The 221397-nt window shown below is 48.8% G+C and overlaps 3 protein-coding genes across 6 annotated transcripts; all 3 read left to right on the forward strand.

Annotated features, from left to right (window-relative positions):
- Positions 1-20963: 20963 nt before the first annotated feature.
- Positions 20964-108475, forward strand: LOC138517060 (zinc finger protein 268-like). Of its 4 annotated transcripts, none has more exons than XM_069632570.1 (5): positions 20964-21906; positions 38983-39046; positions 62680-62743; positions 64554-64617; positions 98349-108475. In XM_069632570.1, exon 5 carries the CDS (start codon positions 98993-98995, stop codon positions 100874-100876), a length of 1884 nt encoding a protein of 627 aa, XP_069488671.1. In that variant the 5' UTR covers positions 20964-21906; positions 38983-39046; positions 62680-62743; positions 64554-64617; positions 98349-98992; the 3' UTR covers positions 100877-108475. The 4 variants fall into 4 exon arrangements, 2 of the variants coding, with proteins under 2 accessions (XP_069488671.1, XP_069488670.1); XR_011282351.1 differs by lacking the exon at positions 64554-64617 and having other exon boundaries at positions 20965-21906; positions 98349-104597; positions 104788-108475; XR_011282352.1 differs by lacking the exon at positions 64554-64617 and having other exon boundaries at positions 20965-21906; positions 98349-103283; positions 103474-108475.
- LOC138515439 (nascent polypeptide-associated complex subunit alpha, muscle-specific form-like) lies at positions 103747-191767 on the forward strand. Its single transcript, XM_069630280.1, has 5 exons — positions 103747-104128; positions 145987-146051; positions 171667-174948; positions 175043-178924; positions 191735-191767. The coding sequence occupies exons 1-5, from the start codon at positions 103747-103749 to the stop codon at positions 191765-191767; spliced, it is 7644 nt and encodes a 2547-aa protein (XP_069486381.1).
- A 701-nt stretch (positions 191768-192468) lies between these two features.
- Positions 192469-193775, forward strand: LOC138515440 (zinc finger protein 84-like). The gene is made up of 2 exons (XM_069630281.1): positions 192469-193351; positions 193402-193775. The coding sequence occupies exons 1-2, from the start codon at positions 192469-192471 to the stop codon at positions 193773-193775; spliced, it is 1257 nt and encodes a 418-aa protein (XP_069486382.1).
- Positions 193776-221397: the final 27622 nt, after the last annotated feature.

Here is a 221397-nt window from a genome sequence, read left to right on the forward strand (position 1 = left end):
TATGGGTAAGGGGCGGGGAAGGTTTGTGATTACTTTGATAGACATGTTTTCAAGGTGGACAGAATTCAAGGTGATGAGGGATGTGACGTGCCAAAGTGTTGTGGGATTTCTAGAGGATGTTTTTGAGAGAGAAGGGTTGCCTAGGAGGGTGCTCACGGACAATGGCCCACAATTTACTGGGAAATTGTTTCAGGAATATTTGCACAAGTGTGGGATAAAGCACAAGAGAACTGCACTATACTATCCTCAAGGGAATGGCATGATTGAAAGGGTAAATCGGTGTATAATGGAGGGAATCAGAGGGGCGAGTGCATGTGGTTTTGACAGAAAGGTTGCAGTTAAAGAACCTCTGTATGCTTTGCGAATGGCACCGGGTGTTGAAACGGGAGCCAGTCCTTTTGAGCTGATGAGAGGACGGAAGGGAAACACATTGTTATCGGTAGAGCGAGAGAAACGGATAAAGTAGTGGATGAGGTGAAGATGAGGATGGAAGCACGAAAAGAAAAATGGGTTAGGAAAACCAATGAGAAGTTTCCCAGGAAGATGTTGCGCGCTGTAGCGACATCTTCCTTGGAAGATGTCGCTACAGCCTGGCCTGATTCCCTCCATTATACACCGATATCGTTTGTTTTAGATAAGGGAGGGGGGGGTGTTATGTAGGTGTTATGTATCTGCTATGCATATGTTCAGTATTGCTCTTACAACCTTCTATTAGGTATGCGAGTGTGATGTCACAAGGTTCCAGATTTTGGAATCCTCAGGGGAATGTTTCTGCTTGTAATTCAACAGTTGGTTGTAAGCTGCAGTGCTGGTTGGGGGTCTCATGCATTGATCTTCAATATAGAAAATAAACTACTAAACAGACATATCTGGCGTGGTCAGTGACCCAACACCTTTCCCCAGGTTTTAAGCTGGATTCAGTTCTACTGTCCAACAAAAAGAAAGATGGACATCAGGGTTTGGAAATATAGTTCCAACACAGTTCTTGAAAATGCCACTGTCTCTTGTCAAACAATCCATGATTCAACAAAGAAAAGATCTTCTTGAAAACAATATTTTAAAGTTCATCAAATAGCATCAATTATATTCTTGGACAGGATGACTTTTGACACAACTTGTACGATTCACAAAACACAGTTTGTTGATATCTGCTGTTCTCAACTTTCTTCTTCTTAGCACCATAAACAACAACTGGATCTTTGGCAGGATATCTTCACAGCACTCTCAACTTCCAACTGGGTTACTTTCACGCCAGGCCTACTACTTCAGTTCCCATCTGTTTTACTCTCCTGCCAGGCCTACTTCTTCAAAACATACACCATGTGGATCTACTCATCTGCCCACAGTGTTCCACAATCAACAAGGCTTCTGAAGTTTCGGATTTACTGACAAAATAAAAGTTCACCACATCTTCAACATTTGATAGCTTAACAACTTCCAACAGCTTTTCAGTAAAGACAAGATTGACATTAGTGCTATTTGACTCTTTTAGGCACGCAATGCTCCTTTTCCTCTTAACATTCTCCTCCAGAAGGGTAGCCTTTTTGCCACTCTTGTCTTTCCGCCCCTCCAAAACCAAGTCCCATGCAACTTTACTCCTTTTTGCTTTGGCAATGTGAGTTCATGACTTCTGGCTGTTACTTTTAGATTACAGTGAGTCATCAACAAGCTTTACCTTTGAAAACCTTACAGCAGCCCTTTTCCTCCTTTAGCAACAGTAATTTGCTTACAAGTCTTGTTGTTTGATTCTTTAGGCTTGGCTTTTGGCAATACGTGTTTAACTTTTCGCTTTGGGCAATGCTTGTTTGTTCTCTTCAGCTCACAATATAAAAGCTAAGTCACTTGGTTTTACTTGTTATAATGTTACCGCCACTTGTAAAGGCTTCTGCCTCCTTGTTAGAATCGCTTTTAGGCAAACGCGATCAGTAATTAAGTAGTTAAAGCTATTTTTCTTCAGTTCGGTTTTCCCCGACTGCCTCTGCATGTGTGTTACACTGTGTGGCAATCAGAGACCCGTGCCCCTAAAGGTACCCCACCACTTCCCCGATACAACCCACCATTAGTTATGTAGTTGGTAAGTGTGCCCCCCCCCCTTGGCAGCGCTAAATTTGCACCTTCACTTTCACACTGACATGGAAACACATCGGAATCTTATGAGTGCACCTCCTTTTTAGCCCACAGCTTCCTGGGAGTGTTGGGAGGCGGTGGTTGAGCTTTGTGTACTTCTTGACTCCTTGAATGAGACGATATTCATGATACCAGTAGATGAAGAGCCCAATACGCGTGGTTCTCACAGAGCCTTATCTTAGATGTCATGGTAGCGACCGCACTAACATGTTCTTCATAGGTACTCGGTGGTTGAAGAACAGGATCGACTTCCTTTTAGGCCCACTGGGTTTCACAGGCACATGTGATCATGATGCCTGCTACGTTTTATATGGCAGCCACCTGCAGCAATGATCTTGTCAGAATTTCGATGCTTGAAGTAAACAGGTAGTAAGCCATGTGCATGCTTAAAATGGCCAAACTAATCTAGATTTGTTTTTTCAAACCTGTCATCAAGTATGTTGTGGTCACAAGTGAGCCAGACCGTGTCCATGACCTGACCAGGTATTTTGTGCTTGATCTTAAATCCAGCAACATCAGTTTCAATTCCAGCATGTTGACATGGCCTGTTAAGGTCTGCACATGCATCCCTGAATACTGACACAGGTGGCTCAGAGGACTAGCACGGGGGCTGGGAAGGGTGGTGCAGAGATAGCACAATGGGTATAAGGAGTGGAAGAGCATACATGCCAACCCTCATGATTTGGGCAGGAGACTCACGATTTTTTAATTAAATATATTGATATTTTCCCTTTCTCCTACCTAAAACGATTCTGACCCTAATGAAATCCTATGGGGAAATTATGTTCTCCCACTTTCCGTGACAAAATCTCCCTCCTGGGTGCTTCAGAATGTTGGCATGTCTGGAACAAGAGCTCTGCCGAATTTCACAGGTACATGTGTACGGGGTGGGCTGGTTAAGGTCTTGAAGGGTGTGTCAGCAGATGCTACAGTCCTGAATGGATCTCCGGTGCTTCCTGTTGATCGTGTTTGCGGTAGACAAATTGGTGTTACACTTCATGGTGCTGGCAGAGCATGGAGGTTCAGGTGAGCTGCAGACATGCCTTGCACTGGTATTGTGTGAGTGTCAGGTTGCTTGATTGTCGTGAAGAGTATTGAAACCTCCGTCCCAAGTACCACAGAGAGAAAATATAAGATTACTCCCTATGCGATCATTGAGGCCACAGGTGGGTAGTTCTTGAAGCTCGGATCCACGGAAAATGTTGAAACCCAAGGCAGCTGTAAAGGAAAACCTTTATTAGCAATCAACTGAGCACAGTACAAGAAAACAAGCAGAATAAAGAGCAGGGCTTACCTAAAGTGATGGGTGAGGAAGCCCAGAACCTATCATGGTTGATAATTCCGTGGAGGGGCACGTGAGCTGGTTTCCCCGATGACAGTAGGGAGAAGAACTGTAGGCTGGGTTAAAACCCAAATGCCCTCCTGTAACTTGATGGAACAAAAGGACCAAAAACGCCAAAGTACTTGATAACGTAATGCAGTGAAGAGGAAAAATGCCAAGTCCAATTCAGGGTAATCCAAGACAGTCCAAAAGGCGTTCCGAGTTCGAGATGATCCAGCAAACAGAGCCAAAGACGTGAGCAAAGCAAATCCGAAAACAGTCCAAGAGTCAAGAGCCGTGAAACACAAGGTATCCAAACGCCGTACAGAACCCTCCAAAGAACAGCTGTGAAGCGCGGACGTGTGGAAGTTCAGCGCTTAAATAGCGGAGGCTTCCGCGACACCTGATCCGCGAGTGAGACGGATGAACACGTCACGTGACCCGCAGACGCGACACGTGAGCGTTGTTTTGATCTCAATGATCGCGGAATTGACTTTCTGCGGGCAGCGTCCTGTAGCCGGCGCCTGCGAGCTCCCTCTTACAGATGCCATGGCAGACGCCAGTGAAGGAACGGGGAACCCTTGAGTCTGCATATGTGGCCCTTGGGGTAAACCCGCTCACGTGACACCCGTCCACTGTGAGGGACATGGAGTGGAAACCTGACTGGGGTAACTGGTGTATAGTGAGTGTTGCCTGTCATAGATAGAGTGTGAGTAATGTCTGACCTAGATGTTTGTGAAAAAGGGACAGAATGAGGGGACAGCGTGACAGTGAGACTGTCAGGGGACTGCCTGGGAGGTGTCACAGGCGAGGGTGGCTGGGGTTTGGTGGCAAGTATGGAGGGGGCTAGTTTCCAGCCTAGAGGGGGCTGCCTGGGGGGTGTCACAGGTGATGGAGGCTGGGGGTAGTGTCCAGTCTGGAGGGGGCTGGGGGTTGTGTCCAGTCTGGAGGGGGCAGCCTGGGGGTTTGTCACAGGTAAGGGGCCTGGGGGCGGAGTCCAGCCTGGAGGGTGCTTCCTGGGGAGGTGTCACAGGTGAGGGGGGCTGTAGGGTGGTGTCCTATCTGAGGTGGCTGAGGGTGGTGTCCATTCTGTAGGGGGCTGAATAGGGGGGTGTCATAGGTGAGGGGGGCTGAGGGTGGTGTCCAGTCTGGAGGGGGCTGCCTGGGGGGGTAACACAGGTGAGGAGGCTGGGGGTGGAGTCCAGCCTGGAGGGGGCTGCCTGTGGGGGTGTCACAGGTGAGGGGAGCTGAGGGGTGGTGTCCAGTCTGGAGGGGGCTGGGGGTGGTGTCCAGTCTAGAGGGGGCAGCCTGAGAGGGGTCACAGGTGAGGGGGGCTGGTGTCCAGTCTGGAGGGGGCTGAGGGCAGTGTCCAGTCAGGAGGGGGTTGCCTGGGGGGGTCACAGGTGAGGGGGGCTGGTGGGTGGTATCAGGTCTGGAGGGGTTTGGGGTGGTGTTTAATCTGGAGGGGGATGCCTAGGGGGGTGTCACAGGTGAGGGGATATGGGAGGGAGGGGTGGTGTCCAGCCTGGAGCGGGCTGCCTGTGGAGTGTCACAGGTGAGGGGCCTGGGGGGTGGTATCCAGATTTTGGGGGCTGAGGGGTGTCCAGTCTGGTGGGGGCTGCCTTGGGGGTATCACAGGTGAGGGGGCTGGTGTACAGTTTGGAGGGGGCTGGGGGTTGTGTCCAGTCTGGAGGGGGTAGCCTGGGGGGGGGGGTCACAGGTGAGGGGGTTTGGGGTTAGTGTCCAGTCTAGAGGGGGATGCCTGAGGGGGGTCACAGGTGAGGGGGGCTGATGTCCAGTCTGAAGGGGACTGGGGGCAGTGTTCAGTCAGGAGGGGGCTGCCTGGTTTGGGTCACAGGTGAGGGGGGCTGGTGGGTGGTATCAAGTCTGGAGGGGGTTGGGGTGGTGTTAAGTCTGGAGGGGGCTGCCTGGGGGGCTGTCACAGGTGAGGGGACCTGGTGGGTGGTGTCCAGCCTGGAGTGGGCTGCCTGTGGGGTGTCACAGGTGAGGGGGCTGGGGGGTGGTATACAGTTTGTGGGGGATGGGGGGTGTCCAGTCTGGAGGGGGCTGCCTGGGGGGTGTCACAGGTGAGAGGGGCTGATGTCCAGTCTGGAGGGGGCTGGGGGGTGTGTCCAGTCTGGAGGGGGCAGCCTGGGGGGTTGTCACAGGTAAGGGGCCTGGAGGGCGGTGTCCAGTCTGGAGGGTGCTTCCTGGGGGGTGTCACAGGTGAGGGGGGCTGGTGGGTGGTGTCCTATCTGAGGGGGCTGAGGGTGGTGTCCAGTCTGTAGGTGGCTGCCTAGGGGGGTGTCACAGGTGAGGGGGGCGGGGGTGGTGTCCAGTCTGGAGGGTGCTGCCTGGAGGGGTCACAGATGAAGGGGGTTGGGGTTAGTGTCCAATCTAGAGGGGGCTGCCTGAGGGGAATCACAGGTGAGGGGGGCTGGTGTCCAGTCTGGAGGGGGCTGGGGGCAGTGTCCAGTCAGGAGGGGGCTGCCTGGGGGGTGTCACAGGTGAGGGGGCGGGTGGGTGGTATCAAGTCCCGAGGGGGTTGGGGTGGTGTTCAGTCTGGAGGGGGCTGCTTGGGGGGGGTCACAGGTGAGGGGACCTGGGGGGGTGTCCAGCCTGGAGCGGGCTTCCTGGGGGGTGTCACAGGTGAGGGTGCTGGGGGGTGGTATCCAGTTTGTGGGGGCTGGGGGGGTGTCCGGTCTGGAGGGGGCTGCTTGGGGGGTGTCACAGGAGAGGGGGGCTGGTGTCCAGTCTGGAGGGGGCTGGAGGTTCTGTCCAGTCTGGTGGGGGCAGCCTGGAAGAGAGGCTTTTTGCACTATGTGAAGGCAACATGCGGCAATGGGATGTCCACCGAGCGGAAAGTATCAATGCTTATGCATTTCCTAGGCTATGAAGGACAGAGGATCTATGAGACACTGCCAGACACTGCACAACTAGATGTGGAAGGTGGAGGGAATGATTTTGACGTAGCGCTAGCGTAACTAGACAAACATTTTGGGTCAAAGATAAGCACGGTGCTTGAGCGATTTCCAAAATGATATCGCTCAAGCACCGTGCTTATCCCTTATATGCTCATATAAGGGACCGATTTATGTTGCACTGCTCCCTGGACAAGATCTGTGAAGAGGTGTGGTTGAAAGATGACCCCAGTTTGGAGGAGGTCATAGGTATTGCTATGAGAATAGAACATACCCTGCAATGTGTAGCAAAACTAACCAGTAAAGAAACAAAGCCCTCGCAAGCAACCGAGGTGCTGAGAGTGGGTGACAAAAAAAAGATGGTGCAAGGGAAAAAAAGAAACAGAAAAGTAAATCTGTGAAGCAGAATGATGTGGTCCAGGGTAAGAGTGGGGCATGTCAGGTGGGCAGTAAAGTGTCCCAGAAAGATGGTGTGCAGAGAGGTCCAAAGAGGGATGACCGATTGTGCTTCAGGTGTGGAAGTGCTCATCATTTATCAACCTCTCCCATATGCCCTGGGAGATGAGCCAATTGCAGTATATGTAAAGGGTGGGGGCACTTCGAAAACTGATGAAAGAACTACCGCATTGGTGGGGGAAAAGGGACCATGTTTGTTGAGGAATGCGATATAGGGTCATCAGATGAAGGTGAAGAATCTGAGAATGAGATTATTACAGTGAATATGGTGCAGTGTACCGAAGTCGATGAGTGTGAACACCCATCTGCTTGGGTTGAGGTGAATGGACGGCAAGTGAGAATGTTGGCGGATTCGTGTTCAAAAATCACATTGATGTCACGAGCTACATATGAAAACATTGTGTGTGGTCGAATGGAGGATTTGGGCCCGTCTGATAAGAATCCTGGAGGCTACAATGGGGGCAAATAGAGTTGTTGGGATGTTGTTCTGCTCATTTCAGATTTAAAGGGAGGATGACACATGGTAATATTTATGTTACGAAGAAAGGGGAGACCCTGCTTGGATGGAGGGAGCAAAGGGGATTAGGCATCAGACTGGATCCCAACAGCAAAGAACAAGTGCTAAACATAGGTTGTGCTTTAGAGGCTGACAATACGAGAGGTGGTGAAAATGGTTTAATTGAGAGGTACCCGGAAGTCTTTAATAAAGGCGTGGGGTGTCTCAAGGGCATGGTGCACAAAATTGTATTGAAAGATGGGAGCATGCCTGTGTGTGCCAAACTGAGATCCTTGCCAATTACTGTGCGTGATGCGGTAAAGGAAGAACTGAAGAAACTAGAAAAGGCGGGCATTATCGTACCAGCTAAAGCTGTAGAGTGGATTTCCCCAGTAGTAGTGGTAAAAAAGTCGAGTGGCGATTTAAGGGTTTGTGTAGACTTGAGGGAACTAAATAGGTGTGTGATAGCCGACCGCCATCCACTCCCAAATATGCTGAATCTCGTAAACTCACAGCCTTCATCACATATGAAGGGATTTATCAGTTTCGCTGCATGCCCTTTGGACTGATATCAGCCTCATCAGTTTTCCAAAAAGTAATGGATAAGGGCGTGAGTGATGTTTGGTCTTTTCAATATGATGTGCTTATGTGTGGGAGGAGTGAGGAGGAATTGGAAAAAAAGGTGGATATGGTGTTGAGGATCTTCAAGAATCGTGGTATAACCCCGCGAAGGGAGACGTGTGTTTTTTCTACCCGAGCGGTAGAGTACTTGGGTCATGAGATATCTGAGGACGGCCTGAGGCCAAAAAGATATTTAGTAGATGGTATTAAAAGGATGCAACCGCCAAGAAATAAGGCTGAATTGAGATCGTGTCTGGGGACGATAGAATTTTATCATCGCTTTGTGGGAAATTATGCTGATGGCGTGACCAGATTGAGGGCATTATTGAGGAAGGGAGTGGAATTTGAGTGGGACAGAGAATGTGAGAGAGAGTTTGATGAGATTAAACTAAAAAATTGGCATGGCAAAGCCTTTAACTATGTATGACACCAGAAAGAGGACTGTTCTCTCCGTGGATGCCAGCAAAGTGGGTATTGGGTTTGTGATGTCCCAGGTGGGAGCTGATGGCACCGAGGCAGTGATGCTGCATGCTTCCCGTATGTTAAAGGGTGCTGAACTGAATTATTCGGTGTTGGAGAAGGAGGCCTTGGCCTGTCATTGGGGCATTGAGAAGCTGAAAAATGTTGTATGGGGTCAAAAATTTACCCTGAGAACAGATCACAAACCTTGAAAGGCGATATTCGAAAGCAAAGGGCTTGATAAAGTCTCAAGGAGGGTTGCCTGCTGGGTAACTAGGCTACAATGTCACAAATTCAACATCGAAGTGGTACCAGGTAAAGACAATATGCAGGCAGATTATGCATCCAGACTGAGAGTGGATGATGCCGATGAAGATGATAATGCAAAGTATGTGGATGTAGGGAATATGGTGTTTGCCACCACAGAAGGGGCGATACAGAAAGAGGAATGGGCTCAAGTGTTAGAGTCAGATGAAAGATGGAAAGGCATAGTTGGCTTTGTCGGGGAGGGATGGCCGGAGAAGAGGCTGTTGTCCGGTGAAGAGACATCACTGTGGGAGGTGAGGTTGGAGTTGTCTGTGAAGGATGGGTTGGTGTACCGCTGGGACAAGTTGGTTGTTCCTGGATGTTTGAAAGGGAGGTTGATTAAAATTGCACATCAAGGTCATATTGGCATTTACAAAAGCAAGGAAACTATAAAAACTGACTATTGGTGGCCGGGTCTTGATCGCGAGGTTGAAAGAGTAGTTGTAGAGTGTAGTGACTGTATCAAATCTGGAACAAATCTGTTAGCTGTGGCGCAGCCGGTAAGAAAAGTGGGAGCACCAAAAAGTGTCTGTCAAGATCTTACCATAGATGTCCTGGGCCCTGTGGATATGGGTAAGGGGCGGGGAAGGTTTGTGATTACTTTGATAGACATGTTTTCAAGGTGGACAGAATTCAAGGTGATGAGGGTTGTGACGTGCCAAAGTGTTGTGGGATTTCTAGAGGATGTTTTTGAGAGAGAAGGGTTGCCTAGGAGGGTGCTCACGGACAATGGCCCACAATTTACTGGGAAATTGTTTCAGGAATATTTGCACAAGTGTGGGATAAAGCACAAGAGAACTGCACTATACTATCCTCAAGGGAATGGCATGATTGAAAGGGTAAATCGGTGTATAATGGAGGGAATCAGAGGGGCGAGTGCATGTGGTTTTGACAGAAAGGTTGCAGTTAAAGAACGTCTGTATGCTTTGCGAATGGCACCGGGTGTTGAAACGGGAGCCAGTCCTTTTGAGCTGATGAGAGGACGGAAGGGAAACACATTGTTTTCACCCGCGTGGCTGGGTAGAGCGAGAGAAACGGATAAAGTAGTGGATGAGGTGAAGATGAGGATGGAAGCACGAAAAGAAAAATGGGTTAGGAAAACCAATGAGAAGTTTCCCAGGAAGATGTTGCGCGCTGTAGCGACATCTTCCTTGGAAGATGTCGCTACAGCCTGGCCTGATTCCCTCCATTATACACCGATATCGTTTGTTTTAGATAAGGGAGGGGGGTGTGTTATGTAGGTGTTATGTATCTGCTATGCATATGTTCAGTATTGCTCTTACAACCTTCTATTAGGTATGCGAGTGTGATGTCACAAGGTTCCAGATTTTGGAATCCTCAGGGGAATGTTTCTGCTTGTAATTCAACAGTTGGTTGTAAGCTGCAGTGCTGGTTGGGGGTCTCATGCATTGATCTTCAATATAGAAAATAAACTACTAAACAGACATATCTGGCGTGGTCAGTGACCCAACACCTTTCCCCAGGTTTTAAGCTGGATTCAGTTCTACTGTCCAACAAAAAGAAAGATGGACATCAGGGTTTGGAAATATAGTTCCAACACAGTTCTTGAAAATGCCACTGTCTCTTGTCAAACAATCCATGATTCAACAAAGAAAAGATCTTCTTGAAAACAATATTTTAAAGTTCATCAAATAGCATCAATTATATTCTTGGACAGGATGACTTTTGACCCAACTTGTACGATTCACAAAACACAGTTTGTTGATATCTGCTGTTCTCAACTTTCTTCTTCTTAGCACCATAAACAACAACTGGATCTTTGGCAGGATATCTTCACAGCACTCTCAACTTCCAACTGGGTTACTTTCACGCCAGGCCTACTACTTCAGTTCCCATCTGTTTTACTCTCCTGCCAGGCCTACTTCTTCAAAACATACACCATGTGGATCTACTCATCTGCCCACAGTGTTCCACAATCAACAAGGCTTCTGAAGTTTCGGATTTACTGACAAAATAAAAGTTCACCACATCTTCAACATTTGATAGCTTAACAACTTCCAACAGCTTTTCAGTAAAGACAAGATTGACATTAGTGCTATTTGACTCTTTTAGGCACGCAATGCTCCTTTTCCTCTTAACATTCTCCTCCAGAAGGGTAGCCTTTTTGCCACTCTTGTCTTTCTGCCGCACCAAAACCAAGTCCCATGCAACTTTACTCCTTTTTGCTTTGGCAATGTGAGTTCATGACTTCTGGCTGTTACTTTTAGATTACAGTGAGTCATCAACAAGCTTTACCTTTGAAAACCTTACAGCAGCCCTTTTCCTCCTTTAGCAACAGTAATTTGCTTACAAGTCTTGTTGTTTGATTCTTTAGGCTTGGCTTTTGGCAATACGTGTTTAACTTTTCGCTTTGGGCAATGCTTGTTTGTTCTCTTCAGCTCACAATATAAAAGCTAAGTCACTTGGTTTTACTTGTTATAATGTTACCGCCACTTGTAAAGGCTTCTGCCTCCTTGTTAGAATCGCTTTTAGGCAAACGCGATCAGTAATTAAGTAGTTAAAGCTATTTTTCTTCAGTTCGGTTTTCCCCGACTGCCTCTGCATGTGTGTTACACTGTGTGGCAATCAGAGACCCGTGCCCCTAAAGGTACCCCACCACTTCCCCGATACAACCCACCATTAGTTATGTAGTTGGTAAGTGTGCCCCCCCCTTGGCAGCGCTAAATTTGCACCTTCACTTTCACACTGACATGGAAACACATCGGAATCTTATAAGTGCACCTCCTTTTTAGCCCACAGCTTCCTGGGAGTGTTGGGGGGCGGTGGTTGAGCTTTGTGTACTTCTTGACTCCTTGAATGAGACGATATTCATGATACCAGTAGATGAAGAGCCCAATACGCGTGGTTCTCACAGAGCCTTATCTTAGATGTCATGGTAGCGACCGCACTAACATGTTCTTCATAGGTACTCGGTGGTTGAAGAACAGGATCGACTTCCTTTTAGGCCCACTGGGTTTCACAGGCACATGTGATCATGATGCCTGCTACGTTTTATATGGCAGCCACCTGCAGCAATGATCTTGTCAGAATTTCGATGCTTGAAGTAAACAGGTAGTAAGCCATGTGCATGCTTAAAATGGCCAAACTAATCTAGATTTGTTTTTTCAAACCTGTCATCAAGTATGTTGTGGTCACAAGTGAGCCAGACCGTGTCCATGACCTGACCAGGTATTTTGTGCTTGATCTTAAATCCAGCAACATCAGTTTCAATTCCAGCATGTTGACATGGCCTGTTAAGGTCTGCACATGCATCCCTGAATACTGACACAGGTGGCTCAGAGGACTAGCACGGGGGCTGGGAAGGGTGGTGCAGAGATAGCACAATGGGTATAAGGAGTGGAAGAGCATACATGCCAACCCTCACGATTTGGGCAGGAGACTCACGATTTTTTAATTAAATATATTGATATTTTCCCTTTCTCCTACCTAAAACGATTCTGACCCTAATGAAATCCTATGGGGAAATTATGTTCTCCCACTTTCCGTGACAAAATCTCCCTCCTGGGTGCTTCAGAATGTTGGCATGTCTGGAACAAGAGCTCTGCCGAATTTCACAGGTACATGTGTACGGGGTGGGCTGGTTAAGGTCTTGAAGGGTGTGTCAGCAGATGCTACAGTCCTGAATGGATTTTCGGTGCTTCCTGTTGATCGTGTTTGCGGTAGACAAATTGGTGTTACACTTCATGGTGCTGGCAGAGCATGGAGGTTCAGGTGAGCTGCAGACATGCCTTGCACTGGTATTGTGTGAGTGTCAGGTTGCTTGATTGTCGTGAAGAGTATTGAAACCTCCGTCCCAAGTACCACAGAGAGAGAATATAAGATTACTCCCTATGTGATCATTGAGGCCACAGGTGGGTAGTTCTTGAAGCTCGGATCCACGGAAAATGTTGAAACCCAAGGCAGCTGTAAAGGAAAACCTTTATTAGCAATCAACTGAGCACAGTACAAGAAAACAAGCAGAATAAAGAGCAGGGCTTACCTAAACTGATGGGTGAGGAAGCCCAGAACCTATCATGGTTGATAATTCCGTGGAGGGGCACGTGAGCTGGTTTCCCCGATGACAGTAGGGAGAAGAACTGTAGGCTGGGTTAAAACCCAAATGCCCTCCTGTAACTTGATGGAACAAAAGGACCAAAAACGCCAAAGTACTTGATAACGTAATGCAGTGAAGAGGAAAAATGCCAAGTCCAATTCAGGGTAATCCAAGACAGTCCAAAAGGCGTTCCGAGTTCGAGATGATCCAGCAAACAGAGCCAAAGTCGTGAGCAAAGCAAATCCGAAAACAGTCCAAGAGTCAAGAGCCGTGAAACACAAGGTATCCAAACGCCGTACAGAGCCCTCCAAAGAACAGCTGTGAAGCGCGGACGTGTGGAAGTTCAGCGCTTAAATAGCGGAGGCTTCCGCGACACCTGATCCGCGAGTGAGACGGATGAACACGTCACGTGACCCGCAGACGCGACACGTGAGCGTTGTTTTGATCTCAATGATCGCGGAATTGACTTTCTGCGGGCAGCGTCCTGTAGCCGGCGCCTGCGAGCTCCCTCTTACAGATGCCATGGCAGACGCCAGTGAAGGAACGGGGAACCCTTGAGTCTGCATATGTGGCCCTTGGGGTAAACCCGCTCACGTGACACCCGTCCACTGTGAGGGACATGGAGTGGAAACCTGACTGGGGTAACTGGTGTATAGTGAGTGTTGCCTGTCATAGATAGAGTGTGAGTAATGTCTGACCTAGATGTTTGTGAAAAAGGGACAGAATGAGGGGACAGCGTGACAGTGAGACTGTCAGGGGACTGCCTGGGAGGTGTCACAGGCGAGGGTGGCTGGGGTTTGGTGGCAAGTATGGAGGGGGCTAGTTTCCAGCCTAGAGGGGGCTGCCTGGGGGGTGTCACAGGTGATGGAGGCTGGGGGTAGTGTCCAGTCTGGAGGGGGCTGGGGGTTGTGTCCAGTCTGGAGGGGGCAGCCTGGGGGTTTGTCACAGGTAAGGGGCCTGGGGGCGGAGTCCAGCCTGGAGGGTGCTTCCTGGGGAGGTGTCACAGGTGAGGGGGGCTGTAGGGTGGTGTCCTATCTGAGGTGGCTGAGGGTGGTGTCCAGTCTGGAGGGGGCTACCTGGGGGGGTAACACAGGTGAGGAGGCTGGGGGTGGAGTCCAGCCTGGAGGGGGCTGCCTGTGGGGGTGTCACAGGTGAGGGGAGCTGAGGGGTGGTGTCCAGTCTGGAGGGGGCTGCCTGGGGGGGTAACACAGGTGAGGAGGCTGGGGGTGGAGTCCAGCCTGGAGGGGGCTGCCTGTGGGGGTGTCACAGGTGAGGGGAGCTGAGGGGTGGTGTCCAGGCTGGAGGGGGCTGGGGGTGGTGTCCAGTCTAGAGGGGGCAGCCTGAGAGGGTTCACAGGTGAGGGGGGCTGGTGTCCTGTCTGGAGGGGGCTGAGGGCAGTGTCCAGTCAGGAGGGGGTTGCCTGGGGGGGTCACAGGTGAGGGGGGCTGGTGGGTGGTATCAGGTCTGGAGGGGTTTGGGGTGGTGTTTAATCTGGAGGGGGATGCCTAGGGGGGTGTCACAGGTGAGGGGATATGGGAGGGAGGGGTGGTGTCCAGCCTGGAGCGGGCTGCCTGTGGAGTGTCACAGGTGAGGGGCCTGGGGGGTGGTATCCAGATTTTGGGGGCTGAGGGGTGTCCAGTCTGGTGGGGGCTGCCTGGGGGGTATCACAGGTGAGGGGGCTGGTGTACAGTTTGGAGGGGGCTGGGGGTTGTGTCCAGTCTGGAGGGGGCAGCCTGGGGGGGGGTCACAGGTGAGGGGGTTTGGGGTTAGTGTCCAGTCTAGAGGGGGATGCCTGAGGGGGGTCACAGGTGAGGGGGGCTGATGTCCAGTCTGAAGGGGACTGGGGGCAGTGTTCAGTCAGGAGGGGGCTGCCTGGTTTGGGTCACAGGTGAGGGGGGCTGGTGGGTGGTATCAAGTCTGGAGGGGGTTGGGGTGGTGTTCAGTCTGGAGGGGGCTGCCTGGGGGGCTGTCACAGGTGAGGGGACCTGGTGGGTGGTGTCCAGCCTGGAGTGGGCTGCCTGTGGGGTGTCACAGGTGAGGGGGCTGGGGGGTGGTATACAGTTTGTGGGGGTTGGGGGGTGTCCAGTCTGGAGGGGGCTGCCTGGGGGGTGTCACAGGTGAGAGGGGCTGATGTCCAGTCTGGAGGGGGCTGGGGGGTGTGTCCAGTCTGGAGGGGGCAGTCTGGGGGGTTGTCACAGGTAAGGGGCCTGGAGGGCGGTGTCCAGTCTGGAGGGTGCTTCCTGGGGGGTGTCACAGGTGAGGGGGGCTGGTGGGTGGTGTCCTATCTGAGGGGGCTGAGGGTGGTGTCCAGTCTGGAGGGTGCTGCCTGGAGGGGTCACAGATGAAGGGGGTTGGGGTTAGTGTCCAGTCTAGAGGGGGCTGCCTGAGGGGAATCACAGGTGAGGGGGGCTGGTGTCCAGTCTGGAGGGGGCTGGGGGCAGTGTCCAGTCAGGAGGGGGCTGCCTGGGGGGTGTCACAGGTGAGGGGGCGGGTGGCTGGTATCAAGTCTCGAGGGGGTTGGGGTGGTGTTCAGTCTGGAGGGGGCTGCTTGGGGGGGGTCACAGGTGAGGGGACCTGGGGGGGGTGTCCAGCCTGGAGCGGGCTTCCTGGGGGGTGTCACAGGTGAGGGTGCTGGGGGGTGGTATCCAGTTTGTGGGGGCTGGGGGGGTGTCCGGTCTGGAGGTGGCTGCTTGGGGGGTGTCACAGGAGAGGGGGGCTGGTGTCCAGTCTGGAGGGGGCTGGAGGTTCTGTCCAGTCTGGTGGGGGCAGCCTGGGGGGTTGTCACAGGTGAGGGGGGGCTGGTTGGTGGTGTCCTATCTGAGGGGACAGGGGGCGGTGTCCCGTCTGGAGGGGGCTGCCTGGGGGGCTTCACAGGTGATGGGGGCTGGGGGGTAGTGTCCAGTCTGGAGGGGGCTATCTGGGCGGGTGTCACAGGTTAAGGGGGGCTGGGGGTGGTGTCGGTGTCCAGTCTGAGGGTGCAGCCTGGGCTTGCGAGGGAGGGCCCGTGTTTTCGCTGGGGTGCAGCCTGGGCTTGCGAGGTGAGATGTGCAATTTCGCTGGGGTGCAGTTTGGCTTTGCTGGGAGGGCTCGCATTTTTCACTGTGGTGCAGTCTGGGCTTGCGATGTGAGGTACACGATTTAGCAGGGGTGCAACCTGGGTTTGCAGGACAGGGCGTGCCTTCTCACAGGGGTACTGGATGGTGCTTCAGGGGTGGACACGGAGGCTTGCGCCTGGTGTGGACTTTAGTTTGCTTTTTGTTGTGCGTGGGGGCGTGTTGTGGACGTTCCGCGAGCAGCTTGTTTTTAATTGCACGACTAGTAATGCACCTTTGAATCCATGAATACGCAGGAGGCGCAATAGTTTTTCTGCGCCACGGCTAGCGCAGGGTCTTTCTCGGCACTAGGGCCTTGCAGCATTTCTGCGCCTGATTCCATGAATCGGGCAGGTTCTTAACCCAAGGACTGGTTTTAATGGAAGAACCAGCTATATCAAAAGCAGCATATCTAGGATCCATTTTGGCGAGGCGCTGATTGGTGCCAATGTGCTCTGTTTTGTTTCCATTGAGAGCAAGGGAGTCCTCAATCATCCATTTCTCGATCATGTCATAGATAGAGGAGATCCTTCCCATAGTCACCTGTAAGATTAATCAGTACCTGAGTATGATCGGCCTAGTTAGTATAACCCACGCTGATTTAATCCAGAAGATCAAAGAAAGGACCAATGTAAAGGTTGAAAAGGGTAGTGGAGAGACATGCTCCTGGGGGACACCACATGTAAGAAGTTCACAAGGAGATTTAAAACCACCTGAGGTGACATAAGCAGATCTAGAGCCAAGAAAGGAGGCCTACCAGAGCAAGTCACTACTAAAACAATTTGCAATGACCCCCACCCTCTCCAGCAGCAACAAATGGTCCACCAGATCGAACGCTGCAGAGAGGTCCAGGAGCATCAGCAGAGCAACCTGACCTGAGTTGACGGGCATGACAAAGATTAGCTTTCAAATCCAGCAAGGCCGTTTCAGTGGCATGTAAGCCACGAAAACCGGATTGCAAGGAGCTCAGTAGTTGATTGTCTTCGATATGTTGTTGAAACTGCATATATGCCACCCTGTCCAAAATTTCCAACAGGAAAGCCACATTATTGATCGGATGATAATTACATACAAGGGCGGGATCAAGTGTGGCCTTTTTAATCAGAGGGGAAATCCAGTTGTTTTTCAGCGAGGCAGGGCAGGTGGGGGTAACAAAGGAGGAATTAAGAAGTCTTGTGACAAACGGAACCGAATAGTCAAAGTATTCTTTAATTTTAGAGGGAGGGCAAATATCATCGAGGCAAGAGGAGGGCTTGAGGTGAGAAATGATGTTAAGGAGATCAGATTTGGTTATCTCCTTAAAATTAAAAACTGGGATAGTATGGTAAGAACAAAGTATAAAAGAGGCAGCATTGGGTTTAATAGTAGTAGGTATTGCAAAATTAGATTGCAGCGTAGAAATCATATCACAGTGAGAGTTGAGTTTATCATTAAGATACTGTTGGATATCCAAACACCAATGAGCACTCTTAGCAATGGCAGGAAATAGGTTGTCCTTCCCTTCAAACTCCTTAAGAATGGTAAAGAGTTCTCTTAGGGAGAACCTGGCTCCTTTAATGCACTCTTCATAGTAGTCGCGCTTGGCAGCCAGAATGACAGTCTTATATTCAGACGCAGCCTCGTGATATAGGACAAGATTGTCTAGTGACATTTTTCCGCCACTCCTGCTCTTTTTGTCTCTTCAATGTTCGGAGACCTAAAATCTTGTCGGAAAACCCGAATTTGCCCAGACCAAGGGCGGGCCAACATTTTAGGGCTAGGGGATGGGAGCGAACCCATTCCAGGATATGACCATCTTTGTGCATGGGGGTCTTTTTAAGCTGTTTGAGGCCGAGAGCCTTCAATAACTGGTCAAGATTACTAACCTTTTGATCATCAGGGTGATAAGCACAATAATTGAAATCGTCCAGAATAAAAACGTAAGATGCAGTCTTGATGAATCACTAAGTAACATAAGAAGTCAGTAAAAAGTGAGAATGCAGATGGTGGTGTTGGGATCTGTAGCACCTATTCCAGTAACCAGGTGAGACTCAAGTGAAATTATTAAGAGTCTTTATTTGCGGACTGCCCAGCGCTCCCTCCGCATCCACCTTTCACTTTCCAACTGCTGCCCTCATCACCACATCCCCCGTTCTACTCACTCATTCCAATCATAACATTCTCAGCATCCGCACTCTGAAGGGAGTGCCAGCCCAACATAACATAAGGAATAACAATGAGAGTACAACAGGATCCATAACAATTTTTATTAATGTGTAGTGACACTCATCAATAGACAAGGAAGTGCATCTATGGGAGATCAGTGTGTCTCGGATGATGACCGCCGTCGGACCACCACGACCGAAATCCCGATCAGTTCTAAAGATCTGATAGCCACTGGGTACGGCGGTGGCAGCAGCATGAGAGCCACGTCTCAGTAAGGCATAACACATCAAGAGGCTGAGTAAGATAAGGTCAGAAACCTCGTCTGCATGTTTCAACAGGGAGTGGGTGCTCAGAAGCCCAACATGCAAGCCAGGAGAAAGAAAGCCTTTATCCTCAGCGCAATGGGCAAAAGGAGAGTTATTAATACTTGCTAGTAGTTTCCGGCCGTACAAAGGCGGACGTAATAGCAAAGTTACAGGAAATTATGACAATCGAGATCATTTGAAAAACAGCTATTAAGTGGCTAAGGCAAAGGTAGCTGAGAAGGCGGGGAGTAATCAGGACAATAGCGAGACTACTACATACTTGCCAACCCTACAGATTTAGGCAGTAGGCTACTGCTTTTTAAGCAGTCCTACCGCCTACAGATTTTAGAGACAGATCCTACTGCTTTTTATAGTGGCAAGTAATTTATGTAACTGTAAGGCAAGCTCCAGAACAAAGCATGCAATACATTAATTAGTCTGTCTGTACAGTGGACTGGTAGGTGATTACTTTGATTGGGCTCAGACCAATCCACTGACCTGACAGCTATGTGACTGTCCTGCACTCTGGCCGGGACAACCCTTAGGTGAACCACCAGCAAAGGCAAGTGGCAGAGTGTACCACCATCACACAACATCTGCTTATCAGACTAAGAGGGTATCAGTTAACATGTCATTCAGTGTTCAATTTGCAATAAACATGTACTGCCTGGGCTGCTGCTACAGAGCAGTGGCAAACGTTGCCCACCAGCTCTGTGTGATTACCTTCTGTGAAGTTAGGTACATACATGCCAACCCTCCCGATTTAGGCGGGAGAATCCCGATTTTGAGGTGAAAAATATTGCTATTTTTCACAGTCTCCCACCTAAAATAACTGTAGCCCTAATGCATTCCTATGGGGAAATATCCATCTCCCGATTTCCCTGTAAAAATCTCCCTCCCAGGTGTGAAGTTAGGTAATTGAATTTGGTGTTAAATTACCATTCAGAATTATACATTTTTAACATTTGAACATCTTTCCATATTGTGCTGTTTGATGGGTTGTGTATTTTAGAATACTTCAATGGTGCAAAAATGTATGTTATGTATTTTCCGTGATGTCATTGTTAAGGGAATTATTAATTTTTGAAAATTCAAAAATCCTACATCTTTTTGGTCACAGAATGCTGGCAAGTATGCTACTAAGATGCTTGCAGAAAGGCTACAGCCAGAGACACCTGGGCTAAGGTGCCAAGGCTATAGCCAGCCACACCTGGGCATAGGTGCCAGGGCTAGAGCAAGCGACACATAGGCATAGGTGCCAAGGGCTATAGCCAGCAACACCTGGAATAGGTGCCAAGGCTACAGCCAGTGACACCTGGGCATAGGTGCCAAGGCTACAGCCAGCCACACCTGGGCAAAGGTGCCAAGGCTACAGCCAGTGACACATGGGCATAGGTGCTAAGGCTACAGCCAGCAGCACCTGGGCATAGGTGCCTGGGGTTATAGCCAGAGACACGTGGGCATAGGTGCCAAGGCTACACCCAGTGACACCTGGGCATAGGTGCCAGGGGCTACAGCCCGTGACACCTGAGCATAGGTGCCAGGGGTTATAGCCAGAGACACGTGGGCATAGGTGCCAAGGCTACAGCCAGCGACACCGGGACATAGGTGCCAGGGGCTACAGCTGGGCTTAGGTGCCAGGGGTTATAGCCAGAGGCACCTGGGCATAGGTGCCAGGGGCTACAGCCAGCAACACCTGGGTCTACGTGCCATGGCTACAGCCAGTGACATCTGAGCATAGGTGCCAGGGGTTATAGCCAGAGACGCGTGGGCATAGGTGCCAAGGCTACAGCCAGCGACACCTGGGCATAGGTGCCAGGGGCTACAGCCAGCGACACCTGGGTATAGGTGCCATGGGCTACAGCCAGTGACACTATGGGCATGGGTGCCAGGGGCTACAGCCCGCGATACCTGGGCATGGGTGCCAGGGGCTACAGACAGCGACACCTGGGCATACGTGCCATGGCTACAGCCAGCGATACCTGGGCATAGGTGCCATGGCTACAGCCAGCGACACCTGGGCAAAGGTGCAAAGGCTACAGCCAGCGACACCTGGGCAAAGGTGAAAAGGGCTACAGCCAGCGACACCTGGGCAAAGGTGAAAAGGGCTACAGCCAGTGACACCTGGGCATTGGTGCCAGGGACATAATGAGCAAGGAGGCTGCATGCCAGTACTGCAACAAACAAGACCTGCAGGATCTGAATAATATGACCAAATATGATAATGATTGCTTTTATTTTAGTCATTCAAATAAGAAATGATTGTGTTGGTGATTCCTCGCTGAGCATCAGCGATTTATGGGGGTCTACATTGGGGGTAGATCCTCACTGCGCATGCGGAAGTTATGGTTCTGTCTGCGCATGCTCTCTAGAGGGGCCGCTTCAGCTTGTGCTGTTTCCAGGATCCCTCCTCTGCGCCTGTACAGGTTCTTTACTGCGCATGCTCTCTAGAGTTGTCACGTCACCGCGTGGTTTCCGGCTTCCCTCCTCTGCGCATGCCCAGATTCCTCTCTGCGCATGCTCCGGTTCCTGTCTACGCATGCTCTCTAAAGGCCCCTCGTCTGCGCGTGCTGTCTCCGGTATCCCCCCTTATGCGCATGCTCTCGGGATCAGTGCCTCACAGAGCCCGTGTCTGTACCGGCTCTGGTCGAGGGGTCCTCATTGCGCATGCTCATTCCTGTTTAAAAGTTTTGTGCAAGCTCCCATGCTCCTATTATCCGTGTCTTGTCACTGCGCATGTGCAGCCCGGGCGCCACTGATTCCAGAGCTCGGCCACCCCCAGTCTTTTTGCAGGGCCCCGAGTGATGGTGGAGGTGTTCCTGGGGGCCCTGAGTGATGCTGGAGGTGTACCTAGGGGGCCCTGAGTGATGGTGGATGTGTTCCTGGGGGGCCTTGAGTGATGGTGGATGTGTTCCTGGGGGGCCCTGAGTGATGGTGGATGTGTTCCTGGGGGGCCCTGATTGATGGTGGAGGTGTCCCTGGGGGGCCCCGAGTGATGGTGGAGGTGTTCCTGGGGGCCCTGAGTGATGGTGGAGGTGCTCCTGGGGGGCCCCGAGTGATGGTGGAGGTGTTCCTGGGGGCCCTGAGTGATGCTGGAGGTGTCCCTAGGGGGCCCTGAGTGATGGTGGATGTGTTCCTGGGGGGCCTTGAGTGATGGTGGATGTGTTCCTGGGGGGCCCTGAGTGATGGTGGATGTGTTCCTGGGGGGCCCTGATTGATGGTGGAGGTGTTCCTAGGGGGCCCTGAGTGATGGTGGATGTGTTCCTGGGGGGCCCTGAGTGATGGTGGAGGTGTTCCTGGGGGGCCCTGAGTGATGGTGGAGGTGTTCCTGGGGGGCCCTGAGTGATGGTGGCTGCGTTCCTGGGGGGCCCTGAGTGATGGTGGATGTGTTCCTGGGGGGCCCTGAGTGATGGTGGAGGTGTTCCTAGGGGGCCCTGAGTGATGGTGGATGTGTTCCTAGGGGGCCCTGAGTGATGGTGGAGGTGTTCCTGGGGGGCCCTGAGTGATGGTGGAGGTGTTCCTGGGTCTCCCCTTGGCCTCTCATTTACTGAAATGGAAAACGCTTCCCAGACGATGCAGTAATCATGCCATAATGTACTGCAGGTGAGTGACAGGTGCTGATCCTCTCTCTGAAGCTTTTAGTGTCTCCTGTGCATGGGGTGGGGGCGGCTTATGATGGTGGGGGCTGGAGATGGGGTGGGGTGACTCCTGTGCATGGGGTGGAGGGGGGGTTATGATGGAGCTGGAAACGGGGTGGGGGTGACTCCGATGCATGGGGGGTTGGGTTATGGTGGTGGGGGCTGGAGACGGGGTGGGATGACTCCTGTGCATGGGGTGGGGGGGGTTATGATGGTGGGAGCTGGAAACGGGGTGGGGGTGACTCCGGTGCATGGGGGGGTGGGTTATGGTGGTGGGGGCTGGAGACGGGGTGGGGGTGACTCCTGTGCATTGGGGGCTGGTTATGGGGGTGGGGGCTGGAGACGGGGTGGGGGGGACATCGGCAGCTCCTCCTTTTCACTTTTATGTTGTGTCCTGGTGGCAGTTGGAGACCAAACACAGACCAGCTGTGGAGCCACGTGTATAAAAGCCGAGTAAGCTTCATTCACATATGACCTTGCTTGGGTTCCAGTTACTCTTGAGGTGTTTGCATTAGGCTAGAGACGGGCACTATAGCTGGAGAACTGTTATCGTTCTTAGTAGTGATGTAATAGCAAGGTTGTGGGTTGGCATAGTGCTGGAATCATGTGGGTTACAGAACTATGAGGAGTTGTGAGCTGAGGCTATAAGAGGGTGCACCCACCTGGGGGCTCTCATTAAATAAATACTGGAAAGTTAATAAGTAATTTTGAGTCGAGTGATGCTTTATAACAAATTGGTGACGAGGAAAACTACTACTGATGAGAGCCCTCAGTAAGAATCCAAGGACATGAGAACCTACGCGACTATCTATACAGCTGTTTCGTATGACAGAGTGCAACATAAAAGGACAGAGAACTGTCAGTGCGGACATCGAAGAAGAGAGGAATTTGTCCCACGGGCACCAAGACTTCATAAAGGTACCGTGGGTGTTTGATAGCCAAAGGGAAATTAAACATATACATCTGTGTGCATTTTTGCATCTTATAAAAGCCCCAACACGCACAGGCAATGGCAGCTGATGATCGTAGAGGAAAGGACCTTAAAAAACATCCTCTACGTTGCATCCATATTGTTGATCAGTGGAAAGTTACCAAGGCAATCGTCTATACAGAGACGCACGGAACAGAAAGAATTTCTCAGTTTGCAACAATGTTAACAGTGATGTAGAGTGATGCGAAACAGCAATTGAACACAAGGGGGAGAGCAAAGTCGTCTCTGAAGCAAGGTTAGACATTTTGGTACAAACTGTTGTGCATGCAAATCGCTCGGTACAATAAATGGATGCAGAAAACATTGAATGAAGGTGATTATCCACAACCTATACCCATAGCAATGACTTAAAGAATGGAAATGAACAAGAAAATATCTTTTTTTTTAAAGGCACAAGACTGTGCATCCATACAGCACATAACAACAATGAAAAGACTAAACAAATCCAAAGACATTGTCGAAGGAGCATTATAGTAGTGATCATATATCATGCAAAACACTTCAGCACCGATTTCATTTTCATCCAAACCCGGGAAATCCCACCAAATCGTGGGAACAATGGATAGACGGGTTTCAGGTATATTTAAGAGCAATAGGTGGTGCTAAATTCAATGACGATTTAAAGGAGGCTACGGTACGGAAGCTCTTCGAATATTTCGCACACTACCTGATCAGAATGATACAGATGGGAGTTCAGGAGATTCGACTGGCCCTGGCAGTGGTAGAAGATATGAGAATTCTCTAAATAAGATATCTAAACATTTTGGAAACAAAACTAACATTGTCCTTGAAAGATACCATTTCTTCTCCAGACGCCAAAACAAAGGAGAATCTGTAGATGCTTATATTGCGGTGCTGAGAGGCCTAATTTCAACATGCAAATTTACAGAAGTTGCTGATGAATATCTGAGGGACCAATTAGTACTACATATTGCGGATCCCTGCATACAACAGAGGTTATGGCAAGCCAAAGACCCGACTTTGGAACATGCGATTGAATTAGCTAGAACAATGGAACTAGGTGATACATTTATGAGAGAGATACACAGCAGGACTGAGAGTAAAGAAATTAGATCTGTTGAAGTTAAGAAAGAAAAGAACAAGGAGGAGACACTCATAGCATTAGTGAAGAAAATGACAATGAACAACATCAAACAGAACCCCAGGAAAGAGTGGGAACCTGCCAACAAAGTACAAGGTCGATGTTACAGTGTGGTAGGAGCAGACATATAAACGTAGAGAGAGAATGCCCAGCATATTCTGCAGAATGTTTCAAATGTGGCTACACAGGACATTTTAGCAAGGTTTGTCAAAATGTCAGAGACAGAGGAAGATTTGGTTCACATCCTGCCAACAGAATGCAGAGTGAAGGAAATTGTCTTACAAGTGCAAATAGCACAAATACCAAGGCATTGGAAGAAATTGGGGGCCTGAGTACTTTATTGTTTATCACAGATGAGATAGAGGAGGAAGTCCAGATATTAGCTATCACATCAAGTGCGAAGAATCATGGACCTTGGGTGCCCATGGAAATAAATGGAGTGCAATTGCAAGTCATGGTGGAAACAGGATCACCATACACCATGGTGGATGCAGAGACTTATGTCAAGGATTTGAAAGGCAGGAGGGAAGATTTACAAATCACAAGAGTGAGGGCCACGGGATATGGCAAGACTCCTGTTAACATTGTTGTATATAACTGGGTACATCTATGTTTTGAAGGAAGGAAAACATACTGCAAGCTGTATGTTGCGGAAAACGGCTCATCCATCGTAGGGTGGTGGGAGCAAGCTGCATTTCAAATCCAAATACATCCTAAGGAAAACTTTCCCATTCTGGGCATATCTGAAGACAGGTGTGATACAGGTGAGAAGCCTGCCAAGAGTTTTCCTAGAGTGTTCAACAAGACCATTGGTGTATTAAAAGGTTTCAAACACAGAACCATATTGAAAAAGGGGGCCAAGCCAGTTTCGAGCAGAGTAAGAAATATTCCTATAGGGACAAGAGAAGTATTACAGGAAGAACGTACAAGGCTGTGTGAACAAGATGTCATTGAACCAATTGAAAGTTCATAGTGGCTTTCCCCCATTGTGATCGTGCACCAACCAGATCGGTCCATTAGAATGTGTGTGGATCTAAAGGAGTTGAATGCAAACATTTGGGTGGACAGACACCCTCTACCATAGAGAGACGTTGGCAACAATGAAACCGGCGACATTTTTTACAACTCTTGATTTATCTTGAGCTCATCATCAGGTTATGTTAGATGAGGAATCAAGACACCTCACTTCTTTTGTCACACCTCTGGGAGCTTTCAGATACAAAAGGATGCCGTTTGGTTTAGCATCAGCGGCAACTGTATTTCCAAGGCTAATGCATCAATTGTTTGGTGGTCTGAAAGGTGTCTACTATTTTCAAGATAACATTTTGATTTCAGCGTTGACAGAGGATGAGCACAATGCAAAATAATTGGGAGTGCTGCAAGTAATTCAAGAAAGAGGACTCACCCTGAGGATAAAAAAATGCAAGATTAGAATGGATGAAGTAACACATTTAGGACACTGTATTAACTCTGAAGGGATTAGACCAAAAAAAGATCTAGTAGGCACCCTCTTGAACATTCCTGAACCAACAAGTAATGACCAGTTACAAAGTTTTCTAGGGTTAACTGATTATTATTCAAAATGTATATCTCACTACATGAATAAAACAGAACATATGAGAGAGTTGTTGAGAAAATCTGTGAGGTTTACATGGTCAGATGACTGCAGACATGAGTTTGAACAAATCAAGGCTTGTATAAATAAAGCACCGATGTTGAGGATGTTTGTTGCAATGCTGGAAACAAAATTTCTGTAGATGCCAGTCACATTGGTATTGGAGGTGTTTTGGAACAATGCAGGAGGCCCGAATAGTACTGATTGCATTTGCATCAAGAATATTGAGAGGGGCAGAAAGGAACTACTCCACTATTGAAAGAGAGGCACTTGGAGTGAAGTGGAGACTAGAACATTTTAGGAGTCTCATTTGGGGTTTGCCTATTGAGTTAAGAACAGATCATAAACCGCTAATCCATGTACTGAATTCCAAGAGCCCACATCTGGTGTCGCCCCAGATCCAGAGGTGGATTTTAGACATCATGCAGTACAATGTAAGTGTGAGATACACTCCGGGAAAATTAAATGTTGTGGCAGACTGTTTTTCGAGATTACCTTGTGATTGCGGTGAATATAATAAGGAAGGTCAGGAGTTGCATGATGAGCAAACTGAGTGTTTTATTGCACATATAAATCCAAGTATATCTAGAGAAGAATGGACCAAAGCAGTGGCTGAAGATAGTGAACAATACTATTTGAGACAATCCTTTCAAGGTAATTGGAAGGAAGTTGATCAGAGTGTTAAGACGTTCATTCAAATAAAAAATGAAATTTCAAGTGATGCCACATGTGTCTATAGAGGTGATTGCATCATTCCGCCAGTGGCACTGTTGAGGAGAATAATAGACCTTGCACATCAAGGTAATTTGTGAATGAGTCTCACTAAAAGAAGAGTGAGAGAAAACTACTGGTGGCCAGGTATGTGGAGTGAGATGGAAGAGTTGGTTAGGGAGTTCACAGCATGTGCTGTCAGTGACAAAGGAAAAAAGGTGAGATGTACACCTTTGCAGCCGGTCGAAATCCCACGTTCAGTCTGGTCTAAAATAGATAGAGACATCACGGGACCCTATGAAACTCTGGAAGCCCAAAAGATTTATATTATTGTACTGCTTGACTACACATCCAAATGGGTGGAGTGGGGCATTGTAGAAGGAGCTGTTACTGCCAAAAAGATAGTGGACCTCATTACACGGATGGCGGTGAACCATGGCGCTATTAGCGCCATGGTTCATGCCGGTAAAATACTGGCACCGCCTTGGTGGAAAGGGGAATTAACGCCCTATTCCAAGGTTGGCGGGGCGGTAATTCCCCCTTCCACCATTGCCCTTCCCCATTCCCATTTTTGCCCCATAGGGCTCTATGGGAATGGGGAAGGCGCTAATTACGGTACCGCAAATTACGGTACCGTAATTAGCTCCCTGGTCCCTTTGCGGGTTGGTTTTTAACACCTGCAAAAAGCAGGCGTTAAATTCCCCAACCCGCAAAGGGACCTTGTAGTAAGGCAGTAAGGATTTACCGGTACCAGTAAAATACCGGTACCAGTAAACCCCTACCGCCGTCCTTGTAATGAGGCCCGGTGAGTTTTATGGAAGATGTGTTCAATAGGGAAGGTGACCTACTTGAAATAATATCAGACAATGGTGTTCAGTTCATGTCAACAGAAGTGCAGACCTTTATGAAAGAGAGGGCTATTGAGCACAAAACAACTTTATTATACCACCCAATGGCAAATGGCCTAGTTGAGACGATGAACGGGTTTGTGAAGAGCATTATACAGTTGGCAATTGTGAATGCTTTACCTTGGAAAGACATTAAAGGAAGCTTTGAATACCTACAGAATGTCTCCGCACTCGGTCACGGAGGAGAAACCTTTCACGATGATGAGGGGGAAAGTAGCTCCCAATAAACCTAGACCTGCAGGGCTGGTGTCGAGAGGACACAAACAAATCCATATGGAGTAGATAGTAAAAAGAGTGAAGGAAAGGCAAGCCAAGTATAAGGGGTACTACGATACCAACAAATGTGTAGCAGAAATTGAGATCAAAGAAGGTGACTGGGTTCGCATGAGAGAGCCCAAGAGAGTGCTGAAAGGTCAATCTAAATTTAGGGCTCCTCAAAGAGTTCTGAAGTCATCAAGAAAATCTGTGATATTAGAAGATGGCAAGAGGTGGTCGTGGGACAACGTGGTGCTGTCAGAGAAGAACATGTCATCAGAGGAGGATTGTATTGTGGAGAGAGAGCAAGCAGCAGTTAGGAATTCCATAGGTCTTTGTGAGAAAAGTGGCATGTCACAAAAAAACAGAAGAATCATATAGAACTTCAAGAAAGACTTTATTTACTATTAGTGTTTACATCCTGCTTCTGTTATGATGCTGCTTCAACTCCACACCTGCTGCTCCTTCGGTGCAGATTGTGGTTCCAAGATTTATATCCTTTTTGGAAAATCGGCTTTTTTATATCCTTAGATTTTCATTTTCACTAAGTTGTTTTGTCTTCCTCCCCTCCCCACTTTTCCCCAACCTTTCCTCTTGTTTCACACCTCTTTTCTGTTTCTGTGGGATGTTATCTAGTGGGGAGATGTTATGTTGTAAGTTCTTAGTAGTGATATAATAGCAAGGTTGTGGGTTGGCATAGTTCTGGAATCATGTGTGTTCCAGAACTATGAGGAGTTGTGAGATGAGGCTATAAGAGGGTGCACCCACCTGGCGGCTCTCGTTAAATAAATACTGGAAAGTTAATAAGTCATTTTGAGTCGAGTGATACTTTATCTATGACAAGAACACCTACCACCATCCTCACACACCACAGCTCAGGCCCCAAATGACACTCTTGGAACACTCGCCAGCAAACAATCACCCAACGTTCTCCTGAGCTGCCAATCAAACACTCCAGTCACCAGCATTCAGTGTGCACAGATGACTAGCAGGACAGGGCAAGACAATATTAAGACTTCACAACAGTTTACATTACCTCCACATCCCTCTTCCTCATCACAGTACTCACCGATGAGTCTGTGTCGAATTCAATCAGGTGGCGTCTCGATCTGTCACAGGTTTCCTTTTTTCTCACCTGTTTTTGCTGCCTTGCGGGATCCTTCGCCGGGGTTTTCTTCCATGCTGTTCGGGTCTTGTATAAGCCCGCTCGGCCGTCGTCGGATTCCAGGGTTCATTCAGCTTCTTCGTCCGGGATCAAGGAAACTCCAGGAAGACCAGGAAGGAAGGCCGCGGATGGATACAGGTGCAAGGGAAAGGGAAGGAGAAGGAATGGGTCCGGGAATTCGAGTAGCAACTCAGTTCCAGGAGCACGAACTGCGATGCACGTCTAGCCTCAGCTAACGATAGCGTTGAGACGCGCGGAGCCGCAGGGGCGTGGTTAATTTCTGGAACGTGCTGCATGGCCGTAAAGGTCGATAGACCGCGTTCTGTGAATACGGCCATGTTGGGTGTACTACAACGAGTAACCCCCGACGTGCCAGGGACCAGGAGGATCAAAAGGGGCTTGATCGATGGATCATGACAGCGGATGATATCCTGTCTAGTTTGGTGAGCTGTTTCTCCATGGCTGCTGAGGATGCTGCCCTTCAGGATCTAATTCCGATTTGAAGAAGGCTCATGTGGGTTCTCATCTTGCACTACAGGCCAATGTGTATGGTTCTTATATACCTGAGACGGTTCTGGGGGATTTCAGGCTTCTCCATAAGGCAATGGGAGAAGGGTCGGACTGTGCTCCTTTGCTTTATGAAATGCAGCGCCTGGTCCAACTCGGTTCGATCTTTTTTATGATGGCGTCAGGGGCACCACCCTGGCCATGGGTACTTGCATTTCTGCTCATCGTCAGCTTCGTCTGTGGGACTGGAAGTCCAACAACTCCCAGAAAGCTGCCACTCTTCAGCTTCCATTTATGGGCGGTAAGCATTTTGGGGACTCTCTGGAGTACAAGGTTCATCAGGTGCCCTGGGCCGACAATCACGCTGACAGGTTGCGGCATAAGCCTGCTCCGCCGGTTCGGCGATCTTCGGGAGCTGTGCCTTGGAGCTGTGCGTATGGGGGCAGGCATGGCCCATTTTATCGTTCCTGGGGCCCAGGCCTGGGGGTACTAAGCCAGCGAAAGGCCATCAGAAGTCCTGACAATCACTGTGGGCCTGTGGGGGGCCATCTCCGGCATTATTTTCCTTGTGTGGGAGCAGTGGTTCTCTGATGCTTGGGTCCTGAAGATTGTCCGGGAGGGTTACCAGGTGGACTTTCTGTCTCCTTCTCTTCAAAAGTCCTGGATCATGACTACACTACCCAGGGACCCTGCCAAGAGAGCAGCCATAACCTTACCATTGCTGAGCTTCTGTCCAAGGGGGCCATAGTGACCATGTCCCGGCTTCAGTGGGGACTGGGGTTCTACTCTCGGGTGTTCTTGATACCGAAACCTCAGGGGGAAATGTCATCTTATCCTGGATTAGAAGCTGCTGAATGCCTTTGGCAGCAGTGTTTTATTTCGGATTGAGTCTTTGCAGAAGATTATTCCTCTGGTCCAGCGCGGGCACTGGATGGTCTCCTTGGATCTGCAGAATGCCTATTATCATGTGCTCATTCACCCATCCCACCTGCAGTTCCTCAGGTCTCTGTGGGGCAGGGTGCCATTATCAGTTCCAGGTCCTTCCTTTTGATTTCAAGACTGCGCCACAAGTGTTTATGATCGCTGTGGCTCTGTTGGTGGCTCATTTACATCTGCAGGGGGTCCAGCTGTTCCCATACTTGGATGACTGTCTGATTAAGGCGTATCTTATCTGCACTGCACTGTCCAATCTCACCTTCTCTTTGACTGTCAGTCGCTCCTGCAGTGGGGTTTCCTGATCAACTGTGGGAAGTCTCAGTTGGCACCTTCCCAGGACGCGGTGTTCATAGAGGCGTGATTTTGCAGCTGGAGGGGGAAGGTTCTTCTGCCCAGGGCCAGGGCACTCCGGCTCCAGACGCTCCTTCGCAAGGTCCTTGAATGTGCTTCTGCTCTGGAGCTCCTGGTGATTCAGGGGCACATGGCCTCTTGTGTTTTCCTGTTTCCGTGGGCTTGCCTCCATCTTCATCCCCTGGTGGGTCATCTTCTGCTTCACTGGTCCCCCTCCTTGCAGTCTCTCGAGCTGCTGATCCTGATTTTGTGTGACCTGTGGGTTTCTCTGGGTAGGTGGTTGAGAAGTTCCTCCCTTCTGATGGGGGTGGATTTGGATCATCCTCCTCAGGTGGTTCTGACCACCGACGCCAGTGGCTTGGGATGGGGGGCCTCCCTGGGGTCTCTTTCAGCTAAAGAGTGGTGGGGTGGGGAGGTTCTCCATCGTTCCTCGAATTGGAGGGTGTTGGCAGCCATTCATCAGGCTCTCCTGTGGTTTTGCGGGGCCGGACTGTTGGTTCAGACCATCAATTCCTCTGTCAACAATCAAGGGTGTTCAGCGTCCAGGGCCCTTAAATCTCTGGCAGGTTGCATCAGGGTTTGGGCCGAACAGCATCTGCTTTCCCTGGAGGCGGTACACATTCAGGGGTGGAGAATGTGGTCGCTGATCGTCTCAGTCGGGTGTTCCCTCCTGCCCGGAGTTGATGTCTGATCAGGTGTTTGCGGGTGTTTAATGCTGGTTCAGAACACCAGTGTTGGTTCTGTTTGCTTCCCCCTCCTCTGCCAAGGTTCCCAGGTTTTGCTCGGTTGCTGTCGTTTTCGGGTGTGGGTGGTGGACACCTTTAATATAGAGTGGCCTGGGGTCTCCAGTAAGCTTTCCCTCCTCTTGCTCACATTTCGAAGGTGGTTCCAAAAATCCACCAGAGTTCTTCTCTGATGGTTTTGTTGGTTCCCTTTTGGCCTTGCAGGGGGTGGTACCGGTTGCTCATGGATCTACAGTTGCTGGAGGTGTGGAGGATTCCCAGTTAGCCATGCCCTCTACAGGGGTTCCGGGGGTGGAGGTGACTGTGATCTGCTGATCAGCTTGGCTCCTGAGAGGGAAAGGTTTTTGAGTTTGGGTTTCTCAGCTCCGGTCATGGAGACCATGTTCCATTCCAGGCGGCCTAGTATATTGAAGGCCTATGATATAGGCATTGGGTACATTTTCTCATCTGGTGTGGTGTGGCCGGTATTTCCCCCCAACAATTCACAACTCAAAATCCCTCGATACAAAAGAGAGAAATCGGGGGGGGGGCAAGCAGCTTCAAAGTCCTTGCTCCTAGACACTGGAACTCCCTACCTACCAATATCAAGAATGAAACATCCTACCCACAATGCAAAAAATCACTGAAAACTTGGTTATTCAATCAATATTAAACTGAACAAAGACCCCAACCTGCCTGACTAGACCTCCACCTTCCGTTGTATATACACTGTATGTATACACTGCCATTGTTTTATTGTTTTCTCGTATTATAATATAAAGATTGTATTTACCCATTGTCTGTAACTACGTTGTGATACCTCCGGGTCTGGGCGTATTATAAATGTAATACATAAATAAAATAACTAAGGTTGTGGTGTCCCGGGGTTGTTGCAGCATGGTTTCAATAAATGGTTGGCAGTGGGGACTGTGAGAAACCTGAAGGTGTCTCGCTAACTAGTCCCCAGGGATCTGCCATCCAGGTGGCCAGGACACAGCCATCACTATTGGATCCATTTTCTGGGGGTGGGCCAGTGGGGGAGGATCAACTAGATGGGGGGGTCCTCGGGGAGTGGAAGTGGGACACTGATGGGTGAGACACAGTATCCCCCTTCCTATAACTCCTTTTTCCCATCCTACCCCGTAGGATATTCCGAAACACTGCCCCTCCTCTTTTCCAACATGAACACTTTCACACACGACAGACAACGGTCGAACACTGAGCCGTTTACCTGACATGTCACAACACAAGGGTCAGGCAAAGTCAGGCAAATGACCTGAATCACATACACCTGACGGCCCTTTCCCTTCCCCACAGGGATAAAATGGGGAGCATGAGAGCACACTATGAGCAAGGCAGACTGCACGACAAGACATCTATCCAGGCACAGCAATTCAAGAGGAGGTGAAAGACGGTGTATATCGAGAGTGTGATAAGGAGAGAAATGACCTTGCCCTTTCCGACCAAGGCCTGTGAAACCTCATAAGAAGGAATCGTAAGACCGCAAACAATAGTCATTATGTGTCGCAGCAGATGTCAACGGTACACAAGACCCTCCTCTGCTGATAACCAAGCCGGCGAGAGACACTTGTCTCTGTGGTACCAACTTTGACTCCCGATAAGAAGAAAGACAAGCGGTTCCTCACAGCCGGTTAGTCGAGAGGAGAGTCGATAAGAAAATGAACTGTGTTGAACGAAAAGTAGCAAACTGCTAATTGAACTTTCTAAGCATAAAGAGCGATTGATGAGAAAAAGGGGAAAACCAGCTGAAAGGGACCCAACATCACGTGGGTGTTTGGCGAGAGACTCTAGTTTGGTTCCCCAGCTTTGTTGAAACTACCGATTCCAGAATGCTGTGCGAAGACCGTAAGAATAGTGTCAAAGTGGTCATACAGAGGTCTAGCAAAATACGCTGTACAGTCAAAAGGTTTTGACCAACAAGTAAAGGAAAGCTAAGGGTAATGAATCCTGCATGGCAAAAGAAAAGATTGGCAAATAGTGAAGCCGGAAGAGGGATGCCGATGAAAAGGGACAAAGCCTAATGCCTCAAGGAACATTTTGTGTTAACAAGAGTGAACCTGTTAAATAGAGGTTCACAGTGGATTGTTTAAAAAGATATTAGGAATTGTGAATGTGAGGAAAGTCACAGTGAACCCGAACGAGGGATGCTGACAAAGGGGGGGTGAAGTCTAATTCCCGAAATACAGTGTGTTGACAAAAGTGAACCCGACAGAGGGATGTCCACAGTGAACTGTACAAAAGACATGTTACAAAAGTCACCAGATAAGTTGCATTGAAAGCCGTAGTGTACCCGATCGAGGGAGGTGAACAGTCAAGTCAGATCTGAGCCCGGAAGAGGGCGATCCAAGGGTGAAAAGCCAACACCCACCGACCTGTGAGTGCAACAAATCAAAATACAAGAGGGGTCTGAGCCCAGAAGAGGGGAACCCGGGGGTGAAGAGCTATCACCCAAATATAGGGAAGAGCTTTTGTTGAACATTTTTTTGATTATTTGAACTATCAGATCCTCGGAAGCAGGAGAGACAACCTCCGAAGAGCCTGATATTAATAGGAACTTTCTAGGGATCTGCACCTGGAAGAGGGGGATCCAGAGGTGAAAGACATCACCTGATGTATCTGTGTAAATGACCTCTTTGTTTATTATTTCAATACATCAGGCCGTCGGCAGCAAGAGACTTTTGATAGAAAGGAGACTTAACCACCGAGTGCCCAGATTGCTGAAAGCGGTACTGTTAGCTCGAGCTGGGAAAGCTCGAGCGTGTGCTGTGCTCCAAAGTCCCACCTTGTCCCATGCTGAAAATGTGGAGACGAGCAACCTCCAGTACTGCATCCTGAATTATCATTTGTGAACACTTCCTTCTTTCTTAAGAACATTATCCCACACTTCTTTTTGAATTTAGCGTAAGGATTGTAAATAGGTTTTTCTTAGCAGAGGCCCTTTAGTTTTTGACACAACACCATTAGTACTGCCTTATTATTATTTGATGGTCAAACTTGCTCCCATCTCAGATTTAGGTTTATTTATTTATTTATTCATTCATTCATTTATAGAGCGATCAAAGGCAACTAGGCGCTGATACAAACTTATGAAGATGGTTATGTTTTTTAGAACATAGCGTCATAGTTACAGAGTCACATGATTGCACATTACATATACACATTTATATACACAAGTAGTACAGATATTCAGCCAAGGCCTATGAAGCTACTGTGGTGTATCTGTCTTAAAGAGAAGGGTTTTTAGATTTTTTCTAAATGACCAGAAGGAGGTGTCGTTTCTAAGGTGGGTGGGGAGGGCATTCCACAATTGAGGAGCTATTGTAGGGAAACCTGATCCTCCTGCTTTCTGTCTTCTGTACTTGGGGGTGATGAGCAAGTTGGTGTACAGGGAGCGGGTTGGTCTGTTAGATTGGACTTTGCGGATAAGGATACTGAGGTATAGGGGTGCCTTGTTTGCAGTGCATTTGTGAGAGAGCGTGAGGATTCTGAATTTGATTCTGTCCTGGACATGGAGCCAGTGGATCTTCCTCCTGGTGGTAGAAATGTGTTTGTGTCTAGGAATGTTTAAGATAGCTCTGATTACGTTGTTTTGAACAACCTGTAATTATTTTATATTTCTTGAGCTGGTTCCTGCAAGTAGTGAGTTGCAGTAGTCGATCCTGGATAATATCAAGGCTCTGGCCAGTGTGATAGAGATATCCGTGGAGAGGAACGGTCTGCTGGCTCTTATCAGTTTGGCCATGTAGGCTGCTGAGGAGAGGCCAGCATTGACCTGTCTATATAAGGTAAAAGGGGAGTCGATATACACCCCCAATGTTTTTATTTCATTAGCGACTGATATAGTGTGACCATCGATATTGAACGGTTTGTATGTCTGGGGGAGGTTACTGAGTTTAGTTTTGTTGTCCAATGAGGATTATCTTTGTTAAGACACAATTCATTGAGCACCATCCAAGCCTGGATGGCCAAGTGTATCTTGTTTAAGTTTTTGGAATCGGTGTCGTGACATCCAGTAATGGGAATTAGTATTTGCATATCATCCACATAGTTTGTATATGTGATACCCATATTGTCAAGTTTGTCAAATCGGAGCTTAGTGAAGGCATTATATAGTAGGGTGACATGCAGGAGCCTTGCGGTACGCCACAGGTCACAGGGATTGGAGGGGCTGCCGAGTTGTCAGAAAACACCCTCATGGTTCAATTGGTAAGAAATGATTTAATCCATTTGATGGAATCTGATGAGAATTGGGAAGCAGTCTCAAAGTGTTGGCACAGAATGTCATTTTTGACCAGATCGAAGGCTGCAGAGTGATTTAGGAGAAGGAAGATGCACAGTTCCCCTTTGTCTTTGTATTGATCCATTTGTGTTTTCAAATCTAATACGGCGGTCTCTGTGCCGTGACCTGGTCTGAAGCCTGATTGTCTAGACCCAGGAGGTTATTATCTTACAAATGTTTTTGGATCTGCAAATAGGCTGCACGATCGAGTATTTTTAATAAGAACGGTACAGTAGTGATGGGACGGAAGTTAGTGGGGATGTTGGGGTCTAGTGTAGTTTTTTTTAATAGGGGTAGAACCCAAGCTGTTTTTAGATCTTTCGGTACTGTATTAGAGGCACATGAGCTGTTGAAGAGGCTGGTGCCAAAGGTTGCAAGTTCTGATGAACATCCTTTTACCAGGGTTGCCGGGCAGATGTCACCTTTGCATCTAGAAGGTTTAAAGCTTTTGATAATATTAATAGTGTCAGAGATGGAAAGTGGTGAGAATGACAATTTGTTGGCCTCTATTTAGGGAGGTGAGGTTGGCTGTGTTTGGATAAGGCAACGTTTAGATTTGTTTTCTTCTATTTTTCGTTGAAGTGAAGAGATTTTCTCTGCTAAGGCATTTTGAATGTTGGAGCGCCATGGTTCGTCTTTGACAGTATGATCCGGAGTGGGTGCTGGGGATTCTAATTTGCGGAGAATGGTGAATTGTTCTCTGGTGTTGGATTGGGCATTGGATATTCTCTGGTTATAAACTTCACTTTTGGCTGAGAGGATTTCTTTTTTGTAGTTATTCACTGCTGCCTGAAAAAGGCTTTAGTTTTCTATTGTTGGTGATTTGCGCCTTTTATTTTCTGCAGATCTTTTTGAAGCATGCATTGTTCTGAGTTCTGGGGTGAACCAGGGGTTAATATGTGCTGAGCGTTTGGGTTTTTTTCTTTTTAGGGGAGCAACTTTTTCAATAACTTCTGACATGATTTTGTTGTATTGACATATTAGAGTTGATGGGCCATTGTCTAGATGCGTCGAGTCGAGAAAGGGCGTTAGGAGAGGTAGCATGTTGTCTTTATTCATATTCTTACAGCTTCTAGAAGGAGCCATAAGTGCTGGTGATGGAAGGATATGATTTTTTAGTAATAATAGTGGAGGTGAAGATTATGGTGTTGTGGTCTGACCAGGGTGTGGGGATATGATATGATAGGTTATTTATAACAGGCTTAATACCCAGAGGTTTCTAAGCGCGGACCCGGGGATCACACCTGTGGTGCTCCGTGTCGTAATGCTTCCAAGGTGAGCACGTTGCCCCTGAGCTATCCTCCCTAGACGTAATATTAGATTGTATGTTAGTGGTACAGTTAGTTCCGCTAACCAATCCAAAGCACGTCCTTTTTTCGTGGGTAGGGGCATAGATCCTTTGGGTGAACCCTTGGGCTTCCATAGATTTGGCTAAGAGGTCTGCGTGGATGTCTGATGGGTCATTCAAACCTAAGTTGATAATTGCTTTGGAGTGAGGTTTCATGTTGTGTACCAGAAGTGATGTAATGTCGTCTTCGAAGGTGGAGATGGCGCCAGGGGGCCTACTACACCTCCTCCTGATGTATCAATATCTTTTCTAAAGATGGTGTACGCCTCTGGAATGTCTAGGGAGAGCTGTGGGCCTGAGACTGAATGTAGCCAATTTCTGTAGCTGCTAAGAAGTCAAGGTCGTTGGATGTGATAACGTCTGCGATATCCAGAGCGTGCGCAGTGATGGATCTGGCGTTGATGAGTGCCCCTTTTTATTGTGGTTGCATTCATGCTGGCAGAGGCCTGACTAGAGGTTGCTTTGTGGAGTTGCGTCATTTGGTGTGTGTGGGAGTGGTGCGACAAGGTTGGTGGGTATGAGGATAGGTGATTTATTTAACCGTAGGTGTGAGCGTGAGGAGAGTCTATGTGCTCTCATCAGTCCCAAGGTGGGACGTGAGTGCAGAGGAGGAGTGGTGGCTGGGGAGTCTGTATAGAGGGAGTTCTGTGTGAAATGGGTTGAGGCATCATATGCATGTCTCTGCCCTGTTCTTGCAGAAAGACGGTAAAGAAGGTTCATCTGGGGGCAATGCAGTTAATGGGAGATGATTGGTGTGGGATAGTGGTCTAGTCAAGCCTTTGATGGAGAGCAGATGTTAGTGGGAGGTGAGATTTTGTTGAGGAAAGGAGTAGGGCAAGGGATAGGGTAATGATGGGTGCAACGTAAGCAGGCTAGGCCCTTTCCTAATTGGATATAGGTTAGATTAGGTTTTTTCCACCTTACCTTTACAGTTTAATAAAAACCCTTGAACTGTGATCACTTGTCTGTCTATTCTTGATACCATGCCTTCCTTACAGTACTTTGCGGGCTCAGTGGGCTGCGTTGAGGGTTGTGGTGTTCCTCTGTTGGATTTGGGTCTGGTGGGCCAGTTCCTTAGGAGCCTAGCGTCTTCTAGTCCTCATGTGTGTTCGGGTTCCCCTTCATGGGTTCTGCCCCTGGTTTTACACTTTATTCAGTCATCTCCTTTTGAACTGATTGGGCTTATGGATCTTAAACACCTTACGCTCAAGACAGCCTTTCTGGTTGCAATCTCCTCTGCGGGGTGGCTGGGGGAGATTGGGGCTCTCTTGTGCCGTTCTCACTTTCTTTGTGTCTTGCCTGACTGCTTGCTTTTGAGGTGTGAGCCACGGTTCTTCCTTAAAGTTGCCTCTAAGCTCCATCTGACTTAGGAAGTGTTCCTCTCGGTTTTCTTTCCTGACCCTCTGTCCCAGGAGGAGGTGTCTTGGCACTCCCCTGATGTGTGCCGTATGGTCCTGGAGTACCTGGCCAGAAAGGAAACTGTTTAGTGTTCCGACAGTCTTCTGGTTACCTTTGGTGCGGCTGGGGCAGGGAGGAAGGCAGACCCCAATACCTTTTATTACACATTACAGGCTTAATGTGGACAGTTCATTGGTGGATGGTTCATTGGTGTGGGGCTGCTGTCCGTGGCCCAGCTGTGATGTTCTGTTGGTCAATTGCTCATTAAACCTGGTATGTTTGCATTGATCCTGGGTGACCTCTTGCTTCATGCTTTCCTTTGGGCCCTTCCACTTGGTTTGGCTTGGGTATGCCTCATTGGTGAGTACTGGGATGAGGAAGAGGGATGTGGCGGAGGCAATGCTCAGATTTCTTACGGGTAATCTTCATTACTCCCAGTCCTACTCTTCCTCGTCATAGTACTACCGACCATCTGCACCCTCACATGTTGTGGAAGTGCCCAGTGTCTGTACAGGCTTGCTAAGTACTGGTGTATTGTGGGTAAGTGGGAGCGGGGCCTCATTGGTGAGTACTGTGACTAGGAAGCGTAGGACTAGGAGTAATGAAGATTACCGGTAAGTAATCTTGGCATTATACATTTTCTCTTCTTGTCATGTAAATGCTAGAAGTATTTAATTTAGATCACTCTTGTGGTAGATTATTTAATCATATGATAATGTTTGCTTTCTCCAGACCTGAATACATTATTGGTGTGCCCTCCTGTTCAGCAAAGAATATGGAGCAGAGGCTACAAAAGGTAAATAACTGCTGTGATATATGTAGGCCTCACTGCACACAATGTTCTTTGCTTCTGTCTTCCAAATTGCGTACCCATGTCCTCCCTGTACTTTCTTCTCTTTCTCTACTCTTTTTCCTCCCCTCGTGGCCAGGCGTGGACTAGGAACCATAAATGCCCTGGAAAAAGTTGTTAAAGTGGCCCCATCTTGCACTGAGCAAAGAAGGATAGCAAGCAACCCCATCCCCTCAACAGAGAGCAAGAAGGATAGCAAGCAACCCCAATCAACCCCTCAACAGAGAGCAAGAAAGATAGCAAGCAACCCCATCACCTCAAAAGAGAGTAAGAATGATAGCAAGCAACCCCAACCCCTCAACAGAGAGCAAGAAGGATAGCAAACAATCCCATCCCCTCAACAGAGAGCAAGAAGGATAGCAAGCAACCCCAACCAACCCCTCGACAGAGAGCAAGAAGGATAGCAAGCAACCACATCCCCTCAATCAACAGAGAGCAAGAAAGATAGCAAGCAACCCCATCACCTCAAAAGAGAGTAAGAATGATAGCAAGCAACCCCAACCCCTCAACAGAGAACAAGAAGGATAGCAAGCAACCCCAACCCATCAACAGAGAGCAAGAAGGATAGCAAGCAACCCCAACCCCTCAACAGAGAACAAGAAGGATAGCAAGCAACCCCAACCCATCAACAGAGAGCAAGAAGGATAGCAAGCAACCCCAACCCATCAACAGAGAGCAAGAAGGATAGCAAGCAACCCCAACCCATCAACAGAGAGCATGGACAAGGGTAAACGTGTGGATTTTATAGTACGTTCACCTATAAAGCATGATTAAAAAGTCACGTTTGAAACTTTTTCAACGGTCCTGTACATACACAATTGCCCTATCATCCGATCAAAAGAAATGTAGACATACAAGAATCTTCGTTCCCCAACCACCTTCACACCTTCACAGCCCATTGTATAATAAGCTGACCTGGAAGCAATGAAAACCAGCACCCTGGAAGTCCCCTGAACCCCCCTCACCCATGATGGACACAGAATAATTAACAGATTACTTTTCAAGGGCAACCGTAGCATTCCACAGTGGGTATCTGCCTTCTAGCATAGGCACAGGGCCGGTCTAATAATGGCAGGTACAAGGCAGATGTACAGGTGGTAGTATAGCTGCAGAGCACAGCGCAGGTACACCTTCCCCTGCATAGGCACATCCTCAAGGAATGTTTAAGTGCCCAAGCATGGATAAAAGAGACAGAGTGGCAGCAACATGGAAGATGCACATACCATAGCATAAGTGGAGGATATGGCAGCAACGTAGAAGATACACATACCATAGCATAAGTAATGGATAGGGCAGCAACATGGAAGATGCACATACCGTAGTATAAGTACAGGCTATGGCAGCATCATGAAAGATACACATGCCATACATCAGACATCCCCCTCTCTAACTATCTCACCACTCCTCTCTCTTGGACGGACCACTGTCTACTCTCCTCTCATCTGAAACTCTCTATCCCTCAGTCAAAGCTTCCCCTCCCCCAGCACTGCCACCTACTTTCTCTGTCATTCATCCCATGAAGTGTGTGTCAGTGGATGCCTTTGCCTCTAGTTTCTCTGCTCCTCCTACTCATGCGCTGACTCGCAACCTGGCACAGCCCTTTGCAATGTGCATTTTTCTATTTCCAACACCCTGGACATCCTCGCCCCTGTCATGAGAATCCGGCTGAAGCCTACCTCCAGAACCATCAAGCGGCCAGATTGACAACCTTGCTCCAACCTTGGGTGATTTATGTAATCACTTTGTCACCACTGGAACTTTCCACTCTCCCCTTAAGCACTCACTTGTTTATCCCCTGCTCAAGAAGCCATCTGCCGATCCTACCAGCCTGGGAAAACTATCGCCCAATCTCCATCACGCCATTCCCAGGCAAACTCTTGGAAAAGCTGACCATCTCCCAGCTTACTCTCCACACTGAATCTGTTTGTTGTCTCCATGACCATCAGTCTGGCTTCACAGCTTCCAGAAGCATGGAACCTGCTCTCCAGAACACCTGTGAAGATCTTCTTTCTAATCTTGATTCTAGCAATTCTTCTGTCCTCCAACTTGATCTTTCCTCTGCTTTCGACACAGTCAGCCACGCCATCCTGATCAATCGACTCTGTGAGAACCTGGGCATCACGGATCAGGCCCTAGAACGGCTGACCTCCTTCCTTTTGGACCGCCCATCCCAGGTCCAACTTGGTCCCTTTGTCTCAGCCACCTTTCTCTCTATCTGTGGCATTCCCCAGGGCTCTATACTATCACCCTGGTTTTTCAATGTCTACTTGGCCCCTTTGGCCCACCTGATCTCTACCTTCTCCTCTAACTTTCAGTGTTATGAAGATTGCACTCAGCTTTCCTTCAGGCTCCCCTCAGCCTCCTCTTCTCCCTCGCTCATTCCTGACTGTCTATCTCCAATTCAGGATTGGTGCGCCGCCAACGATCTCTGCCATAATGCCAGTAAGATGGAGATCCTTCTCATTGGGACCCCGCTCCTGCTTTCCCTCTCATTCTGGCCGGCGGTAATAGCGTGAATTTTCGGTGGATTTCCCCCCAGCCAAGAGCTGGGGCGAAATCCGCCGAAGTCCTGATTTGGCGGACCCTTAAATCCGGCGGTAATAGCGCGACCGCCGGATTTAAGGGTTACCGCCAAAGTCGTGATGAGGCCCAATGTATAATGTATATATATTGCTACTTGAGCGCTGTTCTCTCTCCCTTGCATCTCACTGTGTCTGGGAACACACGTCATGAGGCGTTGAGACCCAGTCGGCCGACTGAGAATCTTTGAATAAAACTAGACTTGTTTGGAAAATGAACCTCGCGTCTAACTTGTCGTTATAGTATATGGTTATTGTGCCTTAGTTTCCATATGCGGTCTTTATGGCCTAGCAAAAATGGCGCCCGAATAGGGACCCACCCATTAATGCTCCATCGCATACGTTGAAGTTGAAGGAAGGCAAAAACGAGTCGAGGACGAAGCCGTCGGAACGGGATCGGAAGGTGTTCGGGGCACCCCTGTAGAAGTGATGAGAGACTCCTCCGCAGATCTGTATACAGCCGATCCCTGATCGACAAGTAACGCCCAGAGAGCATCAAGGCGAGGGTCCTGGAAACGAGACAGATTGAGCCAGGCACGCAGTTGCGACGATTCTTAGTTGCGTCTGTATACGGGCGAATTGCGTCCTGAGTGACAAATTGATTGATCAGGTGAGCCATGCCCTGATTCCTAAACGTCCTGATATTGGTAGAGTGTTGCACTTGCAAGTTCAAACGCCCAGGGTAAGAATTAACCATGCCTGGGAAATTGTCTTCCTGTTTAGTGAGTTTGTTTCACTGCGGTAGACAATCTTTGGAAACTGACCAGGTCGCGCCACCCGAAGGGTAGCCAGCACATGAAATGTACATCAAGTATGCTATAGGGGCAATAGTGTTTAATGCAGTTTGGCATAGGCAGACCAGACGTGTATCAGACCTTCAGTGGCCTAATAATGGGAGTTTTGAATTAGCACGTATAGAACACTTAGGGCCTCATTACACGAATGGCGGTAAGGATTTACCGGTACCAGTAAAATACCGGTACCGGTAAATCCTTACCGCCTTACTACGAGGTCCCTTTGCGGGTTGGGGGATTTAACAGACGTTAAAAACCAACCTGCAAAGGGACCCAGGGAGCTAATTACAGTACCCATGGGGCAAAAATGGGAATGGGGAAGGGCAATGGTGGAAGGGGGAATTACCGCCCTGCCAACCTTGGAATGGGGCAGTAATTCCCCTTTCCGCCAAGGCGGTGCCGGTATTTTACCGGCATGAACCATGGCGCTAATAGCGCCATGGTTCTCCGCCATCCGTGTAATGAGGCCCTTAGAATCAGTATTGCTAGGAAAAAAGGCCAGACCTGCAGCGTTCAACGTTGTAAGAGACTGGAGGAAGGAAGCTAATCTCTGTTTGAGAAGTAGGAAAAACACGCACGTAGAAATAAAACAAATGTAGAGAAAGCGCTAGAGCATGATCAGCATCGGCAGACAGAAGCCATTAGGAACATGGATAGGGCTTTCCAATTAGATGTACAGAAAATATAACCTTTACAAGATTTATCAGATGAACTAATAAACAAAATATTAAATGAGCGAAGAAATGAACATCAAAGTACTGACCCAGTTGCACCTCCTCCTTATGTACCTCCTATTCCCGTGATTCCATCCGCACCTGCAGTAAGCAATTCCTCTCCCCCTGTGCCTGTGACATCATTTCCTCCACTGCCTTCAGAGCATGAGTTAGCCGCTTTAGCAGGCAGTTCTACAGAGATGGGGCCTGCGCAAGGAAGTATTAGACAGACTCGTAGCACGATTAGCAAAGGAAGGAAAGAAGAACTGGAAGAATGGGCCGAAACGTATATTGATGATGACAATGAAGTGGCTATGCAAAGTTCCATATCTGATCATAGAGGCCTTGTTGAACAACAGGTATTGTTAGAATGTATGGGGGATTATATTGTGAAAATATTGAGTGATTTGACTGATACAGTGGTACCGCAAGAGTTGTGTGATTTGGTTGTTCTTTCGAACTTGCGAGGTAATGCGGCAAAAGTACGAGAACGCGTAGGCCTTAATATTTGTGTTTAAGCGAGAACTTGATCGATTGCACAAAGAAATATTGAAAAAAGATAAACCGCATATGTCGTACGTTCAGAAACGGTTTTTACCGCCGCTGAAACCTGTTAGTGAAGAGATGTGAATTTGTACGCGAGATGCGCTTAGATGGATTACGGATGCCGCCAATACTCCAATTGAAGTGCATTATACGTTTAGCCAGTATACACCCGAAATGCAGAGAAAGGTGTTACAAGTTATGGTGGAGTATTTACAGGATGAATGTATGAAGAATAAGATATGTTGTCCCGCAGATTTAATGACAATTTATAAAAGAGCATTTTCGCCTGATACTGGAACGACTGCTTTTCACTTGATCTAGCTTTGTTGCTTAATAGACGAACGAATGTAGAATTCCCTGGTTTGCAATTACCCATGAGGGAGGTGCCTCCCACTTTTGTCCCGAAAGTAGAGGTTGCTGCCGATGGAGCCATTCCAGCGCGAACGATAAAAGCTCATTATATCGCACAGTTTGTACATGTCCCTTTTTCTAGGCAAGAAGTAAATACTATAAAGCAGATGGTCCCTGATATTAGAAAAATCCCGGCAGGATTCTATAAGGAAATTGAATCTGTTTTAAATTCATCTGTTATTACACCGAGTGACATTGATTTACTGTTTCCCCTGATTCTTCCTGTAGATATATGGAAACAGGTTAGAAATATAAATGACGTGCCGATGTTAGGCGATACATGGGAGAATTTTACTAAAATTGATAGTGAGAGAAAAGCTGGAGAAAAGCCACTGCAGTTAATGTTGGCTTTACCATCTCGAATAGTAGAGAAATTGAAAACTTTAGTGCCCGAAAAAAGAATAGTTATGGATAAATTAACTGCTTGTCTACAGGGCAAATTTGGAGGAGCGACAGATTATTTTAATCGGTTTGAAGAGGTATTTGCAGATTTTAGTGGTCAAGATCTAAGTACCGAACCCGGGAAGAGATTGTTTGTTGATAAGTTTGTGCGAGGGTTGTTACCGAAAATTCAAACTTTAGTAATGACATCTGAAAGTGCATGGCAAGCGAAATCACAAAGTGAAGTATTACATATGGCCCAATATTATGAGAACAGAGTAAATTCAGAAAAGGATAAGGAACTAAGGTATAAAGGAGATTTGAAAACAAGAGTGTTGTTACAGCAAGTAGCGAATAATAGTAGAGGTGCTGGGAACACACCATCTAGATTCCAATTTGCATTAACGTCCAACATGCAAAAGGGTCCAATAGGGATCAACCAATGTGCCTATTGTAGACAAGAAGGCCATTGGCAAGCACAGTGCCGACAGATACAGAATAGAAATGGGACTATTCTGAGAAGACAAAATGGAGGTCGTCCAGGAATATTAGGGCAGAATCGAAACCAAAAGGTGTCACAATTTCAGGATAATCAGGGTAATCAGAATCAACAACGAAACAATACAAATGGTGGAAATGTTTTTGACAATCAGTCCAATGCATATTACGCTAGCGATTTTACATCTGATGATGTACTGTTCTACTAGGACAGCCAGAAACAGGGGTTGGAACCAGTACCTATTCCCATTGAGCAGAAAGGGCCCTACGTATAAATGAAGGTCGGGAATAGGGAGCACATTTTTTTAGTGGACACAGGTGCACAAAAATGTTCAATTGACAATCAGCGGGTTCCAGAAATACCACTGCCAGGGCAAAGAAATGTCTCAGTAGGGTTCTCAGGTACGCCAGTAATTAGTCCAGTTTCACAACCAGTACCATTTCATACCAGGTCCATTTACAGAGTCTTGCCTGGTTTTTTTGAAGAAAAATTGCAGGGAAAATTTGTTGGGATTGAATTTGTTGAAAAAATTGAATGCGGTCATTTATTGTTCTCCTGATGGAGTGTATTTGACAATTTCGCCACAAAAGACTCCTGTTTCACAATTTGTATCTATGCCACAACTGAATTTAATAAAGTACCGGCTTGTAAATGGGCAGTAAACGACAATGATGTTGGTTGTTTGAAAGTAGAACCGGTGAAAACTGTTTTGAATGAAGGAATTACATTACCGCGTATTCCGCAGTATAACATTTTGCGGAGGGAGAAAGAGTGTTGACGTGCATTGTATCAGATTTAATTACAAGAAACGTAATTGAAGAAACTTCTGATAGTATTTGCAATAGTTTGATTCTTCCGGTTTACAAGAAAGGAGGAAATGATATACCTTACCGTTTTATAATTGACTTACACGGAGTAGATAAAGTGGTTGATCTGCAATTTCCATGTAACTAAAATTTTGACTATGATTCCAACCTCCGCATCGTATTTTAGTGTGATTGATTTGAAAAATGCAGTTTTTAGTATCCCAGTGTATCATGATAGTAGATATTTGTTTGCTTTTACACTAGGAGGACGTTCATTTACATTCACACGTATTCCGCAGGGTTACACTGAAAGTCCAAGAATTTATAGTAGAGCATTGAAGGAACAACTAGACATGCTTGAATTACCGACAGGGTGTGTATTGTTACAATACATTGATGACTTGCTAATAGCAGCAAACACAGAAGATATTTGTAAAGAAAGCACTGTTGCATTATTGATACATTTAGTGGCACATGGACACAAGGCTTCACTAAAGAAATTCCAGTATTGTCTCAAGGAAGTGGCCTATTTGGGCTACCTCCTTTCAAAGGAGGGAAGAAGATTGACACCAGAAAGAATAGAAAGCATCTCTGATATGCCTATTCCAAATATGCAGAAAGAAGTCAGGGCTTTAATTGGCATGACTACATATTGCAGGCAGTGGATCGCTAACTTTTCAATAATTGTGAAACCAATAGTGTCATTGACTAGGAAGGATGTTACCTTACCTTTGCCATGGAACATGGAATGTCAAGAAGCATTTGACCTGCTCAAAGCTGCATTGTGTTCAGCTCTAGTTTTGGGCACGCCAAAAGTTATTTGTGCATGAAAACAATGGATGTGCTTTGGCTGTTTTGACTCAGGAACACGGGGGGAGAAAAAGACCATGTGGTTACTTCTCTTCCATGGTGGATCCTGTTGCATGTGCTTTGCCGTGTTGTTTGCGAGCTGTTGCTGTAGCCGCCGTGTCAGTAAAACAAACCGAGGGAATGGTTTTAGTTCACGCTTTAACCGTAATGGTACCTCATTCAGTGGATGTTCTTTTAAATAGAACGCAGATGCAACATTTCACATCAGACAGATTAACAAGGTACAAAATTGTCCTATTTGCACCGCATATTCAAATTAAGAGATGTTGCGCTTTAAATCCGGCTGTGTTAATGCCTCCTCCCAGTGAAAGCGGGGGGTGAAAAACAATTCTCACATGATTGCTTAATGGTTACTGAACAAGAGGCAAAAGGAAGAATTGACCTAACTGACACTCCACACAAAGAGCCAGATGGAGAACTGTTTTGTGACGGTTCTTGTTTTAAATTACCAGATGGCACATCAACTGCTGCTCATGCCATCACGACACTGAAAACTATTATAGAGAGCAAACAAATCCCATATAACTCAGCACAAGGTGCGGAAATAATAGCGTTAACCAGAGCATGTGAAATTTCTGCAAACCTCAATGTAAACATATATAATGACAGTCAATATGCCTTTGGGGTGGTACACAATTTTGGTCGATTATGGACAAAGGGTTTTCCTGACATCGCATGGAACCAAAATCCAACATGGCACTTTGATAATGAGACTGTTGTCAGCACTTGCGCTTCCCAAGCGATTAGCAATAATGAAATGTGAAGCACATAAAAAAGTAACATGTGATGTTGGAAAGGGAAACGCACTTGCAGACCGAATTACAGAACAAACTGCCACTGATTTGCACTCAAAAATGTATATCGAAAAATCAGAAGGGGTGTCCTGCATGATAAAAAATGCAATTGAAACAGTTAAAGAGATACAAGCAGAAGCTACTCTACATTAAATAAAAAAATGGTGTGAGGGTCCAGCAGAATTAGATTCTGAGGGTTGTTGGGTGAACAAACAAAATAAACGATGGATGTTGCCGAATGCCTATGTAATGGCAGTGGTTACTATGGCTCACAGTCCGACACACATATGTGCTAGAAAAATGATTCAGCACCTGGATTCTGTATGGCAGAATTCGCACATCAGAAAAACTGCTGAAAGATTGGTTCAGAATTGCATGACTTGTTTACAACATAACATTGGGAAGGGAACAGTGACACCAGTAGGAAGTTTTGGCCCACCGTCTATGCCATTGGAAGACATCCATTTTGATTTCATAGAAATGGAGAGGTGCCAAAACTATAAGTATGTCCTCGTAGTGGTCTGCACATTCAGCAAATGGGTAGAGTCCTATCCCCTGAAAGATTGTACAGCTATGTCCACAGCTAAATCCATGCTAAAAGAATACTTTCCCCGATTTGGACTACCCCGTGTTATATGGTAAGATAATGGACCGCATTTTATTGCAGCCGTGATATTGCAAATTTGTGCAGGTCTCCAAATTGATATGCGATTCCATTCGGCCAGACACCCGATGAGTGCCGGTTTGGTAGAACGTCAAAACGGTATCTTGAAAAACAAGCTGAGCAAGATTTGTGCAGGGAGCAATTGAAATGGCCTGATGCATTGCCACTAGCTTTGTGCATGCGAACAGCTGTGCAGGCAAGGACTGGTCTCTCCCCATATGAAATTGTTATGGGGAGACCAGCCAATGTCTGGAATGTGCTCCGTCCGAAACGTTTGAGGGATATTGAGTATCCATTACTTATTGATTACTGTCAACAGTTGACTCAAAACTTGCGTTTGATTCATCAGCAGGTGCAGGAGGCTCTTCCTGTCAGATATACAGGCCCAGGACATTGGCTGCAGCCAGGTGACTGGATTCTGGTGAAAGATTTTGAAAGAAAGTCTTCACTTGCACCGCGCTAGACGGGACCTTTCCAGGTACTACTGGCCACGCAGACTGCAGTCCGAGTGAATGGCCGTAAACATTGGATCCACGCAACACCCACAAAAAGAGTTGCCTTTCCTTTGCAACACGAGAAAGAGATTGATGATCCTGACGTCGAAAGCAAGACACCTGTACCTGGTCACAAAGATATCATCACAGAATCCCCATCAGAAGTGCTTCCTAAGCCCGAGAAAGGGCCTGGGGAGATTGCAACGAAAATCGAAAGGCAAAAGTTGCCTCAACATTGTCCGACTGCTGCCTCATAATCACTCATTGCATCACAAATTGGCACTGATCCTGCATCTGGAAATGAGAGTGCATTGTTCATCGATCAAACTGTACCTGGAGCTGTAAGGTACAATCTACGTTCACGAAATCGGAAGTGATCAGCTTTTGCTTCGCCTCTGTTTCTAGCTTACGGATGGAGCTGGGAACGGAGGCCTAGGGAAAAGGAGCATATTAGCTGTATCAATTGAGAGCTCTGACACACGGTTTCCCGGTGCTATCATTGAAAGTGAATGTCTTTGCAACCTGGCACGGACAAGCGGGGGCAAATGATACCTACACTATAAAATTGATACTTTCTCCTGCCTTTTTGGAGCTCTGTGAGAGGTTAACATCAGCTTGCTGTCATCTGTAAGCAGGCTAACCTGAATTGCCTGAACTTTTGTTGCTAACGTGTGTTGCTGTGGAGAACTTTTCTGACGAACATTGAAAACCTTTCCTGAAATAAACATTATAGACAATGCCTATATTCGCTCCTGCTCCCGCCTGCACCAATGCTGTTGATGATATAGAGATAGAGATTAAGCCTACTCCAAGAAAGACTTGGTTCAGAAAGAATAATATGCTAATGATTATGATACCGCTTTGCATTTTGATTACACTGATCCCAATATTTTGGTATCTAGAGACTGTGCATCCCTTAAACTCTCTCTTGTCTGCTACCAATGCTCCTACAATGAGCAGCCCGGTATATGTGCTCTCTTATACTCGTCCATCACAAGAAGTGAAACATAGAAAAGGATATGATAGCACATTACTGCTGATTATGAATATGACCCATGCTATCTTGAATAGGTCCAATTGTTGGGTTTGTTCCCATTTACCCAGCACGGGGAAAGAGGAATGGGTTGGTATGTACATCCTTTGCCGCTTAATACTGCCTGTTATGCATCATTAAGAGCGTTATTTTTCAGAAATTGGAATGATAGTGTCACTGGACAATTTGATGGAACAAATATAAATGAATTTGAAAGATTGGTATTGGAACAGTTGGGTTGTTCCTTATTCACAAGCAGGAGCAAAATAAACACGGTAACAACGAATCCAGTAGGTAGATTCTCTAGGCCTTACCAGTCCCTAATCACTTTTAAAATAGCTCCGGTAGGAAACAAAGATGCTGTGCCTCCCTCCTATACTATTAATCACAGTCCACATTCTGTCCCATTTTGGTTACGGAAAAAGGGATCCCACCCAGTGGGGACATTAACCAGATGTATGAATACTGCTGTGCTCGAACAAGAAGAGAAGCCATTGTACATAGGAGGTTCTGTCTATTTTAAATGTGGAGATCAGGCCTATCCAGGGTTACCTAGAACCTGGGAAGGGACCTGTTATCTAGGGATACTTTTACCTGGTGTATTTCTTGCCAAAACTTCTGAAATAGCAAAAATATCTAGATCTCGGCCACAACGAGATGATACTGCAGGGCAGATTGCTGGGGATATAGCAAAATCATTTACACCATTTTGGGGACAAGCAATAAACTCATGGAATATAAGAAAACTGTCCAGGGTGTTAGAATAAAACGATAAATGGAACAACTGATATACTCCATTATATGACACTAGAACAAAAAGCAATCAGACTAGTTGCACTTCAAAATAGAATGGTGCTTGATATTATTTTGGCTGATCTTGGAGGTGTATGCAAATTAGTGGGATCAGCGTGCTGTGTATTTGTAAGTGACTCCTCCCCTACGATATTTGAAGCAATTAAGAAATTGCATGTCCTAAGCTCTGAAATTCATGTCCCCACAGGTGATTGGAATCTGAATATAAGTTCATGGTTTTGGGAACTGCTGTGATCATGGGGAATCTTGGTTATGATATTTGGAATCCTCATATTCTGCTGTTGTTGCATATGGGCATCATTATGACCCAGACGTTGGACCATGGTGCTAATGGCACCATGGTCCATGCCGGTAACTTACCGACTCAGGCATGGCGGAATGGGGAATTACCACCCCATTCCGAGGTTGGCAGGGCGGTAATTCCCCATGCCGCCATGGCCCTTCCCCATTCCCATTTTTGCCCATAGGGCTCAATGGGAGAGGGGAAGGCGCTAAGTACGGTACCGCTAATTGCGGTACCATACTTAGCACCAAGGTCCCTTTGCGGCACCCTACTTTAACGGCTGGTCTGTACCAGCCGTTAAGGTTGGATCACACAAAGGGACCTCGTAATCAGGCGCTAAGTGTTTAACAGCGTTTAGCCTTTTACGGCACCGTTAAACACTTAGCGCCAGGGTCATAATGACCCACAATGCCTGCCAGTCCTCTGCTCCCAAATTACAAATGAGTGTGTACATGCAATTAGTACGAAATCTCCTACTTGTATGATAAGTGATGGTGCACAACACGAAAACAAAATGATTAAAGAATTTATGGCAATTAATATTTCTGATGACGATTATAGTGTCATGGGTAGTTCGGAATTGGACACGTGGTCCGATGAAGACGCGATGTTTGGATGATGCTATTGGCTTAAGGCCAAAAGGAGGGTTTGTTAGACCAGAAAAGTAATCCCATAGTTGAATGATACGTATAGTATGTTGGCCAGAAGCAAATCGCATCATGTGACAAACATCGCAATCCAAGAATTGTTAATGAAACCAAAGGGCGTCCATTTTGTGAAATGTCAGCCATTTGCTTTCTTCTTTTCTGTTAAACACTTTGCAAATATATTCTATGCTTTAGATCCGCACACAGTGCGAGGCCACGGCTTGAACGCTGAAATGCTAACTCAGACAGGAATGTCAAACTGTGCAGAAATAGATTGTTTTTCTCTCTCACTAAGTCCTTAAAGTCGAGCAGAAGCTGCATCTAATCAGTAGTCCAGGTGCCGGTTTGTCTTGCGAGCACTGTTGTAAAAGGCAGTTAAACATGAATTATACATAAAAATTACATTAAAACATAATTAAGGAGCAGTGCTCCTTCGCGGAGAATGGTATTCTCCGCTTCAGAACTATCTGACCCTTAGCTCATGAGTCGTAACACACAGATAACTTAGTACGGAATGTTTCTCTGCTAAGAACAAGATATCCTTACCGAGCCAGAGCTCCATGATCCCCATAACAGAAAGCTGTCTCTGCTGCTTTTACTAGAATAACTATGTTTAGACTGAATGAAGACTTGTCATAACATGTCATAATTGTCAATCACTGAACCCTAGCCTGTATGACATGTATGAGGGCGGGTCGAATAGCTTTAACAAAGGATGATGGATGATGTATGATGTATATATATTGCTGCTTGAGCGCTGTTCTCTCTCTCGCATCTCACAGTGTCTGGGAATACACATCGTGAGGCGTTGAGACCCAGTCGGCCGACTGAGAAACTTTGAATAAAACCAGACTTGTTTGGAAAACGTAGCACGCGTCTGATGTGTCATTATAGTATATGGTTATTGTGCCTTAGTTTCCATATGTGGTCTTTATGGCCTAGCCGGGAAGTAGCAGAGAGAGAAGAGGGAGGAGAGTAAGAGAGGGTGGACAGGATGTCCCGGGTTTTAGAGATGAAGCGAGAAGCCAGAGCCATGCAGAGGGCCTGGGAGGGGACAGGAGAAGTAGACACTGCAGCAGGATTGGCCAGCTCCTTGCAGATTTAAAGAGTTCGGCCAAGTTGTTAGATGCCACAGAGATGCAGGCTTGGATGTGGGCTCTCTTCTTAGTGCGGACAGAGAGCTGGTACTGCCTTTAAGCAGGCGGCAGGCAAGTTTGTCAGAGGATGCACAAGAGGCCCACCATTTCATCTTAGCCACTCTACTCTTGCGTTTAAGGGTGACAAGGTCAGAATCGTACCAAAAGTTGCACTTTGCATTGGGCTTCAAGTGGATCCTCATGACAGGGGCAAGAGTATCAGAGATATCAGAGTGGAGTTTGGAAAGGGCAGTGTCAGGATGAGAGTCAGCCAGAGGTGGAGAGAAAGTGGCAGCAAAAGCCTCAAATGACACACGCTCCATGGGCTGGATGACCGAGAAGGTATGTGGCAATGCTGGAGCTGGCTTTTGATGGTGTCAGGGGCCCTACCATGGCCATGGGTGCTTACATTAATGCTCGTTGTCAGCTTAATCTGTGGGACTGGAAATCCAACAGCTCCCAGAAAGCTGCCGCTCTTCGGGGGAAGCTTTTCGGGGACTCTCTGGAGGACAAGGTTCATCAGGTGTCCCGGGCTGACGAGCACGCTGAGAGGTTGCAGCGTAAGCCTGCTCCTCTGGTTGGGCGATCTTCGGGAGCTCCGCCTTGGAGCCATGCACCTGGGAGCAGGCATGGCCAATTTCATTGTTCCAGGGGCATCCGTCCCAGGCCTGGGGTTCCTAAGCCAGCGGAAGGCCATTAGAAGTCCTGACAATCACTGTGTGCCTGTGGGGGCCCATCTCCTACTTCCTGTGTGGGTGCGGTGGTTCTCTGACGCTTGGGTCCTGAAGATTGTCCTGGAGGGTTACTGGATGCACTTTCTGTCTTCTCCTCTTTAACAGTCCTGGATCATGACTATGCTGCCCAGGGACTCTGCCAAGAGATCAGCCATAACCTCGGCCGTTACTGAGCTTCTGTCCAAGGAGGCCATAGTGTCCGTGCCCCGGCTCCAGTGCGGTCTGGGGTCCTACTGTCAGGTGTTCTTGGTCCCGAAACCTCAGGGGAAGTTTCGTCTCATCCTGGATTTGAAGCTGCTGATTGCCTTTGTCAGGGGTGTTTGTTTTCGGATGGAGTGCAAAAGATTATTCCTCTGGTCAAGCAGTGGGACTGGATGGTCGCCTCACCCATCCCACCTGCAGTTCCTCAGGTTCTCTGTGGGGCAGGGCACCATTATCAGTTCCGGTTCCTTGCTTTTGGGTTCACGACTGCGCCACAAGTGTTTATGACGGTGGTGGCACCATTGGTGGCTCATTTACATCTGCAAGGTGTCCAGCTGTTCCCATACTTGAACGACTGGCTGATCAAGGTATATCTCTGCTGCACTGTCCATTTGCACCTTCTCCTTGTCTCTCAGTCACTCCTGTAGTGGTGTTTCCTGATCAACTAGGGGAACTCTCAGTTGGCCCCTTCCCATAGTTCATAGGGGCGTGATTCTGCACCAGGAGTGGGAACGTTCTTCACTGGTCCCCCTCCTTGCAGTCTCTCGAGCTACAGATCCTGATTTCGTGTGACCTGCGTGTTTCTCTGGGTTGGTGGTTGAGAAGTTCCTCCCTTCTAAGGGGGGTGGCTTTGGAAACCCTCCTCGGGTGGTTCTGTCCACCGACACCAGTGGCTTGGGGTGAGGGGCCTCCCTGGGGTTTCTTTCTGCTCAAGAACAGTGGGGCAGGGAAGTTCTCCTTCGTTCCTCGAATTGGAGGGAGTTGGAGGCCATTCATCAGGCTCTCATGTGGTTTTGCAGGGCCGGGCTGTGTTTGTTCGGACCGACAATTCCTCTGTCAACAATCAAGGGGGTTCAGGGTCCAGGGCCCTGAAATCTCTGGCAGGTTGCATCAGGGTTTTGGCCGAACAGCATTTTTCCATGGAGGCGGTGTTAGGACAGTTTTTCTGAAGTCCAACTAAGGGCCTAGAAAAACCATTCAACTGAGGCAGTACAAGACTCCACTCTTAGTATAAGGCTGTACCACCTGAGATCAGGGTAGCGTAGACAGAGCAGCCAGGCTTATCTTAGGAGGGAGAGAGGGCAGTAGACACAGTACAAGTGAAATTTTAATACAAATGATCCAAAGAAACACTGAAACACTATGGGCCTCATTACACGGTAGGCGGTAAACCATGGCGCTATTAGCGCCATGGTTCATGCCGGTAATTTACTGGTACCGCCTTGGAGGAAAGGGGAATTACCGCCCTATTCCAAGGTTGGGAAGGCGGTAATTCCTCCTTCCTCCATTGCCCTTTCCCATTCCCATTTTTGCCCCATAGGGCATAATGGGAATGGGGAAGGCGCTAATTACGGTACCGCAAATTGCGGTACCGTAATTAGCACCCCCGTCCCTTTGCGGGTTCGTTTTTTAACGCCTGCTAAAAGCAGGCGTTAATGTACCAACCCGCAAAGGGACCTTGTAGTAAGGTGGTAAGGGTTTACCGGTACCGGTAAAATACTGGTACTGGTAAACCCTTACCGCCTACCGTGTAATGAGGCCCTATGTATTGTAAAAATAAAGGATTTATTTAAAAACAGGTATGCCCAGATAAATCTAGGGGTAAGTAAGTACTAAAACATTATAAGAAATCACAACACTATAATTGAAAGCACACAGACCCAAGTATAGACCTTATTTGGAGCACCTAACAGTAGTTCTAGGGAAGTCAAAACCTTGTTATACACATTTAGTATAGGTCAAGCCTATTCTTTGGGAGTAAAAGACCAATGGTTACTTTCAGATTACATTTGGTAATACAAGGGCAGTAGGCCCTTCCGGTTGTACAGTGAAAAAAACACATAAAAAGTCAACTGGGCAATATATTTTTGGTGAATAGTGAAACACTTATCCTAGGTGCAGTAAAAACCTATAACTACTTTTGCCATAACACCGTTATACCAGGTGAGTTAAACCTAAGGATGTAATATACCATTACAGATGCTTTTGAAATCAGGTAACCCCAGGTGAGTTAAACAATAACTCTTGTAACTTGTTTTGGATGGCACACAGCTAACACAAGGAAAGTAAAACCCACTTACTTTAACTTCACCATGAAGGGGAAAGTAAAACCCAGTGTCACACTTTACTGAATGGTTATTCTAGGTAGGCAACAACCTAATGTAGACTTATTAAGGACAGGCTAGCAGCAAGTCGGGGGAAGCAAGACCTAGTTGGGGGACACTCATGCAGTTATCCTAACAGGACTAACCTGGTGAAACCAACACATTACTTTTTTAAAGAGGCACAACCTAATCACAGGAGACTAAAATACCTTCACATCTACTTTCTATTAGACTGGCAAAACAGTGACCAAGGAAGAAAAGATGATAACCATACTTTTAAGAATAGTGCATCACACATTCAAGATCAGTAAGAACTTTTGTAACTGTTCACTCTGAGAATTACAGTTACCCACCAACTCTTTACAATTAAGTAAAACACTTGATTTCTTTTCTATGCAGAAGTCCTAAACCCTTCAAAGGGCCTCATTACACGGACGGCGGTGGACCAAGGTGCTACTAGCACCTTGGTCCATGCCGGTAAAATACCGGCACCGCCTTGGAGGAAAGGGGAATTACCACCCTATTCCAAGGTTGGTGGGGCGGTAATTCCCCCTTCCCCCATTGCCCTTCCCCATTTTTGCACCATAGGGCATAATGGGAATGGGGAAGGTGCTAATTACGGCACCGCAAATTGCGGTACCGTAATTAGCTCCCTGGTCCCTTTGCGGGTTGGTTTTTAACGCCTGCAAAAAGCAGGTGTTAAAGTCTCCAACCCGCAAAGGGACCTCGTAGTAAGGCGGTAAGGGTTAACGGTCACCGGTACCATTAACAGTGACCGTTAACCCTTACCGCCGTCCATGTAATGAGGCCCAAAGTCTTTCCCTTAGAGCATGAGTGTTCCCAGTAGCAGAAGGGGGTCACTAGGACTAGTGACCAACAGGCAGTGTTAGAATACGTTCTTTAGTAGCAAAAGTCAGAGTTTCCTTAGGAAAACTGGCAAACAAGTGAGTACTTTACTTCTAGGGTTAGAAGAGGGTCCAGGGGCTTCACAGAAGACACCCCAGCAGGATTCTAGCAGTGGGACTGGGTGTACTGGATGAGGGACCTCCCAATCACAGAAGACACCCCAAAGCTACACAGAAAGCCCAACAGGCTTAAGGTAAGTATATACCCAAGCCAACACAGTACCTCAGCAATGAAGAAGAGATTGCAGCAGGAGAACTTCAGGGACTGCAGCCAAATACCCGGTCAGTGGATTGCTTGTCCTGGAGACTGAAAACAAGACCTCAGAAGGGACTTTGCACCAGGGATCGATGAAGAAGGCTCTAGGCAAGGTTTCCCTTGCGGCTGAATGCAGTTCTGCGGATTTGGCACCTTTTCAAGGAGCACAGAAGAAGACAGAAAATTGCAGTTTAATTCTCGTCGTTTAAAAGGTCCAGCACTCTTGTGAGGGGACTTTTCGGACTCAATTCGTGTTTCTGGAGATACACCAGCATGCCCACAAAGTTTCAGTGAGATTTGGAATTCGGAAGACCGTGCACCGCACAGTGGCAGGAGGTCCCAGGGTTTTGGGGTACTGCAAGAATGCAAGGTCGCAGCAACCAGTGGAATGGCTCAAAATGCAGGTCTTCTTGAGTCTAGTGGGTCTCACCAGGCTCTAGGTTTGGGTTGTCGTTTTCGGAGACCCCCGGTTGATTAGACGGATGGGCTGTAGCATGCTCCGGTTACACAGCAGGCTCTCTGGCCACTGGAAAGCATCTCCCCCACTTTTCCTTCGTCAACCTCTTCGGTTTTCTGTTCCAGTGGTCGACATGACTTCAGCTTCCAGGTTTCCAGTATTTATCAGGAACTACAGCACAACCTTTGCATTCTCTCCCCGCATTTTACAAGAAAGGGGCGTCTGGTTGTCCAATCAGGACATGCAGTCCCCCACTGGGATTTGTCTCAGTTGAAGGAAGGCCTAAGACAAAGGAGGGGGAAGTTTTGGACTCCTCCCCCACTTCCTGTGCTTACAGACTGACTGGAGCCTGGGCGGGGTGCCCAGGGAAATCCCGCCAAAGACAAAAATCACACAAAGGAATTTCCCGCCCTGGATGTCAGGGGAAGTAACAAGAAATGACAAGAAACACTAAAATGGCAGAAAAAGAAGACCGGGGCCATTTTGGTAAAATGAGCACCCTTGGGTGCCTTTACTGCAGCTGTGATCACAGTCCGCGGTAAAGTGCACCAAATTAGTAAAAAGTATCACTGCCACCAGCAATGAAAGGTAAGTTTGTCACTATAACAGAATTGTTACAGTTTTAATGTGAAAGGGGATACATTGTATCTCCCCAGCACTCCACATAAGGTGTGGTGTGCTGGTTTCACAGAATAAAATGTGAAAGGGATCCAAAGATCCTTTCTACCCTTGGGAACTGTATTTCACTCAAGGTTAGCACAAGAAAGTTAAATGGGGAGCCCCTAGGGCAACCCACCAACAACAGGCACTTATTGCCAATAAGTTGTTAAACATTATGGGCCTCATTACGAGATACGCCGGTAGCCATGCCGCTATTGGCGGCATGGCTGCCGGCAAAACCGCATCCGTGTCCGTGTCTTCAGAATGAGGACTTACTGGACCATTCCGAGTTCGGATGGCCCGGTAATTCCTCACTCGAGGACACAGACATGGTTCATCCCCATTCCCATTTCAGCCCCCATAGGGCTGAATGGGAATAGGAGAGGGAGTAAACAACGGGCCATTACGAGATGGCCCATTGTTTGCTCCCTCTTCCCCTCGCGGGACCCGGTATGCACGCCTGGTTTTCCCAGGCGTGCTTAACGTGTCCTGCGAGGGGACCTCGTAATGTGGCGGAACGGGTTGAACGGCGCTGCAGCCTTTTACGTCGCTGTTTAACCCGTTCCGCCAGGGTCGTAATGAGGCCCTATAACTTTAAAACGACAATATAGAGAGTCTTAAAAATGACAACCATAAAAAGAGTTAAAGATTAGGTGAGTGTGGAAAAAGGTTCCCACTCACTGAGGTATTAATGAAAAATATCCCACTAGAAAAGCAAAAACCTTTGGGGTTGAACCAGGAAAGGAAGATTTACCAGCTCTGTGGAAATCTTACCTAACAGGCGGTACACATTCAGGGGTGGATAATGTGGTTCCCGATCCTCTCAGTCAGGTGTTTCTGTCTGCCCAGAGTTGATGTTGTCTGATCAGGTGTTTGCGGGTGTTTATTTCCCGTTCGGAACACCGGTGTTGGATCTGTTTGCATCGCCCTCGTCAGGCAAGGTTCCCAGGTTTTGCTCTTGGGTTCCTGTCGTTTGGCGTGTGGTAGGTGGCCACCTTGAATATAGACTGGCCCCAGGGTCTCCATTATGCTTTTCCCTCCTCTCATTTCCCAGGTGGTTCTGAAAATCTGCCGGAATTCTTCACTGGTGATCTTGAGGGTTCCCTCTTGGCCTTGCAGGGGGGTGGTTTTGGTTGCTCATGGATCTACAGTTGCGGGAGGTGTGGAGGACTCCCAGTTGACCATGCCCTCTACGGGGGTTTCTGGGGGCGGCGTTGCCTGTGATCCGCTGGTCAGCTTGGCTCCTGAGAGGGCAAGGCTTTTGAGTTTGGGTTTCTCGGCTCCAGTCATAGTGACGATTTTCCAAGATAGGCATTGGGTCAATTTTCTCAGCTGGTGTGGCGGGTGTTACCCCCCCAAGGTCGTGGTGTCCCGGGGGTGTTGCAGCATGGCTTCAATAAAGGGTTGGTGGTGAGGGATTTTGTGAAACCTGAAGGTATCGCCCTAACTAGTCCCTGGGGATATGCCATCCAGGTGGCCAGGACACAGCCATTGCGATTGGATCCAGTTTCTGGGGGTGGACCAATGAGGGAGGATCACCTGGATGGGGGGTTCTCAGGGAGTGGAAGTGGGACATTGACGGGTGAGATGCGTTATCCCCCTCCCTATAACACCTTTTCCCCATCCTACCCCATATGATATTCCGAGACACTGCCCCCCCCTTTTCCGACCCGAACACTTTCACACACCACAGACAACAGACTATCACCGAGCAGTTTACCTGACGTGTCCCAACACAAGGGTCCGGCAAAGTCAGGCAATTGACCTGAATCACATACACATGACATCCCTTTCCCTTCCCCACAGGGATAAAAGGTGGAGCACGAGAGCACACTACGAGCAAGGCAGACTGCACGACGAGACAACTCTCCGGGCACAGCAATTCAAGAGGAGGAGAAAGATGGCGCATACCGGGAGGGTGACAAGAAGAGAAGCAACCTTGCCCTTTCCGATTAAGGCCGATGAAACCTCTGCAGAAGGAATCATAAAACCGTGAACAATAGCCCTCGTATGTCACAGCAGATGTCAATGGTACACAAGACCCTCCTCTGCTGATAACCAACCTGCGAGAGATGCTTGTCTCTGGGGTACCAACCTTGACAGCCGATACGAAGAAAGCCAAACGGTTCAACACAGCCGGTGAGTCGAGAGGAGAGTCGATAAGAAACTGAACTGTGTTGAACAAAAAGTAGCAAAATGCTAATTGAACTTTGAAAGCATAAAGAGTGATTGATGAGAAAAAGGGGAAAACCAGCTGAAAGGGACCCATCACCATGTGGATGTTTGGCGAGAGACTCTAGTTTGGTTCCCCAGCTTTGTTGAAACTACTGATTCCAGAAGGCTGTGCGAAGACCGTAAGAATAGTGTCAAAGTGTTCATACAGAGGTCTAGGAAAATCTGCTGTACAGTCACAAGTCTTTGACCAACAAGTAAAGGAAAGCTAAGGGTAACGAATCCTGCATGGTAAAAGAAAAGATTGGCAAATAGTGAACCCGGAAGAGGGATGCCAACAATGGGGGGGCGAAGACTAAGTCCCGAAATACAGTCTGTTGACAAGAGTGAACCCGGCAGAGGGATGTACACAGTGAACTGTACAAAGACATGTTCCGGAAGTCACCAGATAAATTGCATTGAAAGCCATAGTGTACCCGATCGAGGGAGGTGAACAGTCGACAGTCAAGTCAGAGCTGAGCCCGGAAGATGGCGATCCAATGGTGAAAAGCCAACACCCACCGACCTGTGAGTGCAACAAATCAAAATACAGGCGGGGTCTTAGCCCAGAAGACGGGAACCTGGGGGTGAAGAGCTATCACCCAAATATAGATAAGAGCTTTTGTTGAACTTTTAGTTTGATTATTTGAACTATCAGATCCTCAGAAGTAGGAGAGACAACCTCCGAAGAGCCTGATATTAATAGGAACTTTCTAGCGATCTGCTCCTGGAATAGGGGGATTCAGAGGTGAAAGACATCACCCGATGCATCTTTGAAAAGGACCTCTTTGTTTATTATTTGAATACATCAGCCTGACGGCATCAAGAGACTTTTGATAGAAAAGAGACGTAACCACTGAGTGCCCTGATTGCTGAAAGTGGAACTGTTAGCTCGTGCTGGGAAAGCTTGAGCGTGTGCTGTGCTCCAAAGTCCCACCTTGTCCCATGATGAAAATGTGTGGAAGGTAGACCTCCAGTACTGCATCCTGATTTATCATTTGTGAAAACTTCCTTCTTTCTTAAGATCATTAGCCCATGCTTCTTTTTGTATTTAACGTAAGGATTGGCAATATGTTTTTCTTAGTCTAGGCCCTTTTATTTTTGACACAACGCCACTAGGACTGCCGTATTATTATTTGACGGTCGAAACTTGCTCCCATCTTACATTTAGGATTAGATTAGGTTTTTTCCAATTTACCTTTACAGTTTAATAAACTCCCTTGAACTGTGTTCGCTTTTGTCTGTCTATTCCTGATACTATCCCTTCCTTACAGCACTTTGTGGGCTCAATGGGCTGCGTTGAAGACCCTGTTGGAGGGTTTTGGTGTTCTTCTGTTGGATTTGGGTCTGGTGGGCCAGTTCATTAGGAGCCTGGTGTCTTCTAGGCTTCATATGTGTTCGGGTTCCCTTGCTTGAGTTTTGCCCCTGGTTTTACGCTTTCTTCAGTCAGCTCCTTTTGAACCAATTGGCCTTATGGATCTTAAACACCTTACGATCAAGACAGCCTTTCAGGTTGCCATCACCTCTGCCCAGCGGCTGGAGGAGATTGAGGCTCTCCTGTGCAGTTCTCCCTTTCTTCGTGTCTTGCCTGACTGCTTGGTGTTGAGGTGTGATCCCCGGTTCTTGCCTAAAGTTGCCTCTAAGTTCCATCTGACCCAGAAAGTGGCCCTCCCAGCATTTTTTCCAGAACCTCTGTCTCTTGAGGAGTTGTCTTGGCACTCCCTTGATGTGCGTCATATGGTCCTGGAGTACCTGGCCAGAACTGAAACTGTTCAGCGTTCTGACAGTCTTCTGGTGACTTTTGGTGCGGCTGGTGCGGGGAGTAAGACTTTGGTTGTTTCCATTAGTCGCTGGATAAAATTGGTGATTTCTATGGCCTAGTTGACCTCTGGTCTTTCTGTCCCTTTGGGTGTGCAGGGTCGTTCCACCAGGGGTAAGGGTGCTTCCGGGGGAGATGCTCAGGGTGTTCCAATGCATGAGATTTGCAGAGCCGCGAGCTGGGCAGACAGCAATCCCGTTATTACACATTACAGGCTTAATATGGGCAGTTCTCCGGATGGTTCCTTTGGTGTGGGGTTACTGTCTGTGGCCTAACTGTGATATTCTGTTGTTCAATTGCTCATTAAACTTGGTATGTTTGCATTGATCCTGGGTGTCATCTTGCTTCCTGCTTTCCGTTGGGCCCTTACATTTGGTTTGGCTTGGGCATGCCTCATTGGTGAGTACTGGGATGAGGAAGAGGGATGTGGAGGTAATGCTCAGATTACTCACTGGTAATCTGCATTACTCCTAGACCTACTCTTCCTCGTCATAGTAATACTGACCATCTGCACCCTCACATGGTGTGGAAGTGCCCAGTGTCTGTACAGGCTTGCTAAGTACTGGTGTATTGTGGGTAAGTGGGAGCGGGGCCTCATTGGTGAGTACTGTGACTAGGAAGCGTAGGACTAGGAGTAATGAAGATTACCGGTAAGTAATCTTGGCATTATACATTTTCTCTGCTTGTCATGTAAATGCTAGACGTATTTAATTTAGATCACTCTTGTGGTAGATTATTTAATCATATGATAATGTTTGCTTTCTCCAGACCTGAATACATTATTGGTGTGCCCTCCTGTTCAGCAAAGAATACGGAGCAAAGGCTACAAAAGGTAAATAACTGCTTTGATATATGTATGCCTCTCTGCACACGTTGTTCTTTGCTTCTGTCTCCCGACCTGCGGACCAGTGTCCTCCCTGTATTCTCTTCCCTTTCTCTACTCTTTTTCCTCCCCTTGTGCCCAGGCGTGGACTAGGAACCACAAATGCCCAGGAAAAAGTTATTAAAGTGGCCCCATCTTGCACTGAGCAAAGAAGGATAGCAAGCAACCCCAACCCCTCAACAGAGAGCAAGACAGATTGCAAGCAACCCCAACCCCTCAACAGAGAGCATGAAGGATAGCAAACAACCCCAAACAACCCCTCAACAGAGAGCAAGAAGGATTGCAAGCAATCACAACCCCTCTACAGACCAAAAAGGACAGAAAGCAACGCCATCCCCTCAACAGAGAGCAAGAAGGATAGCAAACAACCCCAAACAACCCCTCAACAGAGAGCAAGAAGGATTGCAAGCAACCACAACCTCTCTACAAATCGCAAAAAGGACAGCAAGCAACGCCATCCCCTCAACAGAGAGCAAGACAGATTGCAAGCAACCCCAACCCCTCAACAGAGAGCATGAAGGATAGCAAACAACCCCAAACAACCCCTCAACAGAGAGCAAGAAGGATTGCAAGTAACCACAGCCCCTCTACAGACCAAAAAGGACAGCAAGCCACGCCATCTCCTCAACAGAGAGCAAGACAGATTGCAAGCAACCCCAACCCCTCAACAGAGAGCATGAAGGATAGCAAACAACTCCATCCCCTCAACAGAGAGCAACAAGGATAGCAAGTAACCCCATCCCCTCAACAGAGAGCAAGAACGATAGCAAGCAACGCAACCCATCAACAGAGAGCAAGAAGGATAGCAAGCAACCCCATCCCCTCAACAGAGAGCAAGAAGGATAGCAAACAACCCCAAACAACCCCTCAACAGAGAACAAGAAGGATTGCAAGCAACCACAACCCCTCTACAGACCAAAAAGGACAGCAAGCCACGCCATCCCCTCAACAGAGAGCAAGACAGATTGCAAGCAACCCCAACCCCTCAACAGAGAGCATGAAGGATAGCAAACAACCCCATCCCCTCAACAGAGAGCAACAAGGATAGCAAGCAACCCCATCCCCTCAACAGAGAGCAAGAACGATAGCAAGCAACGCAACCCATCAACAGAGAGCAAGAAGGATAGCAAGCAACGCCAATCCCTCAACAGAGAGCAAGAAGGATAGCACACAACCCCATCCCCTCAACAGAGAGCAAGAAGGATAGAAAGTAACCCCTTAACAGACAGCAAGAAGGATAGCAAGCATCCCCAGCCCCTCAACAGAAAGCAAGAAGGATAGCAAGCAACCCCACCTCCTCAACAGACAGCAAGAAGGATAGCAAGCAACTCCATCCCCTCAACAGAGGGCATGGATGAGGGTAAAAGTGTGGATTTTATAGTACGTTTACCTATAAACCGTGATTTAAAAAGTCAAGTTTTAAACTTTATCAACATGTTTAATCTTCATTACTCCTAGTCCTACTCTTCCTCGTCAGTACTACCGACCATCTGCACCCTCACATGGTGTGTAAGTGCCCAGTGTCTGTACAGGCTTGCTAAGTACTGTTGTATTGTGGGTAAGTGGGAGGTTATACCTCTGGGCGAGCGAGGCCTCATTGGTGACTAGGAAGCGTAGGACTAGGAGTAATGAAGATTATCTGCAAGTAATCTTAGCATTATACATTTTCTCTTTTTGTCATGTAATTGCTAGATGTATTTAATTTAGATCACTCTTGTGGTAGATTATTTAATCATATGATAATGTTTGCTTTCTCCAGACCTGAATACATTATTGGTGTGTCCTCATGTTCAGCAAAAAATACGGAGCAGAGGCTCCAAAAGGTAAATAACTGCTGTGATATATGTAGGCCTCACTGCACACGTTGTTCTTTGCTTCTGTCTCCCGACCTGCGTACCAATGTCCTCCCTGTACTCTCTTCCCTTTGTTTACTCTTTTTCCTCCCCATGTGCCCAGGGGTGGATTAGAAACCACAAATGCCCAGGAAAAAGTTATTAAAGTGGCCCCATCTTGCACTGAGCAAAGAAGGATAGCAAGCAACCCCAACCCCTCAACAGAGAGCAAGAAGGATAGCAACCAACCCCATCCCCTCAACAGAGAGCAAGAAGGATAGCAAGCAACCCTCACACCTCAACAGAGAGCAAGGAGGATAGCAAACAACCCCACCCAACCCCTCAACAGAGAGCAAGAAAGATAGCAATCAACCACAACCCCTCGACAGAGAGCAAGAAGGATAGCAAGCAACCCAACCACTCAACAGAGAGCAAGAAGGATAGCAAGCAACCCCATCCCCTCAACAGGGAGCAAGAAGGATAGCAAGCAACGCCAACCCCTCAACAGAGAGCAAGAAGGATAGCAAACAACCCCATCCCCTCAACAAAGAGCAAGAAGGATAGCAAGCAACCCCAACCCCTCAACAGAGAGCAAGAAGGATAGCAAGCAACCCCAACCCCTCAACAGAAAGTAAGAAGGATAGCAAGCAACCCCATCCGCTCAACAGAGAGCAAGAAGGATAGCAAGCAACCCCAACCCCTCAACAAAGAGCAAGAAGGATAGCAAGCAACCCCATCCGCTCAACAGAGAGCAAGAAGGATAGCAAGCAACCCCAATCCCTCAACAGAGAGCAAGAAGGATAGCACGCAACCCCATCCCCTCAACAGAGAGCAAGAAGGATAGAAAGCAACCCCTCAACAGAGAGCAAGAAGGATAGCAAGCAACCCCTCAACAGAGAGCAAGAATGATATCAAGCAACCCCAGCCCCTCAACAGAGAGAAAGAAGGATAGAAAGCAACCACAACCCCTCAACAGAGAGCAAGACTGCCCAAGACTGCTAACACCAGCTTACTGCCCTACTTGCACTTTGACCTACTCTGCATCCCTTATTAACTATCCTGTAAATCACTGCCTTATCGATATTCATTTGAATGTATATTTTGTAAATTTTGTAAATCTTCCTGTAATAATCTTGTATTACTCTGTCACATTGCCTTGTCATGCTTTCATCTTGTTGTAACTAAGTTAAGCGCCCGGTTGCCCCTGGGCCTGGTGCGCTATAGAAATAAATAAAATACAAAAATACAAATACAAGAAGGATAGCAAGCAGCCCCAGCCACTCAACAGAGAGCAAGAAGGATAGAAAGCAACCCAAACCCCTCAACAGAGAGCAAGAAGGATAGCAAGCAACCCCACCCCCTCAACAGACAGCAAGAAGGATAGCAAGCGACTCCATCCCCTCAACAGAGAACAAGAAGGATAGCAAGCATCCCAACCCCTCAACAGAGAGCAAGAAGGATAGCAAGCAACCCCAACCCCTGAACAGAGAGCAAGAAGGATAGCAAGCAGCCCCAGCCCCTCAACAGAGGGCAAGAAGGATAGCAAGCAACCCAACCCCTCAACCGAGAGCAAGAAGGATAGCAAGCAGCCCCAGCCCCTCAACAGAGGGCATGGATGAGGGTAAAAGTGTGGATTTTATAGTACTTTTACCTATAAACCGTGATTTTAAAAAGTCAAGTTTTAAACTTTATCAACATGTTTAATCTTCATTACTCCTAGCCCTACTCTTCCTCATCAGTACTACCGACCATCTGCACCCTCACATGGTGTGTAAGTGCCCAGTGTCTGTACAGGCTTGCTACGTACTGGTGTATTGTGGGTAAGTGGGAGGTTATACCTCCGGGCGTGCAGGGCCTCATTGGTGACTAGGAAGCGTAGGACTAGGAGTAATGAAGATTACCGGTAAGTAATCTTGGCATTATACATTTTCTCTTCTTGTCATGTAAATGCTAGAAGTATTTAATTTAGATCACTCTTGTGATAGATTATTTAATCATATGATAATGTTTGCTTTCTCCAGACCTGAATACATTATTGGTGTGTCCTCATGTTCAGCAAAGAATACGGAGCAAAGGCTACAAAACTGTCATGTCTCCCAGTGTTCGTCATCATCACCCACCTGTCACTCACCACCATCGGAGCTCACGTGACCTTCGTGTCCCTGCACACGAATGACGGCGATACCCCGCCAAACAAAGGAGACCCGTTCACTACGGCCCGAGGGCTCTTCACCCCTTTTTACACTGGCACCTCCCATGGAGAGTCTCGCACGACTGGCGCTGCCGCTTGGGCACACACAGGACCGGGCGTCACGTGACGAGGCATCTACAACGGCCTTCGTCATCATCTCGGGTCAGGTGACACGGACCCTCACGTCCCCCACGTGATGCGAATCTGGTGACCCTCCACACAGTTAAAGGAAGCAGGGAAACACGGAAGCACCGCTTCACAGCTGCTTCCTTCACGGACTGCTTTGGCGTTTTGGATTCCTTTGAAAACCACGATTGCTCGACCACGGAACGCTACACGGACTGCCTCATCTCTACCCCGGATATCACGTTGCCTTGTTTGCTTAACTGGAAACCCTCCCTGGATTGCTAACCTGCCGGTTTCCATTGCCTCCTACTGGTTTCTTGACCCGGACTTGTTCACTGGACTGCCTAAGGATATCCTTGGTACTAAATACCGAACTTTGTGGTTACCCTTTTTTGGCCCTCGACCTCGGAACTGTTTTTCTGGACTGCTCACGGATTGCCCTACGTATTTGTCTCAGGTGTTTCCACCTTCCCGAATACCGTCAAAGAAACAACCGACCAGTGAATGCAGTACCCCCCCTACGCCTCCATATCTCACAGGCCGCCGTCTCCTTCACTTTTGGGTAAGCCCCGTTTTGGTTCTTCTATCACCTGGCATTGTTGTGCATTCCCTGTTTTGATTAACCCTCCATTGCCTTACAGTGGTCAGGGGGTCCTCCTTGGCGTTTCTGGTTCCGGATTGACGACATTCTTCACCTGTGACCCCAAGTGCCGCACGGGTAGTGTTTTTTACTTCTGGCCGTGTGGTGCTTGGGGACGGAGGTAGTACTAATCTGCACGACCATCAAGAGCTGAACAGACTGTGAAGCCGCTCTCCCTTTTGTTGGTCGTCCGGATTATGGACACCTCGGTCGAGGACCCTGTGACCGCTCTAATGCAGGCAGTCGCGGCCCTTAGGACAGACATGGCCGCAGCTACGACTGCCATTCACCATCGCCTTGATGCCCTACAGGGTGCTCGTCACCCTTTACCCGATGACACTGACTTCGGGGACACCCCAGCTCGTATTCCTCCAGCACCCACTCCACCCACCACGTCTACACCCTTGGTTCTCCCAACCCCGTTCCCCCTTGCAGCCCCGGAAAGATACCAGGGGGACCCGAGGAAGTATCGTACCTTCCTAAATCAGTGCAAGCTCCATTTTCTATGTCGACCCCAAGCGTTCCCAGACCCTGTTACCAAGGCCGCCTTTCTCCTCTCCCACTTGTCGGGGGTAGCAGCCACCTGGGCGAATCCCTTACTGGAAAATGACCACCCTGCACTTTACGATTTTGACCTCCTGATAAACGAGATGGCCAAGGTGTTCGACACTAGGTACAAAGCACACTCTCGTGACTTGGAATTGCTCGACCTCACACAGGGCAAACAATCCCTCATCGAGTACATCACTCGGTTCAACCAGCTCTCTGCAGAAACATCATGGCCGGAGAGCAAAAGAGCCATTGTGTTCTACAGGGGACTCTGTAGTGCAATGAAGGATGCTCTTTCTGTGGTACCCTCTCTCCCGGCCGTTTTTACGGACCTGGTGGACCTAGCCCTACAGGTAGATGCTCGACGCACGGAGCGGAGGGCAGAAGCCGGTCTTTCCATGCAGTCACCTTCCTTGGGGGACATAAAACCCGAACCCATGCAAATAGGAGGAATCCGTAGCCCTATAACCCAGGCGGAGCGAGAACGCAGAAGGACAGATAACGCCTGTTTCTACTGCGGTATCAATGGGCACTACGTCAAAGAATGCCCCCGTCGCCCAAGAAACAGGAATCCAGGTTTTCCGAAAGCTCGCCCTTGAGACCGGGGGGACGGGCGAGCATTTCTTTGACCCCCACTGAGCCCTCATTCGGTCCCATTAGACCGATTATCGTCCAAGCTCTATTGAAACCCACCGGGAATTGCATTCACCCAGTGCATATAGTGATCGATTCAGGGGCCACGGGTTGTTTTATAGACATCGCGCTGGCCCACCACCTCAACTTGCCTCTGATAACAAAGAAAAACCCGGAACCCGTACAAGCGGTGGACGGTACCTCCCTCGCTTCTGGCCCAATCATGCATCAAACCGCTCCTCTAGAAGTGGTGATCCAGGACACCCACAAGGAATCCATGACCTTCGATCTCATCGCCACACCGCAATTCAGGATCATTCTGGGTATCCCGTGGCTTAAGCAACACAACCCGTTGATTAATTGGGGTACTGGAAAAGTCTCATTCGAGTCCGAGATCTGCCAGCATTACTGCCTAACAGAACCCGAAACTATCTCCAATCCTGCTAGGGTCTTTGGGGCCATGGCTGCTTTGCACATGAACGATGGGAACCCTACGGTCACAACACCACACACGGTTGGAGCCATTCAGGCCGGAATCCCCAGCGAATACCATGACTTCCTGACTGTTTTTGACAAAGCCTCTGCAGAAGGCCTGCCACCTCACAGGCCATATGATTGCCCTATTGATTTGTTCCCGGATGCCCCGATACCAAGGGGCAGGATTTATTCACTATCACAGTCGGAGGAACAGGTCCTAAAATAATACACCCAACAAGCCCTGCGGTTGGGTCACATCCGACCCTCCAACTCACCGGCTGCCAGTCCTATATTTTTTGTCCCGAAAAAAGAGGGCGACCTACGTCCCTGTGTGGACTATAGGCGTTTAAACGCCATCACCGTGAAGAACCGTTATCCCATTCCCCTCATCTCCACGTTATTAGACAGGTTAACACATGCGTCCATCTACACCAAACTGGACCTCCGGGGGGCATACAATCTGGTCCGCATGCGTCAGGGGGATGAGTGGAAAACCGCGTTTTGCACCCGACAAGGCCTTTTTGAGTACACTGTAATGCCTTTCGGCTTATGTAATGCCCGAGCCACCTTCCAGCGCTTCGTCAACGAGGTGTTCAGTGACATCTTAGACGTATACGTAGTGGTCTACCTAGATGACATTTTGATCTTCTCCCCTACTCTGGAAGACCACATCGTCCACGTTAGGGAGGTCTTGGCTCGCCTAAAGAAAAACGCTTTGTTTGCCAAACCCGAAAAGTGCCTATTCCACACAAAGGAGGTCGAATTCCTGGGTTTCCACCTAACGCCTGGGGGTCTATCTATGAACCAATCAAAGGTTCGTGCCATCACGGATTGGCCTGCTCCAAAGAACCTCAAGCAACTACAATCCTTTCTGGGTTTCGCTAATTTCTATCGAAGATTCATTGCTGGCTTCTCCTCCATAGTGGCTCCCCTTACTGCTCTTACCAGTCCGCTGGTTCCGTTCTCTTGGACCCCGAAACATCAGCAGGCGTTTGAGGAGCTCAAAACCAGATTCGTAACAGCTCCTGTGCTCCAACATCCTGACCCAGAACTCCCATTTGTAGTGGAGGCAGATGCCTCTTCTTTTGCTGTAGGTGCAGTTGTTTCTCAACCATGTCCAACCACTGGTCGTCTGCATCCCGTGGCTTTTCACTCACGGAAGCTTACCTCAGCCGAGCTACATTATACTGTTACTGAAAAGGAGTTACTGGCCATAAAGGACGCATTGCAAACATGGCGTCACCACCTCTTGGGGGCCAGGCACCAGACCACGATTTACTCCGACCACAAGAACTTACAGGATCTGGCTACCCTTAAGTGCGTTAACAGCCGACAGGTACGCTGGCACCTGTTTTTCGCAGCTTACGACTTTGTGATTAGGCATAGACCGGGTGCTGTCCATGGGAAGGCTGACGCACTGTCCCGTTCTCCAGGGGGGGTGTCTCTTCCGTCTTTTCCTGCCACGTTGCTGGAGGGGGGTCACGTCATTTGTGTTTGCACCCCGTCCCCATCCATGCAGTCCACCATCCGTCATTGGGTCTCCCAACATCCACACGCGCTGGCGGAATGGGACCTGGTTCTTCAGGAGGGGTTGCCTTTCATTCAAGACAAACTATTTCTTCCCACTAGTGACACACGCAACCAGGCACTAGAATGGTCACACGATGCCGCCATTAATGGTCACCCGGGGCAACACCGCACTCTAGAACTACTGAAACGTTGGTGCTGGTGGCCATCAATGAAGCGCGACGTGGAGAACTACATAAACACATGTTCGGTGTGTGCACAGTGCAAATCACGCAGGGGTCGCCCACTGGGATTACTCCAACCGCTACCGATTCCCCCCAGGCCCTGGCACACTGTCTCGATGGACCTCATCACGGACCTACCACGCAGACAGGGCTACGACACTATCTGGGTAGTGGTAGACTCCTATACCAAGATGGCACGCTTTGTACCTTGTACGGGTATACCCTCCGCTCCTACACTGGCCCAGTTGTTCTTTAAGTCTGTCTTTTGCCTCTTTGGTCTGCCACAGATCATAATATCAGATCGTGAAACGCAATTCACGTCCCGTTTCTGGCTAGCCCTGACGAAGTTACTCGGCATTGATGCCCGCTTTTCCTCGGCCTATCACCCGCAAACTGATGGGCAGACTGAGAGGGTGAACCAAGCCCTAGAACAATACTTACGCTGCTTAACCCTCCAGTACCAAGACACATGGCTTAACCTACTACACCTGGCAGAATTTGCCTATAACAACTCCTTGCATACCTCCACTGGCTTCTCTCCCTTTTATTCCTTGTATGGTCAGCATCCCCGCACCCTTCCATTCCCTGATTTCGCTTCATCCACTACTCCTGCTGCCAATACCTGTGCTCGTGATCTGGTCTCGGTCCATGCGCAAACCCTAGTCCACCTGCGCGAAGCCCAGATTTCCATGAAATTAGCGGCCGACAGAAAACGGGTGACGACTCCCGAATATCGGGTGGGGAGTCGGGTATGGTTGTCCTCCCGCCACCTGCACATCCCTGGCTGTCGCAAGCTGCTTCCCCGGTTTGTGGGTCCCTACCGTGTTACTAAAGTCCTGAACCCTGTGGCTCTACGGTTGTCTGTTCCTTCCACCTGGCGTATCCATCCAGTTTTCCACACCTCCCTGCTCAAGCCTTGCCTGGGTCCTACCCGTCTCGCTACCCCTCCTGCCCCTGTCTCCTTGTCCTCTCCCGATGTCTTTGAGGTCAGTGCCATTTTGGGCTCACGCTTTATCCGGGGTCGCTTGCACTATCTTGTGGACTGGTTGGGTTACGGTCCTGAGGAGCGCTCCTGGGTGCCCTCCGGCGATGTCCGGGCCCCCCGGTTGGTTGGCCAGTTCCACCGTGATCATCCGTCCAGCCCACGAGGTCGTGGGCCTTTAGGGGGGGGCTCTGTCATGTCTCCCAGTGTCCGTCATCATCACCCACCTGTCACTCACCACCATCGGAGCTCACGTGACCTTCGTGTCCCTGCATACGAACGACGGCGATACCCCGCCAAACAAAGGAGACCCGTTCACTACGGCCCGAGGGCTCTTCACCCCTTTTTACACTGGCACCTCCCATGGAGAGTCTCGCACGACTGGCGCTGCCGCTTGGGCACACACAGGACCGGGCGTCACGTGACGAGGCATCTACAACGGCCTTCGTCATCATCTCGGGTCAGGTGACACGGACCCTCACGTCCCCCACGTGATGCGAATCAGGTGACCCTCCACACAGTTAAAGGAAGCAGGGAAACACGGAAGCACCGCTTCACAGCTGCTTCCTTCACGGACTGCTTTGGCGTTTTGGATTCCTTTGAAAACCACGATTGCTTGACCACGGAACGCTACACGGACTGCCTCATCTCTACCCCGGATATCACGTTGCCTTGTTTGCTTAACTGGAAACCCTCCCTGGATTGCTAACCTGCCGGTTTCCATTGCCTCCTACTGGTTTCTTGACCCGGACTTGTTCACTGGACTGCCTACGGATATCCTTGGTACTAAATACCGAACTTTGTGGTTACCCTTTTTTGGCCCTCGACCTCGGAACTGTTTTTCTGGACTGCTCACGGATTGCCCTACGTATTTGTCTCAGGTGTTTCCACCTTCCCGAATACCGTCAAAGAAACAACCGACCAGTGAATGCAGTACCCCCCCTACGCCTCCATATCTCACAGGCCGCCATCTCCTTCACTTTTGGGTAAGCCCCGTTTTGGTTCTTCTATCACCTGGCATTGTTGTGCATTCCCTGTTTTGATTAACCCTCCATTGCCTTACAGTGGTCAGGGGGTCCTCCTTGGCGTTTCTGGTTCCGGATTGACGACATTCTTCACCTGTGACCCCAAGTGCCGCACGGGTAGTGTTTTTTACTTCTGGCCGTGTGGTGCTTGGGGACGGAGGTAGTACTAATCTGCACGACCATCAAGAGCTGAACAAAAAGGTAAATAACTGCTGTAATATATGTATGCCTCTCTGCACACATTGTTCTTTGCTTCTGTCTCCCGACCTGCGTACCAGTGTCCTCCTTGTACTCTCTTCCCTTTCTCTACTCATTTTCCTCCCCATGTGCCCAGGCGTGGACTAGGAACCACAAATTCCCAGGAAAAAGTTGTTAAAGTGACCCCGTCTTGCACTGAGCAAAGAAGGATAGCAAGCAACCCCAACCCCTCAACAGATTGCAAGAAGGATAGCAAGCAACCACAACCCCTCAACAGAGCAAAAAGGACAGCAAGCAACTCCATCTCCTCAACAGAGAGCAAGACAGATTGCAAGCAACCCCATCCCCTCAACAGAGAGCAAGAAGGATAGCAAGCATCCCCATCCCCTCAACAGAGAGCAAGAAGGATTGCAAGCAACCCCATCCCCTCAACAAAGAGCAAGAAGGAAATCAAGCAACCCCAACCCCTCAACAGAGAGCAAGAAGGATAGCAAGCAACCCCATCCGCCCAACAGAGAGCAAGAAGGATAGCAAGCAACCCCAATTCCTCAACAGAGAGCAAGAAGGATAGCACGCAACCCTATCCCCTCAACAGAGGGCAAGAAGGATAGCAAGCAACCCCAACCCCTCAACACAGAGCAAGAATGATAGCAAGCAACCCCAGCCCCTCAACAGAGAGCAAGAAGGATAGAAAGCAACCACAACCCCTCAACAGAGAGCAAGAAGGATAGCAAGCAGCCCCAGCCCCTCAACAGAGAGCAAGAAGGATAGAAATACCCAAACCCCTCAACAGAGAGCAAGAAGGATAGCAAGCAACCCCACCCCCTCAACAGACAGCAAGAAGGATAGCAAGCAACTCCATCCCCTCAACAGAGAGCAAGAAGGATAGTAAGCACCCTCATCCCCTCAACAGAGAGCAAGAAGGATAGCAAGCAACCCAACCCCTCAACAGAGAGCAAGAAGGATAGCAAACAACCCCATACCCTCAACAGAGAGCAAGAAGGATAGCAAGCAGCCCCAACCCCTCAACAGAGGGCATGGATGAGGGTAAAAGTGTGGATTTTATAGTACGTTTACCTATAAACCATGATTTAAAAGTCACGTTTTAAACTTGTTCAACATGTTTTAGGGGTCCTGTACATACACATTTGCCTTTCCATCCAATCAAAAGAAACGTAGAAATCCAAGAATATATGTTCCCCTACCCCTTCACACCTTTCACAATCCATTGCTTAATAAGATGACCTGGCAGCAATCAAAACCAGCCCCCTGGGAGTTCCCTGACCCCCCCCCCTCATCCACACTATACACAGAATAATGAACAGTTTACTTTTCAAGGGCAACCGTAGCATTCCACAATGAGGGTATGTGCCTTCTAGCATAGGCACAGGACGCGGTCTAATAATGGCAGGTATGAGGCAGATGTACAGGCTGTAGTATAGCTGTAGGGCACAGAAAAGGTACATCTTCCCCTGCATAAGCACAGAACTCATCCTCGTGGAATGTTTAAGTGCCCAAGCATGGATACGAGTGGCAGCAACAGGGAAGATACACATACAATAGCATAAGTAGAGGATATGGCAAAAACATGGAAAGTGCACATACCATAGCATAAGTAGAGGATATGACAGCAACATGGAAGATACACACACCATAGCATAAGTAGAGGATACGGCAGCAACATGGAAGATACATACACCACAGCATAAGTAGAGGTTATGGCAGCAATATGGAAGATACAAATACAATAGCATAAGTAGAGGATATGGCAGCAACATGGAAAGTGCACATATTGTAGCATAAGAAGAGGATATGGCAGCAACATGAAAAGTGCACATGCCATAGCATAAGTAGAGGATATGGCAGCAACATGGAAGATACACACACCATAGCATAAGTAGAGGATATGGCAGCAACATGGAAGATACATACACCACAGCATAAGTAGAGGATATGGCAGTAACATGGAAAGTGCACATACCATAGCATAAGTAGTGGGTAGGGCAGCAACACAGAAGATGCACATTCAATAGCATAAGTAGAGGGTATGCCAGCAACATGGAAGATACACACACCATAGCATAAGTAGAGCATGTGGCAGCAACATGGAACATACACACACCACAGCATAAGTAGAGGATATGGCAGCAATATGGAAGATACACACACCATGGCATAAGTAGAAGATATGGCAGCAGTATAAAATACACATACCATAGCATAAGTAAAGGATATGGCAACCACATGAAAAATACACATGCCATACCTCAGTCATTTCCCTCTCTAACCCTCTCACCACTCCTCTCTCTTGGACGGACCACTTTCTACTCTCCTTTTATCTGAAACTCTCTATCTCTCAGGCAAGGCTCTCCCTCCCCCCTAGCCCTGCCACCTACCTTCTCAGTCATCCGGCCCATGAAGTGTGTGTCAGTGGATGCCTTTGCCTCTAGTTTCTCTGCTCCTCCTATTCCTGCAACTGACTCACACCCTGACACAGCCCTTTCCAATCTGCATCTTTCTATTTCCAACACCCTGGACATCCTTGCCCTGTCATAAGAATCTGACTGAAGCCTACCTCCAAGTGCAACTCTTGGTATGATTCTGACCTCAGCATCCTGAAACGCAAGTGCAGGGTGGCTGAGAGGAAGTGGAGTGATTCGGGTGCATCCTCTGAAAAACTGGCCTGCCTCCTGCTCCAAAGCACTACAGACTCTGTCATGTCCAAGAAGAGAGCACGCATTCAAGCCCACGTCTCTGTGGCATCTAACAACATGGCCAAACTCTTTAAAATCTGCAAGGAACTGGCCAATCCTGTTGCAGGCTTTACATCTCCTATTCCCTCTTAGGCTCTCTGTACGGTTCTGGCTCTCACTTCTCAGCTAACACTGTCCTGTCCTCCAACTCCTCTTCTTCTCCCTCTTCCTCTCTCGGCCCCCCTTCGGTCATCTCTCCCTCTCCTCCTCCTTTCTTCTCTTTCTCTCTGACCACACCTGACAATGTTTCTCTTGTGTTTTCCTGTTTCTGTGGGCTCGCCTCCATCTTCGTCCTCTGGTGGTTCATCTTCTGCTTCACTGGTCCCCCTCCTTGCAGTTTCTTGAGCTACAGATCCTGATTTCGTGTGACCTGCGTGTTTCTCTGGGTTGGTGGTTCAGAAGTTCCTCCCTTCTGAGGGGGGTGGGTTTGGAACCCCCTCCTTGGGTGGTTCTGTCCACCGACACCAGTGGCTTGGGGTGGAGGGCCTCCATGGGGTTTCTTTCTGCTCAAGAGTAGTGGGGCAGGGAGGTTCTCCTTCGTTCCTGAAATTGGAGGGAGTTGGCAGCCATTCATCAGGCGCTTATGTGGTTTTGCTGTGCCGGGCTGTGTTGGTTAGGACCGACCATTCCTCTGTCAACAATCAAGGGGGTCCAGGGCCCTGAAATCTCTGGCAGGTTGCATCATGGTTTTGGCTGAACAGCATTTGCTTTCCATGGAGGTGGTACACATTCGGGGGTGGAGAATGTGGTTGCTGATCATCTCAGTCAGGTGTTTCGGTCTGCCCAGAGTTGATGTTGTCCGATCAGGTGTTTATTGTCCGTTCGGAACACCGGTGTTGGATCTGTTTGCTTCCCCCTTGTCAGACAAGGTTCCCAGGTTTTGCTCTCGGTTCCTGTCATTTGGGGTGTCGTAGGTGGCCACCTTGAATATAGACTGGCCCGGGGTCTCCAGTATGCTTTTCCCTCCTCTCATTTCCCAGGTGGTTCTGAAAATCCGCCGGAGTTCTTCACTGGTGATCTTGGTGGTTTCTTCTTGGCCTTGCAGGTGGTGGTTTTGGTTGTTCATGAATCTACAGTTGTGGGAGGTGTGGAGGACTCCCAGTTGACCATGCTCTCTATGGAGGTTTCTAGGGGCGGGGTTGCCTGTGATCCACTGGTCAGCTTGGCTCCTGAGAGGACAAGTCCGATCTATGAAAGTGTCATCCAAACAGGTGCTCCCCTGCTCCTCCAGAACCATCAAGGACCATATTGACACCCTCGCTCCAGCCTTGGGCGATTTCTGTAATCACTCTGTCGCAAGTGGAACTTTCCATTCTCCCCTTAAGCACTCCCTTGTGTACCCCCTCCTCAAGAAGCCGTCAGCCAATCCTACCCACCCGGGAAAACTATTGCCCAATCTCCATCACCCCTTTCCCAGGCAAACTATTGGAAAAGCTGGCCATCTCCCAGCTTACTCTCCACATTGAATCTGTTTGTTGTATCCATGACCATCAGTTTGAGGAGAGCAGGTTTACGTGCCTCTGGAAGCTCTGAACACCCGCAAAGATCTGCTCTCTAACCTTGATTCCAGCAGTCCTTCTGTCTTCATCCTCCTTGATCTTTACTCTGCTTTCGACAAGGTCAGCCACGCCATCCTGATGAATTGACTCTGTGAGAACCTGGGCATCACGGATCAGGCCCTGGAGTGGCTGACCTTCTTCCTCTTGGATCAGTTTATGGAGCCGGTTTTATGAAATGTAAACAGTTTAAGAAAGTCCTTCCTTTTATTCCAGAAAGATTCCATGCTCAGATAGTTGCAGCCTGTGTTGATGGGAGCCGGGATTATTGCAGTGACGTCTACTTGGCGCAGCCTTCTTTTCTTGTTCAGCACCTGCAAGTGCTACGCAATGCAGCAGTGTGCCTGGTTACACGCATTCCAGCAGGAGTAACCAGGGCTCAGGAATTTCTCCATTGGTTACCCATTGAAGCCCGGGTAACCAATGGTGCATCATGCCCCGTGCTCTAAGTGGCAAGGGATGCTTAGCCATTCAGGAGAAACTGGAGAGATATATCCCGGTACGCTCCTTACGATCGTTAAACGCAGCTTTGTTGCAGATACCTAAATATAGGAAAGAACGTCTGCGTGGCCGATCCTGTTCAGTGACGGGGCCTAAGCTTTGGAACTCGCTGCCTCTCGAGTTGAGGAAAATTGTGGATTTCCTATTTTTCAAACAAAGACTCAAGACGTTTCTCCTCAGATAACATTTTTCTCTACTTGGCTCTGTTGCTTTCTGTCTGTTATTCCAGACGCTGGATCTCTAAGCACCATGATGTCTCTGGTGAAAGAGCGCTATACAAATAGCTGATTGATTGCACCGCCCCTCCCAGGTCCAAATTAGTCTCTTTCTCTCAGCCACCTCTCTCTTTACCTGTGGTGTTCCCCATGGCTCTATCCTCTCACCCTGGTTTTTCAACCTCTACTTGGCTCCTTTGGCCCACCTGATCTCTACCTTTTCAGTGTTATGCGGATTACACTCAGCTTTGCTTCAGGCTCCCCTCAGCCTCCTCTCCACCCTTGGTCATTCCGGACTGTCTATCCCTGATTCAGGATTGGTGCACCTCCAACGCTCTCTGCCATAATGCCAGTAAGGCAGAGATCCTTCTCATTGGCACTCCTGCCCCTGCTTTCCCTCTCTCACTCTGGCCGCCCTCCCTGGGCTCTCTTCCTTCGCCTTCCTGTGAGGAAAACAACCTTGGTGTTCTCTTTGACTCCACTCTCTCTTTCTCTCTTGACATCTCAGAAGTCGCCAAGAAGTCCCACTACCAGCTGCACCTACTCAAAGGGACTCTTCCCTTTCTCACTTTCCCCCAAAAGCTCACTGTCTCCAGAACCCTGGTTCTCTCTAGGCTGGACTACTGCAACAGCTTCTTTCCCAATCTGCCTTCATCTACTCTCCGCCCTCTGCAACTAATCCAGAACAGGACTGCAGAATGTATCCTTGGCCTCGAGCCCAGGCACCGTATCTCTCCAGCCCTGAAATCTCTCCACTGGCTTCCGGTGGCTGCAAGGATCAAATTCAAGACCCTTTGCATTGCCCACAATGCTTTCTGGGGCCAGAACCCACACTACATCCGACGCTCCCTTCCAAAATACCTTCCTTCTTGAGCCCTTCGCTCAGGTAACTCCAACTCTCTAAGGGTTAGAGGCTTCTCCAGGCAGAAAGTGGGGGGTTGATCTCGCTCCTCTGCAGGTGCCTTCCTTTGGATTAGCCTCCCTGCCTGAAGGAACTCATGGTGGCAACAGTAAAGACAGACACAAGTGATCATTGTTCAAGGGTGTTTCTTAAACTGTAAATGCAGGGTGGAAAAACGCCTAATTTAAACCTAAATCTAAGATTGGAGCAAGCGTCGACCATCAAAAGAAAAATAAGGCTGTCCTTGTGGCATTGTGTCAAAATAAAAGGACCTATACTGAGAAAAATCTATTACCAATTCCTTGCAACTAATTACACAAAGAGTGTGGGTTTAAGGGTTCAATAAAGAAAGAAGTGTTCACAAATAATAAGTCAGGATGAGATTGCCAGGGGTCTCCCTTCCCCACAGTTTCAGCCCGGGATAAGGTGGGACCTTGGAGCATAGCACGCGCTCGAGCTTTCTCAGCACGAGCTAACAGTTCAGTTCCAACTATCAGGTTCTTCAATGTTTAAGTCTTTTTTTTTTTTGATTTTGGTCAACCTTTCAATTTAATTATACACACATTTTGATATTTGTAAATTCATTTTTACAGTTTCATATAAAACATAAACCATATTACAGAACATTAACATTTACGATAGATCATTTAAAACATTTGCAGCAGGAATAATAAAACTAAGACAATATGCTCTAAAAGTATATAAAACTTAAAAATATATTACAATAACAATTAAAATAATGTGTTATACATTAATGAACATTTCTTGTATCTTTACAGTGTTTTTGATCATCAAACATAACACATTTGTGCAAAATCGGCTTATCAGAGATAGAAGCACTTAAGATCTAAGCAGTATGTTATACAAATTCATAATCACTGTTCTTATTTCAAACTGTATAGTGTGCTTATAGTGTGTTCGTTTTGATCTCAAGAACAATTACTTTAGTTATTGTCCATCTCGCACCACTTTTTCTTTTTCATCCATTAGATCAAGGGATTCCAAAAATGTGATGGTTGCAATTCTGACTGCTGTTATTTTTGTGCAAAATATATACTTCCATAAATCATCAGTAGTCATAATTTTAAAATCGTTAAATAGACGTTTAAAATGGAAATTACGTCTATGTGATGAATTCAAACACTCAACCACTAAAGGTTGTAATATTTCTCTTTGTTCTTCCTTTTGACAAAACCTGCAGATATTCTCATGTTTGTTGATAATGCCTGTGTGTTGCCTTACAGATGAAAGGTATTGTCTACTTTAATGGGTTTTCTCTGTATTGGCAAGTGCAGGTTTTCTATTAAAAACAAGGAAGAACGGTTCTCCAATAGGTTCCTCTCATGAGGTTTTACTCCTGGAAGGATGGACCCCTAGGTACTGGGTGTGGGGGTCCTTTTTCAGAACGAGGTGGACCTGTGCTGGTCGAGGTTTGCACTAGGTCTAGTCGTTCTACAGCCGACCGGTTTCTGTGGATCAGGGTAGGTGAGCCACATTCATCAGGGCTAGACAAAAGGCACCATAGTGTGTGCCCACTGATATTTGCATGCAACAGCGTTGTCTGTATTATTTTCGTGCCTCTCCCTGTAGGGATGATAGGAGGGAGGGGTGAGAGATGGAACAGGGATAAATATCCACTTCACAACCTTAAATATAGGTGTTTTCAGAACACTGCATTGTATTCTTGTTATAACAATCAGAGGGGGGAATAGCTTACCCTCTCTCCGTGTGGTAGGGTCGCTCTCCCAAATTGATTAGATCGCACTGTGAGGCTGCACTCGCAGCGCGTTGCAGCCTCAAGTCCAGCAAGTACATTACACACTCAAAAAACCTATGTTTGCTCAGGGGTCCACGTGCCTATCTCTCAACCCCATGTGTGGGGGAGTGACTGGCCGCAGGTCGCGTGAGCTTGTGGCGCTTACCTGAAGCGTACGTCTCTGGTGGTTCTGCGGGCCGCGGGCGGAGGATTGCTTCTCCGCGGTCCACGCCACTGCTTTGTTTATGTTGCCATGGCGCTACGGCAGGCATGATCACGTAGTCCTGACTTCAAGATGGCCTGTTGTTTGAGAATTGTGTTAGTGAGTCCTTCGGGCCCTGGGGCCAGTGATCAACTGGCTTTGTTTATGAAATGTAATATATCACCTTTAGAAAATTGTAAATGAAAATGCTTAGATACGGGGTTAATAACGTCATCTGAGATTGGAATTGGAGGTGCATATAGGTTTGAACAGTGAGACACCCATTGTTGCTCAGCAGCCTCATTTATTTGAACTGCTAGTTTTGAATCGGAGTTTGCCTGGTTTATTAAGGCCCAGGTTTGTGCAGAGCTCTTGTTGTTAATGGATATTAACATGGTCTCACCATCATTTTGATATAAAGAGGCTTTGCGTTCTCGTGTCCAATTTCTGTATTTGGTTTTAATTGATTTGAGAGCAATCAATCTTTGGTTTGTGGACAGCTGATAAGCAATTTTCTTGTCACAGCGATAAAAGGTGTTTCTTTCTTTTAATAGAGGATCATAGATGGGAGTATTTTTAAATCGCTTTTTAGTCCTTTTCTGGAGGTATTTATTATTTTTTTTGTTTTAAAGATTTATTTAATATTTTCAGTTACAACAATGGGAACCCCTGGCCGTTCCCCAACTCCCCCCTACTCCCACCCCCCTCCCACCCCGGAAGGTTCTCGTTAGTTCTTCGTTTCTGAGCAAGTCTATGTTCTCAATATGTCCGATATTCTTATATTATGGGGGCACCATTGCTCCATGTAATCTGATTGCAGATATTCGAGTATCTCTCCCCATTCCTTTGCAAAGGTCTCTTTCGTTCCTTGTAGTGTGTGTGTTAACTTTTCCATGGTCAGTTGTGTCCATACTTTCTGGAGCCAAGTGAACATTTGTGGGGGTTCTTGTTTTTTCCAGTTTTGGGCGATTGTCGCCCAGGCGGGTATTAGTAGACCCATGAAGCCTCTCCATTGTGATTTCCTGAATTTCTTAGCTGCCTGATCTTTGATTCCGCATAGCCATACTTTTTCGCCCAAGAATTCCGCCTCTGGAAATATTTTTATAATTTCCACCTTTAGTTCCGACCAGAAGGCTTTGATGTCCCGGCAGTCCCACCAGATGTGTTTCCACGTGCCCACCTCCATGCATCCTCTCCAACACGTGTTTGTTGTTTGTGGGTACATGGCGTGCAGCCTTTCCGGAGTGTAGTGCCATTGGGTTACGATTTTTAGCCACATTTCTCTTTTTTGGACTGATCGGGTCATTTTCGGTATGGTGTTCCATAGGTCTTCCCACTGGCGTTTGTGGATTTCCTCCCCCAATGTTTTCGTCCACTTGACCATGTATGCCCATTTGAGTTCCTCCCCTGTGGAGTTGATAAATGTGTAGAGCGAGGAGACTAATTTCCTGGATCCTGAGTTGGTGATTAGAAACTTCTTGAATGGCTTGAGATCCCTTGTGGCTGCTGTTTTGATGTCTGAGGTTGTGAGCCAGTGCCTTAGCTGTCCATATTTGTATTTGTCTGCTTCCGTTAGTTTTAATATTTCTCTGCATTCTTTGAAGGTCCTTATTTCTTCGTCTTGGAACATTTCGCCTATCTTTGTGTATCCTGCTGCCTCCCATTTCTCGTAGGCTCCCTGTTCCATCCCCGGTGGGAACTGAGGGTTCCGACAGATGGGTGTGAACGGCCCCTCCACTGTGGTCATGATGCCCTTCCGTGTCTGCTCATCCCAGGCTTCTAGGGTGGTTTTCATGATTTCGCTTATGCGGAGGTTGGGGTGCCTATGTTGTTTTGCTTTCCATAGGGTTTCCTCCAGAGGGGATCTGGCTACCGCTCTGTCCTGAGACACCCAAATTGTTTGTTGGTTGTCTCCCAGCCATTCTCTCAGGACCCAAAGCTGCGCAGCCATGTAGTATTTGCGAAAGTGTGGTAGGGCCATTCCCCCCTCCTTTGTTGGGGCAGTAAGGGTCGCTCTGGCAATCCTCGGGGGCTTTTTGTTCCATATATAGGACGAGATTGCTTTGGTCAGTGCTCTAAAGAACGATTTGGGGACCCTGATAGGGAGAGCCTGAAAGTGGTATAGCATTTTGGGGAGGATGATCATCTTTACTGCTTGAATTCTACCCCACCATGAGACCATTAGGGGGTTCCAGCGGTCCAGGTCTCTCTTTACCCGTTCCAGTAAGGGGGGGTAGTTCTCGTTATAAAGTGATTCTATCTTACGTGTTAAGGTGATCCCTAAGTATTTAATTCCTTTATCGGCTATTTTCAGGTTTTGCGAGATTGCTATTCTTTCCCATTCCGGCCTCCCTCCTGCTAAAAATAAGAGTTCTGATTTATTCTTGTTAATTTTGAGGCCCGATATCGCCCCGAAGGTTTCTAGCTCTCTAATGGCGTGGGGAAGTGCTATTCCCGGGTTCGTTAGGGCTAACAGCATGTCGTCTGCGTAAGCTATTACTTTGTGTTGTGAGCCTCCCATTTCTATTCCCGTTATGGCTTCTGTCTCCCTTATTCTAGTTAGAAGTGGTTCCAGGAAAATGGCATATAGCAGAGGGGACAGTGGGCATCCCTGTTTGGTGCCTCGTGTTATTTCTATTTTGTCCGTGACCGCTCCATTAATGGCTATCCTGATTGTCGGGGAGGTGTAGTTGGCTTTCACCATTTTTATAAACTGGTCTCCAAAACCCATATGTTTTAGTGTTTTAAATAATATTGTCCACTCCACCCGATCGAAAGCCTTTTCAGCGTCTAGTGAGAGTAGGGCTGCTTGTGTTTGGGTGATCTCGGTCTTCTCGACCAGGTGTATTATTCTTCTCAGGTTATCATGCGTTAGTCTCCCTGGGATAAATCCTGATTGGTCTGGGTTTATTAGAGACGGGAGAAGTGGGGATAACCTGTTCGCCAGAATTTTAGTGTATATTTTGGCATCAATATTAATCAGTGCTATGGGACGGTATGAACTGGGGAGGGAGGGGTCTTTCCCTTTTTTATGGAACACCAGGACCTTTGCTTCATTCATTGATTCGGTCACATTGCCCTGTTCTTTAAAGGTGTTTAGCAGTCTCGTGAGGACGGGGATGAGTATATCTGCGTATTTCTTATAGAAGGGGGCGGTAAAGCCGTCTGGGCCGGGTGCCTTGTCTGTCGGGAGTGCCGCTATTGCCTTTTTGACTTCCTCCTCCGATATCGGGTTCTCTAGTGCTATTCTGTCTTCCTCTGGGATTTTCTTTATAGGGAGGGTTTGCAAATAAGCGTCTTGGTCTACTTCGTTCGGGTGTTCTGTGGTGTAGAGATTTTTGTAAAAGTCCTGGAAGATCCTCCCTATGTTTGAGGTTTGTGTATGTAGTTCTCCCTGCTTGTCCTGCATACTCATTATGTTTATTGACTTTTGTTTTTCTCGCAGCTGTCTCGCTAAGAGTCTGTCCGCCTTATTGGCTTTTATATATAGCCGCTGTTTAAGAAATTGGAGGGATCTTTCGGCTCCTTTTGTGCGAAGCATTTCCAGTTGCCCCTGTGTGTGTTTTAGGGCCTTCTTTAAGGCTCTGGTTGGGTGGGATATAATTTCTTCCTGTATGTCCGTTATTTTCTTTTCGAGTTCTTTTTCCCAGCGGTATCTTAGGTTTTCTTTGGAGGCTTTCAGGGCTATAAAGTTGCCTCTGGTCACTGCTTTGAATGCCTCCCAGACCGTGCTTAGCGGGACCTCACCTGTGTCGTTTTGTGAGAAGTATTCCGTTATCTTGTCCCTAATCGATTCTCCCATTACTGGGTCCTGGAGGATATCCTGTGGTAGCCGCCAGCGCCACAGCCCTCCTCCTTTTTCTGGGGTTGTTAATTCTAGCCAGAGTGGGGCGTGGTCAGACAGGGATATTGACCCCGTTTCTATATCTTGGATTTTTCCCATAAGGCCCACCGACACCCAAAAATAGTCTATTCTTGACATCGTGTTGTAAACGTGTGAGAAATAAGTGTAGCCTCTCTGCTGGCCCTTTTGCTGTCTCCATACATCGCAGAGTGCGAGTTGATCCATTTTTTGTTTGAGTCGTTTGGAGGGGGCGCCCTGTGTGGGGGGGCCCGCAGTGCTCCTGTCTATTTGTGGCTGCCATGCGAGGTTTAGGTCTCCTCCCAGGATCACCTCTCCCTTCGCGAATCCCTCTAGCTTCTCCAGAGCCTCTCGAATGAATCCGTCTTGTCCCGTGTTTGGTGCATAGATTGTGGCCAGAGTTAGATGGGATCCGTCCAGGTGAACATTGACCATTACTAGTCTCCCTTCTTTATCCATGTGCCTGTCCGTTAGAGTGACCTTTGCTCCTTCTTTGATTGCTATCAGGACTCCTGCTTTTTTGTCCATGGCATTCGATTGTGCCCATATCCGATATCCCCTGAGGCGTATTTTCTGCTTGTCCTGTGCTTTGATGTGCATTTCTTGAAGCAGGAGGTTGCTCGCCTTTTCTCTCCTCAGCAGGGACTCCACTTTCTTTCTCTTTATCGGGGAGTTCAGGCCTCGTATGTTGTATGTTAGGATTCTAAGTTTTCCCATTTCGTACTCTCAGATTGGTAGATTCCCCTTTCCTTAAGATGTGAGAACATTGCCTCTTCCGGTATCTTTCCCTCCCCCCCTCCCTCTCAGTCCCCCCAACTTCAAACTATTGAACGTATAACTTCCCGAGGAGGGCCCGGGTACCTATGGTTGCTAAGGCGTTGCGCCTATCGCTCCCGGCCCTCATTGTGCTCGGTAACAGCTTCGCGGGGGGTCCTACACCCCGCATGACCTCAGACTTTCCTGAGTTTCAATTCCAAGGGGCCCTTCCCGGGCCGCCAATTAGTGTTTTGTTGGGTTGTATGTCTACCCATTTTACTTCTTCCTTTTCCGTATCTCTTCCCATCCTCTCGGCCTTTTTTGGAGACCGCCTCTTGTTCTGTCGTGCGCTCCCTCCGGATCCTCTGTTTGTATGTCCATAATTTGCAGTCCTTCATTGCATGTTGTCACTCTTCGCTGTTTGCCTTCCCAGCTGAACAGAAGGCCGAATGGGAACGTCCATTTGTATCTTATTTCCTTTGACACCAGTACCTTGATTAGCGGTGCCATATCTCTCCTTTTTTGTAGTGTGATCGAGGCCAGATCTTGGTACAGATGGATGTCCGTCCCGTTCATCCTGATGTGGTCCAATTGTCGCTCCTTCCTTAATATGTGTTCTTTTTGTGGATATGATGATAGGGCTGCTAGGACATCTCTAGGTCTTTCTCCGGGTGCCCCTGTTCTTTTTGGGCCCACTCTGTGGATTCTGTCTATGCCTATGGTTTCTGTGTCCTGTGCCTCCAAAATGTCTCTGAAGACTTCCTTGACTGCATTCTTGAGGTCCTTGTCGAGTACTGCCTCCGTGATGTTCTTGATCCGGATGTTAGAACTGCGTGAACGGTTTTCTAAGTCCTCGCACTGGATCTCTAGGTTGTGGGTTAGGCGTGCTAAGTGTTCCTGGGTCTCACTGTTTTGGGTTGTCTCTTCTTCTAGGTTTTGTATGATTTTCTCCACCGTGTCGGTTCTCTCTTCCAGTTGAGCGATGTCTCTCTTCACTTCTTGGACCACCTGTTTCATTTCGTTTCTCATTGAGGTGAACTGGTCCTGGACCGTGGTCATGAACCTCTCCTGTAGTTCCGCGAACCATGAGTGCATGTCTTCCCTTGATGGAAGCGATGGGGTTGCGTTGGTGCGGTTGCGGTCCTCTGGGGAGTCTTCCCGGGGTCTCCCCCTGGTATGGATCTGGGATTCAGCCGACCACATTTGGACCAGGTTCGCATCTTGTTTAGAGGACTGCGAGTTTGGGAGTACCATACTCCCCTTCCCCTTTGATTTCGACATGCCTTCCTTGGGGAATTCTTTTCTCCTGCGGGTAAGGGGAAGAACAGAGTGCTTTTGAGAGGTCCCGGAAGGTGTGTCTTGCTTGTATTCCTCACTGGCTATCCCCCCGTTATGTGGGGTTGTTGGTGGGGTTGAGGGTCTCCTGCGTGAGGCGGGTGCTCTCGATAGGGCTTCGTCTGTGGCCGAGCCTAGTTTGTCCTTGTTTCCCCGTGCGGCCCTCCCCCACTCTCTTCTGCCCTGGAGTTGGGCTTATATGATGTCCGGCGTATGGGCCCCCGTGTCTATTAGCGTTGTGGGGGGGGGGCGCACTCACCTTGTGCGCCTCCGGGCGGCCGATGTCGTGTTTCGTGGTGTTCTGGCGCCTGGCCTCTGCTTCTTCGCGGTGTTTTGCTGTTATGCGCGCCTCGCCACTGCTCGTCTCCTCTTTGGGGGTGGGGGGGGCGTATGGGCTCCAAGGGTGTGGGCACCTTCTCACTACCTCGTGTGCTTTGTCCGGGTGGTGCCGCGCTGAGGACAGGGTGTAGCTGCGGCGGCCTGTGTCTCCCTGGTGGTTCCCCTCTTCCGCGGGAGTTCGCGAGTAGCTCCGGAGGGGGAGGGGCGGCCGCTCCGCTCTGCCTCCGTAAGCCTAGTCTGGTAATCTCCGCCGATGCGAAGTCGACTCCCGCTGCCGAGTGCTGCCCTGCACGTATTGGGTAGGTTTTTGTGGCTTTCTCCACGGTTCTGAGCTGCTTTATTATCAATTCAGTGGCGGCCCGGGCGGAGAGCGAACTATGTGCGTCTCGCTATCTCGGCGGCCATCTTGGATTCCTCTTTCTGGAGGTATTTTTATAGAGTTGTAGCAATCGCTGTATTGAAAACCCTAATTTGTGCAGCGGTTTGTAGAATTGTTTAATACAGCTATCAGCTTCCCAGAGAGGCTTCGTACCATCGAAATCTATTTTGGCAATTATTGCATGTTACGGTGCCTTGTCATTTATTAGGGGGACATTTATTCAGTGGTGATTGCGCGGTACATTTTAGAGTCAACATTTCATGATCACTTTCTCTTTGTTGTTTTATTTGAAAGTGTTCTGCCTGTGTGAAAAGCTTAGGCTCTACATATATGTAGTCAATAGAGCCTCTCCTCCATTTGTATCGCGGAGGGATATCACCAGGTAAGGCACCGTTTGCCATGATCATGTTTCTTGTCTGTGTAAAGCTGTTCCATAGTGAAAGCCTAGTGTCATGCTGTTCTGATTTCTTAGCTAGACAATGTAGTTTTAAATCTCTAAAAAAAATCGTTTGAGATATAGTTGGAGCAAGAGTAATCAAATCGAATAGCATATTTATGTCTTTAAAGAATTGTTCATTGGATATGCCTATTGGGTTCCAGTAAATATAAATGTATGCAATGTTATCACTCTGAATTTTTATTTTAACCATTTGCATGAATAAGTTTGGTCTGCCCTTGGTAGCTCGCTTGCCTGCATGCAATAGTATCTTATGATTATTCCAAGACGCAGTTTCTGTAAGCCGCGTTTCTGGAAGAGTGACTATGTCATAGATTTCTAGTAGATTCTCAGAGTTACCCAACAGGGGCATGAAGCCTCTTGTATTCCAACGAACTAGTCATAGGGCCTCATTACCCGCTATTAGCGCCTTGGCTCATGCCGGTAAAATACCGGCACCGCCTTGGCGGAAAGGGGATTTACCGGCCTATTCCAAGGTTGGCAGGGCGGTAATTCCCCCTTCCCCCATTGCACTTCCCCATTCCCATTTCTGCCCCATAGGGCTCTATGGGAATGGGGAAGGCGCTAATTACGGCACCGCAATTTTGCGGTGCCGTAATTAGCTGCGAGGTCCCTTAGCGGGTTGGATTTTAACGCCTGTAAAAAGCAGGCGTTAAATCCCCCAACCCGCAAAGGGACCTCGTAGTAAGGCGGTAGGGATTTACCGGTACCAGTATTTTACCGGTACCAGTAAATCCCTACCGCCATCCGTGTAATGAGGCCCATAGGCTGTGTTAATGTGTCTGTCTCTAGTTATGGCTTTACTTGACAGCATAGGCATGTCATTGTTTCTTAGGGCCATTTATATTTGTGTGATGTTTGTTAAGCTTTAGGATTTCTTGAGTGCTGGGGAGCCCTATGTTGATTGGTAAATGGTTCTTCATGCAATTTTCCACGTTATTAGTGACAGTCGATATTTGATCATCGTGTAATATTTCAAACCCCAAAGCAAATGGTTCCGCTTTGGCTAGCCAAATTGTATTCGGAACTAATCTTGCACGAATCCACAATCTCTATGCTGACACATTATTTTCATTCACAAATTCTATTTGGTCTATATCCGCTGAACTAATGTCTTCCAGGCTGTGTATATCAGCAAATATTACTAATATACTTGATCTATTCAGATTATAGCTAGCGTGAGGTGCAGCACGACATCTTATAATAAGATGGTAGGTAGTGTTGGCTAGATGTGAGTTTAATGTGTTGATTTACTTGTGTGTTATTCCTATTATTAGTCAGGCTCCTTAGAGTCACATGTGGAGTTGTTGCCACCCTCTGCATGGTTATTTGAGAATTCATCAGATGTGTTTGGCTTTTTGTCAGCTGAAAGTCGTGTGTACACTTTATTAGATTTGATTGAAATTCCGAATTACATGATAATGGAATTACTTGTTGTGTGGCCATTTACCTCTCAACAGCATTTCTGATTTCTTCTTCTCTATCTTCAGTGCTGTCTTGAATAGTTTCTGGCACAGGGCCATCTGTCTTAGCTACCAAGCACAACTTATTAGTTGAGTTTGTTTTGTTTACAGATATGATTGGCAGTCTTTGATTTATTTGGTGATCTTTTTGCAAAAGATTTTTATTATGATTGTAGTGGGGTTCACAATTATTTATTTCACTGAGCTTGTGGCGGTTGTATTTTTTTGTGATGCCATATACATATCTACCGCTTTTCTAATTTCAACACGTCTGTCTTCAATATTTTAATTTTGTAATTCTTGCAAATATGTTTCTCGACTAAGTTCAGACTTGTGTTGAGTAGTCACTTTCATTTCACTCGCCCCTTTCCGTTTGATATCATCTTTTTGGTGCTCAGTTACTGCCGAGATTAACTCATCAAGTGGCGCATAAAATAAGGCAGAAATTATGTTGCGACTCTTGAGATCTTTATTTGCTTGAGTAATTTGGGAGAATTCTTTTAAGTACTGCAGCCAACACTTTGGTGGTGTTTTTCTTGGGTAAAGTAATCAACTTAAAGAATTGTTTTGTTGCAGAACTTCCAGCCATATCTGGCATTTTTGTATTATTTTTCTTTTTTCTTGTTTCAATTGCTTTCCATTTTTTTCTCTTTTGTTCTTATTTCGCCAGTGTAAACATTGTATGCGTTCTTTTATTAGATGCCGTAGTCGGATCAGAAATTAGGTCTGCAGGCGGAGTCATTGGCAGGTTTGTTTTCATAGCAGCATCAGCATCTCGCTCATTTGCATCAATTGGGCGGAGGACTTTTTCAAAAGATGGTAAAGCGCAGACTTCTGGGTTTTGTTTTACTATTGTTTTTATATTCGTTTTTCTTGTCCTAACATGAACATAGTCTTCGTTATTATTCACATTGTCATTTGGATCTACGGGTAGAGAACCAATTGATTCTTTTATCAGAGTCTTATTTGCAGATTGACTTTCTAATCTTCTGTTGATAAGTACTGCTTGTGCATTTAGTTTGAGGTCACGAGTTTCAAACAGTTTTGCTAAAACCAAGATGGCCATATTCATTGCACTTGAGGTAATCTCCATAAGAGAATAGGGCCTTTTGATTTTCAGGGAGTTGGGCCAGCAAAAGATAGAGCTAGAGCGGAGTCTTCTTGAGATAAATTACCAACATAATGGGCCATTGCGACAGATTACTCAGCTCTGCATTGGTTGGGAAACAGGAGCGGTTAGAGTCTACCTCGATCAGAGCACCTTGTTGGGAGTAACTGGAATTATGGGATGCAGGTGTGAGAGGGTAAATTGAGTTCATAGAAATCTGATCATCATGCTCCTATAGCATGGGAACAGTTTGAGCTACGGGTTTGCAAGTCTGATGAGCGCTCAAAATAACTGGCAGTTGAGCGGCGGTCAGAGGTCTGGTCACCTGATTGGCCATTGCCAAATTTGCTTGAACCTCATCTACGGCAATTACATTGTTGTTTACATTCTCCGAACAGTCGCACGGTGTGCCTGCAAAACCTGCAGTGATTATAGAGTCAGTTATGACTTCCATGCATGCATCATTGGGCAGGTCTGCGAAAGCTTCTTGCTGAATACCAGCTGATTTAAAATCAGGCATAGATGAAACTGTATTGCTCTCTAGACAGAACTGCCTGATGGCCGTATTCGATTTTGTTTTTTTGTTGTTGTTGTTTGCTAATAACATTAGTGTAATGGACGGTGAAGCAGATGCTCGTGCAGCCTTAGCTAGATGCTTACACGGCGTACTACCATTTAAAGTTGGCATATCTGATTTTAGCGTATAGATGCCTTTTAGTATCACTGACTCCCAGGCAAATGTTTAGAAGACCAGAGGCACACACTTACAATATTTGCTGCCGCCTCTTTGCTGAGAAGTAACGGGAGTTGCCGCTAGCCAGTGCTTCGCGGCAAATCAGTACTTCCGGTACTTCCTGGGTGCACGTGCGCAGTCACGGCAGAAGTAGGCGGCGTGGTAAAGGGGGCGGGGCTTTCTTGGTCACACATCTGCTTCAACAACAAGGATCTAAATAAATATAACCATAAAATTAAATGTTAAATAGTGTCACCATGAGTGTTCCTCTTTCTTTAGCACTGTAGTCCTTTCACAGTGAGAAATTGCACAGATGAATTCGTACCGCAACAAAAGATAATCCAGGGCACAAAGTCCTCCAGCACCAAAGTGGTGCTTCCCGGGTGCGCGTGCATGGTGCACGGCAGAAGTAGGCAGCGTGGTAAAGGGGGCAGGGGCTTGCTTGGTCACACTTCTGCTTCAACAACAAGGATCACAACAAAAGATAGTCCATGGCACAAAGTCCTCCAGCGGCAAAGCAGTACTTCTGGTACTTCCCGGGTGGTTAAGTCTCTTTTCAATAAAAAAAGTCTCTTGCCTTCGAAGGCCTGAGATATTCAACAAATAACAAACAAACAAAAAGTTCTGTTCCATGTATGACTCTGGGTGACAATTTCGGCCCTGGGTCCCCCTCTTCTGGATGCAAACCCCTCACAAAAATTGTATTTGGTAAATCAACTAAGCAGTTCCTTTTTCAATGAACTTTGGGTGATAACTTTCCACCCCTGGATCTCCCTCTTTCGGGTTCGGACCCCTTTCAGATGTCAGCCTCCCTCCTTCAGGTTCACTATGGCCTGTCTTGCTTTCACAGGTCATAATGTCTTTTAAACAGTTCTTCAGGCTTCGTTTCTGATTGTCAGCTTCCTTCTTACGGGTTCACTCTCACCAACTGTTACAGACAGTTCACCGTGAACACCCCTTGATCAGGTTTACTTTGCTTCACACACTATTCAGGTTGTTGGTTTCCCGCTGCTGGGTTCACTCTCGCCAACCTCTGTCAACACTTCACTATGGGACTTCAGACTTCGCCCCTTCTCGTTAGCATCCCTCCGCCATGTTCACTCCTGCCAACTTTTAACAAACTGTTCATGTAGTAGTTTTCACCATGCAGGATTCATTTCCCTTTCTTTCACAAATATCCGTTGGTCAAAGACTTTCAACGGTACAGAGGATTTTACAACACCCCTGTATGACCACTTTGACCTACCTCTCTTTGCCTCTTCCCAAGGCCTTCTGGTTATAGCAGTCTCTTGTCATTGTGTAATCACCCAGAGTTTCCTGCGTGAGCACCCACGTGGTGCTGGTTGCCTCTTCCCCCATTCTTTTCTCAATAGTTCTTTTCAAAGTTCAAATTAGCATGTTCCTGATAGGCCCTCCACAGCCTTTGGTATGAAGGGGTTTCAAAGCTGTACAGGCAGTCAATAGATGTTGTGATGTTTCCACCTCTATGTCACAATGTCTACACATTTTGTCTTCAACTTGATGATCTGTCTTGGTCCACTTGTCATATATTCTTTAATCTCCATTATATTAAATATTAATTGCATCGTAAAACACCTCAGCGTAGGATTAGACCAGTTTGTTAAGTAGGTTCTAGGTTTTCTCCCTTCAAATCCTTGGTGAGAGTACTCTCTGTATCTACTCAACTTGCACACGTTGTCAGTGTCTTTTATCTTATTCACCTCCCTGGAGTTCTTTTTTATTGCTGATGCATAAGCTGGTAATTTGCATATTGTTTCAATGTTTAGGCTTCTGTGAAAATAAACATGTTATTGTTGAAATAATTGGGACATGCACCTTTTGTCGTTTTTCCCGTTAACTGAAGCAATGGGTTTGTCCCTGCTGCCCCTTTACTGATTTTTAGATAAAGGAGTGATTAACTTGAATATAAGGGCTCTAGTCTGTACTCCAGTCTCAAGGCCTCCACTGGCAGTCCCTTCGGCCTGTTCTTTATAGACCGAAGAATTTTGCCTTCCAGTTGGGGTAACCACCTGATTTCCTTTTCTGGCAGTGTCTCAAGTGCGTACAGTATCGCCGGGCTCACGCTAGATCAAAAGAGATGTACATCCCCAAGTGCTAGTGGCATTGTCATTGAGCGAGTTTCATATTATGACTATTTGGTTGTGCGCTAGATAAGCACTACCTTGGGGCAGCACAGTGGTGGCATTTTCTCGTTCTTCTGCAAGCACGGGAGCGGTGCTATATCACCGGCCCTGGACTTGTTGAAGAAGCACGCTTTAACAGCAGCCCTTTATGGTGCAGAATTGTGGGCCCATGTTAACTTAAAATAATTAAAGTAAATTAAGTGTCTGTGACAAAATGTTCTTAAGCTACTTTTGCTTCCTGTGAGTGCCCCTGCGGCCATCCTTTATCTGGAACCACATTATTTACTGGTAATAACTCAGGCCTCAGTTAAACCTGCCTTATATTGGCTTAAGGTTTGGAATTATGATGATTTGGTTAATGTTTGTGAATGGTTATTACACATTAGGAGTTTAGCGGGTGGAAGGAGTCTCAAATGGCTGGCACATGTTAAAGAAATTCTTTTGAATTTGGATCGGCCGGACCTTTGGGAAAACCCACGTGTTCTCTCTATTCAGGAAACTAAGCAGCTGAAGGCGTGTATGACACAGAGAGCTCTGGAATATCAAATTATGGATGTTTTGTGAGAAACCAGAGGGTGTGTCACCCATGAGTCCCCCGGGGATCTATCTGTCAGGTGGCTAGAGCACGGCCATCGCCTTTGAATCCAGGATCTGGGGGTGGACAAGTGCGGGAGGATCACCTGGTTGAGGTGTCTTCAGTAGTGGGGGTGAGGCAGCTGATGGTGAAACGCGGTTTTCCCCCATTTTTTGTTCATCTGCCCCATCCTATTTTGTTGGCTACTCCAAAGTCCCAACCCACCCCCTTTTTACACAAACATTGGGCTAAGGAAGAGAGTGACTGCGAATAACAAGACTAACTCTCATACATCGTACTGGACATATCCCGCTAAACAGGTCAGGCATAGTCATGCACTTGACCTCAAGTGCAAACACCTGATACCCACTCGCTATCCTTACACGGATAAATGGTAACACAAAAAGACACACTCTGAGCAAGGCAGAACACGAGTACGAGCAGAACTTCTGGGACAATTGCACATCTACTGGAGCAGAGCGACAGACTAAAGAGGGCTGCAGATAGAAAACCCCAAGGGGTCCCTACTGGAGGTTGATGCCTGCAACATGCCACAAATGACACATGGAGAAGACCAGATCACACAACTTAAGACTGCATTGTGTTGTAAGTATGCCAGCGACCCTCCTGGGTGAATGGCAGAGTTGGGAAGGCGAGGCCAAGTATGTGGTACTAACCTTCACCTATGAAATAGAAATCACAACACTCAGAAAAAGACGCACACAGGCAGTGAGTTGACAAGTGACCTGAGAGACCGGTGTGTGTGTGTGTGTCTTAACGTTATAAATAGAAACAGTGTATCGCAAGAGAAGGCTGCATGGATGTGGAGAAAACACGAAGAAGGGCAGGCCTGTGAGTGACCTTTGATGTAAAGGCTAGCTGTGGAATCAGCTATACTAAGTACCAGAGTGGTCCAGTAAAAGTAAGTAGCCCACTCAAAAGTCTCTGTGAAAGCCAAAAAACAAATGAACAGCAAAAGTTAAATAAAGAAGATTAATTCCTAGAGAAAGGAAGAATGAAAGTTAAACCGTGAACTTTGATTCAAAGTGATCCTGCGGTGGTCTGTAAAGAAAGCCACACACATTCGAAAGTCTTCGACATCCAAAGTGGTCCGAGCCTGACAGAAGGAGACCCAAAGTATAGTAAGCTTAGGGAAGGGAGCCCCCTTCCAAGTTTGTGTTGACCTTTATTGAGAGAGATCTGAGCCCTACAGAGGGGGACCAAGAGAACTGTGTGGTGAAAGATCTGAGCGCGACAGAGGGGGATCTTTGTGCACTTTTGGTTGAAACATTATTTTAAAATGTCAGAGAAAGTTACTTTTTCACGTAAGGCCAGGTGTGCCTCGATCCATGGTTTTGAACTGTATATTGTGTTGGAAGCCGCGCCAGAGTGTGTCATCATGCCTACAGAGACCAACCTTATTCTGTGAGGTTTAACGTGGGGAGGAGAACTGGTTCAACCACATTATCATTTCAACACTGATTTTTCCATTTGCATACATTTCTCCTTTACACACTTTTTTTAACAAGAGATAGGGCAGGCATTAGGTTTTGATAGCATAGGCCATTTTGTTTTGATGGTCTCCACTAGGACTGCGTTATTTAATATTTGGTGGTCGAGCCTACTCCCATCCTAGTTATAGGGCAATGTAGAAGTTTCTCCAGCCCCAAAAATTTCAATAAAGGTTTTACAAATCATACCCATTGTGCCAGTGTCATACTTTTGATACCATGCCTTCCCAAGTTGCTTCCCTAAAACTGGCCCCAGGTTATTGGAATCCAGAATGGAGTATGGGCGTAAGGCTTATATAGAAATGGTCTTCCCACCGCTAGAGGGATCTCTGTACCTTCAGTTTAGATTGGGCATTTTGCCTGTATCAGCTTTTACTATAGCATGGAGACAAGATGCTTCGGTGAGATACTGCTTGTGTGACATTTTTAATGAAACACTGTTGCAGTTTAGGAAAAACAGGGTGATTCTGGATTGTTGCGCTAACCTAAATAGTCATGATTTAAATAATCATACATTTCGTTAGCAAGATAAAGGTTTGTAGAATTTGTTGGCTGCAATTCTGTTCTGTATGATTCAACACTAATAGGTTAGTAAGCTTGTGTGATTGCAATTTTACTCTGTATGATTCACAAGTTCAGCCCTTCAGCCAACACGTGTTTCGACAATATGTCTTTGTCACAGCTTGTTGATGTAATTTAGGGGTTGTTTTCATGGTTTAATTACGTTCTCACGATTGAAATGGCTCTAAATATGGAGCCCTTTGGCTTATTTGAACAATTCAATTAGTATTCAATGGAACAGTGGCTGGTTTTCAAGTGTATATCCCGGTGGGAGGCGAGGCATCCTTCAATTTCTCGTGGCTACTTCAATCATGAGAACATTATTAACCACTGAAAACGACCCTGAAATTATATCAACAAGCCTTGACAAAGACATATTGTTGAAACACGTGTTGGCTGAAGGGCTGAACTGTTGAATCATACAGAACAAAACTGCAGTCAACCAATTCTTCAAACCTTTATCTTGCTAATGAAATGTTTGATCATTTAAATCATGTCTATTTAGGCTAGCCCAACAATCCAGAGCCACCCTGTTTTTCCTTATTTGCCTCTTGTGGTTAGGAGTGGAGCCTCTCGGCTCTGGCTGTGCAGCAAGCCCCATTCCACGTAAGGACATCAACCACACTGGGAGTCGGATCTACTCACTTCACTTTAACCGGTGCATTTTATGTTGACATGCGAAAAATGCTTGGTTTGAGGTGCCTATATTTGCGCCAAATCTTTATTGATAAGGGAATCTATCAAGCTGCTCGTGCGTTGAAGTCTTTAAGTCAATGTTTATCTCCACATGTCACTTATGCAACAGCACGCTATATTTGAAGAGCCTGGTGGCAGAGGAACAACGCCTTGAATTATGAGAAGGCGGGAACTCCATAAATAAAAACAAAAATTAAAATACTAGAATTCTCGTAGACTTGTATATTCTGTCACACAATGAATAACCTAGGACTGACAGTCTAACAGACAGGGGGACAGAAGGGGGCCTGAACATCCTGGGGTGACTATGCATACTATTCACACGTACATAAATCATATTCCAGGATCGATGCATATGGGACACAAACAATGTGTGTGATCAATAAGTGGTGGCAATCCCTTCTTGGATATTAACAATGCTCGGGCTGCATTCCCATTGGCTACTAAAGATGTCATGAAATAAATCATTGCTCACAGTACAGAGAGTGCAGGAGTATGCTGAGATGCAACCTAGGGGGCAATTATCAGAATCCCCAATAAAAGGGGTCTGGATCAGGTTATGGGAAACTGTCAAGTAACAGACCCATTTACACCTACACAACAAAAAAACAGAGTGTGCTCCCCCACTCCCTTCCTGAATATTAGGGAGTGGGATTTTGAAAAAGGCAACACAAGTGGTATCCCTTTGGCCAATTACCTTCAGTACATGGCAGTAGGGCATATGTATAACCAATTAGGAAGGCAAATTGGATGATATTGGGGAGTTGTGGGGGTCTCCCGTACACTTTGACTTATTGACAAAAATGTAATTCCATCTGTCTCTGTGTTTGGGGCAATATACATTTGCCTAAATATAATGAAGTCATCCGTGATTACTAAATACACAGGTCAAACATGTGTCCGATTTCTGACAAACTGCTGACCTAGCGTCAACACCTGCCTTTATCGTTTTATATGGAAATGTGGAGCTTTCAAGCTAGTTTAGTCATTTCTGAAGAAATGAATTAATAGAACGTATATGCACAGCCCTGATGCTTAAAATGTTTGTTTGCCTAGCCTGTGTTTTATTCCTCATACTCTTGGATACTAAAAGGGTCTTAATAAAAAATTAAACACACTATTCCTGCTGCATATGACCTCTCTCATGTTATACTGTATGAATGAGAACCACTAATCTGCCACCTATTAGGGTGCCTGTCCCAAGAGATGGCTCATCAAAGTCTTGTAAAATACTACGTGAGTTAATAATCAGGTTACTACTACTGAGAACCAGTCGCCTGTTACATGTGAGGCCTAAGATTATGAACAGGTTGAAACTCATAATGTGCATCTCCTTTTGTTTTAACAGGTGATTGACGCCCCAGAAATGCAACAACAGTGATTGTTAGATTCTCTGGACTAATGTAGAGAAAAGCTTCAGTGTTGAGAATATTTGCAAGCATCGTAGAAGTGTGCACATTTGAGCTCCAGTTGTCTCTTCAGAGTATTCAGGAACTGAGACTGAGAAGCCTTTTGGCTACCAGATGGCTTCCGTCCATGCAACCCCATTGTGGTAACCAAGCTTGGTCTTTCTGTCACTCCTGGGGCAGCGGGATATCTGGCATGGTAATGGCAATATTTGATGTGGAGTAAGAGAAGCATTTATGTTTTTGCTCTTACTCCTGATAGAAGATATGTGAATGTTATTTCATACACATTCTGAATGTAAAGGTAGTTGCTTTAAAGCATTTAGTGAAACACTTGTAAATGTGAATGGACAGAGCACATCCTTGCGCTGAATGTTTTTAAAAGCTTTGATCAGAGGAAACATCGTGTTTGTCACCAGAAATGATCTTTGCACGGGAAAGCTCATTTGTGCACAGAATCTGTGGCAAGTGGCCATTTCAAGAACATACTTATTGCCCACATGAGAACATAGGTAAACACCCTTATCAGTGCACTGATTTTTAGAATAGTGTCCATTTACATGATCCACTTGTCTGCCTCCAAAATATGCATACAGGTGAGAAACCTCATGTGTGCACTGAATGTGGAAAAGGGTTTGCTAAGAGTGGATATTTAATTTGCCACCAGAGAATACATACAGGTGAGAAAACTCATGTGTGCACTGAATGTGGGAAAGGATTTGCTCGGAATGGGCAGCTTACTGGCCACCTGAGAACACACACAGGTGAGAAACCTCATGTGTGCACTGAATGTGGGAAACGTTTTGCTCAGAAGGGCAATCTTGCAAACCACCAGAGGACACATACAGGTGAGAAACCTCATGAATGCACTGGATGTGGGAAACGGTTTGCTCAAAAGGGAGTTCTTACTATTCATCAAAGAACGCATACAGGTGAGAAGCCTCATGTGTGCACTGAATGTGGGAAAGGGTTTGCTCAGAAGGGAGATCTTACTATCCACCAAAGAACACATACAGGTGAGAAACCTTATGTGTGTATTGAATGTGGGAAACGTTTTGCTGTGAAGTGTCATTTTACTAGCCATCTGAGAACACATACAGGTGTGAAACCTCATGAGTGCACTGAATGTGGGAAAGGGTTTGCTCAGAAGGGAGATCTTACTATCCACCAAAGAACACACACAGGTGGGAAACCTCATGTGTGCACTGAATGTGGGAAAGGGTTTGCAGTGAAGGGTCATCTTACTTGCCACCTGAGAACACATACAGGTGAGAAACCTCATGTGTGCACCGAATGTGGAAAAGGGTTTGCTCGGAAGTGGCAGCTTACTAGTCACCTGAGAACACATACAGGTGGGGAGCTTCACGAGTGCAGTGAATGTGGGAAAGGGTTTGCTCAGAAGGGAAATCTTATTCGTCACCATAGAACACATACAGGTGAGAAACCTCATGCATGCACTGAATGTGGGAAAGGGTTTGCTCAGAAGGGAGATTTTGCTAACCACCAGAGAACACATACAGGTGTGAAACCTCATGAGTGCACTGAATGTGGGAAAGGGTTTGCCGAGAAGGGAAATCTTACTATCCACCTGAGAACACATACAGGTGAGAAACCTCATGAGTGCACTGAATGTGGGAAAGGGTTTGCCGAGAAGGGAAATCTTACTATCCACCTGAGAACACATACAGGTGGGAAACCTCATGTGTGCAGTGGATGTGGAAAAGGGTTTGCTCAGAAGGGAGAGCTTACTATCCACCAAAGAACACACACAGATGGGAAACCTCATGTGTGCACTGAATGTGGGAAAGGGTTTGCAGTGAAGGGTCATCTTACTGGCCACCTGAGAACACATACAGGTGAGAAACCTCATGAGTGCAGTGGATGTGGAAAAGGGTTTGCTCGGAAGGGGTATCTTACTATCCACCAGAGAACACATACAGGTGAGAAACCTCATGTGTGCACCGAATGTGGAAAAGGGTTTGCTCGGAGGTGGCAGCTTACTAGTCACCTGAGAACACATACAGGTGGGGAGCTTCACGAGTGCAGTGAATGTGGGAAAGGGTTTGCTCAGAAGGGAAATCTTATTCGTCACCATAGAACACATACAGGTGAGAAACCTCATGCATGCACTGAATGTGGGAAAAGGTTTGCTCAGAAGGGAGATTTTGCTAACCACCAGAGAACACATACAGGTGTGAAACCTCATGAGTGCACTGCATGTGGGAAAGGGTTTGGCGAGAAGGGAAATCTTACTATCCACCTGAGAACACATACAGGTGAGAAACCTCATGTGTGCACTGAATGTGGGAAAGGGTTTGCTCGGAAGTGGCAGCTAACTCACCACCTGAGAATACATACAGGCGAGAAACCTCATGTGTGCACTGAATGTGGGAAAGGGTTTGCTTGGATGCGACATCTTATTCGCCACCAGAGAACACATAAAGTTGAGAAACAGTATCAGTGCACTTAATGTGTGAAAAAGTTTGCTGAGAAGGGAAAGCTTACTATCCACCAGAGAACACAAACAGGTGATAAACCTCATGTGTTCACTGAATGTGTGAAAGGGTTTACTCGGAGGTGGCAGCTTACTATCCACCAGAGAACACATACAGGTGGGATAACTCATGTATGTGTTGAATGTGGGAAAGTGTTTGCTCAGAAGGGAGATCTCCCTGTGTACGAGAACGCATACAGGCTTAAGGTGCTTTGTCCAGGTGATTGTGCACACACACACACCTCTTTCCTACAGTACATCTTCCACCCTTGACCTCCCTGTTCCCTTAGTTCTAACCCTTCAGATGAGCATTTCCTGTTTCAGAAGGTTGCCGGGGTGGTGCAGCCTTTTTGGTTTCAGCTCCCTATATCTAGAATGCCCTCTGTCTAAGATTGCATGCCACCACAGACCTTGTGACCTTCAGATGCTTGCTGAAGACACATCTATTCTGGTTTGCCTTTCCTAATTCGGATGGATTTGTTATGTTTTCATGCCCACCTGCTGTCTGAACCCATAAACCTTTGGGTGAGAAAGTGCCAAAGAGAATGCATTTAATAACAAAAGAAAGCAGCTCTTATTCCCAGCCCTACGGATTCGTGGTGTATTGATCACATGTACTGGCCAAGAATTGGCAAATACTCCCATCAAAAAAGTAGCAGTACTCCCAACTAGAAAATTGGAATCATTTGACGCATAGGTGCCGGCCTTCCTTCTCTCACCCCTCGGCTCCATGGATATGTTCAGGCCAGTCATGCAGTGCCACTGGAAGCAGTAGACACATAGGTGCTGTCCTTCCTGCTCTGATTCCTGTGCTCCATGGATATGCGTAGCCCAGTGATGACAGCCATGTAGTGCCACTTGAAGCAATGGACACATAGGTGCCGTCCTTCCTGTTCTCACCCCTCGGCTCCATGGATATGTTCAGGCCAGTCATGCAGTGCCACTGGAAGCAATGAACACATAGGTGCCAGCCTTCCTGCTCTCACCCCTCCACCCCATGGATATCTTTAGCCCAGTGATGCCAGCCATGCAGTGCCACTTGAAGCAATGGACACCTAGGTGCCGGCCTTCCTGCTCTCACCCCTCCGCCCCATGGATATGTTCAGCCCAGTGATACCAGCCATGCAGTGCCACTGGAAGCAATGGACACCTAGGTACCGGCCTTCCTGCTCTCACCCCTCATCTCCATGGATATGTTCAGCCCAGTGATGCCAGCCATGCAGTGCCACTGGAAGCAATGGGCACATAAGTGCCGACCTTCCTGCTCTCTCCCCTAAGCTCCATGGATATGTTCAGCCCAGTGATGCCAGCCATGCAGTGCCACTGGAAGCAATGGGCACATAAGTGCCGACCTTCCTGCTCTCTCCCCTAAGCTCCATGGATATGCGCAGCCCAGTGATGCCAGCCATGCAGTGCCACTGGAAGCAATGGGCACATGAGTGCCGACCTTCCTGCTCTCTCCCCTAAGCTCCATGGATATGCGCAGCCCAGTGATGCCAGCCATGCAGTGCCACTGGAAGTAATGGACACATAGGTGCCGGCCCTCCTGCTCTCACCCCTCAGCTTCATGGATATGCTCAGCCCAGTGATGCCAGCCATGCAGTGCCACTGGAAGCAATGGGCACATGAGTGCCGACCTTCCTGCTCTCTCCCCTAAGCTCCATGGATATGCGCAGCCCAGTGATGCCAGCCATGCAGTGCCACTGGAAGTAATGGACACATAGGTGCCGGCCCTCCTGCTCTCACCCCTCAGCTTCATGGATATGCTCAGCCCAGTGATGCCAGCCATGTAGTGCCACTGGAAGCAATGGACACATAGGTGCCGGCCCTCCTGCTCTCACCCCTCAGCTCCATGGATATGCGCAGCCCAGTGATGCCAGCCATGCAGTGCCACTGGAAGCAATGGACATAGGTGCCGGCCCTCGTGCTCTCACCCCTCAGCTCCATGAATATGCGCAGCCCAGTGATGCCAGCCATGCAGTGCCACTGGAAGCAATGGGCACATGAGTGCCGACCTTCCTGCTCTCTCCCCTAAGCTCCATGGATATGCGCAGCCCAGTGATGCCAGCCAAGCAGTGCCACTGGAAGTATTGGACACATAGGTGCCGGCCCTCCTGCTCTCACCCCTCAGCTTCATGGATATGCTCAGCCCAGTGATGCCAGCCATGTAGTGCCACTGGCAGCAATGGACACATAGGTGCCGGCCCTCCTGCTCTCACCCCTCAGCTCCATGGATATGCGCAGCCCAGTGATGCCAGCCATGCAGTGCCACTGGAAGCAATGGACATAGGTGCCGGCCCTCGTGCTCTCACCCCTCAGCTCCATGGATATGCGCAGCCCAGTGATGCCAGCCATGCAGTGCCACTGGAAGCAATGGACATAGGTGCCGGCCCTCGTGCTCTCACCCCTCAGCTCCATGGATATGCGCAGCCCAGTGATGCCAGCCATGCAGTGCCACTGGAAGCAATGGGCACATGAGTGCCGACCTTCCTGCTCTCTCCCCTAAGCTCCATGGATATGCGCAGCCCAGTGATGCCAGCCATGCAGTGCCACTGGAAGTAATGGACACATAGGTGCCGGCCCTCCTGCTCTCACCCCTCAGCTTCATGGATATGCTCAGCCCAGTGATGCCAGCCATGTAGTGCCACTGGAAGCAATGGACACATAGGTGCCGGCCTTCCTGCTCTCCCCCCGCAGCTCCATGGATATGTTCAGCCCAGTGATGCCAGCCATGCAGTGCCACTGGAAGTAATGGACACATAGGTGCCGGCCCTCCTGCTCTCACCCCTCAGCTTCATGGATATGCTCAGCCCAGTGATGCCAGCCATGCAGTGCCACTGGAAGCAATGGACATAGGTGCCGGCCCTCGTGCTCTCACCCCTCAGCTCCATGGATATGCGCAGCCCAGTGATGCCAGCCATGCAGTGCCACTGGAAGCAATGGACATAGGTGCCGGCCCTCGTGCTCTCACCCCTCAGCTCCATGGATATGCGCAGCCCAGTGATGCCAGCCATGCAGTGCCACTGGAAGCAATGGACATAGGTGCCGGCCCTCCTGCTCTCACCCCTCAGCTTCATGGATATGCTCAGCCCAGTGATGCCAGCCATGAAGTGCCACTGGAAGCAATGGACATAGGTGCCGGCCCTCCTGCTCTCACCCCTCAGCTCCATGGATATGCGCAGCCCAGTGATGCCAGCCATGCAGTGCCACTGGAAGCAATGGACATAGGTGCCGGCCCTCCTGCTCTCACCCCTCAGCTCCATGGATATGCGCAGCCCAGTGATGCCAGCCATGCAGTGGCACTGGAAGCAATGGGCACATAGGTGCCGGCCCTCCTGCTCTCACCCCTCAGCTCCATGGATATGCTCAGCCCAGTGATGCCAGCCATGCAGTGCCACTGGAAGTAATGGACACGTAGGTGCCGGCCCTCCTGCTCTCACCCCTCAGCTTCATGGATATGCTCAGCCCAGTGATGCCAGCCATGCAGTGCCACTGGAAGCAATGGACATAGGTGCCGGCCCTCGTGCTCTCACCCCTCAGCTCCATGGATATGCGCAGCCCAGTGATGCCAGCCATGCAGTGCCACTGGAAGCAATGGACATAGGTGCCGGCCCTCGTGCTCTCACCCCTCAGCTCCATGGATATGCGCAGCCCAGTGATGCCAGCCATGCAGTGCCACTGGAAGCAATGGACATAGGTGCCGGCCCTCGTGCTCTCACCCCTCAGCTCCATGGATATGCGCAGCCCAGTGATGCCAGCCATGCAGTGGCACTGGAAGCAATGGGCACATAGGTGCCGGCCCTCCTGCTCTCACCCCTCAGCTCCATGGATATGCTCAGCCCAGTGATGCCAGCCATGCAGTGCCACTGGAAGTAATGGACACATAGGTGCCGGCCCTCCTGCTCTCACCCCTCAGCTTCATGGATATGCTCAGCCCAGTGATGCCAGCCATGCAGTGCCACTGGAAGCAATGGACATAGGTGCCGGCCCTCGTGCTCTCACCCCTCAGCTCCATGGATATGCGCAGCCCAGTGATGCCAGCCATGCAGTGCCACTGGAAGCAATGGACATAGGTGCCGGCCCTCGTGCTCTCACCCCTCAGCTCCATGGATATGCGCAGCCCAGTGATGCCAGCCATGCAGTGCCACTGGAAGCAATGGACATAGGTGCCGGCCCTCCTGCTCTCACCCCTCAGCTTCATGGATATGCTCAGCCCAGTGATGCCAGCCATGCAGTGCCACTGGAAGCAATGGACATAGGTGCCGGCCCTCGTGCTCTCACCCCTCAGCTCCATGGATATGCGCAGCCCAGTGATGCCAGCCATGCAGTGGCACTGGAAGCAATGGGCACATAGGTGCCGGCCCTCCTGCTCTCACCCCTCAGCTCCATGGATATGCTCAGCCCAGTGATGCCAGTCATGCAGTGCCACTGGAAGTAATGTACACATAGGTGCCGGCCCTCCTGCTCTCACCCCTCAGCTTCATGGATATGCTCAGCCCAGTGATGCCAGCCATGCAGTGCCACTGGAAGCAATGGACATAGGTGCCGGCCCTCGTGCTCTCACCCCTCAGCTCCATGGATATGCGCAGCCCAGTGATGCCAGCCATGCAGTGCCACTGGAAGCAATGGACATAGGTGCCGGCCCTCGTGCTCTCACCCCTCAGCTCCATGGATATGCGTAGCCCAGTGATGCCAGCCATGCAGTGCCACTGGAAGCAATGGACATAGGTGCCGGCCCTCCTGCTCTCACCCCTCAGCTTCATGGATATGCTCAGCCCAGTGATGCCAGCCATGCAGTGCCACTGGAAGCAATGGACATAGGTGCCGGACCTCGTGCTCTCACCCCTCAGCTCCATGGATATGCGCAGCCCAGTGATGCCAGCCATGCAGTGCCACTGGAAGCAATGGACATAGGTGCCGGCCTTCCTGCTCTCTCCCCTCAGCTCCATGGATATGTTCAGCCCAGTGATGCCAGCCATGCAGTGCCACTGGAAGCAATGGGCAGATAGGTGCCGGCCTCAGCTCCATGGATATGCTCAGCCCAGTGATGCCAGCCATGCAGTGCCACTGGAAGCAATGGGCAGATAGGTGCTGGCCTTCCTGCTCTCACCCCTCAGCTCCATGGATATGCTCAGCCCAGTGATGCCAGCCATGCAGTGCCACTGGAAGCAATGGACACATATGTGGCGGCCCTCCTGCTCTCACCCCTCAGCTCCATGGATATGTTCAGCCCAGAGATGCCAGCCATGCAGTGCCACTGGAAGTAATGGACACATATGTGCCGGCCCTCCTGCTCTCACCCCTCAGCTCCATGGATATGCTCAGTCCAGTGATGCCAGCCATGCAGTGCCACTGGAAGCAATGGACACATATGTGCCGGCCCTCCTGCTCTCACCCCTCAGCTCCATGGATATGTTCAGCCCAGTGATGCCAGCCATGCAGTGCCACTGGAAGTAATGGACACATAGGTGCCGGCCCTCCTGCTCTCACCCCTCAGCTCCATGGATATGCTCAGCCCAGTGATGCCAGCCATGCAGTGCCACTGGAAGCAATGGACACATATGTGCCGGCCCTCCTGCTCTCACCCCTCAGCTCCATGGATATGTTCAGCCCAGTGATGCCAGCCATGCAGTGCCACTGGAAGTAATGGACACATAGGTGCCGGCCCTCCTGCTCTCACCCCTCAGCTTCATGGATATGCTCAGCCCAGTGATGCCAGCCATGCAGTGCCACTGGAAGCAATGGACACATATGTGCCGGCCCTCCTGCTCTCACCCCTCAGCTCCATGGATATGTTCAGCCCAGTGATGCCAGCCATGCAGTGCCACTGGAAGCAATGGGCACATAGGTGCCGGCCTTCCTGCTCCCACCCCTCAGCTCCATGGATATGTTCAGCCCAGTGATGCCAGCCATGCAGTGCCACTGGAAGCAATGGGCACATAAGTGCCGACCTTCCTGCTCTCTCCCCTAAGCTCCATGGATATGCGCAGCCCAGTGATGCCAGCCATGCAGTGCCACTGGAAGCAATGGACATAGGTGCCGGCCCTCGTGCTCTCACCCCTCAGCTCCATGGATATGCGCAGCCCAGTGATGCCAGCCATGCAGTGCCACTGGAAGCAATGGGCACATAGGTGCCGGCCTTCCTGCTCCCACCCCTCAGCTCCATGGATATGTTCAGCCCAGTGATGCCAGCCATGCAGTGCCACTGGAAGCAATGGGCAGATAGGTGCTGGCCTTCCTGCTCTCACCCCTCAGCTCCATGGATATGTTCAGCCCAGTGATGCCAGCCATGCAGTGGCACTGGGAGGTGTTCTACAGCTATTACTGACTGATCTGTAGAGGAACTGTAAAATAAAAACGCATATTTTATGTTACATGAATTGCTGGACAGAAAGAAGCATAAAAACAGTTAAAAGATGTTTGTACTTAAGTAAAAAACGCCTCTACTGGGTATAAGAAATATATTTCCAATCCCTGGAAAGTAATATCACTTTCAACTTCAAAACCTCCAAATTTAAATTACCTGGCGGTCTCCTAAGTACGATGGGATAAAGTTGCATTCTCACGTGGCTAATTACACTATGTTTGGCAACACCCATGTGAAAAGGCAATGTTCCTCAAGGGGAAAACCTGGAGTATGGAATCCATGAACTGGAATCTCCAATATTACTTCAGAAGTCAGTTTCCAAGGAATGCATCATCTCACCTTGAACACCTCCTCATTGAACACTGTAAGGTTTTCGCTTTTGCAGCAAATTCTCTACAACACCACAGTCTCTTGTTTCCCTTTCAGCATCCCCTGTAGTGTATTACACTATTGCCTATCTCTAACGGAACACTTTTCTGCTCAGGACCCCCTCTAGTGTATTACACTATTGCCTATCTCTAGTGGAACACTCTTCTCCTCGGGATCCCCTCTAGTGTATTATACTATTGCCTATCTCTAGTGGAACACTCTTCTCCTCAGGATCCCCTCTAGTGTATTACACTATTGCCTATCTCTAGTGGAACACTCTTCTCCTCAGGATCCCCTCTAGTGTATTTCACTGTTGCCTCTCTCTTTTGGGGCAGAGTAAGATTAGTAGAGTGTTCCCTGGCCTAGGGTCCGCATGTGATGGTACTTTTGCATAAGGGAGGATGCAGGTCCACTGCTAAAGCACCATCTGATAAGAATTTGGTTTGGTGTGAAAGGCTTGGAGTAGATGTCAAGTGTTACATATGGAAATGTTTTTAATAAAAAGTGACATTTTATGAATAGAATAGAAAGGTCAAATGGAATAGAAATGTTCACTGAGCTGTGAGGTAATAACACGTGTGAAAATCTGGAAATAAAATGGGGCCTTTCTGTCTGAAATGAAAGTGCTGTTGTGTTTTGATATCATTGCCGTTATCTCTGAATTCCAAGAAGGAATAGTGGATATAAATGTGTCCCAAATTAAATTGATCCTGGAATTTAAACTTTGCCCACCTGAGTACATAAATTGAATGAAATACTGATTAAAAGAATATTGAGCTCCAGCCAAAATGTCAGTGTCACTGTGTTATATTAAACATATATTCTTAGTTGGTCTTCCATTCTTATGTTTACTCAATCTCTTTTTTCTGGCCTCACTCTGGAGTAAACTGCTTCCTGGAGCAGAGGCGATTCATTTGTTTTAAGTAGTGGGTGACGTCTCAATTTCACTTTTATGCTGGAATGAATGTGGTTTTCACCTTTTTAAAGTTCCTTCTCTCACGTTTGTAATTCCCTGACATTTCCTTGAGGTTACACCACTCTGAGCACAACAGGAGTAATGGTATATCTATTTTATTTAATTAATTCAGACAGCATATGCTCCATCACAACCTATGATGAGTCCTTATTTGAGTGATCATGCTGGCTGCCACAGGCTGCCACGGTGGGTACAGCATGTGGCGCGCAGCATTACTCCATGCTTGCTGTACTTTGCATTTGCTGCTATGCACCTGCACTTTAATATGATCTGAATTCAAATAATGGTTTTGTGTGTTTAAGCTGCATCAGCACTTCATTGTTGCTGTATAGAACCGGCACCCTGTAAAGATCTGCATTTCTATATTTTTTTTCCAGCATTTATGCCTTCAGCATGTACTTATTTTTGATGATTGCTTTTAGGAGGTGCTGTGATGTATGATGATTTATGAGCGCTATGCTTATGCTAATCTGGTTTTGCACACACATCTACTCTTAACCTTGTAATACTGCAGTTTTGTTCAGAAATGTGTCCCAGTCAGGAGTAGCACACTGGCGGACCTGGCGCCTTGGCTCCAAATATCTGAGGGCACAGTCCTTGGGCAGCAAATTGACCACTGGTTGCATCACAACTTGTCTGGAAAGAGGGGACCCGCAAATAATCCTTCTCATGACACACCACCCTCTGGAACTTGAACCTGGTAGTGGCTAGGAATGCCCCCACAGTTTTCCAATTCTGCAAATCTGAGAAAACCTGGCTGACCAAGGACTAATCCCATTAGAAGCACATACCGATGCAAAGACCTCAGCTAACAGTACTGCGCTGTTGTTAAAAGATGCCTGCCCAAACACTGGCCACTCAAACATCGTACCGCACTCTGCTTCTCTCAAGCTCGATCCACGCTTTAAACAATAAAATAAAAAAGCTGGAAGGCAGGTGGTAAAAAATATAAATTGAATTACGTGTCAAGGTTTTAAATATTCCAATTGAACTTAAAAAAGAGCTGCCCTCAATTACACCAAACTGCACTTCAGTTCATCATGAGCTTTAGGGAATGCCTGATTTACGGAATGCTGTCCTTGCTCACGTCTGGTCAAACTGATGAGTCTGTTGAGAACTTTACTGTTTAATATTGTTTTCCATAAAAGTGCAGGCAGTGGAAGAAGATAAGCCTGGTGATTGGAACTATGTCGCGCTTTATTAAATGCATTTAATATAACTGGGCCTCATTACAAGTGCTCCGGTCCAGAATTAACGCTGCCGGTATAACCATACCGGCACCGTTTCCGCGTCCGCCCAATCATGACCCGCGGCCCCGGAAATAGAACCTCCCCCAACCGCCACCGCGGAGTCTAGGGTCCCGTAAAGACCACCTGCACGGAAACCCTTCCGTTACCGGCAATACGAAACACAGCGAGCATCCCAACTAGCGCGGACACGGAAACACCAACAGAAAAATGGCGTTAAAACCGTGATCACGGTGGTGGTACCGCCGCCAACGCGAACATGGCGTTAAACAGTGCCTGCTGAACTGAATCAGGGCACAGGTGCACCAAATCAGCCCAGCTGGACCCAGCAGCACACTGGGAGCCTACAAAAGGGCCACGGCCAACACAACACAAAACCATGCAGGCAGTAGTTCTAGTAGCCCTTGGACTGGGCCTACTCAACCAACAGGCAGTACTGCACCTGATGGCAGTAATGGTGCAGAGGAGGAGGCGGAGGCGGAGGAGGCGCATGTGCCAACCAGCCAACCCTGCACCTATGGCAAACCCCATTGTCCATCCGGCACAACCTCGCAGGCAGCCTGCAATACGACGCATCAGGGCCTCACCCTGGAGCCTTACCCCAGGACAGATCCACACACTATACCGGCTGGACCGTCCAGCAATCCTGTACATCACTGCCATGATTGAGGACAACATCAGCAGCCACATAGACACCCCCACCGCCATCCCCCCTCCTGAAGGTTGTGTCTGTGCTGCATTTCCTTGGCACTGGCACCTATCAACACACGGTCGGTGAGCTGCACGGCATATCACAACCCTGTTTTTCAAAAATCCTGGTACAGGTACTGGATGCCCTGTTGCGCCATGTGATGGAACACATAGCCCTACCCCGTACCCTCCCCGAGGTCATTGCCACCAAGTTGGCCTTCCATGCCATAGCAGGCATGCCAAATTGCATAGGTGCAGTTGACTGCACCCACATTGAGCTGACAGTACCACGTGCAATTGAGATGGCGTTCTGCAATAGGAAACAGTGTCACTCGTTGAATGTACAGATGGTATTTGATGCCACGCTACTGATTACACACTGCTGCGCATGTTTCCCAGGCTCAACCCATGACTCAATGGTACTGTGGAATTCCACGTTGCCACGGTACATGGAACGCTATGCTGGACAAAACACATGGCTATTAGGTGAGTACAGCTGACAATGCTCCGACCCTGTCGAAGTGGTGTGTGTGTGTGTCCAGGCCAATGAGCAATGTGAGTGTGCCGGTGTGACCGCACATGCATCACCCCCCCTCCCATCTACCAAATAGACAGCGGATCCCAAACATCACAAAGGAAGACATGACAGGTCACCACAATTTGCCCGTGCACACCCTGCCACAGCCCATCCGGTCACTGTCCCATACACCTTGTGCCACTGCAGACACCCACCTACAAATGGAACACTGCCCTCCCAATGCACGAGATGCCTGTAAATGAGACATCCTACATTAACTACTTCATTACAGTGGAGTGACTCTGCCATGTGTGCACATCACTGCACTATGCCATACTCACAATCAAATGTCACCCGCAGGGCAGAGTACACATGCACGTAAATGTGTAGGTCAATATCCATTTGGCTATATCCACTGTGATGGCTGATAAACACGTCCAACCACTGCATGGCACACATGCATGAATGTACAATGATACAAAATAGCACAGCATCAGATGAAGACATGATACAACAAACACTGACATGTCCCCCCATCTACATCCCATGTAGGTGATGCTGGATATGCACTCACGTCATGGACGATGACACCTGTACGGAGACCAAGGAACAGGCATGAAGAGGCGTACAATAGGGCACATGTCCGCACACGTGGAATGCTTGAGAGGACATTCGGACTGCTGAAGGCCCGGTTCCGCTGTTTGAGCAGATCTGGCAGATCACTGCTGTACAGCCCAGTGAAGACGGGTAAAATCACGCTCGTATGTGCCATGCTGCACAATATATGCCTGCGCAGGAACATCCCAATGCCCCCAGACGCAGATGAAGAAGATGGGGATGGAGATGGGGATGGAGATGGAGATGGAGATGGGGATGGGGATGGGATGGCACCACCTCCCCCTGGGGGTCCACTTGATGGCCAAAGAGCACGGGATGAGCTGATTCGCCTTTACTTTTGAGACACAGCACATTCACAGCAATGCATGGACACGGTGATGACAATAAATGATTTGTTGTACTGCAAATGCAATGATAGATGTCCACACATGTATGTTTTGATTTCAAATGATGATATATTGATGAATTAACAACAGGGAAGTGCAATGGTTAGGGAAGCTGTACACCCGTGCCCACCCACCACCCAAACATACCCACCCCTCACACCCTTCAAGTCCACGTGTGTCCTGCAGTGCCCCACACACATGCCATAACTTCTGTGTGCGCTTCTGTGCCTGTGCATCCTTGCCCGAGAGCCCCGTTAGCCGACTCGAGCGCCTCCTTGGACTGGCAGTAGTGGAGCTGAATGGGGTGGTGGTATTGGATGGCACAGAATCAGGTATAGATGGCATACGTGCAATATTTGCCTGTTGCCCAATCAACATGGACTCTATGAGCCTGGAGGTGTTGTCATTACCCTCCCGCACATGGCGTGCCAGGGTGACAATACTGCTGGCAAAGCGTCCAATGGACCTTGATAGGCGACGCACTGACGTGCTGTAGCACTCCCTCTGCAGCCTAGATTCCTTGAGCTGCCTCTCCACCAGCTGGGTGAGGGTAGCCTGCTGCTCCTCCATCCGCTGCATGAGTGAATTAAGCTCTGCCATAGATGGGGTGGGTGACCTCATGGGACTTCAGAGTGATGTGGGACTAAACTCCAGCTGATGGAAGAGTCCCAGGTCATCAAATGTGGGCATCTCCCCCTGTGGCCCAGTATCAGAGTGCTCTGCCGGGGCACTGTTGTCACTACAGGCCGCCTCCTCTGCAGTGCGACGCACTGACGTGCTGTAGCACTCCCTCTGCAGCCTAGATTCCTCGAGCTGCCTCTCCACCAGCTGGGTGAGGGGAGCTGCTCCTCCATACGCTGCATGAGTGAATTAAGCTCTGCCATAGATGGGGTGGGTGACCTCATGGGACTTCAGAGTGATGTGGGACTAAACTCCAGCTGATGGAAGAGTCCCAAATGTGGGCATCTCCCCCTGTGGCCCAGTATCAGAGTGCTCTGCCGGGGCACTGTTGTCACTACAGGCCGCCTCCTCTGCAGTGCAGCTGCCTTCTGTGTTAGTTTGGATGGGCACGCTGGGTTCCCGTGGCACCTGTGTTAACTCAGGCAGCGTGGAGACGCTGGGGATGTTGGTGGTGGTGGCCGGCACTTTTGTTGCAGTTGGTACTGGGGGCAGAGATGCCGAACTGCTGGCAGCATCCTCCTGTGCAGGGGCGGTGGCTTGGACACGTGCCAGTGCAGATTGCCTGGCCTGTTGTGCAGTATCACTGTCACTTGACACGGCTGTGGGGACAGAGAGGACATGCAATTAGTGTTGTGGTGGTGGCTGATGGGTGCATGACATGCATCATACAGGTTGATCATTCAATAGTGTTAGTTACATGCATCTGATTGTTGGGGGTATGCATTGTTGTGATATTGGTTGCCATACGGATCATGATTGGTCATTTGGCCCAGTCATGCACTGCTTGGGGGGGGTTGTTAATGGATCCTTTGGCCCAGTCATGCACTGCTTGGGGGGGAGGTTGTTAATGGGTCCTTTGGCCCAGTCATGCACTGCTTGGCTGCTTGGGGGAGGGGAGTTGTTAATGGGTCCTTTGGCCCAGTCATGCACTGCTTGGGTGGGGGGGGGGGGTGTTAATGGGTCCTTTGGCCCAGTAATGCACTGCTTGGGTGGGGGGGGGTGTTAATGGGTCCTTTGGCCCAGTCATGCACTGCTTGGGGGGGAGGTTGTTAATGTGTCCTTTGGCCCAGTCATACACTGCTTGGGGGAACGGGGGTTGTTAATGGGTCCTTTGGCCCAGTCATGCACTGCTTGGGGGGGGGGGGGTGTTGTTAATGGGTCCTTTGGCCCAGTCATGCACTGCTTGGGGGGGGTTGTTAATGGGTCCTTTGGCCCAGTCATGCACTGCTTGCGAGAGGGGGGGGGGTTTGTTAATGGGTCCTTTGGCCCAGTTATGCACTGCTTGGGGGGGAGGTTGTTAATGTGTCCTTTGGCCCAGTCATGCACTGCTTGGGGGGGAGGTTGTTAATGTGTCCTTTGGCCCAGTCATGCACTGCTTGGGGGGGAGGTTGTTAATGGGTCCTTTGGCCCAGTCATGCACTGCTTGGGGGGGAGGTTGTTAATGTGTCCTTTGGCCCAGTCATGCACTGCTTGGGGGGGAGGTTGTTAATGGGTCCTTTGGCCCAGTCATGCACTGCTTGGGGGGGAGGTTGTTAATGTGTCCTTTGGCCCAGTCATGCACTGCTTGGGGGGGAGGTTGTTAATGGGTCCTTTGGCCCAGTCATGCACTGCTTGGGGGGGAGGTTGTTAATGTGTCCTTTGGCCCAGTCATGCACTGCTTGGCTGCTTGGGGGAGGGGAGTTGTTAATGGGTCCTTTGGCCCAGTCATGCACTGCTTGGGGGGGGGGGGTGTTGTTAATGGGTCCTTTGGCCCAGTCATGCACTGCTTGGGGGGGGTTGTTAATGGGTCCTTTGGCCCAGTAATGCACTGCTTGGGTGGGGGGGGTGTTAATGGATCCTTTGGCCCAGTCATGCACTGCTTGGGGGGGAGGTTGTTAATGTGTCCTTTGGCCCAGTCATACACTGCTTGGGGGAGGGGGGGTTGTTAATGGGTCCTTTGGCCCAGTCATGCACTGCTTGGGGGGGGTGTTGTTAACGGGTCCTTTGGCCCAGTCATGCACTGCTTGGGGGGGGTTGTTAATGGGTCCTTTGGCCCAGTCATGCACTGCTTGGGGGGGAGGTTGTTAATGGGTCCTTTGGCCCAGTCATGCACTGCTTGGGGGAGGGGAGTTGTTAATGGGTCCTTTGGCCCATTCATGCACTGCTTGGGTGGGGGGGGTGTTAATGGGTCCTTTGGCCCAGTAATGCACTGCTTGGGTGGGGGGGGTGTTAATGGGTCCTTTGGCCCAGTCATGCACTGCTTGGGGGGGGGGTGTTGTTAATGGGTCCTTTGGCCCAGTCATGCACTGCTTGGGGGGGGTTGTTAATGGGTCCTTTGGCCCAGTCATGCACTGCTTGCGAGAGGGGGGGGGGGGTTTGTTAATGGGTCCTTTGGCCCAGTCATGCACTGCTTGCGAGAGGGGGGGGGTTTGTTAATGGGTCCTTTGGCCCAGTCATGCCATCAGCATATTCTCATGTGGCATTCATGTTTCACCACTTAACAGCATCTGCAGGTGGGCTCACTCTTGCCTCAGCCTCCCTGATCCCATGGATGCCCTCAAGGTGGAGGACAGTGCTGCAACGCTCCTCCCATGCTTGCAGCCTCAGTGGGGAAGGGGGTCCTCCACCTGTCCCACTGCTGCGTTGGCGGTGTGTGGAGATCAGGTTCCGAACCCTCAGCCTGAGGTCGTCTCACCTCTTGTGGCAGTCCTTGACGCTCCTCACAGTCACGCCCACAGCAGTGCACTTGCGTGCTGCTTCCTGCCCACACTTCCTTCCTCCTTGCTGTGTGGCACGCCGTTGATCGGCACTGAACAGCATCTCTGCATGCTCCACTATATGCTCCACCAGAACAGTTAGCTCTGCCTCACTAAAGCGCTGTTTGCGCTGCCTCTGAGCTGGAATCCTGACAGACATGCTGGTGGTCCCTTTTGCCTTCTCACAGTGTGGATGCTGCTTGTGCTGACTCTGGATGGCAATGGATTGTGCTTTATATGATGGCCGCCTCTCTGTTTCCTGTTTTGGCGATCATGGTATTTCCGTTTCTGTGTCCCTGGCGACGGAGGCGGACACGGTTTTTGCCCTACTTGTGGGCAGCGCTATGTCCATTTCCGTGGCTTTTTCCGTGATGGCGGTAACAACGTTTCCGCATCCGTGTGGTGCGTGCGACCGACAGCACGTAATCGGACGGTCTTTCTGCAACCTTGCGGAAACGGAAACTTTGTTACCGCCATCACGGAATCACCGCGGTCCAAACCTGACAGGTTGTAATGAGGCCCACTGTCTTCTAAGTGATTCGCATTTTCAGGGTCTGACATGCTATAGAAGTTACGACTCACTTCCGTTGACCAAATCCTAATTTTAGTTGGTTGGTTCTGTGATCTCGACGAGCACACATTGATTAGTGTACACCCATCTATCAATCACAAGATTAAAATATTTGCGGCCCGCTGGTATTGGTCGTTTGCGAAAGTTTGTGTGAATAGCTCATGCCACATCTTTCACTGTGCTTTGCTGCCATTGTGCTTTGAAACACTTGTGTATAAGCGCATAATAATTAAACAATCAATCAATCTAATGCTCTTTGATTCATCCACATATTCTTCTGTGCTAGACTTTTCCCACACACATTCCAGTTCCCCATTGCGATCATTTTCTCTGATTTGTGCTTGATGTTCTGCAGTTTGTTTTCCTATTTACTTATTGCTCTAACAAGCGTATAATATGTGGTAATGTCATCTGGCTGACCATTGGGGTGTATAAGGGATGGCTACGGGGGAGGCGATGGGGTGAGTGACACCACCCGCTGCATGTGGCAGGGCTTGGGTGGTGTGGGAAGGATTCACACCCCACAACAGCCAGATAAAGGAGCATGTGCTTGTCATATGTGATATAGGGTCCAGTGGCTCTTTAACAGATGGTGACACAAGCAGTGCTCAATGTGGGATGGCTGCAGGTCCTGTGTGTGGAAGACCATTCGAATACTATGAGTGCCCACCAAATCAAAGGTGAAGTGCTGCTAGGTCTTGTGGGTGAAACTTCCGGGAGAGCTGGCTACTGGATAGGCTCTATACTCACACACCTTGGGGCTAGTGCTTTCCTGCCCATGTGCGACAAGCACTAAGAATTCAAGAGTTTGGCCAGAACTTCTATAGGGTTGATCCGCACAGCAAGAGGGACCTGCAGTCAGGAATTAGTAACTACTGAATAAATTGAACCCTTTGAGCCCAAACAATCGTTCAACTAAAAGCATTCATAACACATGTGCATCATCTAGAACAAGCCCAGCATCCAAGGATAAAAGGCTCACGGACAGATCTCAGAGTCTGCTAGCGGGGGAGAGTGGAGGAGGTTTCTAAAAAGGAACGGATAGAGGAGCAGAAGATGCTGATGGATGTGGAGAGGGAAAAAGCTGTGGAGGAAGTGGTGTAAATCGGAAGGAAGTAGTTAGAGGATGGAAAATCTGCAAAGGAGATGATGTGAAGAGGAGATGATGGAGGAGGTGGTAGTAATAACAGGAGGTGGGATACAGAAAAGGAGGTGGCAATCTATCAAGAGAAGTAGAGGTAGTAATAACAGGAGGTGGGATACAGAAAAGGAGGTGGCAATCTATCAAGAGAAGTAGAGGTAGTAATAACAGGAGGTGGGATAAAGAAAAGGAGGTGGCAATCTATCAAGAGAAGTAGAGGTAGTAATAACAGGAGGTGGGATAAAGAAAAGGAGGTGGTAATCTATCAAGAGTAGGAGAGGTAGTAATAACAGGAGGTGGGATAAAGAAAAGGAGGTGGTAATCTATCAAGAGGAAGGGAGGTAGTAATAACAGGAGGTGGGATACAGAAAAGGAGGTGGTAATCTATCATGAGGAGGGGAGGTAGTAATAACAGGAGGTGGGATACAGAAAAGGAGGTGGTAATCTATCCAGAGGAGGGGAGGCAGTAATAACAGGAGGTGGTATACAGAAAAGGAGGTGGAAATCTATCCAGAGGAGGGGAGGTAGTAATAACAGGAGGTGGTATACAGAAAAGGAGGTGGTAATCTATCCAGAGGAGGAGAGGTAGTAGTAAACGGAGGTGGGATACATAAAAGGAGGTGGTAATCTATCATGAGGAGGAGGGGTAGTAATAACAGGAGGTGGGATACAGAAAAGGAGGTGGCAATCTATCAAGAGAAGTAGAGGTAGTAATAACAGGAGGTGGGATAAAGAAAAGGAGGTGGTAATCTATCAAGAGTAGGAGAGGTAGTAATAACAGGAGGTGGGATAAAGAAACGGAGGTGGTAATCTATCAAGAGGAAGGGAGGTAGTAATAACAGGAGGTGGGAGACAGAAAAGGAGGTGGTAATCTATCATGAGGAGGGGAGGTAGTAATAACAGGAGGTGGGATACAGAAAAGGAGGTGGTAATCTATCATGATGAGGGGGAGGCAGTAATAACAGGAGGTGGGATACAGAAAAGGAGGTGGAAATCTTTCCAGAGGAGGGGAGGCAGTAATAACAGGAGGTGGTATACAGAAAAGGAGGTGGAAATCTATCCAGAGGAGGGGAGGTAGTAATAACAGGAGGTGGGATAAAGAAAAGGAGGTGGTAATCTATCAAGAGTAGGAGAGGTAGTAATAACAGGAGGTGGGATAAAGAAAAGGAGGTGGTAATCTATCAAGAGGAAGGGAGGTAGTAATAACAGGAGGTGGGATACAGAAAAGGAGGTGGTAATCTATCATGAGGAGGGGAGGTAGTAATAACAGGAGGTGGGATACAGAAAAGGAGGTGGCAATCTATCAAGAGTAGGAGAGGTAGTAATAACAGGAGGTGGTATACAGAAAAGGAGGTGGAAATCTATCCAGAGGAGGGGAGGCAGTAATAACAGGAGGTGGGATACAGAAAAGGAGGTGGAAATCTATCCAGAGGAGGGGAGGTAGTAATAACAGGAGGTGGTATACAGAAAAGGAGGTGGTAATCTATCCAGAGGAGGAGAGGTAGTAGTAAACGGAGGTGGGATACAGAAAAGGAGGTGGTAATCTATCATGAGGAGGAGGAGTAGTAATAACAGGAGGTGGGATACAGAAAAGGAGGTGGCAATCTATCAAGAGAAGTAGAGGTAGTAATAACAGGAGGTGGGATAAAGAAAAGGAGGTGGTAATCTATCAAGAGTAGGAGAGGTAGTAATAACAGGAGGTGGGATAAAGAAACAGAGGTGGTAATCTATCAAGAGGAAGGGAGGTAGTAATAACAGGAGGTGGGAGACAGAAAAGGAGGTGGTAATCTATCATGAGGAGGGGAGGTAGTAATAACAGGAGGTGGGATACAGAAAAGGAGGTGGTAATCTATCATGATGAGGGGGAGGCAGTAATAACAGGAGGTGGGATACAGAAAAGGAGGTGGAAATCTTTCCAGAGGAGGGGAGGCAGTAATAACAGGAGGTGGTATACAGAAAAGGAGGTGGAAATCTATCCAGAGGAGGGGAGGTAGTAATAACAGGAGGTGGTATAAAGAAAATTAGATGGTAATCTATCAAGAGGAGGGAGGTAGTAATAACAGGAGGTGGGATACAGAAAAGGAGGTGGTAATCATGAGGAGGGGAGGTAGTAATAACGAGGTGGGATACAGAAAAGGAGGTGGTAATCATGAGGAGGGGAGGTAGTAATAATGAGGTGGGATACAGAAAAGGAGGTGGTAATCTATCATGATGAGGGGGAGGCAGTAACAACAGGAGGTGGGATACAGACAAGGAGGTGATAATCTATCCAGAGGAGGTGAGGTAGTAATAACAGGAGGTGGGATACAGAAAAGGAGGTGATAATCTATCCAGAGGAGGGGAGGTAGTAAAAAGCACAACATAGGAGATGGTGATAAATTCAGGCGAGGTTGTGGGGAAGAGATGAACATGGAGGAGGTGGTAGTAATAACAGGAGGTGGGATACAGTAAAGGAGGTGGTAATCTATCCCAAGGAGGAGAGGTAGTAATAACAGGAGGTGGGATACAGAAAAGGAGGTGGTAATCTATCATGAGGAGGGGAGGTAGTTATAACTGGAGGTGGGATACAAAAAAGGAGGTGGTAATCTATCCTGAGGAGGAGAGGTAGTAATAACAGGAGGTGGGATACAGAAAAGGAGGTGGTAATCTATCATGAGGAGGGAAGGTAGTAATAACAGGAGGTGGGATACAGAAAAGGAGGTGTAATCTATCCAGAGGATGGGAGTTAGTAATAACAGGAGGTGTGGGATACAGAAAAGGAGGTGGTAATCTATCATGAGGAGGCGAGGTAGAAATAACAGGAGGTGGGATACAGAAAAGGAGGTGGTAATCTATCATGAAGACGGGAGGTAGTAATAACAGGAGGTGGGATACAGAAAAGGAGGTGGTAATCTATCATGAAAGGGGAGGTAGTAATACAAGGAGGTGGGATACAGAAAAGGAGGTGGTAATCTTTCCAGAGGAGGGGGGTAGTAATAACAGGAGGTGGGATACAGAAAAGGAGGTGTAATCTATCCAGAGGATGGAAGGTAGTAATAACAGGAGGTGTGGGATACAGAAAAGCAGGTGGTAATCTATCATGAGGAGGGGAGGTAGTAATAACAGGAGGTGGGATACAGAAAAGGAGGTGTAATCTATCCAGAGGATGGGAGGTAGTAATAACAGGAGGTGGGATACAGAAAAGGAGGTGGCAATCTATCATGAGAAGGGGAGGTAGTAATAACAGGAGGTGGGATACAGAAAAGGTGATGGAGGAGGGACGGACTGGGCTGGGACCAATGACCTGGCATCCCCTATGGAGCAGGCCGACTATGTATAGGGTTGCACCAATGAGCCACGCAGGTTTTCACTGTATACAATGACGTCACCTATAATGTGTCCCCTTATAAGATTCTGCTTGGAGTCGTGGTTAAAACTACACGTTGCAGTGGCAGCAGAAGTTGAAAACAGGTTACAAAGACTCAAACAAGCATTGGCTAAGCCACAGAGGAATACGAGTGATAAAAAAACCATTATCAGTGTTTGGCTGTTGTAAGAAGGGGAAAACAAGGGTGGCAGAAGAGCTGCCCCCTGATAGCCAGCATTCAGGAGGAGACGAGCATTCACTGCCTTGCAGGTGGCAATCCCAAGGGTGATGTTTTCCCAGCAGAATGAGCCTATATAACTGTGGTTTTGTTATGTTTTGAATTTCCATATCTTCCCTTTATATAATTATAAAGGAGTACGAACATGTGTCACGGATTTCCCCCTTTCTCACCTGTGTTCGATGTTTGCTGGAATTCTTGGAAGGAGTCTTCTTGCATACGGATCAGGTTTTGTACAACCCCGAGCGAGTGTCTTCTGGTTCCAGTGTGCATTCAGCGTTCTACATCCAGGGGTACTTGGAATCTCTGGGAAGTCCAGAAATGAAGGAGGTGTACTTGGAGGCGGGTACACAGGATCTGGGAATCAAGGTAGAATAAGGAGGAAGGAAAGGTAGAGGGGGAATCGAGGGTCCGGGAACCAGGAAACAAGAGATTAGCTATGGCGAACTACACAGCACACGTCTAGCCACTGCAAGCGGTAGCGTTGAGATGCGCGGGGCCACAGGGGCATGGTCTCTTTATAGAATGTGCTACGTCTGACGTGGAGGCTGGTGGAGAGCATTCTACATTAGACGGCCATGTTGGAAGTACTATGTAGTACAAGCCCCGTTGTGTCAGGGACCAGGAAGTCCAAAAGGGACGCGTTCTACGGATCATGACAGCATGCCTCCTCTGAAAACCTGTCCCACCATGTTTGACCGGGTGTATGAGATGATACCTTCTGAGTAATCGGGGGGTATTCAGGTTTGAGAATGGTTCCCAGGTGCATTCATTAGGAGGATATCCTTTCAACTCAACCAGGTATAGAAGTTGACCCCGGTTATACCTGAGTCACATATTCTGGATACTTCATATTCCAGTTGGTCGTCCACAACCACGGGGTTGGGTCTGGAGGACTTCCGGAAGGACTGGATGTAAGGTTTTATTAAAGAAGTGTGAAAAACTTAATGAATCTTCTTCCAGGAGTCTGGTAGTTTGAGTCGGAAGGCCACTGGGTTTATGATTTCCTTTATGCAAAAGGGGCCATAGTACCGGGGAGCCAACTTGTTCGGTCGTAAATGTCGAGGCAGTAGTTTCGAGGACAGCCAGACCTTATCACCCACTGCATAGGAAGGTCCTGGTCTTCTCTTGGAGTCCGCATAATGCTTGGTGTTAGTTCGGGCCCTTTCTAAGTGTTCTTTGGCTTCCTTGTGTACGTTGACGAGAGTTTCAATCCAGGAGTCAACTGTTGGTACTGGTGTAGGATGTGGGAGAATGGAAGGTAGAACCAAAGGGTGGAATCCTTGGCTTAAAAAAAAAAGGGCTGGTCTTGACAGCCGAGTGATCAGAATTGTTGTAGGCGAATTCGAGTGATCAGAATTGTTATAGGCGAATTCAGCCACACGTATTAACAGTGACCAATCATCCTGTACCTTGGTGGTGAAACAGCAAAGATATTGCTCCAGGATTTGGTTCACACGTTCAGTAGCTCCGTTAGTCTGTTGATGATAAGCTGAAGAGATGGCACGTTGGATTCCTAGTATACGGCATAAGTGTTTCCAGAATTGAGAGATGTATTGAAGTCCTCTGTCTGATATGATCTTGGAAGGGTGTCCATGAAGTCGAAATATGTGTTCCAGGAAGATGCCAGCGAGTTCTGAAGAAGGTGGTAACTTGTACAATGGTGTAAAATGAGCCATATGAGTGAATAAATCAATCGTGACCATGATAGTCGTGTATCCTCTGGAAAGTGGTAATTCCACAATAAAGTCTGTAGCAATGAATTCCCAGGGCCTTGTTGGTAGCGTAGGTTGAAGTAGGAGACCCGCCGGTCTCTTGTTATCATGCTTGTTTTGATTGCAGACTGCACAGGCTTGAATGTACAGTTGAATGTCAATTTTCATTCTTGGCCACCAAAATTGTCTTTGTATTAGACGGAGGGTGTTGGTGATGCCACGATGTCCTGAGTGAAGGGTATCGTGACAGAGGTTTATAATCCATTGTTGTAGTTTTGGTGTGGGAATGGCCAGGCCATTATCATTGAACAGATACCTGTCCTTTGTTCTAAGATTCCATCGATTCTTTCCCGTAAAGTCCTTCCAGATCTTAGAGGACTGGGTTTGCATCCGAATGTCTTGCAGGAGGCTGATTGCTTGGCCTACAAATATTGTGTGGGGAAACATCTTTGGGAAGGACCGATCTTCAAGAGTTTCGTTGTTGGGTCGTCGGGATAAGGCGTCAGCAATTATGTTCTGTGATCCAGGGACATGATGGATCTGGAACTGGTACTGGGCAAAGAAAAAGGCCCAATGGGCTTGACGACTATTCCTACATTCCAGAGATTGTAAAACTTGAAGATTTCAATGGTCCGTATGGACCTGAACAGGATGTTTTTCTCCTAGAAGTAGATGACGCCATTCTGTGAAGGCTTGAAGGATGGCTAACAGCTCCTTTTCCAAAATGGAATAATGAGTCTCGCTGGGAGTCAGGGTTTATGAAAGATAAGCAATGGGATGTTCTAAATTGTCCTCAAATTCTTGCTTTAGAACTGCTCCTATGGCATAGTTAGAGGGGTCCGTCTCCACCAGTAAAGGTCGATTAATATCAGGTTGAGCCAGGATGGGGGCTTGTGTAAACTCTGCCTTCAATCATTGGAATGCTTCATCTTGGGCTGCTGTCCAGAGAAAGGGAGTGTCTTTCTTCAACAATGTAATGATCAGTTGAACTATCTCAGAAAAGGAAGGTATGAATTTCCAGTAAAAGTTGGCAAGTCTCAGGAAGGATTGAATCTGTTTCGCGGTAGTGGGAGCAGGCCAGGATAGAATGGCTTTTACTTTTGAGTGGTCCATTCCAATTCCTTCTGGACTAAGGACAAATCCTAGATAGTTAACAGTAGAGACATGGAAAAGGCATTTCTCGGGTTTAGCCAGGAGCTTGTGTTCACGTAGCCGTTGTAAGACTGCCTTAACATGTTCTTCATGCTTAAAATGGTCCTTGGAGTATATCAGAATTTCGTCCAGGTAAACTATGACGAAGAGGAACAGCATATCGGAAAACACCCTGTCCATGAAACGCTGGAAGACCGCTGGGGAATTAGCGAGTCCGAAGGGAATGACCAGGTATTCAAAGTGACCAAAGGGTGTTCTAAAGGCTGTTTTCCATTCGTCACCTTCCCTAATACGGATCAGATGGTAGGCATGCCTGAGATCCAATTTCGTGAAAACTACAGCTCCTCTCACTGCTTCCAGGATATCTGTGATTAAGGGCAATAGGTAGCGGTCCTTGAGGGTGCATTGATTTAACCCACGATAATCAAGACAAGGCCTAAGCTCCTTAGTGTCTTTCTTGGGAACAAAAAACAACGAAGCTCCAGCTGGAGATTTGGATGGTCATATGGTGCCATTTTCAAGGTTGGTATCTAAGTATTCTCGGAGAGCCCTTGTCTCTGGTTCGGATAAAATGAACATCCTTCCAAAAGGAATCACTGCTGAGGGTTCAGTATCAATAGAGCAGTCTTCAGGTCTGTGAGCGGGTAGGGCCTGAACTATGGCAGTTGAAAACACGTCAGTGTAATCCTGATAGGCCCTAGGAACCTGGATGATATTTGAAACCATGAATGGGCCTTGCTGGTCTGTCAGCATGCTTTCGGAAGATGTTGACGAGGAATCCAGGAATAGACTGTGAGACATGCAATGCTCTGAACCAAGAAACAAGGATCCTGCTGCCCAGTTGATGTATGGGTTGTGCTTCTGTAACCAGGGCATACCCAGTAGCATTGGGTAATGAGCTGACTTTATGGTGTCAAATTTGATCATCTCTCGATGATGGTTTATCAAGAGCTGGATCTCTTTGGTTTGCAGGGTTATGGGTCCTGAACAGAGAGGTCTTCCATCGATAGCCTCTACAGGTTTCATGATGCCTCAAGTTTCATATGGAATGTGGTGTTTAAAGACCCAATCTTGATCTATGAATATCCCCATGGCTCCACAATCCACCAAAGCCAAAATGGGGTAGGTTTCATTCTTGGATGGTGATAGAAAGGCCTGTAATATCACTAGATTGTTTTGTCCAGGAGAGTTCAAGGATGGAATAGATGTGGAGCAAACATCTCTCTCCCGAAGCCTTGCTCCGACTAGGATCGGGAGCTGGCATTTCCCGAACGCTGTGGAGGGGCTAGAGGACACTCTCTCACTAGATGTTTATCTGAGGCACAATACATACATAACCCCGTGTGGATCCTTTGCATCTTTGCTTGCGGGGATATGGGTCCACGGAAAGCCCCTAGTTGCATGTGTTCTGGATCATTAACAGAGGCAGGAGTAGGATCATACTTTGAGGAGGTCTCTATAGGAATTTTCTGGAAGGGCATCTCCGTTTTCTTCTTCTCAGCCTTCCATTCCTGGATACGTAGGTCTATCTGCATAGCGAGATCCATAAAGGCTTAGAATGAACTTGGGCAAGCCACACTGGCTAGTTCATCTTTGATGTCTTCATTTAGCCCTCTTCAAAAAAGAGCAAAGCAGGCTTCTGAGGACCAATCCGCTTCTTTAGCCAATTGTTTAAAGCGTGTTACATACGTAAGCATGTCCTGGGAGCCTTGTTGGAAATCAAGCAGACGTTCCTGGGTACTATAGACCTGTTCTGGACGGTCAAACATGGTCTTAAGAGCCTGTTTGAATCGTCGTAGACATCCAGGAGGGCATCTCCGGAATTAACTAAAGGTGTGGCCCAGGTTAATGCATTCCTGGAAAGGTGCAAAATTATAAAGCCCACCTTAGCCCTGGGGGTAGAAAAGTAGTAGGGCTTAAAGGTAAAGTGGACTAAACAGGAGTCCAGGAATCCATGAAGGGTTTTTGCAGACCCATCGTATTAATCAACTATGCCCGCACAATAGTACGCTTTCCTTTGTAGCGGAATCACGGGACAGAACTAATTGTTTTAATGCGGCATTCTCCGCTTTCAGATTCTGTACTTCGGTCGTTAATTCTTGCATGCCGCGCATGAGATCTTGAACGGCCGCCTCCATGTCTGTATCGACTTCAGTTGTTTGGCGTCTCAATCTGTCACGTATTTCCCCCTTTCTCACCTGAGTTCGATGTTTGCTGGAATTCTTGGAAGGAGTCTTCTTGCATACGGATCGGGTTTTGTACAACCCCGATCGAGCGTCTTCTGGTTCCAGTGTGCGTTCAGCGTTCTACATCCAGGGGTACTTGGAATCTCCGGGAAGTCCAGGAACGAAGGAGGTGTACTCGGAAGGTGGGTACACAAGATCCGGGAATCAAAGCAGAATAAGGAGGAAGGAAAGGTAGAGGGGGGAATCGAGGGTCCGGGAACCAGGAAACAAGAGATTAGCTACGGCGAACTGCGGAGCACACGTCTAGCCACTGCAAGCGGCAGCGTTGAGATGCGTGGGCCACGGGGCGTGCTCTCTTTATAGAATGTGCTACGTCTGACCTGGAGGCTGGTGGAGAGCGTTCTACGTTAGCCGGCCATGTTGGAAGTACTATGGAGAACAAGCCCCGTTGTGTCAGGGACCAGGAAGTCGAAAAAGGGACGCGTTTTACGGATCATGACAACATGGGTCAAATACCCGGTTTGGGGTTACTGTTAATACTCTTGTTCAAAGGAGAATTACCTAGAATGTCGGTGCTAGACAGCCCTTGTGGCTGGGACAAAGACTGATATGAAAATGGATATGTCTTCTCTGTGAAAGTTACAGTGAGCTAAAACGTGGTTGTAGATCCTCCCGAATGTGAAGCTACCCACAGAACAGGTTATTTGGCTTTGTTTGTTCTCAGTTCAGATGAAACATAACACACCTGAGTTCCAGAGTTTTTAAGCTATCTAGGCTCAAAGCTAACCATTTTGCTTACTTGACAAATCCTTGATGCCAAGATTAAAGGGTTGGCTGCTCTTCCCCTCTGTCTGTGACAGGTTCTCACCCTCCTAAATGGTAATTGTCCCCAAATGCTTTTATTTTTCCCACAATATCCCAGCCTGGCTGGGTAGAAGCTGAGATCCCTACTGATTCCCTTCTCCTGCGCACAAAAACCCCCCAGAATGTGTGCAACATTCTGGCAGAACCTTTTTGCAGGGAAGATGGTGGCAACCATGGCTCAAGGTACTGAGCGTTATTGCAGCACTCCCCATACATATATGTAATATGTTCATAGGTTTTGATAAATCTCACACCAAGTCAAATCCAAAAAGCATATGTTAACTTCCTCCTTCCTCCATAGGAGGGGTGCACATGGGTTCATCTTGTTGTCTTCAAGGAGTAAGTCAAAGGGAATCGGTAATGAATTGCATGTGTTTGGGGAGAGTTTCCACATGACTCCATGGGCCTCATTACAAGAATGGAGGTAGCATGCCGCTATTTGCGGCATGGCTACCCCCATTCTGGGTACCGAGTCCGGGTCCCTGAATGGGGAAATACCGGGCCATTCCGACCTTGGAGGGCCCGGTATTTACCCATTTAGGGAACCCAGACCCGGTACATCCCCATTCGAGCCCCCATAGGGCTCAATGGGAATGGGGAGCATGCTAACAACGGGCCCATTAATGACAGGCCCGTTGTTAGCATGCTGGGCCGCTTACGAGACCCGCTAAGGACGCCTGGTTTTACCAGGCATCCTTACCGGGTCTTTAATGGGGCCAGCAGCACTACCGGCCCTGTTAAACCCCTACCACCAGGGTCATAATGGGGCCCCATGTCACTGGGGTCACCATGTTATAACGTTGTGCTTCACATTTACTTTAATCCATTTCATTCAATTGAAGCAGCCCCAAACTACATCTCCCAGAATGCAACTAACAATGGGGCATGGTATTCAGGATGCCATGGAGTCCTACAAAAGAGACCAAACAAAATATTGTTTTGCATTTGTATTTGCTCATAATGTATACAAATATATCAACATTGCATGGCCCATGTACTCCTTTGGGTTCTCGTACCAACTCTTTGCGGACAGCACCCAAATCATCTTCTCTTTTCCTGGTCTCTCCTCTGACCTCTCTGTCAATATTTCAAACTGTCGCTCTAACATTAAATATTGGATGGCTTCACACTCTATGATGTTAAACCTTTACAACATAGAGGTACTCCTCTTCCCTGCCAAAGACTCTCATCTCTTCCTCTTCCTATCCAGTTCACAACAGACACTCTCCCCTACTGTTCTTCAGTTAGAAACATTGGCGTCATCTATGATCCTTCTCACACTGTATCTACTGTCTTCTCCAAAACTGGAAAAGCAGCTTGCCTCAACCTCCTAACTATTAGGAAAATCAGACATATGCTTCCTTTCAACACCGCCAAGCATCTCTTAACCACTCTTGTTGTATCTAAACTGGACTACATTGTCAGCATCCTATTTGGTCTCCCCTACTATGCTTTGTGTCCTCTCGACAAGATCATTACATTTGTAACTAGGGCTCTCTTTAAACTCCCTCACTTCACACCTACTTTCTCGTACCCTGACCAGGATGGATGGCTGACGATGCAAAACAGTGTCAGATTTAAATGTCTTCTCCTGGTTCACAAATCTATCCACATAAAGGCACCACTGCATCTATCCTCCTCTATCCAACTCTATAAGCCTTCTCGTAATCTCTGCTCTGCCTCCTCTACTGCCCTTGTGGCTCCTCGCCCTCCCTATGCTTCCTCTCGCTTCTGCTCCTTCTCTCTTCTTCCTCCACTTCCATGGAATGCTCTTCCCCCAGTCATCCGAGAAACAGTCCAGATGGATTTGTTCAAAACCAAACTAAATGCCTACATCCTCGCCTCTGTCTTACCTTCTTAACCTACCTCTCATCTGCCTGCTAGCTAAAAAATGTTCCCTCGCCTCCGACCTGCCTCTGTACCTCACTTTCTCTGCTGCCACTCTAGCACTTCAACCATCATGGCCGCAGCCCAAGCACAGCTGGCCGTACCGCCTAGCTGCACTTAAACATGTCCAATGTTAATTGTACTTAATCTATGTATGTCCACTTATGTATTGTCCCCGGTGACTGTTCTATTTACTCCCCTCCACAACCTGGTCAGAATGTCTCTCAAACTCATCCCATTGTAAGAAGCTCACTGGTTCCCATCAAATCTGTTTTATTTTCTATTGTTCGTTATTTTGTGATCAAAAGAGCATTATCCCTCCTGTATGTATGAATGAATGAATGTCGAAGATTCCCATCCTGTTCCATGTTTATTTGCACTCTGATAATTGTAGACTTGGATTTAAAATGGGAAAAACAGAAATACAAGATGCAAAATGCAAAGAAACAATCACAGGATGATCAACTTCTGAAAAACATGGGGCATGGATGTTAACTCTCTTTTGGGCTTTCACCACAGAAGTCAGGCAGGCAAAGGTGATTTAGGCAAGAGCCTGTGAGCCCCTCTACTAGGAACACACATGGGTCAAATACCCTATGCATGGAACGTCTTCTACTCAGGAGGGTCTACAGCCATTTTTTAGCTCACCCCACTGTTCACAGAGAAGAAATATCAATTTGCATATCAGTCTGGTCCCGCCCACAAGGGCAGTCCAGCACCAAGATGCTTGGCTATTCTCTTCTGAACAAGTGTACCATCAGCATACCCAGACACATGTTTCGGCCTTGTTGGGCCTCCTCAGTGAGGTGAACCCGAGTCTCTCTAAAGCACAGTGAGCAAGGTGTCCACATCTGGATTACCCTGGGTTACTTAGGGTGAAACCCCAAGTCTTACAAATTAAACAAGAGTGTGAGAGACCCTCTACTGAGAATGAACATAGGTCAAATCCCATGTTCTGTGGAATTTCCTTCACTCAGGAGGGCCTATAACCACGTTTTAGCTCACTACACTGTACACATTGAAGTAATATCAATTTGCATATCAGGCTGGACAGACCCACAAGCGCAGTCCAGAACCAAAATGCTAGGCAATTCTCATCTGAACAAGAGTACTGTAATAAAAATGCAAGTCCAGCGCGGTACGAAGGAACGCACTTATGGCAATGTTGGTAATGTTTATTTATATAGTGCCTATACACAGGCAAGTGTTTTTCAGCTGAGAGTAGCGCTCTAAAAGGGGAGGGGCGCTTTCTCATAGATGCGAAATTAAAAGCTTATTAAAATGATGACATACATCCTGAGGTACGGGTAAGAATAACACTTAGTGGTAGAATAAAGGGCAGTGAATATAAGGCCCCAAAAGCTGGTTTTGTTTTTAACATTTGAGAGCATTTCATTCACGGCACAGGCCACTGCATACGATTTCTCACCATGGGTGCTGAGAAGCGCACAGAGATGGTTATTTTTCAGGTGAAGTGATTAGAGTGCAGAGGGTTTGCCATTGAAAAAGGAATATATGAGCATTTTATAATTCAAAATCATTTATGAAATGTGATTTTCATGTGAGGTCGGCAAAGTCCCACAGCAGTTTCAAATCACCCGCAGACCTTTTTCCCTGGGAAGAGGGTTAGAATGTTCCCAATATGCAACAATCATTTAAAAGTGCGTCCGTGACTCAAGGCTCTGATGATGTCATGATGGGTAGCTGTTCCCATGGGAGACAAGAAGAGGCAACCAGGACAATGTAATAAGGTTCCGCTGGAACCCTAGTAGAAGGTTCAGAAGCAGAGTGGCCAGGCGTCGCAGGGCGCTCTTTCGAAGGACTCTGACTGGAGCCTTTGTGGGTTTTGTTGTTTGTTGAAACTTCAAGAACCAAGAAGCCTTAGGAGAGGCCAGTGTGAAGTGTCAAAGTGGTCCTACGAGGGTTGGGCAAAAATCCTCATACATTTCAAAGCCTTTGACACATTGGAGAAAACTGATTAAACTGTGAAACTGGCAAATGTGAACCTGACAGAGGGATGCCTATGAACATTGTGACAACAAGTGTGAACCCGGTTGAGGGATGTCCACAATGGATAGTTGTTTAAAAGGACATTGAGACAGTTGAATGATATGTTTGGAGAGAAAGGCTGTAGTTTACCCGATTGAGTCAGGCTACCATTGCAAAAAGAATCAGAGCCCGGCTGAGGGGGACCCAAAGTGGTGAAGAGCAATCGCTCACCATGAAAGATTTGAAATGAACCTTTGTATGTAGATAGTTTATGGTACAGCAGGCCTTCTAAGCAAGAGACTTTGGAGAAAGAGATTTGGCCCAGAAGGTTCTGGCATCATTGAAAGGAACTGTAACCTCCTGCTGGCGAGGTGCAGGAGTGTGCTGTGCTCAAATGTCCTGCCTTGTCCCGTGCTAAAAACATGGGGAAGGGATTCCCAGACCTACCATCCTGACTTATCATTTGGTGAACACTTCTTTCTTTTCATGTGAACAATATCCCACACTCCTTTGCAACTTAGTTGCAAGGATTGGCAATAAGTTATTTTAGTATAGGCCCTTTTTATTTGACAAAACATCACTAGGACTGACTTAGTATTATTTGATGGTGATAGCTTGATCCCATCTTAGATTTAGGTTTAGATTAAGCATTTTTGTCACCTATTGTACAGTTTAATAAACACCCTTGAACTGTGATCACTTGTGTCTGTCTTTATTGTCGCCACCATGAGTTCCTTACATATGGTGTCAGAGTGGGATGTGACTCAAGTGAAACTAATTTGGGAACCCTACAATTTCAAAAACGTAGTCAAAGAGCTTCTAACCCTTCCTTTGCCACCAAGGAATCGATAGGTTTTGATATCTGTAGCATTAGGGAAGCTACTATTCCCCCTGGGAAAAGAAGAATGATTTCTACAGACCTGGTTTTCATACCCCCTCCGGGCTGTTACATAAGATTGGCCCCAAAATCTGGCATAGCATAGAAGTTCGGCATAGACGTTTTAGCAGGCATCATCGATCCTGACTTGGGTGGAAATGTAAAGGTTCTCTTACAGAATCATGTTGAGATCCCCTTTGAAATACGTCGTGGAGACCAAATTGCTCAAGGAATTTTGGAACAGGCTTTATTTCCTTAGTTTAAAGAAAGTAAACCAGATGAAACAAAGAGGTACCTTAGACTTTGGGGAAGCTGATAAACCTTAAAAAATCAAAGAAAGAAAGGGAGAAGAGCCTTTCATCTATCCAGACCTAACCTTCGCTCAGCAAAATTATCTAGCTCTCGATTAAGCTTTTCTACAAGCTATTATGGAAGGAGAAGGTATAGAGAAAGGAAGCCCCTTTTTCTTCCAAAACAAGGGTTACTTTATAGAAGAGAGACATCTGCGGAAGGCTTAGTAAAGACACAAAAGCCACTGAAAGGTTATACTGGACATTGCACATTCCCACCTGACTAGGGGGCATTTAGGACAATCTAAAACCCAGCCAGATATTAGTGAGAGGTTTTACTGGCCAGATATTCACGCTGATATAAAGACCTTTAACTAAACTTGCGAAATATGTCGCAAGACGAGCACGTACATCCGATTACCTGCCCCTCTGAACCTGTTGCCGATCATAGAAGACCCTTTTTCATGGATCAGAATGGACATAATTGGACCTCTAGAAACATTCAGATTAGGCAACAAATATGTCCTTGTGATCGTGGACTATGCAACCCGATATCCCAAAGCATTCCTAATGCGAAATAATACCACACAGCAAATCCTTAAGCACCTCCTACAATATTTAGCCAGGGTCGGCTTTCCCACAGATATACTAACCAACCAGGGTTCGGATTTCATGAGTAAGCTTATGGCAGAAGTCAAAGAGCTACTCCATATTACCACCTTGCAAACTTCTGTGTAGAAACCGATAGCCTGGTAGAAAGATCAATACAACTCTGAAGGTTATTCTACAAAGATTGGTAGATGTGGACGATACAGAATGGGACAAATGATCCCCTGGGCACTATTTGCAGTAAGGAATTCCCCACAGGCCTCCACAAGTTTCTCTCCTTTTGAATTACTCTATGGTAGAGAGCCTATAGATGTCCTAGACATGCTCCGAAAAACTGAGAAGAATGAGATGAGGCTCCCATTCCATCTCGCAAGTCCCCACCAGAATGCGGGAACATATGAAATTGGTTCGAGATCTAGTCTGTACTCATATGGAAAAGGCCCAGCGCCAACAAAAATTCACTTATGACAAAAAGGCGAGCTTAAGATCATTCTCTATAGGAAAGAAGGTACTGGTCATCCTACCCCCTCAGAAAAAAGCTTGTCTCCAAGTGGCACGGACCCAATGTGATATTAGAACGAATGGGAAACTGTACTTATAAAATAGCCCAATCGTACAGAAAACAGAAGGTCCATTTGTATCACATAAATCTCTTGAAAGAGTGGAAAGAGAACCCGCCCGCCACCCATGCCAAAGTATTAGCCAGTCTGGTTCCAGAAGATGTAGACAACTTTGAGTTAATTGCTCTAGAGCTATCTATCCAACACCAAGAAGATCTAAAGGATGTAGTCACCTCATTTCACAACATATTCTCAGAAAAACCAGGAAGAGTAAAAGGCACATAGCACTATATTAGAACACCTAAAGGTTAAAGTGGTTCATTTAAAACTGTATAGACTCCCTGAAGCCCATAAATAGATAGTGATTGAGGAAGTCAACAAAATGTGGAAAGCCAATATTATTGAGACTTAGTCAAGTGCATGGTCCTCTCAAATATATACTTACATCTGTAAATATTGTACGTTTTGTTAATAGAGACTATGCTTTCCTCTATACGATGTACTCAATGCAGACATTTATATGCTTGCTGTAACCATCAAATATGCGCCCAGATGCCTGAGGGCAAGGCGCGCTTTACAAATAAAGAAATTGAAATTGAAATTCAATGTTGCGGCCTCATTAATGTGTGAACACATGTATTGTGTATACATTCAACACTCATCCCCACTCTGGCCTGCACACGGCAGCACGCTCTCTCCCTTTGCCGGCCGGCTCACCTCAACTTGATTGGCTGTGTTCCCTGGAGCTGTGCACTTCATTTTCTGGAACGAGTGCTGGACTGACACGCTTGTTGCCTGTAGCAAGATCACAGTCGTGAGGCCTGCCAGCCTCTAGCCCATGCAGGGAGTTCATTAATGCCAGGATCCACACATCAGTTGGTGATTAGGAAGACCCTGGGAATCAGCCACACTGAATTAAAGGAGGTGAGAGCACGCACATACTGCCACCTGCCTGCCCTGCTTACAAACATAATCAGCATTATTATCAGCAAAAGGAAGCACCACGCTCCCTTTTCATAAGCCACCAACATGTCAGATGAAGAAGGGGTCAGCAGCACCTCGGCCCAGACGCCACACTCCCCTGCAGCCACGCTACCTACCAGGGACGAAGGGAGTCATGATTTGCTGCAATTACAAGTGGTCCCGCCTTTTGATATAAATGATACCAACAGCCTGGCACCACGCTGGAACAGGTGGCTCAAAGAGCTCAACATATACATCGATGCCACAAGTGTGCGAGAGGAACGTCGCCTCACAGGAATATTGATGCACTCACTAGGTCCAACTTTATGTGACATTGGGCCTCATCATGAGTTTGGCGCTAACCCCAGAGGTATTACCACCGGGGCTATTAGCCCTACCGATCAACCCCCGGCGCTATCAGCGCCGGATCACGGGTTTAGCGGATTAGTAAGTCCCCATTCCCCATTGGGCCCATTCAGGAATTTCCCATTCCACATTGGGCCCAATGCGGAATGTTCGGCGATATTATCGACGGTGGTATTACCGCCGGCGGTAATAGCACTGAAAATCGGCAAAATCGCTGCGGATTTGCCCCCAGCTCAGAGCTGGTGGTAAATCCGCTGAGTATGTGATTTGGTGGACCCTTAAATGCGGTGGTAATAGCATTACCGCCGCATTTAAGGGTAACCGCCAAACTTTTGATGAGGCAGATTGTGTGTGAAATGCCTGAAAACACCACTGACATGTTCCAAGGCATTATTAACACCCTGAATAATTACTTTGCCACAATAATAAATGTGAACTACGAACACCATATTTTTCATACGTCCACTCAGGAGAAGGGCAAAACACAGGACAGTTTTGTCACGCAATAATGTAAATAAGTTAAATACTGTGATTTTGAACATTACTCAACAGAGGAAGCACGTAAGTCGCAAAAAATTGTTGGCTGTGAATAAGGTGAATCCCGCTAGACGTTATTACAAAAGACCCGATCTCTGGAGGAAATATTTCAACTCGCTAGGGTGGGATAAGCAAGTGCTGTGAGCACAAGGGTTTCCTCAATTTTTTAAGGGGGCTGTGGTATGTGAGGAGAGATACAGCAGAAAAAAACGTACATATACCACTAGCTACCCACCTCTAACACACCGAAAGGTGGCTACTTGTCGGAAATTTACCTCACAGTAGGAATTTCATAGGATTATATCTACCACCATAGTTGAGGTCTTTGCATCGGTATGTGCTTCTAATGGGATTAGTCCTTGGTCAGCAAGGTTGTCTCAGATTTGCAGAATTGGCAATCTGTGGGGGCATTCTTAGCCAATACTGGGATCAAGTTCCAGTGGTTGGTGTGTGACATGAGAAGGATTGTTGTTTGCGGGTCCACAATTAGTCCTGCTGTGGTTAGAGTGGTGGAACATCAAGGACATTTCAGGGAATAACAAACATAAGAGAAGGAACTTTAAGAAGGTGAAAATCACATTTATTCCAACATAAAAGTGAAATCACAACGTCACCCGACTACTTAAAACAAATGAATCACCTCTGCTCTAGGGAGCAGTTTACTCCAGAGTGAGGCCAGAAAAAAGAGATGGGGCCTCATCACGACCTCCGTGGTAGCGGTGGCGGTATTAGCACGGGGGCTATTAGCGTGACCGCCATAGCCCCCGGCGCTAATAGCGCGGGATCATGAGTTGGGCGGACTTGGAAGTCCACATTGAGCCCAGTCCTCTTTCGATGTCAACGAATGACATTTGGCTTACACCAGTATTCAACCAAGGAAAAAGCCACGGGGTAAAGCAATTCTGTGAAGGCGAATGCACACACGACAGGTAATCCTGCTTTGAAATCCATGCCACACTTGATTGTTGCTCAAAAACGTACAGAGAGTCTAATTGTACTCTCTGGTGCCTTTGTCTCCCACACAGAGCCATTCGCTGACACGCGAGCGGTTTAAAATATCTAACCCAATATATAACAATGCAAGACAGCCTTGGGGATCATTATGGCCAAGTAAGTGTTACTCCCTGCCACTTAAATGCTTGAAAGAGACGCAAATCAGGTGAAACCTGTGAAATTGAAAGGCTTTTCGCATTTCTTTTAGATTCCATGATGCATTATGGGACATGTAGTATCCGGAATACCATAGAAACTCGGTACACCACTGAAATTTCTCTGCAGGACTTGAAACAAAAATCCCTGCCTTACACATAAAGTGGTAAATATGATTGATTCATATATCAAAATGTAACTATTGTTGGTTCAATATGTTACTTGTTTCAACAAAAATCTAAATACATTTACGTATTGATTTACAGCTTGAATTCTTAAGACGGACTGGTTTGCTGCCTCAATTTAATTGATTCATGCAATCGCTTTGCCCATCACACCAAAATAAATCACTTTTAAGGTTAGCAACCTGGCTACTTGTTTTGTATGCACACAAACACCACCATCACCGTTTTTATCATGTTTGAGTAAAACAATTTTTATTTATCTTTTTAGGTCACTACACTGACACATAGGTGCCATGTTGCCAGTGTAACGTGTTTCTTTAACCTATCGCGTCCTGAAGACGGGGTGTTGGACTTTACTGATGAGCTTTAAACTGCGACAGTGTTGTCCTTCTCCCTAGAAACATATTCATATGTTGACGCTATTATACCATGTTGTTGTATAATTGAAAATGCGATCAAAATACACCATTACTAACATCACGCAAATTGTACATTGCAAATGTTTTGGTGTCTGCCTCTTCCGCCCTTTTGTGTTTCTACAAATAACGAACGCTGGAAATAGGTTTTTTATGTTGTTTTACCATGTTGTTTGATATAATAATTAAAATATGCTAAACACATTTCCTTGTCTATGGTGGGAGATATAATCCTATGAAATTCCTACTGTGAGGTAAATTTCCGACAAGTAGCCACCTTTCGGTGTGTTAGAGGTGGGTAGCTAGTAGTATATGTACGTTTTTTTCAGCAACTCGCTAGGGTGGACATGATGCTCGCCTTGCAAACTGAATCTCTGGATAACATTAAAATCAGTCAAGGAGCACCTCCAGCAGGCATATGTCAAATGAGGCCGACTGAAAAAACATTTAATAATGACCAAAGAAAGTGTTACCGTTGCGGATATAATTTCCCGCAAGTGGGCCCCTATCCTGCAATAGTCCACACTTGTGACGGATGTGGGGGTGAAAATCACTTCCAGTCAGTATGCAAAAATGTCAAATATCTCCTGAGGTCTGCCAATTAAATAGACCAAGGTTGAAAGAGTGAAGCTTCCCGTCACAGGCAATGGAGATCTCCTACCAACAGACAAAACTGCTCATCAAGCAGACGGCGAGGATCCTCACAAAGAGCCAAACAATAGCATGACAGAAAGGACGACAGCTGTCGAATACTCACGCCAGGAGACACAAAACAAAGATGAACACGCTATAAGGAGAGATACATTGAAGTCTCACCATGACGTCACAACGAATCTGATTCATCATCGTCCAGCGGCGACCGCAAGCGAGGATATATGCATGCAATAGGTAATAAGACAGCTACTGAATACAGCCTGACACTAATACTACAAGGCCCAGGAATTTCAAACTGACACAGGGGCCACTGTCAATGTAGTCAAGGAGGATACATATCAAGGACTAGAAAACAAGAGAGCATTGAACCAGCCAACATTGACATCTATCCCTACGGAGCAAATACACCGCTGGAATGCAAAGGTATGTTCAAAGCAACATGCACCTACAAAAAGACACACATATTGAACATATGTGGAGTAAAAGGTGAAGTACCAGCTGGCAGCATCCTCAGTTGTAAATCTGCCATACAAATGGGGCGGGTACACATAATGGGCCTCATTACAAGTTTGATGGTAGCCTTGCTGGTAAAACTGGGAGGGTGCCGCCAAACGTGCACATTTTTTCGGTGCCCATGAATGGGCAATTACTGGGTCATTACCGCCCTGCCGGACCCAGTAATTGTCCATTCCCGGGTGCCGGAATGAAATGCTCCCCATACCCATTGAGCCTAATGGGAAGGTTGGATGCACCGGCACCATTCAGAATGGTGCCAGTGCATCTGACATGCTCTTCTCACAGGTGCCGGTACAGCCGCCAGGTCAGACCTGGCGGCCAGGAAGGCAGCCGCGAGCAGAACTCGTAGTTATAATGAGGCCCAATGTATCAAATCATGACGGCATACACAACAAGTCCAAAAGATATGATAGTCAAGATGTTCCTAAGACTATTTGATGGTCTAGTGGCGGACGTTGAACTACGAGCTCGGAACAAAGATGAGGAAAGCAAGAAAAGAATAAAAGCGTAAACTGATACCAGGAAAAAGGCTAGAGAATCAAATAGGAGACCAGGTATTAGATCGACAATCGCAGGTATCCAAAGAAATGCTTGCTTTCAGTCCCGAACCCCTGACAGTGACACACATCAAGGGATCTATGATAACAGTGGTGAGCCCGAGTGGACACATCACCAGGAACTCTTCATTCTTCAAGAAAATTGAAAAGGAAATACAAAGAGATGAACAACCTGCCACCTCAGTGGAGCAACACACCATCTCAGAGAACTTGTCACAGAGCTTCTCTGATATCATGGACGCGGACATAGACACCAACGACAGTGATAGCGAACGAGAGGATTACACCCAAACGCCTCGGAGCCCAGCAAAATGAACAAATTGCGGGGCGCCAGAAATAATTACTCCCCATTCCCATTTGAGTCCCATTGGACTCAATGGGAATGGGGAGGAAGGATGCACCGGCACCCTTCATGAATGGTGCCGGTGCATCCGTCACAGTCTGCGAGCGGGTGCTGTTCCACCCGCCAGGTCAGACCTGGCGGGCAGAAAGGGATCCGCTCGCAGACCTCAGAGTATGCCGGTCCGGTAACAACAGTGCCAGTAGCTTACCGGCACCATTGTTACTGGACCAGCTCACTCGTAATGAGGCTCAATGTGTTTCAAAGCGCTTCAAGGCAAGGGAGGGAACAAGGGAAAATACAATGACATTCTTACAGGCCATGAACAGTAAGGATGTGAAATGAACTATTGTACTCGGCCTGACAACATTTCAGATAGTGCAAGAGCTAAGACATAGATGAGGAAGGGATGGAGAAAATGGGAAGGAAATGGAAGGAAATGGAAACAGATGGGCGACTACCGTACTAGGCCTGACGATATTTCTGGTAGAGCCGGAGAAAAACAAAAGGTGACGGAGAGGGGTGCAGAAAGGGAGGGGAGGACTAAAACAAGCGGCTACCGTTCTAGGCCTGACGACATTTCAGATAGTGATGGAGGGTGAAAAAAAATAAGTAAGGGGAGGAGACAGACGCGGTTGGTATCTTACTAGGACCTGGGACAATTCTGATAGAGTAACTGCACAGAAGAAAGTAAGGGGAGGACGGGAGGAGATAGGAAAAGGGAGAAGGGAGAGGAGGAGAGAACAGAGAGTAAGCAGTCAAAAAGAGTGGAGAAGCAAGAGGGGAGAGTGAATAAAATTGCAGAAGTCAGTAGTAGCACATAATGTTGCAAGACAGGATACAAGATGAAGATGGGAACAACATGATTCAGGGCCACGTACAAGATGAAAAGGAAGTCCAGCATGATAGTTGAGAAAGGGTGACGCACCGTGAATCAATGAAGTCCATAAAAGTCAAATCCAGCATTGGCCACAAGACGGTGATGGTGACACCAGAATGTATATGGACAGACTCCTGCAGAAGTAGGGTACAAGAATCAAGCAAAACAGGAAACACCTGTGTGCGAGAAGAGAGGGGGACACAAGAGAACATCACAGGGGGACCAGAGGGGGCAGGGATAGCCTGTGGGAATAGAGGGAATAATCACATGTTGGTGCATGCTTACCTGCTGTCTGAGCAGGGGGTCGGGCCTGGGACCTCCTGGTCCAAAGCAGTCCAAACAGGAATTGCCCTTTTCTTTGTCTGCCCAACAGGTCCAAACAGGAATTGCCCTTTTCTTTGTCTGCCCAACAGGTCCAAACAGAAATTGCCCATTTCTTAGTCTGCCCTTAGCTTCGGACGCCCGGGCGAGAGAGTTGAGAGCAGGAAGGAATAGGCAGGGCTAAGAAGGTGGGTGGTGCTTAGGCCAGGTGACCTAGATCCACTTGCACTGCTCCCCATCTGCAAAGGAAAAGAGGCTGGAGCTGGAGGGCTCCTTAAGTAGGTAAAAAGAGCAGCAACCAGGAAGGCACCAGGTGGGCAGGGCTTGCTAAAACAAGTACTCGGGAATGGTTCACAATGACTGAAGGAGGTAATGTTGCCCTCCTGTAGAGGTTCCTGGGAAATGAATGAACAGTGCAGCTGATGCCTTTAGCTTGCTCTTCTCACAACAGTTGAGAACGTTTTTATGCTACTTTAATGCCATGAACTCTTTGTTAAAATTAAAAGTGCTGCATGTATGAAACCCTTTACAATTAACCGGGCAGAATGATATGATATTTTATTTGTATCACGCTCATACACAAGTGTTTCAGAGCACGACGAGGCAAGAGAGGGGAACAAGTGAGGACAAAACAACAATCTTACTAGGCCTAGTGACATACGGAAAGCATTATACTATTGCTGCGTCGATGTCAAGTAGCAAGAAAAGGATCGGAGGCAGGGCCTTGTCTATGGTGCTTAGCAGCTGAGGAGGCAAGCTATGAAAAGATATGAGCACACTGCAATCCAATGCTGGTCAGTACAACTTACCTCCCTGATCTCGCTTTGTTCACCCTATCCTCCTGTTTCTGTTGGCTTTGCAGCATTTTACTTTAGGAACCCCTACCTCTCCCAAAGAGACCTGGACTGCCTCCCTCCCTTTACTCCCCAGTCCCCAAACATGTAGGGTGACCAGACGTCCCGGTTTAGCCGGGACTGTCCCGGTTTTTGGTGCTCTGCCCCTCTTTCTCAAGATTATGATTCCATTGGAAACTGCAGTGGTCCCGGTTTTGTGTAGCCGGTCTTTATAGCTGACAGGCATGAATGCACAATCTGACACAGATGAAATGCTTCATTTTACAACTTCAGATAGTGTTAGTTTGTGATTAATGAATTGTAATATGTATTTATTTGAACAGTAACACTTAAACCCCTTCTCCTCCAAACTCTACTAAAGTGTAGTGCCTTGACAGCCACTTTCAAGAGTTAGTCCTACTTTTATGTCAGTTGCCCTGTCCCTGTTTTTTACTTTTGAAATCTGGTCACCCTACAAACATGTTACTTAGTGTTGTTAAGGTTGCATTTATTTCCTTCACTTCCCTTGACAGCATTCCCACCAGAGTTTACCTTTTTGCCATGTGGGCGGGGCCTTGGGCAATTGGGCAGAGTCTTGTGGGCTATGGGTGGGGCTAACATCTCAGCGCTTTGATTTTGAAATGTAGGCAGATATGATGTGCAGCGCGGCTCCATTGATTAAGACTAGAGCTCAGCCATCCTCAGGCACTCTGCGAGGCGCTGTGTGAGGGGTGTGATCCTCTTTGTGTTTTACGTCTATCTTGGGTGTAAATCCTCACTATGCATGGTCCTTATAGTATCCCTTTTCTGTGCATGCTTTGCTGTTGCCTATCACCGCACTGCGCATGTGCAACCAGATCGGCCACCCCCAGTCTCTCTGTGAGACTCTGATTGATGGATGTTCTCCTCGTCTACCCGGGGAGTAATTCCTCACTGCGCATGGTCCTTATAGTATCCCCTTTCTGCACATGCTCTAATGATTCATGTCTCCGGACTGAGCGTGTTTATCAGCTCTTCAGCCCTGCTACACTGATTAAGATGGAGGGTTCAGCCATCCTCAGGCACTCTGTGAGGCTCTGATTACTTACCAGTAATCTTCATTACTCCTAGTCCTACTCTTGCTCGTCACAGTACTTACTTCATGAGGCCCCTGCCTCCGACACAGGACCTTCTTTTATTTTTACTATCCCCTATAACTCCCCCCCTCCAACCACATCATGCAGTTTATATAACCAAGCTGGAGCATGGGACCTTCCCCCCAGGGAGGAAGAGGAGGGTCGTCAGTACTGTGACGAAGAAGAGTAGGACTAGGAGTACCCGGTAAGTAATCAGAGCATTACCTCCATGAGCATCTCCATTGAATTGATTGTTTATTTGTATAGCGCCTATACACAATGTGTTTCAAAGCACCTCAAGGAGGGGAGGGGAGGTAACAAGGGAAACAAATCCAATGAACATTCTTTCAGTCCTTGATACAGTCAGAATGTGAAAAAGAACAAAGAAACTATCATAATCGGCCTGACGACATTTCAGATAGTGCAAGTGGTAAGGGAATGGGGAGGGAGGGAGAAACAGACAAGCGGCTACATTACTATGCCTGACGGCAATTGAGGTAGTGCCTGAAAATAACAGGAGGAGGGTGGGGCGGGGGGATTGGAAAAGAGGGAGAAGGAGAGAAACAGAACGAGCGACAATTTTACTATTTCTGACAACAATTCAGGGGGAGGGGGATGGGGAGAGTGGAAACAAAAAGGTGGGAGAGGGAGACAGACAAGTGGCCTTCAAAATAGTTCAGAATGCATTTTGAAAAACATAAGTGCTAAGGGAGAGGGGAACAAAGGAGGGGGTGAACAGGGGAGAATAAAGGGGGGGAGGCCAGGGTAAAAAGAAATGGGGCGACACAGAGACAAGCAGCAGGACACACAAGGGTCCAACTAAGGGCAAAGCAGAGAAGACACAGGCCAAGGAAAGGAGGGAGGGGGTATTGGAGTGGGGATAAAGGTAAGAACGAATGACCGAAGGAGGAGGAGGTGGAGACAAGGGAGAGCCACATGGGGCAAAGGGGGGGATGGGAGGACAACTACAAATATGCAGGTAAAGGGGAGGTGGCACAGAAGGAACATCATGTGACATTGGGGAGCGGCAGGGGCACAAAGGGAACATCGCGGGATGTTGGGTCCCAGTACTTACCTCATGAGGTATACCAAATCAGCAACGGGGAAAAGGTCCCAATGACACACAGAGCCAGAAACAGTGCAGAAAAACACACACCTTTAATAACTCCAAATTCACATCCCCACAGACAAAACTCCAACCCCGAAGGAACCAACCCCCGAGTGGGAGACATTCAACCTATAGTGGTTGATGAAAGTGCTTTGATCTGCCCAGATGGCAGCCCGGCAGCCCTACAAATCTCCTGTAGAGAAACCCCCTTGCATCGTCCTAGGAAGCCGCCAAACCTCTGGTGGACCGCCCCTGAATGTGCGCAGGAACAGGCAGGCCAGAAGCCACATAGGCCATGGAGATCGCAACACAGATCCACCGGCTAATGGAAACCACTGAGGCCTTACGCCCAGCACCAGCCGGGGCACAAGTAATCAGAAGACTGTCAGAGTGGCGGAAAGGGGAATTCCTAGCCAAATACTCCAACACTGCCCGCCACACATCAATGTTATACCAGGCCACCTCCTCAGGTGTATGTAGATCCTGAAAAAAAGCATGGAGAACCAAATCTTGAGAGGTGTGAAACTGAGGGACACCTTTAGTGAGAAAACATAAGACAAGAGAGAGATCCCAAGGGGAAGGCTTTATAAGTGCAAGGACAGGAAGAAGAAAACCCCGGAGCAACTTCCCACCAACACCTACCCATCCAGGTGACCAATTCAGAGTACCCTAAGAGGAATTTTATGGAGGCCCATTGAGAGCGAAGGGTGGAAACCGCCAGGCCCTTGTCAATCCCCTCCTAGAGGAACTGGAGTATAGCGGGGAGGCCAGAACGCAGAGGATGGATCCCAGACCGCCCACAACAGTCCTGGAAATGGCCCCAATGCCTGCCATATGCCTTCAGAGTAGAGGCTCAAAGAGCATTCATAATAAACTCTACCACAGGACCCGAAAACCCCAGGGACATCAACCATAGCCAAACTCTTGATCCGAGACCTGGGAACCACAGTTCAAACCATGCAGCCCTGGACAGGAGGAGACAGGAAAAACACTTGATAACCCCTCTGAACTGTGTCCAGAACCCAGGAATCCGAACACCACTGGTCCCATACTGGAAAAAACAGCCAGAGCTGCCCGCCTACCGGCAGTGCAAGCCATCAGGACTTCTGCACTGGACCAAGACGTGAGGAGCGTGGAGGACGTCACCCTCCCCTTGATCTCTGAAAAGAACAAGATGAGGATTCAGGAAAAACCTTGCCAGTAAAGAAACCAGCACCAGATGAAGATTTCCGGGCCGTCGCCACAATTTATCAGCATGTTTGTCAGCCCTCAACACTATATGCACTTTATCCTCAAGTGAATCCCCGAAAAAGTTTAGACCCTTCAAAACGGAGGTTTCAGGGTAGCCGCCTTCTGCGAACCTTCTGTCTTCCAATCCCGCAGATGCACATGCCACCGAGTAGACACATCAGCCCCCAGGGCCCGTGGCAGAACCACGCACTCCATCAAAAGCCAGGTCAGACAACAGTTCACCCTGTCTCTGCATCTCAGATAGCAAAGGGGCACAATCAGAACCCCCAACAACAGCCTTTTTCAATTTCCTGAACCCAGCGAGAACAGTTTCAGCTGGGTAGAAACCATAGACATTCGCACTAAGGGCCAGATGTGCCCCCGCAAACCTTCTCAAGGCTGGAATTAACCCTGTGGCCCACTGCGTCCCGGACAGCCGCCTCCTCGGCCGACATGTAAGTCCAGAAAAAGTAGACACCCCTCAATCGTAGGGCAATGTACTTTGTTGGCCGAAGACCAACCACCTTATGTGTTTAGTGCTAGAAATATATAGCCATAAGCTTGACTAAAGTGCGGCCATTTTAAGGTGACTGAAATCGCCATTTTGTTTTCTCTTACGTTTGCCTTTTGCTTTGTGTCAAAACTGCTTAGCTGAAATGATTATTCTGCTCCACTAGTGCATAACGCAAGGCCGCGAGAGACATGTTGAAACATACCGCAGCAACCCAGACAAAAATACCCGGTCTACTCCCTCACATATCCTTGGAAATAAGCAGCGAGGCATTCTAATCAGTGCACATGTGCCAGCTAGTCTCGGAAACACAGTAGAAATGCTAGAAGCGAACATTAAATGACTTGAATTATACTCTTCTTTGCGGCCCCCCTTTCCTGAGCCCTGGAGAGCAAGTTGACCCCCAGCACACAAATAGAAACTAGGAGATAGCAAGGCCTGGAATGTGTCTCTCCCCTACGCGCAGCTTGCTTGCAAAAACAGAAGCATTGTGTTCTTTAAAACAAAGACTTATGTCTGAAGGCTCGCAGAATTGAAAACTGTTGCTAAATGAATATTTGAAGGTGTCATATTCGTCACCATTGTCAATCATCGTGCCCAATTCAAAGGAAATGTATTAGGGGCGGTATTGGATGTGTCACTACTGATTGTAAGATGCTTGCTTTGTATATATGTAACTGTTGTATGATTCTCTCTCTCTTGCGGCCTCCGAGGTCTGGTAACACACGTCGCGGGACGTGGGACCCAGTTGGCCAACTGAGACTATTTGCTTTGCAATAAACCTTAGATTTTGGGGATACAACCTCGTGTCTGGCGTATCAGTTCGTGTGTGGTGATTGTGCCTTGTTTCCATACACAAGGGTCCCTCAGAGGCCCCTTCAGACATAGAGGAGTGACCCACCAGGCTGGCGAGGATATCGTCAACATCAACCGGATCAGACAGTGAAGTTTCACCCCCTTTCAATTGGTAAAGTTTGGTCATAAATCGGGACATCGCAATCTTCTCTGGGGCTCACCATTCCTGAAGGATTTTATCCGGATATCAAATACCAATGGCAACCCCCTCCGAGGTGTATGCTTATAGTAGCGAATTGAAGAGTCAGCACCCTCCACTATCAGGGGCTCAGAGAACCCCATGTAGTCGGAAACTTGAGCAAGCACCTCCTCTACTCCTTCCCTGTCCAGATATTTTCCTTCTGCATCAGCCGCTGAGGAACAGGAATAGGCCGAGGCCACAGAGCCAGAAGAAGAGGATGATGAGGAAGACAGATGCCAGTGCTTGTGTCAATGCGCATGGCTGTGACCTCCTCCATGATGTTTAAGCAGCTTCTTCAACTCATTTCTGGTCAGGGAAAAAAGTTTTGCCTTCTTCTTTCTTCTCCTGCACAACTCAGATGAAGAGGAAGATGAAGAAGGGGATAGGACAAGATGCCTGCGCTTTGAAGAATGTTTACCCATGGTGAGTATTCTGGAAAAACAGAGACTGAAGGAAGCCCGTTTCACCACTGCAGTCCTCTGTACAGTGGGAACATAGACAACCAACAGAATGCTGCTAGCCGCCATTTAAAAGAGAGGCCAGATGCTACAACCAATAGGCAACCCCGAACAATCAGTCTCCTAGGTAACCTCCACTGGAGCAACGTCGGGCTGAAACTACAAAAAAATCTGGAAGCTGCCATCGAAGCTCGGCCCCACCAGCAGAGAAACAGGAAAATCACATTTACCATGCTGTACCTGTTGGGCCCATGCTCTATCCCATTGAGCATTGGTATCCCCCATGCTCCCAGCTCCTTACCTCACCACTGGCCTGCTAGACCCTAGTCCTACTCTTCCTCGTCACAGTACTTACTTCATGAGGCCCCCACCTCTGATCCAGGACCTTCTTTTCTTTCTTTTAATCCCTATAACTCCTCCCCCATAACCTCATCACTTAGTTTTCATATTACCAAGCCGCAGCATGGGACCTTCCCCGCAGGGAGGGTGAGGAGGGTCGTCAGTACTCTGATGAGGAAGAGTAGGACTAGGAGTAATGAAGATTACTGGTAAGTAATCAGAGCATTACTTCTACATCCACTCTTCCTCCTCCCAGTACTTACTTCATGAGGCATACCATAGCCGTGTTAGGCAAGACTGCATGCAGTAGCCTTAGGGTGCACTACAACAACCCTGACCGCCTGGCAGTAGTAACCCAACCTTTGGTATTAAGTCTGTACTACAAAGTTTGGTAGTGTGGACGAGTAGCCAGGCTTATCTCAAGAGGGGTCAATGTGAGCTGTTCACAGTGACAAGTATTCAAGTAGACACTTACACACAGGGTTTCTTGATAAAACAATTGTTAATTTATTTACCAGTCAGTTAATGTAAGCCTTCTTCAGAAGGGAGTACGGTGAAACACCACACAAATATACTTCAAAACTGTACACTCTCTTAAATTCAGAATCAGTAAATACCCATTTGGGATGGCATACAGCAGAGACCTACACCCATAGGTGACTTCAATTGCTAGGGTGCCGTTGACATTATTATATTACTGTTGGCATTCAGAATTAGTTAAGAGCAAGTAAAAATGTAAAAGATTATTAGAGCAAACAAGACAGCACAAATATTTCTTAAGCAGGGAAATACTTTCACTCCCCCAATAAGAGTCATTCAGTTAAAGCAGGCTAAGCCAAAGTCAATAGGCAAGAGTCTATATGGGCTGAAGCACTTCTTTGAAGGTAAGGAGGAAAGTCTTTGCACAATGTTTCAGAGGTCTTTGAAGAAAAAGATGAATCAATGTAGGGCCACAAGCTGTGAGACCTGTGAGTAGAAGAAGATGCAAGCAACTCTAAAGCAAGAGGTAAGTTATCTTAGACTTTGTACAGTACATTTAAAATGAAGAAAAAATGCAGTAGATGACTCCTGTTCCTGTGCAGCTCGGCAGATCTCACTGTTCCTGGGTCTCAGTCGTGGGGACAAGAGGGAGGATGTCTGGGGACTCCTGCACTGCACTGGGATGGTCAAAACTTGCAACCAGCAAAATTCTCTTTCAGTGGCTGTTCAGTCTTTCAGCTCCTCGTGTCTACCGCAAATAGCAACACTGCAGTTCCTGGCTGTCGAGATGGACTTTCCTTGCTTCTGGGGTCCCGCACTCTATTGAGGGGGCTCAGGCACGGTCAGTCCTACTTCCTGTTAGTCCGGAGGATCTTCCTGGAGCTCTTGGCCAACTTAAAAGCAACACACACAAACTGGTGTTCCTCTCCCTGGCTCTATGGTTTCAAGCAGCACTCTGTTAAAATTCAACCAGCTCCGAGATGGATGTCCAGGTGGCTTACTTTCCACTCTCATCTCCGAAAAGGTTATCATGCATGTTTTTTCTGGAGAGGAGCGCCTGCTACCTTTTGTGAATTACTTTGGAGTTGATTGGTCCCACCAAATCAATGGGAGAAGTCGTCCTTGCAGGGGCTTCTCTGTCGATGCGAAATTTTGCATTTTGGCACTGCAGCAGGGCTTCACCGGGCAAACCAACGGTCCAGGAGTTGCAGCAGGCGTCCTCTTCAAGTTCTTCTTCGGTTCCTTCGTCCAGTGGTCCACTCTGCCGTCCAAACCAAAAGACTCGCCTTTTATACAGTTCTCTCCCATTAATTCCAGCCTAGCTGTCAGTTACCCAGCAGGGTGGCTGTCCTTGCCGGACAGTCAGCCAGCCAGCCAATCATCACAGAGTGCATTTGGATCTCATAGGAGACTAAGCACAGGGAGTTTTGGGCACCTCCCTCACTTCCTGCCTACCCCAGACACCCTGGAGCCAGAGGTGGGCTTCACTCCTGAATCCCTCCAAAGGCAAAATGAACAAAGAGACCCAACCAGGTTTGGCATGCAGAGTAAATCTCAAGAAGGACCTTTCCACAAAGAAATGGCGAAAAAAGAAATCCGGGGCCATTTTGACAAAAATGGCACCCTTGGGTGCTTTACTGCAGCCGCAAACGCAGCCCACGGTAAATGCACACCACGGTAGTAAAAATAAAATCAATGCCACCAGCCATTCAGTAAGGAAAGGGTAACATAACATTTTTATATGAGAAGTTAGACAAAGGGGCTACTAAGTAACCCCTCCAGCACTCTATTGCAAGATAGGGTGTGCTGGGTCTAGACAGTTAAAAGTGTAAGTAAAATCAATTTCACTTCACTGCTCTTGGAAACAGCAGTTTATCCCAGGGAAGGTATTTAAACCTTGGGGAAATCTAAGAAACTTCCCTGTGTCACTGCACTAAAGCCGCTGTGTGCCACTATATAAAGGATGATGCCTATGGAGGTTGTCAGACTCCACAACCAAAAGAAACACAGAGTTCAGAAATCACATTAAAATACATGAGAGAGTGGGGAAAAAGGGTCTCACTCTCTCCAGGTTAAAAAAAATCATGTCCTCAAAATCCAGCAAAGTTGCTGGGGGTCTCTAAGGTGGAGGGAATTGGCACATTTCTGAGAATACTCCGTAACAAGCAGCAAGGGGGAAAAAAGGTCACAATGTGACAAGAAGCCAAAACAGTGCACAAACACACACCTTTAATGTATCCAAAATCACATCCCCACTGACAAAACCCCAACCCCAAAGGAAGCCTTCCCCGAGTGGGAGACATTCAGCCGAAAGTGGTTGACGAAAGTGCTCTGATCAGCCCAGGTGGCAGCCATACAAATCTCCTGCAGAGAAACCCTCCATGCATCAGCCCAAGAAGCCACCAAACCCAAGGTGGACGGTCCCTGAATATGCGCGGGCACAGGGAACCCCGCCGCCACATAGGCCATGGAGACAACAACCCTGATCCAATGGCTAATGGAGACCACTGAGGCCTTGCCACCTGCACCAGTAGGGCCAAACGTAACCAGGAGGCTATAAGATTTGCAAAAGAAGGCAGTCCGCGCCAAATACTCCAACAACGCCCACTGCACATCAGTGGCATGCCAGGCCACCTCATCTGGTGTTTGTGGATTCTGAGAAAATGCAGGGACAACCAAATTGTGAAAGGTGTGAAAACGAGACACAACCTTAAGAAGGAACTTCGATCACACCTCAGTTCCACCGAACCCGGCAGCACACTCAGAAAAGGGGAGGACACAAAGAGCCCCAATCTCCCCCAGCCTACGGGCAGAAGTGATAGCAATAAGAAAAACAATCTTCATCGTAAGATGTTTGATGTCAATTTCAGAAATGGGCTCAAGAAGAGGCCCCTGAAGGAATGGTAAGACAAGAGGGAGGTCCCAAGGGGGAAGCCCCTTATAAGCACAGGGCCGGGAAGAAGAAAAACCCCAGAACAACTTCCCCACCAGCACCTCCCCATCCAGGTGGCCATCAGAGTCCCCCAAGAGGAATTTATTGGAAGCCCATTGAGAATGAAGCATGGAGACCGCCAAGCCTTTGTCAAAACACTCCTGGAGGAACTGGAGGATAGCAGGGAGAACAGCATGCAGGGGAGGGATCACAGACCACCCACACCAGTCCCGGAACTGGCCCCAATGCCTGCCGTACACCTTCAGAGTGTGGGGTCTAAGAGCATTCATTATACTTAACCACGGGACCTGAGAAACCCTGAGATATCAACCTAGGCCATGCAATAGCCACACTGCCCATTGCATCTGGCGGACTCCCAACCGCAGATGCCCTAGAAGGGGACAAGGCCTCTTCGGAACCAGCCAAGGTTCCTGGGACCGAAGCTCCAACAGAGAGGGGAACCAATTCCGGCGGGACCGTATAGGAGCTATCAACAACACAGTCACCCTGGACACTTTGATGCGCTGAACCACCCAGGGCAGAAGGGGAATAGGTGGAAAGACATAAAGGATACCCTGAGGCCACTGCACCGAGAGGGCGTCCACTCCCCCAGCCTCCTCGGCCTGAAACTGAGAGCAGAAGAGGAGAACCTTTGCCGAAGCCGGAGAAGCAAACAGATCTATAACAGGGGTCCTGAATCTGACACAGATCTCTGCAAAGACCTGGGCCGACAGGACCAGTTCCGCAGAACAGGGAAACCGACGGCTGAGAAGATCCGCTCGAACATTGTCCACCCCCCCCGATATGTGAGGCCACCAGGGACACCAGATGTGATTCCCCCAGGCACCTATCTGAGCTGCCAGAGAATTCAAGGAGCGGCCGGAACCCCCTTGACGGTTGACATATGCCAAGCCCTTTGCATTGTCTGTCAGGACCAAAACCGCCCGGCCTTCCAGAAACCTCTTGAAGTACACTAGAGCTCAGAGAATGGCACACAACTCTCGCCAATTGAATGATCAATGGCTCTTCTCCGGATCCCACAACCCTTGACCTGAGAGGACCCCCAATGTAGCCCCCCCCCAAATCCTTCCGCTGCCGTCGGTAGTAAGAGTGGTCACAGGAGGAAGGACCAGGGACACCCCAGCCCTTAGATTCGGAACCCCCAACCACTACAGCAGGGAGTACCGCAGCGCTCTAGGGACAGGAACACCCTCCACATCCTGGTGCAAATATGTGCTCCAGCTGAGACTTCTGCCAGTTCACCAGGCATCCCCAGTCCTGCAATGCCTTGCAGACCAATCGGAGATGAGTCATGACAGTCTGCCGGCAGGATGCTTTGATGAACCAATCGTCCAGCTAGAGAAAAATCTGAATGCCCAGCAGATGCAAATGTGCCACCAGGGGAGCCACCAGTTTGGGGGTTGATCGCAGCTGGAACGGAAGCACTCTGAACTGAAAATGTTGGGATCCCATTGCAAAGCAGAAGAACTTCATGTGCCAGGGGCGGAGAGTCATGTGGTAATAAGCATCTTGCAGATCCAGAGATGCCATCCAATTCCCCCTGTACAACATTGGAAGAATGTTCTGCAAAGTTTCCATTTTGAAGTGGTCCTTCTGGACAAAGCAGTTCAGGGCTTTGAGGTCCAAAATTAGGCAATACTTCCCCGAAGGTTTGGGGACCAGGAACACCCACGAGTAGAAACCCTGACCCCGAACAGGGAGAGGAACGGGCATGATGTCCGCCTTCAAAAACAATTCGCAGAGAGTGGTGTCAATAGCCAACCCTCTTGATCTGTGACCTCGGAACCAAAGTCCGAACCATGCAATCCTGGACAGGTGGAGACAGGAAATGTACTTGATAACGCCTCCGAACCGTGTCAAGAACCCAGGAATCGGAGCACCACCGTTCCCACACCGGAAAAAACTGCCGGAGCCGCCTGCCTTCCGGCATGTCCAAACCATCAGGACTTAGGTACCAGACCAGGACGCGAGGAACATGGAGGACCCCGAACCCTCTTGCTCTCTGAAAAGAATGTGATGAGGAGCCAGGGAAAGACCTGCTGGTCACCGCACCAGCACCAGAGGAAGACTTCTTGGCTGTCTGAATTTGTCAGCATGTTTGTCCGCCCTAAAAACTTTATGCACCTTATCCTCAAGGTAATACCCAAACAATTTGTACCCATTGAAAGGAAGATGCAGAATAGTAGCCGTCTGAGAACCATCAGTTTTCCAATCCCGCAGATGCATATGCCTCTGGGCAGACACACCAGCCCCCATGGCCGAACCACGCGTCCCATCAAAAGCCAGATCGGCCAAAAGTTCAACCTGTCTCTGCATGTCTGATAGCAATGGGGCACAATCAGAACCTCTGTCGACAGCCTTTTTCAATTTTCTGAACCCATCTAGCACTGTTTCATTCGTGTAGGAACCGTAGATAAGCGCCCTAAGGGCCAGATGTGCTCCCCCATGAACCTACTTAAGGCTGGAATTAACCCGGCGGTCCACTGGGTCCTCGGCGACACAGAGGAGCGATCCAGCAGGCTGGTGAGGATATCGTCAACTTCAACTGGATCAGACAGTAAAGTCTCGCCCCCCCTTTTAATGGGTAAAGTTTGGACATGAAGCTGGGCATTGCAATCTTCTCACGGTCACGTCATTCCTGAATATCAGAAACCAATGGTAACCCCATCCTAGAGGTATGCCTGTACTGGCGAATAGAAGGATCAGCCCCCTACACCGGTACCAGGAGGTCCGAAAACCCCATGCAATCCGTAACTTGAGCAAGCACCTCCTCCACTCCCTCTCTTTTCAGAACCTTCCCTTCTGCATCAGCCGATGAGGAACATGAAGAGGCTGAGGCCTCAGTGCCAGAAGAAGAGGAGGATGAGGAAGACAGACGCCGGTGCGTGTGTCCTTGTGCATGGGTGCGACTCCTTCCATGATGCTTCAGTAGCTTAACTCCTTTCTGGTCAGGGAAATACACGTACCCTTCTTCTTTCTCCTTCTGTATAACTCAGGTGAAGAGGAAGATTAAGAAGAAGACAGGACCAGATGCCTGCTCTTTGCAGAATATTTACCCATGTTGAGTATTTCCAAAAATAGCGACCAAAGGATGCCTGCTTCACAACTACAGTCCTCCGTACACTGAACCAGGGCTCCAAATACAACCAAATGCCAACTTGCCGCTCCCACATTCAAATAGAGGCCAGAAAGAACCAATAGGAATAAACAACAATTAATTCCCATGAAAACACTGCTCGCATGTACCAGAGGCGGAGCCCACACGCCTCTGGATCAACGTGGAGAGAGATCAAAAAAGGGAGCTGACAAACCATGCAGAGCCGCCAGTGAAAGCACAGCCACAACGTCAGGAGAAACATGCCCTCAACTCCTTACCACAACCCGGGCCCGGTTCTCCCAAGGACCCAGGCTGTGATGCCCTGCGCAGGCCACAGCCCTGCAGAAACCGGGCAAGGCAACTCTACTCAACCGGGCCCGAGCCCCGCAGGGAGCTCGGGAGCATTGCCCCACCTGAGGGAGCCGAAGGCCCTGCCACACAGGCCTCACCAGGGGGCCAGCAAATGTGGCTCCCCAGCGCCCCGCACCGGGAAAAAAGTCCAACCTGCCGGAGGAAGGAAAATTAAAACTGGGTGACATGGTTGGAGGGGACGAGTTATAGGAGACAGTAAAAATAAAAGAAGGTCCCGTGTCGGTGGCAGGGGCCTCATGAGGTAAGTACTGGGACGAGGAAGAGTGAACGTGGAGGTAATGGATGTGTTACTCTTGTGCTTCACGTCTACCTTAGGAGTAAATCCTCACTTTGCACGTGCGGCCCGGCTCCGTTGATTAAGACTAGAACGCACCCATCCTCAGCTCAGTCTCTCTGTGAGGCTCTGACTAGTGGATGTGTTCCTCTTGTGTAAATCCTCGTTGCGCATGCGCTCCTTCCGGTGTCTTCTCTCTGCGCATGCTCTAGGAAACACTCAACTGTGCGCATGTGCAGCAAAGCGCCTTCGATTAAGACCCGAGCTCAGCCGTCTTCGGTCACCGCAGCAGGGTCCGAGTGAAGTTCAAAGTGTAGGTCCTCAATCCGCATGCGCCCTTGCGCGTCTTCTGAATGCGCATGCCCCAAGGATAAATGAATCAGCAATGCGCATGTGCAGTCAGGCTCCATTGATTAAGACAGAGCTCAGTCACCTTCAGTCACCGCAGCAGGGTCTGAGTGATGGAGGATGCGCTAGAGCCACAGTGCGCATGCGCTCTCGCGTTTCACTTTCTGCGCATGCTCTGAGGATCCACTGGGTCGCTCTGCGAGGGTCTGAGTGATGGTGAAACCTTGGTCTGCGCATGCTCTGAGGATAAGTGCATCAGCATTACGCATGTGCAGTCAGGCTCCATTGATTAAAACAGCGCTCAGTCACCTTCTGTCACCGCAGCAGGGTCTGAGTGATGGTGAAACCTTGGTCTGCGCATGCTCCGAGCATAAGCGACTCAGCAGTGCGCATGTGCAGTCAGGCTCCATTGATTAAGACCGTGCTCAGCCATCTTCAGTCACCCCGGCAGAGTCTGAGTGATGGTGGATGTGCTAGAGCCACAGTGCGCATGCGCTCTCGTGTTTCACTTTCTGCGCATGCTCTGAGGAGCCACTCTGTCGCTCTGCGAGGGTCTGAGTGTTCCTTTTTACCTCTCTGGGAACTCCTGCACTCTCTTGCTCATTTACATATCATATCCTATATTTGGAGATGGAAAACGCCTCACAAACGACGGAACTGTAAAAGTGGCATAATTCACCGTGGGTGAGTGAAAGGCGGCAGTGCCCCAATCTTGTGGTGGGAAATGTTGCCTTGTCTCTGCTTTTCCCTCCAGAACCTTCCATGAAGCCTTTCTCCTGTGAAGGGTGGGTGAGAGGTGGGGGCAAGGGGATACAGGGGTGTGAGAGCTGCACCTCCCTTTTTGCCTGGATGCGTAAATGCTTGGAAGGTTTTAATTCATTAGACCATTCTTATTGTAGATGAATTAATCATTTGATTATGTTTGTTTTCTACAGACCTTAATACTTTATTGGCCTGTCTTCGTATTCAACAGACTACAGAAGGTAAATAACTGCTGTGCTACATGTCTGCCTCTCTGCACATGGTGTGCTTTGCGTCTGAGGCGGCTCGAACAATCCCAGCACCTCAACAGAGGGTTTGGATGAGGGTAAAAGTGTGCATTTTAAAACAAATGTATCCATAAAGAGTTATTAAACAGTCATGTTTTAAACATTTTCAATTTATGGTAGGGGCCCTGTGCAGACACATTTGTCCTTCCACCAAATCAAATTTTGAGACAAGAATCTCTGTTACCCTCATCTTCTGTACCCCTGACCAGTGGCGGCTGGTGACTTTGAAAGGTGGTGGGGCGTAAATGTATCGGGGCGAATTTGGAAGCAAGCGAGTGCAGCGAGCGAGTCCAACCCACATCAAGAGGGGTGCAGGGTTTTACCCCTGTGAACATTTTGGAAAAAGGTCTTCCAAAATGAGCAATTCACTGTCCAAACCCACACAAATATGACCTGAAAAGCACTATGTTTTAGGTACTAATGGTGGTACATTATTCTTACATGTGCAAGTGTGATGGTATATAAAACACAAACAAACTAGTGGTACAGCGTCATGATTTATATTACACTTCTCTGAAACCCAAATAACCGAACACTATACATAGGAAAAAATAAGAATAGGTGGTGTGTGAGCGTGTGCAACCCTGTACGATATTAAGTTCAACACGACCTGGATTTCTGGTCCATGTACCATCCTCACCACGACTTGTGGTTAATGCGCCTCGTATAGACCCAATATAAATGTGTGGCTGCAAATAAGGTTCAGATCCAACAACCAAAGGTGTGTAATGGTATTAAATGGATGAGGAGGAATTAATTACATTGCCAAGAGAACTTTTGCCTGGAAATTAGGAATAGGATTCATTAGACCTATAAACATTAATAACTACCATATGCCACAGCGTCTGACATTTCGAAGTTAAACAATCAGCTTCAAGTTTTATAAAGTCTTTGTCAAAAGTCTACTCCAAGTCTGGTCTTCGAGAACCACAACCACACCAGGTTTGTAAGATTACCACTGAATATACAAATAATTTGCCTGTAGATATACTGTATTCCAATGTATTTTATCCCTGAAAATATGCAATGGATTTCAATCTTGGGGAGCGGACTTCGATAACCACTCATCTATGCTGTATATTTGTATCACATAAAAGTTTCCATCAAAGCACATGACAATGTCACTTAGCTAAACTGATACCCACCAACTTGAACTTTCCATGTCCAGTAAGCAACTAACATACCAATGTGGGATTAGTTTACCTGTTGAAAAGTATTTTCAGTGCTTCAATGCAAATTACCTTAATCTCTCTTCTGCTTAGCTCTGTTGCAGAACTGTGTTCTTATGTTATAGGCTCAACAACCAATCAGCCGAACCAACCATCTGTACATATGTGAGTATACCATATATATATGGTCATTTAATAAGTGCACACTATGGACTGAGTGTCTAGGTGCTGTACCGAACTATAAAAAGTGCCAAAAAGGGAGGCAAAACATTCATTTTGCATCAGAACAATATGACAAGAAGCATTCACTACACTGCCCTTCACAGTAAGGCGAAAAGTATCCTTCTGCAAATATGCATTGAGTCAAGGCATTTTTTCACAAGGCCAATTACGCTGCAAATACGATGCACAACTGCACCACACTGGTGCATGTTTTCTATAACAAAGGTCAGTTGTGCTGCTTGTGTTTACTCCAAGTCATGTGAAATAATGATTGTGCATCCACCCTATTCTCATTCCCCATTTAGAGAAGTGAAACAGTATTCATTTGCTCTGTTCCTCATAAAGTAAATAACAAAATGAGATAATCCGATAAATGCATTGACATAACTTGCTTGAAAACTTTAGTTAATGTGGCCCTAGCTAAGTCTAAACTCTAGAGCCAACGTGTTTGCTCCATTCCCGACTGCGCAATAGGCAAACATGGGCAAAACTTGTTTTGCTATAGTAGCAAAATACTTATGTAATGTGGGCTGAAAAATGACTGCGCCATATCCCTACACAAAAAGAAGCAGAATGGACCAATGTTGATATCCTGCTATACATGTTTTATTTTGCACTGGTGCAAACTTGAGGTAATATGCCCCAAAATGTCTGAGGATGCGCCTGCTATTGCAAGTGGAATAAAACGTGGTCTTCCACTGTGGGTTGTGCATGTTTCCCCCATATGGAAAGTAGCAGTAAAGGGGGCCTGCCCTCGTGCATTTCAACTACCTTGATTCACAGAGCGTTTTCCAAAGGAGCTTTGCTATTATAAAACTCTTCTGTGAATTATTAGGCTCTAAATGTGCTAGGGCCATGTAGCCCTCTCCCACTTCTCCTTGTAATGAGAATGACGTTCGTGCTCCATACACAACGTCGGCCCTAGACATGTGCGCTGCGTTAGACCATCCAACTAAACGGCCCATTTCTATACTGAATGACGGCCGAAATAGCGGGGTGCCTGCCATTCACCAGAGTTGATTGCGCTGTGTTTTGGGTGGAGAAGGGGGGAACCCTTTGATTAAAGAATATTATAACATTTGACTCGTGCTTGCCCATTTTTACACATGACCACATTTAGAATTGGAAAACAAACAGAAATACCACACAAGGCAACGTTTAGCTCCCAAAGGCTTTCTAGTCACAACATTTGATTTAAACATGCCATGGGCAGTTACTGATCAATACGAGTCATGCAACACACTTACTTGGACCGTTATCCTTTCAACATCATCACTCAAAAACACGCAGCACACCAAAATAAAACATACATTATTTGTGTGTGTCTTCCACACGCTATACACGGCGAGCAGACACGGCGATGTGTCATATGAGCTGGGGAAGGCCTGGCTCATTTGAAATAAAGTCGCAATCTATTATCTCTCCCAAGGTTGCTGGCTGCCCCGGACCAGGTGATTACAGCACTGCATGGACCGTGGTGGTCTACGTACGCAGAGAGGCTCAGGGAAAAAGTGTTCGCATTGGTTCACTTCACGTGAACAAATTAATGGAATCATTCATGCAGCTGGGGAGACGGACGGTCAGGACCAAATAGCGTCCAAATAGAAAACTGGCAGCTCGGTAGTGAGTGGCAGGGGCACAGAGTGGGGCTTCCTCCAGGAAGGGAATGGGAGGAGGCCATACTGCCTCCGGCCTTTCTGGTGGTCCAGATGGACCAGAACCACCAGTAGTCCAGGCTTGCGCTGGTGGAGCAGGTTGGTGGAGCTACTTACATTTCAGACTTCAGTGGACAGCAGCAGACTCCTCTCCTCGGTCCAAACAAATTAAGGCCACACGTGCCTGGCCTGCTCTGCTCTTCTCCTCAGCATGGAAGGAAGCTAGGCCGACCACGCCCTGGCTGAATTCATTAACAAGTGAGAAGAAAGTGGAGGCGCGCGTGCGCCCATCACCAACCAACCCACACTCATCATAACAGATTGTCATTGGCTGCTAAACAGCCAATAAGAAATCGGAATAACTGTTACTATGTGCAGATACGATCCTCGCTCTACGCTGTTTGCGCACAAATGATACTGGCGGGGCCACAGCTGTAGCGCCCCGCCAGCCTCCAACATTGATGTCCATCTCCGGGATTAGGTAAACTGCGCAGAGCCTACGAGCTCCGTGCAGTAATAAGGTGGAAAACTGCGTAAAATGGGACGCGCCCTTCTGTAAGTTTGTGTGTGTGTTCAGATCAGGCCCAGCAGCGATGCAATATGATTATTTATTTAGCTAACATAGTGCCGCCGCGCTGCGCTGCGCAAAAAGATAAATCATAAAGTCAGACACTGTGTTTTTAATTCTACTACTCCCTTGGTGGCCGGGGGGGGCGGCGCCCCCACGCCCTGAATAAGCAGCCGCCACTGCCCCTGACACAACCCATAGCTTGATATGTTAAATCAAAACCAACTCCCTGGAAGACCCCCGACCATATGCACCTCCCCCATTCCCCTGCATCCATGCTGGACACCGAACATGTGGCTTTTCAAGGGCAACTTTACCATTTCACAATTATCGTATTTGTAAACTAGCATAGGCGCAGGACCCAGTCTAATAAGTGCAAGGCAGATGTACGGGCTTCAGTATAGAAGGAGGAAATAGAGCAGGTATCTCTTCTCAAGCATAGTCACTGGGCCGGTCTAATAATAGCAGGAATGAGGCAGGTGTACGGGCTGTAGTATGGATGCAAGACACAGAGCAGGTACATCTGCCCCAGCATAGGCACAAGAGCCGGTCTAATAATAGCAAGTATGAGGCTGGTGTACGGGCTGTAGTATAAACATCGGACAGAGCAGGTACATCTACCACAGCATAGGCACAGGACCTGGACTAATAATAACAGGCGCAAGGCAGGTGAACAGGCTGTAGTATGGATGCAGTACACAGATCAGGTGCATCTACCCCAGCAAAGTCACAGGAACTGGTCTAATAGTAGCAGGCACAAGGCTGGTGTACGGGCTGTAGTATAGATGTAGGACACAGAGCAGGTACATCTACACCAGCATAGGCAGAGAACCCAGTCTAATAATAGCAGGCACGGGCTGTAGTACAGATGAAGGACTCTGAGCAGGTACATCTATCTGGGCAAAGTCACAGGACCCGGTCTAATAATAGCAGGTACGAGGCATGCGTACGGGCTGCAGTATAGACGTAGGACACAGAGCAGGTACATCTACCCCAGCATAGGCAGAGGACCCCGTCTAATAATAGCAGGCATGAGGCTGGTGTACGGGCTGTAGTATAGATGCAGGACACAGATCAGGTACATCTACCCCAGCATAGGCACAGAACCCGGTCTAATAATAGCAGGCATAGGCACAGGACCCGATCTAATGATAGCAGGCACGAGGCAGGTGTGTGGGCTGTAGTATACACAGGTAATTTGATACAGAGGGTGGATCTGGCTGAGGTGCCTGTCCCCCTGTTGAGGGTGTCTCTGTCCTGCTCTTACTGCTTCTCACATGGCAGTAAAGAACTCAATGATGTCCTTGGCCAGTTCTCTGTCCTGCTCCTCCTCCTCTACCCTCTGGGATCACAAGTGCATGTTGTAGTCTGCTTCCCACTTGATCTTAATTCTTTATCTGCCCTTGCAGACTATCAATAACTTCCCTTCATCCTTTTATCTTGCAGACTTTGTAGTGCTGTTGTCTCTATCTCCCAAACGCTCCTCACTGCTTTGGAGTCGTCTTCCTTTTTAGTTGCATTAATGCCTGTCTCAGTGCTCCCAGTTTGTCTAAATTAAAGGTCCCTTCAATTGGAAACTGAGTGAGTTTGTTCTGTCGTGTCAAACAATGCCAAAAAGTCACATGTAGCGCTGTTAAAGTGAGTATGCAGTTTGTACGTTTTTCAAAAGAATATTTTAATTTCTTCAATCAAATGCGATTGAAAGACATAGCTAGAAAGCAATGGAGTTCTGTACAATAAAGAGAGTGGAACATAGTGACAGGGGGGAACCATCTTATCTGGTTATGTTCCTCATTTGACCATGAAGTGTTACTTCAAGTGCATGGTGTGAGGAAGTGCTGTTTGGCAAAGGTATAAAAGCCCTGTCTTTGATTTTTATCAAAATCCTTTTGATTGTTCTTTGCTCATTTCTGTCGCTACTTTTTATCACTCTCCCTGTTACCACTTACCCCACTGCCCCTGTACACTGTCCCGTTACCCAACCATTCCCTCTTTCACTCAACTCCTGTGTGGTCTGGTCGTGACAGGGTTATGGGGCACTTCAACCCTTCAAACATTCTTCTCTCTCTATTTCATTGGGCTTCAGTGTTTCAAAGTCCCACTGTTTCATTTATTTGTTATCATTCCCTACATATTGAAAACTAGTCGATCACTTCCTGTATTTGGCCCGATGTATCCCAGGGCAAACATAATAAACAATAGCTAGAACCACTACAATAAAACAAGCAATGCAATATACCCAACCCAAAACCCTCACCCCATTTCTGCGTATCCCTTAAACAAATATGTCTTTCTCCTGTCCAACCCCTAAATCAAGAACGGAAGATTATTGGTTCGCCTGTGCAGCCTCACAGGAACACAAACTGACCTGGCGTCCTCCTCATGATAGCGCCATTGAGGTTTTTAACAAGCACTCAATATCGTATTCTCTCTATGCCCGAGGGACTTTCAGTGGAGGCCGTACGACAGGTCAGTGTCACAGGCACCATCTATGCACGTAATGGGGAAATAAGCCATATTAGCTCTTGGTGAATGAACAGGTAAACATTTCTAAAGATCTTTTCTTGCTAGAGAACGAACAACATCCAATCCTAACCCTGTAGACCCAACAAACCCACTCCGCCATGCAGTCCAGCTCCTCTTACATCCCTCAAAACACCCTTCCCATATCTTCAAAGCAGCATACGTAGGCCTTCCGGTACACACCTCCCAGCTACCATATAACAAAATAACCCAGTGTATTGTTAGAAGAGTCTGTCTTGTATTTCTGTGGTTCCTGCTCATCATATGGCAAATCAGTTTCTGGGGAACAATGACAGGTTTTGCAACGTCCGGTTTTGTTCTCAGAGAAGGGAGTAGGCCTTCCACTCGCTATGTGGGACTCATTGTCCCTGCTAGTTGGACCCACTTTAGTCCACACAATGGTAGGTCAGTGGTATTTACCTACTAAGCACAAGCACACAAAAAATTCAGAAGCTCATCACTTTCTTTGGGGGGCCCACGCCAAGTTCATAATGCCACTCACAAGCTTTTCCTTTCACCAGTTGAACAGGGCAAACCCTCAACAAAGGTTCTGTGATTTAAAGAAAAATAATAAACGCTAGGGAAGGTGGTACATCAGCATGGTGAAGGCACCAGAGAAGGGAGAAAATGTATGAACAATCCCTATTCTCTTCACCCCCCTGTCCACACCCAGTCGCCTGCCCACACCCAGTCAACTCCCTATAATGATGTCACTCTACCTCATTATAGTTTCTACGGTGGTGGTTCACACGTTTGTTCACATCCTTCAGTCTCCTGCATCCTGACTCTCTCCGGCTCTCATCCTTACTCCTCCGGAATGTTCCAAACTTGTGCCTGCTCTTTCTCCAAGCACACCACACACATTTCTATCAATATTGTCTTAGGAACCTACCCTACCCCTGGGAATGCTCTCTCGCAAATGTCCTCAGGAGTATGTGGCTTTGGTCTCTGTACTGTGGTCCATTCAGGTTCGCTAGTTTGCAGCGCTAAGGTCAGCTTATTGCTGGGCCCCAAGCCCTTTTCTGAATGCTAAGCACTAGTTCAAGCTGACAAAGTTGCTGTCTGCATCTTGGTTTCCTGTTCTGCGCATGCCTATAGCAGGCTTAGGGAAGCTGTGCAGTGGAGTTGTCCTGCTCCCGCCCTCCCTTGTGCAAATGGACTACTTGTCGGTGTGGTAATTCATGCCTACGGTTTCTTTCCTTTCTTCATGGTTCTTGGACACTTCTCTGACATGCCTGGATAGTTCTTTCTAGGGCACTGACATAGTTACAGCAGTCTACTTTAATGGGAAATTTGCTTTTGAATGCATTTTGGTTGAATGGAGACCTAACATGTCTAATTAAGGATGTCAGTTGGTTTTTGTCCCAGTGTTTGATGAACCATACATTGTTTTTTTTAAATATGTGTGTCAGTTTGTAACCACCCCAGTCAGTGAGCTAAGGGCACCATGGTTTCCTGTATCAGTGGGTTGGTGCCCCATTGTTCCATGTATCATCCATGACCTAAGGGCACCATGGCTTCCTGTATCAGTGGGCTGATGCCCCATTGCTTCATGTATCATCCGTGAGCTAAGGGCACCATTGTTTCATGTATCAGTGGGGTAAAGCCCCATTGTTTCATGTATCATCCAAGAGGTAAGGGCACCATGACTTCCTGTATCAGTGGGTTCATGCCCCATTGTTTCATGTATCATCCGTGAGCTAAGGGCACCATGGTTTCCTGTATCAGTGGGTTGATGCCCCATTGTTTCATGTGTCATCCATGAGCTAAGGGCACCATGGTTTTCTGTATCAGTGGGTTCATGCCCCATTGTTTCATGTATCATCCGTGAGCTAAGGGCACCCTGGTTTCCTGTATCAGTGGGTTGATGCCCCATTGTTTCACGTGTCATCCATGAGCTAAGGGCACCATGGTTTTCTGTATCTGTGGGTTCATGCCCCATTGTTTCATGTATCATCCGTGAGCTAATGGCACCATGGCTTCCTGTATCAGTGGGCATATGCACCATTGTTTTATGTATCATCCGTGAGCTAAGGGCACCATGGTTTCCTGTATCTGTGGGCATATGCCCCATTGTTTTATGTATCATCCGTGAGCTAAGGGCACCATTGTTTCATGTATCAGTGGGGTAAAGCCCCATCGTTTCATGTATCATCCAAGAGGTAAGGGCACCATGGCTTCCTGTATCAGTGGGTTGATGCCCCATTGTTTCACGTGTCATCCATGAGCTAAGGGCACCATGGTTTTCTGTATCAGTGGGTTCATGCCCCATTGTTTCATGTATCATCCGTGAGCTAAGGGCACCATGGTTTCCTGTATCAGTGGGTTGATGCCCCATTGTTTCACGTATCATCCATGAGCTAAGGGCACCAGGGTTTCCTGTATCAGTGGGGTGAGGCCGCATTGTTTCATGTGTCATCAGTAAGCTAAGGGAACCATAGTTTCCTGTATCAGTGGTCCCCGGGTGGTGGGTGGTGCCCACCCCCAAAAACAATCCAAACCTCTTCTCCACTTAACTTGGCGCTGCTTCAGCCCACCGCCATAAACATGGAAAAGGGACTTAGTCCCATTTTCCCTATGGCTGTCGGCATCTTTTATTTTATAATTATTTTCTCCACAGGCTACGCAAGCAACGCCAATCTCTAGAGGGAAAACACTAAAAAGAAACCATTTGCACCCTGATAAATCCTGGGAGTGCAAATGGCTTTCACCCCCACTCAGGGTGCAGATATGGGGCCTCATTACAACCCAGGCGGTAAGTTCCCTACTTTACCACCATGGTGTAAACTCTCTTTACACCATGGTGGATGGCGGATTTACCGCCCCATTCCAAGGTGAGTGGAGCGGTAAATCCCCATTCCCAATTTACCCTTCCCCATTCCCATTTTTGCCCCATAGGGCATAATGGGAGTGGGGAAGGTGCTAATTACGGCACCGTAAATTACGGTGCCGTAATTAGCACCAAGGCGGGTTAGCGCCTTGCATTTTAACGCCTGCTAAGAGCAGGCGTTAAAATGGTAATCAGGCGTTAACGGCGCCGTTAAGCCCTTAACGCCTGGGTTGTAATGAGGCCCATGGTCATTAACGGCCCACCAGACCAAGCCTAGGCATGCCGGACTGAAGCATCGGATGCCGCAGGTCCAGGACTTTCTTAGCTGAGTGCTTCAGCTAATTTGAAACTTGTAGTCTATCCCTCCTGCCAGGGCCGCACCTTCCTGTTTTATGACGTTCTCATGGGGCTTCCCTGGTATATCATACAAATCCTTCTTTCCTTTCACATTCCCTTTCAATATGTTTCTAATCTTCTTTATCTAAGTTTCGTTTGGACTTTCTCTCATGGACATTAATGGTACATTTGGTTGACAATAACAAACGTTAGTTTGTTCTTTATGTCCTTCTTCATAGGATCTTGTTGAAGAGCACGTGGTTGTTCCTCACTGGAAGAGAAGTCCTTCTCCCCAAAAGGGGAGTCTCTCCCATTGAGGTCCTGCTTGCCACTAATCCTATGGAGAGTTTTGTGTAGCGGGCTCACCTCCCTAACCTCACAAGGAAAGGCTCTCCCTTGGTGAGAAGTGACAGAATCCTGTGATTCATCACAACTGTCTGAATGGCTCCCTTCTCCTGGGTACAAGTCTCTCAAATCAAAGGTTCAAAACAAAAACGGTCTTTCAAAGTTCACACAAAACAAATGCCTCTATCCACTACCAAAGGTGTCAAAAGTGGTAGGATAATGGCTCTCGTTTCCTCCTTGATGGATAACTGGTCCCAAACCTTTAGTCCTGGTTATTTCAACTTGCTCTTTTTACTCAGCTCCCTCCAGGGGTTGTTCTTTCTATCTACTTTGTCAAGGAACTTTAGCTTGGTCCCACTGGAATGAGGTAGATGCTCCCCGAGCCTATTCGGATTCTTCAACTCAACAACTTTGGGGAACTATATGGCAATTGTCTCACAAAGTGATTCTCTATTCTCTCATCTTCTGCCTTTACTTTCTTATGGTTTTCCTGGCTCCATCCCAGACCTTCAACGTTTCCCGTTACCTGCTTGTGCGGGAATGTTTCATTGGTTCTGCCTGGGCTGTGCTTTTGTATTCATCTTCTTCTTTCTGCTACTCTTGAGTTGGGTCAGCGTGTCTTTGTTGCCCTGTACTGTGGGCGGCACAGGCGTTAGTCTTCAACTCGAACGTCCACCCTCTCCAGGTTACACCACTACAATCGCCTACATGGGACCACAGTAGGCTAGTGTTGATAGTCTTGGCGCAGTTCTTGTACTGTGCGGTGCATCCATTACATGTCATTCAACCGTCGATGTGTCTCAGCAGTGCCAGCTTCCAGACAACTGGCAAGATGCTCTTTTCAGTCTCCATTTTATACAGCTTGTACCTCCCCAGCGTAACGTTGGTTTGATGGACCGAAGCTGTGGAAACTCTCTTCACGCTTTTATATAATGTTCTTTATCTCTTCGACGTTGCAGTCTTTTTCCTGTTCAATAAAAGAGTACTCTGCCTTTCTTTTCTGCTCTGGAGTACAGTTCAAGAAAAGGCAAGCATTAGCTAACCGGTTTAGTTTAGTCTTCTTCCTAACAACATCAGAAATAATAGACTTGGAAGAATTGCCAGAAGCAAGGCCACAGCCTGTTGGGACCTGTCAGGACCTGGAGGCCTGGCCACAACTCTCTATTCCATGCTCCCTCACTGCCACGCTTCCCACCAGAAAAATCCTATCATGCGGCAGCCCCTCCGTGGTATTTGAAATGGGTAAGAGTCATGCTGATTCATACAACCCTCTGTCTGTCCACTGCATCTCAGCTTCACCCCCTGCATCCATGCGCCTTGTTTCACCCCAACACATAACCTGCCCCCACCGCCACTCACAATAGCGTGTCTGCACGCTACCACCCACTACCTCTAGCCCTCTCTCTGAGCTGCACACACTGCATCAATCAGTCCTGTCCATTGCCCAACCCGCCCTCACGGCGTTGCATTCGTAAGCATTGCATAAACCCAGCGGTAAACATCAAGTCACCAACATGGCCAGCAAACACAATCTTGCCCATACCCAACATATACCCTGACCCTACTGCCTGCATTCCTTCACCCCTGCACCCACCCCAAATCATCAAAAGCTGATCACACAATGAAGCCATCTATAAATGCCTTCAGCCCTTGTATATCGTTTGTCGCTCCAAATGCACTTGATGCTACCTCTATTTTGTTACATGACTCGCTTGATGTTACTGCTTCGCGCACTTCAGCCGTTCCAATTGTTAGATCAATTCATGCACCACTTCACTACAAAGTGATGCGTGCCTCGCTGGACATCACTGCCATGCGTGCCTGTAAGAAACCTTATGTTGCATCACCTACTAATCCCCAGGGATCTGTCATCCAGGCGGCCAGGATACGGCCATCTTTTTTGGAGCCAGTTCCTGGGGGTGGACCAGTGCGAGAGGGTCACCTGGATGTGGGGTCTCGGGTAGTGGAAGTGGGACACCGATGGGCAAGACACAGTATCCCCCCTTCTTATAACACCTTTTCCCCCATCCTACCCTGTAGGATACTCAAACACTACCCCAACCCCTTTACTGACACAAACACTTTCACACATCACGAAAGACGACAGACAAACACCAGAGCCATTTATAAGACATGTCCCACCACAAGGGTCAGGCATTTGACCAGAATTGACGACACCCAACAGCCCTTTTCCTTCCCCACAGGGATAAAAGGTGGAGCACGAGAGCATAATACAAGCAAGGCAGACCGCACAACGAGAGAGCTAACTCAGCCTGGCAGTTCAAGAGGAGGAGAAAGAAAACGCTAATCGAGAGGGTGACAAGGAGAGTAGCAACCTTGCCCTTTCCGATCAAGGCCTATGAAACCTCAGCAGAAGGAATTGTAAGGCCGCAAACAATAACCAGCGTATGTTGCAGCATATGTCAACGGTATACGTGACCCTCCTCCGCTAATAACCAAGGCATGGAGAGACACTTGCCACCGTGGTGCTGACCTTGACTCCAGAGACAAGCAAAGCCAAGCAGTTCATCACAGCCGGTAAATCGAGGAGAGAGCCGATTTAGAAACCGCACTGTGTTGAACAAAAGTAGCAAGTGGCTTATCAGGGAGAATTCTCAGAAATGTGATAATTCCGCTCTACCTTAAAGACCCCCAGCAACTTTGCTGGATTTTAGCCTTTCATTTTTAACTGGAGAGAGTGGGACCCTTTTTTCCCATTCTCTCATGTATTTTAATGTGATTTTGAACACTGTGTTTCTTTTGGTTGTGGAGTCTGACAAACTCCATAGGCATCATCTTTTACAATGTGTCACTCAGCACCTTCAGTGCAGTGACACAGTGAAGGCTTTTAGATTTCCCAAAGGTTTAAATACCTTCTCTTGGATAAACTACTGGCTTGGAAGGCGGAGTCGACCCCTGGACGAAGGAATCTGAAGAAGAACTTGAAGAGGACGCCTGTTGCAACTCCTGAACCGTTGGTTTGCCCGGTCAAGCCTTGTTGCTGTACTGAAACTCCAATGTCGTTTCGACTAGAGAAGCCCTGCAAGGACGACTTGTCCCCTTGAGTTGGTGGGACCAATCAACTCCAAAGTAAGCCACCTGGACATCCTCTCATAGCTGGTTGAATTTCCACTGCAGTTGCTGCTGGAACCAGGGAGAGGAACACAAGATCGTGTGCATTGCTTTTAAGCTGGCCAAGAGTTCCAGGACGATCCTCCGGACTCCTGAGGAAGCAGGACTGACCACGCCTGAGCCACCTCCACAGAGTGCTGGACCCCAAATTAACAAAAGCCCATCTCGACAGCCAGGAACCGCAGTGTTGCTTTTTGCGGTAGACGCGAGGAGCAGGAACACCGAAATGCCACTTTTTTTAAGATTGCCGGTTGCGGTCAGTGACCTTTACATTGCAGTGCAGGAGTCCCCAGAAGTCCTCCCTCTTGTCCCCACGACTGAGGTCCAGGAACACCAGGATCTGCAAAGCTGCATAGGAACAGAAGTCATCTGCTGCACTTTTCTTGAACCTAAAGGTACTGTACAGTCTAAGAGAACGTACCTCTTGTCTTGTAACCTCACTTCACCTCATTGGAGACTTGTCTTGGTTGCATCTGTAGAGTTGCTAACATCTTCTTTACCTCAGAAGCCTAACCAGCTTGTGGCCCTACTTTGATCTCTTCTATTCTGCAAAGACTTCTAAAAATATTGTGCAAGACTTTTACTTACCTGCAAGAAGTGCTTCAGTTGACTTTGACTTTTGCTAACTTAACATTGGCCTGCCTGGCTCCCTGAATTACTCTTCTCTCCTCTGCTTATCTGTTTTGCCTTCCTTTCAGGAAAGGGTTAACTGACTTTGCATTGGGGGTTTATTTTGAAAGTACTTACATGCTTAAGAATAATTATGTGAACACTTGTCTTATTCCGAAACCTCTTTTCTTTGGCACTCCTCTTAAGAATATTTTAAATGCAACAGTGACATATTAATGGCCCCAGCACCCTAACTATTTAAGTCACCTGAGGGTGTAGGTAGTGTCTGTGGGCCATCCCAAAAGACTTCTTACTAATTTAGAAAACTAAGAATGTGTATTTTGAAGTGTATGTGTGTGTTGCTTTCTATTGCCCCTTCTGAAGAAGGCTTACTCCAACTTACCCCAACTGTCTCCTCTTGAGATAAGCTTGGCTGCTCAACACGCTGCAAACCTGTGTAGTACAGACCTAAACCAAAGCTTGGGTTCCTATTGCCAGGAAGTCAGGGTTGTTGTAGTGCGCCCTAAGGGTACTGCAAACAATCTTGCCAAACACGGCTAATTGAAGAAAATACAAATAACTGTTAATACGAGAGGGTAAAACCAGCTACAGAGGAGTCGGGCTCCAAGTGGGTGCTCACTCTGGAAATGCTGAGCAACTACCTGTTAGGAGAGGACTAAGCTCTCTTCTCTCCCACTCCAAGTTCAGCTTGTAGAGCTTAGACTACTCTTTAGATGATATCACATAATACCGGGCTTGGTGGTTCTTAGAACATCCGCACCTGGTTACAGTATCCTAGTAAACTTGTGATTGTTCATAGTTAAGCATGTGAGGAGCGTTAGAGAGGCTCCAGTGAAGGTGAGCTACCAGGAGCCACCTGAGGCTGGGGGTTGTCTTAGGATAATACTGAATAAACCTTCCATGTCAACGCTCTCAAAAGGTGTGGTCACCTTCTATACTGTGTCTGCCTCAATCATAACACTACCATTACCAGAAGGCCTTGGGAACAGGGCGAGAAAGGGGTCAAAGTGGTCACACAGGGGTCTAGTAAAATCCTCTGTACAGTCGAAAGTCTTTGACCGTCAGATGATTGTGAAGTAGTGGAAGTGAATCGTGCATTGTACAAACTGTTCAAGGAATTGTGTACATTGGCCAAGTTGGCAATAGTGAACCCAGCAGAGGGATGTCCACAGTGAACTGTTTAAAAAGACATTAAGATTTGTGAATGTCACAGAGGAGATTGTGCTGAAAGCTGAAAGCGACAGATAGAGACTAACAGTCAAAAAGGGCCTGAGCCCGGAAGAGGTGGATGCAAGGGTGAAAAGCCATCACCTACCAATCCGTAAATGCAATAGAGAAAAGTGCAACAGGGAAAGTCTTTTGAATACATTCCAGAGTGAACCCGACTGAGGGAGGCTGATATTCGAGAGGGCTCTGAGCCAGGCAGAGGGGAGCCCAGGGGTGAAGATCTGTCACCCAGGTACAATCTGAGACAAACAGAAAAGAACTTTAGAACTACTATTTTGAGCCCATCAGACCATCGGAAGCAAGAAGCTTATACACCGAAGGACCTGACATTGCTAAGAACTTATTGTGGATCTGAGCCCGGAAGAGGGGTATCTAGATGAAAAAGCATCACCCTACGTGCAAGCAGAAAGGGACTTGTGTTTATTGCTTTTTTGCAACACATCAAGTCTTCATAGGCAAGAGATGTTTTGTAGAAAGAGACTTAACCACCAAAGGCTCTGATAGCTGAGAGCGGAACTGTTAGCTCGTGCTGGAAACGCTCAAGCGTGTGCTGTGTTCCAGAATCCCGCCTTGTCCCGTACTCAAAACGTGTGCAAGGGAGACCCCGACTACCGCATTCTGACTTTTTATTTGTGAACACTTCCTTTTTCCTGTGAACTTTATCCCACACTCTTTTGTTGGTATTTAGCATAAGGATTGTCAATAGGTTTTTTAGTATAGGCGCTTTTGTTTTGACAAGACACCACTAGGTCTGCCTTATTATTATTTGATGGTCGTAGCTTGCTCCCATCTTAGATTTAGGTTTAAATGAGGCGTTTTTCCAAATTGCATCTACAGTTTAATAAACACCCTTGAACTGTGATCACTTGTGTCTGCCATTACTGGTGCAACCATGAGTTCCTTACAGTGCCCCAAGTCTCAACACTGCCATGTGTGCCACCTCAAATGTTTGCCTGAAATGTGCCCAACCTGACTACAGCGTATTATGTGTTTTGCATGATGCCACTGCCTTGTATGCCCCTTCTGATTACGATGTTCTGTGTGCCTCATCCCAGGACTATGCTATGGGTGTTTCACCCAATAACAATATGCACCCCAGCAACCTGATAGCCTCTACTTATGTCCCACCTGCTTTGCTCACCTCCTCTGGGAACTCTATCTCTGTACCCCCTACAGCCTGAACACCTTTACTGGTGCAGGAGATATGCCCACAGACCCACATATCAGGCCCACTTCCGTCCTGCCTCCTGCTAAACCTTAATTCAGTCTAACATCCAGCATTTCCTCCCCCACTCTTATGTAATCTCGCCCCATCCAAGCTACTTCCAGATCTGGCCTGCAAACAACCCAAGCCCACTAAGCGGCACTGGCGCCCTTTCACCTACCTGCCTTAAGCCCACTAGTGCCCTGCCACCTGTGCTACCCAGGCCCATGATTGCCCTTCCACACATGCATCCCAGCCCCACGAGTGCCCTGCCACACTTGGATCCCAAGCCCACGAGTGCCCTGCCTCCTCTGCCACCCAAAACCCATGAGTGCCCTCCCTCATGTGCTGCCCATGCCCATGAGTGCCCTGTCTCCTGTACAGCCCAAGCCCATGCGTGCCATGCCACACATGCATCCCAAGCCCATGAGTGCCCTGCCCCCTGCGCTACCCAAGCCCATGAGTGTCCTGCCCCCTTCGCTACCCAAGCCCATGAGTGCCCTGCCCCCTGCGCTACCCAAGCCCATGAGTGCCCTGCCACACTTGCATCCCAAGCCCATGTGTGCCCTGCCACACTTGCATCCTAAGGTCATGAGTGCCCTGCCACACATGCATCCCAGACCCATGAGTTCCCTGCCACCTGCTCTGTCCCTCAAACGACTTACACCCGCCAGACCTAAGAGAGGAGCAGAGGTGTGGAATTAGCACCACATATCAGGTCCACTTCCGTCCTGCCTCCTGCTAAACACTTAATTCAGTCTAACATCCAGCGCTTCCTCCCCAACTCTTATGCAATTTCTCCCTACTGAAGCTACTTTCTGTCAAAGCTTGCAAGAAACCCAAGCCCACTAAGCGGCACTGGCGCCCTTTCACCTACCTGCCCTAAACCCACGAGTGCCCAGCCACCTGTGCTTCCCAAGCCCATGAGTGCCCTGCAACCTGTGCTTCCCAAGCCCACGAGTGCCCTGCAACCTGTGCTTCCCAAGCCCACGAGTGCCCTGCCACACATACATCCCAAGCCCACAAATGCCCTGCCACCTGTGCTACCCAAGCCCACGAGTGCCCTGCCGCCTGTGTTTCCCAAGCCCACGAGTGCCCTGCCACCTGTGCTTCCCAAGCCCACGAGTGCCCTGTCACACATACATCCCAAGCGCACAAGTGCCCTGCCACCTGTGCTACCCAAGCCCACGAGTGCCCTGCCACCTGTGCTTCCCAAGCCCACGAGTGCCCTGCCACCTGTGCTTCCCAAGCGCACAAGTCCCCTGCCACCTGTGCTTCCCAAGCCCACGAGTCCCCTGCCACCTGTGCTTCCCAAGCCCACACATGGCCTGCCACACATACATCCCAAGCCCACAAGTGCCCTGCCACCTGTGCTTCCCAAGCCCGCGAGTGCCCTGCCACCTGTGCTTGCCAAGCCTACGAGTGCCCTGCCACCTGTGCTTGCCAAGCCTACGAGTTCCCTGCCACACATACATCCCAAACCCACAAGTGCCCTGCCACACATACATCCCAAACCCACAAGTGCCCTGCCACCTGTGCTACCCAAGCCCACGAGTGCCCTGCCACCTGTGCTTCCCCAGCCCACGAGTGCCCTGCCGCCTGTGCTTCCCAGGACCACGAGTGCCCTGCCGCCTGTGCTACGCAGGCCCACGAGTGCCCTGCCGCCTGTGCTACCCAAGCCCACGAGTGCCCTGCCGCCTGTGCTTCCCAAGTCCACGAGTGACCTGCCTCCTGTGCTTCCCAAGCCCACGAGTGACCTGCCTCCTGTGCTTCCCAGGCCCACGAGTGCCCTGCCGCCTGTGCTTCCCAGGCCCACGAGTGCCCTGCCCCCTGTGCTTCCCAAGCCCACGAGTGCCCTGCCCCCTGTGCTTCCCAAGCCCACGAGTGCCCTGCCACCTGTGCTTCCAAAGACCACGAGTGCCCTGCCACCTGTGTTTCCCAAGCCCACGAGTCCCCTGCCACCTGTGCTTCCCAAGCCCACGAGTGCCCTGCCACCTGTGCTTCCCAAACCCACGAGTGCCTTGCCACCTGTGCTTTCCAAGCCCACGAGTGCCCTGCCACCTATGCTTCCCAAGCCCACGTGTGCCCTGCCACCTGTGCTTCCCAAGCCCACGAGCGCCCAGCCACCTGTGCTTCCCAAGCCCACGAGTGCCCTGCCCCCTGTGCTTCCCAAGCCCACGAGTGCCCCGCCCCCTGTGCTTCCCAAGCCCACGAGTGCCCTGCCCCCTGTGCTTCCCAAGCCCACGAGTGCCCTGCCCCCTGTGCTTCCCAAGCCCACGAGTGCCCTGCCTCCTGTGCTTCCCAAGCCCACGAGTGCCCAGCCACCTGTGCTTCCCAAGCCCACGAGTGCCCTGCCCCCTGTGTTTCCCAATCCCACGAGTGCCCTGCCCCCTGTGTTTCCCAATCCCACGAGTGCCGTGCTTCCCATGCCCACGAGTGCCCTGCCACCTGTGCTTCCCAAGCCCACGAGTGCCCTGCCACCTGTGCTTCCCAAGCCCATGAGTGCCCAGCCACGTGTGCTTCCCAAGCCCACGAGTCTCCTGCCACCTGTGCTTCCCAAGCCCACGAGTGACCTGCCACACATACATCCCAAGCCCAAAAGTGCCCTGCTACCCAAGCCCATGATTGCCCAGCCCCCTGCGCTACCCAAGCCCATGAGTGCCCTGCCGCCTGTGCTTCCCAAGCCCACCACGAGTGCCCTGCCGCCTGTGCTTCCCAAGCCCATGAGTGCCCTGCCGCCTGTGCTTCCCAAGCCCATGAGTGCCCTGCCACCTGTGCTTCCCAAGCCCACGAGTGCCCTGCCACTTGTGCTTCCCAAGCCCACGAGTCCCCTGCCTCTTGTGCTTCCCAAGCCCACGAGTGCCCTGCCTCTTGTGCCTCCCAAGCCCACGAGTGCCCTGCCACCTGTGCTTCCAAAGCCCACGAGTGCCCTGCCACCTGTGTTTCCCAAGCCCACGAGTCCCCTGCCACCTGTGCTTCCCAAGCCCACGAGTCCCCTGCCACCTGTGCTTCCCAAGCCCACGAGTCCCCTGCCACCTGTGCTTCCCAAGCCCACGAGTGCCCTGACACCTGTGCTTCCCGTGCCTCCGAGTGCCCTGACACCTGTGCTTCCCAAGCCCACGAGTGCCCTGCCACCTGTGCTTCCCAAGCCCACGAGTGCCCTGTCCCCTGTGCTTCCCAAGCCCACGAGTGCCCTTCCCCCTGTGCTTCCCAAGCCCACGAGTGCCCTTCCCCCTGTGCTTCCCAAGCCCACGAATTCCTTGCCAACTGTGCTTCCCAAGCCCATGAGTCCCCTGGCACCTGTGCTTCCCAAGCCCACGAGTGCCCTGCCACACATACATCCCAAGCCCAAAAGTGCCCTGCTACCTGTGCTACCCAAGCCCATGATTGCCCAGCCACCTGTGCTACCCAAGCCCATGAGTACCCTGCCACCTGTGCTACCCAAGCCCACGAGTGCCCTGCCACACATACATCCCAAGCCCAAAAGTGCCCTGCTACCTCTGCTACCCAAGCCCATGATTGCCCAGCGCCCTGTGCTACCCAATCCCATGATTGCCCAGCGCCCTGGGCTACCCAAGCCCATGAGTGCCCTGCCACCTGTGCTACCCAAGCCCAAAAGTGCCCTGACACCTATGCTACCCAAGCCCATGAGTGCCCTGCCTCCTGCGCTATCCAAGCCCATGAGTGACCTGCCTCCTGTGCTACCCAAGCCCATAAGTGCCCTGCCGCTTGTGCTTCCCAAGCCCACGAGTTCCCTGCCACCTGTGCTACCCAAGCCCACGAGTGCCCTGCCGCCTGTGCTTCGCAAGCCCGCAAGTGCCCTGCCACTTGTGCTTCACAAGCCCACGAGTGCCCTGCCCCCTGTGCTTCCCAAGCCCACGAGTGCCCTGCCCCCTGTGCTTCCCAAGCCCACGAGTGCCCTGCCACCTGTGCTTCCAAAGACCACGAGTGCCCTGCCACCTGTTTCCCAAGCCCACGAGTCCCCTGCCACCTGTGCTTCCAAAGACCACGAGTGCCCTGCCACCTGTGTTTCCCAAGCCCACGAGTCCCCTGCCACCTGTGCTTTCCAAGCCCACGAGTGCCCTGCCACCTATGCTTCCCAAGCCCACGTGTGCCCTGCCACCTGTGCTTCCCAAGCCCACGAGCGCCCAGCCACCTGTGCTTCCCAAGCCCACGAGTGCCCTGCCCCCTGTGCTTCCCAAGCCCACGAGTGCCCCGCCCCCTGTGCTTCCCAAGCCCACGAGTGCCCTGCCCCCTGTGCTTCCCAAGCCCACGAGTGCCCCGCCCCCTGTGCTTCCCAAGCCCACGAGTGCCCTGTCCCCTGTGCTTCCCAAGCCCACGAGTGCCCTGCCACCTGTGCTTCCCAAGCCCACGAGTGCCCTGCCTCCTGTGCTTCCCAAGCCCACGAGTGCCCAGCCACCTGTGCTTCCCAAGCCCACGAGTGCCCTGCCCCCTGTGTTTCCCAATCCCACGAGTGCCCTGCCCCCTGTGTTTCCCAATCCCACGAGTGCCGTGCCCCCTGTGCTTCCCATGCCCACGAGTGCCCTGCCACCTGTGCTTCCCAAGCCCACGAGTGCCCTGCCACCTGTGCTTCCCAAACCCATGAGTGCCCAGCCACGTGTGCTTCCCAAGCCCACGAGTGACCTGCCACACATACATCCCAAGCCCAAAAGTGCCCTGCTACCCAAGCCCATGATTGCCCAGCCCCCTGCGCTACCCAAGCCCATGAGTGCCCTGCCGCCTGTGCTTCCCAAGCCCACCACGAGTGCCCTGCCGCCTGTGCTTCCCAAGCCCATGAGTGCCCTGCCGCCTGTGCTTCCCAAGCCCATGAGTGCCCTGCCACCTGTGCTTCCCAAGCCCACGAGTGCCCTGCCACTTGTGCTTCCCAAGCCCACGAGTCCCCTGCCTCTTGTGCTTCCCAAGCCCACGAGTGCCCTGCCTCTTGTGCCTCCCAAGCCCACGAGTGCCCTGCCACCTGTGCTTCCAAAGCCCACGAGTGCCCTGCCACCTGTGTTTCCCAAGCCCATGAGTCCCCTGCCACCTGTGCTTCCCAAGCCCACGAGTCCCCTGCCACCTGTGCTTCCCAAGCCCACGAGTGCCCTGACACCTGTGCTTCCCGTGCCTCCGAGTGCCCTGACACCTGTGCTTCCCAAGCCCACGAGTGCCCTGCCACCTGTGCTTCCCAAGCCCACGAGTGCCCTGTCCCCTGTGCTTCCCAAGCCCACGAGTGCCCTTCCCCCTGTGCTTCCCAAGCCCACGAGTGCCCTTCCCCCTGTGCTTCCCAAGCCCACGAGTGCCCTGCCACCTGTGCTTCCCAAGCCCATGAGTGCCCTGCCCCCTGTCTTTCCCAATCCCACGAGTGCCGTGCCCCCTGTGCTTCCCATGCCCACGAGTTCCTTGCCAACTGTGCTTCCCAAGCCCATGAGTCCCCTGGCACCTGTGCTTCCCAAGCCCACGAGTGCCCTGCCACACATACATCCCAAGCCCAAAAGTGCCCTGCTACCTCTGCTACCCAAGCCCATGATTGCCCAGCCACCTGTGCTACCCAAGCCCATGAGTACCCTGCCACCTGTGCTACCCAAGCCCACGAGTGCCCTGCCACACATACATCCCAAGCCCAAAAGTGCCCTGCTACCTCTGCTACCCAAGCCCATGATTGCCCAGCGCCCTGTGCTACCCAATCCCATGATTGCCCAGCGCCCTGGGCTACCCAAGCCCATGAGTGCCCTGCCACCTGTGCTACCCAAGCCCAAAAGTGCCCTGACACCTATGCTTCCCAAGCCCACGAGTGCCCCGCCCCCTGTGCTTCCCAAGCCCACGAGTGCCCCGCCCCCTGTGCTTCCCAAGCCCACGAGTGCCCTGCCCCCTGTGCTTCCCAAGCCCACGAGTGCCCCGCCCCCTGTGCTTCCCAAGCCCACGAGTGCCCTGTCCCCTGTGCTTCCCAAGCCCACGAGTGCCCTGCCACCTGTGCTTCCCAAGCCCACGAGTGCCCTGCCTCCTGTGCTTCCCAAGCCCACGAGTGCCCAGCCACCTGTGCTTCCCAAGCCCACGAGTGCCCTGCCCCCTGTGTTTCCCAATCCCACGAGTGCCCTGCCCCCTGTGTTTCCCAATCCCACGAGTGCCGTGCCCCCTGTGCTTCCCATGCCCACGAGTGCCCTGCCACCTGTGCTTCCCAAGCCCACGAGTGCCCTGCCACCTGTGCTTCCCAAACCCATGAGTGCCCAGCCACGTGTGCTTCCCAAGCCCACGAGTCTCCTGCCACCTGTGCTTCCCAAGCCCACGAGTGACCTGCCACACATACATCCCAAGCCCAAAAGTGCCCTGCTACCCAAGCCCATGATTGCCCAGCCCCCTGCGCTACCCAAGCCCATGAGTGCCCTGCCGCCTGTGCTTCCCAAGCCCACCACGAGTGCCCTGCCGCCTGTGCTTCCCAAGCCCATGAGTGCCCTGCCGCCTGTGCTTCCCAAGCCCATGAGTGCCCTGCCACCTGTGCTTCCCAAGCCCACGAGTGCCCTGCCACTTGTGCTTCCCAAGCCCACGAGTCCCCTGCCTCTTGTGCTTCCCAAGCCCACGAGTGCCCTGCCTCTTGTGCCTCCCAAGCCCACGAGTGCCCTGCCACCTGTGCTTCCAAAGCCCACGAGTGCCCTGCCACCTGTGTTTCCCAAGCCCACGAGTCCCCTGCCACCTGTGCTTCCCAAGCCCACGAGTCCCCTGCCACCTGTGCTTCCCAAGCCCACGAGTCCCCTGCCACCTGTGCTTCCCAAGCCCACGAGTGCCCTGACACCTGTGCTTCCCATGCCTCCGAGTGCCCTGACACCTGTGCTTCCCAAGCCCACGAGTGCCCTGCCACCTGTGCTTCCCAAGCCCACGAGTGCCCTGTCCCCTGTGCTTCCCAAGCCCACGAGTGCCCTTCCCCCTGTGCTTCCCAAGCCCACGAGTGCCCTTCCCCCTGTGCTTCCCAAGCCCACGAGTGCCCTTCCCCCTGTGCTTCCCAAGCCCACGAGTGCCCTGCCACCTGTGCTTCCCAAGCCCATGAGTGCCCTGCCCCCTGTCTTTCCCAATCCCACGAGTGCCGTGCCCCCTGTGCTTCCCATGCCCACGAGTTCCTTGCCAACTGTGCTTCCCAAGCCCATGAGTCCCCTGGCACCTGTGCTTCCCAAGCCCACGAGTGCCCTGCCACACATACATCCCAAGCCCAAAAGTGCCCTGCTACCTCTGCTACCCAAGCCCATGATTGCCCAGCCACCTGTGCTACCCAAGCCCATGAGTACCCTGCCACCTGTGCTACCCAAGCCCACGAGTGCCCTGCCACACATACATCCCAAGCCCAAAAGTGCCCTGCTACCTCTGCTACCCAAGCCCATGATTGCCCAGCGCCCTGTGCTACCCAATCCCATGATTGCCCAGCGCCCTGGGCTACCCAAGCCCATGAGTGCCCTGCCACCTGTGCTACCCAAGCCCAAAAGTGCCCTGACACCTATGCTACCCAAGCCCATGAGTGCCCTGCCTCCTGCGCTATCCAAGCCCATGAGTGACCTGCCTCCTGTGCTACCCAAGCCCATAAGTGCCCTGCCGCTTGTGCTTCCCAAGCCCACGAGTTCCCTGCCACCTGTGCTACCCAAGCCCACGAGTGCCCTGCCGCCTGTGCTTCCCAAGCCCGCGAGTGCCCTGCCCCCTGTGCTTCCCAAGCCCACGAGTGCCCTGCCCCCTGTGCTTCCCAAGCCCACGAATGCCCTGCCCCCTGTGCTTCCCAAGCCCGCGAGTGCCCTGCCACCTGTGCTTCCCAAGCCCACGAGTGCCCTGCCACTTGTGCTTCCCAAGCCCGCGAGTGCCCTGCCAATTGTGCTTCCCAAGCCCACGAGTGCCCTGCCACTTGTGCTTCCCAAGCCCTCGAGTGCCCTGCCACCTGTGCTTCCCAAGCCCACGAGTCCCCTGCCTCTTGTGCTACCCAAGCTCATGAGTACCCTGCCTCCTGTGCTACCAAAGCCCACGAGTGCCTTGCCACCTGTGCTTCCCAAGCCCATGAGTGGGACCTCATCCATGCACCGCCACAGCAAATACAACCACCCCAATGATCTCAGAAAGGTTGTTCCTTTCTTAGCGAGTAGTGGGCTGTGTTCCTCCACCTCATCCAATACTGTAACCACACAGCCTCCTTCTTTGGGACACAAAATCCCACCAGCTACCTTGCAAGCGATAAAGGAGGCTGTTGATCCAAATCTTTTGAAGACAACAGTCCTCTGTATGTTTGTTTGTTTATTTTATTTATATAGTGCTCCAGGCCCGGAGGTAGAAGGGCGCTTAAGAGGGCGGTTACAAAGTAGGGTATATACATTACATAGTACAACAGGTTATACAGTTTACAAGCAAGATTAAACAGTCATGTTCTTAGAAGATTCACGAAGGAGATGAGCGCTACATTTTGTAAAGTAGCCAACCAATAACATGTTTCCTAAAAATCTGAAAGGACTCAATAGTTTTGATGTTGAGTGGTAAGGTGTTCCGAAGTTGAGAGGCAAGCACTGTGAAGCTGGCGCCGCCAGCTCTCTTTAAGGTGAATCTGGGTACTGTGAGGCAAAAAGTGTTAGTGGATCTAGTGATTCTAGTGGCTGAATACATGGTAAATTTATTGGTGAGGTAGGGTGGGGCTAGGTGGTTTAAGGCTTTGTAGGTAAGGCAGATAGTTTTTAAGTACATTTTTTGTTTTATGGAGAGCCATTTGCAGGGCTTCCTGATTGCGGAGATGTGCTCTCGGCTAGGGATGTTGAGTGCTGTACGAAGTGCATTGTTTTGGAGCACCTGAAGTTTGTTAATTATAGCTTGGTTGGCACCTAGATACAGACTGTTGCAATAGTCCAGTTTGAACTGTATGATGGCCCTGGTGAGTGTGAGGCAACTATTAAGGGATAGGAAGGGTCTACTGGCCCTAATCAGCTTGCCGGTGTATGCAGTAGCTGAGGCAGTCATGTTGATTTGTTTGGAGAGATTGGTGTTGGCGTCGAGGTAAAATCCAAGGGTTTTTATGCTTTTGACAATGGGGATGGTATTGCCATCGATGATGTTACTGAAGCTAGGGCTCAGTTTTGACAAGTTACTGGGAGAGCCGACAAGGAGCAGCTCTGTCTTCTCATCGTTCAGGCATAGGCCGTGTGTGGCCATCCATGCCTGAATGATGGAGAAGATATCGTTAATCCGGGTGACGTCCGCGTTGTAGTTGCCTGAGATGGTGAGGAGTATCTGGGTGTCATCTGCGTAATTAGTGTAGGCGACACCCAGACAGTGCAGTTTGTCGAATAGTGGCTTTGTAAATATGTTGTACAAAGTGGGGGAGACACAGGAGCCCTGTGGGACTGCGCATGTGATGGGGATAGGGTCAGCAGCTGCTATTGTAGAGAAGGCCCTCATGGTTCTGTTTTTTAGAAAGGATTGTGTCCATGTGGTGGCGGAGGGGGAGAAGTGTGCTGCGGTAGAAAGGTGTCTGCAGAGGATTTCGTGATCAACTAAATCGAAGGCCGCTGAGAGGTCTAAGAGGAGTAGGATGGCGGCGTTGCCTTTGTCTTTGATGTCATCAATCTGACTTTTGAGGTCAACAAGGGCAGGTTCTGTTCCATGTTGAGGTCTAAAGCCAGATTGACGTATACCAAGCAGTTGTTTGGATTCCAAATATTCTTGAATTTGGAGGTACACAACTCTGTCCAGGATTTTTAACAGGAATGGGACAGTGGTGATGGGTCTAAAGTTGGTAGGTATGGCGGTAATAGCGCAAATTTTTGGCGGATTTCCCCCCAGCTAAGGGCTGGGGGGAAATCCACCGAAGTCCTGATTTGGCGAACCCTTAAATCCGGCGGTAATAGCGCTACCGCCAGATTTAAGGGTTACCGCCAAAGTCGTGATGAGGCCCAATATTATCATTCATTGTGGTGGGAACAGTTTGGGGAATGTGACTGGAATTTCATCACAGTTTGCAATGAAGGACACGTTGGGAAAGTTGAAGGAAATGTTCCCTTATTCAGAAATAATTTTTTCACGCATTGTGCAGAGATGGATGTGGATGTGTTCCAGTCATTTGGTCCACAAATAGAAAAAGTGAGGCGCGTCATCAATGTGATGTTGGCATGACATCGTTTCATAATGAGAACATTACATTATATGGGTCCAATAATTTTCTCCGAGATGGATTTCATCTAATCAGATTTTTGTGGAAAACCTTCAAAATGCTTTGAAGCAGTTATTGTGACATTGAGAAGAAATAATGACATTCATTGAATTTTTTTCTTCAGTTTGTAAAATCCAAAAATAAACAAATATATAAAAGCCACCCTTTTTAAATGCAAAACAATTGAAATGATTTCAATTGTCCCACGCCTGGAATGTTTTAGATGTCCGCGGACTATGCAGGCTGCACAGGGGCCTGTGACATTTGTGCACACTTCTATTCTTTAACTGTGAAAGGTGGCCCCTAAATGAACGTTGGCATTTCTTCTCAGAGGGGACAAGGTAGGCGAGGGAAGGGGCACCAACCACAGGGACAAAGGGGCAGGTGGAGAGACGAAGATGCTCAGCTGGCCTTAATCTGGTAGGTGGCAGTGTTTCTCATGCTCCTTGACCGCAGCCTTGAAAGCACTCTGAAACTGCTCCCCCCTACAGATCGGTGCTTCACAGTACATGCATAGAACTGTGACCCTCGAATGGTAAGGGTCAACAGCGTTCCATATGACCTGTGAAGCAGCCGCTGGGATCCTCTCCCCCAAAGGAGTATCCTTTATGATGACAGGAGCAGATTGAGATTATGGGGTGGTGGAAGACAACCTGCTCATTCCTGAGAAAGGTATCACCTTTCTCTGAGCAGTCGATTTGGTGTAGCGCCTCATGGAAGTAGTCCCATATGAATACAAGCCAGGTTTGCACTCAGTGTGTCGAACCTTGCTTGCACGAGTCTATGGGACATATCCAATTGTCATAAATACGTGCCATACCCAGGACTCCCTCCATGTTCTGGTGACAGGGACGTCCTCCACTTCATCCTCTTCTTCCTCTTGATCTTCCTCTTCTGTATCACCGTGCCGGTTCCCTTCTCCAGGCCCTTCAGGTGATGGTGGTGATGGAGGTGGCTGGGCAGAAGCAATGGCCATAAGAGATGACATGGTCTCCAATATGCAAAGCAGTGAAGAAGCAGGTGCTGTCCACAAAACAGATCTGCAAAGCAGAAAAGCAGGAACTTGTCAAGTGCAAGCAGGTGCTCTCTCCTGGATAGCCAGATTGAGAATGAGAGAAAGTAATGGGTGGGTCCCTTCTAGGAACTGGCCGTGGACAGTCATGCTGTCCGCAGACGACCGAGTCGCAAAAAAGGCCTTGAAAAGTTGTAAAAAGTAGCCAGATCAATCAAGAATGGGTCTGGGAGCTTTTTCGGCGGCTTTTAATTTCACTCCCTCTGGAGGAATCCTCACCAAACTTTGCAAAAAAAGTATATGGCCTGCTCTGAGTTTTTTCGGCAAGTTTGGTGAGGTTTCGTGCAGGGGGGGCAAAGTTATAGGGGGTCCCAAATTGTTTTTCTCCATGGACTGAATGTGGAAAAACCTTTCTCACGGCTACAGGGTGAACGGCTTGATGGATATTTACCAAATTTGTGGCAGGAGCTGGGGCTTGGTTTCTGCACAATTAGAACAAGGTAGGCACCTTGTAAATAAAGGTGTATGTGCTTTTTTGAATGGTGTGTGCATGGCATCTTTTGAAAATGAAAACATAAGGTTGATGACGCATACAATGTTCGGAGTGATGGAGTGAATTTGATTGATTATGGGAATCGGTTGATTCTTGTAAATATTCAAAATGCACTGAAAAGGTTTATGTGATAAAGATGTATGGTGCATATGAAAACATTTGTAAGTAGTTTTAGGAAATAAAATCAGAAAAGCAAAAATAAAACCTGAAAAAAAGTGTGCTTTTGTGTGTTTGGTGGAAACGCAACCAGTACTTTTGTTGCAAAGAACTGAAATGTATGTCTCAAAAAATGTGTGATATCTGGCTCCGCGGACCCATATCCCTGTTTGTTCCACGGACAGAAGGCTCATTGGCTTGCAGTACGCCGTGATGTCGGCGAACATTGGCCATGGCCGGTGGTTGGCTGGAGGGAAGCGTGCTGTGCGTCAACGTTCTTGGGAATTGCCGCCAGGGTGTATCAGAGGATAGTGTTGTGGTGTGTGTGCCAAGCCCTTAAGGCATTGTGTGCATGGCTGGGGCTGTTGTGCGTCCCATTTCCATGTTCGCTACTTGGTCAAAAATTTGATTGCACTGCAGTGTGCAGTGACGTGATGTGCGTCATAGGTTTTCGATAACGCTGGCATGTTGTATCCGAGGACAATGCGGCGTCAAAAGGACCTGGAAAACATACTTTACGGCATCTGGTGGTGGGAAGAAGGGATGGAAAGGGTGGAGGAGTGAGAATTCACTTGCCATATCTCATTAGAAGAAGATGGCGGTGTGCCAGCTGTATCCATGCATACTACGCCAATTCGTGGTTACCTCAACAGGCAAAAACCTTATGTGGTGATTGCAGGCAGCCTTCGTTATGGCATGACAGCTCCAGCGGCGATCTCTTTCTGTGATGAGTGGTGGCAGGCTGAATTGCAGAAGGGGAGTGCATTCCTATGCCATGAACATTTAATATAGCGTGTACTATGGTGTGTTCTATGTGTGGTAAGTCAATAGCCCCTTCGATGCATGGCTGGAGCCCATGCACGGAAAGCTATGTCCACTGGTTGAAAAGGTATGTCCACTGGTTGCAAGTAGGTGTCACATTGTTGCTTTGTAGGTGTTTGGTTTGGCTGCATTGCACACATAGTTGGTTGCATGGGTGTGGTGATTGGTAGTATATCCTACAGTTGTCAGTGTATGGGTGGAGATGCTTCAGTGAGCAGTCCTGCTGTGTGTCCACTGGGTGCAGTGTTGGAATAGTGTCCATATAGAAGAGGGTATGGTAAACTGGTCCTTATATGTGCTTGGGTAGTCTGTGTTGAGCAGATTAGTAAATGTTTTAGTGCACTCTGCAGTATTGGTTCTTTGCACGTACTACATTGTTGGGAGCTGGACCAATGTTGTGAAGAAGTTATTTGGTTGGCATTAATACAATGCTTTGTGAATGGAAGTGGGTAGCTGTGCTAAACACTGTGGTATGTTTGTGCATTATTGTAAGTGGAACATGTGTGCTTACATCTGTGCTTTATGGTGCAGCGGTTGGGTAGAAGTGCTGGTCCATATGTTGCCTTTGTGAATTCTGGCACATGGCTACATGTTTGCCTACATGGCTCTGTTATGTTGTGGTGGGTGTGGCCAAGGCCTAGACTGGTGGGTGCATGGCCGAAGGCCATAGGCCATGCACCCAAAAGTCTAGGCCTAGGTCTTCACCACAGCCACCACAACATAATGCAGCAATGCAGTTGTAACTCTGCATGTCTTCGAAGGTGGGGACCTTTACACAATGGTTGTGGAGGACATTGTAGACTTGGTCGAACAGCAGAAGTGAGCTGCTATGTGTACATTAGTGTATGGTGCAGGTCATTGCATGTGTTGCACATTAGGGAGTCACATGTGACCATTTGCGTTTGCTAGGGTTTGCCCTTCATAAGACCCTTCAAATGTGTTGGATGCATGGCTGGAGCCCTTGCACTGACAAGTATGTCCACTGGTTGCAAGTAGGTTTGACATTGTTGCTCTGTGTGTGTGGTTTGGCTGCATTGCATACATTGCTGGGTCCATGGGTGTGGTGATTGTTGGACCATCTTACAGATGGCGGTGCATGGCTGGAGATGCTGCAGTATGTTCAGTGGGTGCAGTGTTGGAATACTGTCCGTATAGAAGAGGGTATGGTTGAAGTACATGCAATATGTGCTTGGGTAGTTTGCATTGAGCAGATTAGTAAGTGTTGGACTGCACTTTGCGTTATTGCTTGTATGCAGTTACTTCTTACGGTTGTCGCTGCATGGTTGGAGATGCTGCAGTGAGTAGTACTGCAGTGTGCCCACTGGGTGCAGTGTTGGAATAGTGTCCATATGAAGAGGGTACAGTTGAACTGGTTCTTATATGTGCTTGGGTAGTCTGCATTGTGCAGATTAGTAAGTGCTGTCGTGCACTATGCAGTATAAGTTCTATGTACTTACTAGAGTGTTGGGAGCAGAACCAATGTTGTCAAGATTTTTTTGTTTGGTTGGAAGTAATAGAATGCTTTGCGAATGAAAGTGGGTAGGGGTTCCAACCAGTGTGGTATATTTGTGGATTATGGTAACTGCAACATGTTTGCATGCATCGCTGTATTATTGGGCAGCGGTTGGGTAGAAATGCCGGTGCCTATGTTGCCTTTGTGAATTTTGGAACCTGGCTACATGTTCACGTGCATGGCTCTGTTATGTTGTGGTGGGTCTGGCAAGGCCTAGACTGTTGGGTGCATGGCCAAAGGTCGTAGGACGTAGGCCATGCACCCAACAGCCTAGGCCTTCACCACAGCCACCACAACATAATGCAGGCATGCAGTTGTAACTCTGCATGTATTTGAAGTTGGTGACTTTGACACAGTGGTTTTTGGGGGACATTGTAGACTTGTTAGAACAGCAGAAGTGAGCTGCTATACGTACAGTAGCATATGGTGTAGATCATTGCACTTGTTGCACATTAGGGAGCCACATGTGACCATTTGCGTTTGCTATGGTTAGGCCCTTATAGACCCTTGCTTTAGGAAGTGCTTAAAGATATTGCAGCATGAAAGGAAGTGCTCAGCAGTACACACATAAAATATGGCCAATGTAAACAGGCACCTACATACCGTTCAGCACACCAAACGTAATGTTACACAGCCATGCATGCAAATATGTGGCCATGGTGAAAGCTGGCAGGCTCCGTTGCAGATGGGGAGTGCATTGCACATGACATGAGCATTTAATGATAGGGTGTACTATGGTGTGTTCTCTGTGGTGAGAGCCTAGCGCCTTGGATGCATGGCTGGAGTGGAAAGGGAAGAATGACTGTCCCTGCTTTACTGGGGCACAGCCCACACTGTAGCTGGGAAAGCGCATCTGCCACATCCTGCCCTTTTAAGCATGGTGGGCATGGAAATGGAACTGTGGGAATTAGCCAATCAGGTGTCGAGGGTGTGCCTCACAAGAAGGGCCGGTACTCATTTTTCCCCAGCAGTTTGTGTAGTGCGGGTGGCAGGCAGCGATGGAGGGACGCAGAGACCTAATAGTGGGTGATACCTTTGTGGAAGATCTGTACAGGTATGCCACGCAAAGCGATATGGCTGCTAATTTTGCATTGGAAGGAGTGGGGGCTTTCTGGGGCACTGTCTCTGAGAGCAGTGTCGGTGGTATGGTTGACCTTTGCAGATGTGTGGCCTTTGTTGGTACTGTTGATGTTGTCATACTGCATTATGGAGCTCTACATTTGGTATGCATATCATGTGGACGTTTGCTCCATCGCCTAAAGAAGTTGATGGAAGAAGTGATGCAGATTTTTCCCACTGCCAAGGTGGTTTTCTGAAGCATACCACCAAGAGGAGCATGGGACCATGCTGGTGTGATTTGTCCCCAGCCAGAGGTCGGAAGGCGTTTAATTAACAGAAGCATGTGTCAATTTATGCCCACTGCTGGGATGTTCTCCACTGACTATGACATCATTAATGAGAGAAATTTGCACTGGTTCCATGCAAATGGCATTTTTATGACCAACATTGGCAATGCTGTTTTGTTTTACACTATGTAAGAGCTGTTGAAGACAATCCTGTAACAATGTAAGGAAACAAACTAAAGAGAAACTCAGATAAAGAGCAAAAACAAAAAAGGTTCTTTGTAAGCACGAAAACAAAAAACACAAAAACAAAAAAAAAATACATATTTTCCGAGGGACCAATAAAGACCCAATCCCCTAACCTGTTTCACACTTCTTCCTCCCCCCGCCCCTTTTCTAGCACGATCACTCTGCGGATTCGGCTGTAGTTTCAGGATTAAAAGTGCCACATCCGGCCCTATTCAGGATGGTAGTCATGGAAAGGGCACTGTGGAGGCAGCGGGATTGCTCAATAAGGTTTCTGGTTTGGTGTGTACAGAAAAACTGTGGCAGAAGGTATCTTTGTACAGAGAAATGCAGAAGACTATGGTGGAAGTGTGCAAGCTAAGGGGCATGCATCATGTTTGTATGCATGCACTGTATGTACTTTTTGCAGTTGCTAACTTACACTTAGGGCCTCATTACGACCCAGGCGGTAAGGGGTTTACGGCAGCGTAAACAGCGCCGACCCTTACCGCCTGATTACGAGGTCCCTTAGCGCCATGGCAGATTTAACACCTGCTTTTAGCAGGTGTTAAAATCCATGGCGCTAAGGGACCATGGAGTTAATTACGCCACCGTAATTTACGGTGGCGTAATTAACGCCTTCCCCACTCCCATTATGCCCTATGGGGCAAAAATGGGAATGGGGAAGGGTAAATGGGGATTGGGGACTTACCGCCCCGCCAAGGTCGGAATGGGGCGGTAAGTCCGCCAACCACCATGGCGTAAACGTAGTTTACGCCATGGTGGTAAAGTCACGGCCCAGGCGGTAACTTACCGCCTGGGTCGTAATGAGGCTTTTAGTGTTGCTTTTCTGTGATCATTTTTCATAAGTTTGCATTAAGTGGGGTGCTGAGGAAAAATCTTGTGTGAAGTGTACATGGTAAGTGGCAGGCATCCTGTTATGCATGCAATGGGCCTCATTACGACTCAGGCGGTAAGGGTTTTACGGCGGCGTAAACAGCGCCGACCCTTACCGCCTGAGTACGAGGTCCCTTAGCGCCATGGAGGTTTTAACACCTGATTTTAGCAGGTGTTAAAATCCATGGCGCTAAGGGACCATGGAGTTAATTACGCCACCGTAATTTACGGTGGCGTAATTAACGCCTTCCCCACTCCCATTATGCCCTATGGGGCAAAATGGGAATGGGGAAGGGAAAATGGGAAAATGGGGATTTACCGCCCCGCCAAGGTTGGAATGGGGCGGTAAGTCCGCCTACCACCATGGCGTAAACGTAGTTTACGCCATGTTGGTAAAGTCACGGCCCAGGCGGTAACTTACCGCCTGGGTCGTAATGAGGCCCAATGTGTATTTTATCATATAGTGTGATAGTGTATGATATGCCAATATACTGCACATATAGACACATTTTTGAAGGTGTGCCGAGGCAAGGGAGGGAGGGAGAACAGAGGGAAGACAGAGACAACAAACCTACTAGGCCAGGTGTCACTCATATCTCCCAAGTACATGGGGAGGGAGAGGAGAAAGTGCAGTACATGTGAAGAAGAAACAATGACAATAAATAAACATACGGCCTGATGGTGGCAAGTGCAAGGATAAGACATCAGGTACTCACTTACTAAATATTGGTACTGCTACACACAAAACATAAAGAGACCACAATGCACACAAATAAGCCCATATACAGGGAAAGTAAAGTAGGCAAAAAAGCAGCAGTATTACCAGAAAGTGTTCATAACCTAACTGGTTATCTTCATGGACACAAATGATTGCTGTGTTTCAGGCCTTCTTCATCCCTTATGTTTATGTATCATATGCTGTGACTGAACCCTTAGGAAAGTAGTATATGAACCTATCAGAAGGGTAAGATCTACACACTAGTACCTTTTGAATGTTCAGTTCCTGACTGTCAGTCAAGAAAACCACCTGCCTTACATGTCAGTGAACAAAAAAAGAGGGAGCTAGACATGTGATGGCATCAGTGATGTCATCAATGACATTTGTGATGCCATCTTCGATGTCATGGGTGTTAGTCTTAGCAGTGCACAGTGGTGGCGCGAGTTATGGTTCTTAGCTTGCCATAACCGGCGAATTTATGGGGTTTTTCGTTTTTACTTGTAACCATAGTATGGATACGTTGTTGTTAGTGCAAAGTAATTGTAACGCCCCTGTAACAAAGGTTTTTGCACTGAATTTGCTAGGTTGTTCTTAGGGCAATTGAAGCATAACATCCCTTTACCAACGTTTTCTCACTGAATTTGATAGGTTTTTAGTAGGGCACTGTAACCAGAACCTTCCTGTAGCATAGTTTTTTCAGTAAAGGGGATAGGCTTTCAGTAGCCCAACCTAACCATAATGTCCCTTTAACAATTTATTTTGGTAGTGAGTTTCATAGGTTTTTAGTAGGACACTGTAACCGGAATGTTGCTTTTAGCATAGTGTTTTCAGTAACAGTGATAGGTTTTTAGTAGCGCAACTTAACCATAACATCCCTTTTAGAATGTTTTTTGTTAGTGAATATATATACATATATATATATTCTTAAAGATAAAGCCATCACCGGCTCTAGGCAAGACTACTTCAACGTACTCTTTCTAGGAACCTCCACCAAAAACTTAGAGAGACTACAAGTAATACAGAACAATGCTCTCCGGGCAGCCAAGGCATTGCTAAAAGAGAACACATCTCTGAAGCCAGAAAACTAGCCCACTGGCTCCCAATAAAGGAAAGGATCGTATTCAAAGCCCTAATTCTGACCCACAAGTGCATTCACCTCACTGCTCCAGCATACCTCTCTCAAAGGATCCACCCGGTCTCCACTACCAGGCCAACCAGATCACCATACACCAACATGCTCTCGGTGCCACTAGTAAAAAGAGTAAAAGCGGGCGGATCCAGCTTCCCTTATCTCGCACCCACTCACTGGAATGCCCTACCTCCCACTATCCGAGGTGAGGTCTCCCTCACCACCTTCCGCAAAACTCTGAAAACTACCCTCTTCACGTAAGGCCCGACACACCAGCACGAATACTTATCATATATGCTGTAATATACGTCCCAATGCAATATCTGTAACAACAGTGTGATATCTTGTAGTATTCATAATGTGTTATCAATCGCTTTCATGCCTGTGCCATGTAACTAAGTTATTGCAAGTAACAGCGCCTCAATGCCCCTGGGCTTCTTGCACGCTATATAAATATAAATAAATAAATAAATACTAACTAGGTTTTTTACATACACTTCTTCTATGTGTGCTTCTATTGAGATAACACAACATACTTCAATATCATTTCCACATGAGCCAAGTTTATTTATATATTAAAAAAATGTCTTCAAAATATTTGCTCTTCTCTATTATGAATTGAAGTATGGTATTGGGGATACGTTACTTGAGCAGCTAGTGTTTAGAAACCAACATCCACTCAATCGGGCTCCCCCAGTGTACTTATTGGCAATGTACAGGTCATTTCAGTGTAAAGAGTGACCAGTCTGCATATGACTCGGGAAATAAGTCTCACAGGGATTTTACACTCTTCTCTGAATGCATATGTTTGTGTCGTCTTCTCAGAATATGTATGTGCAGTTTTCAATTTACATATGTACATGCAGTTTTTAATGAATGTGAGTATTTACAGATTTCGATCTTCCTATTAATTTGCCTACAGTTCTATAATGTTTGGGTTGGACATGTAATATTCCCCAGTCAAGGTACACTTTACAGCACCCTTGACCTGTCACATTATACATAGGTCTGCTTGTGCATTTCAAGACAAGGGACTGCTAGGTTTTAACATGTTGCATGATTTTCAGTGCATAGCACTAATTACCTATATTAAATCATGTAGCTCAAACATGGCTTGACATGCAGTGGGTGCACACTGGCATTATTTCACAATAGATAATAGTGTGCCACAAATACACTTTTAATTCTAGTTTAAGTTGCTGTAAGTCTACACAAATATTCTCCTTTTAAGTGGCACAAAGGTGGTCAGTTGTAAACAGCAGCTCACACCTACGCCAGCATTGTTCCTTGCCCAGCTCCTTTATTTCTCCCTTACACCACCTCTTGCAGGGCCTGAAGTTGTGCTATACAAAAGTCAACAACGTAACATAACAGGGCGTAGGGAAAACCTTCACCGTGCCCCGCTATGCATAGTCTGGATGGCCTAAGCAACTTTGGTGACTGGCAGCAACAGTGGAGGATTTCAATGTGTGTTATGCCAGTCAGTCCTTTATATTATAATCTCTTGTGCACAGGAATGCTGGTGGAATTAACCATTTGTCAAATCAAGTTACCTGAAAATAGAGAGTGCAAGTGCAACAATAACACAATTCTCTGTGACAGACTTCAGGGGCCAGTCACAGCGGAGAATGTAGAGTCACTGTTTAGTTTACAAAACATTTAATCTGCCCCATTAAAATAAATTTGTTTATCCAAATAACTCCAATCGTAGCAAGTCACAATAAGAATGTATTTTTTGCTCAGGATCACACACTTCAGTGAAGCATGGATTTCTACACATTCTGCAATTGGGGCACTTGACCACACACCTTTTAAGCTCTACTTGGTCCAAGTATTTAATTTGTGAATTCCAAGGCCAAAAATAATAGTTTATTGTAGTGACAACTTGTAAAATACACATCTCATAGTAAACCGATCTGACACTATATAAATCCTTATAGAAACCTGTTGAACCAAAATAAATGTGTAGCCGTATTTCCCCCATCCTGAATGGAAGACTGGAAATCCCATAATGCTTAATAATAGGAACATGAAAGATCTCCCGTTTTACAGTATTCTACTTTCCGCACTACACTCACACCAAACTGTTGTATAAGCAGGTTAATTGGGTGTATATGGGATCTGTCCCATCTAGTTGTAGCAGCTGTTCCCCTGCAATTTCTGCATTTTCTTTTATGAGAGGAAAACACCCCCCCCCACTCCCTCCCAACCCCACCCGTACCCACCCCGGTCACCTTCCTCATCCCCAGTTACGTGAGTAATTAACTGATGCACAACACTACTACTGAGAACCAGTCAGCCTGTTACTTGTGATGCCTGTGATTGAGAATGTGTTGAAACTAATTATGTGCATCTCCTTTTATTTTAACAGGTGATTGATGCCCCAGAAATGCAACAGCAGTGATTGTTAGATTCCCTGGATTAATGCAGTGAAAAGCTTCATTGTTAAGAACATGCAATTTCCAAACCTCTTAGAAGTGTGCCAGTTTACGCACCAGTGTCTTTTCAGAGATTTCAGGAACTGAGATTGAGAAGCCTGTTGGCTATATGGGGACTTCCGCCTATGGAACCCCTTCATGAAAACATTCAGTAACCTATCCTTGGGGACAGGGCTATCTGGCACAAAAACGACAATGTGTGATGTGCAGTAAGATGAGCATTTTTGTTTTTTCTATTATTCCTTATAGAAAATATGTGAGTTCTATTTTATACTCATAGGGTAGTTTTGTTTAAGCATTTTGTGAAACACCTGTAAATGCAAATAGACATTCTGTATCCATGCATTGAATATTTTAAAAAGTTTCAGTCGGAAGAAAAATCTTGTTTGTTACCAGTAATGACCTACACATGAGAAAGATCTGTGCTCTGAATTTGGGGAAAGGTTATTATATGATATGATAGGTTATTTATAATGCGTTTAATACCCAGAGGTTTCAAAGCGCAAACCCGGGGATCAAACCTGTGTTGCTCAGTGTCGTCTTGCTTCCAAGGCGAGCACCTTGCCGCTAACCTATCCTCTGAGTTCAGTGGAAAGGGTCCTCTTATTAAGCACCTGGCAAAATAAACTGGTGGGAAAATATACACATTCACAGACTGTAGGAAAAGATGTCATCTCAAGAACATAATTATTGCCCACATGAGGACATAGGTGATAAATCTTATCAGTGCAATCAATTTGAGAATAGCGTCAATTTTCATGATACAATTATCTGCCGCCAGCAATTGCATGCAGGTGAGAAGCGTCATGTGTGCATTGAATGTGGGAAAGGGTTTTCTCAGAAACGAGAGCTAGCTATACATCAGAGAACACACACAGGTGAGAAACCCCATAAGTGCACTGAATGTGGCATAGGGTTTTCTCAGAAGGGATCTCTTACTAGTCATCAAAGAACACATACAGGTGAGAAACCTCACAAGTGCATTGAATGTGGGAAAGGGTTTGCTCGGAAGGGATATCTTATTAGCCATCACAGAACACATACAGGTGAAAAACCTCACAAGTGCACTGAATGCCGGAAAAGTTTTGTTCAGAAGGGACAGCTTTCTATCCACCACAGGACACATACAGGTGAGAAACCTCATGAGTGCCTTCACTGTGGGAAAGGGTTTGCTCAGAAGTTGCAGCTTATTGATCACCAGATAACACATACAGGTGACAAACATTATCAGTGCACTGAATGTGGGAAAGGTTTTCTGCGTAAGAGAATTCTTATTTACCACAAGTCCACACATACAGGTGATAAACCTCATAAGTGTACAGAATGTAGGAAGAGTTTCTTTTTGAAGGGAGATCTAATTTGCCACCAGAGAATACATACAGGTGGGAAACCTTATCCGTGCACTGAATGTGGCAAATGTTTCTCTCAGAAGGAATCTCTTACTATGCACCATAGAACACATACGGGCGAGAAACCTCATGTGTGTACTGAATGTGGGAGAGGGTTTGCTGGAAAGGGGCAGCTTATTAGCCACCAGAGAACACACACAGGTGTGAAACCTTATACATGTACTGAATGTGGGAAAGGGTTTGCTCGGAAGGGACACCTTTTAGCCACCAGAGAACACATACCGGTGAGAAACCTTATACATGTACTGAATGTGGGAAAGGGTTTGCTCGGAAGGGACATCTTATTAGCCACCAGAGAACACATACAGGTGAAAAAACTCACAAGTGCACTGAATGCGGGAAAGGTTTTGTTCAGAAGGGACAGCTTTCTATCCACCACAGGACACATACAGGTGAGAAACCTCATGAGTGCCTTGACTGTGGGAAAGGGTTTTCTCAGAAGGTGCAGCTTATTGATCACCAAAGAATACATACAGGTGAGAAACCTTATCAGTGCACTGAATGTGGGAAAGGGTTTACTCAGAAGAGATATCTCGCTATCCACCAGAGAACACATAAAGATTAGAAACCATACAAGTGCACAGAATGCGGAAAGGGTTTTCTCTTAAGGGAGGTCTTATTTGCCATCAGTCCTCAAATACATGTGAGAAGCCTTATCAGTGTGAAAGAGTTTGTTCAGCAGGAACAACTTATTTTACTCCAGAGAACACATACAAGTGAGATACCTCATAAGGGAACTGTATGTGGAAAAAGCTTTAGTTTGAACAGTAACCTAATTAGGCACCAGACAAAACATACATTAGAATCAATTTTAATGTAGTGAATTTGGGAAATACTTCAGTACACAGGAAGTCCTTATCCGCCATGTGTGACGACATGCATCGGGTGAAATCTCCTCTACGGTTCAAGATTCAAGGAGGTGGGGGCACATTTTAATGCTACTGAGTTTGGCATGGCTGTTGGACAAACCTGTGGACAAATTGTCACCAACAATGTTCCTATTTTCCTTGGGCCACAAATAGAGCATGGCTGATTATGATTGGTTGAACCACTTAAAAAGGGAAATGTACCTTCTATATTAAGTTACCCATCCCATGGAACACTTTGTCTAATGACCTTAACCAAATTAATGAGTACCAAGAGTTTGTAAAAGCTTAAAGGCTTAGTGGTTGAATCTAACTATAGAACCCCATTGGAGATACAGGGGAAACTGTTATATGAATTAATTGGCAAGATTCTGCCTATCACTAAAAGAGTACTCGTCTATGTAGATGCTGCCAGAGAACATGTACAGATGAGGAACTGCATTGGTGAAGTTGAATGTGGGAAACCATGAGTATTTTCTTGGACCTCATAGCTCTAAGCAGATCCGGCCTCATTTGATGTCAGAGTCTCTGCTTAACAGGATGTGACATACCACAATGTTCTGTCTTATCCCATATCCTTAATATTCTAGGGTCTGCTGAGCTTGGTGCTCTTGCCATCTACCTGGTTGTCAACATAGACTTCTGCCCACCATGGCAGGTGAGAGACAAGTGAGAGCTCACAGTCAATTTCCACATTAAGTTGTTGGAGAACAAACCTCCCTTTTATTAAATTCATACTTTTTATGTACATTGCTATAACCCTAATTTTTTCCAGACATGACTCTGGTGATGACATTTTTTCCTCTCCTACTTGTCATTTGTGAGTAACCTCAAGTGGCACTGAAAATGGCAACCTGCTACTTTTAGGCGTTCAGAAATGTGACCATATCACTCTGGTTCATTTTGACATCTCATTTGGGTTTAAGTTGCTTTGTCTAGCTGATTGAGCACACATGCACCCCTTTTCTGCAGTCCGTCGTCCAGCATTGATCTCCCTGTTCCTTTAGCTCTAGCCCTGTAGATGAGGATTTCCTGTTTCAGAAGGTAGCTGGGTGGTGCAGCCTTTTTGGTTTTTAGCTCCCCTTATCTGGAATGCCCTCTGTCTAAGATTGCCCACCACACCAGATCATGTGACCTTCAGATGTTTGCAGGTGAACCATCTATTCTGGTTTGCCATTCCTTAATGTTGCTGGATATTCTCATATTTTAATGCCCACCTCCTGTTAAAATCCTTACATCTTTGTGTGAATAACTGCCATAGAAATAAAAAAAAGAAGGCAGCTCTCAATACCCGTTCTACTGATAATTACAGGGTAATTCATAGAATTCAGCGCACAAGTTGCGCACGCGGCTGGCGCACAGCGTGCGCGTGCGATAGTCTGCGCCAGCCGCGTGCGCCAAAACCGAATCCGGCGCACAGCGTATTCATGGATTTTAGCTTCCCCAGGCAGCCGTGGCGCACAGTGGCGCAGCGACTCGCTGCAGCGCCAGTTACGCCCCCAGGAACGCCCCTTGCGCTGGGAAATCACATAAAAATCACAAACCAGCGCAAGGGGCTACGCTAACCCTGGACCATCACGGCAAGCGGCCCATGCGATTTTCAAGGGTGCGCGGGAAGTGTCACACGTCAAATCCCAGGCTACGTCCATTTCAGGGGTGCGCGGGAAGTTTCACACGCGAAAAGCCAGGGTACGTCCATTACAGGGGTTCGCGGGAAGTTTCACACGCGAAAAGCTAGGCTACGGGAATTCCAGGGGTGCGCGGGAAGTCCCACACGCGAAAAGCCAGGGTACGTCCATTTCAGGGGTGCACGGGGAAGTTTCACACGCGAAATCCCAGGCTACTTCCATTTCAGGGGTGCGCGGGAACGTTTCACACGCGAAAAGCTAGGCTACGGGAATTGCAGGGGTGCGCGGGAAGTCCCACACGCGAAAAGCCAGGGTACGTCCATTACAGGGGTGCGCAGGAAGTTTCACACGCGAAAAGCTAGGCTAGGGGAATACCAGGGGTGCGCGGGAAGTCCCACACGCGAAAAGCCAGGGTACGTCCATTACAGGGGTTTGCGGGAAGTTTCACACGCGAAAAGCCAGGGTACGTCCATTACAGGGGTGCGCGGGAAGTTTCACACGCGAAAAGCTAGGCTACGGGAATTGCAGGGGTGCGCGGGAAGTCCCACACGCGAAAAGCCAGGGTACGTCCATTACAGGGGTTCGCGGGAAGTTTCACACGCGAAAAGCCAGGGTACGTCCATTACAGGGGTGCGCGGGAAGTCCCACACGCGAAAAGCCAGGGTACGTCCATTACAGGGGTGCGTGGGAAGTTTCACACGCGAAAAGCCAGGGTACGTCCATTACAGGGGTGCGCGGGATGTCCCACACGCGAAAAGCCAGGGTACGTCCATTACAGGGGTGCGCGGGAAGTTTCACACGCGAAAAGCTAGGCTACGTCCATTTCAGGGGGGCGTGGATAGTTGAACACGCTACTCCGATCGTTGGGTCTTCACAGGTCTTCCCTGTACAGCCTCCACGTCCCCTGCATGCAGTCCACACCACAGGGGATTACCCTGCACACCTGCTCATGACTCCCACCCCCCAGCAGTCATGGGGCACCCTCCACCAGGCCCCCACCCATGTCCCACTCATGCCTCCCACCACCCCCACCCCCCACCACTGTGGGGCACCTGCCAGCAGGCCCCCACTCATGTCCCACTCATGCCTCCCACCACACCCACCCCCCAGCACTGTGGGGCACCTGCCAGCAGGCCCCCACTTATGTCCCACTCAGGTCTCCCACCAACCCCACCCCCCAGCAGTCATGGGGCACCCTCCACCAGGCCCCCACCCATGTCCCACTCATGCCTCCCACCACACCCACCCCCCAGCACTGTGGGGCACCTGCCAGCAGGCCCCCACTTATGTCCCACTCATGCCTCCCACCACCCCCACCCCCCAGCACTGTGGGGCACCTGCCAGCAGGCCCCCACTCATGTCCCACTCATGCCTCCCACCACACCCACCCCCCAGCACTGTGGGGCACCTGCCAGCAGGCCCCCACTTATGTCCCACTCATGTCTCCCACCAACCCCACCCCCCAGCAGTCATGGGGCACCCTCCACCAGGCCCCCACCCACGTCCCACTCATGCCTCCCACCACACCCACCCCCCAGCACTGTGGGGCACCTGCCAGCAGGCCCCCACTTATGTCCCACTCATGCCTCCCACCACACCCACCCCCCAGCACTGTGGGGCACCTGCCAGCAGGCGCCCACTCATGTCCCACTCATGCCTCCCACCACACCCACCCCCCAGCACTGTGGGGCACCTGCCAGCAGGCCCCCACTTATGTCCCACTCATGTCTCCCACCAACCCCACCCCCCAGCAGTCATGGGGCACCCTCCACCAGGCCCCCACCCATGTCCCACTCATGCCTCCCACCACACCCACCCCCCAGCACTGTGGGGCACCTGCCAGCAGGCCCCCACTTATGTCCCACTCATGTCTCCCACCAACCCCACCCCCCAGCAGTCATGGGGCACCCTCCACCAGGCCCACACAGATGTTCCCCTACCAATAGGAAATCACAATACAGATCCCAGGATCCCATGGGCAACCACATCCCACCCCATGTCACCCCAGTCCATACACACATCCAAGGTACACATCCATTCAAAAATCAAATACCCATTACATGATACATAACCAATGAGCAGTATGCGCATGAGTCCAAGTCCGTCAGACTCACACAATGGCAACACATGACTGTGAAAACCCAGATTGTGACAGTCAACAAACCAATGAGAGAAGTCCACACAATAGAATCAAAAGAACAATGTATTAAAATGTAAGAAGGAAAAAAAAAGAAACACCTAAATGAATACACAAAGTAACAGGTAAAAACAAAAAAAAATCTAATGAAAGGTGAAATCCAAAAGAACGGGTGCAAAGTCAATCAAAATGGAAATCAAAAACAAACACATTGCCCCATGGTCCAAATAATAAAATCGAAAATATCCACAAACTATGTACAAAGATGATTGTCCGGGTCCAATATCCCTAAAAACCATAAAATGAAACCTACCCAAAACCTAACTAATGCTAACTATATACAAAAAACGTGGGCCATTGTCCAATCAACCCAAATAATAAATAAAAATAAAGGAAACCTACTATCTACATAACTATATACAAAGGCGGCGGGCCAGTCCTGCGGCTCACTGAGAGATGTTATGGGCCAGGGCATCATCGAACTCCCTTTCTATCTCCCCGAGGCGTTCCTCCTCAATGGCCCCGAGGGCCCGCAGGGCTGACGCAGTGTCCACCTCCAAGCCCCTGCGGATCTCCTAGAGGCACTCGGCACGCCTCAGGGCCCTCTGCATGGAGTCCACCGCCCTGACCATAGCGAGCCGCCCCTCTTCTGCCCGCCGCCTCTCCGCATCTATTGCGTGGCCTAACCGCTGCCACACGGAAGACACATTCTGTCCAGGGTCCTCCTGCCCTCCAGCCGATGGCTGCCCCTCCGATGTTGATGGCCCCGAGCCATGACGCCTCCCACGTCGCTGCCTCTGCAGCCACTGCCTCTGCCAGCACGACGGCATCCTGGCTGATGGTATCCACCAACGCCGTCGTGCACGTGCCCTGCCTGATGATGCCGGCACATCCTCCACCTGCAGGGGTCCAGTTGCCATGGTGTCCACACCAGCTGGACCACCGACTCCCGACTGTGGCAGGGATGGGATCCCCACTGAGCCGGCTGCATTGGTCGGGGCAGGTCCACAGGGGGCCCTGGTGTCAACTGGGCCGGAAGACGGCAAGGAGAACGACCAGCGCATACTTTCCACAGAGGAGGAGATGCCCGACACATTGGCCATCACCTGCAGAAAACCCGCGCCAATGGCAGATCCCAACTGGGCCACGTCGGCACGGTGCTCTTCGTGATGATGTGCGTGCTCCTCCCGGGAAGCACGCACGTCATCACGAATGACCCCCATGCGCAACGCGACCCCAATCAGGACCTTTTCCATGCGCCCACGGGTCCCCTCGTCCGCAGGTGGAGGGGAGTCAGATGACATAGACACCCCCTCCACCTGCGGACGGGCCTGGGACGGGGCATCCATGCTGGTGCATGGTGGTGCACTCACAGGGTCAGGGACAGCGATATGCACAGGCACCTCCACGGCGACCTGTGCTGCCTCCTGCCCCTGGCCCTGGACTGCACCACTTGCACCAGCAGGGATGCCCCCACCAGGCCTCAGGTGTGCCTCAGTCTCGGCCGCCTCCTCCTCTGTAGAAACCACCAACCTGGATGGCTCCTTGCCCTCTTCCGCTGTAGCTGGCCCCTGTGGGGGCTCACCCACCCCTTCCGCCGCAGCCGTGGGGGCATCCCCGCCGTCTACCTCCACAGCGCCGTCTCCGCCCTCTCCATCAATAGCCGCTGCATAGAGGGAGACATAGAACACAAGCATCAGGGCACTGTACAATGGTCCCCTACACAGGAAGCAATATCAGATGACTGGCAATGGTAAAGTACACTTCTATCATGTCCCTCCACAACACATGGGTCAGGCAATACACACACGCAACACCCATGGTCCATGGCATGCACATCAACATACATGTCCACTGCACTCTTCTAAAGTACGATGTCATGGAACTCACATGCATCACTGGTCATGCAAATCACACGCACACACTTCACCTCTGTCACATCCATGTGGCCTCGTACATCACAAACACAGTGGATACAAGGATGATTAGGCAGCATCAGTGAATCTGTACAGTGTCACAGACATGTGTCATGCATCCATGCCATTCAAAATTCACAGACATGCAGGTCAAGCACACCGACCTCGACACCATACATGTACCTGGCATCAGCATCCATCCCTCACCCACACCCATGTCCATGAACATACACTTGCATGCTCACATGTGTCCAATCTGCATAGGCCTCCTCAGGTTGCATAGCAACACATACAACAACCATGTGATCCACAAATTACTGGTCGCACATGCATCGCCATGACAACACTGCACACATACATGCCTACAAGGCCCATTCCACACATACAGCATCACACAACCAGCACACTGCAACATGCACTGTCTCACAAAGCAATGCCTGCACACTTACCGCTCAACTCCAGACGGGTCTCCCTCTCAAGGACCTGGGAGTGGAGCGCTGGGTGTATGCGTGCCAGGACCCTCATTTGGATCGAACTCATGTGGCCCCGGCCCCCCTCCACGAGGCGCCGGGCCTTTGAGAGGGTCCTGGACCTGCAGTCCTCCCAACGCTTCCTGACATGTGGGTTGTCGCGGAATGCCACCCCCTCCGCATTGATGGCAGTCACGATGTCGTCCCAGATCCGAGTCCGTCCTTCATAGTTGGCGCGGCTACTTCCGAAGAGGGCATCATACTGCCCCAGGACTCGCTCCACCAGGACCCCAACCTCGGTGACACTGAAGCTGGGGCCCCTCTGCCTCTCTGGCTGGGGGTTGCCAGTGGTGCCAGATGTTTCAGTGCCCGACATGGCAACCCCAGAGGCAGGAGTGGGTGGGCAACTTGGTCCTGGGGCTGGGCTGTGGAGTGGTGTTCTTCCAGTCGGGAGTCTTCAGTTCCAGCAGGGGTGGACACAGCAACTGTACGCCTGCAGATGGCTGATGTGCAGGCACCAAATGGCAGGGCACGGTGGCAGCAGGCAGGCAGGCAGGCAGCAGCAGATGGCACGTGGGAGGCTGCTCGGGGCACTGGGGGGCAGTAACTCGGCCTTCTGGGCAGGAGCGTGGTCTTCCATGTGTGAACGCGTGGCCAGCTTGATACGGAGTGAATTGGCACGTGAAAATCATGCACGTCTGCGTGGAATCCGAGGAAAGGCCCTCAGCGCGTAAGCACGTCAGCACGCTACGCGATTTCATTGGTCCAAAGGGCCAGGCGCGTAAGCGCGCCTATGACGCACGGGTGTTTCCCAACCCACGTGAAAAAAATACACGTGCCGCGCAAGCGCGTCAGCACGCGTACCCGATTTCATTGGTCCAAAGGGCCAGGCGCGTAAGCGCGCCTATGACGCACGGGTGTTTCCCAACACACGTGATTGGTCCAAAGGGCCAGGCGCGTAAGCGCGTCTATAACGCACGGCCGTTTCCCAACACGCGTGAAAGAAACACAAGCCAGTGTCAATGCGTGTGATTGGAGGCTGGCCCTTCAGCGCCTACACGCGGAAGTGACGCAGGACCTGTGGGCCTGCATAAAAGGTACATGTAGAACGCCATTTCCTTGTACGTGCTTTTCGTGGAGAGCGAGTTGGTGTATTCTGTACTTCTTGTCAGTTGACACGCGATTTACTTCACGGCGTTCAAAGGTCGTACTCCCTGTTACCTCTGACAGCTTTTTCTCTTTTGCTCTTTTTCCTGGGCCTGTTTCCTCACACAGCGTTCCCTTCTACTGTTGTCCTGTCTCCTCAGACAGCGTCCCATTCTTCTTTTGGCAGGGGTGTTGCCAACGCGCACACGCGCGTCTTTTTGACGCATTTCTCCCTGGCAGACGGTGAGTTGCGCACGCATCTATCATCTGTGCTTGCCCCGTGTGTCACGTACCTCTTCAGAGGTCAATCTAGGCTGCGTGTGACACGCATACGTTCATTACTGTGTTACTGGATGCCACAGCGTAGTGCAGGGTTTTTCATACGCACACGTGGTCTAGGAGGGGTATCGTGCACGTTCCTTAAGTTTTTTGGGGTGCCTGTGCGTTGCGTGACCCGTCATCTTTCCCCAGGGGTGTCATATAGCCTTGCCACTGCACTAGGGTACGAATACCATCTGGTACCCAACCCCTTTGACACCCAATTGCCCAGGACAATTGTGCACACCCACTCCCATACGCACAATAACATCAGTGCCATGGTTGGGAGGCGTGCAAGCCGTAAGGGTGGCAAAGGTGGCCGAGCCACACGTGGTGGCCGTGGAGGATCCACTAGGGGACGTGGTTGTGACTTGCAGGGTGCCCCTGTCCCCCCCAGTCTGGAGGACCAGTCAGGGACACCCATGCCCCCCCCCCCCCAGGTTGAGGGTCATGTGGCTGATACCAACCCTGATCAGCCCTTGTTGGACCAGCCCATTGTGGCACCAGACCTGTCCGAGGGTGACTCCATCGCTGACATCCAGGTCAGCAGGTCCACTGCACGTGCACCGGTGCACATTGGTGTCATCAGAACACGTGCATCTATGCCAGATAGGTCATCTGCTGCCCCCCGTGGGCAGGGTGTGGCTCCATCCACCCCACCTCTCATACACCCTGCCAAGACTGTGTCGGTCCTAGTTCATGCACCTCAGATCAGGCCTGACCCTATCCCTCTACCCCCAATGCCTGCACCTACTCCCATGCTGAGTGTGCAATCCCACACACCCAGTACTGAGTCCACCACAGCTCCTGCCCCTAGTGTCCACAGCGGCGTAGGACACTCTGGATCCCCACCCCCTTCCAAGCGGAAGAGGAAGAGTGCACGTCCGGCACAGGCTGATGCCCCAGGCACGGCTGCACAGTCCGGCCCATCAAGGAAGCCCAGCTTCACAGACACCGAACTGAATGCACTTGTTCAGTATGTGTCAGACCATGATAGGGAAATGGTCATCGTTGCAGGGTCCAAGACCACACATGCCAGACGCCAGGCACACTGGCAGACCATTGCTGACAAAATAAGTGCCCTTGGAGTAGTGAGGCGCACAGCTAGTGATTGCCAGAAGCGCTGGAATGACCTTAAGCGCAGGGCAAAGGATAAGCTGGCCTCAAGTCATGCCGCAACCTTGGTGACTGGAGGTGGGTCCCCAGCACAGGAAATAGAACTCACACCATACGAGTCCGTAGCTGGATCCTACGTCACCGAGGGACAACTCCAAGGTGTGGGAGATCTCCCTGATTACGAGGCATCATCCGGTGAGTGCACATGCATGTGTGTTATATCCATGTGCATGGTGTGTGTGCGAAGCCTTCATGTTGGGTGCCTGTCAAGGGGGTGTGTGGCAGAGTTGATAGTGTCACCCATGTGCCTCATCCAGTATGTTCAGTGCAACACCATGTGCCCACACCACTATCCCTACTGCCAACAGTGCACATATGGCCCTACACCATGGAAGTTCCCCTTGAATTGTCATTTTGTCACGACATTGTTGCTCATTCTCCCCTGTCTATTCATCTTATGTCTTACATACCATTCCTACACTTTCCCCCAGCCATTCAAGTTCCATCGTCACATGCCTGACATGCAATGATACCACATGCTAATGCGTCCTCTGTATATACATGGCACTCAACATGCTGTCATACTCTGGAATTTGCCTTGACACCCACCTCCTACCTGTGTGCTCTTGTTCCGTCTGGTTTCAAGCCCCATTCCCTCACACTCCATGCTGCTCTTCATGGTCTATCTTCCCTGACTTCTACTGTTCAGACCATTGTGCCCTACTCACGACACCTGCTTGCAAACAGTCAAATGAGGGCACCCTGCCCTCCAATGCGACCCACCCTATTGCTGACAAGTACATCTGAGCCTACTCAAGGTTAACTCTCACTGACATCTGCTCATACATGCCTTTGCCTGTCCCATGGACCCTTCACATGGTCCCAGTCCTCTCTCCTTGCTCCTCTTCCACCATCAATGGTGTGACCCGTTGGGGTGTACTCTTGGCCTCCTTCCAATCCTCAGAGGCCACAATTGATGTGTATGGTAATGGGAGCATCTCAGTCCAAGGACCTCAGGCCAACCTTATTCTCCTTGACAAATGCTACCCACATCTCATCAACTTCCTTTCCTCTCCTGCTGTCCCCCCTCCTCTCTCCTCATCTATCCTGCACTGCCTCCCTGCACCCTCCCATGATCCTTCTCTGCCTCCCACTCCAACTCCTACACATGCTGCACCTCTGATCTGTAGCACTCCCCGTAAGTCCTACAAGGCTGTCAACCTCCTCCACATTTACACTCCTTACTCTGCCGCTGCATCAGGCATTCCTCCAATATATGTCACTTACATGAGGTAATGCACCTTGACATCCTTGGTCTCATGGAAACATGTCTGACGGCCAGCTCTGTCTGCATCTTTGACACACTCCTACCTGACGTTCAGGAGATCCTCTCCTTGGCCCGGCACTACTGTGCAGGGGGGGGTGTGCCCTTGCCTTCCCTGAGGGTATTCCTGCCACTGTCACTCCTACGTAGACCTACTCCCCTTTGGAATGGCTTGTGTGACGTCTCTCTCCATCTCACCTCGACATTCACAAACTGTGCGTACTGTGTATCGGAAAAATGGTCAAATGTACTACTTCCTTTCTGAGTGGCCTCACCTCTCCTCCTCACTCATGTCCCCAGACACTGAAATCCTCTTCCTTGGTGATGTACGCATCCACCTGCATGCTTGTTGTCCCCCCACGTGACTTTTCCGTGACCTCAGCAACTCCCTATCACCCTCTAAACTCCCGTCTGTCCCTACTCATTCTGCAGGGCACACTCTTGATGCTCTGATCTCATCTGACCTTCCCCTCTCCATCCCTCTCTGCACTCCTCTCTGCTGGAGTGATCACTTTCTCCTCTCCTCCCACCTCACCCTCACCACCCCACAGGCAAAGCCACCCTCACCACTGTCACACACCTTCTTGGTATTCCAACCCATGAAGTGTGTGTCAGTCGAGGCTTATGCTGCCAAAATCTCCCCCCCATCCAGCTCCCCCTTAGGCTCACTCCCATCCTGACAGGGCCCACTCCATGCTCCACTCTATGTCAGGTACACTGGATGTCTTTGCCACGGTCATGACAATCCGCCTGAAGCCCCATGCCAATGCTGACTCCTGGCATGACTCGGATCTTGTGAACCCAAAACACAGGTGCCGGGTGGCAGAGAGGAAATGGCCTGCATCATGCTCATCCTCTGGCAAACTGGCCTGCCGCCTGCTCCAAAGGCAATAGCGTCTCACCCTTCTCACCAAGATGAGAGCCCCAATCCAAGGGCACATATCTGCGGCATCTGACAACTCTGCAGGACACATTGAAATCTGCAAGGACCTTGCCGAGCCAGATGCAGTGTGTACCTCCCCTGTCCCCTCCGAGCCCACAGCACTGCATGACTGTCTCTGTACCCCTATAGGCCACCCCCCCAGCACTTGTCTGCGCCTACCACCATCTGCCCTCGACGTTAAGTCCTACTTACCTTGTACAGCACTTCCAGCCGCAACTTCCCCTTGCACTTCATTGTGCCACCCACCTCTGCACTTGCGTTACATGAATGACACCAGCACCAGTAGGATTGTTGAATGGCATCCCCTTCTGCCCCACCACCCCTCAGTGCTCCGCTGTACATTCATACATTTCTGTACAGGTGCTTCACGAATGCTATATGATTCCATTACAGGTGATGGGGAGGTGGAATCTCATTGTTTACTGCATTTTGTTAATGTTGACAAGGCACTGTGCATCGTGGCCAATTGGGACTAGCAGATCCATGTCCAACATGTTAACTTCTTGATGTGATGAAGCAATGTCAGGACCAGAGTGGCCAAAATCCAAATTAGTTGCCCTCCTCTCCCTCTTCACTTGGTGGCTATGTCACATGCCATGTGTGTGATGGCATGTGCATTTGACATGGCAATCACCGGCCAATGTGTGATGCCAGTGCTAGGCAGCATGGGGAGCAGGCGTTGCTCTCCATTCTCTGTGTCATCATTGTGTGCCCTGAGCCTCCCCTCCAGACCCAGTGATGGTGAATGCATAGGAGGTTTCCCAGTCATGTGGGACATGTGTCATTGAACTACTGGCTCTGTTGTTCATCAGCCCTTGTTGTATGCCATGGTGCTAATGCCTGTTTCCATTTCTCTCTTTCATGTCTTTGCAGGGGACAACGCACTTGTTGATGCTGGGGATGTGGTGGTGGAGCCGTCCCAGGAGGGCAACCCGGGCCGACCTTCCACAAGTGAGGGACGTGGTGTGTTTGTGGGTGAAAACCCACAAGTGCTGCAGGTCGTGCTGTCGAGGGGTGTCTCTGGGGGTTCCTCCCCCGAGCAGTATTCAGGTGTAGACTCGGAGGATGACACCTATGTGCAGTCGCAGGTGAGTGTTCTTGGGAGAGAATCTCCTCTGTCCGACCCACCTGCAGCCGGGTTATTGCCCTCAATGGGGATGTCAGTGTCGGCAGCTCAGCCTCCGGTGGTTACGGATGCAGGGCCACACCACACAATCTCTGATCCTGTTCCTGGGGCTGCAGATCAGAGAGGGAATGCAGTCCTGCAGCCTGAGGCTTTGCCGGCACAGCAAGGCGCAGTCCGCCTTGCCCCAGGCAGGTGTGGTGCCCGCCAACGTGGTGGCCGTATGCCACCTGGCAATACCGCTTGGGAGCAATCCATCTACGGTATGGCCACCCAACAGGCAGCATCATCCGAGATGATTGCACAGGCCATGGATAGGGTGGCCACTTCCATTGTCCCCCCAGAAAGGCTGATGGAGCGACTGGAGCAGGCTACAGAGTCCATCTGCCAGGCACACAGGGAGGACATGTTGGCGTCCAACATGGACAGGCGTGCAGGACTGGCGACTCTGCAGGAATCACTTTCCATGGAGTCCCAGCGCCACAGGGAAGGCCTGAGGGAAGAATTCCATCACCTCAGGTCGACCCTGTCAGAGCTTGAGGCTTCATCCCATAGAAGGACAGAGGAGCAGCCGGAGCGTCTGACACGGACGCTCTCGGCCGAGATGCAGGCAACTCGTGCGGAGGTCAGGTCATCCCGGAAGTTACTGCATGGGGACCTCCGCATGATCATAATCCAGAACCAGACCTTCCAGACCCGCCTGCTTGCAGCCATGGAGGAGCAAACTCGGGCTTTGCGTGGGCTGCCTCCCATTGTCACACCATCTTCTGAGGCAGCTCCCCCACCTCCTGAGTCAGCTGCAGGGTCTGGCCAGAGCGATAGCGACTCATCTCCCACAACAGAGTAGCCGTGTGGGCCACGAGCCTATGGGGTGTTTTTACTTCCCATGATCCACACAGGTGGATTGTGGCGTGCATCCTGTCCTCGGACCTCATAGGTGGCCCCCCCCTCCCCGCCGGCCCTTTCATGGCCATTTTTTCTTATCATATTTTTATTTTTCAAGTGTGCTGCCTTGTGTGGGTACCTGGGCATACACTGTATTGTGGCTGGGCACATGCAGGCTTGTCCTGAGTTTGGTTTCGATGCTTGGGTACCTGGCATCCACACCCCTCCTGCTTCCGTTTCCATGGGCTTGCAAAGGGTGTGCCCAAGTGACAGCAAATTACACAGTGACATTGGACTCCCATGAGCTGTTGGGCAGTCCATAGTCAATACTGTGTAGACATTCATGGTGTACATTGTTGTTGCACCTAACTATGCATGATGGTTTGATATGTGCCTCAACTTACATATGTTACTCATGTTTTGCAGGTATTTCACACAGTTCTTCACACGGGCATACTCTCTGGAGTCAGACTACATGTCGGTAGATGTGCAGTGACACTTTTGCGTGGCGCCATCACTGTACATCTGGACGGTGAGGACATACCAGCACAATCAGGTATTGAGACTACCATTGATTACATGCATTGTGTCTTGTTTTGGTGGGCTTCAGGGTGGGTTGGTGTGTAATTTGATTGAAATGACTCTTACACAGGTGTGTAGTAGTGCCTCCATCACGGTTAGCTGTTCAAGTGCGGCTATGTTCCATTTGGGGCACTGCAATTTGTGACACCGGTGTCATGTTGTGAGGGTCAGTTTGTTTGCTCTCACATACCATGACATGGTGTCCTCTGTGGCGGGACTGTGAAGGGATTGGGTGACATGGCAATGTTGTAATGTAGCAATTCGCCTGTGCCAATGCATTTTTGATGAATGGAGTTGTGTCTTTTCATAGTTATGCATTGCTGGTGTATGTGTAGGTAGGGGTGCACACATAGTGACACTTCCATGTTAACAATCTCAGGCTGATGTGTTTCTGACAGTTTATTGCCAAGAAATGTTGTGACATTGTCAGGTAGTGTCATCATTGATCGTCAGATGGTATGTGCCAGAGCAGTGTGCACTAGCCAGCACTGTGATTCCTAGGTGAAGAAGTTGGCCACCAGTTGCGTACGGGCTGCCTCCCCCCGTGCCCTTTCCCCTCCCATGCGCAGCGGGCGTGCATGTGGTTGTGGATGTGGGGGCACCACCATGTCCACGGGCAGGCCCCGGCGTGTTGCAACATTGTGCAGGACACATGCTGCCACTATGATCCTGCACACTAGTGGGGGAGCATATAACAGCTGCCCGCCAGAACGGTCAAGGGAGCGAAAGCGTGACTTCAGCACTCCGAATGTGCGCTCCACTATGCCCCGTGTTCCAATGTGGGCTGTGTTGTACCTTACCTCGGGTGGCGTGGTGGGGTTCCGGATTGGGGTCATCATGTGGTGGCTGATAGGGTAGGCACTGTCCCCTGCGGAGGTGGTGATGGGTATCATTAGTGGTGTTGTGACATGACCCTGTATCTGACATGCATGCATGTGCAGTGGCATTCATGCTCACCAAGCAGCCATGTATCTCCATGCCGGCCAGCCTCTATGTCCCGGCTTAGGGTAGACATTCTGTAGATGAAGCTGTCGTGGGTGGACCCGGGATAGTTGGCATATACTGGTGTGATGATTCCCTTGGCATTGCATACAACTTGCACGTTGATGGAATGCCAGTGCTTGCGGTTTCTATAGATGTGCTCTGTTGCCCTGGGGGGACGTAGAGCCACATGGGTGCAGTCAATTGCACCAAGCACTTTGGGGAATTGAGCCACACCATAGAATTCCTGGATGCACGCCCGCCTTTCTGCAGGAGTCCTGGGGAGATATATGTGCCTGCGGACTGATGGCCGTGCAGTGATGATGTTCAAGACCTGGTGTAGACAGCGTGACTGCGTGGCCTGTGACACACCACCCACTATGGCACTTGTCCGCTGAAAAGATCCAGTGCCCAAGAAGTGCAGTACATTCAGGACCTTCTGCAGGGGGCTGAGTGCTTGGGAGCACAGGGTGGGTGATGTGAGGTCATCCTCCCACTCACTGACCAGGTCCAGTATGATGTGTGCTGGAAACCTGTACCTCCCATACACCTGGTCATCAGGCATCCCGAATAGGCTGGTTCTGGGTGAGAAAATTCTGGCCCTGACTCTCCTCCTCCTTTGGTAACCCACAGCCACTGCTGCTAGGAACGGTATGTTCATCTTTGCACTGAGCTTGTAGGATGTTTTCACGTGAATATTTAGACGTGCCGGGTCACGTACGCCTGCTTCCTGCAGGCGTACGTCTTTCCGTATTGCCTGTTGTAATTTTGCACGTGTCGTGGCCGAGCGTGTGTGACTACATGCTCGAGGTTTACCAGGTTAAATGTACGTTATTAATATTGTAATTGTATTCAGATGTAAATGGTAACCGGGCGTTTTTCACGCGCGCTGTTGAATATGCGATTACTCGCTGTGTGCCTTTGGACCAATGAAATCGGGTACGCGTGCTGACGCGCTCGCGCGGCACGTGTATTTTTTTCACGTGGGTTGTGAAACACCCGTGCGTCATAGGCGCGCTTACGTGCCTGGCCCTTTGGACCAATGAAATCGGGTACGCATGCTGACGCGCTCGCGCGGCATGTGTAATTTTTTCACGTGGGTTGTGAAACACCCGTGCGTCATAGGCGCGCTTACGCGCCTGGCCCTTTGGACCAATGAAATCGGGTACGCGTGCTGACGCGCTCGCGCGGCACGTGTATTTTTTTCACGTGGGTTGTGAAACACCCGTGCGTCATAGGCGCGCTTACGCGCCTGGCCCTTTGGACCAATGAAATCGGGTACGCGTGCTGACGTGCTTACGCGCCCTTTCCTCGGATTCCACGCAGACGTGCATGATTTTCACGTGCCAATTCACTCCGTATCAAGCTGGCCACGCGTTCACACACGGAAGACCACGCTCCTGCCCCTAAGGCCGGAATCCTGCCCCCCAGAGCCCCGAGCACGCTCCCACCTGCCATCTGCTGCTGCCTGACTGCCTGCTGCCCACGTGCCCTGCTGTTTGCTGCCTGCACATCAGCCAGGGGTGCAGTTGCTGTGACCACCCCTGCTGGAACCAAAGACTCCCGACAGCCGTACCATCGCTCCACAGCCCAGCCCCAGGACCCAGTTGGCCACCCACTCCTGCCTCTGGGGTTGCCATGTCAGGGAGCACAACATCTGGCACGACTGGCAACCTCCGGCCAGGGAGGCAGAGGGGCACCAGCTTCAGTGCCACCGAAGTTGGTGTCCTGGTGGAGCGAGTCCTGGGGCAGTATGATGCCCTCTACGGACGGATGCGCCTCGACAAGGAAGGACGGACCAGGATCTGGACGGACATTGTGACTGCCATCAACGCAGAGGGGGTGGCAGTCCGAGAATTCCATCAAGTCAAGAAGCGCTGGGAGGACTACAGGTCCAGGACCCTGAACAAGGCCCGGCGCCTCGTGAAGGCAGTGGATGCCAAGGGGCGGCGGGGCCACTTGTCGCAAGATGAACTTCGGGTCCTGGAACGCATATCCCCAGCGCTCCATGTCCAGGTCCTTGGGAGGCAGACCCGTCTGGAGTCGAGCGGTGAGTGTACATGCATACTGATTGTAAGCTGTGTGTGTGGTGGTGTGCCAGGAGTGTGCATGTTGCACATGTCTTTGTGTGGCCATGTATAAATGTGTGTGTGCAGGGCTGTGAGACAAGCACATGTGTGCCTGTGATGTGTGAGACAAGGATGGTGCATGTGTGTGTGTGTGTGCTTGCAGTGCAAATGCTTGTGTGTGGGCACATGTGTTTGACTGTGCATGTGAGTTGGCATGCTTGTGGTGTGACACATGGATGTTGATTCCAGGTGCATTAGTCTGCAGCGTGTGCGTGTGTGTAGTTGTGAAGGGTGCAACAGTGTTGCTACATGGATGCAGGTGACACTGGGCCTCATTACGACCCTGGCGGTAAGGGGTTAACGCCAGCGTTAGCTGCGCCGACCCCTTACCGCCAATTACGAGTTCCCCTAGCGCCATGGTGCATTTAACACCTGCTTTTAGCGGGTGTTAAAATCCATGGCGCTAAGGGACCATGGAGTTAATTACGCCACCGTAATTTACGGTGGCGTAATTAACGCCTTCCCCACTCCCATTATGCCCTATGGGGCAAAAATGGGAATGGGGAAGGGTAAATGGGGATTGGGGACTTACCGCCCCGCCAAGGTCGGAATGGGGCGGTAAGTCCGCCAACCACCATGGCGTAAACGTAGTTTACGCCATGGTGGTAAAGTCACGGCCCAGGCGGTAACTTACCGCCTGGGTCGTAATGAGGCCCACTGTCATGTTGGAGAGTGAATTGCAAATGTGACATGGATGTTCATCTCATGACTGACAGTTTGCGGAGTGGTACACATGCTTGGATGTGTGCTTTGCATGTGTGCATGTGTATTTGAGTCCGTGTGTATCATGTGATGTGTGGCTCACCTTTGTCTGCTCATGCTGCTGTATGTGAATGTATGTAGTGGGCTGTAGCAATATGGCTGTTGAATGACTCATGTGTGTGCGTTGAGGAGACAAGTGTGTTGGGGATTGTGATGCCAGGTCTGGAGTATGACAATGCCACTCTTGTACAACTGTTATGTGTGTGAGTCAATTGTACAGTGTCCTGATGCCTGTCTCCTGTCTCTCCCTGCCTGCAGCGTCATCTGATGTGGAGGGCGGAGAAGGTGCTGTGGAGCACAGCAGCAGGGATGCCACCGCCAGCCGGAGACGCAAGGCCCGGCTCCCCTCCCCTGTTGTCATCTCGTCGGGGAGTGAGGAGTCCGGTGCTGTGTCCCAGGTCGCAGCTGCCAAGGGGAGGTCCAGGAGGCGCAGGAGGAAGTTGGACTCCTCGGCAGTAGAAGGGGCAGCTGAGACCCCACAGGGTTCCGCGGTGGAAGATGGCAGGGAGTCATCCAGGTTGGTGGTGGGTTTGGTGGAGGAGGAGGCCGTGCAAGGGACTGAGATGGGGTCTGGAGGTGGGCATTCCACTGGTGCTAGTGGTGCAGCACAGGGGCAGGGACAGGAGGCAGCACAGGCCGCCGCGGAGGTGCCTGTGTGTAATCCTGTCCCCGGTCCTGTGTCTGCATCATCTTGCACCAGCAGGGTTGCCCACGTCCGGACCCATTCTCAGGGAGACCAGGCTGTGTTCCTCCATACACTGGGCCTTGTTCCGACCCCCTCCTCACCTGAACCCCCTATGCGCCAGTCGTCCTCCGTGCCATCTTCCTACCCACCTGTCACCTGGGTGCCCTGTGGAGCTGCCTCTGACGATGGGGCCAAGCTGGTGGAGGACACATCCCTGCCCCAGTCGGGAGTCGTGAGTCCAGCAGGGTTGGCCACCGCAACAACAGCACCCCAAACAATGGAGGATGTGCAGGCAGCAGGTGTCAGGGCACCGGCACCAGCACATCAGCAGCAGGAGGAAGAAGGTGGGAGCCTTGATGGCTCGGGGCCATCACCATCAGAGGGGCAGGCATCAGCCGGAGGGCAGGAGGACCCTGGACGTCAAGTGTCTTCCGTGTGGCAGCGGTTGGGCCATGCCATAGATGCGGAGCGGCGGCGGGCGGAAGAGGCGCGGCTCGCTATGGTCAGGGCGGAGAACTCCATGCGGAGGGCCCTGAGGCGGGCCGAGTGCCTCGAGGCCATCCGCAGGGAGTTGGAGGTGGGTACATCGGCGTCCCTGCGGACCCTCGGGGCTGTGGAACGGGGCCGCCTCCGGGACATCGAGCGGGAGTTCGATGATGCCCTGGCCCGGAACAACAATCAGTGAGCCGCAGGACTTGCCCGCCGCCTTTGTATATAGTTCTGTAGTTTAGTTGTAGTTAGGTTTCCTTTGTTTTAATGTTATTATTTGGTTGCCAAAGGACAATGCACCACATTTTTGTATATAGACATTTTCTTACTTAGTGTAAATAGTTAGGTTTCATTTATTAGGGCTCATGGACCCGGATCATCATGTTGATAGTTTGAGGGATGTTAATATTTGTTTGAATTTTTCACATGAGGCAATGTGTTTCTTCTTTCATTTGAACTTGGATTTGATTTTGGACTTTGACTTTGGACCCCTATTTTACTTTATTTTTGTTAATTAGTGTTCCTGATTTTTTTGGTTGTGCTTTTTTATTATTTAGTTTGCATTGCATGTTTATTGTTATTTTTTATTTTTACCATCCTTGTTTATTTTTAATACATTTTCATTTGATCCTTCAATGTGTTGTATCATCTCATTGCTTTCATGCATGACATGTGGGGTGTTTGGACATTCACTTGCAACATCTGTGTGTGACAGACATGTGTTCATTCATATGATTTACATTGGGTGTGTCACATGTCATTGTGTTTGATATGTGGGTGGATGGGATAGTTGTTTGGGAATTCTTGCAGGGCAGACTGTCCATTACGGTCATGATTGTGTGGGGTTGTGACCCAGGTGAAGGTGGACATGGATGGTACATGGGTGGGGGCCTTCTGGCATGTGCCCCTGACTGCGGGGGGGTGGGGGTGGTGGTAGACATGGGTGGGGGCCTGCTGGAAGGTGCCCCTGACTGCGGGGGGGGTGGGGGTTGTGGTAGACATGGGTGGGGGCCTTCTGGCAGGTGCCCCTGACTGCTGGGGGGGTGGGGGTGGTGGTAGACATGGGTGGGGGCCTGCTGGAAGGTGCCCCTGACTGCGGGGGGGGTGGGGGTGGTGGTAGGCATGGGTGGGGGCCTGCTGGAAGGTGCCCCTGACTGCGGGGGGGGGGGGTGGGGGTGGTGGTAGACATGGGTGGGGGCCTTCTGGCAGGTGCCCCTGACTGCGGGGGGGGTGGGGGTGGTGGTAGACATGGGTGGGGGCCTTCTGGCAGGTGCCCCTGACTGCTGGGGGGGTGGGGGTGGTGGTAGACATGGGTGGGGGCCTTCTGGCAGGTGCCCCTGACTGCTGGGGGGGTGGGGGTGGTGGTAGACATGGGTGGGGGCCTGCTGGAAGGTGCCCCTGACTGCGGGGGGGGTGGGGGTTGTGGTAGACATGGGTGGGGGCCTTCTGGCAGGTGCCCCTGACTGCTGGGGGGGTGGTGGTAGACATGGGTGGGGGCCTGCTGGAAGGTGCCCCTGACTGCGGGGGGGGTGGGGGTGGTGGTAGACATGGGTGGGGGCCTGCTGGAAGGTGCCCCTGACTGCGGGGGTGGTGGGGGTTGTGGTAGACATGGGTGGGGGCCTTCTGGCAGGTGCCCCTGACTGCTGGGGGGGTGGGGGTGGTGGTAGACATGGGTGGGGGCCTGCTGGAAGGTGCCCCTGACTGCGGGGGGGGTGAGGGTGGTGGTAGACATGGGTGGGGGCCTGCTGGAAGGTGCCCCTGACTGCGGGGGGGTGGGGGTGGTGGTAGACATGGGTGGGGGCCTTCTGGCAGGTGCCCCTGACTGCTGGGGGGGTGGGGATGGTGGTAGACATGGGTGGGGGCCTGCTGGCAGGTGCCCCTGACTGCTGGGGGGAGTGGGGGTGGTGGTAGACATGGGTGGTGGCCTGCTGGAAGGTGCCCCTGACTGCGGGGGGGTGGTGGTGGTGGTAGACATGGGTGGGGGCCTTCTGGCAGGTGCCCCTGACTGCAGGGGGTGTGGGGGTGGTGGGAGGCATGAGCAGGTGTGCAGGGTAGTCCCCTGTGGTGTGGGTTGCATGCAGGGGACGTGGAGGGTGTGAATGGAACACCTGTGAGGACCCACCCAGCAGAGCCGCGTGTGAAACCTCCCGCGCACCCCTGTAAATGACGTACCCTAGTTTTTCGCGTGTAGGATTTCACACGCACCCCTGGAATTCCCGTAGCCTAGCTTTTCGCGTGTGAAACTTCCCGCGCACCCCTGTAAATGACGTACCCTGGCTTTTCGCGTGTGGAACTTCACACGCACCCCTGATATCGACGTGGCCAGGGCAATCGCGTGTGGGACTTCCCCGCACCCCGGGATACACGTACCCAGGGCAATCGCGCGAGTGACTTCTCGCGAAACCCGTTGTACACACACGCGCGAATTTTTGAACAGTGGGTGTCCGTGTAAATGGCGTACACCTTTGCACATCATTTGTCCTTTGGGGTCACGGTATGGCCCATTGCTGTATGTGGGTGGTATTTGTTGGCGCAGGTTTTGGCACACTTTCGTTAAGTGCGTCGGGACGCTACCGCCTGCTTACTTGTGGCGTACGTTTTTGGGCCTGTGCGCTGGTTTGATCGAGCGCTGTTTTGCCCTGTTCGAATCCATGAATACGTGTTGCCGGAGAGAGTGTGGGCGTTCCGCGCACTTGCCTCCTGTACTTCCCCGTGCCGCCCACATTCTTCCCCATTCCGAGTGTTGTGCCCCATTTTATTCCCCATTCCGAGTGTCCCGCCCTGTGTTCCGCCTACTTTAGAGCTGTGCGCTGCGCTCGGAGTGATAGCGCAGTGGCCGTGGCGCACGCCGTTGGTTGACCTGTGCGCCGGCGTGCGCCGCGCACTTTTTCAGCGCACGTCCTATGCTTTTCTTACGCACGGACTTCCATGAATCGACGTGCGCTGGTTTCCCTGCGCTTTTCGCTATTTTTCGGCGCAGCGCACGTATAGGCCCCTCTGCGCCGGAATTTTCGGCGCACATTTATTCCATGAATCGGCCTGTTAGTGTCTTGACCATGTTTACTCCCCATGAATTGGTAAATACTCCCATCAAAAAAGTATCAATACTCCCAACTATAAAATGGGAAGCAATGGACACCTAGCGGGAGTGACCTTACTGCTCTCACCCCTCGGCTCCATGAATGTGCTGAGGCCAGTGATATCAGGTATGCAGTACTACTGGAAGTGTTGCTTAATTAGACTAAACTTGGCACAGAACATATGAAAAGGCTATGTTTATCAAGGGTAAAATATGGATAATGGAATCATTAAAACTGGAATCTCCAACATGACTCTGAAATCCGCTTCCGAGAAATTTGTGACTCTCCAAACGCCCTCCTCGCTGAACCCTGCAGCGTTTTCACTTTTTGCATCACGTTCTACAACACTAAAGTTTTCTTTTCTCCTCAGAATTCCCTCTAGTGTAATACACTATTGCCTATCTCTATCAATAATAATTTGCATTTATATAGCGGTAGTAACCCTTGGGCATCAGAGCGCTGCTTATTATTACCAACGGTGTGTGGCGCTCATTTATCGATCTCGGAAGGATGAAAAGCTGAGTTTGGCCCTGCCGGAATTCGAACCTATGTCGGCAGGCTCTGTACATATGTCAAGTCAAGCGTTTTACTCACTGTGCTATCTGACCGGCTAGTGGAATACTCTTCTCCTCAGGGCCCCCCTCTAGAGTATTACACTATTGCCTATCTCTAGTGCAACACTTTTCTCATCAGATTCCCTCTGGCGTCTGTAAGGGAGGCATGGTATCACAAGTATGACACTGACACAAGAGCAACAAGTTTCAAAACCTTTATTCAGTTCCTGTGGTTTGGAATGTTAGCTACGATGGGAGTAGTCTCTGCCATCAAATATAGAAGAAAACACAGTGCTAGTCAGTCTATGTCAAATCACAATGGCCTATACTGTCAGTCTAGAAAAATGGATACCTCTCATGATTGACGGCAAACGTATTTTGGTGGCCAAAGGCCAACCGTCTCATGTATGAAACGATAGAAATACAGGTTTCCGAGTTTACCAGTGAACGGCCATTTTGATGTAACAAGGATCACCATTTTGTTTTCTAACAATTGCTCATTGCTTTCTGCTCAAATTGCTTTGCAGCCCATTTTCTGCTTTCACTGCTCGACTGTTAACATTGTTCTCTGAACGTGAAAGGACAAGGCCGCGAGGCTAATGAGAGTTTGTTGAAACACAACGTAGGCAGCTCCGGGGAGGAATGCCCGGCTCCCTCCCGAATGTAGCCTTGAAGCAGAGCCGCAGGGCATTTAATCATTTCACAGCTGCCAGCCAGTCTCGTTATATGGTAGAATATGTTCGAATAAAGCAGCTAAAGGCTTGAATTATGCTCTTCTTACGAACCCCCTTTTCCGAGCCCTGTAGAGCGTGTCGGCTCCCAGGATACGAATAGCACCTCATAGATAGCAAGGTCTGGAATGTGACTCTTCCCCCGTATGTAGCTTGCTTCCAAGAACAGAAGCACTATGTTCTGTTCAACAAAGAAAAGATGTCTCCGCACTTGCAAAGTTGCATATTGTTACTAGAATAGATATTTGAAGGTGTCATATTCGTCGAAAGTGTCCATCATCAAACCGAGTTCAAAGAAACCCAATAAAGGGGGGTGTTAAACATGTCACAGCTGATTGTATGATATGCATTTTGTATATATGTAACTGATGTACGTAATTCACTCTCTTGTGTCCCTCGAGGTCTAGAGATACACGTTGCGGGGCGTGAGACCGAGTTGGCCAACTGAGATTATTTGCTTTGCAATAAACTCTAGCTTTGGGAATACAACCTTGTGTCTGGCGTATCTATCGTGTGTGGTGACTTGCCTTGTTTCCTTAGACGTGAGGGACCCCTAGGGGCCCCTTTCAATACTAAGAAAAACGAATGCCTGCCCTATGTCTTAGACAGAAATTGTGTAAGGGGAATGTGTATGCAAAGGAAAGTCTGTGTTATTACATAAAGAATCAAGGTGGTTGAGTCAGCTCTCCTCCCCTTGTTGGACAGCACGGAGTAAGGCTTAGACAGGATGACATACGCTGGCTCAGTTTATCGAAAAAAAGGTAGTTCAAAACATGGGTCGATGCCCACTTGGCCTTCCACGTTAAAGTCACTTATTTTCAGTTCGCCAACAATTCTTTCACAGTTCAACAAAAGTTCACGCAAGTCTCCTCTGTCGGGCTCGGATCTCTCAACACAAAAAGTACCTGATTCAATGTCACTTAGGTCTCCCTCAGTCTGGCTCGGCCCTCAAAATCACAGCACTCGCAGGGGTTCCTTTCCCCAAGCTAACTTATCTCATATTCCAGGTCTCCCTCGGTCGGCCTGGCACCTTTCCCTAATGTCGAAGACTTTTGAATGTGCAAGGCTTTTTCCATAGACCTCCGCAGCACCACTTCAACTTTCACTTTCGTTCCCTTAAAGTATCTGCCCCGGTGTCTCTTGGTCTTTGTAGTTCCACAACATAATCATAAAACTTCAAGAAATCTTTCTCTTAAAGCAATCACCTTTTAACTTCCCCTTTTGACAGTATTAATCTTGACCATTGTGCATTTCAGAGTGTGTTCACTTTGTCGCTTTTCAACAAGACATCAAACATTTAGCGGAGACTTTCGAATTGGCTATTCTTTTCGCCGGACCACTCCTCTACTCTGTATCACTGGCTTCACAGTTATTAGTATCTTTAAAGTACACTACTGGTTTGCTTTCTTTCGCATCTCATCAGCACACGCGCAACCTTCAATTGTAAGATGCACTGTTGCAACTTCAAACTTTCCTTGACACAACCCTCTACTGTATTACACTATTGCCTATATCTAGTGCATATTTTTGTTCCTCGGGGACCCCCCTCTAGTGTCTTACACTATTTCCTATCTCTAGTGGAACACTCTTCTCCTCAGGATCCCCTCCAATGTATTACACTATTGCCTAGCTCTAGTGGAACCCTCTTCTCCTCAGTGTCCCCTCTACTGCACTACTGTCGAATTAGTAGATAGGATTAGGATTAGTACATTGTTTTTGGGTAGATAGTTTTCGGGCCTAGGATCGGCATATGGAGGTGCAGTTACATAAGGAAGGGTGCAGGCCCACAGTTAAATATTTTTTTATGAAATTGTTTTGGTGTTAAGGAACTGGAGAAGATGTAAAGAGTTCCATTAAATGATATGGAAATGTATTTAATAAAAAGTGACATTTTACGACTAGAGTAAAAAGGGCAAACAGAATAGAATTATTCAATGAGCTGCGGGGCAATGCAACTTTCTGTCTGAAATGAAAGTGTTGTGGGTGTAATGATATCATTGCCGTCCTCTCTGAATTCCAAGAAGGAATAGTGGACAAAAATGTTTTCCGAATTAAATTGATCCTGGATAAGCTGACATGTCGAATTTAAACCTTACCCACCTGAATGGATAAACTGACTGAAATACTGATTAAGTGAATATTGAGCTCCAGCCAGTATGTCAGTGTCACTGTGTTATATTAAACATACATTCTTAGTTGTACCTCCATTTGTATGTTAATCCAGTCTCTTTTTTTCTGGCTTTACTCTGGAGTAAACTGCTTCCTGGAGCAGAGGTGATTAATGTGTTTTAAGTAGGGGGGTGACGTCTCGATTTCACTTTTATGGTGAAATGAATTTGATTTTCAACTTCTTAACCTTTCTTCTCTTACGTTTTGTATGTCCCTGAAGTTTCCTTGAGGTTACACCACTCTCGCCACAGCTGGACTAATGGTGTATGTGCAGGATTCTAATAATGCACACACATGTTTACCAAATGACTTTGATCCGGGAGAAGCTGGCGTGTCAACTGTAAAGCTTACCCCCCCCCCCCCCCCGGAGTTCATAAACTGAATAAAATGCTGATTATAAGAATTGAGCTTTAGCCAATCTTTCGCTGTGTAAAAATTAAAAATAAACATTTGGTAGTGCCTCCTTGTGTAAGTAAAATCTGTTTGTTTGGTATAACCTGCTTCTTGGAACAGAGGGCCTCAATTATTGTAAGTAGTGCGGTGACTGACTCGATTACAGTTTTATGTTTGAATTATTGTGTTTGTCAACTTTATCAATTTTCAACTTTATCAATTTCCTTACTGTCACAACTGGCTTTTGTTACACAGCACGCTGAGACTAAAGCTAAGCTGTACACAGGTCTTTATTTTATTTCTTCACAGTTACATATAAGTAGTCCAGCATTATGGTAGTAGGACAGTGGTTACCTCACCCCTGCCCTGTTGTGTCCCATTACTCCTATGGTGGTCCGATGCTTGTAAAGTACTGGCCCAGACTTTCCTGGTCATGAACAAATCCTCTGTTGGCTGTGTTCCGTTTAAGAAATCACCCTTCTCTCCGTCCCAACCCTGCGTCTCTTTGGCAGGCTCACCTGCTCTCTCGCGGGTGGCATTCCCCGTGGCACTGACCCCAGGACTCCCAACTTTCAATGCAATCTTCGGCAGGCTCACAGGCTCCCTCGTGGGTGGCGTTCCACGTGGCACTGACCCCAGAACTCCCAACTTTCAATGCAATCTTCGGCAGGCTCACAGGCTCCCTCGTGGGTGGCGTTCCACGTGGCACTGACCACAGAACTCCCAATGTTCACTACAATCTTCAGCAGGCTCTTTGTTCATTGGCCAGGGTAGAACAGAGGCCAATGATAGCATCGATAGTCACTGTTATAGTGTTCATTTTAGCACAAAATCCAACAAAATCTTCCTGAGTAGTGTTAGCTGACGTGTCCGAGCGGGATGTTGCTTCATCTTCCTGACCAGTGTTTACAATACGCTCCAGATCAGGAGTCATTGGCAGATTTGTGGGGGGTAAGGATGGCAACACCTCCTCATTGGGCTGGAGCCCTGCTAATGACACCGGGTGCAAATTCAGACACATATTCAATAAAGAATTGTTATTATCTATATTATTGAGTGAAATGGGTGAGGTTGTCACTGCTGTTATGCCGGTTGTCTGGGCCATTGCAAGAACATGGAACAAGTTTTTAATCTTCTCCCATTCCCACCTATGTGTGTCAATTAACTTATACTGCCCGTTTCTTGATTTTGTTGCAAGATCGGATTATCTGTTCTTACAGACTCTAATGCTGACCTCTCATGAATGTTCAAACTTACTTCCTCAATTGTGCAGGTACTGGAGGATTTCAGGGTTCACAATGGCCAAAGGCCTAAGGGCTTTAGTCTGACGTACTTTGGGTACCGTTTGGCTTCTTTTGTCCACAGCCATAAACCGGTGTTGCAGTGGATATATCAAGGGGAAAGCGGTTTGGTGACCATTCGATTGTTGCTTACACCATCCATTTTCAGCTATCGAAACAGTCAAGGAAATGAGATCAGTACTCACATTTTACAGTGTAGAGCACCTACTCTTAGGTAGGTGGTAAAGCCACACTGCGGTGCTTCTACTAGCCAATCTCCCCCCGGCTGCACCGCAGACCACTCTCGAGCCACTCTGCAAGTCAATTATGTTTTTATAGTAAACCAGGAAGCACTTTGCCAGATGCTCCTCCCTCACAAGGTTAACGCAGTAGCGTTACTCCTTTCCGGCACAATGCACTGCCCCCACTGCGGTCCACTCTCAAGCCACTCCGGCTACTTATGGCAGTTGTGTCCACTAT

The sequence above is a fragment of the Ambystoma mexicanum genome, chromosome 6q (assembly GCF_040938575.1).
Source record: "Ambystoma mexicanum isolate Mex_15411 chromosome 6q, UKY_AmexF1_1, whole genome shotgun sequence".
Lineage (NCBI taxonomy): Eukaryota > Metazoa > Chordata > Amphibia > Caudata > Ambystomatidae > Ambystoma > Ambystoma mexicanum.

Bases quoted from the DNA above. Each gene is read 5' to 3' on its own strand.
- LOC138515439 (XM_069630280.1), top strand. From the start codon at position 103,747: ATGGACATAGGTGCCGGCCCTCGTGCTCTCACCCCTCAGCTCCATGGA. The intron at 174,949-175,042 runs GTGTGCCCTGCC...GTGCTTCCCAAG, and splicing joins CCTATGCTTCCCAAGCCCAC to CCCACGAGTGCCCCGCCCCC. The intron at 178,925-191,734 runs GTTGTTCCTTTC...TTATTTTAACAG, and splicing joins ACCCCAATGATCTCAGAAAG to GTGATTGATGCCCCAGAAAT.
- LOC138517060 (XM_069632570.1), top strand. From the start codon at position 98,993: ATGCATACAGGTGAGAAACCTCATGTGTGCACTGAATGTGGAAAAGGG.
- LOC138515440 (XM_069630281.1), top strand. From the start codon at position 192,469: ATGTCATCTCAAGAACATAATTATTGCCCACATGAGGACATAGGTGAT. The intron at 193,352-193,401 runs GTGTGAAACCTT...TTTGCTCGGAAG, and splicing joins CCACCAGAGAACACACACAG to GGACACCTTTTAGCCACCAG.